Here is a 280,309-nt window from a genome sequence, read left to right as displayed (position 1 = left end):
TTAAAAAAATAAAAAATTTAAAAATTTAAAAAGATTTTTCATATGAGCTGACTTATGGTAACTCCAGTGAGCACTTCCGTCAATACAGTGTCTAGGAGTTCTTTAGGCGACACCTTCGGTGTCTAAGAAGTTTGGGTTTTAAGCGGGACCATTGTGACCCCTCCAACCTTCCCGGATCCCCTGGCTGTGTTTTCTGAGGCCCTTAACTGGTCATCCGTGAGTTGCTTATATATTCATTTTTATTTTTTTTTCTTTCTAAACCTTCTTCTTAACTTTTCCCCTTATCATTTACATGTTCTCAATCATCTTTACTTTGCTTTAACATTGAGGACAATGTTTCATTTAAGTTTGGGGGTGCTGGAAAGTTTTTAGCTTTTGTGTTTGTGTCTGAAAACGTAGGCTTCTTCATTGCTACAATTTTTTTTTCTGCTACTGTTTTGAATGTTTGGTCCACGCTGTGTTCTTCATTTTTTCATGCTGAATCCAACGACATAAAGAACGTTAAATTTGACCAAGTGGTTTGAAAGTTACATGTCAAAACAGATTATATGTTGAAATTGAGCAAAACAGCAATTTGAAACCTCACGTTTTTCTTTTCTGTTTCTTTTCTTTGAGTCATTTTCAGTTTTCCTTCCCACACCAATAATAAATCTTGAGTCTAACTTCTAATATGGCTCTCAGGAATTTGATAAGCATTATGTTAGGTCTGAATCTTATTCTTTTGCTAGCTAAGTCTCACATAATTATTCTTGAGCTTTCTATGCACCTAGCCATGATTATACAACTCTTGCATGTCTTACCCAATTGTATGCATTTTTGCTTGTGTGATTCACTGGAATGTTAAGTTATAACTAAGATATGATTTAGGCCATCTTTGTTAAGCCTCTTTCTTTTTCCTCCATCAACCCATACAATACATATTCCATTGTAAACCCCTTTGTGCTCAAACACTTAGCCATTTCTTTCTATCACCTTATCATCCATTAAACATCCTACCATCTAGGGGACATGTAGAGTATGATTGTATTTGAGATTGTAATGTATTCAAGGCAATAAATGAGCTATAAAAAAAAATCAAAAGAAAAAGAGAAAAGAAGTGTGGCCAATGTAGTCACGACCCTAGGGTGATACAAGGAGAAATCAAGGTGATCTAGGGCAAAGAGCCGCAAAATTGGGCCAAATATTATACAAAGAGTGTAAATGTCAAAATCAAATTGTGAAGTAATTCAATTGCAAAATCTGGTGTTGTGAGCTTTTCAATTTATGTGCCTTACATTTCAAACGTCCATGATCTTGTTTACATGTCATGCTCTACTTTGCTCCTTAGACTTTGTGTTTTCATATCCATTCTTTGTCTAACCATTACCATAACCCCATTACATCCATAAGTAAAGTCCTATTGATCTTGGTTTAGCTTGGCAAACTTGTGTTCATTCTTGCAGGAATTCATATCGTTGTTTGAGAAGCATGAGTTGTATCTTCATGGCTATTTCACACACACACCTTGAGCATGATTTTTTGTGAGATTGTGGTAGCACTTGAATAATGTTTAGAACTTCCTTAGTGCTTGTTTTGTTCCTTGTTGAGCCATGTCTACGAAGTTAAAATTTCTGTCTGGTTGGAAGGTTAACGTTTTTGTATTTTGTTTTGTTTTGTTTTGCTTAAGGACTAACAAATCTATTAAGTTTTCTAACCATTTTGTTTTGTAGAGTTAGAAAAACGTTTGTGGGTATCGTATCTGTTAAACCCTCAGGAGACACAACTCCTCCTACTAGGGATGCCTAGAGGTTTAAAGGCTTGTTGCATACGCTCAATGCAATCGAGTTACCTACGAAAGTGGTCTAGTTAACTTCTTGTTTTGTTTTTTTTTTTTTTTTTTTTTTTTTTTTCTTTTGTTTTGCTCGAGGACTAGCAAAATCTAAGTTTGGGGGTGTGTTAAGCTCATAATTTCATACATATACATGCCCTATTTACTTACTTCTTTTGCTTAGTTTCTTAGATTTCTAAGTTATTTGCCTCCCTTTGTGTGTTTTGTAGGCAAATAGAGCAAGAGAGCATAATTCATGCAATTCAAGCATGTTAAGGCCTAATTTGGATGAATAGATGAAGAGCTTAAAAGACAAACTCATTTTGGCTACAGCCCCCTGCCAGTCCAGTTCCGTAGGTCATATTGCAAGCTTTGTTTCAACAACCTACATAGCTCTAATGAGGCCACATTCTTTATGAAAGTTGTTCCAATTGGTGTGTACTATAACATATCCAAAATTCGGCCCCATTGGATAAATCTGGAGTCCGTTACCTAGCAAACACAGAACCATGCTCAGGATGGATCTTATCAGCGCGGAAAATGAGTTAGCAATTTGTTTCGGCCTTAACTTCTTCCTCCGACCTTGGATTGGCCCAAATAACATATGGCTGGAAAGAAGACATTCTGAACTTCAATTTCGAGTGCTTAAAGTCCTAATTTGATTAAGATAAGCCCAAGTTGTAAGCCCTTGAAGTTGCTGGTCATGCTGACCTCAGCATGTGCTGGTTGGATGCTTGGTCATGGTGAGCTAGGTATGAGCTATCATTTCTGGTTGGAAGCTTGGTCATGGTGACATGAAGATGAGCTAGGGCTGCTGGTGGGATCTATTGGTGAAGTGCATCAACCAATTCAAGATTTTCTAATACAAGTGCATCACCCAATTTAGATTTTCTAATTCAAGTGCATCAACCATTTCAGATTTTATAAAACAAGTGTTGTATGCATTAGCCATACTTAATTCAGATTTTCAGCTTCCTTAGGCCTATATATAGTGAGGTTTCCCAAGTTTGTAATCACACCCCAAGGGGGGGAGCTCTCAAACACTTCTCTAGAGCTCCCTTCCCTTCTCTCCCTCAAATTCTCTTAATTTTGCTTTCTAGTTCTCAATTCTAGCTTTCCTTTTGCTTCTTAGTTGTAATTTATTTTTCTTTGTTATGTAAATTCTTTTCTTAAGTTTTCAAGTTGAATTAGTTTCCAAGTTTCAATTATGGTTTTTGTTCTTATTCATTATGCTTATAAGTTAATATGCTAGTTTGAATGATTGATCACCATTTAGGCTTGCATGTTAGCTATCTTGGTTTGAATTAAGAGTATACACCATGCTTTAATTCGAATTGAACTATGAATAGGAAGAGTATGTATGGACATTCGACAACAGGGATTAGATACATACTTGGTTGTTTAAATTGTTCTTCTATGCTTAATGGGTTCCTAATGCTTAATTTTAGGTTAGACAACAAATGATCAAATTAGGGAATTAGGAACACAAGGTTATGACCACACACCATGGCTTAATCATAGTTTAGCTAGAATCAATCCATTAATCTAAATTGAACTTGGGAACTTATTTGCTTGAGTTACTTTCTTATTTTCTTCCTTCTTTCATGTTCTTTGTTTTTGTTTCTGTTTTGTATAGGAAAACTGAATTGGATCATTCAATCACCAATCCTCGTGGGATCGACCTCGCACTTACATACGCTATACTACCGAACGGCTCGTGCACTTGCGAGTATCACAAGTTGAGGATGCAACTGAATCCATTTTGGTGCAGCTGAATCTACACAACAGGTATGTCAAAGACTAAGTCTATAAGAAAGGGTGAAAAAAAACGCAAACTCAGAAACACACAAAAGAGGAAAGAAAGAAAGAAGAAAAGAGAGTGAGAAATCAAATGGCCTCTAACTACCCATTTTCGTTGGATCTCAACCTAGCTCCACCGACTCAGACACGAGGCCAAGCAGCGGCACCAGTATGGATGCCCTACTTTGCTTCCGCACGGGGGCCTGTGACAGTAACTGACTCAATACTCCTGGACAACGATGTTGCCATTGGAGTGGCTAGAAATTTAGTGACTCCTTTAGATATACGTGTGCTGGGAACAAGGGATGACAACCGGGTCGTGAGCGATGCTCTGGCACTGAGCGTGCAGAGTACGGCAACAGTCGCAAGTTTGGGTCATCGCCTACTTGCGAAGTCCCATGAGGTAGAGGTGCTGAAGGGTCAGTTGGCGGCAGAGCGAAGTATGGTTGAGGAGTGTCAGACTGCTATAAAAAGCTTGAAAAGGGAGAGGTCAAGGATAGTGGAGGTGAATCGACACCAGCTAGAAGTATTGCGGGACGAGAATAAAAACCTATCAAAAATGGTAGAGTTGTACTCTCGTGACATGCGAAAACAGCTGGAGGACCTAGACCGACCGGGTAAACGCAAACAAGCAGATCGCGAGAGTAGTTACGCTCAAGCTAAGATTGCGATCTTTGGGAGCTCAAGTGATGAGCCCCAAGAAGCTGTGCGTGAAGCCCCGGAAGAGGACAGCCAGAGGGCCAAACTCAAAGTTCCAATGGTCGAGACACCATGCACCGAGAAGAAATGATTTCCTACTGCATTATTGTTGTTTTTATTTTATTTTGTTGTTTTTGTATTTTCGTTATTTTGTTTCGGAAATAAAAGAGTAAGGTTGCAGAAAGAAAAAGAAAAAGAAAAAGAAAACAAAGACGACAAACGGAAAAGAAAACACATTTCCCTAACTAAAATAAGATAAAGATGATAGCCGAAAGGGAAAAGCAAAAACACAAAGCTCTAGAAAATGAAAGTAACGGGCAAAAACATTAAACACCAGAAAACACGGAAAAAAGAAAAGTAAAGTAAAAGTAAAGGTGCTCCCCCTTGAAGTGATTAGGTCGAGCATGCCCGGGAAATCCGAAATGGTGTTGGCTCTCTCTCATCAGCATATGTCTATTTAAACCACACCTCTGCAAGCGGATGATACCCAGCATTTCTTCCTGCAAACTCAAGGAAAAACATCAAAAAATTCAGAAGCAAAACAAATGGCATCCTCATGCACTCACCTTGATGATCTCAACCTTGAGCTCTCACTTGCACCACCGAATGCCCAGACAAGGGCTCCTCCAAACACTGTCTTTCCAAACTCTTCATATCATCACGGCACGGCCTCAAACTTTGCTGAGGCAATACCGAACTTTTCTGAGGCACTGTCGAATAGAGCAGTGCTGGTAGGAGGCATGATTAGCAGCAAGCTCACTCCGACAGATCATCTGCATGTGGCACAGAGGTCTGATAAGGCAGCGGTAGAGGAGTCCCACAATTTAACTGTGCTCCACGCGGTCTCCGCTACCAATTTGGGCATGCGATTACTGGCGAGGACAAGGGAGTGTGCCACGATGAGCGAGGAAATAGCTTCCTTGAAGGCTATGGTGGCGGACTTGCAGAAGCGGCTCTACTGTGCCAATCAGCACGTGGAAGCACTGCAGAGAAAAAATGAGGACCATGTGGAGCTGCTGCAGATTCTACAAGTGCGAGAAAATAGAGGCAAGCCATGATGATGATGGAGATGAAGAAGATGATGATGAAGATGATGATGATGATGTTTTTTTTTTTTTTTTTTTTTATTGTTTTTTTTATTGTTTTTTTTTTTTTTTTTTTTAATGCAATGTTTGAAATAAAAATGTGTTTTAACACTCAGAAATAAACTAACTAACCATACCACGTAAATAAATAAATAAACTAACATAACAACACAAAAACAAAAACCAAACAAAAACAAAGACTCAACAGAAAAGAAAACAAAGAAAATAAAAAAAAACTTAATTTAAAAACACACAATATACAAGCAACTCACGGATGACCAGTTAAGGGCCTCAGAAAACACAGCCAGGGGATCCGGGAAGGTTGGAGGGGTCACAATGGTCCCGCTTAAAACCCAAACTTCTTAGACACCGAAGGTGTCGCCTAAAGAACTCCTAGACACTGTATTGACGAAGGTGCTCACTGGAGTTACCATAAGTCAGCTCATATGAAAAATATATATATATTTTTTTATAATTTTTTTTTAAAAAAAATATATATATTCTCGTAAGAAAAAGAAACAAAAACAAATTAAGATAACATGAAACAGCAAACCATAAATGAAAATGAACTAAGTACTCTAAACAAACGATATAAATTATTGTACTAAAAGAAACAAACCAAGAAACCAAAGAAAAAAAACAAACAGCACTTTCTATCATCTATTTATCACCATTTGAACAGATTCGTTTCTATGTTTTTCAGCTTTGACCTCTGTTCAGTTTTTAGGCTATAACTTTCCAACCGTAAGTCCAAATTTTACGTTCTTTATATGGTTAGATTCAGCATAGAAAAACAAAGAACTCAACGCGGACCAAAAGGCAAAAACAACTACGAAAATAAACAGAATTCAAAGAAGAGAAAGGATTGAAATGCTCCCCCTTGAAGCGATTAGGTCGAGCATGGATGCACTTGGAGGTCGCGACTTCTCCCACTACTCCACACTTCCTATCTTTGAAGTTGCCATCTCTCTCCATTTTTATTGAGCTATTTACACTGCTAAAACAAACACACACAAAAACTTGAAACGGAATTAAAGGATTATGAAATATTAAAAAAAACTAAAAATGAAAAGGAAAAATCAACACAAGTCCAATTCCATGCTTCAAAGCAACAAGCACCAATGGGTTGTGTAAGCTGGGACTTAAACCCAGTTCTCTTGCTTGTTGGGCAATTGTCCTTTTCTGTTGGACTACAAACACAACTTGTCCATTAACGTCATTAACTTTAAAACTTGAAATTGTCCAGTTAAGAAAAAAAAATAAAGTAGGAAAGCCAAATAGAATCAAACAATGTTACCGATCCCCGGCAACGGCGCCAAAAACTTGTTACGTAGATACAGCTGCACCAAAATGGATTTAGTTGCATCCTCAACTTGTGATACTCGCAAGTGCACGAGCCGTTTGGTAGTATAGCATATGTAAGTGCGAGGTCGATCCCACGAGGATTGGTGATTGAATGATCCAATTCATTTTTCCTACACAAAACAGAAATGAAAAAGAAAGGAAATAAATAAAACAAGGAAGAAAGAAATAACTAACTCAAGCAGATAAGTTCCCAAGTTCAATTAGATTAATGGATTGATTCTAGCTAAAGTATGATTAAGCCATGGTGTTTGGTCATAACCTTGTGTTCCTAATTCCCTAATTTGATCATTTGTTGTCTAACCTAAAATTAAGCATTAGGAACCCACTAAGCATAGAAGAACAATTTAAACAACCAAGCATGTATCTAATCCCTGTTGTCGAATGTCCATACATACTCTTCCTATTCATAGTTCAATTCGAATTAAAGCATGGTGTCTACTCTTAATTCAAACCAAGATAGCTAACATGCAAGCCCAAATGGTGATCAATCATTCAAACTAGCATATTAACTTATAAGCATAATGAATAAGAACAAAAATCATAATTGAAACTTGGAAACTAATCAAACTTGAAACTAAAGAAAAGAATTTACATAACAATGAAAATTAAGTAGAACTTGGAAAAACTTAAGGAGAATTTCAGCACAAAGATCTCATTATAACAATTGAAAACTAGAAAGAGAAACTAAGAGAATTTGAGGGAGAGAAGGGAAGGGAGCTCTAGAGAAGTGTTTGAAAGCTCCCCCCCTTGGGGTGTGTTTACAAGCTTGGGAAACCTCACTATATATAGGCCTAAGGAAGCTGAAAATCTGAATTAAGTATGGCTAATGCATACAGCACTTGTTTTATAAAATCTGAAATGGTTGATGCACTTCACTAATGCATACAACACTTCCATTATAAAATCTGAAATGGTTGATGCACTTCACTAATAAATCCCACCAGCAGCCCTAGCTCATCTTCATGTCACCATGACCAAGCTTCCAACCAGAAATAATAGCTCATCCTGAGGTCAGCATGACCAGCAACTTCAAGGGCTTACGAATTGGGCTTCCCTTAAGCAAATTAAGACTTTAAGCACTCAAACTTGAAGTTCAGAATGTCTTCTTTCCAGCCATATATCATTTGGGCCAATCCAAGGTCGGAGGAGGAAGTTAAGGCCAAAACAAATTGCTAACTCATTTTGCGCGCTGATAAAATCCATCCTGAGTATGGCTCTGTGTTTGCTAGGTAACAGACTCCATATTTATCCAATGGGGCTGAATTTTGGATATGTTATAGTACACACCCATTGGAACAACTTTCATGAAGAATGCTGCCTCATCCGAGCTGTGTAGGTTGCTGAAACAAAGCTTTCAATATGACCTACGAAACTGGGCTGGCAGGGGACTGTAGCCAAAATTGAGTTTGTCTTTAAGCTCTTCATCCATTCATCCAAATTAGGCCCTAACATGCATGGATTGCATCATTTACTATCCAAAGCCCTCATTATTACCTAAAGCTCAATGAACTGAAAGATAAACACAAAAAGGATTAAAAGCACAAGTTTAACTCAAAAACATAACCAAATCATAAGCTAGAAGGGTACAAAATGATATACAATTATGAACCGATCACCCACCGCCCGTCATCTTCTTCGTCAAGTACGCGTCACCCCTTATCGTGGTATCTTTCTTATGCACAACTTTCTTCTCCTTATTGGAGTTTTATCTATAATATCACCACTCTTGTGGAGCCTGTGACTTATGAACAGGCTGCTTTGGATCTTCATTGGCACGAGGCCATGGCTGCGGAACTCAGAACCATTGAACAAAATCAGACATGGACCCTTACATCTCTCCATTCTGGTCATCGTCCTATTGGGTGTAAGTAGGTCTACAAAATTAAGTACAACTCAAATGGTACTGTTGAGTGCTACAAGGCTCGGTTGGTGGCGAAAGGCTTCACTCAACGTGAAGGAATTGATTACAAAGAGACATTTGCCCATGTCGCCAAATTGACCATCGTCCTTTGCTTGCTTGCCGTTGCCGCCGTCCGTCATTGGTCTCTTCATCAAATGGATGTCCAGAACGCATTTCTCCACAGTGATCTCACTAAGGAGGTGTACATGCAGCTACCTCCTAGTTTTTATCGACAAGGGAGCAACATATGGTGTGCCGACTCAACAAATCCCTTTACGGGCTCAAACAAGCTTCTCGTAGCTAGTTCCACAAGTTCTCTAATGCTATCCAGCAAGATGGTTTTCATCAGTCAAAAGCCGACTATTCCATGTTCACTAAAGTGTCTGGCACCTCCTTCACAGTTGTACTCATCTATGTAGATGATATGATCATTACCAGCAACGACGACAATGCCATTGCCTCTCTTAAAGACTTCTTTTGCACCAAATTCCGCATTAAAGACCTTGGTCAAATGCAGCACTTCCTTGGTGTCAAAGTTGCTCGCTCCACTTATGGGATTTCAATATCTCAACGAAAATATACATTTGATATTTTGAATGAGGTAAGTTTGCTTTGGGCCAAACCGTTGTCAACACCCATGGAAGAGGACATTAAGCTCTTACCCACAAAAAGGAGATTTATTGAAGAACCCATCACTCTATAGACGGTTGGTTGGACGGCTCATTTATCTCACTATCACAAGACCATAAATCACATACTCGGTTCACATTTTAAGTCAATTTATGCAGGAACCAAGGAAACCACATCTTGATATTGTCCATCATCAAGGAGCACCAGGACAAGGTTTATATTTTCCATCCAAAGGGAATTTATTGTTAACTGGATTCTGTGATGCGGACTGGGCTCGATGTTCTATCACAAGGCGATCTGTTACTGGTTATTGCATTTTTCTTGGAGGAGCTTTTATTTCATGAAGGATTAAGAAGCAAACTGCAGTATCAAGGTCCTCTGTGGAATCAGAATATCGAGCTATGACCTCTATCACATGTGAGCTTACTTGGCTTAGGTACTTGCTGCATGATTTACAGGTTGAGCACCCACAACCGGCCAAGCTATTTTGTGATAGTCAAGCGACACTTCATATCGCCGCAAATCTGGTTTACCATGAACGAACCAAGCACATTGAGATCGATTGCCATGTTGTGTAACATCCCAACCCAATTTTAATCATTTATTAAATTTATTTAAATTATTTGATTTATTTTACGAAATTACAATTTTGCCCTCAAGTAAGGTCACGATAGTCACTTTTTGTTCAGAAAAGAATTTGGGGAATTGAGCTACATCGTTGCGTCGGGCTCGTTGAAACGAGTTCGTAGACACGCGGCACTCTCAATTTCGAGTTGTAACGAACTTGAAAAGGTATGAAAATAAAGGGTATATTGGGAATTTCAAAATTTGTTAAAAATATAAAAAAGGGAAACTCAGTTTTGGAGTAGGCGCACGCGTGGACCCCTTCCCTTTCCAGCTCTCTCTCTCCCCGACTCTTCTCTGCGAGCGCGATGGGGGGGTGGTTTTAGGAGGAGATCGTCGTCGTCCGGCGACGCCAAGGTACAGGATTGGTGGGAAATTGACGGCCGGAGGTTGGCGATAACGTCTTGGTCGAAGGCCTGTCTCAACGACCACTGACGACGGCGCTGGAGTGCGATAATGGGGCAGATCTCTTTGGAAATTTCAATCGCCGGTTTCAGCGATTCCGACGACAATTTCTGTCAATCCAGGTTCATGGGCTGAGATATTGCGATTTTAGTTAAAGGGAAAAGATGATTCTAAAATGTACTTGTAAATATTACTGAAAATAATTGTATGTTATCTATTTGTGACTATTGATCGAAGAACTATGTGTGGCTTGATCCCTCAGTAAGGGTACGTAGGTAGCCTGGGGTCTCACCCAAGTGCAGCCGCAAGATAAACCATATTTTTGTGGACTTTAATTTGGTCATTGGAATCGAATCATATTTATTATAGTCGTTAAGTTGGTTTGGAATTTGTCGGTGACCTGAAGCCCAAGCTTGGGTAAGCCAATCCTTATCTATTTCTACTTATGTTGAACTTCGTTTCGTTTGTGAAATGAATTTTGTTAGTTATGTTCTGTTATCTCCCATGTTAGGGTTGATTGTAAGGCCAGAGGCCTATTATGTAGATTGCATGTTTTTAACTTGTGCATACTGCCGGTTGAGTTATAACTGTGTTTTAACAGGTTAAAGAATTTGGAAAATGTCTGTTTTTCAGGAGAGACTCTGTCGAAATTTCAGTAGAAAGTCTCTTCTCTTTTTTAAGTGGGCCCGGCATCAGTATGATGTTGAAAATACCACGGGATTCATTGCGGATTCCGAGGCATTCGGGATGGGTTCTATCATGTTGTTCGAGAACAGATTCAATCAGGAGCAATCGTGACAGCTCATGTGTCCTCAGCATGTCAACTGGCCGACATGTTCACCAAGCCAATTGGTCAATCAACGTTTCGTTCCCTACTTGGCCAGTTCCGCGTTCTTGACATACACGCTCCAACTTGAAGGGGAGTATTAACGGGAAGAAACAGGAATTCCTTAATTATAGGATTGTATAAAGTAGAGATTGTAATTTACTTTCTGTACAAGACTTACCTAGAATGGCTTAGCTATTGATTGTATAAGAATGACCTCCTATTATATATTTCAATATCAAGAAATAGAGAGATGTTCTCTACAACAATCTTCTTATTTTTCCAACATGGCCAATATAGTGTGTTCGGTGTCCGGTGTCCGCCCTCTTGTACCCAAGTTGAATCCATCTTCTCCTACATTAGTTTATAATATTGTTTCGTTTTTATATTAAAAAAAAATTACAAATACTCGTTAAACCCAAATGAAGTACATAAAACTCTTTCATGTTTCGTGTCTCTTATTTTCTTAATTAATTGGTGTTTTTCTTTCTCTGGTAAATATTTCTAGAGTTATTAATCCTTAGTTATAATTAACTTTTTTTGTTGCTAATTCATTGAAGACGAAGAGCAAAAATTGAAATATGACTACTGGAATGAGACGACTACAAGGATGCGAAGATAAATACTCTACAACTTCTAATCATATCATAATTAAGAAACCTCGATCTAAATTAAGTAAATCATGAGAATCTCTGTATCAATTTCTTTTCCATCACTCTATCCATTTAAGTTATGAAGAGTTGGGCAATCGGAGGAACCTAAAGAGCTCATTTGGTCAAATATAGACAAAACAAGACAAATTTATAATTGGATGGAGGAGCACGAGTGCGAACAAACTTGAAACAATGTCAGTCTAACATGTCCAGCTAACTCTTCTGTATTGTTTGTCTGGCTTTAGTTCAATCTTTGTTCGGTCGGCTGCAAATGTTTCTTTATTTTTAAAGAATTATGGCATCTGGGTTTGACTTTATGCATATGTTCCCTTCCCAGTTTTCTTCAAATATATATATATATATTGTTAATAGTTGTTAAAAATAGAAAGAGAAGCCACCAGATCTGAACTAGTTTTTAATCAGAGCCACTAGCAAGATTGGATCACTGTGCTGTCTGTCTGTACCTAATGTGGGTTCCTTTGTCATCGTGCACGCTTGATTTTTAATTTTATAACATATATATATATATAGAAAATAAAGTATGGTAAATATTCAATTATGCTCGAATCATTATTCTTCTTTAATATAGAGATATTTATAAGGAAGTACAATCCTTAATAAAATAGGAAATAAATCTCCATTACATTATGACTAAATAAATGGATAAGTAACCAAAATCCTAACTAAGTAAGGAACCAAAATTCTAACTAAATATGAGCTCGCCAACAATATATATATATATTTTTTGAAAAATTAATTATGTTTTTTGGAGAATAATTTAGTTTCAGTGTTCTTCTTCAGCCTCTCATTTCATTTGATGCATATATAGATATATACTAAAAAGTTGTGGCTGTGGGTTGACTTTCCTGAAATTATTTTGAAAAAAGCTAACTTACCTACCTACCATTCGACCATCAATAATATTTCATGCTCCTTGGCCTCGGCCTTGACCGGTCCGGTGGTTGATGACTTCATGTTTTCATGCACGCCTGTCCATTATATATTAATTTTAGGTATTTTTTATTTGGTTGAATTCCATAATTTTATTATTATTATGGGAGTTTCACTAAAACACCCAAAATGGAGGCTGGAATTATAAAAAAACCCAACACCCAAAACATTTTATAAACACACCCAAAATCCATCATTACACACACTCAAAACCCATTTATAAACACACCCAAAAAATATACAATTATTGATTTTGGGGTTGATTTTGGGTGTGTTTCTATGTTTAAATTGTTGATTTATTTCATGAATAATTGATAGCTCGATTGTAGCATTGCCCATGCTTGATGGGATGATGTCAAACTTTTTCCCACTTTATTTGTACGGACCCCAAACAAAACCGGGGCAAGGTGAAATTGATCTTCAAATTTGGGTTGTTTTAGTTGATGTTGGGAATGAAGAGTGGATGGAAACTGTTAACAATTATTTTTGGTGCTATTTGGTGAGTGAGACACATTTCTTGTTTGTGGTCAATAACAATTTGGTCACTATATTTTCAAAGTTGACAAAAAACAACCATAAAGTTACAGGTCTTTACATTATTTTTGCTTACGTAGACGTTAGATTAATCACGTAGGTTAATAACCGTCAAATGGAGAACATTTAATAATAGCAATAAACCTGATAATCAGACAAAAGAATGCGAAAATTGGTAACTTCAAATTTCCTTTTTACTAATTCATTAAAAACAAGGGACGAACCCATGTTAAGATTAAAGGCCCATTTGATAACCATTTCAATTTTAGTTTTTTGTTTTTAGTTTTCATTTTTTGTGCTAAAGTATAAAGGAAAAAGAGGAAAAATGAAAGTGAGAATGAGAGTGAAGATGAGATTGAGAAGAGAGGATGAGAGGATGAGAGGGAGGAGTAACAAAAGTGAGAACAAAAACAAAAAACTAAAATCTATTTCAAATTATTTTCATTTTTGTTACTCCTCCCTCTCATCCTCTCTCTATCTCATCCTCACTCTCATTTTCCTCTATACTCTAGCACCCAAAAAAAAAAACTAACTAAAATCTAAAATTGAAATGGTTATCAAACGAGCTCTAACATGGGCCCTTGTGAATTTTTTTTTCCTTTTCTGTTCTTATAGTTAGTATATATGTTTTAAAATCTGCTCAATCCAAAATTGAACAGTTCAACTCTAGGTAAATTTAGTCCACCTCATTTTGAAATACTTGGTCAACTACATGCAAATATGAACCAAAATAAAAACCATATTTATTGGCTGGTTGCCTCATTAATTAGTATATTGATTATTCTAACCTTTCTATTTTAGGTTAATTACATTTTTGGTCACTAGGGTTTGGCTCGAAATCATATTTGGTCATTGTGATTTCAATTTTCCCAATTTGGTCACCGTATTTGTAGTAGTTAACAAATTAAGTCCAATGCCTCAATTCTATTGTTTTGTTTGATTAACAAATATCTAATATTTAAGTTTAAAATAATTAACTTAAATGTAAAATTTTAATATTTCATGAGGAGAGCCAGGCGACCAGAGTCGTGTGTGGTGGCACTTGGCCATGTGGGAGAGAGCAGAGTGGTGAGGCCGGCTGCTAGGGATGCCATCGACTAGGAGAGGGAGATAGGTTTTGGGGGGTTTTGCTAGGTTTTTGCAATTGAGTTTCAGATTACCTTGTATGTTTTATGGCCATGTATTTATAGGGCCCAAGCCATCTAAGGTTTTTCAAAGAATATTTTCCTATAGGAAGATATTCTTTCCTCAAAATGTAGAGATTGAGTCAATTAGGAATTTGATTGGGATCAAATCACTAATTAATGATAATATCTCCAAAATAAGATAATATCATAAATTGGTGATATTATCTTTTAATTGGTGATTATATTCCTAAATAAAGATAATATCCATATTTTTAGTATCAATTAATTAGCCAAATAAATGGGCTCAATTAAGTAACCTACGAAATATTTTTCTTGTCCACATGGCACCTCATGATTGGAAGCCATATTACTTACTCCCACAAACAACACAATGTTCATTTATTCTCAATCCTTAATCCTTTATGTTTCAATAATTTGGTTGTTCAAATTGTTGTTGTTGATATTGGTTTGATCATCAAGTTCTTAATTAGGTTTTTTTTTTCTTGTGTTATTGGGTTGAATTTTACAACAATTTAAGTTTCTCAAATGCTTGTGGAGCCATGGCGAGAGTGTGAGGAGAGCGTTGGAGATCTAAATAATTTTTTAAATTTTTTTATAAAATATTAATTTTTACATTTAAGTTAATTATTTTGAAGTTAATATTAAATATTTTTTTAATTAAACAAACTGACGGAATTGAGACATTGGACTGAATTTGTTAACTACTCTAAATATAGTGACCAAATCAGAAAAATTAAGAGATATTTAGTCATATACCCATTCTTAGCACTAATAATATAGATAATTCGTACACCATTTTTTTTTTGGTGAAAACCAAGGTATCCCCCACGCGATTGCGGGGACTAACCCTCGAGGTACTGTCGGGCGCAAAGCGGGGACCTCTCCCAACAAAGTCTGCTCTATTCGTAAGCGCCTGGGATCGAACCCAGGACCTCTTGTTTAAAGGATCCAAGCCCCTTCCACTTGGACCAACTCCTGTTGGTTAATTCGTACACCATTTAATTTCTATAAACAAACCCAAAAAATGACAGCTAGCCATATTGAATTTAATTTTGATTATTAAATTACTTTGATGTCCTATTGAGTGTTTTGGGTTTTTTTTTATAAGGTTTTGGGGTTGAGTTTGTTTTAAAAAATCAATGGCAACTTTGTAATTTAAAATAAGTTAAAAGCCTTTTTGTTATGTTGTAAATGGGTTTTGGGTGTATTTCTAAAGTCCATTTCATGTAGGGTTTTTTTTTTATAATTTGGGCTCCTATATTTGGTATAATAGTGAATCTCCCAAAAATTAAAATCACGGTGACCAAATTTGATTTCGAGCCAAACCCCAATAACCTAAAATGTAATTAACTTTTCTATTTTTATTTTTTGTGATGTGTTGATTGTTCTAACTTCAAATGAATTGCTGCTCACGCCATAAGACTAGGTTGTCCTTCGAGAAAGTTTAAAGGTCAATTCTTATTGTAATGGTTGTGAGTTAAGAATTCATATGTGAATTTTATTAGTGAATTGGCACATAGTATGTGACCGAAATTAGTTGATACATCATCGACCGGTCAGCCATGACAATAACCACATCTCATATTCTTCTATGAATTCTGTCTTTTTAGAGTGTATTCCAAGTTCCAACCTCAGCTTCAAATTCAATTTTGACATAAATTGTTGTAGAAATTCGACTTCATATTATTATGTCAATCGATAAAATTTTGGTTTTGTCACATGCCGTGATATATAATTAATCTAAACACATTTTGTAAATGAAATAAGTCAGTTGGCCGAGATAATGAACATGTTTCCTTATACTAAAATTCAAATCTTCTTAATTAAGTTAATTTAGAGTAATTTAGACGATCGATCTTATAAAAAGAATATAAACGTGCCTGTTTTATTGTCAAATTTTTTACTAAACTTAGACGAGATTTGAGTAAAACATTTATAATAAAAAAAATGGTGAGGGAAAAGTATAGAACTCTCTAGAACATTGCGAAGAATATATTTACGGTACCCTAGGTAGAATTTGACCTGTAATCCCATCCCAGGAGCAAAAGCTCACACGCCAAGGCCTTTATTGGGCCAGCGTCAAACCTATTCTAGCTGGCCTTTTCTTTCAGAAGCCCAAACCAATTTCACCACGTCTAAACCTACCACCCACCGGATCTGGGTCCGAATATTCCAGAACGCAAAAGTGCGGACCCCATCACACTCATGCACGTCACGTGCCCTCGAACCACCTTGCTCTCCACGCACTCCCTTAAATGCGTGATCTTCCTATGGTAAATCCGCTCGTGACTCCACCCGCGAACTGGCGGTTCATAGTAAATCTGCGGCTAATACAAAGCGCTAAACGTAATCAGCGGCTCCGGATTGACTTTCTTTTTGAACAAGAAAAACCGCTGCACGTGATCAAAACCACCCATTGGTTTTACGATTGTAGACTCTCTCTCTATATAAACTCCTACTTATCACTCTCTGTCTCGCATTACCATCCAAAACCCTCACTCAGTTTTTCTCTGCCTCTCTTATCTCCATCTAATTCTCAGTCTTTTTTCGCTCTATACAATCGCCATGGGTATTTCTCTCAATTATTGGTTTCGCCATTTTTGCTATAGATCTTGTATTTTCATTTCATTTTTTTTCGATTTGTTTTCGTTTTATTGACTCTTTTTTCCCCTTGTTCTTGTTAATATCGATCAGGATCTGACAAGAAGATCAAGATCGGAATCAACGGTAATGATCCGATCCTTCTTTTTTTCTGTTCACTGTTTAGGTTTTTGGTTGATTCATCTCGGATTTGAGGTTGTTTTGTGGTAAATGATCTGTAAATTGATTCAGTGAAAATATTGAAATGGTTTAGGGTTCGGAAGAATCGGTCGTTTGGTTGCTAGAGTTGCTCTTCAGAGAGACGATGTTGAGCTCGTTGCTGTTAACGATCCCTTCATCACCACCGACTACATGGTCAGTATATGTTTCCGTGGATATGTGTATAATTTGATTTATGTTAGTGTTTTTGGTTTTGAAGTTTGGACTCGATTAGTGATTTGTGTGGTTATGGTTGTTTTTAGACCTACATGTTCAAGTATGACTCCGTTCACGGCCCATGGAAGCACCATGAGCTCAAGGTCAAGGACTCCAAGACCCTTCTCTTCGGCGAGAAGCCCGTCACTGTTTTCGGGATCAGGTACTCTTTTATCTATTGAACTTATATGTGAACCCATCATGTTGCTTTGGCAGTTTAGTATAGTGTGGGCTAAGAGATTCGAAGTATGGGCTAAGAGATTCATATCTAAGTTGTGTTTTGTTTGATTTTTGTACAGGAACCCAGAGGAGATCCCATGGGGCGAGGCCGGTGCTGATTTCATTGTGGAGTCCACTGGAGTTTTCACCGACAAGGACAAAGCTGCTTTCCACTTGAAGGTAACTTTCGTTTCATTAGTTTTGTGTTTCTCTTGCATTGGTCAATGAAGTATGATTTTATTCAAGAAAATAGCATGTGAAGTTTATGTTGGTTGTCAGAATTGGCCATATAGTGATTGCATCTTATTAATTGAATCTGAATCTATATAGGTATTTGGAATTTGTAATGTGTATTTGTTAATTGATCTTACTTCTATGATAGGCATTTGGAATTCTTAATGTGTATCTGTGTATTGATCTTATATCTATGATAGGCTATTGGATGTATTACCTTTTATTTAATTTGGGTCCACTTGTATTGTTTCATTGAGCTACCGTGGTTGCTTATCTAATGATTGTGTCTCGTAGGGTACACCTTATGGTATTCATTTGGGTAATTTTCAAATATGTACTTTTTAGTTTAGTTGGATTGAATTGTTTTGTTTTCATGTCCAGGGTGGTGCCAAGAAGGTTATCATCTCTGCCCCAAGTAAGGATGCTCCCATGTTTGTTGTGGGTGTCAATGAGAAGGAATACAAGCCAGACATTGACATTCTTTCTAATGCTAGTTGCACTACCAACTGCCTTGCTCCCCTTGCCAAGGTTTGAGTCTGTTTATTTCTATTGCTGCTTACCGATTTGCAATATCAGTGAATGTTTGTAATGTACATAATTTTACTTCTCAATTGTCCATAGGTTATCAATGACAGATTTGGAATCGTTGAGGGTCTTATGACTACAGTGCACTCCATCACTGGTGAGATTTAGCTTCGGACTCTACAAAGTTTGAAATACATGTTTTGAAACTAAGCGAAGTTGGTTTTACCTTTTCATGATTCAGCCACCCAGAAAACTGTTGATGGCCCATCATCAAAGGACTGGAGGGGTGGACGTGCTGCTTCCTTCAACATCATTCCTAGCAGCACTGGCGCTGCCAAGGTAATTGATGCCATATTGAATGACACTTCCTTATATCTATCACAAGCTCTCTTTTTTAAGTAGCTTACAATGCTCTTGTTTCTTTAGCTGTCTTGATTAATGTATTTTTGTGTTGTGTGTCATGTGAAGGCTGTTGGAAAGGTGCTGCCACAACTTAATGGAAAATTGACCGGTATGGCCTTCCGTGTGCCAACTGTTGATGTTTCAGTTGTTGACCTGACTGTCAGGATTGAGAAGAAGGCAACCTATGAGCAGATCAAAGCTGCCATCAAGTAAGCTTTGTTATATATTTCTTGTTTTGCTCTGTAATTGGTATTGTTATTGGCTATATTCCTCAATGTAACCATGCGTTTTTGTTCTAATTTTATCTTTAATTCTGTGATGATCAGGGAGGAGTCTGAGGGCAAGCTTAAGGGCATCTTGGGTTACACTGAAGATGATGTTGTCTCCACTGACTTCATTGGCGACAGCAGGTAAAATGAGTGTTCCGACTCTCATGTTGCATTTTATTTTTGTTACAGTGCTTTATGCATACCATGAATTTAGCTAATTTGATGTCTGGTGCTTTTGTAGGTCAAGCATTTTTGATGCCAAGGCTGGAATTGCATTGAACGATAACTTTGTCAAGCTTGTGTCGTGGTACGATAACGAGTGGGGTTACAGGTAATTTCATCGTCCTCTTGCTAACTTGCTGCTTATATATTTAAGCATGCTTGCGCCCTGTACTGACATCGTCTTATTTCCAATGTTTTCTTTGCAGTTCTCGTGTGGTTGACTTGATCGTGCACGTAGCATCCACTCTCTAAATCCTGGATGGATGAGATCAAAGGCTTTGATTTCTATGTTTTCGGTTGAGTCTAGGGTGTTTTTAGGTGTTATGGTTTGGAGCTCTGAATAAGAAGTCTTTATCTTGTGCTCTCTGTGAGTTGAATCTGTCCAGGTTGTCTATTTTTGATGTTCGACATTTCAGTTTATCATGAAGACCCCCCCATTTTGCTAATTTAAATTAAACATGACATTGTACTTTAGTTTTACAAGTTTGATAATATAAGCAAACGCTATGGGGTTGCCATTTGGCTGTGTTCCAAGTTGCTTCCGTTTCTTCCTTGTTTCTTTCTATGATATCCGCCATCATTCTCTTTGGTTATTTTATTCGAGAATCACTCTGGTACAGGTGACCTGAATGAACTACTGGTTGAACTTATGTGGCCGCCAAATGCTTAAGCATGTGTTGCCCTAATTTTTCAGACCGGTGATATAAATTCATCAAGTTTTATATAATTCCAAATTAAGATATTTACAAGCTTCTTGTAATGTTGTACCAATTTAGCTGCCGTGGCTGTTAAATCAATGGGCCACAAAAGAAACAGGCAGGTGCAGAGCTGCCTCGGCCTGGCTGAGTCATTCTAACAGTTTAGATATAGGGGCGTAGATAAATCCCTCACTATAGAATTCTTGTGGCCTGTTTGATAAACAAAGATAGATTATATGTGGAGCTTCATTTCTCATTAGAGAATGATCAGTTCTCGTGATCCAATGAATGAATCAATCAAGTTTGTTGAAACCAAGAAGAAAATGGTGGCAAAGCTCTCTCTCTCTCTCTCTCTCTCTCTCTCTCTCTCTATCTACCACCAGTACTACCGACTGTCTTGCACTCTTCACTACGCCTACGAGGCACAACACCCACAATCAAAAGTGCAACCACCATGGCCCACGTCGTACCCTACCATTCTACCTAATTAAGTGTTAATGGAGTTGTTAGTGACAACATGTGCCTCTTTACTTATTTCGCTGACCGTTGTCTGTCTGCTATTACTTATTAATTGAGTTGTTAGTGACAACTTGTCCCATAATTACATAACGGAGACCATATTATGTGTTTTTCTTCAACCATAAGGAACACTTACCCTATGAGTTGATAGACAATATTTTCGCCATCATTTTATGTCACATTAAATGGAAGAAGATCCGAACTGAAACGTAAAAAGGCAAACAAACTATCTTAACTAACTGATTTATAATTTCAAAAATCGGATTCCATCGTAGAGGAGGATCCCAATAATTTCAACCCAACTTCCCATTTATGCACCTAGATAATTAGGTCAAGCCTACCACATGCCACCGTCGGTGACCCCGTTACCCATTATGCCCTATAACAATATATAAGTATGTATGTAGTCCCACAAAATTAACTTTTTTTTTTCTCTCCCTTTAAATGGGGGTCTCTTTGTCACAAGTCTATTTCACCAATTCCTAAAAAAGAAAAAGAAAAAGACTTTAGAAAAAATCAATGGACGTGAGATCCTAACTCAACCGCCATCGCCGGTCCCTTGATTTTTGTCCCTCGCTTTCATCTTGAAGTGGCTAAAAAATCCCATTAAAATTTCATCAAATCTGTGAACCTCCTAGTTTGGTCCGTCACCACCAGTCTCCAATGTAAAGATTATAAAACTCTTTTATCTCATTTCACTATCAAATCTACTTTGCTCTCACGGGCCCAAACGAATCTCTATCATTTCTATGCTTTGTCTCTTAACTTTCCCTCCACCATATAAAATACCCTCCAAAAATATGATAATCAAGTGGCCATTTTCCTTTTGTTATCTTCTAAATGTTGCTTCCTCTTTACATTCACTCATTCTACTGTTCCTTTTATTCTCTTCCTAAAAGGCTAAAAGGCTAAGAATACCCTGTTTATCTCTTTATCAGCTGCATAATAATAGCTTCATCTGGGCATATAAATAATGACTCTTCTCCTTGCAGTCCTCCAATCCCCATTTCTTAGCATCAAATCTGTTGTTGTTGTTATTTTGCTTGATGGTATAATTTGAAAGCTTTGTGCTTGACTGAGTTCTTGTAAAAGTTGGTGTTTTTAGTCAATTTCAGGGTTACAATGCCGCCCTCATACTTCCCTCTTAGGTGGGAGAGCACTGGAGACCAATGGTGGTATGCATCACCTATTGATTGGGCAGCAGCCAATGGCCTATATGATTTAGTCAGTGAGCTTCTTCACCTTGACACCAACCTCCTCATCAAGCTGACCTCTCTTCGCCGAATTCGGCGCCTTGAAACTGTCTGGGATGACGAGGCTCAATTTGATGATGTTGCGAAATGCCGCTCTCAAGTTGCCAAGAGACTCCTCCATGAGTGCCAAGCACAGAGGGGTCACAACTCTCTGATCAGGGCTGGCTATGGTGGCTGGCTTCTGTACACTGCTGCCTCAGCTGGGGATGTGGGTTTTGTCAAAGAGTTGCTAGAAAGAGATCCTCTTCTTGTTTTTGGTGAAGGAGAGTACGGTGTCACTGACATCTTTTATGCTGCAGCCAGGAGCAAGAACTCTGAGGTTTTTAGGCTGCTGTTTGATTTCTCAGTCTCCCCAAGGTTTAGTCTTAGCAATGGAGAAGTGGAAGAGCGGTTGGGTGATATTACTTCAAATTTCAAGTGGGAAATGATGAACCGTGCGGTTCATGCTGCTGCTAGAGGAGGGAATTTGGAGATATTGAGGGATCTCCTTGGGGATTGTGAAGATGTTTTTGCTTACAGGGATGCTCAGGGATCTACTATTTTGCATACAGCCTCTGGCAGAGGGCAGGTTGAGGTGAGGCTCTTGTGTTATATGCTTGTTAGATGCTTCATGTATACAGCTTTTCAAACATCCTAGTTGCTTCAGAACAATCTTTTCATTGCTTAGATTTCAGTTACTCTCTTATCGTTTCTTAGAATATTGATGCAATTGAAGGTATTGCAGATCTGATACTCAGTCATTCATGAATTGTGGGGGGCTTAATTAAAAAAGATTCATAGAAGATGGAAGATTTCTTGCTCACTTATTTTTTATTACTTGAATTTATGTAAAGTGCCTATTTGTTTTGAGTTATAGTACTGACATATTTTGGTTGCTCCTTTCATTTGAAAGCGCATATAAAAGGGAGTGAGCACTGATTGACTTAAATTCTAGATAAACAGTTATGTGGTTAGTTGTTTGCTTGGCCTTAACGTCCACTCGTAAATAGTTGGCTTTATGATGTTGATGGCTGCTCACTAAATTTAATGGCCTCACAGGCACTGCAACTTGACTGAAATACTCGTTTTCTTGCTTGGTTAAATTTGAACCTGAGATATATCATTCTTCAGTTGATGATCAAGCAGATAATTGTTAAAAACCGTAATTTTCAAATTATCCTTTTGAACATTGAACTACTACTTATAATGTTAAGTTTGATCATTCTTTATGCAGGTGGTTGAGTATCTAATAGCATTCTTTGATATCATCACCATTGTAGATAATCAAGGGAACACAGCTTTACATGTGGCCGCTTATAGGGGTCACTTAGCTGTGGTGGAGGTCCTAATTCGTGCATCTCCCTTGTTAACTTCTTTATCAAACAACTATGGTGATACCTTTCTACATTTGGCAGTTGCTGGTTTCCGAAGCCCTGGTTTCCGGAGACTGGACAAACAGATCGAGCTCACTAAGCAATTAGTATGTGGTAATATTGTGAACACGCAGGACATTATTAATGTTAGAAACAATGATGGACGAACCGCTCTTCACATGGCTGTAATTGAGAACGTTCAATGCAATTTGGTGGAACTCCTCATGACTGTTCCATCAATTCATTTGAATATCCGCGATTCCGATGGCATGACCCCACTAGATATTCTCAAGCAAAGGCCAAAGTCAGCATCTTCTGAACTTCTGATCAAGCAATTGATTTCAGCCGGAGGGATCTCCAAGTGTCAAGATCATAAAGCCAGGAGTGCCCTTGTTTCCCATTTGAAAATGCAGGGTATTGGGAACAGTCCTGGGACCTCCTTCAGAATTCCTGATGCAGAGATATTCTTATACGCAGGCATTGACAATGCTTCTGATGCCAGTTGCGAACAGTCAAGTGTGCAATTCTCAGGCGAGCTAAATCAGTTTGGCTCAGTCAACTCAGTAAACAATAAGAAGTCAGGTTCTGTAAATTATGCGGCAAGGCGCCTTAAGTTTCTCCTTCAATGGCCTAGGAGGAAAGAAAAAAAGGAATCTAGCAGAGACTTAGGAGATGGTGATTCTTTGGAGTCATTTAGTTCATGTATAGATTTGGACGACAATCCAATCCCACTTCGGCAGATGTATTCGAAATCTTCCTCTCTTCCAAACAACAAAAGGACGCTTTCTGCCAGGAGTTTTCTTCCAAGCCCATACACTAAGATGAAATTTACTGCTGGTCTAACACATGGTGTAATTCAGGCAAAGCCTCATTTAGCTTTTCCAGCTCATTCATTTTCAAGTCCTCTGTCAAGGTCATCTATGTCTTCACCTACTTTCATTGCCAAAGAGAAGAGTGTTGACATTCTAGGACCCTCTTGCTCAAATGGGAAAGCACCACAAGTGAACTTCAAACAGAGTGAGTTCAACAAGAAGATAATAAACCAATATTTGTGTGTTGGCGCGCAAGGCCTGGACACGGAAGAATCAATTAGCTGCGCATGGCCAAATCAGAGTTACAAACATTCCACTTCTCTAGTTGCTTGATCAGACTGTACAAACGAGTTGGTGTTTTTCGTTAGACCTATAGATATAATAGAATTATGGTGAGTTCTCAAAAAGTTCTTTTCTTTATAGATATGGTTTCTTTCTTTCTTTCTTTATCCTTTTCTCCCCTCTTTAGATCACATGTTTTATAATATCTGTGGAGTATATGCATAGTTGCATACAAGGTGTAAAAGCCGTCTGAATAATGTTAAAAAAAATGTTATGAAAGGGATGTGTGTTTGGCATATTTGTAAACCTCAATACCTCATGTGTTGTATGAATTTTGGCCCTTGCACACTGGTTGTTAGATGGTTGAGTCAGCTAAGCTTAATTTATGCTGCATAGTGATCAAATGGTTTCCCCTATCTTCTCTGGTTACCCTTCACAAGTGACTTCCAGACGACCAATTTATATTTCTTGATAAATTGACATAAAAAAGCTACTTAGTTTTGGCACAACCAAGTGTTCAGGTTCGTTAGGCTTTGAATATCCCATCATAAAACTACAGAGGGCCATAAAATGCTTACATGGTTGCACTTTTCCTGTTCTCACTGCTGTTCTTGTTATTCTTTTCATCTTTTATAAGTCTTTTCATGCCAACTTGTGGTTAGAAATGTGAAGCGTTTCTTTGTCATTCATGCCTCTTTGAACCTTTGATATCTGCTAACAAATGCAATCTGATATACCAACTACCATTGTATATAATCGACTTCAAACTTAGATTGGCTTGAAATTGATGTTCATACACACAATGATGTGGTTAGGTGTGGCTTGAATTGTGCTGTCCACTAATTTTATTTCTTATTTTGCTTGGACATGTTCTCATACTTGATACGCCGGCCACAATGCATGCATGCCTTCTTTATAGAAATTCTTGGTATCCTGATCCTCACAATCAGGAATTTGATGCACGAAAAAGCTTGGTATAGGCAATTTTTGACCAAAAGGACAACAAGCAACTCATGTGCCATTTGAGATGGGCTGACTTTGTTCTTACCTATTATGACATTCTCAAGTCAGGACCAGACGCTTCTCCTATTTTTCCAATTCGGTTATCCAAATTTCTAAGTTACAAACAGGAACTTTGAAAAGTAGGAGATTGCAGTGTTAATGTGGGCCTCATCATGCGCACACTCTCGACATGACTTGTAGACATGCGAGCATAAAATTTAACTTCGGATTAACAAAACTACCTAAGTTATATCCTAACTTCCGACTCTCAATAACATGTACATGGTAACAGAAAAATAGTTAGGATTACGATAGATTAAGGATTCGATCTATCCAAAAAGATAACATAATAAATAAAAAAATATAAACATAAATAGAAATGCTACTTATTAGCTAGCGAGTGGATATGGGAAGCCTTGAAGTGAGATAATAGCGGCCTTGGTCATGAGAGTCTAATGGTGGGAGCCATGTCTTAAAGACAAGGACATGAGAGTCTCCATGGGACCTTGGTCATGGGGTCTAAGGTCTCCCCTTGGTCTTTGGAGACGTTAACGTTTGTTACTTGGGGTTGGCTTAATGTATCAAGATTCAAGACATAGAATCCCGCCATGCTCGGTTTTACTTTTACCAAGCTGAATCTTTGAAGCCGTACAACTTCTAAGCACTCATAATTTTACAGATGACACCTCAGGAGGTTAAAAGTAAAGCAAGTTTGTTAATCTTAAGAGTGAGATAATAGGGGCTTGGTGGTAATTTAACCTGTGTTACAGCTCAACTCCGCTAAATGGATGGCTTTCCTATCCTAGAGTACAAAAGAGAAACTGAAACTTACTAACTTGGCCAACTTTGCTAATTTTGGCTTTCTTTCATGTCTCCAACAACAAATATAAAGATGATGGCTTTGGGTGAGTATACAGGACAATTGCTTGCTCTTCACTATTTCCTTTTTCCCTTCTCCAAATCTGTTTAGTTTTCTTGAAGCCTGGAAAGAAAAGTAAAAAATGGTTCAAGCCAATGATGTCGAAGATGCCACAGCCAGGCAGAAGCAGATTGATGATTGGCTTCCCATCACTTCTGCTAGGAATGCCAAATGGTGGTACTCTGCTTTCCACAATGTCACTGCCATGGTTGGGGCTGGCGTCCTCAGCCTTCCTTATGCCATGTCAGAACTTGGATGGTATGTACATGATATTTATTTACATATGCATGTGTTTGCTTCATTTCATGTCATTTCATGACTTTCATCCCTATAATTTGCTATATTTCATGGCAGAACTTGGATGGTTTTGTTTTTGTTTTTTATGTTTTCTTTTCTGGGAAAATTATAGGGGTCCTGGTGTGGCTATTATGATTCTGTCATGGATCATCACCCTATACACACTGTGGCAAATGGTTGAGATGCATGAAATGGTGCCCGGGAAGCGGTTTGATAGGTACCATGAGCTGGGGCAGCATGCCTTTGGAGAGAAGCTGGGGCTGTGGATTGTGGTACCCCAACAGCTAGTTGTGGAAGTTGGTGTCAACGTAGTGTATATGGTCACAGGAGGAAAATCACTGGAGAAGTTCCATGATGTGATTTGTCCAAGTTGCAAAAAAATCAGGACATCCTACTGGATTATGATTTTTGCTTCTTCCCACTTTGTTCTCTCCCATCTCCCCAACTTCAACTCCATCTCTGGTATCTCACTGGCTGCAGCAGTCATGTCCTTGAGGTAATTCATTTCTTCAAGTCAATGAAACATCACCACAATTGTATACATGGAACTTTTGTCCTTGAGGTAATGCTAGAGATACCAACTATAAAACATATCCCCAAAATATTTAGACACCAGCACAGGATCATTTGGTGACTAAAATTGGAAATTTTGTTTGTGACTTTAGTATAATCGATTATCTGATTTCTTACTTACAATTTATTGTCTGAGGATGGATCCTATGCAGTTACTCAACAATTGCATGGGGAGCTGCTTTACACAAGGGGGTTGAACCAAACGTGGACTACAGCTACAAAGCTAAAACCAATTCTGGAGCTGTCTTTAACTTCTTCAGCGGGTTGGGAGACATAGCATTTGCCTACGCCGGTCACAATGTGGTTTTGGAGATCCAAGCAACCATTCCCTCTACGCCGGAGAAGCCTTCCAAGGGTCCCATGTGGAAAGGAGTGATTGTGGCATACATTGTGGTTGCTTTGTGCTACTTCCCTGTTTCTTTTGTTGGCTACTGGGTTTACGGAAACAAAGTCGAAGACAACATCCTCATCTCATTAGAGAAACCCGTTTGGCTAATTGCAGCTGCTAACATGTTTGTTGTGGTCCATGTCATTGGAAGCTACCAAGTGTTTGCAATGGGAGTGTTTGACATGGTTGAAACTTTTCTGGTCAAGAAGATGAACTTCACGCCTTCTTTCGCCCTTCGATTTGTTACTCGCACTACATACGTCGGTAAGTCCATTACTTAAGTGAACTTTTTCAAGTTCCATGCCAATAATTCAGTACCGATCATAGTTTGTTCTTAATCTGCAGCATTTACCATGGTCGTTGGTATGGCCATCCCTTTCTTCAGTGGCCTTCTGGGATTCTTTGGGGGATTTGCTTTCGCCCCAACCACATATTTCGTAAGCAAATTAAAAGATTCATTGCTCTGCATCATGTGTGCTGTTTATACAATCTAATTCTAAAGATCCAAATAGAGCTTAACTTTGTAATGGTTCTTTAAAATTTGCAGCTTCCCTGCATCATGTGGCTTTCCCTCTACAAACCAAGACGATTCAGTCTATCTTGGTGCATGAACTGGGTACGTTGCGCTGGTTTTGCTTCGATTAATTTCCTCTAGCTATGATCTTTAGGCTCATTCACAATGCTGACCTTTCTTTTTTCTTGTTCATTCAAACATTTCAGCTATGCATTACACTTGGTGTTACGTTGATGATTGTAGCACCCATTGGAGCCCTAAGAAATATCATTCTGCAAGCAAAAACCTACAAATTCTTCTCATGAACTACTAGTTTATATATGCAACAAGAGTTCATCTTAATATATTCAAGCTCAAAAGTAGATGATCATGTTGATGAGGCCATCATCACAGCAGTTGGCATTGGAAGTTTGACTTTTGTACCTCCAAGGAACATGATAGGATATGACTCATGAGGGCTTCCTTGAGCTGTTGCAGAATAATTATGGCTAAACACGTCCAGTAGTATTGTTAACTTTTTTATTATTTATTTAATACGAATTAGTAGTCTGTGTAAACACAATACTACGCAAGAAAAGAAAAGGGATCAGATTAGTTGAACTGCAAATAATATTGAATATGGTAGGAGAAGTTGTTGCATGTCAGAGAGGAATAAATCGGTTCTTTCTTTCCCCTTGATAATTGTTGTTGCCACAATCAACTCTATTTATTTGGTTGCACTTCATCTGTCAAAAGAAGAGGAGAAATTGGAATACGTAAAGTTTTTATTTTTTACTTTTCATGATACAAGCCATATTGAGGGCGAGAAATATTCGAATACAAGACCTCGAGTGCAAAGTAACTGCATTTAAACGCTTAAGCTACAAATTAAAGTTTATTGAGTACAAGTTTTTACAAATTTGAGTAAGAACATGGAGGGTGTCCAAATCAATATGAATCAAATTATAACCTAAGAGGGTAAGAATCCAACTTTTGCCTTGGATGTCATGTTTATATAATGGAGAGTAAATTAAGGAATAGTTCTGTATGGTTTGGGCCTAATATTTTGGGCTTGGGCCCCAACCGAAACCCAAAAACAGTTAGTCCAAAATGAAACGACACGTCGTTTACAGATCACCTGCGGTAACGCAGCGTTGGAATCCACAAATAAAAAGAGGGCAGTATAGGAAATGCAGAATGGTTACCCACCAAAATCTCAACTCTTCCCGCCAATTCCCTGCAACTCTCAAAAGTGGCAGCTTCTGAAACCCTAGAGGGATAGAGTGAACCAGAGCGCCACATGGAAGACGAAGTCAAAGCGGAGTTCAACAACAGCGGTTTCACTTTCGACAAAGAAAAGGAAATACTTCAAAAATGTAAGATCTTTCGCTTTCTGTTCCCAATTTGAACTTCATCGCTATTTACAAATGAGTGTATATTAATGCCACAATTTTCGATTAGGCGCCACATTCTGCATAAATTTCAGACTCACGCCCGCGGATCTCGTTTCAAGCTGGGAGATTTACTACCTCAACAGGTTTTTTTTATCACTCTCCCCCTTTGTTTTTTCTTGAATCCATTTACCCTTATATTGCTAGCAGAAAAAAACGGAAAACTTAAACCCTTTTGAGTTTTTTACTAAAACATTTAAAATAATTCAATTTTGTGTTTGAGGATAGTTCTTAACTTTAATTTTTAGCTTATTTTCTTGTGTGTATTTTTCTTTTATGGCCATCGGAGAAAGGGATTAGTTTTGTGTATAGACCTTTGTTGCCAATTATTATCTGGTTTGAAATAGCATTTTGTGGCAGGCAAATAAATGGAACTGTGGTAGAAGATGCCGAAATGGATGGGTTTTTAGGGTATTTGCAAAGTCAGCAGAAAGTTGCCATTGATGAAAAGGAACTCGATCTGCATATCTACTCAAGCAGAGATGTGGACATGTAAGCACAATATGATTTTGAGCTTTTTTGTATGGGAGCTTATCCAGTAAGGATTTTATGTTAAGGATTGGTTAAGGATTTCTAATCTCAGCCATCCATTAGATGTGTTAGTGGGTTACATATTCCATACATGCGATCCAATGGATAGGTTTAGAAATCCTTAACTAATCCTCAACATAAAATCCTTATCCCTTTTTGTATATAACAATTGTTCATTTGTGGTGGCATAAATGTTGTGGTCATGGGATCGGTATGACTAGTTTCAGAAATTCAGTATTTGATGAGAAACCATGTGCAGGATTTTGAATGATGAAGATGAAGATATAAAGGAAGACGTTCTTGGCACTCCACCACCATTCAAATCTCAGAACCACTACTCAGAGCCATCTGACTCAACGCCGCAAACAATTGGGAACATTTCTTCTGGGAAACCATCGAAACTTGCAACTCCTTTTGGGCGACGAACAGACAAGTTGGTTGTGAAGTTTAGCATCAATAATAAGCCAAATACAGAGAACGGGGAAAAGGAAGATGATAATGAGAATCATGAGGATGATGACATTATCAGGAAGGTTAAGCCTGGAAAGAGGTGTTCTTTAATAGTCCATGGTTCAGGTCCTGAAATAGGCTGTAGGTTTATGCATGATAGGATTGAAGATAGGGTAAGGAAAACTTAAGAAAGTATGTTGATCTTCACTTCCATATATATTCTCCACTAACTTAAGCTTTTGGTGATTTAGTTTAATGCACTTGAAAACCGAATTAGTAAGTATGCAACTGCACTGGTTTCATCTGGGCAGTATGAGGAACCGCTGGATCCTACAGTTTCTTCTCAGGTATGGTACCTGCACCCTCTTCCCCTGGTAGGAAGATTTTTCAGCAACTCAATCTCCTCAAAGTCACTCTGAGACTGGTTATGATCTAATCTTATTATGTTTCAGAAAATCATATTTACTGTTGGCATGATCTATTGTGATGGAGAGGGCCATTTGAATGAGAAGTCCACCTTGTTGCAAAGCAGGTAGAAATTCCTGGATTTTCCTATATACTCTTCATGTGAACAGTTTACTAACAGGCCTACAGGCTAGAATTCTTCCTGTTTTTTCAAAGATGTCAGTAGACTGAGAACATTTATGACTACACCTTCAAACATGATATCAATCTGTGAAGGGTCAGAAAAATGGTTTTTACCTAAGTTTAGCTATTGGACAATATTGTCTCAGGATCTTAGCCTTCTTTTAGGCAACACTTGGGCCCAGGTTGGGCTCCATAGTTATTCTGTCAGGGCTGAAACAGGCCTAAGCATCGTTGTTCACTCTCTTGAAAACTGCTGGTTATATATTGTTATTCTTTAGATAAACATTTTTTTTCCTTTCAATCTTTGACAGCGCAGAACATTCTGGAGGCCAGCGTGTTCGTATAGAATTACAAAACTTGAGCCAGTTTTCAATCTTTCCAGGCCAGGTATGGAACATGAAAAAATAGAACCATGGTCTGTTCCAAATGTTGAAATAGTGTTCCGATTCTAAATTCTGACATGGAAGGACTGCATTCCTGCAGCTAGTAGGTATCGAAGGGATCAATCCTAGTGGACACTGCTTTATTGCTTCAAAACTGGTAGATTCAATCCCTTTGCCTATTGCTGATGATGCAAACTTGCCTCCTGCAAAAAAGCAAGCTTTGGATCAGGAGATTTTGCCAGTTGGTGTATCCAGTACACAAACAGAGCTATCAGTGGTGTGTAAGCTTGTAGCCTGTGTTACTTCGTGCGAGTAAACTGTAGATATTTTTATAATTTTATGCGAAGCTTATGTTATTTGTCAGTCAACATTGGTGTAGTACTGTCCAATACACCACAGAATTCATTTATCATACAAGACTTCGACCTGAGTTGGAAAGCAATATTTAAATGTGAATGTGGAGAACCTAAGAGTAGGCTGTCTAGTGATGATTTTTAATAGAGGCTAGATAATTAGAAATGTTTTAAGGACTCCGGTGCCACACTGCTGTACAATTAAAAGATTACTAAGCTGGAGGCTTGATGGATAAGAACGACTTAAAAATACTTGAAAATATTAGCTTTCTTACTAGAGAAATTGTTCATTAACTGAAGAGGCAGAGGAGTTGGGTGGCCAACTGAGATAGTTGAAGCAGGCAGCATACTTTCCTAGATTTCTGGACACAAGCAAAAAATTGAAAAAAATCATGGTTTATGTATATGATGTTATATCTAGTACTTGCTCATTGCTGATATGAAATCAATGTGTGGAATGATTGAACTTTTCACAATTCCATGCAAATCTCTGATCCCCTTTGGTAACCTATAGTTTTGTATTTCAACAGATCATCGCATCAGGCCCTTTTACCACAACAGACAACTTATTGTTTGAGCCTCTAAGAGAGCTGCTAGCATATGCAAGCAAAACGCTGCCTCAGTTGCTTATATTGGTAAGTATCTACTTTTCTTCAATTGAAATTTTCTTTTAAAAAATTTAACTGCGTGAACCATTTATGTTGTTTACGTATTGATATTGTTTTTCTCAGCTAGGACCATTTATTGATTCCAAACATCCAGAAATTAAGAAAGGAACTGTGGACAGGAGCTTTGATGAAATTTTCCGTGCCGAGATTCTTAGAAGGGTATCTACTTAAAGGGTTGTGTAATTGTCGTTCTGAAGAACTATATAGATCGATTCAGTCTTCATGCCTTTTTCCATGTTATCTTTCTTTCAGTTGCAAGACCATGTCGAATACATGGGTTCACATGCACGCGTTGTTCTTGTACCATCTATACGGGATGCTAACCATGACTTTGTTTTCCCTCAGGTAATGCTACTTTTGAATCAAGTAAATATAGGATATATCTGCTCAATTTCCTTACACTTCATTGAGATGATAAATTAAGATCATATGTTTTTCTTGGTTGTGCAGCCTGCTTTTGATATTCATCCTGCTAATCTCAGGCATCAGGTACATGTTCGTAGATTTCGAGCTTTCATCTTTCAAACTGGTGAGCAACTCCTAAATAAATTTATTTTCTACCGTTATGCTTACGAAGTGATTTTACATGTTCTTACTCAGATAACCAGTCTCACAAATCCAGGGCTTTTCGAGGCAAATCAGGTAACCAACAGCTATTGTCCTGAAATTATGACTACCTTTGTAACTTTTCCGAAATGAGTTTTGATGTTAGAATTATCAATTTGTTAGTGCCAAGATTTTATTAATATAAAAAGCTTTGGATTCCAATGTAGAAGGCACATTCGGTTTGGTCAACAAAGATGGTGGATTAGAAAACAAATGATCTATACTTAACCCCGCGTGTTTAATTGAGCTCCATCCTTGACCAGTTCACAACTTTTTGGTTTCAGGTCAAGATAGGTTGCTGCTCTGTGGATATTCTCAAACACCTTAGTGGAGAGGAGATCTCGCGTAATCCAAAGGATGGAAAACTCAGTGATCGCATGAGTAGACTTGCAAACCATATAATTAGCCAGCGCAGGCACGCTCTAATTTCTTAATACGTCTATATGGTCAGAGGTGCTCTACTATCTAAAATTCTAAACTTACTCTATAATTTTTGGGACAGCTTTTATCCTCTATATCCACCAGCAGAAGGCATTCCATTGGATTTTTCGCTTGCTCCTGAAGCTCTAAACATCTCGTTGATCCCAGATATTCTCATCTTACCCTCTGACATGAAGCATTTTGTGAAGGTAAAAATGGTCATACCAACTTCAAGCTAAAGCAATTCTAATAAGATCATAAAGAAAGGTGCCTGTCACCCCAATAAAGAATGGGTTTTAAATTTTGTGACTTTGGCATATTAAAACCAAGTTGGTGTTCAATGTTACCAATAGCCGTTAACAGAAATTTGACTTTGGGTCCAGGTACTGTCCCTTGGTGAAAGAGGTGAAGAGAAAGAGCAGGTTAAATGCATTTGTGTCAATCCGGGAAGACTGGCCAAGGGAGAAGGAGGAGGTACTTTCGTCGAGCTTAACTACTATGGTAATCCTGACACAAGCAATGCTTCGATCATAGGCATATAAACAACATCGGATTTCTTTAATTTGCTGTGTATACTTCAAGAACGATCCGGTAAGCGGCCTATAGCATAGAAGTTTGGGATCAAAATGATGCTAAGTTAAAATTTATTGTATTCAATGAACAATAAGTTTCGAAAGCTCCAGAGGCTGCCGTAGTAAGTGGATTACCATCTCATTCGTGTAAAAGGGAGATAGATTTCTTTGTGTATTAGGTTCAATTCAATGTCAATACATGGTCATCATTTATATTCTCTATAATGAAAGATAGTGATGATTTACGGTGCATTTGGTGCAAATGTCAATCAGACTCACTGTGATAGGCCCCCAGAAAAGAATCAAACTCATTTTTGGAAACCAATGAGTTGATGTGAGACCCCTCAATGGGAAGTTTGGAACCTTCCCCATAAATGAAAACACCATTAAGTGAAGAAGACACCAGCCTATCTAATGGTTACATGAGTGATAATACAAAGACATACATGAATCTTATCTTGGAAATATGAACATTATACAACCCCATTTATAATTTAACCAAAAAAAAAAATAGGTTAAAAAAGAAAAGAAGAGGCATCACACTTGTTCTACCTCTCTTTCTTCTGCACTTTGTTTCTGTACCAATGGATCCAAAGATTCAAAACCCACAATATGCTAAGGCCGATGGCAATTAAAATCACAACCATCCAAGAAACCCATGCCCATCTGGGAATTTTGGAGTCAGCTGCCCCGCTTGCATAAAACAACCCCAACTTGAACATGAACAGCGGTCCAAGAAACCCTCTGAAAACACTGTAAAAAACATAAAACCGAGGAGACAAGAAGTCGTACAATTTGGCAGCAGCAGGTGAATCAGCCCTGCGATAACTTGCAAGGGTCCAAACGTTCTGGCAGCCACTTGTAATCTCAGCAAGAAAGAGAAGCACGAGGATAGCGTAGGCCCCATGATGAACCACGAAACGACAAGTCGTAAACACGTATAGTGTGGCTAAATGGTGGAGGATGAACAGGACATCACTGGGGAAGAAGAGTAAATAGTGAAGGAGGTCAAGGAAGAAGTAAGCTATGCTGAATTCAAGTATGGTGTTTTGGAAAGTGTCGTTGGGGGAGGCAAAGGTGGGGGCTTTGTGGCTGTGGAGGACTGAGTAGATGGACATAATGGCTGCTGTGGGGCCATGAGCTAGAGAGATTAGGCAGCTTGAAGCTTCTGGTCTGTGTTTTGGACCCCAGTTGCGGAAAACCACAAAATAAGCAAAGAGATAGACGAGCAGAAATATGGAGAAGAAGGCTGGAAGTGTTGGGATGCCAAGAATTGAATTCTCCATGAAAAATTAAACCCAGCTGCACAGAGAGAGAGAGAGAGAGAGAGAGAGAGAGAGAGAGAGAGAGAGTTGTATGCAGAAATCAAGGTTCAAACTTTGAAATTATTGGGCCCCAAAAGAGTATGGTGAAACTACATACACACAGAGATTCTGAACTGAGGAGATAGAAGGAAGGAAGGTTGCCTGCTTTTTGAAGCTGAGTGTGAGAGCCTTAAAGTGAGGCTTAGGGGAAAAGTAGATTGAAAATCTCGTGTGGATCGGTACTACGGTCTTAATAAATGAAATCTTGTATTTGTATATTAGAGTCGTTTCGAATATTGGTTTACCAAAAAGTTGGTAAATGAAGTATTATACTTGAGATCACATTCCCGGTACATGAGAGTAGTTTAAAATATCGGTCTAAAAAAAAAGGCTAGTGTATAGAGTTCCCATCTATACGTATATTAGGCCCTGTTTGGTTCACGGAATGGATTTGAGGGGAATTCCCATGTCATTTCCCAATGAATGGGAATGAAAGATTCATTTCCCACGTTTGGTAATGTTGGGAAAGTAACTGAGAGATTTCACTTTGTTTCCTTTCCCATGTTTGTTTTGAGTAGGAATGGAAAACAAAGTTTGTATAATTTTCCAATTATACCCATATTAAATCAAATAAAAAAAGAATGCATTTAATGATACGTTGTAATTATAAATTGTTCATAGGGACAAAATAGTCATGAAAATTGTGCATTGAATGTTGGCTCATTTTCCCAAACTTTCCCATGAGGAGGGAAAACAAAACCCAAGTTAAGAGGAGAGTTTCACTTTCCCCCCTACTTTCCCATGTGCTAGAAAACCATTTCCAATACCTGGACTTACCAAACATGGGAAATCAATTGAATTCCCATTCCCAAGTCTCCTTTCCCATGAACCAAACGGGACCTTAGAGTAATTTAAGAGGACGTATTGTCAAAGAAAAAGAAATTAAAGTCCTAGTCCTGATTATACTATGTAGTCTCATAACGTAAGACTATTATTCTTGATGCGATGATGACCAAAAAGGGCCAACATGCACAAACAAATTACAAACACATGCCAATGATCAAAACGAGGGAAGGGAGACTGTTCAATTTGAAAGTGAATAAACGAAGGCTAAGAGGGTATTTATATTTCGTTGCTTGTAAGGCTTTGCTGCCTTTGCTTGACTTGAGAAGATAAACATGTCCGTGTTTCGTGGTGGAATCGTGTGGTGGGTGGGATATTCGGATATGAAATTTGGAACCCTCCTGCACTGCACCTAATAATTTTATGCTTGCAAGGAAGAACTTGCATCTATTTTGTGGAATTAACCAATGACTTGACCAAATATTCTGGCCTTTATTTTTCTTTTTTCGCTTATCCAAATGGCTACACAAGGCTTTAGGGCCCAATCCCAATCCCATGCAGGAAAAATTAGAGGGAACATATTCGCCATAATCGACTCATTCTATAGTGATAAAACCCTTAGATGAGGTCTTATCTCTTAACTATTGGATCAAATTGACCAATTTGATCCAACGGTTAAGAGATAGGGCCTCATCTAAAGGCCTAAGGCCCTGTGGAATTCTTGCACTAGAATATGCAACTAGGCTAGTTTTTGTGATCCAAAAATGTCCTTCATTCATCTCCTGTCCTTTTAGAAGAAAAACATGACAAACTAAAGAACTTTTGTGGATTATGATGTTTGAGCGAGGAAAAAGAAAGGAGAGCCCACAATTATAACGACTAAGAATAAAATCCAACGACAACCAAGGACAGCCAAAATATAGGTGCAAGAATTGTACATATTCAGTCCTATCCTAAGAGCATCCACAGTGGGGGGGTGTATTTTCGGGGGTGTAAAGCCACTTTTACATCCCCTTTACACCTCCGGGGGGTGTAAATACGCTTTTTGCTCCAATGAGTGGGTGTATTTTCGGGGGTGTAAAGCCACTTTTCTCCATTTTCCCTCACCTTTTTGCAGCTGGGTCCCACCTGCAAGAGATGTAAAAAAAGATGTACAATTGCATCTAAATATACATCTCCAAGGTGGTGATGTAATTATACATTCATATACACCCCCACATTGCGGGTGATTCCGATCACAATGGATGTATATTTAACATACACCCCATTATACACCCCCCCACTGTGGATGCTCTAACCCATACATGACAGTCCAAATGACTCAACTAGTTCATATTGAGCTCCACGGAAGGAGATATATCAGGGTAAAATTTTACGAGCCCCCAAAACAATGACAACACTTTGACCAAGTATACTTGGAACAAAAAAAAATACATTACATCTATATTGAGTATTTCCATGGAATTATTGGTTCAACCATTTTTTTTTTAAAACAACGGTCTAAACTATAAGGAGAATGAGAGTTTCTTATACACATACTACCAATGTGCCATGAGAGTTAGAATCTGAGACCATTAGTCTGCAAGGCCCTTTTCCACTGGACTTGACCCATTGACGGTTCAGCCATTATTAAAAGGGTACCAATCTTCAACTCCAAAATTTACTACATTTTGTTGTAATTCTTCTAGTGAATTCAAATTGAAACCACACTCTCTAGAGACTGGCGTGCATGACATGGTAGCTAGCAAACGAGCTTTTAGGGCCCAATACCACACCGGAAAAAGCAAAAGGGAACATAATCTCTATAATTCATAAAGCGTAAATTCTCAACCATCCATCATGTACTGAGTTCCAATGGAACCCACAAACTACAAACCAATGGATGGTTAACCCATTAGGGGGTCGTTTGGTACGGCGGACTGTCATGAACTGGACTAAATTCTGGAACTGTCTTGGATTAGCTCGGATTGGACTAATCTGGATTAAGTACTGACCTATGTTTGGTGCTGTATCGGATTAAGAAGCTGGATTGTAAAAATAGTGAAGACTTATGTTTGGTGCTGTGTCGGATTAAAAAATATAGATACTTATAAAAATACACAATCCTAGACATGTATTTATAAAAATACCCAAGCACTATTTAAACATAGAAACATACCCAAAATGGGTTTTGGGTATGTGTGTAATGATGGGTTTTGGGTATGTTTATAAATGGGTTTTGAGTGTGTGTAATGATGAGTTTTGGGTATGTTTATAAAGTGTTTTGGGTGTTGGGTATTTTTATAATTTCAGCCCCCATTTTGGGTGTTTTAGTGAAACTCCCTAAAAAATAATTATTTTAATATTTAATTTTAATTAGAAAATTTAACCTAAAAATAAATAATAAATATATATATAAATATATATAACTTTTATAAAAAAAATTGTAAATTGTAAATATAGTGTAGCATTTTGGGCTTTCTTTTTTTATTCTTTTTTTTTATAGGCATTTATAGGGTTTAGAGAACAGGTTGGGCCAAAGGTTCAATATCAGCAGTTAATTTTGAGAGCAAAGGTATTTTCTTTTCTTGAATTTATGGTTTGTGACTCAAAGTTTTCGAATTGGGTTCGAAACCAAGCTGCTCTTTCTGTTCTTGGTCTGGTTAAATTCAATAAGGATGTTTTTGTGGGATTGGTGCTGATGGGTCCGATTGTTAGAGCTTTAATTCAAATGGGTTCATCTTGTTCGATTCAAGTCCTCACTGGACTAGTCAAAATCATCAGAACCCCTCTGGTTGATGACATCAATGGAGAAATCCCAAGAATTATCAACCTCCTGGGCTCTGAAGACTTGTCAACTAAAGTGGCAGCCATGAATTGCATTCTTGAAATTGCGTTTTTGGGCAGAGAGAAAGTGTTTGTGCGGAGGAGAGAGAGCCAAAAATGGAGGAAAGTGTGGAGAAATTTCCATTTTCAAGGTGTGTGGCAAGTTTTGCAGTGCAAGTGGAAGTTGGGGAAGGATTGGTGCAGAGTGAGAAAAGAGCTTTTAAATTGGAAATACTGAAGAGAGTGAGAGAGCCCTCTCTCTGATGCAGAGGCAGCTACGGTTGTTGCAGAGGTGCTGTGGGGTTCTTCACCCAAAGAAGAAATTGGGGGGGAGGGGGGGAGCGCGGCATAAGGAAATCCATCGGACTCGCTTGTTCAAAATAAGACGCTCGCTATTTTGTGAACCCAATATTGGGCTCTCTATATTAGACACACGAGTCCCCTCTTTTTTAAACTATTGGACTATAGAGTCTCATTTAAGTTAATCCCCTCCCTTGCCAAATATGGGTTTCAAGTGTTATTTTGCACAGTCCAGTCCAGTGAGGCACAGTGAGGCATACCAAACATGCCAGGAGTTTAACTCGACTGAAAACTGCACTTCAATTTTAGCAAACACATTCCACAAACAGGTCATTTTACAGAGCTCTTTTTACTAGTGCCACTTCCAACCTAAACTGAAATTCTATCAAAACTTGCTGAAGAATTTATTTTTGAATTAACTTAAAGCAAATTACTTGTAACATGATGATGGGCATTCACATAATCTGTCTGTCATATCCCATTAGAATCCGGTGATTCCATTTCATACTCAACTTGAAGCTCAGCCGTTCTAATCCACATCTTGGGGTCAGCAGTATAGTAGACCTACATCACCATGCCTCCATCAATGGTGAGCACCTGCAAAAAAAGGTGAGTTATGGTCACTGATGAAAAAATGGAAAAGCAGGTTGTCTCAAATGATATACGATGAAAGACCGGGAAGACCAAGGTAATGACATTGACACCAACTCATTATAACAAGCCTTGATAAATAAATTGCAATGAAAGGTTTCTAACATAATAGTTTGGGGTTACCCATGAACTGCCATAAACAAAAAATAAAGCTCCTTGATACAAAGCATAGTTACCACAAAACACACTGCTTATGTGAGGTCACTCATCCAAAACATAATACACTTTCATTTGAATATGCTAGTTTCGGTGATCCAAAAATGTACATTATGTATTTCTTGCAATTATCATTTTTTACGAAACATGATATGTTGATAAGAAAATACTTTTTAGATTATGATGTTAGAAAAAAAGAAGAAAAAAAAAAAGAGGCTAAACTATAAAAACATTTTAACTTCGTCACAATCAAACTTTAAAGTTAAGCAGTGGATGAAAGTTGAATTTGAGTCCACGTCAAACCCACGATTCATGTTCAGGGTAGGTGCATATACTGCATTTCTATTCCTATTTCACTGACCATAACAATTCACACTTTAGGTAACTATAAGACAAGTACACAAAGCTCAACAATTAATTCAAAAACAAACTAGAACATTAAATTAGTTGGGAAAATGAAACCTGTCCAGTCATGTAACTGGCTGCAGGACTAAGGGCCAAGAATTCCACCAGTCCAGCAACTTCTTCAGGTTGGCCATATCTTCCTGTAATCACAGCCAGTATGAAATCATTTTAGCAAATTATTATCAAATATACTTGGGAAGCTATTTGATTTGAAAGAGTAGAACTTCCCCCAGGCTCACCTAAGGGGATGGTCTCTAAAATTTTCTTCTCAATGTCATCCCCTAGCTTGGCAGTCATGTCCGATGCAATAAATCCCGGGGCAACAGCATTAACCTGAAGGAAATCCATTGTTTATGACTCCATCAACTACTATCAATACCTTCTGGGACGAGCCTGATCACTAGCACAAAAATCAAATTTTAGGACACTCACATTGATGTGTCTGCTTGAATACTCCTTAGCAACAGTCTTTGTCAGGCCAATTACTCCTGCTTTTGCAGCACTATAGTTGGCTTGTCCAACATTTCCAACTAGGCCAACAACCGATGCTATATTGATTATCCTTCCCTGAAAAAAGCATCATCCAACTAATATTAGATATTAGACTAAAGGGTGGGAATACAACTTTTTGAAAGGATTGGTATTTACCTTCTTCTTCTTCATCATAATTTTAGCTGCTGCCTGAAAATGTGAAATTTCTTAGTTCTGCGTAGTAGTCAAGTAACATTGCCATGAAAATTCAAAATTCATAAACACGCACCTGGGTACATAGAAATACACCAGTTAGATTTAGATCGATGACCTCCTGCCATTGTTGTTTCTTCATTCTCATCAATAGACCATCTCTAGTAATTCCTGAAACCATGGTAGAAAGTTAGGAGGACCGAATTTGAAATTGGAAAATAACATCCAAAGAAAAATAAAAGGGAGCAAGTGAAACTTGCAATAACCACCTGCATTATTTATTAATACATCAACAGTTCCCCAAGCATCAACCGCCTGCAAATGTAAAATCATGAAGCATATTAAACTAGCATGATCTGATGTCAAATCAACCCAATTTTTTTTATGAGAAGGGACCATTTGCTCACAGTTTTGAGCATGGCTTCAACATCTTCTTCCTTCGAAACATCTCCTCCAAAAGTAAGAGCTTGTCCACCGAATGCCTCAATCTGCAAGAAAAAACATAATCAAATGCACATACAAACTATCTCTATCACTAATACATAAACCAACAAACATGATATACGAACTCAGTCTGAATGACAAGTCAGTGAGGAACATTAATATGATTTGCATAGATGATTTGATTGTACCTCTTTGGAAACCTCCTCTGCCTCCTTTGACGACCTTGCGTAATTAACAAGGACCTGCATGCAACAACATCAATTCATCCATTATCAACAAAACCAGAAACGAAGAATTTTGCACTACTGACTGTGGGGAGTCTAGGACTGACTGACTGACCTTGCAACCAGCTTTGCCCAAAGACAGAGCAATGGCTTTGCCAATGCCCCTAGAAGCTCCGGTCACTACCACCACAGGACCCTCCACTTTTGGTGCTGCTCCTGTGCTTGCTTGTTCAAGCGTGGCCACCTGAGCCCTCACGTGACCTGCATGTGACACCATGATCACCATCAAATCACACCACACCTCTCAATTCAATTCAATTCACTTGCATTGTATAACATAACCAATCAGGCTAATCTACTACATTCAAATCCAAAAGTATCTCAAGACGAAACGAATCGTTTCGATCACTAATTCAAATTGAAGTACCGGAGCTGCTCTTGGATCTGTACTTGAGGCCAATGCTCCGACCCGATCCGATTGTGCTACCAACTGGGGCCCATTGCTTGAAATGGCAGGCTCTGGCATCGCCAGGAGCTCCGAATTTATCGGCGGATTTAAAAGCGACGACGTTTGACGCGGCGATGGAAGCCATGGGAGCTCGGGACAGTGGGCTAGCCAAGAGAGTTGATAAATGCGAAGGGAGAAAATGAAGCCAGAAATGGGAAGAAAGTCGCTTGACTTTTATACAACGGAAACGAAACAAACAAAGAAATTAAAATGCTTTTGCTGTGTGTGGGTGTTTTCTGTGCTGCGGCCTTGGAAACTCCGGAGACTGTTGAAATGGCGATGGAAACGAAGTGTCGAGAGTGGGTCTTTGGGACTTTGTGAGCTGTTTCTACAAGGGGCTGCATTTGCTTTTAATTACCATGCAGGTGCAGCCGTTAATGACAGTGTTGTCGAGAGTAGGGGCAGGATGGTGATATTGAGAATATTGTGAGGACGTTTTTGAGATTTTGAAGTTGATGGGCAGGAAAATTAGGTAAGTCAGCTCAACGGTAACCCGACCCAGTTCTATGAAAATTTGCGCTGCCAATTGTTTGTGGTTTGGGCTTTCGCGCTAAAACGAGCCGCCTGGGTCATTATTCGACCGTGGACCGAATTTGGTCCAATCCAATGTCCCTGAATTTAGCCCAACACCAGGTGATGCCCTTGATTAGTACTACCAACTGATTTTCGTTTACAGTTAAAGTTATGGTTGGTGATTAGGATTTTAGACTGAACTGCATGATTACATAAATAACCTTATTGGGACTAGTGTCTGTGTCTCGGGTCCCTGATTTGAAGTACGTACGAAGGTTGAAGTAATGAGATTATCTTTTATCTTTTATCTAAATTCATTCTCGATCACCAAACATAGCATTACCTTACTAGATTGGAACCCAATTCAAGATTTAAATACATCTATTTTGGATGGGAATGGATTAACAAGAGTGTTGTTTCCAACCCCGTCTTATTTCCCCCCGTTCTCCTTTTATATTTCCACTCTCCACCAGATTAAAATTAATAATAATCTTTACCAGCCCCATTGTCCCTAAAATACCACCATTACTGATTAACATTCTTCATTCTTCTCACTCCCTTTCTTTTTGACATTAAAGTCACAGATTATGTCTTCAAGTCTAATTGGCAAAATGGAAAGAAAAAAAATTGAATTAGATAACAAATCCACAATGTACATTTAGAACGATCATGGAGCTTCACGATGAGCTTCATGATGCTAAAATGGCAAAGGTTGGATGGAAGCATCTCGTGTATCTGAAAACTGATACTATGCCCTTTTCAGTGCTGGTTTCGGTTTCCTCTTGGAGTTGTTCTTGGGACGAATCTTCACAAAAGCCTTCTCCAAATCCTAAACAGATAAAAAAAAAGAAAGTTAGAGAGTGTTTGCGAGCAAGGACTTTGCATCTACATGAGAGCAAGGAGATAGGCTACCCCCTAAGTTGCAATGACATAGCATCAGCATCAAAACACTTATAAAGCATTGATGTCTCACCAAAACCAGAGGTAATTCAATAAACGCAAAATATTATCGATGTAAAGAAAATTTCCAATTCAGTTATGATATAATCATGCAGAAAAGAAAAATAATAATACACAAGCTTCTCCACTGTGAAAAAGAGAGGAAGCGTACTGACTTCAGCCAGCGATCTCAGAACTTTAATTCCATCTTTCCAATGCTAGAGGACCTAAAAACTACTTTGCTTTTACTTTTGTAGAGGAAAATCTATTTATGTCAACTGATTTGAGGATGCTAATAACTATAATGATCCAAGAATTTCTGAAAAGTTGAAAACCTAAATTACCAGGAAAACTAGTAGCAAACCCATGACACAAACTTCAGTGAACCAAAACCTCGTCTCCGTCCATGTGATACAACTGAATTGTACAAATGACTAGCATATTAGTTAGATCCCTATGCTAATTTTTGCATGTGAATTGACATGAGGAACTAAATGTGGCCTGCTTTCACAAGACTTCAACCAAATTGGATTTCAGTAACAGATCTCGTGCTAGAGGGAATCATAGAACAAATATAAATTGATGACAAGAACGTCAATAGCTGCTTCACAATATGACTGTGAAAGGGGCTTATACATGTAGCGATAAAGTGCTTTTGTGATCTGATCTCCCATAAACATCATTGATAATATTCTAGTAGTGCCAATTGGATGGGGTGCATAGAGAAGTAGTCTATGATGCAAAGCATGTATTGCAATTTACCTGAATTGTATCTTCTTCAGGCTTCTTCTTGGACCAAAGATCCTCCAAATTGTAGTACGCTCTAGCCTTCTCATCAAGAGCATGAACTATAACTTTGCCTAAATAAATGAAGAAAACCACTATAAAAATCCAAAAAGAAAATTAAAAACAATAATACTAGCCAATATCAATAAGGCATTGTATTACCAGAGTCAATGACAATCCACTTTCCTCCCTCTTGCCCTTCCACACTGGGAAGCACCAGCCGCTGAGCTCCTTTCTGCTTTTGCTTAGACTGTAAACAAATATAATCATTATCAGATGGTGATCAAGCTCATCATCCATAACCAAGACAATGGTAGACTAGTTAATCACCAAGAAGCATTGTTTTTTAATAATCAAGGAAAAAAAAATTGAAAGAACAAAAAAGTGCACATTCCCCTTTCCCGGAAAATCTACTGATTATAAGAAGGAACAAAAATAAAATTTTCTAAGCAACCAAACAGATGACCAGTCCATCGGCATTCAATACAAGACCTCAACTTTTACTCTCTTCCGTTTCCCTCCGATTCTCGGAAACCAAACACAAACTCGAAGCTATTGAAAACAAAAGAAATGGGACCTGCCTTGTAAATTAGGGCTTGAGCAATGTTCTTGACGTGCCACGCGGACTTTCCGGTGGCGAGAACCATGAAATCGGCCCATTCACAGAGGTCGTTTGCTGGAATGACCTTCACGTCGTCCGCCTTGACGTCGCTGAGAACCTTCTCGACCTCTTGGAGATCAAGAAGGCCTCCGTTGGCGGATGAGGAGAAAGCGCGCTCCAGAGCAGGAAACCCTAGCTTCCATTGTTGAAGGATAGATGAAGAAGGTGAAGAGTAGAGAGAGAGTGACCGGGATCGTAGAGCCGCCAACATGAGATCGCGCCTATCGGAAAAGTTGCACTGGTACTGATAGTGGTAGTAGCGGTCGTGCGTTTCAGGGTTTCCCTTTTACGACATTGTAGAACAATAGTGGCGCCAAACGGCGCCGTGCCGTGACGCGGGCTTCCAGAAGCATCTTTAAAGGTAAAACGCAGCGTTTGGGAGAGGTTAGAATGGTTGGTAGAAATATATCTAAAGTAAAACAGTAACACGAAGGTAAATGTCAACGACAGAGCATGATGAACGTCAAGCTCACGTGTGCTTGAAAGGGAAAGTGAGGATTTTTTAGTTGAACTGGGTTTTGGTAGCATCGGGAATAGGTTACCAAATCTATTGATTTATGCCTTAAAATATTATTTTTAATGTGTTTGTTTTTTTCAAAGGCCAAAAAGTTCATTTTATTTTATTTTCAGTAAATCAAATTCAAGGATAATGGAAACGAGGCCTATTTAGCTATTGGGCCCTTATGCCCCTCCCTTCTCCTCCTTCCAAGCTTATGGCTACGAACCGAGATGGATCCCAATTTAATTAATAATAATCATGATCCATTATATTGAAGAATAATCATGATCCATTATGATTAATGAATATCTACTTACAATTGCACGTATAAGTTATTCCAATTAGTGGTATTAGAGTTGACGGTTCAAATGAGGAAAACATAATACATAATTAGGCTTTTTATCACAAATGGTCCTTCACGTTTATGAAATTATCACGAATGGTCCTTTAGGTTTTTTTGTGACACTAATAGTCCTTAACGTTTGGGCTTTTTATCACAAATGGTCCCTGCCGTTATAAATTCTGTTAAGTGTGACGTAGAAGATAAGTGGAGCCCACATGTCCAATCACATTGTGACATGTGGATAAGAAATAATTAAATAATTTTTTAGCAAAAATTCCAATTTTTTTTTTCTGCAACTTTTCATCCCTTTCCTTACTCCGTCTCTCTCCCCCTCTGCCCTCGATCTCCACCCTTTGCTCTCCATCTCTTCTACCTGTCCTCTCCTTCTCCCTCTGTTTTTTTTTATTTCCCACTGCCACCTCAAGGTCCCTCAATGTAAACTAGTGGCCCCAACCCAAGTGAGAGAATTCAGGCAGGCCAACTAGAGGAGACGGGGCAGTTATTGGATACGATGAAGAAGCCTTATACACTATAACAGTGCTGGAACTCCCTTATTCTCCAGATTGGTACATGCCACCATCGTTTTCTAATCGATTAAATGAACCTGACTGACTGCTATTCTCTCCATTTTCCGATTTTCCCGTACCCAAATGGAGTATGATCTTGTCTGATTCTTTGTCACTGGATTTGTCGTGAATGGTGAGAAGAATTCCATCACGAGGAGCAAATTCACTTGCAGATATTTGCTGCACTCGAACTTCCTTAATTTCTTTTGAGACGGTTGGGATTTGACTAAGGGGAATCTTGTCCCTAGCTTTCCTTAATTTCTTACGTGAAGTAAGGCACATTGATAACACAGAGATGATAATTATGATAAATAATGCAACAGCTATTCCAATTACTTCCCAGACCTTTAGATTAAAGAAAGCTTCCTTGGATAACTCTGCTTTCAGATCGGAGGCCATTCTATCAGATACCAAAAACCCTACACATAGCAAAATCTCACATTAAGATTGCTTCTGATTCATCATTTATATCACTATCAAAATCTTTTCTTTCAAATCCATTTGCATCAACTAGAGATGATTAAATTACAACCTGGTACTTTTTTACCAATTCCCCACAAAAATGAAAACTTGAAATAAATAAAAAATTATTTAATTATTTTTTATCCACATGTCACAATGTGATTGGACATGTGGGCTCCACTTATCTTCCACGTCACACTTAACAGAATTTATAACGGCAGGGACCATTTGTGATAAAAATCTCAAACGTTAAGGACTATTAGTGTCACAAAAAAACCTAAAGGACCATTCGTGATAATTTCGTAAACGTGAAGGACCATTTGTGATAAAAAGCCTACATAATTATTACTGATTTAAACTTAATAATATATTTATTTTTGACAAATGTCGAGTGATATTCTACAGTGTAATAATACTGTTTTAATCAACTAACTTAATTGATATCAGCAACTTCGAGAACAAAATATATATTTTATAAACAACCGATATTGCACTCTAAATATGTACATACATAATATTTTAATGTGATGTTGGAGTACATTAGTTAGGGTTTGTGTTTAATTATTTCGATGATTCGCCGAAACCTATTTAAAGGAGATGAGTTCAAGGACGGAGGCGGGAATGGAGAGCGAAGACGGGGATGGTATTGTCATACCCGGACCGTTGCCATACTAGTATAGTACAAAACACAACTACTTAAATTCCTAATAGAATACCCCAAATTACAGCTGGATACTACCAAATGATATGTCTGCATCTCCTTATGTTTGTGGGGAAGTTGAATGTATTGTAATTTGTATGTCATTGCCAAATTACCAAAATAATCCCCAATATAAAAAAAACACACACACACATTTATTAATATTTTAAGTTTACTAGCTCAAGGTGTTGTTCCTTCGAGTGTTATGAGGTAAGAAGATCAATGACAAAAATATATTCCACAAAATATAAACAATGCATTTACTTGTATTAATTTACTAGTTTCTTATTGTTTTATTTAACGACTACGGGAGACAAAATTGCATTACCTCCCCCTTCGACGGTTTTAATTTGCATATTGTTTTTTCTTCATAAATATTAAACTTTGTTTTGGATGGGTTGCTGCTAGGACAAACAAGTTTTGGCTTAAAATATTTACAAAAATTTGCTGTTATGAAAGATATGTTGAAAGCAATACATTTAATTTAAAAAAAAGAAAAAGAAAAAAGAAATAGTTATGATTACAGTGAAGCCTTCTAAGTTATCTCCATCACCTACCAATTAAAACGACATAATTTATGCATCTTTCCATTAGTACACAAATCCATGATTAGCAGGGTTGTTATAGCTTAAATCATTTATGGGTTCTTTTCCATCGCTGTCCCACTTATTTATTGTCCAATAATAATAATAATAATAATAATAATACCTTATCGACACTTATGGATGATCTTCCCTCTCATAGTCGTACTTGGGGAAAAGTTTACAACGTGTACTTTTTGTATTGTCCAAGTCAATAATGTCCAAACATTGTTTTATCCACATAAACCAAGGTCTTTATGATATCCAATGTGATTATAATTTGTTAATCATGAGAGAGGATTTTCAAAACTTCTGGTTGATTATGAGAGGAAATAGAGAGACAACAACTATGAGACGACACACGAGGGATCCGTAGGGGAAAAAAAACCTAATGTTGTTGTACTACTTATTTTCTTTATCTTTCGCCTCATGTTACTTTCATATCTTTTTATATATCTCTGAAGTATTTATTTGATTAATGACAAGAATCGAAAACAATTATTGTTATAAACAATTCGAAATTAGATATTAGAGTACATTTGATTATTTTTTTAAAAACAAAATTAGAGAGTAAAGTGAGTGTGAAATAAGTAATTTTTTTAAGGATCACGAATTTGTTCCTGTCTCTCATACTTGGGTATCGTATTGGCTATTTCAGTGCTATCTTTGTACTTTATGCTTATTATTTTTTAATAAAGCATCTATTCCAACAACAACAAAAATTTGGTAAGAAAATTTAATTGTTTTAATATGGTGAGAATAAATTTAAATAATTTTGTCCGGTTCAATTATTTGACTTGAATACATTTTATGGCCATTAAACTCATAATTTATTCCCCCCCCAAAAAAAAACGCATAATTTCAAATCGCGCTGCATTGACAAAAATAAAAATAGTAAATGTACTGCTCCAAATCCACCTTTTAATGCATCTGCCCAGGCACATACTCCACCGGAAAAGAAACATCCCACCAAGAAAGAAACTAATAGCCAATCCAACTAATCTTTAATTTCGCATGGAGTATTATTTATATTTTACGTTTAAAGATATCCATCAGATAAATATGAGAAATCTTCATAAATTTGATGGTAACCAATTTACTAAAAATTATTAAAATGATTCAACCCACACCCGTACATTATTCGTGTTGAAATATCACTTATAATTGAGAGAATGCAGAATAATATATTGAATGGAAAGTGGCTTTTAAATAGCCTTACAGAACAGAAAGCAAAAGAACACGATCCCATGACTAACAGTCCCTGATATCAAGGGATCCTCCTAAAGAAAAGTTCAAACCTTATCTACTTCCTTAAAACAAGGTTTATTTCAACTAAAACTAAACAACTTTAACAAATAGTAAATAATAACTTTTCATCCTCCCTTAAATTGAAAAGCAATTAAGCTTTCAATTTAAAGACAAACTTGAGCAGATCCCCAGCAATTTCTGCATCTTTACGAATGCCTCCAACTTTAATGGCTTAGTTAGGATATCAGCAACCTGCATATTGCTTGGACAGTGCTCTAACTCAATTACTTCATTTTTGACAAGATCTCGAAGGAAATGGAATCTGACATCAATGTGCTTGCTCCTCCCATGCATTACTGGATTTCTGGACAGCTTAATAGCAGAGCTATTGTCACAGAAAATCACAGTAGGCTTATCTTGTTGAAAGCACAGTTCTGTGAGCAACCTTCTTAGCCAAACAGCTTGACATGCACTTGACGTTGCAGCTATGAATTCAGCTTCTGTTGTAGAGAGAGTAACAACTGGCTGTTTTTTCGATGACTAAGAGATAGCTGCTGAACTTAGCATGAATACATATCCAGATGTACTTTTCCTATCATCAAGATCACCTGCATAGTCACTGTCGCTGAATCCCATTAACTCACCCCCAGCTTCCTTCTTGTTTCTAGTTTCCTTCTTGTAGAATAGACCAAGGTCTGTTGTTCCTTTCAAATAGCGAAGCACTCTCTTAGCTGTCTGATAATGAAGTTCAGTAGGTGATTCCATGTACCTGCTAATAAGGCTCACAGCAAACATCAGATCAGGTCTGGTAGCAGTTAAGTACATTAGGCTTCCGACTATCTGCTTGAAGTGAGTGCTATCGACTCTTTCTCCTCCCGCATCCTTGTTAAGCTTTGTTCCTGGAACTATAGGATTTTGGACAGAATTGCAATCTTCCATGTGAAATCTTTTGAGAATTTCCTCAGCATATTTCTTCTGTCCAATAAAGACCCCATTGCTTGTTTGCTTCACTTCAATTCCAAGAAAATAGTGCATTTTTCCCAAGTCTGTCATCTCGAATTCTTCCATCATGGACTTCTTGAATTCTTTGAACATATCTTCATTATTTCCTGTGAAAATTAGATCATCCACATAAAGGCATACAATAAGAATCTCACATTCTTTACCATGCTTGACAAACAAAGTGTGCTCGTATGGGCACTTGGTGAATCCAGCTTTCAAGAAGTGTGACTCTATACGACTATACCAAGCTCTTGGAGCCTGCTTTAGTCCGTATAGAGCCCTTTTTAATCTGTAGACCTTCTGTTCTTCCCCTCTTTGCACATATCCAGGGGGTTGATCGATGAACACTCTTTCATTGAGCTCTCCATATAAAAATGCAGACTTCACATCAAGTTGATAGATTGACCAATCATTTTGTGCAGCTAAGGATATAACCAAGCGTATGGTATCATGACGAACCACAGGGGCAAATACTTCTGAATAATCAATACCATATTCTTGAGTATAACCTTTAGCTACTAACCTGGCCTTGTACTTGTCAATCTCTCCATTTTCTTTGAATTTGGTCTTGAATATCCACTTCACTCCCACTGTTTTTTCCCCTTCAGGCAAGTCAATCAACTCCCACGTATCATTTCTTTCAATAGCTTGTATCTCCAAGTCCATGGCTTTTCTTCACTTTGAACTCTTCACAGCATCATCAAAAGTAGTGGGATCATTCCCACCAGTCAAAGCAATTTGAGCAATGTTCTCATTATCTGAGAGCTCATTACCGCTCACATAATCTGTCATCCAGCCAGGGGGTCTTCTTTGCCTTGATACATTTGGTGAAGCTTCAGTAATTCTTGGTGAATTGTGTCCAACAGGTTCATCTTCGACTTCTCTGGTTGTGACTTCTTCAACACCATTCACAGCTTCAATTTCTTCAAGATCAACACCAGCTCTCTTTTCTTGTTTATTGTTCCAGTCCCAACCATTAGCTTCATCAAATACCACATCTCTACTGATTATGATCTTTTGAGTCTTTGGATTGTACAGTCTGTAGGCCTTTGACTCTTCACTAACTCCGAGCATCACACATTTTGTGCTCTTATCATCAAGCTTGGTTCTTAGATTGTCTGGAGTGTGAACATAAGCCAGACAACCAAAAACCTTAAAATAATTCACTTGAGGTTTTTTGCCACTCCATGCTTCCTCTGGTGTTACATTCTTCACAGCATGAGTAGGACATCTGTTTAGGATGTGTGAGCTCCAATTCACAGCTTCGGGCCAAAATTTCTTTGACACCTTCATTCTTGCTAGCATGCTCCTTACCATGTTCATAATGGTACGATTTTTCCTCTCGGCCACACCGTTTTGTTGTGGTGAGTAAGCTGCAGTTAATTGCCTGTGTATACCATTCTTCTCACAGAAATGAACAAATTCATTGGAAGTAAATTCTCCACCCCTGTCAGTTCGAATAGCTTTAATAAACACACCAGTTTCTTTTTCAACAGAGGCTTTAAATTTCTTGAAAACTACTAGAGCTTCAGACTTCTCAGTAAGGAAATATATCCATGTTTTCCTACTAAAATCATCAGTAAAGGTTATGAAATACCTTTTGTTGCTGTTGGAGATTGGGTTAACAGGTCCACAAATGTCAGAATGCACCAATTCAAGTATTTGTGTGGCTCTCCAATTGCTCTCCTTAGGAAATGGCTCACGATGTTGCTTTCCCACCATACATTCTTCACAAACTTTTGAAGGGACTTGCAGTGGAGGAAGACCTTTCACCATATTTTTTTGTTGGAGTGTTTTGAGACCATTGAAGTTTAGATGTCCAAACCTGTAGTGCCACAACCACGTGTCCTCTTCTGTTGTGGATTTGAAACACATTTGCTTTTTCAGTTGCTGATTCAGTTTTCAGTAAAAACATGCGGTTGGAAGTCATATCAGCTTGAATGATCAAACCTTTAACAGGATGATGAATCTGGCAAGAGTTCTTTTGAAACAACATGACAATTCCTTTCTCTTGCAACTGACCAAGACTGATAAGATTGCTTTTTAACTCAGGAACATAAAATACCTCAGTTATACAGTGCTTCACTCCATTGACTTCAATCCTTATGTTGCCTTTTCCCATGACACGAAGACTGGAGTTGTTTCCAAGCTTCACATTATCCCTGAAAGATTCATCCATTTTCGCAAACAGCTTCTTACTCCCACTCATGTGATTGCTGCATCCAGAATCCAAGTACCAAGTGCTGCCCATTTGATCACCTTCGTCTTCAACATATGCCATCAGCAACATTTCTTCCTCAGTCTCAGCCACATTAGCCTTATACTCCTTCTCCTTCTGAGGACATTCATACTGAAAATGTCCAAGTTCATGACAGTGGTAACACTCCACAGTTGATTTGTCAAATGAACCTTGTCGACCTCTCCCTCTTCCACGACCTCTGAAACTGCCTCGACCTCTTCCTCTTCCTGGTGAATAAGTCTCTTGACTAACCTTTAGAGCTTGCTCTTCCATTTCATGGCAGGTCATCCTTTGTTCATGTACCAGCAGACTACTTTGCAGTTCATCAATTGAAAGGGCATCAATATCTTTTGACTCTTCAATTGAACATACAACATAGTTGTACTTAGGTGTCATAGACCTGAGAATCTTCTCAATCACAGTGACATCTTCCATTTTATCTCCATGTATCCTCATTTTGTTTGCCACAGTCAATGTTCTCGCAAAATAGTCAGTGACTGTTTCTCCATTCTTCATTTGCAACATCTCGAACTCTTTGCGAAGAGCTTGCAGCTGTGCACGTTTAACTATAGCCGTGCCTTGATACTTTTTCTTCAAGGAATCCCAGATATCCTTTGCCGTATCCTTCTTCAGAATTGTCTCCAAAATTGCTCGATCAATGGCTTGAAACAAGTAATTCTTAGCCTTCAAGTCTTTGAGCTTCTGATCCTCTAAGGTTTTTTGTTGAGCTTCTGTCAACACCGTTCCTCCTGCATATGCTGTGATTCCATTCTCCACGAGACTCCAGTATTCTTTAGATCTCAAAAAATTCTCCATTAACATGCTCCAATGGTCATAGTGACCATCGAAGCGTGGGATTGATGGTTGAACAAAGCTGCTTCCTTCAGTCGACATTGATACTTGCTACGGCAAGAGTTGCTGCTTTCTTTGCTCTTCAGGCCCCAATTTAGTGCTCTGATACCAATTGTTGAAATATCACTTATAATTGAGAGAATGCAGAATAATATATTGAATGGAAAGTGGCTTTTAAATAGCCTTACAGAACAGAAAGCAAAAGAACACGATCCCATGACTAACAGTCCCTGATATCAAGGGATCCTCCTAAAGAAAAGTTCAAACCTTATCTACTTCCTTAAAACAAGGTTTATTTCAACTAAAACTAAACAACTTTAACAAATAGTAAATAATAACTTTTCAATTCGATCCTATCCCCTGTATATGAGAATAATTTAAAATATCGCTTTGTAAAAATAAAATTTATACATTTTAAGTTTTTATCATGTTAATTATGATATTCTAAATCACCTAAATATAATAATTAGAGTAATTTAAAATATTACATTTTGCATTTGAGTTCGAATCTCGTCATCATACATAAATAGTAATTTAGAATATTACTTCGTCAGAAAGAAAAAAATATTTAAACTCGCAAACATAGTAATTATTATTTTTTGTTTGATATAAAAAATATAAAAAAATATGACTATTTAAGTTATTTTATAAATCATTTGCATTATTTTCCGTCACCTTTATAACCTTTATTCTAATTTCTTTCTATTTTTAACTAGAGAAATAAAAATACAAAATCCATATGAAACCAATGTTCTTATAAATACATGAAAACAAAAGAATGAAAACGAGAGGTTAAGATAAGTAGACAATACTTACTATAACGGCAGTGGCACGGTCGTAAAAATTAAGAAGAAGAAAAAAGTGCAATTGACAGAAAGAAAAACAGGAAAAAAAAAACAGAAAAGAAAAGAAAGGAAATATTTGATGAGCAAAGAGAAACTGAGAAGCAAAGAAAATGAAAGCTTGTTGTGGAGGAAAGAAGCAAATCTAGACGACAACAAAAGCCAGTTTAAACCCCCCAATTTCACTTTCTCTCCGCATCAAATTTTCTCGGAGGAGAGAGAATGCTAGAAAATTGACGCTTCTTTCGCACCGATCCACTACCGCTTTAGCTTCCGATCCGTACACCCAGACAAAGCAATTAATGCTTTAGATCCGACTTTCTGATACAACATTCGTCGCGTTGCGATTGAAATCTTCGAGCTCTGTGGTTCAGCTTCGAGTTTTCGGGATCGCAGTTGCTGCTCATACACTGGGTTTTGTTGAAGCCATTTTTGTCTCTGTGAGCCAAGCAGACTGCAACTACTTTCGCCGAAATGGTTATTTTTGGCTTGTAATTTCGACTTCAATGGAGGTTTAGAGTGGCCAGTGGGGGCTGAATTGGGGTTTGAATTAGGTTTTGTTTTGCTCTTGTGGCGCCGTCTCTGCTTTGGTGTCTTCAAATGGCAGCATCTAGGGTTTCGGGGTTGTGCTGCACGATGAAGATCTTTATTTGATTAGATTACATACGTGGACGTTGAGCCTCTGCATTGCGAATGGTACGGTTATTTCAGTTGCTATATTAATTTATGCAATTTTTTATCCATTTTAACAAAAGATTTCGGCTTTGAGTTGACTTGGGCTTACCATACCATGTATGCTTCGCATTGGTATTAAGTGGCTGGGGTTGAAATTCAATTAATTTGAAGCAATTCGCGTGGACGCGAAGCAGAAAGGAGTTTGGTTTCTGAAGTGAAACTGGGAAAGTGATTGTGGGCATAATTTATTTTCATTGTGAGTAGTAGCTAGCTAGCTAGATGTATATGATGGGCTATTGCTTCAATTTGCGTTGTAAGGAGAGTTTGGGCTGGCGGTTTTGAGTTTGTAGCTTTTGGTGGTGAGAGATGCCTCCTTCGCCGGCAATGAGATGCTCTCCCGGACGAGAGCCGAGAGGGAACCATCACAGACGAGGTCGCAGTTTTGAGAGTGGAAGTTTTTTGAAAGAGAAAGATGAAGATCTTGCCTTATTCAACGAAATGCAGACGCGAGAAAAAGAGGATTTCTTGCTTCAGTCGTCGGATGATCTCGAAGACACATTTGGTAAGATGACATTTATTTATGATTTTATAGGAGGTGGAGAGTTCAGAATTTTGTCTCTGACTGACAGGGCTTCTTGTATATTTTCAATGTTACAGCTACAAAATTGAGGCAATTTTCAGATTTGAAGCTCGGAATCACCATTCCTACACGTGGAGAGAGTAGTGACCTGCTTAATGTGGAGGGGGAGAAAAATGACTATGACTGGTGAATTATACTTTTTCTTTTTTCTGATTTCTTAAGTGAGTTGCTGTATTACTAATTTTATGATGTGCTTTGCATTCTGAAGAACTAAAAACAAGATTAAATTGAATCTAGGAACAATTTTCATGTGTTTTACAATTTGAAAGGGTATGCGTTTTACATTTTAAAGTTGTGATTCACCAAAACCAAGGTTGTAAAACAAGTGTCCTGCCCGTAAAACTGGGAATTGTTATGTTATGTAGACCACAATAATTTACTTTTTTGGATGACAAAGAAAGCAGAAGTTTTTATGTTTTTTTTTTGGATGACAAACAATTTTAAATAACAGTATGCACTCCTCGCGTGCGAGATAATAGAGGAGTGTGGGAAGTGATTTTCTGAGTGCCAAAATCATCTCGAAGAGGGTTTGTCTATTTAATGGATATTTTGATTTATCTGAGATTTAAGCTTTTCTGTCCAAAAGCTGCAAAATGTCATTGCCTGAAATTGTCCATTTATTCACAGAGCAAAAACTGAACAGTCATTATGTTATGAGAAATACATTGCATTTTGTTCTTTTCATGATACTTTTCAGTGTCCGCCCTGTTTGCCCCTTTTTATTGATGGAATGATCTGGTGTTTAAATGTCAAAGGTTATTAACGCCTCCCGACACCCCTCTTTTTCCTTCCTTGGATAATGAGCCACCACCGGTTAATGCACCACAGAGGGGCAGACCTCGAAGTCAACCTATTACTATATCAAGATCATCCACGGTAGGGAGTCAACTCACTTTTATGGGATTTGATTATGCTTGGTCTCTGAAATATTTCCTTAAAAGATTATGCTGAGATCATAATTTTCCTTATACTATACATCATACTTGCTTCATTTGCAGATGGAGAAGAGTTACCGAAGCAGCAGGGGTAGTGCTAGTCCTAATCGCTTAAGCCCATCTCCTCGTTCTGGGAATAGTTCATTTCAGTCAAGGGGAAGGCCGTCACCTGTACGTCATTCCAGTCCAACCCCAAGTCTTCGGCCTGCTACTCCATCTCCATCACGGAGACCATCTACTCCATCACAGAGACCATCTACTCCCCCAAGTAAATCCCCAACACCTGCTCTGAGGTCTTCTACCCCAACACCACGGAGAATGAGCACTGGGTCCAGTAGTACTGTGGCCTCACCGGGGATAAGAGGAACTTCTCCGGTAAAAACAAGTCGAGGGAACTCTGCTTCACCAAAAATAAGAGCATGGCAAACAAATATTCCAGGCTTCTCCTCTGATGCACCTCCCAACCTTCGTACTTCTCTTGCTGATCGACCTGCAACATATGTGAGGGGTTCCTCACCAGCATCTAGAAATGGTAGGGACCATTCCTCCAACTACAGAAGGCAATCAATGTCTCCAACTGCTTCTAGAAGTGTTAGTTCATCTCATAGTCATGATCGAGATCCATTTAGTTCTCACAGCAAATGTTCTATAGCATCTTCTGGTGATGATGATGTAGACTCTCTGCAATCTCTTCCTGTGGGTAGTTTAGACCGATCAACTTCAAGAAGAGTTGCTGCTTTCTCAAACAACAGAGCTGTGGCCTTCTCAAAAAGACCAGCCAAAATGGTGTCCTCATCTTCCGCTCCAAAAAGATCCTTTGATTCTGCTCTTCGACAAATGGTACTTAATGATCTAGTGCATTTAATTGATCCTTTATGATAAGATATTTCTTTTGTCATCTAATGAGAGGAAATTAATTTATAATAACTTAGCCCTTTAATTATTTAGAATTTTCAAAATTGTTGTCTGCAAATGTATTCTCTTGCTTGTTCAATTCACTGTCTTTGTGGTGTGTGTTTCTTTCCTATTTCAAGTAATGACAATCACATTGGGTAACTGAAATTATAAAAAATGCCAAAAACAGGAAGTGTACTGAATTATTATAAGTTCCTTCTCTGTTCATATTTTTATTAGGTTTTCATTATGGTCTAGTGTTTTTCAATGAAATGTAGAGCATTGAAATCCTATAATTATTAAATATGTTACATTGTGCACTTCCCTCATTATGATTTCTCTGTTCATTCGTTATAGGTTTTCACATTTCATAGAATTAATGCCTTCCAATGTCTGTGCAGGATCACCGTAAAAGTCCTCAGATGTTTAGGCCACTCTTATCTAGTGTTCCCAGTAGCACCTTCTATGTTGGAAAAGCAAGTTCTGTGCATCGTCCTCTGATTTCCAGGAACTCTTCAGTCACAACTAGCAGCAATGCAAGTTCTGATCTAGGTACTAGTGTTGCACCTGATACGGAAGGGAGTGATCACAACCAGGATGATATGGCCAGTGAATCTGAGAAAGTGGCATACTCTGATGTTCATGAAGAGGTATTTGTCTTTGATAAGATGGATGCAGTAAATGAAGACACAGGCCATGATATCCATGATGGGCCACATGACCTTCATCAGGTTGACTTCAATAGAGGCACTGCAGTGGAGGGTGGAGCTGCTCACTCTGAAGATTATGGTCGCCCCAATATCATCATGGATGTCAGTCCAACCTCAGAAGATTCTCATGTTAAGGGTGATTTTTCAGAAATTGATAGTCTCGAAGACATGGAACCTTGTCCTAAATGTGGTCGCAGGTATTATGTTTCGGATCAGGTGGAAAGGAACATTAAATTTTGTCCAGAGTGCAGTAGGAAAGATAAACTTCTGAGTGTCCTTATTCCGGAGATAATTGTAGTTCCTGAAAACTCCACACCTTTGTCTGTAAAAAATTTGGAAGAAGAAAAGCCTTTGGATGCAATGGAAACCATGATGGTTGTGCCTGGATCTCCACAAGTTTCTGATTTGGGGAAACCACAGAGTTCCCAGGGTGAAGAGAATGTTGATCCAGGCCAAACTATCTGCAGTGAGAAATTCCCTAATTGTTTACAGGAAAAATCCCTTGTAAGACCAGTGGTGGAGAGAGTTGAGGATGGGCTTGCTAACCAGCAAGAGGTGGACTCACAGACTGTTGGTTGTGGGCTACCTACTAGTGACATTGGGGGTCAGAATTTGCATCATTCTAACAACTATCGAAATATGAGGGTTGACATTTCAGAAGGTGCAGGCATTTCCATACTTCTGAAGAGGACAAGCAGTAGCAAAGGGGCAGTTGTTCAGGGCAGGACTTTCACAGCCACTACCATACCTTATGAGGATCTGTCATATGCTAGAGATAGTTCAAACAGTATGAGAAGCTCCATTGGCCATGGTAGTTTCTCTGCATCATCTTCAGTTGATTTCGGTTCAGCTAGACAAACTGAAACTCGTGTGCAGCGACAGTTGAGTGGCAAGAAGTCAGACATGGAGAATCACAGACATGACACCAATATAAAACCCCAAAGCATTGCATCATCTTCCTATGGAGATTCAAACCATGCTCACCAAGCGCTAGGTCTTTCATCAAACACACTTGATGATGATATTGAGGTTGCTGGGGGAATTTTGGAACGTGATGTTGCAGAGGTGACTCACATAACATCGCAAGAACGCTTGCTAGCTTCAGAATGTACAGACGCAGATGCTACTACTACTTCTACCAGGACAACTGTTGTTGAGGAAGATGATACTGAGTTCAATTCTAGCAGTAGAAGAGTTGATACTTCTAACTCAGAGTTGTCGAGCCATGCAGTTAGCTCTCCATTAGAAGAAAATTGGGTAGCAAAATTTCCAATTTGTGAAAATGGTGCTTCAAATGAGCACGGTGAAGAATTGCAAAACAATGCAAGGAGTTCCACAGATGTAGAAGTTGTAACTCCAGAGCCATCATTCAAGGAGGGAAACACCAATCTCAACAGTACTGTTGACGGACTGGATGTTGAAGAGATTGCTACTCACAGCTCTTTGGTTACAGTATCAGTATCAGAAATAGAAACTGAAAAATGTCATCAGACTTACCCTTGTTCACTCAACGATGATGCTTCCCTTGAATCAAGGAGCACCTTGGAGGAATTTCAGGAGCCTTCAGTTCCAATTCCTTCTGACAGTGATCTGACATCTGTTCCAGAGACCAACAACACTACTAATGCATATGGCATCCTAGGTATGATTTATGATTTGCATTGATTTTTTTTTTTTGCTAGTTAGAGTTTGACAAACTCTTCTTTTTTGTTTTTGTTTTTTTGTGAGGATGAGTATCACATGGGGTTCATGATTTAGTGTTACTATATTCTATGACTATTTTGCTGTCCCTCATGCTATCGGACCCTCATCTTTTCCAGTTGTTGAAAGAAGCATGATATCCTGACCACCTTTTACTCCATTATGCATTATGTTTCTCTCATGTTTGTATTGTGCTAATTCTCAGTTTTGAGATGGAATTAGAGTGATTAGCTGACAAGATCTCATGTTTTTTTTAGAAGAGGAATCAACAGTAATGGTTGAGTGTCGAGGTCGAAGCAAGACAAAAAGCCTGACACTAGAAGAGGCAACAGATACAATACTCTTCTGCAGCTCCCTTGTCCATGATCTGGCCTACGAGGCCGCAGCCATAGCAATGGAAAAGGAAAGCCCAGCCCCCTTAGAAGGTTTGCAGCCTACAGTTACAATATTGGGGAAGTCCAATCCTGAGAGAAAGGAACCACGTGGCAGAACTGTTGGTCGACGTACTTCAAAACCTCGAAAGAGCCGGCAAAAGTGGGTGGAAACAGATGCCGAACCCCCTGTTAGTAAGACTGAGAACGATGAGAATGTTGACGAGTCTATGCAACGCAATGTAGGGCTTCCTAACAAGGTAGACGGCATGAAGCCTCCAAAGCTGGAATCCAAGTGCAACTGCACTATAATGTGAAAAGTATTCATTGAAATCCTGCTTAAAGTGGCCGCCGTGCATTTTGACCACTCCCTGCATTCCGTGGTTCAGTTCGGCCTCTAAGGAGGAGATGGTCCTGAGTTCTTGTATTTTAAGGGTTTTATGTTTGAAGGTGCTGTTTGGGGTAGTTGGCAATTGTTTCTGTTGGTTGGTGCAATATATTTGTAAGAATCCACGGTGTTTTGATGACGTAATTGTAAAGTTCTCCCTTGTCATTGGGCTGATAATGGTGAGAGGCATTGGAGGGGTTTGTGTTTGCCTCCACTTCCCACATTCTCTTGTTATTGAATCAGTGATTCCGATTCCGATGTGGTTCAATTCCTCCATTAGGTTAAGTGTGTGTGTACGAGAACCCGATTCATATTCATTATGATTGTTTCAAAAATATACCTCGATTTTTTTGCATAGTTTATTGGAGCAGGCATAAAGAGTATGTTGGTTTCTAATTCAAGGCCTTGTCTCGTAATAAGTGGTCAAGAGATCCTCTCATTTAGCTTTTAAGTGGTTAAGAGAATTTACTCATAGAATATGACCCCGTGTTTGATTTTCTCTTTATGTCTTCTAATATTACTTGAATTAAAAAATAAATAAATTACCAAGCTTGGATTAAGCAAGAAACCAAGCCCATTAAAATTTGGGTCTGCTAGTGTTACTAAAAGAAAGGTGGAGAAAGGTGTCGCCTTGAGAGACAAGAAGTCTTTGGTTTGAACTTCCATGACATCTTAGTTGTGTGTGTGTGTGAGAAATTCTGATTTCCTGTAGTTTAGATTATCACTTGTACTCAAAACAAAGAGAGAGAAAAGTCTACTGGTTTTTAGTTTTTAGTTTTTTTATGATTAGTACACTTACATGTAAAATAAATATTCCACTTTTTTCTTTCCGTTTTTGTTAAACAAAATGTTCAATTTCTATACGTACCCAATGGAATGAAACTCCCTGCAAGTAAAATGGACAAAAGTATCCCATAAAAATAGGTCCTAAAATTACATAAAATGAGAAGAGCTCAAAACAGGGCGGCAAAGAAAAGTTCCACAAAATGGCGGGAAACCCATAAACATAGATAAAGGACAGGACGTGAAACTTAAATCAATTTCTTCAACCAAAATCTACCATGGAATCCAGTTCAGACTCAGATGGCTCTCACATCTCCACCACTCCGCCAAGGCACACTAAACCCTCACGGCAACGACCACCTCGACCACCACCACAGCTACAGCCACAGCCAAAGCCTTTGGAGCCAAAACCAGAGCCAAAGTTAAAACCAAAGCCAAAGCCTGCCCTTCTACCCTCCCACAAATCCATACTTAGATTCAGAGCCTCATCCAAATCCAACCCCATTTCCGAACCCAAAAATCCCTCTTCGGAGCCCACCCGACCCGACCCACCACCGGATCCATCTCCCCTTCTCTCCCCCACTTTACCTTACCAGATATGCCGCTGGCCGTCCGATCCATCCCGTGTGATTCCCGCCGTTGATTCCGGCGATACACTTCTCGCCCCGCAGGGCCGACACTTCTACAAGTCACCGTCGTTCTCGAAAATTCGACGAACCACCATCAATTTCGATTCTTTCGAAGACGACGAGCCGTCATCTTCTTCTTCGGCCCCAAAGCCTCAGCCGAAGGCAGAGAAGGGCGAGTCTGATTCTTCTGTGCCCGATTGGGTACCACCAGAGCCAAAGCGTGAAGTGGCTAGCGGGTCTGGAGTTTCAGCTATTGCTGTAAAGAAACGTTTCGATTTGGTTGGAGGCAATGTGCCTTCGGTGCCTGTAAAGTTCCGAAAAAGTGGGGCTGAAGGGAACTTCGTCAAGCTCAACCTGAATCGCAGGAAACGCAAATTTGTGAACAGAAGAGGAAATAGCAGTTCATCAGGTCGTCGAAAATTTTATAGAAAGGGCAAAAGGAAATTGAAATCACAAGGTGAAAATGAGGGTGAGACTGTTGGTGAAGAAGATGAGTTGGTTACAGATGCTATGGTACAACAACAGAATCGGAAGCAGGACGGTAAAAGACCGAAATTTGATTTCGAATTGTTTGAAGCGGCGGTTTCGGCGGCTCGAAATGAGCCGTCGGATGAGAACTTGGTGAAATTGTTGAGTCTAACTTATGGGTACGATTCATTCCGAGATGGGCAGTTGGAGGCGATCAAGATGGTGCTTGAAGGAAAGTCGACAATGCTTGTTTTGCCTACGGGTGGTGGCAAATCGTTGTGTTATCAGTTGCCCTCCATAATTTTACCCGGGCTTACTTTGGTTGTTAGTCCATTGATTGCATTGATGATTGACCAGCTGAAGCAGTTGCCTCATATGATTCGTGGTGGTCTTTTGAGTAGCAGTCAGGTATGTCATGCTCTCTCTCTCATTGCCTCAATGCAAATATGTGTGTAATTTGATTCTTTTTGTTTTCGTAGAGACCTGAAGAAGCCTCCGAGACAATAAGGCTGCTTCAACAAGGGGCCATAAAGGTTGGTATATCAACCTTTGTAAGATTAATTTGTCTGCATTACTGATTAATTGTCATAATCATATGCATGCTTTGAATGTTTTGTTGTTACATTCGTCTTTCATGGATACAGAATGTGTTTTACCTTTAGTGCTCATAAAGTGTACAAGTTATTTCTATTTGGACTGTTTCTGGAGAGCTAAGGTTTGATGTGTTGTACTGCAGGTGCTTTTAGTTTCGCCAGAGAGGTTTTTGAATGCAGAATTTCTATCCATATTTTCCACCACCACAGTTATATCTCTTGTTGTGGTGGATGAAGCTCATTGCATTTCTGAATGGTGAGTGAATAGTGATGGTTGCACAAACTGTTGTCTTCTTGATTTTAGTTGTCTTAATACATGTTTTTTGTAGTTTGGTAATTACTCCTCACTCTTCCAGCTCAATTTCATATCTTATTACATGTGATTCCCCCTAAATACTTAATTTTGAAGGTTTTTCCAGGTCACATAATTTCCGTCCCTCATTTATGAGGCTCAGAGCATCTTTGCTTCGTGCCAAGCTCAATGTCAACTGCATTCTTGCAATGACAGCTACTGCCACAGCCACGACTTTGGGTTCTGTGATGTCAGCTTTAGAGATTCCTCCAACCAATCTCATTCAAAAAGCCATACTGAGGGACAATTTACAACTGTCAGTGTCATTGAGCAGAAATAGGTAAGTCTGAGTACTCCTTACTCCCCCTTTGTTTTATCAGTTTTCTTACACGATTAACTAAATTTGTTATGAATAAATAGAATGAAAGATCTGCTGATGTTGATCAAGTCTACTTCATTCACGGATGTTCAGAGCATCATTATCTACTGCAAGTTTCAGGTACACATAGTGTCATTCAAATGTCAGTGTTTTGTTGAGATGTTTTAAAACACTGTATATTGGGTAGTCTTAAGGGGTTTTCAAAGATACCATTTTCAGCAAGATTAAGTAGTTCTGTAAACTTGTCCCTCTTTCTTGTATGAGGGAATGCTCAAACTTCAGATTGTCATGCTATGTGCCCCTAAATATGTTGTGGCGGGATTAGAATACTGTTAAACTACTGGTGGCTGAGGATCACTATCACTTTTTTCAATGAATATACATTCTTTGTTAATACTCATTTAGTGTGGATGAATATAGTCCTACGTTCTTGACACTGAGTGGAAAATATTCCTTGCATTCTAATTTTGCAGTTTGAAACTGAAATGATAAGCCGATACTTATGCGATAATAATATCTCTGCAAAGGTCAGCTTTCCATATTTCATAGTTGCATGAATTATAACTTGCATGTAACTCTTGGTGAGGAATGGTAAAATCTGACCACATTGTAAAATGCTATTCAGAGTTACCACAGTGGCATCCCTGCAAAAGATCGTAGTCGTGTGCAGGAGTTGTTTTTCACTAACAAGATTCGTGTGGTAAGAATATTACCCTGTTCATGCCTTAATCCTGTATTATGCTCTTTTCATTATGTTACGGATATGTTTCTTTTTCCTTTCTTTTTTTATATGTAGCAAAATTCAACTTTCGGATTCTTGGATGATTGACTTATATGTTTTCATGGAAGGTTGTTGCAACTGTGGCCTTTGGCATGGGCCTTGACAAGAGGGATATTGGTGCTGTAAGAGAAACTATACTCTTTAACTTTTTTTCCTTTTCTGGAAATACTCATGATTAGGGTTGCTCATCGAATTATATTCACTTGAATTGTAACCTGAGAAAGGCAACAGTTGGTGTCTGTACTGAACAGCATATTAAACTTTGCAGTGCACAGATGGGTAGGTCGATATTAAGTGTGGCTTGTGCTCCTAGCTTCTTAGAAAGTCCATAGAAAATGTCTGGTAGTTCCACCCCACAAAGAGAGTCAAGGCCTATTTAGTAGACACTGTAGTCATTAGCATGCATACATGAACACATGTGTGCACATGTTTACTTCATGATGGCATATATCTGCATCTATGCTTGCTGGCTTATTGTTTAGAAATCGTTTCTCGAAGTCCTAATTGCATCTTTTTCAGGTGATTCATTACACCTTGCCAGAAAGCTTGGAGGAGTATGTTCAGGTGGAACTTTCTTCTAAACCACTGAATGGTTAAAAGATGGTCTTTATCTCAGAATTTGTTAACAAAATGAATGATAAAATTATATAGGAGATCGGACGTGCTGGACGGGATGGGAGGTTGTCCTATTGCCATCTTTATTTTGATGAGGATACATATTTCAAACTTCGCAGTCTTATGTATAGGTAGTTAAATATGATTACATCTTCTATTAACTTCGGTTTTTCAAAGACTTTCATAGGTTTAAAAGTGGTTCACAACTTTACTGTATTGTGTTCTCAGTGATGGCGTGGATGAATATGTGGTGAACAAATTCCTCTGTCAAGTATTCACCAGTGTTGAGAGCTTGCATGGGAAAATTTGTTCATTGATTAAAGAAATTGCATCCCGCAAGTTTGATATGAAAGAAGAGGTCCTTCCCTGCTACTGTTGCTGTTCAGTATTCTGAATTTTGATGTCGAGTCATGATAGAAGAATCACTTACAAGGAGTTTCAGAAGCTGTGTACTAAGATATTCTGTTCCTGGTATTTGTTTTGGCAGGTGATGCTCACACTTCTAACACAGTTGGAGTTGGGTGAAGTGCGGTATTTGCATTTACTTCCAGAGTTAAATGTAACATGCACTTTGAATTTTCATAAGGTAGGTAGCAATTACGTTTTGAGGTTTCTGTTTTCTCATGATTTAACTTTGAGCTAAATGTTACAAGATCGACCTCTTGATGATTGAATATTGATGTACTTGCATGAATGCAGACATCCCCAGTTTTGCTTGCTGGAAATGATGCTGTTGTTGCTGCAATTCTGAAAAAGTGAGTATGACTAGTGGTTTTGATTGCACAAAGAAATTGAATGACTTTTCACGAAGAAACAAGTGGTGAACCAAATTATGCTTGATGAGATTTGTCAGGTCTGAGACTAAGCAAGGACAATATGTGTTTGACATACCGACTGTGGCAAATAGCATTGGAGTTACAGCTACCATCCTATCAAACCATTTACAGAATTTAAAGGTTTGAATACTTAGAAAGAAAATCTTATTTTGAGAAAAATTAACTATTTGAGTTGAAAACATAAAAAGGGGAAGGCTGAATGGGATTATGGCACCTACCTATTTTTGCTTTCATTTGTATATTTCCCCTGTCTGATTGGTAAGATTTGTCCCAACCCTATCCCACCCATGATATCTTTTAAAAAAGAAGCCAATTTTCTCATATGCTTCACTTGACTTGTTCGAAGTTTATGGAATGCTTATAGTTACAGATTGGGCCTTTGATAAGCTAACATGTTTTATTATCTTCTAAAGGTGGAAAAAGTACTGTATTATCATCCCCCCATGTATTTATACCATGGTGCTCATGTAACCTCTCTTTTTTCCTTTTGATATTATTTTAGTTGAAAGGAGAAGTAACATATGAAGCGAAGGACCAAGCCTACTGTTATACAATTGTTGAAGTCCCTGCAGATCTTAGTTCTCTATCAGCACATCTTACAAAATGGTTATCAGAGGTGGAAAGTTGCAAGGTAAACGATGATATGCTATCAGATTAAACAAGTGCTTATAGCTGCTGTTCAGTAGCAATGGTCGTAAACAAGTGCTTTTTCTTGTTCATATCCGTAAGGAACCAGTTTGAACTGATGCTAAAGTGGGCCTATTGGTAAACCCATATATGAAAATGGTATCAGCTCTTGGTTGTTAGAACCCTGTTGATGGGCTGTTGTGGGTTCTTTTAACTTTTGTGCGTGTTCGATGTGCATGCCTGCATGCTCTCTGTACTAATGATTTGTTATCTGCTTTTGATTTAGGTGCGGAAGTTGGACACAATGTTTAATGCGGCAGTCTTTGCTGTAAATGCTTGTGAGAAGGTGCAAGGTTGTTGTGATGCCCAGCACACACTATGTTTGCAAAGGAATATTTTGCAATATTTCAATGAAGATGATAATTCTGAAGTCCCTAATAAGATGGGTAAAGACAGGTTGGTATGATGACTTGACATCATCCTCACCTTCCTCCAGCAAAATTCTTCACCAATGATGTCATTATACTAGATGACATTTGGCTGTTGAAACTTAAAAATCGTTTTAAATGTCTTGCTTGCCCATATGCTTAATTTGTGCATGAAAAGTTTTGCGTTTCTAACTCGCTTGTCCATATGCTTAATTTGTGGCATGAAGATTTCTTTTTCTAACTTGCTATGTACTGATATCATTATCATTTACATGTGCAGCCGATTTTTGCGAGCAGATATAAAAGTAAGAACCTACATATTTGATTAGATCCTAAACTCGAGGCAGCTCATGCTTGGCAGTTCTAATGTATTGGCTCTTCTTGGAATGGCAGGTCTTTCTGCAAAGCAATTCACAGGCCAAATTCACCCCTAGAGCTGTTGCAAGGATAATGCATGGCATTGCAAGCCCATCCTATCCTTCCACATTCTGGTCTAAAACTCACTTCTGGTATGTAAAACAAAACTGGATCTCAGAATTGTCATTTGATTTGGAGGGTTGGACACCATTTAAAGTTTTTGAGCCACGTGCTTGGCAATGAGCTTTTCTATGGTTTCAACTACTTCTCATTTATAAATTTTTTTTTGAGCTAATATGCTAATTCTGTATTACAGGGGAAGATATACAAATATAGACTTCCAAGTGGTAATGGAAGCAGCAAAGGCAGAATTGATCAATTTTGTGAGGAAAGATGCAGTGTAGCTTCTTTGAGTCAGGCATGCTGTCTTGTATAGCAATCAAGAGGATGGCAATTGAAGGTAATAGATAGAAACTGTCATATGCTAAAACATTGTCAATATACTGCCACCAACTAATTTTTCACTGTAAGCAAAGAAAGATGTGTTCCATTTTCTGTTTATTGTTGCAGTTTGGAATCAGATAAACAAAATTTCTCAAACTCTAGGGCTCCAGGAACTCAGTTATAACATTAGTAGGTAAGCAGCAACCTGCTCCTCTCTCTCTCTCTCTCTCTCTCTCTCTCTCTCTCATCCTAGTTGTCACAGGAATGGCAAAGCCCAAATCTACATGAACACAAAGAATAAGGGTTTATTAAGGGCGGGCCATATAAGGTTATAGAGATTCAAAGCTCGGAATGGGAAGGATCTGAACTCAGGCAGTTGGTTGAGTGGAAGAAGGGTGTTTGTTGTCATTATCGATGGATTTGATATGCAAAAAAGTAGATAAAGAGACGTAAACTATGCAATTAAGTTTTAATAATGGTCGGTTTACGAGTCAAATTATCTGAAAGGTGGAATGTTTGCTCTAATTGGATTATGGCAGAAGTAAATTGGACGTCTTGTCGCTTGCCACGACAGCGATTTACTATAAGACGCTACTGCTGGAGAAATTTCATTAGTTTTTGTAAAGTAATATGTTACAAATATTAGTTATATGTGCAAAGTTTACAGATAATCCATCCAACTTGGTCCATTTGGAGATAATTAAGCTATAGAAAGAAACCTTCTGATAATAAAAAAGCTATGGAATAAAAAACCAAAATTTTCAAGTCTTCTTAGGGATTGGAATCCATTTGGATTACTTGCACAACTCAAACAATCATTCATTCATTCATGGTAAATTTTCATTCTTCTTAGGGATTGGAACCCATTTGGAAGACATGCACAACTCAAACAATCATTCATTCGTATGGTAAATTTTCAATCCTTCTTAGGGATTGGAACCCATTTGGAAGACTTGCACAACTCAATTGAAACCCATTTGGAAGACTTGCACAACTCAAACAATCATTCATTCATATGGTAAATTTTCAATCCTTCTTGGGGATTGGAACCCATTTGGAAGACTTGCACAACTCAAACACCCATTCATTCATGGCAAAATTTTTAAAGTACAAAGAGGTAAAAAAAACGGAAAAAAGGCAAAGGGAAGCCATATTAATATGCCGCAGTTGGGGGTATATTCTAGCAATGTTTAGAAAAAAGAGGCATATTCAGTTAAAAGACTAGAGGCAAGGACCGTTAGTTATGAGAAAGCTCGAAGAAGCAAGCAACCAAATACGTCGACAAGAGACGACCAAAAACCATAGCTGTGATGGCTCATAATACTCATAGCTGGTAGTACCAAGAAAGAAGAAGGAACCCACCTCCTCTGCTCTGACCACTTTTGCTTGTTTTCAAACATAACGACACCAAAAGGCTAAAACTTCGTAGATCGTTGTAGAATCAGTCAGTCCTTATTATCACGTCACGCTCTCCCTCTCTCCCTCTCTCCCTCTCTTCCTCCTCCTTCCTCCTCCTTCCTCCTCCTACGCGTACAAACAAACAATCTATCAAGTGTCAGATTGGGTTTTGATTTTTCTGTTTACCCTTTTGAATTTACAATCTCGTTCGAATTCAACCAAGAAAAAGGAGATGGTTGAGGTGGCGGCATCTTCGACATCGTCGTTTTCAATCTTCACCAACTACCCTCTTCTCTCTGCTGTTGTAGCTTTCTCCATTGCCCAATTCATCAAGTTCTTCACCTCCTGGTACTTGTCTATCTCTTTTTTACACAATTCTTCGGATTTGGATCTTGCCCAATTCTTCAATTCAAGATTTTTGTAATGCATGTTGCTTTGCTTCGTAGTTCTTGTTTCTGATTGACTTTTTCAATGTACCCAGAAAAAAGGGTTGAATTGAATTGTACCATGCATAGCTTTTGCTAACTAGCATTTGCCCAGATCTTGATTCTTGAGGTGAAAAATGAAATCAATTCACTATTCTTTTCTTTTTAATATTTATATATAAATTTAGAAGGTCCTTTAATCAAAACAACAGTAAGCCTTAAAAAATTTACCAACCACACAATGCAATATCATAATTGAATGAGTGTTGGGTGAATTTCATAGCTAGGAGTCTACAGATTGTCTACATTTATTGATTCAATGGCCATTTGATTCCTATGAGATGGTATAGGAAGGAAAATGAACTTCTGTAGAGCACTTCTTTAGGGGTACTTGTTCTTTCCTTTTGTGACAAGTCTCAAGTGTAGAGATGTTCTTGATCATTTAGGATTGTTGACTATTAGTTTATCCTAAGAGTTCTTAAACCTTGATAGATTTGCAGGTACAAGGAAAGACGATGGGATTTCAAGCAACTTGTTGGATCCGGTGGAATGCCGTCATCTCATTCTGCGACTGTTACTGCTGTTGCTGCAGCCATTGGGTTCCAAGAAGGCGTTGGCGGACCACTCTTTGCAATTGGATTGATCTTAGCATGTGTTGTAAGATCCCTCTCTTCTTTGTTTAGCATTTTGCAGATAACATTTGGGCTTACATTTTTTTTATTTTTTTTATAAAAAACTTTTTCAAAGTCTGAAGAAATCATTTTGGTTTACATTGAATCTTATATTCATCTTGGATAATGATTATACAATGATAATTTAATACCGTGTCAGACTGCAGCCAGCTGAAATATGTGTATTCACAGACTTGAAACATTTTAAATAAATTGATAATGGTTTATTGTTCTCATGTTATTTATAATGCACATGTCATGAGATCTCTAATGTAGAAAATTTGGTGGCAGGTGATGTATGATGCAACTGGTGTGAGATTACAGGCTGGACGCCAAGCAGAGGTTTGAAGTTTGATGTTTTTGCTTCTCCTGGTTCTCTTTTAGCCCCTTCCCGCCCTTTTCTTTATTCTCTTGAGTTTCTGTGTCAACACTTTGTCTAAGAATTAACTTCAGAGAAACCTTGATGTTTGACGACCTTGCTTTTATCATGTTCTTCACATAATTCAGCTTCATCGTATCCTATTAAATTTTGGTTGATTTGGTTATATATGTATTCTCATTGGATATGAATATTCTTCAGGTTTTGAATCAAATTGTGTATGAACTTCCTGCCGAACATCCTCTGGCAGAGAGCAGACCACTACGTGAACTTCTTGGCCACACACCCCCTCAGGTTCTCTATTAGTTTTCGACCTGTGAAATTGTTTAATGGATCCAGATTGTGTATCTATCAGTATTGGAAACCTAGAACTTTGATAAAATAAACCTTTTTTCATATGATGATTGTTGTTCCCAATTGACAGGTTATTGCTGGTGGGTTGCTTGGAATCATCACAGCAGCCATTGGCTATTTGATTACTGTAACAATCAGTCGTACATGATGCTGGAATGGTTTACATCCACATAGATAGTGATACAATATAGCAGCATCTCTTAGTGCCTCATCTGTTATACCTTTGGATTGCAAATTGCAGATCCATCATACGCGGTATTTTCCGACTGTGAATACACAGTTTTTCTTGTCTATAATTCATTAGACTGCGTCCATTTGTATAAACACAAAACATTTGTAAGATGTGATTTGATTGATTTGGTATCTTTTGTGATAAAAACGGTCTTGTTGAGACGATTTGTACCATGTCAGTTTAATAAAGATGCCATATTTTACTTTGGTACTACTTCACCTAAATTCCCATTTTTGCCTTTGTAATAATCCCAGCAGGGCATAAAGTAGAGATTACTTTTATCATGCTTGTACGCTTTTGAACTTGTCAAAGGATGCACATGGGCGACTTGCCAACGGTTGTCCATCTTTCGTTCATTCTATTGCTTCAAAAGCAATATCTCCGCCTAACATCTCCATGGCAATGACTTTTGCATGATGCCTCATGCAGTGCCCAAGATTAAGTTTAGATAATACTTTCAAGCGTGTGTGCATCCCGTCGGGACGTAACCAATTCACTGTCCATAATTCATATGGTGGTATTTTTTCCATATCTGGTCCATAATTCATTGTCTAGTTTTAATGGAGCTTCTAATTGTCCTTTCACCAATTTGATCGATTATATTATGTTGGAGTTTTCCTCAGTTGGGCCCTCTTATTGAATCTCGGTTCCTCCTTTACAACTTGTATCAATAATGTGTGTTTGTGCGTGAGAGTAAGAATTCAAAAGAATTTACTTGGTAACAAAGTGACATACAGAAGAACAGAGTCTGTTACAAGTTGTCTCATGTTACGACAAACATAATATGGAACAAGTAATATCCCGTCAATGGTCTATAAAGTACATTACCCACATCAAGACCACTTTTATTTCAATACTGCATTGAGTATGCGGCCCCCTCTTTGGCTAGTATGTCAGGGGAAGAAGACAGCTCCTTCCAACCCAAAACAGCATTCCAATAACAAATGAATAAAAAATGAATACTAAGAATTCTGTCATCGGTCAGCTTCTTGATCTCTTCTATTATGCAATTTTACGCCCAACGTAGCAGAAAAAACCCTTCTCATTTCTGTTATGGGATCCCCAACAACCCCAGACTTCACACGCCAAGCAACATGCTCATCAGGCCGAACTAGGATGGCTCCTTTGTCAGTCATTTGACAGAGATCCCACCATGATGATGGATTCGATGACTTTTTAACTTCCACAACATCTATGCAATTCTCCCAGGGCGTCAATAATGCCTTACTTCCTGCTTCAACTTGTTTAACACTACCAGCAGGCCACAAGACGCAAACCCTCGCAGAAACTTTGAATTCCTCGGCGACTTTGAATGCAGCATGAGCAAGATGGTAGGACGAGTCTGTTGGTGCTATGATGAGGAGAAACTCAATTTTGTCTCCAGATATAAGATCCAGTGTAGAAATAGGAACCTACAGTAGTATGACAGTTAAGATGAATAAACATTGGAAATATAGTTAGTTTCAAAGCAGTTTGGCACTTTGGCACAAAAATGGGTTACTTCATGTTATTACTTGCAGAGTGAACTAAAACATTTAAGGCTTCCTGGTTTCTGGAGCCACAACCCACTGACGTAGACAAATTTAATGACAGCAAAAAGAAAACCGTTGGACAACACAAGCCAGAACATCTCCAGGCCAGCAGACATTTATCATGTAAATATTGAAAGAAAACAATAGCAACATACCTCACTTGAGGAATTTGACAATATCCTCACATTCATGTGGGGTAGCCTTGAACCCGGATCTACAGAAGGAACATAGTCCCTCCGGCGACCAGTAGGTCCTTCTGGAGCACCCAGTGCATCATCAGTACCAGGAATAAGTGCACCTTCTAGGTACCTAAATTGACACCCTAGAATTAGACATGTACATATGTGCTTCTTTAGTTGTTGAAGAATTTATCAAATTGATAAACCAATTGACAAGCTTTCATACAGTTGCAGAAGCAATTATGTCTAACTAGTCTGAGAATCAAGTCTGGTATGTGTGATACCTGAAACCAAGATCCTCTGCTGGGAACTGGAGTTGGAGACTCTTTCCTTCTTCAAATATCCGTCTTAGATTAGCAAGCCTTGAAGATCCAAGTGGGTTTTTTTCATTCAAAAGAGATTCCGATAGTTGTGCACGACCTATAGTGAAAATTCCATCCAAAATGGCCCTCTGTAGTCCAGATGGTAAGATGGAACCAACCCCCTCATTTATGACTTGATGTACTGCAAATCAAGAAGGAAAGTAATAGCCGCATGTCTCTAACAAACAAGGAAAACAGCTCACCATGCAAAATGCTATAGTAGATTGGTTTACCAGAGTTTGCAACAGTTGGATCAAGACCAAGTGCTGCTGGAACAGTCATGGCTGCTTTAAAGTTCTGAATGCTAAGTTCTGTATTGAAAATGGCAATCTGACAAAAGGCATAGTATGAAGATTAAAATCCATTCTAATTTCCAAAAAATAGTTATAAATAAAAGTGAAGAAGAAAAAACCAATACCGGCCTACGTTCTGTTTCATAAGTATGAAGTATTGAAGATGGTGCAATACCCTTCACTACAGAAGCTATTTTCCAAGCAAGATTATGAGAATCTTGAATTCCAGTATTCATTCCTGGACAAATCACATGAAAGGCCAAAAACACATTTGCATGATGAACACCTGGAGAGTTTCCCTCATCCGCATAACAAAAGCAAACTACTAACCAAATCCTCCAGCAGGAGGGAATCGATGAGCAGCATCACCAGCAAGTATTATTCGGTTTCCACAACTTATGAACTTCTCAGCAACTTCAGCATGCATCGCCCATGGTTTTATGTCAATCACATTTATGTCACTTAGCTCTCGACCAACCAACTTGAAGATTAATTCCTCACATATCTATGACAAGTAAATCCTTATGAGCAATTATCCACAATGAAGAAGCCTTCTTATTAAGGCCTTAAATGTAAAAAATGCCTTCAATTTAGTGGAAACAATCATGAGACTGCGTAGGACAATTTCCATAAAATTAACTTATCTACAATGCATAGCAAATATACCTCGGGACTGAAATCTTCAAGGTTTTGCTGAGGTGGATAAAATGGAATCTGCAAGATGATGAGAGACAATCCATGTAATTGCATATTTATATCACCAAACAAATTCCAAGACACTTTTAAAGCCAGCAATACCTGCAAAACAAATTCCCCTTGCTTGAGATCATGAGCGACAAGGACACCTATAGCTTCAGTATTGAAGATAAAAAACAGCATGCCGGGTCTCTCACTGAGCAAGTACTTCCCAAGATCTCTGCTAGAGAAATGGACACTCAAAAGCTTCTGCAAGTCCCTCTTACCTCTCATATCTATTCCAGCCAGCTTACGTACAGTACTTCCAGCACCATCTGTACCAACAACGATATTACATCTGATATTCCTCTCCATACGCTTCCCATCTTTGAGAAAAGATGCAGTCACAGAAATAAAATCATCATTGGCTTTAATGGAAACACACTCATGCCCCATTAATAGTTGCCTTTCCTGAAAAGGCCTATGGTTAAGGCCTTCCAACTCATTAGACATACATAACTTGAAGCTGAGATTTTCAAGCTGCTTAAGCAGTAAACTAATTAGCTTGTACTGCGAGAAGTGTGCGACAGAGGTCGGGCTGACAACTTGCTCAAAATCTGATGACAAAGTGAAACCGGAATGAAACTGCTAAAATACAAAATCCTAAAGCATATCCATACATTAAACAGTCTACTTATGAAATGTTTGAAAATATTGCACACATGGGCATGTCATCATTGTATTGGAATATCTTAAATAGTTAAAATGTCTTGTTGTCTAATCTCAAAGTTGCATAAGTAAGACTTAAATGCTGTGTGCTAACTGGGAAAAGAATGAAAGAATAAAGAGTTCAATTGCACCTTGGGGTTGCATATGGTCCACTGACCCAAGAATTGAACCATAGAGCGAAGTGCAATATATGAACTTCCTCCATAAATCTACTGGTGGTTGAGACCTCTGAATCTCCTCTGCCAGGCCATCCAATTTACGGAACACCTAATAATTTACAAGTTGAAATGAAGCTTGAATTCCTTCAAATAACTCATTTAATTAGATCTTCCAAATATGAAAATCAACCTCCATGGACCGATTGTTGATGAAGTGTGCCTGCGGATGTTTTGAGAAAGTTTTGCTTTTCTCCAAAACTGAACATTTGACCCCTATAAAATAATATTGATACATGATGATTATATATCGAGAACTCATTCCAACTTCCACCAAGAATAAGAACAACTTACAACCAATAGGTGGATATTAAATCATAAACTGCAATATATAAATCAAGTAAACAAGAGCTAGTACGTTTCATCTGAGAAAGTTGATTGCCCCAAAAAACAAAAGTTCTTAACTTCCGACAAGAAATTTCAGATTTTAAAACCTTACATTACCTTAACACATGCACCATCACATTCTATAAAACCTCCGCTCAAACACCACTCCTCCAGTAATGTCAAGCATGAATATTAATTAACTAGCACATTGAAATTTCCAACTTACTGCTCCCCTTGTTGACAATTTGATCATAAGAATTTATTTATTTATTTTAAAAAAATAACGAAGTATCTTTGAAGGTGAAAACAAATGCCAAGTATAAGCATTCTAAACTTCCTTCTTCCCTCCCAAACTTTCTTTCTAGGCAACAAGCAAGGCCAGAGGACTTTTAAAAAAGTTGGGTTAGAACAAGAACATACCTAGTTTTGTTAAAAGTATAGACAGAACAAGACCCACAGGTCCTGCACCGACTATCAGAACCGGAAGCACCGTATCATCGCCATTGTTGAATACCTTGGAGTCTGAAAAGGCTCTTCTATGTATGTAGCCAGGTGGGCATGCTTGGATTCTGGCATTAGCTTTGTGTAGACCGCAAAACCTCTTGAACAACCTTGAAACCGCCATAACCCAGCAGCTGAGCCCGAAACGAAGTTTAGAGCATGGTCACTTTTAGTATGGGACAAGAAAAAAGTGAAGCAGTGGTGGTTGGTTGGTGGGCTGGCTGCTAGGGCCTTGGTGGCATGGACTGGAACAAATATTTTGGGCTAAGGTTAGCTTTTAAATAGTTGGGCCTTGGCCTAGTATTTTGTGAAATATATACACAAAATGGGAGGCGCACAAAATGGTTCCTCTCAATTGCCCATTAGGTCCCATTTGGTTCATGGGAAAGGAAACTTGGTGATGGGAAATCAATTACTTTCCCATGTTTGGTAAGTCGGGTATGGGAAATCGTTGCCTGGAACATGGGAAAGTAGGGGGGAAAGTGAAGCCATCCTCCCTCCTTAGGTTTTACTTTCCCTTCTCATGGGAAAGTAAGGCTAGCATTAAATGCACATTTTTTTGACTAATTTGTCCTTACTAATAATTTATAATTATAGTTTTATCCAATAACTATTGGTATTCTTTTTTTATTTTTTTATTCATAATATATTTTTAATAGGGTAAAATTGGGAAACCAAACAAAATTAGCTTTCCATTCATACTCAAAACAAACATGGGAAAGGAAATAAAGTAATATTTCCGGGTTACTTTCTTGCATTACCAAACATGGGAAAGGAATCACCATTTCCCATCCATTAGGAAATGACATGAGAAATGATTTCCCATCAAATCCATTCCGTGAACCAAATGGGGCCTTAGGGTGAATCTTTGGGTGTTGCATAAACAAATGTTAGGTTCATGAAAAATGGTGGTGACAATTCCAAAAATTCGAAACTGAAAAAGAAAAGTTTAGAATTCCAAGCGTACCCACTGTTTTTGGGTCAAGCGCCCCTTTTGAACTGTGAAGTGAGGTGGAGACTCTATGTGGGCAAGCCTATGGTGCCAAAAAATATGACATGTTAGGCATATACCTCCAAAGAGCAACCATAGTCCTAACCCTCACCGGCCTTCCACTTCTTCTCATCTTCCTTCTACTGTAACTTCACATTTAGAGGGGTGGCTGGATTGACTGGATTGGCGTGGGGATCATGAGAGAGAGAGAGGAGAAAGTGGTCTAGAGAGAGGTGGCTGGGTTAGCCAGAGGAGGAGGGGGTGGGGAGCGTGCGGACAAGGAGAGGGGCTGGGGTTTTTTTTATAAAAAAAATTGTTAATTTCTCTTTTTTTTATACCTCATCAGCATTTAACCATTTAAATCCAAATTCAATACACCTAGATTTAAAAAAAAAAATTTAAACGCTCTAGAATCCTAATTAATACACCCCCTAATCATACGGTCAATCTAACGAACATTTTGAATTGGTCATCAAATTGATGAAATTGCAACTTCATGGCCCATTTCAATGCAACACTTAAACCTTGATGAAATAAAATATGGTTAGTGAAAAAAAACAACAATAATGACAATTATTGTCATGCCCCGGATCCGGGGGTAGGTGTTCGGTTCATTTTTACACATGATTTTTCATGTTATTCACCCACTATTTTGAGTTAGTTCTTGACATTTTATAGCTTTTTACTTCTTTTTTGTGTTTTAATAGGTTTTACTTTGGTTTGTATGAAAATGAGCTAAAAGTGCATTATTTGATATAAATTCTGTTTTTGTTCATTTTCGTAGGTCAACTTCGTGGCCTTGGATCAGCATGTTCCGGTCCTTGGATGAGGTGATGATCTTCATAAGACTTGTTCCAATGGATGTTGACTACAACATATCCAAATTTGAGCTCCATTGGATAAGTATTGCATATCCAACCAATCCAGCATGTTACCACAGCTCTGGAAATCCGAGTTGGCCAGTTTTCACCTCCACTTAGTGTGATCTTACTTCTACTTGTTACCATGCCTTTCGTAACAATATTTTACTTTAGTTAAGTGGAATTTTCTGAGAGTATATTTGTGAGGACAAAACTTCATCATGAGAGGAGACAAGAAAACAAAGGCAAAAGTGTGCCATGATGAAAAGGAGGAGAGAGAGGAGCATAGAGAGGAATCAATTGACTTTGGGGCAGCAGCTAGGCAACGGATCATTCATTCAGTTTTTATTACAATTTGCAGAGACTTTCTAAAAGCTGGGAGCTAGAGAGCTAGAGGAGGAAGACAAAGTCATCCAAGCAAGAAGTGGAAGAGATTTCCACCATTGAAGACCTTGAGCTTCCACCTTCACAAAAGCTGTAACTTCTTTCTAGTTTTATTTCGAATTTGTGTTTGAAATGATTATGAGGAACTAAACTCCATAGCTAGGGCTTAGGTTGAAGCCCTAAACATGAATACCTTATTGTTTTGATGCTTGAGTGTATGAATTTCTAGATATTGTTGATGAATTCCAATTCACCAAATTAATCTATCCTTGATGTATGTTCTTCTTTGATTGATCACCTTTGAAAGCATGCTTCTTGAGATTGTTGGGATTATGTGTATCCTCATGTTATCCTAAGCAATAAATGGATGAAGTAAGAATCATCCATGTGAATTGGTTTCTTGAATACCTAATGTAAACATCATGCTATTAGGATTCTTGTGATGTTCATATTCTCTTTGAACTTAATGGGTTCTCCTTGTAATTGAATCGAAGTACGAACCATACCTAGGTTCGGTTATGAGGAGGGCACAAGTATTGTAGCACGAACCATGCACTTTACGTATATTAGAGAGAATCAATGCGTCTTGAGCCACGACCCATGGTCTTGATTGCGAACATCTTCATCAACACGTTTAGAGTTCATCACTTGAGTATTCATGAACTTGGGTAGAATTGTTTAGGGTGGATTCCGAAACCCTAGTGTTTGTTACATTTTGATTTCACATCTTGATAATTCATCTCTTCCATTCTCATTTAAATTCGAAGTCCATTTACTTACATGCAATAGAAATAGATCACTTGAACCAAATCAAAACCCCCCCCAATGTGTGTGTGAGTTGCGTGTTTGACACGTTACGTGTCTTTGTTATTGAATTTTATTTCTTTCTGTAATTATTTTGGACTTTTGGTCCGCGCTGTGTTCTTCCATTTTCTGTGCTGAATCCAACCGTATAAAGAACGTGAATTTTGGACGTACGGTTGGAAAGTTATAGGCAAAACACTGGACAGAGGTCGAAACTGAAAAACAGAGAAAACGAATCTGCCCAAAAACGACCGGTCTCTTTTACCTGACGACCGGTCGCTTTAGCACTGTTCATAGGTGATAAATGGGTGATAAAAGGGTGATAGAAAATGTTGTTTGTGTTTTTGTTTAGTTTTCTTGTGTTGTTTCATTTCTTTTACATTTCTTTACTCGTTTTTAGTTTCCATTTTGCATTTGTGCATTTGTGGTGTGTCAATTAAGTGTTCTTTACGTACTCAAATTAGAACTTATAGGAAGCCGACAAGTTCTTCGTGGGATTGACCCCGTACTTACATAATCTATACTTCAATAGATTCGTGCACTTGCGGGTATTTTTAATTGGTTGTTTGCACATTAATTTGTGTCCTCTTAGGAATGCAACAGTAGGTGGAAACCCCGCGCCCGGTGCGTGAGTAAAATAAAATAAAATAAAAAGAAATACAAAGAAAGCCGAAACAGGGGTTTAAAATAAACTTCTCTTATAAAAATAGATCCCAAAATCTTACAGCTTTACATGAAATAAATAAATAAATAAAGCTCTATCACTCTCATCTAATTCATCCTCAACTGGTTTAGTCCTTGTCTTGCCCACTAATTCATTTGAAAAATTAAACAGGGTGAGGGATGAGCAACCACCGCTCAGTAGGGACATGAGACCTTACCACAGTAGATTGATATAACTAAATTAAGTGACATGCAATCACACACCCAAATATCACATTATTAATAATACATGAATGAATGCTCTTCATCTACTCCCGTTAATTCATATAACTGGACAAGCAGACCTGCATGTCCCATACCATGCTTATACCACTTGGTCCCGAATGCCCATTTATATGAACTAACACCCATTTCAATCATCCCATAATTTCCCTTTTGTTAATCATCTTGTCTAACTCCCTTTCGCTAGTCCCGAATCACCCAATAAAAACCATGTGCACTGTGGGATCCCTGAGACCTGGTACCTGCCAAGAGTTAGACTAAACTACATAAAAGACTATTTCCATTACCCTCTTTTCCACCATTATTTTCTCAATCCAACAACTCCAACCAATTTCCATGACATGATATAATTATGCCTTTCACATATCCCATGTATCTCACAACAATGTAACTATTCAAAATATCACCAATGTATCAACATTGTTCAACCAGTCAAGAACACATAAACATTTCGAGAAAAACATTCAATTGTAACAAGAATATTAATCAAATAATCATATCACGCATAATATATTGTTCACAAAATTTAATTAAATCAATCTCTGCAAAAGGCCCCCAAGAAACCCCTACCTCGACTCCAAAACATTGCTTCAAGTTAAGAAAATACAAGCTAAGACCCATATCTCCTCCAAGAATCACCTCTCTCTCTCTCTCTCTCTCTCTAAATTTCTTTTCTAATTTCTCAAGTTTTGAAATTATAAGGTTATGCTCCTATTTATAGTGTTTATAGGGATAGGATAAACTTAAATATTAAAAGGATAAGAACATCCAAGTTTATCCAAAAGATAAATATCTTAAAAAGATAATATCATCCAAGTTTATCCAAAAGATAAATATCTTAAAAAGATAATATCATTCAAGTTTATCCAAAATATAAATATCTTAAAAAGATAAAATCATTCAAGTTTATCCAAAAAATAAATATTTTTAAAAGATAGTATCATTCAAGTTTATCCAAAAGATAAATATCTTTAAAAGATAATATCATTCAAGTTTATCCAAAAGATAAATATATTCTTTTATCCTTTTAAAATACGGGTCTTCACAATTATGCTATTCACTAATGACCTTCTAAAATTAATTTTATAGTAAGATGAGTTACCTATCAAACATATAATGTAAATGCAACTAAAAAATGTTGTAACTTCTTAACTTTTGCAATTTCCATTTCGGCTAATAGTTCAACACACTCTTTATTCTTTAGTCAGAGTCCTAAAGCACAATGAATTTTACTCATTGAACTTATTCGATTTTTTCAATTACAACCTTGAAAATGCAATGGCATTCTCTTGTGGATCCAGATCGTCTAGGCATAAAATGGTGTGTTTTTTCAAATCTTAGTTGCTTAAGAGCATCTTCAAGGAGATGTGTTATATTTAAATTTGATGGCTTATGTGGCAATTTAATATTTTGGAAAAAAATTTAACTCAACCCGAAATGCCAAATATCATATTATTGTATTATATTTTTAAAAGCAAATGGAGTCCATATGATGCATCAAGTTTTTAAAAAGAGTAAATAATATTGGGGTTCATGACTAAAAAAATATTAAAATAACATTTGACATCAAACTTTTTGACATGTTATTTTTGACATATTTCTTCCAGCCTTCAAATTTATGCAGGATTTGACTACTCAAGTAATGACAAAATAAGAAAGTGTGGGGTGTGGAATTTAATAAGGGTAATGCTAGGGAGACCATCTATTTGTACCATATTTGTGTACCATCTGATGTGTCTGTTGAGTTGGCTATGCCACATCATTAAATGAGTTTTTAACATTTTTAATCTTTAATTACTTTTTTCACCCATACAGAAACCTAAGAGCCGTTTAGTATTTCACATCAATGCTTAGACCTCCTCCCCTACCCCTACCTCCTATCCTACCTCCTGCTAATCTGCCAGCAACAAGAAATCTTACAAGATGTCTCCTTGACGCCGACGATTGCTCCCTTTCTCCCAGTTTTTCGTGCTTTTATTTTTATTTTAAACATTTTTTTTCCTTTTCTTCTCAAGGGAATGAAAATAGATTTGGTAATTAGTTGTTCAATGTTGGTGGTTCAATTTTGTAGATAGTATATTGAGTTCAATTGAGTGGCAGTGCTGTTAATCTGGTTCGATGGAGCGGTGGTGGTTTTGATTAGGTGATGGGGGTGGTTCAAGCTCTGCGTGTGGTTGAGATTCCAAGCGACCGTGTTTGACGGTATGTGTTGGCGATGTTTGATGATGGTGGTGTTTAACGTTGTTGGTCGTGGTTAGGTGGTGGTTATGGTTTGAATGGGTTTAATTGTCTATGTTGGTGGTGATGATTTGATTGGTGGAGGTTATGTTTGAAGATGTTGAATCTGTATTTTCATAATTATAAGGCTTAATTACACTAATGCTCCCTGAAACTTCGGTCAAATCCCACTTTGCCCCCTCAAACTTAAAATGACTCACTTTCATCCCTTAACTGAGGTTTGGTGACCCATTTTGCCCCCTACCGTCAACTCCATCCAAAACTTTGATGACCTGATAGGGGTATTTTTGTAATTCAGTACATGTGGATCATTGCTCACTAATTAAATAAGTGATGTGGCAAGTGGAGCCCATCTCCACATAGATTAAAATACAATTAAATATTTTAAAAAATTAAAAAATAATAAAAATTACCTTAAAAAAAATTAGAACTAAATATTCTAATAATTAAAAACACTACCAAGCAACCCCAATCCCTCTCACCCAAATCCCACCCAAAAAATCCTTATCACTGCCCAAAAAATCCTTAACGAATGGCTCCACAATCACCGTCGAATTCGCTGTCACCACCACCTTCCTCTCGCACTTGTCATGGATTTTGAGTTCGGAGAAGGAGATGAAAATGAGGATTTGGATGACAAGGGCTTTGGAGAAGAAGAAGTAGGCGATGATGACGAGGGTGAGGGAGAGGAGGATGAGGCTGTCGGCTTCAATGGCAACGAGCATGAAGTAAGGGAAAGAGTTCCGAGAGATGAGGAGCGTGTCATTGAGGTCGGCGGCGATCGACTCATCCGACGCCATTTCGCTCGCGTTGTAGGACGTGATCGACGGGAGGGTCTTGATTTAGTTCATTCTCTTTGAGGATTTTTGTGCGTTTCTTAATTTTAAAAGACAAAAACCAAAATACATTGTTGGAGTTTTGGGTAGAGTAGAGATGGGTTTGGGTCTTTCAGTTCTCCAATTAATGAAATCCATTTTTATAACCATTTCAATTTTTACTGCAACTTACATGAAGAATATAGAAATGCATTAAACAATAAATAAACAAATAGCTCCTAATTGATTGATTAACAAGCTGCTTATCTTGCATTGTTGAATTTGGTGAATACCAAGTTGGATCTCAAATTGCAGAGCCGCCGCCACCATGACTATGGAATTAGGAGAAAGTTAGTGAGATGATGCGTTTTAAGGGGTTGGCTCAATTCCGATACAGAAACAAAGGGGGAGAGAGAAGGATGGAGTGAGTTAGAGAGAAGGAGAGGTCGGGATGGGAATGGGACGGCTGGGGATGAGCGCAAGGAAGGCTGAAATGGGGGTGGGGGTGTACGCTGCTATGGATTTGTTTGTTTTTAATTTTATTTTGTTTATATGTAGTTTTTAAATGTTGTTATTTATGTTTTTATTTTTATTTTTAATTATTATAATATTTAATTATGTTTTTATCTATGTGGAGATAGGCTCCACTTGCAACATCACCCACTTAATTGGTGAGCAATGATCCATATATACGAAATTACAAAAACACCCCTGCCATGTCATTAAAGTTAACAGAGTGTTGGATGAAGTTGACGACAGGGGGCAAAATGGGTCATCAAACCTCAGGCAAGGGATGAAAGTGAGTCATTTTAAGTTGGAGGGGGCAAAGTGGGATTTGATTGAAGTTTCAGGGAGCATTAGTGTAAATAAGCCTAATTATATAACAAGACTTTTGAATTTGTTTTCAGAAATCAAATTTCAAAGATTGGGACATGGCATGTGGTTTGTGCAATGATGGAGTGCACTTATAGGTAGGCAAAGTAATAGAAAATAGTGGTTAATTTTTTTGTCGCTGGAAGATTGGAAAACTCTAGTTTATTGTGACTGATTAGGGAGAATATAAGGGAGGAGGAAGGGGAGGAGTTAGGTGAAGAACCAGTTGAAGATAGGGGAAACAAAACTTCTCACATGCTTGGGTTTTTGTAAAGTAAAGGGTAAAAAAATAATAAAAAATTAAAAATGTTAAAAACTCCTTTAATGATGTGACATAACCAACTCAACAGCCACATCAGATGATGGTCTCCCTCGCATTACCCATTTAGTAATCCCAACAGATTGGATTATTAAACTTTTCTCACAATGCTTGCTAATATGGCAGCATGTGAATTATTTGCCAATTTGCCACTGCTTTGCTTGCTTGACTTCTTTAGCCAAACGACACTATCTATGACGTCCATACAATCATTAATTAACCAATTGGCTCAGACTTGCAGAAGCTCTTCTTCACCTCACCCATGGCCACGTGAAAGCCACAGAGCCTAGACATTGCATCTGAGGGGACTGACACTCTTGTTCATCCTGACCGTTCACGTGTGTTGCGTAAATACAGCTGCACCAAAATGGATTCAGTTGCATCCTCAACTTGTGATACTCGCAAGTGCACGAGCCGTTCGGTAGTATAGCGTATGTAAGTGCGAGGTCGATCCCACGAGGATTGGTGATTGAATGATCCAATTTAGTTTCCCTACACAAAATAGAAACAAAAAAACAAAGAACATAAAACAAGGAAGAAAGAAATAAGTAACTCAAGCAAATAAGTTCCCAAGTTCAATTAGATTAATGGATTGATTCTAGCTAAAGTATGATTAAGCCATGGTGTGTGGTCATAACCTTGTGTTCCTAATTCCCTAATTTGATCATTTGTTGTCTAACCTAAAATTAAGCATTAGGAACCCATTAAGCATAGAAGAACAATTTAAACAACCAAGCATGTATCTAATCCCTGTTGTCGAATGTCCATACATACTCTTCCTATTCATAGTTCAATTCGAATTAAAGCATGGTGTATACTCTTAATTCAAACCAAGATAGCTAACATGCACGCCTAAATGGTGATCAATCATTCAAACTAGCATATTAACTTATAAGCATAATGAATAAGAACATGAACCATAATTGAAACTTGGAAACTAATCAAACTTGAAACTAAAGAAAAGAATTTACATAATGAAAAGTAAAGTGGAACTAAGAAAAACTTAAGGAAAATTTCAGCACAAAAGATTTCATTACAACAATTGAAAACTAGAAAGAGAAACTAAGAGAATTTGAGGGAGAGAAGGGAAGGGAGCTCTAGAGAAGTGTTTGAGAGCTCCCCCCCCTTGGGGTGTGTTTACAAGCTTAGAGAACCTCCCTATTTATAGGCCTAAGGAAGTGAAAAATCTGAATTCAATATGGCTAATGCATACAACACTTGTTTTATAAAATCTGAAATGGTTGATGCACTTGTATTAGAAAATTTGAATTGGTTGATGCACTTCACCAATAAATCCCACCAGCAGCCCTAGCTCATCTTCATGTCACCATGACCAAGCTTCCAACCAGCTCAATAGCTCATGCCTAGCTCACCATGACCAAGCTTCCAACCAGAAACAATAGCTAATCCTGAGGTCAGCATGACCAGCAACTTCAAGGGCTTACGAATTGGGCTTCCCTTAAGCAAATTAAGACTTTAAGCACTCAAACTTGAAGTTCAGAATGTCTTCTTTCCAGCCATATATCATTTGGGCCAATCCAAGGTCGGAGGAGGAAGTTAAGGCCAAAACAAATTACTAACTCATTTTGCGCGCTGATAAAATCCATCCTGAGCATGGCTCTGTGTTTGCTAGGTAACAGACTCCATATTTATCCAATGGGGTTTAATTTTGGATATGTTATAGTATACACCCATTGGAACAACTTTCATGAAGAATGCTGCCTCATCCGAGCTGTGTAGGTTGCTGAAACAAAGCTTGCAATATGACCTACGGAACTGGACTGGCAAGGGGCTGTAGCCAAAATGAGTTTGTCTTTAAGCTCTTCATCCATTCATCCAAATTAGGCCTTAACATGCTTGAATTGCATGAATTATGCTCTCTTGCTCTATTTGCCTACAAAACACACAAAGGGAGGCAAATAACTTAGAAATCTAGGAAACTAAGCAAAAGAAGTAAGTAAATAGGGCATGTATATGTATGAAATTATGAGCTTAACAACGTGTCACTACCTCAAACACTCAATCAGCTAGTTACCGTTTCAAAGGACAACCGTATTTCAAAACCTTTTTTCACTCTTTAGGGACCAGAGCAGTTACAATATTTTTTTTTTATGTGGGTTGCTGAAACTCTTCCCAAGAATACTTGGTGAAATTGTAACTTGTAAATTTGTAAGCAACTTACCTAACAATTACTGTTGTGCCAGTTTTCTCAGTGATAAAGTTCACAAATTCCCATGTAAATGGTTTTACTATTGCTGCCATTTATAGGAGTTTCATGTTTCAATCATGCATTTCTTTTAAGTATTTTTAATGTTAGAGTGGATCTGAACTTCATTTATAAATTCTGCAGGTCACAAAATTCCATGTGTATAATAAAGGTATATTATTCTCCAAGGACAAGGTTTCTTCTGCAAAACCCATCTGTCAATGGTTGTTCTGTGTTGAAATTCAACCTAAATTCTCTGTTGAATCTTTTTTATAGCTGGGTCATCTGTACATTACATTGCATCACTTAACAAGCCATCTGCAGCTAGTTTTGACCTCTGGGTTTGGGATGCTTTCATTTCCAGGCTAATTGGTGTTTAAAGTTTTTAACTTTGGAGATTAGTTGGCATTGTGGATAAATCCCAGATGGGTCCTGGGTCCCTTGCTGCTGCAGTGTTGGAAAGTTCAGATTTTTCTGGGTTTTTGCCGGGTACCATTAATTTTTGTTGATGTAACAATTTTGTCCATTGCATTTAATTACTTCTAAGCTAGGCCATATAATTTCTCTATTTAGTGGGTAGGAATTATTAGTTTAGGTGTACCATTAGTTTAGGTGTCTCATGTGCTTCATCATGTTACTCATGTATGCTGAAGAATAGTTATCTGTCAAGCTACATAGTTCCCAGTTGGCTTGTATAAAGAGCTTGTTTTTGTTGGGGAATTATTGGGGATGGTTTTGTCTCCCAGATCTGTTTTAGCATGAAGTTAGAGAACTAAGGTAATTAACAAAGATAGGATTTTGGTCCACGTTGGTTTGCTGATAGAATCTCTACTTCTGTGCAATTGCAGACTGTGAAGAAAGAAAGAAAGAAAGAAAGAAAAGGAAGATTGTGTTGAACATGGTTGTGTGGAATGGAGTTCTAGTTTAGTGGTTATAAAGTTGTCTTGTGTGGCCCATGTGTGAGAGAGAGAGAGAGAGAGAGAGAGAGAGAGAGAGAGATTTGTTTGAGCAAGAATAAGATCCATAGAGGATAAGGGGTGCTATAACAACCATGGACCAACTCAGGAGATTTCTGGCAGCAGTGCTATAAATTTTGAGTTTCACAAAGCAAATGGAGCTAGCCGTACCCCTCATCATCGAACAGCCTTAGGCAAACCAACGCCATCAAAATGGGATGATGCACAAAAATGGCTAGTGGGGCTGTCAAGAGGACCAGACAAAAACCAATCCAAAACCAAGCCCAGAAACTCAAATGCAGATGACTTGAGACTCATAGCTCCTGTGTCACAGAAGGAGCAGGATTATTCAAGTGGAGAGGATGATGGGGTAGAAGATCAACAAGAAGAAGAGGAAAATGGATGTGATGGCTCTGCAAGGCCAAATCAATATGATGTGGAGACAAAGAAAGTGGACTGTGATGACGCAGTTTGGAGAAGCAACAAACCAACGGAAAACTCAACGGCAGCTATGAAATCTATATGTTTGAGAGACATGGGAACAGAAATGACCCCCATAGCAAGCCAAGAGCCTTCAAGAACTGCCACCCCTATTAGAGCCACAACTCCGGCGGTACGGAGCCCTATAGCTTCAGGATCCTCCACCCCAATAAGGCCATGCCAACATGGGATGCAAGCTAGTCAGGGCTATCAAAAATCCACTGATGGCAGAAGTAGTCATGAGGCCAAGTCTTGTGGGAGAGGAAGTGGTGCAGCCAAAAGGTATGTAGAAGAATCAAATGCTTGCAAGAGTATGCCTGACAACCAGAACTCAGATCAAGTTAGGAAACCAAGTCCCCTAGAAACTCGAGCAATGGCTTGGGATGAGGCAGAACGTGCTAAATACATGGCAAAGTGAGAGGTTACTAATATTCTTTTCCCCGGCTAGTTATAATCAGTTGCAATTAATTATATATGCAGCACTTTAGTATTTTCTACTCAAATGTCAGGACTTATTGGGCCAAGTTTGCTTACATAGGCCATCTGAGGCCTTAAACTTTCAATTATAGCTAGCTGGGTACATCTTAAATTTGTAATGTTATGTAGGTATAAAAGCGAAGAGGTCAGAATACAAGTGTTGCGTCAATTCAGCTGCACCAAAATGGATTCAGCTGCATCCTCAACTTGTGATACTCGCAAGTGCACGAGCCGTTCGGTAGTATAGCATATGTAAGTGCGAGGTCGATTCCACAGGGATTGGTGATTGAATAATCCAATTCAGTTTTCCTACACAAAACAGAAAAACAAGAAAGAAAATAAATAAAACAAGAAAGAAAGAAAAGAAAATAACTCAAGCAAATAAGTTTCCAAGTTCAATTAGATTAACGGATTGATTCTAGCTAAAGTATGATTAAGCCATGGTGTTTGGTCCTAACGTATTCCTAATTCCCTAATTTGATCATCTGTTGTCTAACCTAAACTAAGCATTATGAATCCATTAAGCATAGAAGAACATTTTAAACAACCAAGTATGTATCTAATCCCTGTTGTCGAATGTCCATACATACTCTTCCTATTCATAGTTCAATTCGAATTAAAGCATGCTACTCTTAATTCAAACCAAGATAGCTAACATGCAAGCCTAAATAGTGATCAATCATTCAAACTAGCATATTAACTTATAAGCATAATGAATAAGAACAAAAACCATAATTGAAACTTGGAAACTAATCAAACTTGAAACTAAAGAAAAGAATTTACATAACAATGAAAAGTAAAGTGGAACTAAGAAAAACTTAAGGAGAATTTCAGCACAAAGATTTCATTACAACAATTGAAAACTAGAAAGAGAAACTAAGAGAATTTGAGGGAGAGAAGGGAGGGGAGCTCTAGAGAAGTGTTTGAGAGCTCCCCCCCTTAGGGGTGTGTTTTGAAGCTTGAAGACTTCTCTATTTATAGGGCTAAGAGGGAGGAACAACATGATGAAATCCAACACCACCATTCCTCTTTTAATACAATCCATAACTCCCACTTCATCTTGTCTATGTTAGTGTGGTTGGAATTAATTCCATCCCATACTTCTTTTGCTGCACCTCAAGCTTTCTTCACATGAGTTTTCAAAGGTGTTCAATTGTGGCTGCCTTTTGCTGCCAACCTGTGTGGGTTTTCTTTTGGTTGCTAGAAAAAACGATTCCTGAACCAGGCTTGGTGTAGAAAGGCCTGAGGTTTCAATATGTATCCAATGGGGCTCAAATTTGGATATGTCATAATAGATACCCATTGAAAAAACTTTTATGAAGAATGTATTCCTATCTGAGAAGTACAAGTGTACGTTTTGGGCCTTGCAAGTTGACTGCCGAAAATAGACTCGAATTGACTTCATTTCTTTTTGCTTCACATGCATGCACATTCTTTCTCTTTGATAGCTCCAGCATATACCAACTAATCCCACTAGCAGCCTGGAAAGTGCTTCTTGATTTATCCAAACATATTTCCCACAATGCCTTGTTTTTGCTCCTTTAGACTTTCATAGCTGGAATGCCTATGTCATGCATAACAATGCATTGCAGTCAGATTGTGGGCTTGTTTTGGGCTTGATCTTCCCTCCTAAAAAATCTGGAAAAATATGGATCTTTAAACCCTTTGAATTATCTTTCCAAGCATATGCAGCCCAACTCAAGAAAAAATCGGAAAGACCTTCAAATGTCATTTTTGGCCCAGTAACACAGATGTTGCCGAATTTGACCTTTAGCTGCCAAAACTTGCATAACTTCCTCTAGGAGACTCGGAATCATGAACCGTAAAATTCTCCAAAAACTAGACTTCCTTATATTTCCAATGATGTATGGCTCGTTATCTGGTTCTTCTTGAGTAAGTACAGTCCAATCCGTGAAGTTGACTGATCTGCAAACACCGTTTTGAGCTAACTTGTCTCCAAAATGCATTTAATGAGTCTCAAGCTTATTACACTGAAACAAACACAAAACTTATTAAAAGCACAAGTTTAACTTAAAAACATAACCCAATCATAAGTTAGAAGGATACAAAATGATATGTAATTATGCACCGATCAACAAGCCTGGGAAAATCATGAGAAGAGGAAAGCTGAGATGGAAATGAGAAAAATGGAGGTACTGATTCTCTAGATTCTGTTCTTTATCTTTTCAGAAGATTTCCATTTACTCTCCTTTGTTTAGATCCTAGATTTTGTTTTGTGAGTCTTTAAATCAGTTTGTATGCCACACATGTTTGCTGGTACCTAGTAGCCAAGAAGTTCAAGCTTCTCCAAATTGCAAAAAGAACCAAGCATCAGCTAAGATTGCTTTTCATGAAAAAAAAAATACAGATCCAAATCACTGTCTTGGGCTTCATAACAATGAAAAACTTGCACTGGCATGAATCAGTTTTTCCCGAATCATTTATCTTTGCACCGATTCATACTGAAATTATTGCCTTCTTGGTGTTATGACCAGAAACTCATGAAAATGGTGGCAAAGATGCCCAACCAGTTTCCTATCTATTAACTTCAAAGTAGGACATAACAATGGCTTTGCAGTTTATATATTAACTGCAAATCAATGCCTCCCCGGGTACTATGTATAAGTGTGATTGCAAATGCTCAGACTGCCACAACAATATCTACAAGTCTGTCCAAATAACACCAAAAGCAATTAGCTCTGGTTCACAGATATGGAATCCAATGCAATAGCATTCTTAGAGCTTTCTGACATGTTGTTTGCTTTGTTATTAGGTGAAAGCTGAGAGAATGAAAGCTCGGGGTCAAGAAAAGTTAACGAATAAACTTGCTGCGACTAGAAGAATAGCTGAAGAAAAGAGGGCTAATGCAGAGGCCAAACTCAATGCAAAAGCTTTAAGAACTTCAGAAAAGGCAGATTGCATAAGGAGGACTGGCCTTTTGCCCTTTACATTCTCATTTAAGTTGCCTTCTCTTTGCTGGTAGCAATATCTTTAGTACATGTAACATCTACTAGTTCTTTTTCTTTTTCTGCCACTTATTGAATATGCAATTGAACCTTGTGGATCTATTGTGGAGTTTATCATTTTTGTTAACTGTTTGAAACATGCATTTAAGGGAAGGGGTAGGTTCCTTAAATAATTTGTGAACACCCACCCCATTCACAAATACCTCTTTTACTCTCCTTTTTATTTTTTAACATTAATTTCTTATTTTTGAGTATGTGAACCCTTCGGCCCCAAAATGCTCCATTTCCTACCACAGGGCAAAAATCTGAGAAATTTGTATGTCTGTATTCTTTACTATGGGGCCAAACATGTAACTTGCTGTCATCATGATTCATGTGGAACGATGATTCCTTCCATAAACCAATATCAGGGTTTCCAGATTGTGTTTGGAGAATATTATGGTGGCGTGGCTCTATAGATGGGAATATAGTAAGTAGAATTTGGTTGAAAAGGATTGAACGAAATGGAGACAAGCTAATTATTACTGGCATTTTCCTCATCAACGGATTGGACTCGAGATCGCTTCTAACATTGGGCATATGAGTACCAGTAAACTAAGAGTTAGTTGATAAATCAATAAGTTTGAGGTTTCATAAAAATGTCATTGGGCCAACTATTTTCACCAGGGCGAAATGTTTGGCTTTAAAATGTAACTAAGGTCTAAGAGCAACATTTTGTTGTGACGATAATAGAAACGTTTATCTCACTACTTGTAGCCTTGTAGCCTCAATGATAGAGCACTTTAGCCTCTTATTCATGCAAGAGTTCAACTTTCACTCTCGTCCTCCACCTAATGAATCTCACAAAACATTAAGAATGTTAAAACAAATGATAGGATGGTTAGATTGAAAGATGAAGATATATGTGGCCTATCTTGTATGCACGATAACCTCTTATGTTGAAAATCATTATGGTCCATGGACAGAGCACGGGTTAAATGCATTTGATCAAAATCCAACTCGACTTCCCCCATGGACTAAAATAATCCAAGATTAGATAGAAATACAATGCTTAGAAAACATATGATTACACCAAACCAACGAATTCAAATAATTTTATATTTTAGGTCAAAATAATACTTGCTAGAGAAATAATTTGTGTTACGGTCACACTGAAGAAAAAAAAAATTATCATCAGAGACCGATTAGTTAGTTTGCTAAAAAAGGAATAACCTAGAACATAAACGAGTGTAAAATCCCAAAAAAGGAAATTAAGAAGTCCCCTCTAGAGTTCAGTGGGATTATCTTTTGATAGTTAAGAGCATACACAATTATGCTCCTTATTTTTTAGTTAAAATTTAGCTAAAAACACTAGAAAGCTATTTTAGGAGCTCCTTATAAAATTTCAATATGCTCCCTACTTTAAGGAATCGTAAATGATTTATTACTTTTTTTTAGTTTAGCATAAATGGTCCCTCTTCATATAAAATAATAATAATAAATAGTTAGTATTAAATAAATGCTTAAAATATGATTAAAGTAAAGCAACATTTAATTATAAGGAGCCATGAGTCTTTTCTCTCTCCTCAGATTTAGGAGAGGTCTCCTTATTTTAGGAGTTGGATAGGGAGAATGGTTGGAGGTAGGTTTTCTCACTTCATCCCTAAATTTTATCTAAAGAGGTGGTTTAGGTCCAATTTGGCATTGCTATGCTGTGAAAATAATCGTTGTTAGATTTGCTGTGCGCGAAATCAACTGTGAGATAAAGAAGTTTGGCGTTTGGTAAACTTTTTGTTATAAATGATGTTTGTACAATAATCAATTTCTGAGTGTTTGATAAATTTTTTTGTGAAAGTGCTATGAGCTGTGTATAATGGCTAAAAAAGACATTATGTTGAAATGATTGTTCAAGTGTTTGGTAAAAGAAAAAGCACTTTCACTTTATCTTATATATATGTATTAAATATGTTTCCATTACACCCTAAAATTTATTTTAATTATAAAATAAATAAAGTATTCCATTAAAAATAAATATATTATCAATAATATGGTCATAAAAAAATTAAGCTAGTCATAAACAAGCAATCATATACATTTCTAAGTAGATGAACTCATTAAACTTGGGGCTATATGATTTCTCAATGCCTCCATTTCTTATGTTACAGGACCATCTTCTTGTTACGCATCAACCTCTCTCTCAATCTCTTCACCTTGAATACCATTTAGGTTATCTTCACTTTCATCAAAATGACAATCACGTTTGTCTTTTTATATAGTTATGAAGTGTTATGGTTGCAATAACTATTTTTATTTGTTTTGCAAAATGATAACTAGGCATGTCTTGTAAAGTACTCTATCTCTTTTTTCATACTCCAAAAGTGCATTCAATAACACTTCTAAGGGAAGAGTGTGCATGGTTGAATACCTCTTTATGACCCATTGGTTGAACACCCCTATGAAAATCAGGAAGATGATATCTTTCACCTTTATATGGTCCTAAGTAGCCAATCATTTGTGGGTATCTCTCATCTACTAGATAATATTTTCCTAAAAAAGATATTTAATTGATTATTCACAATGTAAAAAACTTAAGGGAATACTAGTGATTTACCCCCTAAACTTGTAGCTAATTTTCGATTTGCCCCCTATTCTTTTTTTAGAAAATTAAGGATCTCAATTATTATTTTTTGTCAATTTCCCCCCTACCGTTAGATTCACTCACATTTCATCCAATTAGTGTTAAGAATGGTTACATGACCAAGGCATGTGACACTTAATTAATTATAAAATAATGTTATAAAACAATAAAGAAAAAAATTGAAAACAAAAACATTTCCTAGCCCCATCTTGCTCCCACCAATCCCTAGCCTCCCCCACCGTCATCCCCTAGCCAACCCACCATACTCTCTCTCTCTCTCTCTCTCTCTCTCTCTCTCTCTCAACACAACAAGCACAAAATACACAAATCTACTTGCCCTTCAAGGCCAATCAAGAGCCACCATTCTCTACTCTTACTATTATTGCGCAAGGCCAATCAATAGAGAAACCATGCCTTCCACTGCTGCAACAACAACATGCACATGGGTTAAGCCTGTTACTACTAGAAGACACCACATTTCTTGTACGAACTCTTCAAATTTAGCTACAAACCAATTGGGTTTTTCCCCCTCTTCCTCCTCAAGCTCAATTTTCTTCAGTAGAAAACCCATTCACAGAAAATCAACCCCAAACACACTCACTTGCTCTCTCCAAGCCTCCTCTCTTCTCCAAATACCCAAACACACCTCTTCATATCAGTAGCCTTCCTCATCTTCATCAACCACCCTTTTCACTTCCTCTACCACTTCCAACCCAAAAGAAAACACGACCCAAAAGTCCCAAATTTCTTCTAAATCCTCAAAGCCAGTGCCCCAGTAATGGAACTTCCTACAGAAAGCAACAGCCATAGCCTTGGACGCAATGGAGAGCGCTCTGCTATCAAAAGAGCAGCAACACCCACTTCCAAGAACAGCTTACCTAAACACCCCCACCACTCCCCCCTTATGTATTTTTCATCCCTCGAACCCAGCCTACCCCACCTCTCCTCCAGGTTTTTCTTCTCCTCCCATTCCCCCATGACCACTACCCTCCACTCCCAGACCAATCCCCCACCCCACAAACCCCTCACCTCACCTCCCCCTTTCTATTTTTTAACCCCTGAGCCCAGCCCCCCTTGGGTTTTCTTCTCCTCCCATTCCCCATGTGACCATCATCCTCCACCCTCAGACCAATCCTCCATCCCCAGATCAATCCCCCACCCCACAGATCCCTCCCCCCTCCTCCTCATTCTTTTTGTTCTCTCCCTAGCCGAGACCCATCCCCCAGCCCCCAGCCCTTGCCTCTAGACCCATCCCTCCCTTGCACTCAAAGTGGCTGTGAGGTGCTTTACCGGAGAATCCCACCTTAGGAAATTGCAGATTGGAGCAACATTTGGAGCTTCTGGGCAACTACACCCTCTGCGACAAATTAAGAGAGAGAGAGAGAGAGAGAGAGAGAGAGAGAGAGAGAGAGAGAGAGTTTATTTCAATTTTCTGTTTTTTATTTTATTTTTTATTATTTATTTATTTTTAACATACAAAATGGCCACTTTATCCTCATATTTAACGGCAAATTGGATGAAATGTTGCAGATTTAAATGGTAGGGGGGAAGTTGGCAAAAAAAAGAGAGTTCATATCCTTAATTTTCTAAAAAAAAAAGGGATGTTCACTAGCTTCACAACCACCGCCACCGCCACCACCACCACAACCACCGCCTACTCCACCACCTCCACCACCACCAGCACCACCTCCTCCAAAACCTCCACATCCACCACCACCTCCACAACCAACACCACCTCCACCACCATGCTGCCACCACCACCACCACCACCACCACCACCACCACCACCACCACCACCACCACCACCACCACCACCACCACCACCACCACCACTACCATAACCACCAACTCCACCTTCATCACCACCACCACCTCCACTCCATCATTACCACTACCACCACATGATTAGTACATAACACTTTTAACATCATGTCTATTTTAGTCATTATTCGCAATTATAACAATTTTATATTAAAATTTACCAAATGTTTTTTACACTGCTTTTTGTACTAACATCACTTTAAAAATACTGTTTACCAAACATGAAGTTGCTTTACTTTACAGCTAATTGTTTTCAAAGCATAGCAAAAACAAATTTTTTTTTAAAAGTGACAGCAATCCCAAACTGGGCCGAAGATAAGCGGTGCCACATTGACAAAAATCTAATAGGAAATCTGGATAATTGCTCCCGAATCGACATGTGTCACTCGAAAATCATATCTGAAAAATTATTATGATTCCTTCAGGATAAGACGTGTCACGTGGACACAAAATCTTATAAAAAAATCTTGTTAAATGCTTATCAAAGTACACGTGTCATATATAAAATATTGTCTCTAAATAGTAGTTTAATTAAATTAAAAATATATATAATTGTGGAATGTATAAGCGTTGTACCATAGTTTTTCTCAAAATAATAAAATATGAAAGGCCCTAAAATATAGCCCTCAAAATGAAAAAAAGGGTAGGAAAGAGCTTGAACGACCGATTTCACAAGAGGTCGAATATACCCATTATCATGCTTGTCAACGAGATTCCAAGGCGCTTCATCGGAAGAAAGATTCCCCAAAATGCGATGCCAAAAAGTGAGTTTAAGTTCTAAGCCCATCTTTAGTTGGAGTTCTCCTACAGCCCTTGGGAATGACCTTAAACGAGAGGGAATTTCCTTTGGCTGTCGGTCCAGTTCCAGTATCAATATTCCAGTCTAAATAAATAGGGGGGGTTGACCACATCTGTCGAAGTAAAGAAGACAATCAATCCCAATCGATGAGAACGAAGTATTTGATTCTTCGACTTGAGATGGAAAAATTTAACTATACACTATTCTTTAAAAAATTAATATTTTAAAGGGCTAAATTTATAGCCCTGGACTACATTTAGCCATGTGACTGGAGATGGCCTAATGGCTTTGGCTCACAGTAATTCTTTGATAAAAGTGATTTTCAACCCTTTTACCAAAAGGGCTTGGACTTCAAAAAATTTCAAAAAATCACTTATGGCCCCAAATAAGCAATGCCAAACGAGTAATTAGGCCAGTTTGGCATTGCTGTGTTGTGAAAATAATCGCTGTAAGATTTGCTGTGAGAGAAAGCAGTTTCGCGTTTAGTAAACTTTTTGTTAAAAGTGTTGTTGGTATTGCTTCCCGCATAATCAGAAAATGATTGACGCATAATCATTAAACTCAGAGCATCTTCGAAACTGATTCCGACATAATCAAAATATGAAAGCACAACTGTTTTCACTTATAGCTTTCTCTCACAACAATTTTTAACAATAAATGATTTTCTCATAGTTTACCAAACGGATTGGGCTTTCCAAAATTTAAAAAAAATCACTTATCACTCCAAGTAAGCCAACGGGCACTTAGAGAGTCCATTGTAGATGCTCTGTCTATGATATTTTCAATAGAAAAATAAAAAAAATAGCAAAGAGAGTCTAAAATGCTTACCAAAAAAGAAAAAGAAAAAATGACAGGGAGTCAGTCAACCGATATTTAGCAATTTCATTAAAATAATTTAAACTAATTAAAAAAACAAAATAGAAGTAGCGAAACCAAAATTTCGCGAACCCAAAAGCCCAATCCGATCTCAAACACACACTCCTTCCCTCTCCGTCTTCGTTCGAGGGCTTTCTTTCGCTTACAATCGGCGCCGCCGCCTCTCTCTCTCTCGCTCTCTCTCTCTCACGTACCTTTTAGCAGTATCAACCAATCTATTTCAAACCCTAATTCCCACAGCTATACCTATATTTTTCAATTTCTTGTTTCAATTCCTAGGGTTTCATTTCCCAATTTTAATCGAATAATCTCCGAAGCTGCATAGCTCGTGGATCGAAGAAGTGCATGTTAGACTTTACTGCTTTCTTGTTTTAATCTCCTTTTGTTTTTAGATCTGAGTCTGTTTGGACTTAGGGTTACGTATTGATTTTCGTCGAAGTTTGTAACTTTGCAATTTAAATATTGGGGAATTAGTCGGGCTGATTTTGTGGGGGTTTAGGGTTAGGGTTTTATAGCTGACTTGAATTGGGATAAGGATTCCCTATTCTGCGGTTCTTTAGAGCTCGGATATATAAATATATGGCCACTGGAAGACATGGGGGTTATCGCGATAATGAGTTCAGGGACCGGGAGTCCAATTTTGATTTGCCCAGGAGGGATTTCGCTACGGCTAAGGAGGACTACGAACGGATGAGGAACGGAAATCGTGATGTTGAAAGGAGTCAAGGTAGGGATTTGAGAGATAGAATTAGGGTTAGGCAGAAGGATATAAAGGAGAGGAATGGTGGGTATCGCTCCTCTTCAAGCAGCAGCGGTGGTGGGGCTGGTAGTCGTGGGCCTAAGCAATGTGGGTTTTCTGTTAGGGCCTTGGACAGGGAACCTGGTGAATTGTCGAGTGAGAGCGGGTCTGATGATGCTATTGAATCTGCATCGCAGGTCAGAGAAAATGTGGTTTCAAAGGTCGTAGAGAATGGAACTGAGTCTCCGAAAGAGAGGAAAAGGAAGTATTCGCCCATTGTCTGGGATAGAGATGACAAAGGAATGAGTAATTCGTCGAAAACTAGGATTACAACTCCGCTGACAGCTCTTCCTCCTCCACCGCCTCCGTCTAGGGTATTTCATCAGTCTCCTAATGTTATTTCAGATAGCAGTGTACAAATATCTTCAGCTAAAATTGGTGAGGTCGATAATTTACAGTCTTCTTCTCCAGTTAAGCCTCCTGTGGAACATGGGTCTGTTAGCAATCGTGTATCGGAGTCTCCAGTAGGGCTATCTTCACAAAGTCAGCAATGGGGTGATGATCATGAAGCAGAGCAGATAGAAGATGAAGAATATGTCCCAACCCGGAATATATCATCTTCAAGATGGGCAGCGGGAAATAATTCTCCTGGTGATGAAGGAGAAATTTTAGGGAACGATCAAATGCCTAAAAGGAGGAAGAAAATTCCGCTTGTAGGGTCAGTAGAAGATGGAGTACGCAACAATTCGTTGACACCTGAGTCTGGGGAGCTTAAGAGAGATGGGTCTGAACGAGTCAGAGCGAGGTCATCCGATTCTGAAGAACAGGATGCCCATACTAGGTCTTCCAGTAGGAATGATTACCCTGATAATGACTCAGAGAGGGATGACTACATGGATACTGACAAGGAATATGGTAATAATGACTCTAGTGTTAGTCAGTCAGGTACAGATTCTGAGAATGACAATAACTCTCGTGAGACCTCAGAACCTGCAGCTCCTCCACAAAGAAGCGTAAACATGCTTCAGGGTTGTAGAAGTGTTGACGAGTTTGAGAGACTAAACAAGATAGATGAAGGCACTTATGGTGTTGTATATAGAGCCATGGATAAGAAAACTGGAGAAATTGTGGCCTTGAAGAAGGTAAAGATGGAGAAGGAAAGAGAAGGTTTTCCATTGACTTCTCTTAGGGAAATAAACATTCTTCTTTCATTTCATCACCCATCAATTGTCGATGTGAAGGAAGTGGTGGTGGGGAGTAACCTTGATAGTATTTTTATGGTGATGGAGTACATGGAACATGATCTTAAAGCACTAATGGAGACAAAGAAGGAGCCATTCAGTCAGAGTGAAGTTAAATGCCTTATGCTCCAGCTATTGGAAGGTGTCAAATATCTTCATGATAATTGGGTGCTTCATCGGGATTTGAAGACATCAAACCTGCTTTTGAATAATCGTGGTGAGTTGAAAATATGTGACTTTGGGTTGTCTCGTCAGTATGGGAGTCCTTTGAAACCGTATACTCATTTGGTGGTTACTCTTTGGTACAGGTGAGTTGCAATATCCCCTTCTGGTCTGCATTGCTATTTATAGCTGATCATATGATTTAGTTTTCATATCATCCTTAAAATGTTTTATGTTTACTCGTTTAACCTGTTACTTCCACTTTGATTGTATATTGACTTGTGGTTTCGCTGGTTTTCCATTTTTATTAAATTAAATTCGTTTTAATTTCAAGTAGTTGGATGCATACTTTTTTGTAAATTAGCTTGTTACTCCTGGTATCTCTCTTTGAATTTTGAGTTTGATGTTATCTCTGTTTCCAACTCAATTATGTTGGTCATGTTGGGTGATAACAACCATTGACCTCTCTTTACCCCTACCTCCCTCTGCCTGGTGTGCGTGTGCTTGTGTGTGTTCTATGTAGATTCATGGTTTTTCTATATCGGCAGAAGATTTAGTCGTTATCCTCTTTCAATGCAGGGCACCTGAACTCCTGTTGGGAGCAAAAGAATATTCAACGGCAATTGATATGTGGTCACTTGGTTGTATAATGGCTGAACTATTATCGAAGGAGCCACTTTTCAACGGGAAAACTGAATTTGATCAACTTGACAAGGTAAGTTAATTTTTGTTGATGTTTGATTACACTCTTACTCATTCACATACTTGTGGATTTATTTATTTATATTCACTAACTCTATAATCACTGCAGATTTTTAAAATCCTTGGCACACCAAATGAGACTATCTGGCCTGGATATTCCAAGCTTCCTGGAGTCAAGGTCAACTTTGTTAAGCACCCGTAAGTATGAATATATTTGTGAACTAATTCCCAACTTCGATTATGACATCATGGTGTTCTTATTCTTGCCTGTTTTCCCAGGCTTCCAGCTTTGGGTGATTCTGGTCTGGCTATCTGGCCTCCATTGGTGAAGCTTTCAGATACTAAGAATTTTCATTTATGTATTAACTACTGACCTGTTTTCTTCAGGTATAACCTTTTGCGCAAGAAGTTCCCAGCTACGTCATTTACTGGATCTCCAGTTCTTTCTGATGCTGGATTCAATTTGTTGAACAAGCTTTTAACTTATGATCCTGAGGAGGTGAGTTTGCTATCTAGACTTGCTTTATTTTGCTATTATTGGTATAGTTTACTTATACATGTACTGTATTTTATGCAGAGAATTACAGCTGCAGATGCTCTTAATCACGAGTGGTTTCGTGAAGTTCCTCTTCCCAAATCGAAGGAGTTCATGCCCACATTTCCTGCTCATCATGCTCAAGACAGGTATCTTGACCTCTAATGCTACAAACAATTCCCACCTGTAGTATTGCTTCTGGTTCCATTTTCCTGCATTTATCCAATTTATCCATGTTGTAAACAGGCGCACACGGAGAATATTGAAGAGTCCTGATCCCTTGGAAGAGCAACGTAGAAAGGAATTGCAGCAAGGGGAAATAGGAACTGGTGGTGTGTTTGGCTAGTAGAAATGAATCGGTGATCAGTGGCCTTGATACGCAATTGGACATGGCTGAGGTGAGAGACATGCATTGAAGGGAAGTTGCAAACATTCTATGTCAGACGATCATATGTGCTCTTTTTTAGCAGGCACTTCTTTGTGATTTGGGCGGAGATTTGTATTTTTTTTATGGCTCCTGTCAACCAGATTTGTTGCAGGTTAACTTTGTTCTTCATCTTTGATCATCGTATAGAATTGCATCTGTGACCCTGCTTTCATTGCGAGGTGTGGCATAATTGCCTTTTCTTTTAAAAAGAGAATCAGTTTCAACTGAAACTTGTGTATGTAACATATTTTCCTTGGTACATTGTAAACAGTTCTCCTTTGGTTTTCAATATTAGCACTGTCAATTATATTAGAACATATTTAATATTCACATTGTGTTTGCAAGAGACGGTTGGTGTGGAGTGGAGGGGGCGTTCTTTGCTTTTCCTTGACGAAGAATTTGACAATTACCATATTATTTTTTAAGGTAATCTGTTAATTTGATATCTGTGGGATGTTATGGGGGATGAAGATTTTAACCCATAAGGGTGTATTTAATTTCAATTTAGATGTTGGAACATACACTAATATAATGCGGTCTAACCTCAATTATGTCAATAATGCAAATCTTTGTCATGTCATAACTAACTCCTTGCATAAATGTGAAGGATTAGGTGAATCTTTGTAGAGCTGCGATGAATATGTTATCTTATCAGCATCCATGAAATATACCATATATCCATTTAAAACTTTTGTTTTTTAAGGAGAGGGCAAATATGTCTGTTCAGTAGCACTGCTTGGAAATTAAAAGTCCTCAAAAGGAAGAGGGGGACAAAAGAAAACCAAATTTGCTGCTTTTTTTAATCACTGGTTTGAGTCCGCACCTGATAGTGTGTTGTTCATTTAGTGTTCAAACGTTGCGTTAAAGTAAGCTCGTTATACCTGGAACTGAAGTGCTTACTAAGGTTAATTTGAAGGGCACAAGAGCTGTAACCTTTGCCATTCCCTTTTTCATCTGTGCCATGGTAGGAATTCAGATATCAGATATGAACTTGATTGCTTACTTAAGGAGGGGGTGATTCTTCTGTTTGCAAAATTTTAGTAAGGTCATAGTGAATTGATCTTTATTATATGGTTACGCTGTGTTGGTATAGCGGCCCATCCTTTATTTTCAGTGGCCTCGTTAGCTGTGTCTTAGTGGTTATTGGTATTTTCCCTCCATCAATACGTGTGGGCATGAAAAATGATTGACTTTGTCCATTTGTTGTCTTCTTTTGCTTCTGGTGTGCGTGAAGAATCAACATTTCACTAGTTCTAGAATTGTTTATGACATATATCTGCGTATGTCACTGCAGTATCAAAGCAAGCAGGTTGAGGAGGTTTCCTGCACTTCCAGGAATTTATAAAAACTTCAATTAGTTGTTCCTACAGGCTCTCACTAGAGGTACTATGCAAACCTTGGTTTGTTTAGATTTTGGTCTTATCTTCTTGGGATCTTATTGATTTTTTATGCGAATGATTCTTGACGGTATTTAGTGTTTGCTTTTTTTTTCTTCTTTTGTTCCAGAAGAATGTTTTAAGAAATGCATTAAAGGGAAAAAAAAAAAATACTGTGGTCTCAGTTCCTGGACAGTTCACATTCAAAAGTTGACAAAATGGAAGGTGCACGATGTGGCCCATTTAAGATGCTTCGTGTTTGTTCATATAATTGAATAAAAATCAATTCTGGTTAAAAACTGAATGCATACATTTTGAAATGTGAAGTGATACTGGTGATATACAACATGTTTTTCCATCTAGAAATTGCTTTTGTATATTTTTTTTGTTTCCCGCACTTTTTAGAGGACATAACTGGGGTTTTGGATAGCTGGTCCGTTTCTGGTCCAAATTCGTCCATACAAGGAACATTACTTCTCTGTCGCTTGAGATTAGAAATTTGCAGAGTGTAAAATTGTCTAGAACCAGAATAGCTTGATTTGTACATCATGGGAGTCAAATATACCATACGATTTAAAATGATTCAGTTCTGTGATATCTGATTGTCATTTGATCATGGAATTAGCAAAGAACAGCTGCTTGCATGAACGGATATTGCTTCTGTATTACTGAAGGGGCATGGAGGGCTGGGTACTTTTTAAAGGCTCCTGCATATATCTGTTGGAATGTGTAGTTTGGTTTAGATACACATCTTGTTGAAAACATTGAGTTTCTTCAAGTGTTCTTTGTCCATATGTTTTTCTAATTATAAATATGTATCAATCTTGATTCATGCAAATTCTGAAAATGGTGTTGCTCATTTGGTGGTGTGAAGATGAATGCGAAATTACTAATTTGTACCTTAACATGGATTATTAATATATAATGACCTTGTAGAGATACGATGTGAAGTTTGTAGTCTTGTATAAATATCCTGTGTCTGGGGCTGGGTTTAAGGAATTTTTTTCTCCTATAGTGGGACAGGAAGATCCTCATATTTTGATATCTGGTTATTGTTGCTTATGTGTGCATAATTCTATTATAGGCATGGCTGGAGTGGGATGGGTTGCTTGGAGATGGAATATAGTAAAGTGTCAGCTTCCCATTCACTTAACCAAATAGAATCCGAGGAGATTCAGTAAGCCTAGGTGGGATATAGAAAATACTTTGCCATATGCTTTGTGCAGGTGGTGACTGATGATATTCTACCAGCACACTTTCGACGTTAAGGTGGTGGTACAAATGTGAGTTAAAGGAGGTTGCTGATGGCTGATGAATTGTCCCAAACATCTAACGATCTGCCTATGTGCGACTAAATTCTGTTCCATGTACTTTAAAACGTCAGGTTTCATTTGCACACTGCAGTAATGTATTGATCATGTAATTTGTCTCGGTCCATTCCAGATATTTTATGGTTGATTTCTATGCTGTATTCTGTGTCAAGCGGCAATGAAACATTGTTAGCCCGTGCCATGACTCATGTTCTTGAACATCCATGATAACACTGGCTGATTTGGTAAAGTAGCAATAGATCAGGACAGTAAAGTTTTCTCATAGATGAGTGAACTGTCGGAACCTGGGATGCTGAAAGACCTTGTTTCTGTTTTGGGATCAAGTTTGAAACGCCTAATGATGCAATCTCTGTTAGGAGGGGGGCTGATGGTTTTGAGCCTTGCCAAGTGCACTGTGGTATACAAGCCATGCATGTATGATGTTTGATATCTTTAATAAAATTTTCAAGATCCGAGTGATTTTGGTTTATGGTTATTCTGCAAGACAGCCTCTGAATCGGCTTGGCCTTTCCTTTTAACATCCGACTTGTGCATCCCTTTTTATCTCAAAGGGCAGGGTGTCTTCCCTGGCAGATATTGCGATCTCAATATTCGTCCTGTTTTCTTATGCATGTTATAACTCGAAGTACCTAGTTATTTTCCTTGTGCCAAAAATGGATATTATCATGTGGTTGAAAGGCGGTAAAATATCTGTATTTCGGAACATGAAAAATCAATTCTGAGTTGGCATTTTATTTCGTATCAAGAGCGCATTGTGGTTTACTCAGAACATATAAAAATTTCTCATAGTGGAGGGCCTTCTTTCAATTGAAAAATTAGTAGAAAGACGAGAGTGCTTTTACAACTTAAAAAATAAAAATGAATAAATATGAATGGAAGACAGGGTTTGGCATTCAATACAACAACTCAAACATGGTTGCTGCTCAATCGACTTGAACTCTATTGCACTTTCGGTGTATGTAAAAGAAGCACGAATTTACAACAAACAAGTTTCTTCCTATTTTTCTGTGGCTGTTGGACTTGTATTCGGAAACAAGGTGGACACTTCTGAGAACTGCATCGTTATGCAAACTCCTCCCAACAGATGTCATGGGGAAATAATCGAAGAGATGAAATTGCAAACTGAAACAGATCGACAATCGCAGCCGTAAACCTTGAATATCTTGTTCACAGGTTGATTTCCCGATGTCATTCTGGTCGGAAAAGAGTGGCGCTTATTAAGTTGACGAAAAAACTAGTGTCTTTCCGAGCACAAAGGTGATCAAAGATAGTTCGATGAAAAAGATGGTGTTGAGGAGGCCTCTATCGACTGTCCATCCAAATATTGTGATCCCCCCATAATTAGTTTGCAAATACATCACTGCATTGGAGAATAAAGCGATGGAGCATGAGACAAAGGACAACCCACAGAAGCCAACTACGTGAAAATGAACAAAAGAAAACCATATATGACATGCAGCAAATGATACATCACTAAAAGTGCCTCCTGTTCAAACATGAAAAAGATAAACAGTCCTTGAATTTTCAAAGTTCAAAAACATTTGAACTAAAATGCCCACTGATTAGCTGATGGAAGAAAATCCCCTGAGTTAAGGTAAGAGTTCATTTTTGCAGGACAAGCCAACAACACGTTTCATGGGTTTTCAGCCTCGAAGCTTGTATATGAACCCTGGAAGGATTGATAAGCTTGTCTATGATGTTGCTATAGTATGTGTAGACATGAAACTAACAAAGCGATATCTGGTGCTTATTCACTCAACAATCTCACTGTGACCAAACTATACATCAACATTTTATTTGAGTGTTTTAACACATGATCCATAGTCAAATGATGTCAAATTGAAGTGAAGGAAAGTAGCTAGCCTTTTGCTTCCCTTTGTATTCATATGCATTTGTTAGTTGATTTGTCTCTCATTATAATATTGTCTCATGTAGATCATAGCATTAAAGGAAACATAAGCCAATTTTTATTCTTATAAGTTGAAGAATGTTACCAAAAGCTTGTCTCCTGTGATACGAGGACATATATGAAGCCAGCTGGGTATTTGTAGGCATTGCAACGTAATCCACTGATTCCAGATCACTCTCAGAGTAACTAATATGCAGTGAGTTCAATGTGTTGGCAGCCTCCAAGTTCAGCGCACTGTTTGAATTTCTGTTTTGAGATGTCTCATTAGAACTGCATGTTACTAATGCATGCCATCTACTGGCAACTGATGCTATGCCTTGGGCTCTATGGGAAATTCTGGTCGCCGCATGCAGAGAAAGACTAAAGCCAACAACCTGAACAATTGTAGAGACCTGGAAATTTGGGGCAAAAAAGGGAAGGAAATTTAATGCGTTGAACTTAATTACTGCAGAATGTACTGAGAAGCAAACACACAAAAAGCACGAAACTCACTGCAAAATCTCCGCCATTTATTAAAGTGATTTTTCCACTGTATCCTGTGGTCTCAAATAGAGTCACAAACTGGCTTGCTGTGACAACTAAGAACTGCAAAAGAAGGAAGATCCGGAACCTGTGGCTTATTTTAGAGAGATGATACCGCAGACGAATATGCTCCTCCATAAAGATCAACACATCAGATTCCCTTTCCAAGAGCCTCGCGTAATCATCAAAGTGGATAACTTGCAAATTGCAGACCAGGTGAAACAAAATGCTGGCTGTTAGAGTGATTGTACTCACATAGGCCCATGACAGAACCAAAGCTAATAAAATAGCAACTGACACCCCCCATGAATCATGACGGACATAGATCATGCGGACAACCTCACGTACAGTCTTCAGAAGAAAACATGGCAGTGCCCACCAAATGAGCAAGCGTAAAGAACCCTGTGAAGAAATGGTATCCAGGGAAATTCTTAGCATAGTAAATTATTGGAAACTTCTGGCCAAAAATGTCTAGACGTTTAAAAATAAACAAATGAAATAGTTAACTAACAACAATGAATCTATACTTGATAAGTCTTTTCAATATTTGCAGGCTGCAGTTAGTGAAAGAAAGAAAGTTACTTGTTGAATGGATAACAGAAAGGTGAATGTGCTATGCCTATGGGCCATTGATGAACAAATATAAAATTGAGAAAACAAGAAAACGAAAGACTTCAGTTATGCTTTCTGCAGGTTTCGAAGTAGAAAGGAAGGATGCTGAATTTTGGTAAGTACATTATGTTGCATACCATGTAATCCTACTTGTCATTAGGCCCTTTACAGAGTTGTATGAATAATATTTACTCATCAAGGCCAAAAGGTGACAACTTTGGCTCACATTCAAGACTATAAATTTGAATTACCAAATTTCACACAACTATGAAACTGCCCATAAGATCACATTTGGGATTGATATATATATGAAGCAAAGCACGACAACCTCTTCATAACACAATCATCAAGCAAACCATTTTAAATAAGCAGCAGCAGCAAGAAATATATCAAACACTAAACGATCTTACCTTTATCTGCTTAATGTAATCGTTTCGAAATCGCAACATATGGCCGCTATAGCGGTCGACAAAGAGGAACCTCCGAAGACCATACTTTCGAAGATTGTGAGAGAGGCAGAGCAAAGACACCGTGGCAAGACACGCCTGCGAGCCGACGATAACGAGCTCGAAGCTTTTTATCTGATACTTCTCGCAATCCGAGCAGTTGAAGAGCTCAACCGCAAGCACTGGAAGCATCACACCTATGAGCACAAGAGCAGTCCAAGACATGGCAAGGCTTAAGAAAGAAGATTGACTGAAACCCAATAGAGTGAGAGAGGTTTCTAGCCATTGAAGGGTTTGGTCCAATTGGGTATCTTTGTATCCTTCTTCTACTCCTTGGTGGTGGTTGTTGTTGTGATTAGAATCAAGAAGAGGGGTGTTTTGGGCTGGTGGCTCCTCTGTTTTTAAACAAGGATTAGCCATGAACAACTTAGAGCTTAATTGGGGAGACGAAAGTTTTGATTTTGATGGGTTTGGAGCTAAAATGGTAGCAACCCAGTGGAGATTTTGGTGCTATAAGTAGGAAAGTTCAAAAACCATTGACATGTTCAGCCTGTCGGATTGAGAATCAGATCAGTCAGATCAAACCCAGGTTTCAAGTTTTTTAAGTCCCTTTCCCTTTCGTTCAGGAAGCAACTAATCAATCAGATCACCGAACGTAACAATAATATTTAAAAAAAAAGACTGCAACGTATGCCAACAAGACCAAAAGAATCGTTTGAACAGAAGGCTCGTTATTGAATTTGAGCCGTTTGATCATTGGGGGGAAGAAATAGTCTATTCGTAACCGTAGGATTTCGGTGACTCTTTCCGGTGAAGGTTTTTGTCTTTTTGGCCAATATACTTACCTGGAGACCTGGGAATTGGAATCTCTTTCCAACTTTTTGCCATCTCGAATTCTTTATTGTGAAGAGAAAATGATGAATGAGTATGAGTGACAGGTATCGGAAATAAAAGGGACAAAAATGACTCATTACAATTGTCGGATCTGTAATCTGACTGCGCTTTGCTTATGCGACACTCGGATGCAAATACATAAAACCAAATTTGTTATTCAGGATTCTTAAACCACAAACCTTTTCCAATTCCAAGTCTCGGGGTTCCCGCCAAATAAATACTTGTTTCTGTTTCCATAGGCCTGTTTGAGCTGAGCCAATCCTGGCCGCACACACTGGAGCAATCACTGACCCAACCCATGTGAAACTAATAAGCAAGATTAGGCCGCTTTTATTGGGGTTTAAGTTTAATAATTGGTGGGTTAGTGACTAATGAGAGGGTTAGGGAGGGTGGAATTGTTTTGTTTAGTGAGTTGGAGTGCCATGATTGAGAGAGTGATGCTTTTCTTTTTTGGGTTACGTGATGAGATAGTGAGAATTTTGTATAAGTGGAGGAAGGTGTAATTGTAAATAGGGAAAGAGAGTTCTTGTGCAAGAAAGTGATTCAAAATTTCATATTTACTTATACGGAATTATGGAATCATAAATCGGGGAAGTCATAAATTGAGAAGAGAATGAATGCATATGAGATCAATAGCTCTCCTAAATGAATCTAATTCTTAATTTTTCAGGTATTAATTCATGGATTTTAATATGGAACTTGCGTAAGTTTTTCATTTCCTTATGTTTAGAATTTGAATAATTTCAATATCTGTGTCACACAACCACATAAGAAAGCCTCAATGCATAATTTCAATACCCATTTGTTTTTTATAATAATTATTTAAAATATATAAATTTCATTAATCGATGTTTCTTACGGATAGACTCTTCTTTTATTTTAATTAACAGACTATGAACTATGCTTGTGTTTAGCTTTTGTCTTTTAGGTCCGGACCCCCCATTTCCATTCTTAAATAACAAGTTGTCACTAGAGCCGCCAAAGGAATTAACAAAATTAACTAGAGTTAATTACCTTGTATTAAATCTTGACAATGCCTCACTAGTATAATTTTGTTTCGAAAATTAATTATAATTTGAAAGCCTTCTTCACGAGTAAGGGAAAAACGTCTTGTTGTTTGCCTTTAGCTAAGCTCCACCACACATCTCAGCTAACATTTTGGGAAAGCAAAAGCGATCCATGAGTAAATGATATGATAGGATCCCCAAAATATATACAAAGCATCTTTTGACGAGATGTTACTAAAAAAATATAAGAATATACAACATTTCTTTATGTGATTGACAAGTTATTTGTTATCCTCTAGGAAGTTATCGAGCTGTTTGTTACAAAGGTTCCACTTGGATTGGTTTGGACAAAATTTAGGGCCAGTTTGGTATTATTTTTACTTAAAAAAAAAAATAGGCTTGTCTAATATAGATTCCTACATTTTCTATTTCTTAGACATATACCCATCACTCTACAAATCTATGTGTAAAACCTAATTTTAAATTTAAATGACTAGTAAGATATAAGAGGTCATAGTATTCCTATATTTTTACATCGTTACCACCAGACTTCATATTTTATTTATAATTTATTTCAAGTATTTCATTAACTGCCATAATTGTAATTAATACTCCCTATTAATAACATATCAACCACCCCATTTCTTTCGGTTGTCATTCCCTCTCACATATTGGCCCCTAAAATTGCAAACCAAAAAAAATTATATATGTAAATTACATATCCAATAATGTGCCTATGAAAAATATAAATATAAATATATACGTATAAAAATATAAAAATATTATTTTAAATAAAATATAGGTATATTATTTACCAAAAAAATTTAAAAAAAAAACTAAGTCAGTTACTTTGAAATTGAAATTTCTGTACATTTTTCATAAATTAAAAATAGGTACACAATAATTTATAGAAAATATAGGTACATTATTTACTCATAGGTAAATTATTTTACAATATACGTATGAATGTGTGTAGGTACATTATTTGGAGAGGAAAAATAGGTTCATTTATATATATATAATAGGTACATTGTTTTACTAGGTACATTATTAGAGAAAAAAAATAGGTCCATTATTTGGAGAGAGAAAATAGGTTCATTTAAAAAAAAATTGTTTTTCATAAAACAAACAATAAGATCAAATTATTTTTCATAAAACAAAAAAATAGGTACTTTATTTAGAGAAAAAAGGGTACATTATTTAAAGAAAAAAATAGGTTCATTTAAAAAAATGTTTTTCATAAAACAAACAATAAATAGATTATCAAAATATTTTTCAACATAATTAGAATATACACTATTATTCATAAAACTATAATAAAATAGATTACTAGTAGTATAATTCATAAAAGGAAAACAACATAATTTTTTTATTAAATAAACCAAAACGTTAATCACATGTAGATTACTAATACGTTAATATTGAATTTAATATTTGATTTCAAATAAGTTTCTAAATTAATTCCTACATCCATTACAACCATTTGAAGATCTTTCCAAATTCAATGTGTGTCATTAGTTACACCCCCACATAACACGTTAACTTGTAAATATGGGTAGTTTTGGAATCCGAAAAATATAATAAATCATATTTTAAGCTAGATTAGGTAACTTGCTTACTTGGATCCTAGTCATAGGTTTTATTTGAAAAAATTGGGTATTTTAAATAGAAAAATAGAGGAAAGGGTTGTAATTGATTAAAAATGAATTTTATGGTTCTAATCTCAATTTACTATAAAAAAAAAATTACTTATGCTGTGCTTTGAAAATAATTAGCTGTAAAGTAAAGCAGCTCCATATTTAGTAAACAATATTTTTAAAGTGTTATTAATACAAAAAGCAATATTAAAACCGTTTGGTAAATTTTAATATGAAACTGTTGTAACTATGAATAACGACTAAAATAATAGACATGATTTTGAAAGTGTTATGCATTATTCATGTGGTGGTAGTGGTGGTGATGGAGGTAGTGGTGAAAGAGATGTAGGTGAAGGTGGTAGTGAAAGAGGTGGTAGTGATGGTGATAAAGGTGGAGGTGGTGGTGGTAGGGATGGCGGTTGTTGAGGTGGAGGTGGTGATGGTGGAGATGGTGGATGTTGAGGAGGAGGAGGTGGCGGTGGTGATGGTGGTGAAGATGGAGGAGGTGGAGGTGGTGGTTGTGGCGGAGGAGAGGATGTGGTGGTGGTAGAGGTGGTGGAGGTCGTGGTGGAGGTGGCAAAGTTGGATGTGAAGGTAGAGGTGGTGTCATTTAAAAAAAAATTAATGATGGTATTTTGGGAATTAAAAAAATCGTTAAAGGCTCATACATGCTTCTTTTGAAAGCAACTTTGAAAAGCGGCATAGCCTGCTTTTAAAAGCTGCTGTCAAAAGACCATTACTTTTAAAATAATCGGATATTTTAGTTTTACCAAACACCTTAAACTGCTTAACTTTAAAGTGAAGCAGGTTTTTGGCAAAAATAAGCAATCCCAAACAGGTATATTTAGTCTCATGTTTGGGATTGCTGTCACTTTTTTAAAACGTTGCTTCTGTTGTACTTTGAAAATAATTAGCTGTAAAGTAAAACATGTCCACTTTTGGTAAACAATATTTTTTAAATGCTGTTAATACAAAAAGCAGTGTCAAAACAGTTTGGTAAATTTTAATATAAAAATGTTGTAACTGTGAATAATGACTAAAATAAACATGATGTTGAAAGTGCTATGTGCTAATCATGTGGTGGTAGTGGTGGTGGTGAAAGAGATGGAGGTGAAGGTGATGGTGGTGATGAAGGTGAAGTTAGTGGTTGTGGTTGTGGTAGTGGTGGTGGTGGGGAGTTTATTTTTAACGTCTCTGGACAAACCCTAACATGACTAACATCTAAACTTAACATCTCTAGAAGTTTATTTTTAACTTCTTCCTCCTCTGCATGTCTGCATCGCTCATCAATATTTTTTTTCTCCAATCTTAGAACACAATAACATTCTTACCAAGAAGAGTATGACCATAACAAGAATCTTCGAATAAGAAACTAGCTCCATGGGCATAGGAAATTAAATCATTAAGTTTACCCAAATAATAGAAAACCTAGAGTGAGAAAGAACATATAAGTCATGTAAAGAAAATATAGAAGTAGCAAACTCTACGTTTTCAAAGAAAAAAAACAGGGAATTTATGCCCACAAATGATGAAGAGAGACAATTCCACTTTTTGTTTGCAAGGTTTTGTTATCGCATTTTGTTCCTCATTCAAATGCCATGTTTGGCTGTTGAGAAATTTCGGAAGAGAAACGAAAGTTTGGAATTTGAATCTCATTTGGTTTGAGGGTTGTGATTTCTCAGCAACGAAATGGAGCATGTGGGGTTGGAAGGAGAGATGATGACACTGATAATTGTACATTTGAGAGAAGTTAATTGCACGGGTACAGTCGTCATATCCACATCACCTAATTTGCTGAATTATTAATTGTGTAATTTGGAATGAATTGATGCAAGTTATGCAAGTTAAAGTTAAAAAGGTATTAGTTGGCTCCTGTTGTTTCTAAGTTGCAGAGGAGGAAGAAGGAAAAAAAACTTCCAAAGACGTTAAGTTTAGGTGTTAGTTAAGTTAGGGTTTTTTTAAATTATTTTTAAGTAAAAGTAAATTGGTTTTTTTAATCATTTTTAAGTAAGAGTAAATTGGGTTTTTTAATCATTTTTAAGTAAGAGTAAATTGGGTTTTTAATCATTTTTAAGTAAGAGTAAAAGGGCAAAATGAGTAATCAATATCATTTTTATCGTTTACATATGGGAATTAGAAAGCGATAAGAAAAATACGACATGCACACACATAACATGTTTTAAATTACTTAATAGTTGACATTTCATACTAGCCAGTGTCCCTCCTACAACTAGAAATTAGAAAGCGATAAGAAAATGACGCATTCGACAAAATGCAAAGTATTTCATAATTCCACGTTGGCTACTGTCAACATACATTTAATGTCACACAACTAACTAATTATGACATTTCATATTAGACAACTGGAAGTATCCAAACCTAATTTGGATACCTCCATTTCCCAATTCGAATTCTCAAACTCATACTCAAATGGTGAATAAGGCGGATGAGCAGACTACCATTAGCAATAGCAGCAGCGCCGCTATTGATCCAAAGAGCGGGTTTTGCTCAACCACCAAGATCTTCCACAGCCTCAGGCCCAAAGCTCCTCTCCCTCCCCAAAACACGCCCCTCTCCGTCACCCATTACATTCTCTCCCATCTCCAACACTCTCCTCCCCCGCCTTCCACTCCTGCCCTCCTTGACGCCGCCACCGGCCTCCGAGTTCTCTACCCCGAGTTCACTCGCCGAGTCCAATCCCTAGCCTTCTCTCTCCAATCCCAACTCGGCCTCTCTCATGGAGATTGCGCCTTCATTCTCTCCCCCAACTCTCTCCACGTCCCCGTCCTCTACCTCTCTCTCTTCTCCCTCGGCGTCATCGTCTCTCCTTCCAACCCCGCCAGCTCCATTCCCGACCTCTCTCGCCAAATCCACATCTGCAAACCCGCCGTTGCCTTCGCTACCTCCGCCACCGCTCATAAAATCCATTCGCTCCGTCTCGGGACTGTTCTCCTCGACTCGGCCGATTTCGAGTCCATGATGACGTCTCACGCCGCCGCAGAGCCTCGCCGAATTCAAGTGAGCCAATCGGACACCGCGACGATTCTCTACTCGTCGGGGACGACCGGGAGGGTCAAAGGCGTGGCGTTGACTCACCGGAACTGGATATCAACGTTGGCCAGCGTCTACGCAGTTCGAAGCGCCGCCGCGGCTTCTCCACAAGCCGTTGTGGCTCTCTGTACGGTGCCGTTTTTCCACGTGTACGGGATCGCGTTCTGCCTGAGGGTTTTGGCTGTGGGGGACACGCTGGCGTCGATATCGGGGAGGTTTGATTTGGTTGCGATGATGAGAGCTATCGAGCGGTTCAGAATCACCCACGTGGCCTGGGCCCCGCCGGTGGCTGTGGCCGTGGTAAAGCACGGGGATGGGAATGAGACTGGCGGCTACGATTTGAGCTCGCTGCAAGTGATCACTTGCGGCGGTGCTCCGCTTGCGAAGAGTGTCATCGACAAGTTGAAGAAGCGGCTCCCGAACATACAAGTAGCACAGGTCAGTGTAAAGATATTGCATGTTCACTATTCAATATGTTGAAAGAGCTTGAAGATTTTAACGACATTGAATATGCTGTCGTTTTGTTGGGGGCCTTGTGGTGGGCTGTGGTTGTGCAGGGATATGGGCTAACGGAGACAACGGCCCGAGTGTTTGGGGCAGTGGGCCCGGAAGAAACGCGAGTGGAAGGAGCTAACGGAAAGCTGATGCCAAATATTGAGGTCAAGATTGTTGAGGCTGACACTGAGACTGGCATTGGGTTGCCTCCTCTGATGCAAGGGGAGATTTGGGTTAGAGGACCATGCATTATGAAAGGTACGTAATGTTGGTTTTTACACAAGCGATATTGAGGGTGAAGGATTTGAACACATTATCTGCTCTAAATTACTTGAGCTACGAGCCTCTTAGGCTGCGTTTGGTTCATGGGAAAGGAATCTTGGGCATGGGAAATCAATTCCTTTCCCATGTTTGGTAAGTCAGGCATGGGAAAGCGATTCCTAGCACATGGGAAAGTAGGAGGGAAAGTGAATCCTTCCTTCCTCCTTGGGTTTCACTTTCCCTTCCCATGGGAAAGTAAAACTAGCATTAAATACAATTTTTTTTACTAATTTGTCCTTACTAACAATTCATAATTACAATTTTTATCCAACAATTATTGGTATTCTTTTTTTTTTTATAATAGGGGTACAATTGGGAAACTAAACAAAATTTGTTTTCCATTCCTACTCAAAACAAACATGGGAAAGAAAATAAAGTGATATTTCCGGATCACTTTCCCGGCATTACCAAACATGGGAAAGGAATCAACATTTCCCATCCCTTGGGAAATGACATGGGAAATGATTTCCCATCAAATTCATTCCGTGAACCAAACGGGGCCAGTAATGTTAATTTTCTAATGGAGTGTTTTTTTCATTTTTAATAATGATTATCTTTTAATCTTTTAATTAATTAAATTACTGTAGGTTACGTTGGTGATGAAGAAGCAACTGCCGCAGCTTTGGACTCGGAAGGATGGTTAAAAACTGGAGACCTTTGTTATATTGATAACGATGGTTATCTATTTTTTGTTGATAGGATAAAGGAATTGATTAAGTACAAAGCCTACCAGGTTTGTCTGCTTTAAACCTTGCAAATCCATCAACTAAACTAAAACTAAACATGTTTTCTACTTTGCTTCAATGGAGTTATTTATGAAATGCTGAGGGTGTGTTGCTTATATATCCGCATTAGGTTGCCCCGGCAGAGTTGGAGCATCTGCTTCAATCCCATCCAGATATTGTTGATGCAGCTGTGATTCCGTACGTAATTTCTCCTGTCTCATACTGTCAATCTGTTTAGTATCGTTTGAATGTGGCGTGGCAGCTGTTTGAGCTTCTTTGTAAAACCATATTTCTGTTGCTAGCAGGTACCCTGATGAAGAAGTAGGTCAAGTACCCATGGCCTTTGTGGTGAGGAGCTCTGGAAGTTTCGTTGACGAATCGCAGGTCAAGGATTTTATTGCCAAACAGGTGATTAAGATATTCTCATGACCTGATCATACCGTACAAGGATGATTTCACCAATTTTGATCACACAATTTTGCATGAAATTATTAGGGCTACTAAAATTTTCTCTGTCAATTTTAGGTTGCACCTTATAAGAAAATACGACGAGTCGCATTCATCAATTCAATACCAAAGAGTGCACAGGGTAAAGTGATGAGGAAGGAATTAATCAAACTTGCATTATCCAAGCTGTAAACTCCAGTTTCTTTTCTTCTGGTGTTACATTTAGATTTGTAAACTCTAGAATGTTAATATGATTGCCGCAGTATCAAAACTGTTTGGTAAATTTTAATATGAAATTGTTGTAACTATGAATAATGACTAAAATAATAGATATAATGTTGAAAGTGTTATGCATTAATCATGTGGTGGTAGTGGTGGTGATGGAGGTAGTGGTGAAAGAGATGTCGGTGAAGGTGGTAGTGAAAGAGGTGTAGTGATGGTGATGAAGGTGGAGGATGAGGATGTGGTGGTGGTAGAGGTGGTGGCGGTCGTGGTGGAGGTGGCAAAGTTGGATGTGAAGGTAGAGGTGGTGTCATTTTTAAACATTAATTATGGTATTTTGGGAATTAAAAAAATCATTAAATGCTCATCTATGCTTCTTTTGAAAGCAGCTTTGAAAAGCGATATAGCTTGCTTTTAAAAGCCGATGTCAAAATGCCATTGCTTTTAAAAGGGTTTAAAATAATCAGATATTTTAGTTTTACCAAACACCTTAAACTGCTTAACTTTAAAGTGAAGTAGGTTTTTGGCGAAAATAAGCCATCCCAAACAGGTATTTAGTCCTATGTTTGTTTCATCTAATCCTAGTCTAAAATGAGATTGCTAATACCGGGCCCACCAAAAATACCTCCTTAGGAGGAGGGCACTAATAAACCCTTGTGGAAAGGGAGGATTAACTAGTTGTATGCTCACCAATGTTTAATATACATATATACACGTATACTATAATATACATATATACACGTATATATATGTATATAATCTATGTAATATGTATAATCTATGTATATATAGGGTTATTTACTCAAGTGGTCCTCAAACTTGTACACGTGTTGTAGTTTGGTCTCTCAACTAAATTATTCTTTCAAACGGTTCACCAACACTATATTAATCAACGAATTGGTCCTACCATTTTATTTTGTTAATGTTGCCTTCAAATACAGAGGTAAAACAATCTAGTTAAATAAAATACTAAATAAATTAAAAACTAAAAATCAAAAGAAAAAAACCTCTCTCCCTCTCCCACCTCCTAGCCCCTAACCCGATAACCATCGCCCCAGCGCCCCATCTTTTCCTCCCCAAATCCCACCCTCCCTGTCCCTTCCTCCTCTCTCCCTCCATCTATTTCTTCCCCCTTTCTTTCTGTAAAAAAACCTAGACCCCTGTAGGTGGTGGTGGTATGGTGATGGAGTTACACTACCCACTCAAAGACCTGCAAAGAGGAGTGAAAGGCTGTTGCAGACCCACAATGAAGAAATGGGCATAGAGAGAAAGAGGTTGGAAGAGAGAGGTTTGGTGGGATGGTTTTTTTTTTTGGGGGGTTACTTTTTGTCGTTGTTGTTTTATTATTTTATAGTTTTGAATTAATTTAAAAAATAAAGAAAATATCATGTTATTTTTTTAATAACCCGATCATAAATTATTATTTAATTATTAAAATATTCAAATAAAAGACAATTTTACCTCGGGAATATTTTAATGGGTTTAAAAATTGACTTTTTGTTCGGGAAAGAATTTGGGGATTCTAGCAGTACCATTTCATAGAGCTCGTCTCTTGAAGAAAAATGTGAACCTCCCAACTTAAGTTCATCACCACTAATTAAATAATGGGGTTTTATTATTTTAGGTTCGACCCATTCGAGACGCAAGTCTCTTAATCACAATCCCTTGCTTCAAGGGAACACCCTTTGATTACATCATAAAGAAACAGAACGTGCGTGTTTGGTTTTGCGGCTGCTCCCAAATCCAACCTCAGGGTGCCTACGTATTCCTCGCGGGAATCAAGCCACTCGTAGTCCAAAGAATTGCAATGAATGATTGACTCATTGCAAAAGGAAAGATTTGTATGAATTTGATTGAGAAAGTGTTTGAGTGAATTTAAATTTATAAACCTGGGATTTAATTTTGATGTGTGTTTGGGGTGAATTTGGTTAAGAATAAACCAGAGATTCTGTTTGGATTCGAGATTTGGGCGGTTGCATTTAGATTGAGTCTCTAGATTGCCTACGTATCCTTTCGAAGGGATCAAACCAATGTAGTTCGGAAATGATTTGTATGGAGAGAGATTTGATTTGTGAGAATTTGGTTGATGTAACCAGTGATTCAAATTTGGTTGCAGTTGTGTCCAGTAGGATGCTAGACTGCCTACGTACCCTTAATGGGATCAAATCGACGTAGTTCCAAAATGATTTGTGTGGAGATTTGATTTGTGGGAATTTGGTTGATATAACCAGTGATTCAAATTTGATTGCGGTTGTGTCTATTAGGATGCTAGACTGCCTACGTATCCTTGATGGGATCAAACCGACGTAGTTCCAAACTTAGAAATTAATGGGTAAGTGTGCCAGCCCACTAATTTAGAATTTGTGTCTTTGGGACAATTTAGAGATTTTCATAGGTAGATGACCTATGGGAAAAATTGAAAATTAATGGGTAAATGTGGCCCACTAATTGAGAATTTGTGTTTGAGAAATTTGAATTTAATCTCATTGAAATTTGCATGGGTAGATGACCCATGGGAATGATTGGAAATTAATGGCTAAATGTGGCCCACTAATTGAGAATTTTTGTTTGAGAGATTTGAATTTAATCTCATTGGAATTTTCATGGGTAGATGACCCATAGGGAAAATTGGATGGTTTTGTACCATCTTTCTTTTTGTCAATGTCCAAGAAAAATAGTGAGCAATTTTTATTAGGCTTATTTACTGTAGTGCCCTCTGAAACTTGGATCAAATCTCACTTTACCCCCCCAAAGTTAAAATGACCCACTTTCATCCCTTGACCGAGGTTTGGTGATCCACTTTGCCCCCTGCCGTCAGCACCATTCAAACTCTGTTAAATCTGATGACATGGCAGGGGTGTTTTTGTAATTTTGTATATAAATAAAAATATAATTAAATAATTTTAATAATTAAAAATATAATTTAATAATTTTAATAATTAAAAATTAAAATAAATTTAAAAAATACCACTGCCACGTCATCAAAGTTAACAGAGTTTTGGATGGAGTTGACAGCAGGGGCAAAGTGGGTCACAAAACCTCGGTCAAGGGATGAAAGTGGGCCATTTTAAGTTTGGGGGGGTAAAGTGAGATTTGACCAAAATTTCAGGGGGCATTACTGTAATTAAGCCTTTTTATTAACCCACTAATTTTCTAAAATTGACATTTACCTTTGGACCCAAATATGACTATGAGGATTTTTTAAATTGATCCATGAACCGTATAATAGGAAATTTGGGCCTTTGTAAATTTAATCAATATTTATTTAGTCCACCCATTAAATATTATGGACTTTTGAGAATAATGAGCAATTATTTTGGACAGCCCATTATTCTATTTTGGGCCTTTGCTATTTATTGTCAGTTAGCCCACGAGGAAGGAGCCCAAAAGAGCTTTGGTCCACCAGCCGATTGAAATAACATGATAGCTATTCAACTCTTTGTAGAGTTTGTTTCCAAGTAAAATCAGACCTTACACTCCTATATTTATCCGGAATACTTGAGATCAGTCCAAAATGAGAGCAAACATTGTATCTCTTCAGCCTTTAAAAGTCACAATTGGGACGGAGCTTTTGCAAACAAAAGTAGAAAACCAACAAAAAGGTTGCCGCAACTATCAAGAGGTTCCCAGATTTTTTGTCTTTTTCCTCTTTTTTCCTTAGCAACACCAAGTGGCTGTGTACGCCACTTTTTCCCTTCCTCCTTTCTTTGGTTACTTTTCTTGTTTTGACTTTTCTTCTTCTTCTTTTTCCAACCATAGATATATGTATATTTTTATATTTTCTTCTTCCTTGTTCACACTCCAAGCCGCCAACTATTCTTCAATTTTTGTTTGTTGTTGCTCTTATATGCTGCCAAAAAATTACGTGGTTGTCCTTTTGTTCATTTTTCTTGTTTGTTGTTGCTATGTGCGACAACACCAAGCTACCAAAACATGGCTGTCCTTCAATTTTTGTTGTTTGCTATTGCTATGTGTAGCAACACCAAGCTGCCCAGAAAAAAGCGTGACTGTCTTCAACTTCTTTTCTTTTTAGTTCACGCCTCTGTATGCACCGAACCTTATCCAAACAACTGATTTATTTTTTGTTTTGTTTTTGTTTCAGAGCAGTCCAGACACAGAAGAAATCAGTGTGCCTTTACTTTTTTTTTTTTTTTTTTTTTTTTTTTACAGCAAGAGAGAACGTTGATCAGGTTCACCAAAGGCAGAGGAGAGGTATAACCCATGGATTTGAATCCAAATAATTTTGGGGTTTCTCACCTATGGATTTGCATCCAAGTAATTTTGGGGTTTCTCACCTATGAATTTGCATCCAAGTAATTTCTGGGTTTCTCACCCATGGATTTGCGGCATGCCATGCCCAACATAGAAAAGAAAAATAAAGATGACAAAATACCTATAGAACTTGGAAGTAATTGGCGGGTTACCAATTTTGGGTCTCCCATACGACGAGTTCATCCCTCAAAACGAAGAATTATGCCGTAAAGACTTGTATCATTTGAGTGTTGGCGAACTTTTGAGAATCCATGCATAGTTACACATTTTCCATCAGAAAGGTTAAGTTTACTGCAATCACTGGGTTGGGCATTTTTTCCGAGGCGAAGCTGTATATGGTGCTACTGGAAATGGCAAGAACATAATTCCTAAACAAGTAGCTGAGGCTAGTAAACTTCCTTTGAACATTTCTCACGAAGGTCAGCTGGCTGCTTTCTTAGCTTTTTGGCTTAGCCATTTTGTCATGCCTACTAGCAAGGCCATAAGGCTTGAGTGTTTCTATATGGCAAGTTTGATGGCCCATGGGCTCAAGGTTTCACGTGCTCCAGCGGTGTTAGGTGTTATTTACCATGCTCTTGGCACAGTTGCTACTCACCTTAGAGGCCTTGGCCTGACTACACGTCGATGTGACAGTGACTTTCTAGCATATTACCCTCTTCTTGCTAGGTACAGCCAAATCAAGGCCAAGTATGTTGACCCCACTTGAGCTAGGATAATCTTCAAAAGAAAGTCTGTGGTTTATCGCCCCAGTGTCTTCCTTGCTCAAGAAGATTATATCATTTTAGACACAGAGACACTAGTAGATGATATTTTTGAGTACTTGATTTGCATGCGCTCTGCATTTCTTCCTGCAAGGGTGGGTGGCCATCTTTGGTTGGAGCCTTATTACGCAAACAGATTTGCTCGCCAGTTTGGTTTTGACCAAGGAGTTCCAGCGAACAAACTTTTATTTAGCGTCTGTGAGAGATAACGATGTGGGATTGAAAAATTGGCAAAAGCACAAGCCGTCCTCCTTCGCATGGATACGACAACACGTTTTTATGTTCCGCGCTCTACCCGCATAGGCTCGCTCTTGGTGGTATTGTAGATGGTGGATGACTGCATGTGCACCTTACATGGGATTTTCTATGTCAAAAATTTTCTCAGTTGTAGACAGGCACGTCCAAAAGAGGGACCATGTTTTTGTGATTGATAATTTGAAACGTATCTCGACAGGCATGGGCAAAAAAGGCCTCAATTCATCTTCACCTCCTCATGGTGCTTCTTTGAGCAGAGGACACAAGAAGAGAATTCGTAATGCTAAAGAGCAACATTCCTCAGGGGTTAATCACGTGATGCACCCAAGGGTTAATCGAGACTCACACCTCAAAAGGGCACGCCATGAAAATCACAACAGGGTTGAGGTTGGTAGCTGTAACCATGTACCTGACGAAGAGAGTTCCAATCCGGTGCAAGGGAAAATGAGATTTGATGACATCTCTTTTCCTCGCGAAATGGAGCCTATTAATGCAGATAACCTAGTATTTGAGGTCCTTTCCTCAAGTGAAGAGGAGAGAATTCTTCATGAGAGTACTAACTCCAACCTGGGTGACAGTGGGTCAGACCCCTTCTTTACATAATCTGAACTTCAACACGTTCAGGATGGTCCAGTCGATGATCGATTTCCTGAAGGTGTAGGGCCCATAGCAGTTGTGCAACCTTTTCAGAATTTGGTATCAGTCGAGAATTTTGTTTGTCAGATTCTTGGGAATGAAGTGAACCAGAGTAGGCGAGAGTTTATCACCAGAGAAATTGAAGGTATCTTCAGCCGACTTTCCTCCTGAGAGACACCTGCTCAACTTCATATGCACCATTCTGAGATCATTATGGCCCTTTGACTTTTGGGGTCAACAGTTGACATTCTTGGGTGTGGTGAAACTGCATTTAAACAGTTCGCCATGCTTGTGGACTGGATTTTTGAGCTTGCCAGGCAACATTCCAAGAGCAGTGCCTATATTGAAGCCTTAGGAGATGTGAATGTTGATGTGATTCACGATTTGATCCGTCAACATGAGGAATGTTTAAACACCAAGCTGGCTCTTGAGACAGAACTTACAAGGGTTGCTAAAGAGATTGAAGACTTGGATGTCAAGGAAGCTACCATCAGGGAAGCAGAAGAGAGAGCTCGCCAGATGCGGGAAGAGCATGAGGCTAAGAAAACTTCCCTTAATATGCAAAAGTTCATTGGAGCATCAGAATGAACAAGCAACATAGCTTCAACAATCCAGAATTGATGCTAAAGAATATCTACTTCCCCAGATCAGGAGCACTCGACGGTCAATGAAGGCCCAAGAGCAAAAGATCCATTGTCTGATCAATGCCCTGTTTTCTTCTTGTAGCGAGCTCTAAGAGATGAGCTTATTATTATTATTATTATTGTTTAGCATGCTTTTTCCCTTCAATAAGTGTTCTTGTAATGTGGTTCATCCACCAAGAATTCGTAGGTAGGCCTTTTTTGTGCATTTTTTTTTCTGCTCTTGTAATGTGGTTTTTCCACTAAGAAAATTTTTCATAATAAAGATTTTGTAGGATTTTGCTTTCCTATTTCCCAGTTTATACTCATGTGAAGTTGGAGTTCTTGCATAGTAAACGGCAGTTTAACCACATGCTAACACCATTGGTGGACAAGAATGAATTTATGATAATTTACGGCTGCACCTAGCTTTTTGTCTAGCTTGCCTACGTACCTTGTGAAGAGATCAAGCCGAACGTAGTTCTCCTTCCTCGAATTGAGGTAATGAAGGGGGATTTTGGGTCTTGTGACTGAATCTAGCTTTTTAGGGAATAGACTGCCTACGTACCCCTTTTGAGGGATCAAGTCAACCGTAGTTCTTTTGCTTGGGCTACCATTTTTGGTTTTCAGCCCACAAAGCGTTTTTTTTTTGGGCTCTAATTTTTTCTTGGACTGCCCTTTTAGGTTTTCAGCCCAACGAGCATTTTTATTTACCCTAACTTTTGCTTGAACCGTCCTTTCGGGTTTTCAGTCCAATGGATTTTTAATTTTTGAACTTTTTTTTTAATAACCATCAGGCATAAAACTTCTTGACGAATTTCCCATTCACACAAGAATATATGCACTTGCCTTCGGAGTTTGACAACTCGTAAGCACCATTGGAGAAAACCTTAGTAATGATGTAGGGCCCCTCCCACTTGGGTTCAAACTTACCATGCATTTTCCTGGTAATGACAAAGGGTCTTCAGACAGTTAAAACCAAATCTCCAATTGAAAAAGATCTGAACTTAACTTTCTTGTTGAATGCCCCTGCAACCTGAGCTTGGTATATTTCGAGCCTTTGTTGAGCTGCCAGTCTTTTCTGATCTAGAGCTTCCAATTCTGCCAGTCTCACATTTGCATTTTCATTGGGGTTTGTTAGCTGTAAAGTTACCCTTAACGATGGCAATTGGACTTCTAACGGTAGAACAGCCTTGGAGCCAAACACCAGATTGTATGGTGTACATCCTGTTGAGTTACGTATGGTCGTCCTATAAGCCCATAATGCTTCGGGGAGGTGTTCATGCCAGTCTCTTTTACTTCCTGAGACCATTTTCTTTAGGATATTGCACAATACCTTATTGAAAGCTTCAGCTTGACCGTTCAACTCTTTGTGGAGTTTGTTTCCAAGTAAAATCAGACCTTACACTCCTATATTTATCTGGAATACTTGAGATCAGTCCAAAATGAGAGCAAACATTGTATCTCTTTAGCCTTTAAAAGTCACAATTGGTACGGAGCTGTTGCAAACAAAAGTAGAAAACCAACAAAAAGGTTGCCTCAACTATCAAGAGGTTCCCAAATTTTTTTGTCTTTTTCCTCTTTTTTCCTTAGCAACACCAAGTGGCTGTGTACGCCACTTTTTCCCTTCCTTCTTTCTTTGGTTACTTTTCTTGTTTTGACTTTTGTTCTTCTTCTTTTTCCAACCATAGATATATGTATATTTTTATATTTTCTTCTTCCTTGTTCACACTCCAAACCGCCAACTATTCTTCAATTTTTGTTTGTTGTTGCTCTTATATGCTGCCAAAAAATTACATGGCTGCCCTTTTGTTCATTTTTCTTGTTTGTTGTTGCTATGCGCAACAACACCAAGCTACCAAAAAGTGGTTGTCCTTCAAATTTTTTTTGTGTGCTATTGCTATGTTTAGCAACACCAAGCTGCCCAGAAAAAAAGCGTGACTGTCTTCAACTTCTTTTCTTTTTAGTTCACGCCTCTGTATGCACCGAACCTTATCCAAACAACTGATTTTTTTTGGTTTGTTTTTGTTTCAGAGCCGTCCAGACACAGAAGAAATCAGTGTGCCTTTACTTTTTTGACAAAGAGGGAGAACATTGATCAGGTTCACCAAAGGCAGAGGAGAGGTATCTCACCCATGGATTTGCATCCAAGTAATTTTGGGATTTCTCACCCATGGATTTGCATCCAAGTAATTTTGGGATTTCTCACCCATGGATTTGCATCCAAGTAATTTCTGGGTTTCTCACCTATGGATTTACATCCAAATAATTTTAGGATTTCTCACCCATGGATTTGTAGCATGCCATGCCCAACAGAGAAAAAAAAAAAAAAGATGACAGAGTACCTATATAAATTTTTTTTCTCTTCTTTGCACTCCTCTAAATTCTCCTCCAGTCTTTTTTTTTTTTTTTTTTTTTTTTTTTTTTTTTTGTAGCCTTTTTATAGGCCAACTAGATAAGACTCCTTTGAAAACACAACACCTTTTGAATTTCAACTGATCAGCTTTTAGCTTTACAATAACAGATATCCCAAAAAATTTGGGAACCCATGTTGGTTTGACTTTATCATCTAACTTTTGTTTGAGATAAATAATAATATTTATTTGGGTGAATTTTTTTGTTTCAACATCGTCGATATCAGTTTTTAGACATGCGGCACGCCCAATTCCGAGTTGAAATTTTTAAAATTGTTACTGCAGCAAACAGTACCGCTATAGTACCTTAGTTTCAGCCCCCCCCCTTTTGCGTTGTTACTATTCACCCACCTAGCACGTCCGGCCACCAAATTCGGCCGGACCGGTACCAAAAACGTCAAGCTCGACTTCCTGTTCCTACCCAACCCCTCAACCGCCGCCACCTCTGCCTTTGGTTGCCGGAATATCAAGAAAACCGTCTGATTTTTATGTAAAGTTTACGATGTTGTTCCGGTGATTCCGGCCACCAATTTCTTCGATCTAGGTATGCTTTCTCATCCTCTCACTATGTTTTAGTTTCTGGTTGTGGTACTTAGGAGAAATTTCTACGTTGTAGTGGTCAAATAAGTGATTGAAAATCTGCCGGTTTTCGGCCATTTTCGTCTACTTTTTGGGGTAGGTCCAAGAACAAAAGTTGCTCCACTCTCTTTGGACACCCATGCCCTGCTGGCGCATGGGCCACTTTTGGTCTAGTCCTTGAGTCCTAAGATCATCCTCATGTCGTTCCGAGCACGATGGTATGCTCGGATATAAATTTGGATATCGTTTGATCGTCGATCGGATATCGCATATTAGGCGATATCTGGGTTCAATATGTTCGGGCCGTTGGATCTAGGCATTCATAGGATCGTGAATCGAAGCCCTGGATGTTCCGATTCAATAAGTTAAAGTTTGCGTTTTACGATACCCGTCCGATCATACGATCGTGAGTGATCCGATCGTTCGATTTGGATCAAACTTGCAGGGTGGGTTTAGAAAAGTGTGTTGCACCTATAGGAACTCCCGGATTGGTGATCGGAGGTAGTGGGCCCCGCGGGCCGGTTGACCAAGTTTGGATAGTTTGACCCCTCGGTTGACCGTGAGTCTTCCGAGGTATCTTCTCCCTTTAAGAAGTTCTAGAACGACCTTATTAACGAGTCTTAACTATTAGTGGAATTATGTTGATTTTGGAGGGATTTTGGGATTTGTCTTTATGTTATCGTATGGAATTCTAGGTTATTATTGTGACAATGAAAGATATGGAATGGGTTTAGATTGGAAATTGATTTGATGTGGGATTTTCTTTAAGGGTTATTACTTTTCATTGATTAAATTACCATGAAACCTATTATGGGTTTATATGAATATGGAATGAGAATTGTTGGCGCTAAATCTGAACAGATAGAGATGAGTGCAACTTACAAGTGGGATGGACGATCAAGAGATCGATTGGATGTTGGATGCCGATTCTTCCTGTCCTTGGATGCCGATCCTGAATAGAAAGAAGTCGGGACTCGTAAGGTCTATGGAACCGGTGTGGAACCAGCCTAAGACCCTCCGATGCCGAAGTAAGTTTGTTGTTTTAAGAGCTCTTGCTGTTGACCATATAGAAGTATAAAAGTCAAGCTGAAAAGTCTTACCCCTGTATTGTAGTGGGAGGGGCATACTTATAGAGGGCATTTAGTATGCTCTTAGAGCTCATTTTCGATGTGGGACTCGTGGGAGGGCCCTATGAGGTTGACACGAGTCCTTAGATATTTCAGGCGGGTGCTTCGAGGTTGATTCTGCAGAATCGGTAGGGGATACCGATTGTAGGCTGTGTTGGGCCCTGTAATGATCTTTTGCTGCTTTGAGACAATATCATCAGTAGCCTATGCCGATTGTCCGAGGCCTTGGGTGCTTGGGCGAGTTTATGAGATCCACGTGTCGTTGTACGAGTGGAGGGTCAGATATGGTACAAACAGTAGTCCCCCAAGTTGCCGATTGAGAAGCTTCTCGGTTGGGGACTTGAATGTGTATTCGGCATTCTGACCCGGACACAATGGTCCCATAATTGCCGATGGTGGTATGTAGTCCCCCAAGTGCCCAAGGGAGTGAGCTTGGATAGGAGACGGCATGATGTGCCGGTTGTTGCAAAGGGGCGAGTGAAAACTCATGAATATGCGGCTGCCGTTCGGCACGAGAGGTGAGTGAGAACTCATCAATGTGCGTCTGCCGTTCGGCACGAGAGGTGAGTGAGAACTCATCAATGTGCGCCTGCCGTTGGTTAGTGGAGTTGTGCTCGAAGGTGGCTAGATCTGCCACGTTCGGGAAGTTGAAGCGTCTCCGAGGATTGGAAGCGTTGCAACTGACGTTTGGTCTCTCCCATGCATGCGTGACACGTGTCGGCATGGCTGTGAAGAGCCGCGTCGTTTCGTATCCCGATGCGTCGCTTCGCTTCCCGATGCTAAATCGGCCTTATAAATGTGAGGAGAAGACGAGAGTACAAATACTTGGAAATTTTGAGAGCAAAGAGAGCTTGTGAGAGGCGATTTCCGGCAACCGTGCTGAGGCTGAGCAGGCGATTTCCGGCAAGTTTGAACAAGGCGGAGGCGATTTCCGACGAACTTGAGCCACCGTGCAAACAAGGTATGTTGCCGTGTTTTCGTATTCCCATGGATCAAAGTGTTGAATTGCAAGAATTTATGTTTGAACAATGTATGAACAAGCATGAACACGCATGAACACGTATGAACGTAGTGTTTTTAGGAGGTAGAATAGGATTTGGATTCTAGCACAGCCCTTAGTGTACGTTCGTGTGTTGTTTGTAGATGTCAGATACCGAATCCGAGCGTAGGCGTAGTCCGAGGGCATACGAGGATGAGTCGTCCTCGGGGAGTTCTGCCGAAGAGAGTGGGAGTTCTGAATCTGCGAGCTCTTCGAGCTGTGAGATAGTGGAGGGGGCAGGAGGGCGTGCCGAGGCTGGGGGTACTTCAACGAGGGTGCCTGGGGGTGATGAGCCTTCGACCTCGGGTCGTGAGGCCGATGGGGGTGGTGTCTCTGTTGCCGTTCCCGGGGAAGGGGTGCTGAGGGTCGTCAGGGGTAGGCAACGGATCCCGATGGCGAAGCCCACGGAACCTGTGTTCGGAGTAGATGACTTAGAGCCGAACACACTGACCGAATCCGAGTTGGCGAAGATTCGGTCGGAGTACAACATTCCGGAATCGGTAGGGATGCGAATTCCGGAGCCCTTAGAGTCGCTAAGTGACAATGACAAGGGGGTGGTCTTCTTCACAGATGTGTTTAAGCATGGCCTTCGGCTGCCGTTAAAGCATTCGGTGCAGAAGATCCTGGCGGCGATCGGTTATGCGCCAGGGCAGTATAACCCAAATTTTTGGATTACGCTGCTCGGGACGATCACGGCGTTCAGCTTGGCCGGTGAGGGGGAGCCAAGCTACGAACAGTTCGCCCAGCTGTACAGTGTGACGAGGGCGAAGAGTGCCGATCATGGAGGGTGGGTTCAGTCCAACTGTCTCTCGGCAGGGCAGCGTGGGCACTTTGTGGTGGGGGTGCCGAGCTCTCAAAAGACGTGGCGCAAGCGTCGAGTGATTGTCTCCGGTGATTGGGAATCGGCACCCGGAGTTATCGTTGAGAGGAGGATTCCTACGTCCTTCCAGACAGTCGGTAGGGTAGAACCTGCCGTTCGGCAGGGTTAATAGTGTTGTTTTGTTTTTTTTTTTTTTTTTTTTTTGTTTTTTTTTTTTTTTTTGGGTACTGACCGTTGGTATTTTGGTTTCAGTGTCCTTGAAACGGCCGGCCGCACCGATCAGAGAGATTGAAGCAATCGAGAGGGTGAGAGCGAAGATTGCCGAAGAAGATCGGTTTTGTAAGGAGCTGCTCTACTTCCGGAATCTGTTCAAGGCAGGCCTGATCGGTAGGGCCGAACACGATCGGAGGGTGAAGGAGGAAGAGGAAGAAGAAAAAAAGGCAAAGTAAGAGATGCCGTTCGGCAGGGTCGGTGTTTTTTTCTATGCTGCCGTTTCCTTTTTGACTTCGTGCTTTTCCTGTTTTGCAGTGGCAGGAGGGAGGCCTATGAGCGAGGCGACGAGGAGGCGTCTGGAGGGGCAAGGGGCGCCAAAGACGAAGAAGGTTCAGTCCCCCGGGCCGAAGAAGAGAAAGACGGCAGGGCCAGCGGGAGGGACGTCGGCTGATGAGCAGACGGTGGCTGACCGCCGGAGGGAGAAGAGGGCGGCGGAGGCAGAGGTCGTTCGGGAGGCCCACCTCCAAATGACGGGCAAACGGCAGATCGAGGGTCCCATCGATGTGACGCCGTTGCCGAAACGGCCAAGGGGCCCAAACGAGGGGACATCGGTGTTGATCCCTGATGATGAGGTGGAGGGAGAGGAGGGACCGGTTAACATCGCGTGTCCTCGGAAGGCTGTGCCGTTCATCAACTGTATGATTGACGGTGCTCAGATGGAGCTGGCTGAGCTGGAGCAACTGTCAACGAAGACGTTGCGTGAACAAACCGGTCGGGCCTTCCGTCTCCAAGCAGCGGTAAGTGTAGGATTTGTAGCTTAAGGATACTTTGATTCGGCATGTATTAATGTGTCCGTTGGTGTGGCAGGCTAATATGGACATGTGGCTCTGCGCGAAGCGAGCTGTGAATGCTGCCGAACGGTACCAAAAGAGATTTGAAGAGGGCCGTTCGAAGATCGCTGATGCCGGAAAGATGCTGCAGGAGGCGGACCAGCGTACCGAGGAGAATGCGGCGAAAATTGCTGAGCTGGCGTCGAAGCTGGCGGCGACCGAGCTGGACGTGATGGCTGCCCATGAGGCGAAGGCAGCGGTAGAGGTGGCGATGGATGCGGCCGAGCGGTCGCATGCCAGGGAGCTAGTAGAGGAGAAGGCGAAGGCCGTTGCGGACTACCGATCGTCGGAGGAGTTTACACGTTTGGTGGATAGAGAGGTCATGGAGCAATGTGACGACTTTCTCTATCGAGTCAAACGGTATAATGCTGACAAGAAGCTGAACCTGAACTTCCTCCGGGATCCACCACCGCTGCCGGAAGGGGTGACCGAAGAGATGGTGGAGGCCTACAAGGGCGAGGATGCCGAGGCCGAGGAAACCGACGACACCGATTCAAGCAGTGGGGAGGAAGGTCATCCCGGGCCGAGGGCTGCCGTTACGTCTACTGCCGAGCCGTCGACTGATCCTGTGCCTGCGTCAGCTGATGTCGATGTTGTAGCGACCGAAGCCGATCCACCCACCTCGTAGACTTTTTGTTTTTAACATTTTTGAGCGTGCCGAACGGCGTATTGTAAAGACAGATGGCCCTTCTGTGGCCCCTTATTTATCAATGTTCAGTTTGTTTCGGGTTAATGTGCCATGTCCCTTAATTCTGTATGTGCGCATGTCGTATGTAGAGTATGTTTGACATAATATTGCTGAATGGTAGTGCCGTATGTATAGAATAGGGAGTTCCAAATTAAACCGATTACAAAAGTTGATGACCGAAGGTATGATACAGAGGTGATGACCGAAGGGGCGTTCACTTGTAGTAATATTTGAGATGTTCTATATTCCAAGGGTGGCCGAGGGTTTGACCATCGGTACCACGCAAACGGTAAGTGCCTGGGCGGCAGATGGTGACAACTTCGTAAGGACCTTCCCAAGATGGACCAAGGGTGCCGTCGTTGGAGTCCTTGGTGGCGAGGGAGATTTTGCGTAGTACCCAGTCCCCTACTTTAAACGATCGGCGTCTGACGCGCGAGTCGTAGTAGCGGGAAGTCCGTTGTTTGTAGGCGGCATTCCGAAGCTGAGCCTGGGAACGGTGTTCCTCAATGAGGTCCAGGTTGAGAGTGAGCTGGGCTTCGTTTTGCTCTGGCTCGTAAGATGCCGTTCGGCACGATGGTGCGTTGATCTCGACTGGAACAACGGCTTCGGAACCGAAGGCAAGGGAAAATGGCGTCTCGCCAGTCGACCGTCGATAGGAGGTATTAATGGCCCATAGCGCTTCCGGAAGGAGATCGGGCCAAGCTCCTTTAGCTGTCCCAAGCTTTTTCTTCAGCGTCTTCTTGATGATCTTGTTGATTGCTTCGACTTGGCCGTTCGACTGCGGATGTGCTGGGGAGGCGAAGAACAGGTTGATGCCAAATCGGTGGCATAGGTGCCGGAACTGAGAGGAGTCGAATTGTTTTCCGTTGTCGGTGATTATTGCGTTCGGGAGGCCGAATCGACAAATGATATTCTTCCATACGAAATGTTCAACCCTGGCTGCAGTGATTGTTGCCAAAGCTTCGGCTTCGGTCCACTTGGTAAAGTAGTCGACGGCGACGATGGCGAATTTGACCTGTCCCTTGCCCTGGGGCATAGGGCCGATGAGGTCTAAACCCCATTGGGCAAAGGGCCATGGGCTAACAATCGGAGAGAGTGGTTCGGCAGGCAGCTTTGGAACGGAGCCGAAACGCTGGCATTGATCGCACTTCTGGACCAGGGTGGTGGCATCGGCATGGAGAGTCGGCCAGTAGTACCCTTGCCGAATGGTCTTGAAAGCCAATGATCTAGCCCCAGAATGGTCCCCACAGGCCCCCTCGTGAATCTCTCGTAGGACGTAGTTTCCCTGCTGCGGGGTCATGCACCGAAGCAATGGTAAGGAGTGACCACGCCGATAGAGAATCTGATTCAGAAGGAGGTATCGTGCCGATCGGCGGCGGATAGTCGTTGCTTCAGGTTTGGGGCCAGGCAACGTGCCGTTGGCGAGGTAGGCGTGGATAGGATCCATCCAACTTGTATCCTGCCGAACGGCATGTACTTCGAGGTCGGTGGTACTGCGCCGAGTGAGGACCTCGATCGGCACACGGCGCCCTATGTTGTCGTCGATCGCTGATGCAAGGCGTGATAGAGCATCGGCGTGGCTGTTCTCGGATCTGGGGATCTGTTGAACTTGGTACGCAGTGAAGTGGTGCAGCAATCGGCGAGCGTGTGTCAAGTAGGCAACCATCGAAGTGTCCTTGGCTTCAAATTCAGTCAGTACCTGGTTCACGACAAGTTGTGAGTCGCTACAGATCCTGAGTTGCTGAGCGCCCATTTCTTTAGCGAGCCGAAGGCCGGCCAACAGAGCTTCATATTCGGCTTCGTTGTTGGAAGTCCGGAATTGGAATCGGATGGCATATTCGATGGTTGTCTGGTCAGGGGCCTTGAGTACCAAGCCGGCTCCGCTGCCCTGTCGGTTGGACGAACCGTCCACGTAGAGAGTCCAAAGTGGAATTGACGGATTAAAGATTCCTTCGGTCGGGTGGGCGACTGGTACCGTCGAAGATGAATCGGATGCGGCGTCCTTCGAAACTGGCCCCTCGGACGCGGTTAACTCAGAGATGAAATCGGCTACAGCCTGTCCCTTCTCGGCAGGACGAGGGTGGTAGCGGATGTCGAATTCGCCGAGCTCGATGGCCCATTTGACTAGCCGACCGGATGTCTCCGGTCTCTGGAGTATCTGGCGCAGAGGCTGATTGGTGAGGACGGTAACACTGTGAGCCTGAAAGTATGGCCGAAGCTTGCGTGCTGAAAGGACGAGAGCGTAGGCGAGTTTTTCGAGCTCGGGGTAGAAAATGGGGAGTTCGATGCCGTTCGGCTTGCGAATGAGCACAGAGCTAAGTGCCGTTGCCGAAACCGAGAGGTAGAGGATGAGTTCTTCGCCGGGGAGAGGAGTGGATAATAGGGGTGCTCTGCTCATGTAGGCCTTAAGATCTTGGAAGGCGCGATCGCATTCGGCAGTCCAGACAATCTGCCGTTTGCTTCCTTTGAGGGCTTTGAAGAATGGAGCGCACCGATCGGTAGCCTTGGAGATGAACCGGGCTAGAGCGGCGACACGCCCAGTCAGACTCTGAATGTCCTTTTGTGTCTTCGGGACCTGCATGTCGAGTAATGCCTTGATTTTTTCAGGGTTGGCCTCGATTCCTCGTTGGCTGATCATGAAGCCGAGAAATTTGCCCGAGGAAACGCCGAAGGCACACTTGCTCGGGTTGAGGCGCATGTTGTACTTTTTTAAGACGCCGAACATGAGCGAAAGGTTGTGGAGATGAGAATCGGCCGTTCTGCTCTTGACCAGCATATCGTCCACATAGACTTCCATCGAGGTGCCAATGAGGTCGGAAAAAATTTTGTTGACCAATCGCTGGTATGTCGCCCCAGCGTTCTTCAGGCCGAACGGCATGACGTTGTAGCAGTAAAGTCCCTTGTCGGTGATGAATGCCGTGTGTTCGCGATCGGTAGGGCTCATGAATATTTGGTTGTAGCCTGAGTATGCATCCATGAAGCTGAGAAGTTCATGGCCTGCCGTGGCATCCACCATCTGATCGATCCGTGGCAGAGGAAAGCTGTCCTTTGGGCAAGCCTTGTTTAAATCGGTATAGTCTTGACACATTCTCCAGGCGCCGTTTGATTTTTTGACTAAAACCGAATTTGCCAGCCAAATTGGGTAGGTTACTTCGTGGATGAAGCCGATGGTCTTCAGTTTGTCTACTTCGAGCCTCATTGCCTCATACCGTTCGGCATCGTAGGCCCGCCGTTTCTGCCTGATGGGTTTGAAAGTGGAGCAGATGCTGAGCTTGTGGCTGATGACACTCGGGGCGATGCCGGGCATATCGTCGTATGACCAGGCGAAGACTTCTGCATTGGTTTGCAGGAAGGTGATAAAATCGGCCCTGAGTGCCGGACTCAAGGTTGTACCGATTCGAACTTGTCTGTCCGGTTGTGCTTCGGAGAGGGTGACTGGTTCTAAATCTTCGGCGGGTTGCGCTTGCGGGGTTACAGTCTCATCTCGGGGGTCATCTGGTTTGTCCGTCCCCCTGCCGTTCGGTACGCCCAAGCTGGTGGCGACCGAGTATGTTTCGCGAAGCGCAGCCCTTGCCGATTCCTTGGTTGCCGAAACGTAACACGTCCGTGCACTCAATTGGTCCCCTCGCACTTGGCCGACGCCAGCGTGTGTGGGGAACTTGAGGAGGAGCATGTGTGGTGACAGCATGGCCTTCATTTTTGTGAGCGCCGTCCTGCCGATGATAGCGTTGTATGCCGTTGGGCAGTCGACCACTAGAAAATGGGTGTAGAGGACCGTTCGTCTGGGGATGGTACCGACAGCGAACGGGAGCTGGACACTGCCGATTGGTTCAACCACGTCGCCAGAGAAGCTCAGGAGAGGGGTGATATCCTTGTTCAGATGCCGAGGGTCCACGCCGAGGGCGTTGAAAGCGTCGGCGAATAGCACGTTGACCGAACTGCCGGTGTCGATGAGGATTCGGCCTACGTCGAAATCCGATATATCAGCCCGTATGATCATAGGATCAGAGTGGGGGAAGATGATGCCTCGCTCTTCTTCTTCAGAAAAGGTGATAGGTTCCCAACCGTTGCGTTGAATTTTGTCATTGCGTCCTCCCGCCACGCTGAGGATTTGTGGATGCCGTACGGCACGAACGTAGTTTTTAACGGATCGGTTGCTGGCTTCGGCAATAGGCGCCCCTCCACTGATCATATTGATCTGCCGATTCAATGAGTTATCCGTTGCTGGCTTGGTGTTTAAATACTGATCCAGCTTTCCGTCATTGATGAGGCGTTCAACGATTTTGCGCAGCGCGATGCATGATTCCGTATCATGGCCGTTGTATTGGTGGTACCGGCAGAAGACACCGGTGTCTTTTTCGCTCTGGCGAGGGAGTTTCCGATTGTTCGGCTTCGGTATCATATCCCCTTCGGTCAGGAGAACTTGCTCATAAGTGGTGTTGAGCAAAGTGAAGATTTCGTCTGGCCGATTCCCCTTGTGGTTGCCCTTCTTGTTGTTGTCCTGCCGTTCCCGGAAGTTGTCCTTCCGCTTGTTTCGCTGAGTGGAAAAAGCAGGGACAGGGGGTGCCGTTCGGTAGGGGGCCTGGTTTGCCGATCGGTCGACCGGGAATCGGTCGTAGTTCTGCGTTGGAGGCTGATCGGTCAACGCCGTTTTGTTTATTGGGGTCGAAGCCGATCCCTTGGAGTTGAAATGCTCAGCCTTGGCGTGGATAGCCGCCTGTTTCATTAATTCGGAGTAGGTGGTCCAGTTGCTGCTGTGGACCAAATAACGAAACTGAGACGACCGAAGGCCGCTTTTGAAGGCACCGAAGGCCGCCCTGTCGTCAGTTTCCGGACATCTGGAGTACTCATGGCTGAACCTAGCCGCATATTCCCTCAACGGCTCATCGTCTTGCTGCCGAACGGTATATAGATCATCGGCGGAATATAGGCGATCGGTCTGAATCATAAAATGGTTGAGGAAGGTTTGCTTCAACTGATTGAAATTGTCGACCGTGTCTGGGTCCATCCGATAGAACCAATTCAGAGCGGCTCCGGTCAGGGTGGAGGGGAATAGCAAACATTGGCCTTCGTCCGTCAGTCCTTTGCAACCCAGAGCTGATTGGAAGGTATGAATGTGGGTAACGGGATCTTCGACCCCCGAATAAAACGATATGCGGAGTGCTTGGACCTCCTTCTCGTGTCTGAATGTCCGGATTCGATTGGTGAACGGCCCTGGCTGTACCGTTCCCCATGTTGGTGTCCGAGCCTGGTCTTGTTCCTTCTCGATGCGAGTCATCTTCTGTAGGAGGAGACGAATAGTCGGATCGGTAGATGGAAGATCGTCACCAAAGGGTTCGATCGCTCGGTTCCCTGTGCGTTGGTCAGTATTGTGACCTCGCCTTCCTTGGTCTGCCGTTCGGCTGGGGCTTCTCTCGTAATTTCCTTTTCGCCGATCGTTGTCTTGGTTTGATCGGTGGCTGTGGCGTCGTGCAGAGGGCCCTTCCGATGAGATTGTGGTTCCTGGGGATGTTGGAACATAATCTGATTCGTCCGTCTCTTCCAGGCCGATCGCGCCGTACCTCTGGCGTAAGGGGGATTTCGGTCCAAGTACCTCCAGGCGTGGATCGTCTAGCTTCGCCCGGACCTGGATGGGCGATGACTGCCGTTCCCTGCGCCGATCGTTGATCCTCTCGCGGCAATCAGAATAAACGCGATATTCGGGATGGCGTTCCTTCGGAGTGGGCACGAACAGTCTTCGGGAGACAGTTGGTCCGTTCGCGGCCTGCTGCTTCCCTCTATCCTGGAAAGTGGGCTTTCGTACGCTTTTAAACGATTTCTCCTGCCGAAGCTGTGTGGCTGGTTCCCGATCGTTCTGCAACTGGGCGGAGAGTGTTTGTTGTTGATGCAGTTGCCTCTGGGTGTCATCCAGTTTGGAGGCGAGAACATTGTTGTGCTCCTGCATTCTTGCCATATCCTGCTGTAGGGTCTCCATCCGAGCCTCCAGGGTGGTCGGTCGAGCAGGTGTCTGAAGCAAGGGAGTTGGATTCGGCTCGCCAACGAGGCCGAGGATGGGGCCATCGGTAGGGAGGGCCGAAGATGGATTCATTTTTTGGTCTCAGAGTTATTTGTTTTGAGATATGGGTTGATCGATAAGCGATTCCCACAGACGGCGCCAATCTGTTGGCGCTAAATCTGAACAGATAGAGATGAGTGCAACTTACAAGTGGGATGGACGATCAAGAGATCGATTGGATGTTGGATGCCGATTCTTCCTGTCCTTGGATGCCGATCCTGAATAGAAAGAAGTCGGGACTCGTAAGGTCTATGGAACCGGTGTGGAACCAGCCTAAGACCCTCCGATGTCGAAGTAAGTTTGTTGTTTTAAGAGCTCTTGCTGTTGACCATATAGAAGTATAAAAGTCAAGCTGAAAAGTCTTACCCCTGTATTGTAGTGGGAGGGGCATACTTATAGAGGGCATTTAGTATGCTCTTAGCGCTCATTTTCGATGTGGGACTCGTGGGAGGGCCCTATGAGGTTGACACGAGTCCTTAGATATTTCAGGCGGGTGCTTCGAGGTTGATTCTGCAGAATCGGTAGGGGATACCGATTGTAGGCTGTGTTGGGCCCTGTAATGATCTTTTGCTGCTTTGAGACAATATCATCAGTAGCCTATGCTGATTGTCCGAGGCCTTGGGTGCTTGGGCGAGTTTATGAGATCCACGTGTCGTTGTACGAGTGGAGGGTCAGATATGGTACAAACAAGAATATATATATATATATATATATATATATATGTATATATTTATATATATATAGATTGTTAATTGTGAATATTTCTATTATTTCGACATTTGAGATTATTTTATGGTATCTCTAAATGTTACTTCCGATATTTGAAGACTATGCATTATTGGAGGTGATGAAATCTCTAAGGGTAGTTGTCGTTTAATTATTTGTTTATTAATTAATGAATTAATTTAGTTATCTATTATTATTAAGATATTTCAAGATAAGTTTCAGAATATGGTTTTCAAACCCACCTCAGGAGTACCCCCAGTTGCCTTTGAAACGGATTTGTTATTTATGACATTGCCCCACGAGTTTCGGGGACGCCTGAACCGTGTGGTGCGAGGATGTGCATTCTCAGGTTGACTACATGTCCCCCGAGTTCTGCGAGGAATGCGGCTCAGGTTGATTAAGGGCCCCCTGAGGCCTTCGAGGAATGTGGCTCGGGTGACTTTGTGTTTTCGAGGCCTACAAGGATGTGACAGACAGGATACTTGGAATTGATGGTATATTAAAGGTACTGACAGAATATGAATGGGTACGCCTAGGTGGAGAGCATTTTTTATTTTAAAAGGTTTAAACTAAACTGATGATTTCATCTTGGTATTTTTGAGTAAAAGTTTTAATATCTATTTTCTGATCATATGAGACAAGAATTTAAGGTTTCCAAGTTATAAGGATCTTTTACAAATCATATCTATTCTCTTAAGGAATGGATTTGTTTTCCATGTAAAAGAAGGGAGTATATTTTCCTTAAATCGTTGGTAAGGTTCTCGTGGTTCATGCTATTTTAATAATTTACTAGTTTTCTTACTTATCTGAAATAAGTTAGTATATATATATATATGTATTTATAAATGAGATTTATGTGAGTTTCGAAGGAATGGTTAAAAGTGTCTTCGAGGTTTGTTTGTTTATTTTTATCTTTATTTTAATTTAATTATATATATATATATATATATATATATATAATAATCTAAGCCAGTAATATATCAATTGATTTATGAATTAGAGGAAGTTCAGTGAGTGTCTTACTTATGTTCTGAGTATGAACTGTTTTGAGAATTGGGAAAGTTGGAAAGTTTTACTTCAGAGTTTGTGAATGTTATTGAGCATATCACTAACATGAGAACTTGGATTGATTTGCAGTCACAATGAACAATAACAATTAACAAGATACACATGTGCAATATAAGAGTGAAAGAACTACGTGTGGCTTGATCCCTCAGAAAGGTACGTAGGCAACCTAGAGTTACTAGGTGCAGCCACATGTTCAAGTGTTTGAAAGGTTGTTCTAATAGTTGAGATCAGTTTTAGTTGGTAGAACGATTTATTTGGTTTAAAGAGGCCTAGGACCAGATTGATGTGTTGTTTGGTTGCATGAAGTCTATTATTGTGCATGCTGAACGTTTGGGATTATAAAAGTCATGTTTTATACAGGTAAAATTTTTGGGAATCGAGCGAATTACAGGGGAGACTTTGCCGAATTTTCGGCAGAAGTCAAACTTGAAGAAAAAGAAATTTGGAAACTTAGAAGGGCATTTTGGTCCAGTGTGCCAGGCACTTGCCCGGTATTAGGCACACACGAGGTTCGGTGCAGATTGCAAAGTGGAATTTGGGTCGGGTCCTATCAATTTGGTATCAGAGCATTAGGTTAAATTCCTGTAGACTCGGCACCTTGTGTGCATCCTTAAGTTTTGGCAGTGTGGTGGATGAATGGTATGAGAGCTACTTGTGTGATTTCTCATTTTGGGAGCAATTTGACAATGAAATGTGTTTATTTCTTTGGATAAGCTTAGCTTAGTGGAGTTGTTAATGATCCTAGATCTGGATGTTGGCCTCTGGGGTGTTCTCTGCTTCACCAGCGAGTGTTGGTGAAGTGGATAAAGAGTTTTGGGCTTCTGATTTTCTCAGTTCTTGTTATCCTTGCAACAAGCAGCTTCATGGATTGGACATTTTCATATACATTTTCAGTTCTTCATTTGATGTATTGTTATGAATTAATTCTATTTGCAATTTTTATAGGATTAGTGGCTAGTGTGTATTTGATAGCCATTCTTCCCTTTCGATGAATAAGTTGGTGAAGCATGATTTAGAAGATTTTGGATTATGACTATGGCTTAGTTAAAACTTTTACAAAACTTTGAATATGGCTTAAGTTTTGCTTATGGATTATGGTGCCTTGTGTGGGAGATGATGTTTTGAGTGGATTTGAATTTCGGTTGATTGTTATTTTAGAGGTATGGGTGAATTGACCAATCTTGGAGATGTACGATGCTTCACTCCTTTGCTAGATTAGTAATAAATTTTAAGTTCAGGGTGATATTGTTAATGCTCAACAAAATTTTGCTCGATTTTTATTTATTTATCAAGGTTTAAGTTATGAGTTGTCATTGATTGTTTCTTAAATGATTTAGTTCTTTTGTTAAACATCTTGTTAAGAATGATTTTTGCCTTCTTCATTGATTGCTGTAAGTACATAAGCTGTATGAATGGTTGTTTCCATTAGGATTTGGATATTATTTCAGAAATGTAGATTGGAAATCTTATGTGATTGTTACGTATAATATAAATGTTGTTATATGCAAGAAACATGTGTAGCTTGATTCAGCTGATTATTAGTTCTGGCCTTGTCATTTTCCAAACAGCTAGTAGTTATTCTAGTAATGTTCATGAAGTGTAAAATACAAGCATACTAGGACAGGTAATTTAAGTCGGTCAATGTTGATTTGGGCTTGAGTACTATAATAGCAATATATAGCTCATGGATTGATTATCACTCTCAAATCCTCAACTTAGGTTCTCATTTTGTTGATTGGAACAGATTCTATTCCGTGCTAATGTTATATGGAAATTGTGCTTAATTTTATGAACATGTTAGTATAATTTTTTTTTATGCAAGGTTTTCGTTGGCTTAGTATTCATTGAAGCTAGCCTCCTTAGAAACTTAGGATAGAATGACAGTTGTTTCCTTAATGACCACTTGCAAGTTACATCTTTGAGGGATCCCTGCCGAATTACAGGGGAGAATTTGCCGAATTTTTGGCAGAAGTCAAACTTGAAGAAAAAGAAATTTGGAAACTTAGAAGGGCATTTTGGTCCAATCTGCCTGGCACCTGCCCAGTGTTGGGCACACAAGGGGTTCGACTCAGATTCCAAAGTGGAATTTGGGTCGGGTCCTGTCCTGTCATTTTTCATCATATATTTTATTTTTTTAGGTGTCAAAAGTCTTATTTATCCCCACAAATGTAGCATATGCTGCTCACATGACTAAATTTAATAGAAAATGTAACGGCAGGACCAATTTCCCGATTAATAAAGACTTGGTGGACCATTTGAACGAATAATTTAGTTGAAGGACCAAAATGCAACTCGGGTATAAGGTTGAGGACCATTTAAGTAAATAACCATAATATACATATATATATATATATATACATATATTATTATTATGTAATATACATATACGTGTATATATGTAATAAATTATACCCATGTATATCTTATAATATACATCTATACATATATATATATATATATATATATATATATGAAAATTCTCTTATGCGGACATCCGGACGTTATTATCATGCGGACGCTGTGTATTTTGTACTACCCCTCTCTGTTTTCTTGCCTGTTTACAATAGGATCCGCACGATAATAACGTGCGGACATCCGGATAAGAGAATAACTGTATATATATATATATATGTGTGTGTGTGTGTGTGTTGTACAATTATTCTCTAATTCGGATGTCCGCACGTTATTATCATGCATATGCCATTATAAATAGGAAGGAAAATAAGGAAGGGTAGTAGAAAATACATGGCATTCGCATAGGAAAATTTATGTATACGTGTATATACATATATATATTATTATTATAACATACCCATAATATATTATTTGAGGGACACCCCTTCTATTGAAGGATCCCTCAAATTATTTGAGGGACACCCTTTGAGGGATCCTCAATATAAGCTCACTATATATATATATATATATATAGGGGGCGGATCCGTGGCACCATATTTTTGACACAAGTTTTGACACAATTTTTGGGCCATTAGATTACTTCACTTTTAATGGTTGAGATTAAATCTGACAAAACAAATAGTTTTAATGTTTTAAATAAACAATCATTAATATTATTTTCTTTAATGTATTATTCTTTAATTAATATTTATACATTGAGATTAAAATTCTGATATTAATTAAAAATTCATTCTCTCTCATCTCATTAATTATCTTTAATTCATTCATTCTCTCTCTTTCTTCTATGGAGAATTGACGCCTCCTCTTCCTTTGCTTCTTCTTTCTCACTCTCCCGTCCCCTTCTCATCCCCAAAGCCACCCTCACCACCACCACTCCAACCCCTATCCTACCTAAACCAGAAATCCCAGGGACTCTCTCTCTCCCCTTCCTCTCCGGCAACTCTATCGCACACCTAGGGCCAGTCAACACCTACAAAGCCATCGTATAACCCAGATTTATCCCCAGCACAGCCGCTCTCTCTTTGACCCCGTCAATCGCTAGCCCACCCCACCCGGCCCTGTCTATTCTTCTATGTCTGAAACTGATTTTCTTGACATGCTTCCTGAGGTGCTGAGGCACTCTTTGCCCTCGAAGATTTTCCACCAACCCTCTGAAATATCTTATTTCTGAGTGATATATCATTACACTAGTCAACCGCATTTCACATATAATTGGTCTTACTAATTAACAACCTTTTTTATGCATCTACAACTGTCATTTAGTATCTGGGAAACCTATTGTTAAATTCTCAATTTTTTACGTTGTGTTTCTATTCCTGTGCTTCAGTTCTTGTGGTGGTTGTGGTGTTATTGGTACTCTGAAAGACAATTCTAAGCTCACGTTTTCCTAATTCTGTAAAAATCATGAGCTTTGCTTGTTTTCTGTGTCCAAAGTCCGAATGTGCAGTGTTGTTCTGCTTCTCTGTTATTTCTTAGTGACATTGTGAATGGCCGTGGCTACGTAGTTTGGAGGGTGGCTGGACTGACGGATTAAGGGAAACTGATAGGAATAGTGTTGTATGAATAAAAGATGCCTTTCCTTGAGGGCATGATGTTGTATAAGTCATACTAGTTGCCTGTATATACTTCTTTTGAGTCTCAACTCTTTTGAAAAGCCCTTGTATTTTTTTTATTTGGAATTTTAATAAAAACCACTCTCCAATACCCAAGAAGATGAATGTTTGTTCAAAGAGACTGTAATTTGGTGTGAATGTAAGCGTGGTTTCATTTACATTCTCAGTGGGGGTTTTTTCCTTTTCGTCATTGTGTGGGGGTTTTTTCCTGTGTGGGGGTTCCATTTGATCAGGTTCTGTGTGGGGGTTTTTTCCTTTTTGTCATTGTCCAACCATCAGCCGTTTCCTGGCCACCTCCAATTTAGCTGATTGTGCATAGCTTCATTCAACATATCTTCTAAATCATCTATGTAAAGAGAGGGAGAGAGAGAGAGAGAGAGAGAGACTCTTGTTGCAGATAGAGAAAAAGAGACGGAGGTTTTTTCTGGTCTCAGGAAAGAGAGAGAGAGAGAGAGGTGTGCGTGAGAAAGAAGAGAGATTACCAAGAAAGAAAGAGAATGAATGAATTAAAGATAATTAATGAGATGAGAGAGAATGAATTCTTAATTAATATCAGAATTTTAATCTCAAAGTATAAATATTAATTAAAGAGAAAAATATTATTTTGTCATATTAGGTTTAATCTCAACCATTAAAAGTAGAGTAATCTAATGGCCCAAAAATTGTGTCAAAAATATGGTGCCACGGATCCGCCCCCATATATATATATAATATAATATATATGAAAAAAAAAATATAAATCTAGTCTTAGTCCAAGCATACACTTTGTAGGATAAGTGTTATCCAACTTAAACCAAACCAAGCCAAGTCAAGACAGTCCCTGCATAATCTATGCCAAGATAGTCATGTGTAACAAACGATATATGTATAACAAGAGCATATAATAAAATCCCTCTCCCTTGAAAACCAATTTCATTAAGGGCATGTTTGGATGAGGGACTTGGGCTTTCATAGGATTTATCATTAGGCTATAACGAGGAGTTATAACAAGGGATTATAATGAGGGAGTCATTAATAGTTGTCCGATTTTGTGCATAGTTATTATTGGACTGTTGGATTAAACCCCCTCATTTTAACCCCTCAACATATGAACAAAGTATCTTATTTGGCAAGTCCAAAAATGCAACTTTAGAAATTCTAAGGGGGGACTTTGTAAAGCTCAAATCCCTATCAAAAGAGAAAGAAGAAAATAAAAGGTCAAAATAAGTAATCAATATCATTTTTGTCGTTTACATATGGAGCTCTGATGAGGACGAGAAATCCGACCTGCACACGCATAACAAGTTTTAAAAACTTAATAGTGGTCTTCTGCACAAGTAGTGTGTCTAAATAGCATTAGAAATGGATAGGAAAATGACGCATTGGACAAATGCAAAGTATTTCAATGAATGGAGAACTGGAAGTGTCCAAACCTAATTTGGATACCTCAATTTCCAATTCGAATTCTCAAACTCATACTCCAATGGCGAATAAGGCGGATCAGCAGACTATCATTAGCAATAGCAGCAGCGCCGTTATTGATCCAAAGAGCGGGTTTTGCTCAACCACCAAGATCTTCCACAGCCTCAGGCCCAAAGCCCCTCTCCCTCCCCAAAACACACCCCTCTCCGTCACCCACTACTTTCTCTCCAATCTCCAACACTCTCCTCCCCCGCCTTCCACTCCCGCCCTCCTCGACGCAGCCACCGGCCTCCGAGTTCTCTACCCCGAGTTCACTCGCCGAGTCCAATCCCTAGCCTTCTCTCTCCAATCCCAACTCGGCCTCTCTCATGGAGATTGCGCCTTCATTCTCTCCCCCAACTCTCTCCACGTCCCCGTCCTCTACCTCTCTCTCTTCTCCCTCGGCGTCATCGTCTCTCCTTCCAACCCCGCCAGCTCCATTCCCGAACTTTCTCGCCAAATCCACATCTGCAAACCCGCCGTCGCCTTCGCTACCTCCGCCACCGCTCATAAAATCCATTCGCTCCGTCTCGGGACTGTTCTCCTCGACTCCACCGAGTTCGAGTCCATGATGACGTCTCCCGCCGCCGCCGAGCCGCGCCGAGTTCAAGTGAGCCAATCGGACACCGCGACGATTCTCTACTCGTCGGGGACGACCGGGAGGGTCAAAGGCGTGGCGTTGACTCACCGGAACTGGATATCAACGTTGGCCGGCTCCTACGCGGTTCGAAGCGCCGCCGCGGCTTCTCCACAAGCCGCTGTGGCTCTCTGTACGGTGCCGTTTTTCCACTCGTACGGGATCGCGTTCTGCCTGAGGGTTTTGGCTATGGGGGACACGCTGGCGTCGATATCGGGGAGGTTTGATTTGGTTGCGATGATGAGAGCCATCGAGCGGTTCAGAATCACCCACGTGGCCTGGGCCCCGCCGGTGGCTGTTGCCGTGGTAAAGCACGGAGATGGGAATGAGACTGGCGGCTACGATTTGAGCTCGCTGCAAGTGATCGCCTGCGGCGGTGCTCCGCTTGCGAAGAGTGTCATCGACAAGTTGAAGAAGCGGCTCCCGAACATACAAGTAGCACAGGTCAGTGTAAAGATATTGCATGTTTACTATTCAATATGTTGAAAGAGCTTGAAGATTTTAACGACATTGAATATGCTGTCGTTTGGTTGGGGGCCTTGTGGTGGGCTGTGGTTGTGCAGGGATATGGGCTAACGGAGACAGGGGCCCGAGTATTTGGGGCAGTGGGCCCGGAAGACACTCGAGTGGAAGGAGCTAACGGAAAGCTGATGCCAAATATTGAGGTCAAGATTGTTGAGGCCGATTCTGAGACTGGCATTGGGTTGCCTCCTCTGATGCAAGGGGAGATTTGGGTTAGAGGACCATGCGTTATGAAAGGTAATGTTGGTTTTTACACAAGCGATATTGAGGGTGAAGGATTTGAACACAGTATCTGCTCTAAATTACTTGAGCTGCGAGCCCCTTATAGTAATGTTGATTTGCTGATGGAGTTTTTTTTTCATTTTTAATAATGATTATATTTTAATCTTTTAATTAATTAAATTATTGTAGGTTACGTTGGTGATGAAGAAGCAACTGCCGCAGCTTTGGACTCGGAAGGATGGTTAAAAACTGGAGACCTTTGTTATATTGATAACGATGGTTATCTATTTTTTGTTGATAGGATAAAGGAATTGATCAAGTACAAAGCCTACCAGGTTTGTCTGCTTTAAACCTTGCAAATCCACCTACTAAACTAAAACTAAACATGTTTTCTGCTTTGCTTCAATGGAGTTATTTATGAAATGCTGAGGGTGTGTTGCTTATGTATCCGCATTAGGTTGCCCCGGCAGAGTTGGAGCATCTGCTTCAATCCCATCCAGATATTGTTGATGCAGCTGTGATTCCGTACGTAATTTCTCCTGTCTCATACTGTCAATCGGTTTAGTATCGTTTGAATGTGGCGTGGCAGCTGTTTGAGCTTCTTTGTAAAACCATATTTCTGTTGCTAGCAGGTACCCTGATGAAGAAGCAGGTCAAGTACCCATGGCCTTTGTGGTGAGGAGCTCTGGAAGTTTCGTTGACAAATCGCAGGTCAAGGATTTTATTGCCAAACAGGTGATTCAGATATTCTCATGACCTGATCATACTGTACAAGGATGATTTCACCAATCTTGATCACACAATTTTGCATGAAATTGTTAAGGCTACTAAAATTTTCTATGTCAATTTTAGGTTGCACCTTATAAGAAAATACGACGAGTCGCATTCATCAATTCAATACCAAAGAGTGCACAGGGTAAAGTGATGAGGAAGGAATTAATCAAACTTTCATTATCCAAGCTGTAAAGTCCAGTTTCTTTTCTTCTGGTGTTACATTTTGATTTGTAGACTCTAGAATGTTAATATGATTGCTGCAGCACCGAGCAAAGATTGTTCATTATTTCCAAGGTACGTGCGCATACGTGCCTATTTATTATTCAGTGCCGTAGCAACAGATTATATTAGCCTAATAAAGAAGCTTCATAGTTTCTCAAAATTTTCATTTTATTTGGTAGTTTTCTGTTTTCATTGTTGGCTATGACAAGTAGGGATGACAATTTCGAACACGACCCGATATACGACTCGAAATTCTCAAGATAAAAAACAGGTCAATTTCGGATCAACTCGTTAAAACCCGTGTATTAAACGACTGAATTTCGAATCAACCCGCTATAATACCTGTCTAACCCGTTTATTAAACGGGTCATGTCAACTGATCGGTTCATAATTGTATATCATTTTGTACCCTTCTAGCTTATGATTTGGTTATGTTTTTGAGTTAAACTTGTACTTTTAATCCTTTTTGTGTTTATCTTTCAGCTTTAGGGAACAATGATGGCTTTGGATAGGAAATGATGCAATCCATGCATGTTAAAGCCTGATTTGGATAAAGGGAAGAAGAGCTTAAAGACAAACTCATTTTGGCTACAGCCCCCTGCCAGTCCAGTTCCGTAGGTCATATTGCAAGCATTGTTTCAACCACCTACATAGCTCGAATGAGGCCACATTCTTCATGAAAGTTGTTCCAATTGGTGTGTACTATAACATATCCAAAATTCAGCCCCATTGGATAAATTTGGAGTCCGTTACCTAGCAAACACAGAACCATGCTCAGGATGGATCTTATCAGCGCGGAAAATGAGTTAGCAATTTGTTTCGGCCTTATCTTCTTCCTCCGACCTTGGATTGGCCCAAATAACATATGGCTGGAAAGAAGACATTCTGAACTTCAATTTAGAGTGCTTAAAGTCCTAATTTGATTAAGAGAAGCCCAAGTTGTAAGCCCTTGAAGTTGCTGGTCATGCTGACCTCAGCATGTGCTGGTTGGATGCTTGGTCATGGTGAGCTAGGTATGAGCTATCATTTCTGGTTGGAAGCTTGGTCATGGTGACATGAAGATGAGCTAGGGCTGCTGGTGGGATCTATTGGTGAAGTGCATCAACCAATTCAAGATTTTCTAATACAAGTGCATCACCCAATTTAGATTTTCTAATACAAGTGCATCAACCATTTCAGATTTTATAAAACAAGTGTTGTATGCATTAGCCATTTTGAATTCAGATTTTCACTTCCCCTAGGCCTATAAATAGGGAAGTTCTCTAAGCTTGTAAACACACCCCAAGGGGGGGAGCTCTCAAGCACTTCTCTAGAGCTCCCTTCCCTTCTCTCCCTCAAATTCTCTTAGTTTCCCTTTGTAGTTCTCAATTGTTGTAATAAGATCATTCTATTAAATTTTCTTTGTACTAAATATCAAACATCTCTCTACTTCCCTTCTCTTCCAAAAGTCTTCATGTCTCAAACACTTCACAAACACATTCCCTTCCAAAATCCTCAAAGCTCTCAAACACATGTTCTTCCAAAATTCTCTAAAGTTCCCAAACACTTTCTTCTCCCTCCTCAAAGTTCTCAAACACTTCCTTTCTTCCTCAAAGTTCTCTTAGTTTCCTTAAAGTTTTCTTAGTTGTAATTTATTTTTCTTTGTTATGTAAATTCTTTTCTTAAGTTTTCAAGTTGAATTAGTTTCCAAGTTTCAATTATGGTTTTTGTTCTTATTCATTATGCTTATAAGTTAATATGCTAGTTTGAATGATTGATCACCATTTAGGCTTGCATGTTAGCTATCTTGGTTTGAATTAAGAGTATACACCATGCTTTAATTCGAATTGAACTATGAATAGGAAGAGTATGTATGGACATTCGACAACAGGGATTAGATACATGCTTGGTTGTTTAAAATGTTCTTCTATGCTTAATGGGTTCCTAATGCTTAATTTTAGGTTAGACAACAAATGATCAAATTAGGGAATTAGGAACACAAGGTTATGACCACACACCATGGCTTAATCATACTTTAGCTAGAATCAATCCATTAATCTAATTGAACTTGGGAACTTATTTGCTTGAGTTACTTATTTCTTTCTTCCTTGTTTTATTTATTTCCTCTTTTTCATTTCTGTTTTGTGTAGGGAAACTAAATTGGATCATTCAATCACCAATCCCTGTGGAATCGACCTCGCACTTACATACGCTAAACTACCAACGGCTCGTGCACTTGCGAGTATCACAAGTTGAGGATGCAGCTTAATCCATTTTGGTGGAGCTAAATCTACGCAACAAGTTTTTGGCGCCGTTGCCGGGGATCGGTAACATTGTTTGATTCTATTTGGCTTTCCTACTTTATTTTTTTTTCTTAACTGGACAATTTCAAGTTTTAAAGTTAATGACGTTAATGGACAAGTTGTGTTTGTAGTCCAACAGAAAAGGACAATTGCCCAACAAGCAAGAGAACTGGGTTTAAGTCCCAGCTTACACAACCCATTGGTGCTTGTTGCTTTGAAGCATGGAATTGGACGTGTGTTGATTTTTCCTTTTCATTTTTAGTTTTTTTTTATATTTCGTAATCCTTTAATTCTGTTTCAAGTTTTTTGTGTTCGTTTTAGCAATTTATGATAGCTTAATAAAAATGGAGAGAGATGGCAACCTCAATCATAAGAATGGGGAGTGTGGAGCAGTGGGAGAAGTCGCGACCTCCAAATGCATCCATGCTCGACCTAATCGCTTCAAGGGGGAGTATTCCAATCTTTTCTCTTTAGTTGTTTTGTTATTATTTTAGTAATTTTAATTTTCTATTTCTTTTATTAAAAAAAATTAAAAAGATTTTTTATATTAGCTGACTCGTGGTAACTCCAGTGAGCGTCTCCGTCAATACAGTGTCTAGGAGTTCTTTAGGCGACACCTTCGGTGTCTAAGAAGTTTGGGTTTTAAGTGGGACCTTTGTGACCCCTCCAACCTTCCCGGATCCCCTGGCTGTGTTTTCTGAGGCCCTTAACTGGTCATCCATGAGTTGCTTGTATATTTGTGTGTTTTATAAAAAAAAAAACTAAAAAAAAAACTAAAATTTTAAAAAATTGAAATTTGAGTTTTTATTTTTTTTATCCTTGTAAATTGAAGTTTGGAACTTCTTTTTTTTTTTTTTTTTTTTTTTTTTTTTTTTTTTTTTTTTTTTTTTTTTTTTTATTTTTCTTTGTGTGGTCAGTTAGTTGTAAATAATAATAAATTTAAAAAAAAAATCAATTTGGAACTTCTTTGTTTTCTTTTTTTTGTTTTGTTAAGTTAGTTTATGTATTTATTTACGTGGTGTGGTTAGTTAGTTTATTTCTGAGTGTTAAAAACATATTATTTTTATTTCACTCAAACACTGCATTACAAACAAAGAAAAAAAAAAGTAAAAAATTTTAAAAAAAAACAAAAAAAAAACAAAAAAAAAAAAGAACATTCAAATAAATTAAAAATAAAAACAACTTCTTCTTCTTCTTCTTCGTCTTCATCTTCATCTTCATGGCATGCCTCTATTATCTCTTACTTGCAGAATCTGCAGCAGCTCCACATGGTCCTCATTTTTTCTTTGCAGTGCTTCCACGTGCTGATTGGCACAGTAGAGCCGCTTCTGCAAGTCCGCCACCATAGCCTTCAAGGAAACTATTTCCTCGCTCATCGCGGCACACTCCCGTGTTCTCGCCAGTAAACGCATGCCCAAATTGGTAGCCGAGACCGCGTGGAGCACAGTTAAATTGTGGGACTCCTCCACTGCTGCCTTGTCAGACCTCTTTGCCACATGCAGATGATCTGTCGATGTGAGCTTGCTGCCAATCATGCCTTCCAGCAGCGCTGCTCTGTTCGGCACTGCCTCAGAAAAGTTCGGTATTACCTCAGCAAAGTTTGAGGCCGTACCATGATGATATGTGGAGTTTGGGAAGACATGGTTTTGAGGAGCCCTTATCTGCGCATTCGGTGGCGCAAGGGACAATTCAAGGTTGAGATCATCAAGGTGAGTGCATGAGGATGCCATTGTTTTGTTTTTGGATTTTTTGATGTTTTTCTCTGAATTTGCAGGAAGAAATGCGGGGTACTCTTCTACTTCACCGAGATGAGTTTAAATAGACTTATACAGACGAGGGAGCCGAAAGCACTTCGGATCTCGAGGGTGCTATCCTGTGCTCTTTTCTCTCGGATCCCTTCATTTCTGGCGCAAATTGCGAGCACGTTTTTTTTTAAAAGGGAGCATGTCTACACTTTCACTTACTTTTGCCTCCCTGTTTTCTGATGTTTGTGTTTTTGCTTTTTCAGTTTTTATTTTATTTTATTTTATTTTATTTTATTTTCAATTATTTTCTTCTTGTTTGACAGGTTTCTTAATAATGTAGTTGGAAGAAGAGACAAAATTAAAGATGCGTCTTGGACACCTGGTGCAAGAATCCCAACTCTTCTTTTAAATTCTTGTTTGAATTGCGTGTTTATTTCAGTTTATTTATTTATTTATTTATTTTGTTTTTTTATTTAATTAGGTAGTATAATTTAAAACTCATAGGATATTCTTTGAAGGAGCTAAATTTTTGGTAACTCCAGTGAGCAACCGCAGTCTATACAGTGTCTAGGAGTTCTTTAAGGCGACACCTTCGGTGTCTAAGAAGTTAGGGTTTTAAGCGGGACCATTGTGACCCCTCCAACCTTCCCGGAACCCCTGGCTGTGTTTTCTGAGGCCCTTAACTGGTCATCCTTAAGTTTTTCTCTTAAAAGAAGAAGCAGTTATTTGTGTATTTACTTAACTAAAAATAAAAAATAAAAAAAAATCTTGTTTGGGTCTTCGTGTTTTTGTTTGATTGTCGTTCTTTAAATTTAGGGTCGATCGTTTCTTCGAGATAGCTAACGTTTTTATTTCCCAATTAAAGAAAAAAAAAAAACACACATACACTTTGAAATTAAATAAAAACTGAAATCATTTCTTCTTGGCCTTCGGTGTCTCGACCATAGGAGCTTTGAGTTTGGCCCTCTGGCTGTCCTCTTCCGGGGCTTCACGCACAGCCTCTTGGGGCTCATCACTTGAGCTCCCAAAGATCGCAATCTTAGCTTGAGCGTAACTACTCTCGCGATCTGCTTGCTTGCGTTTACCCGGTCGGTCTAGGTCCTCCAGCTGCTTTCGCATGTCGCGAGAATACAACTCTACCATCTTTGATAGGTTTTTATTCTCGTCCCGCAATACTTCTAGCTGGTGTCGATTCACCTCCACTATCCTTGACCTCTCCCTTTTTAAGCTCTTTATAGCACTTTGACAATCTTCAACCATACTTCGCTCCGCCGCCAACTGAGCTTTCAGCACCTCTACCTCATGGGACTTCGCAAGTAGGCGATGACCCAAACTTGCAACACATGCTGTACTCTGCACGCTCAGTGCCAGGGCATCACTCGTGACTCGGTTGTCATCCCTTGTCCCGAACACATGTATATCTTTGGGAGTCACTAAATTTCTGCCAACTCCAATAGCAACATCGTTGTCTAGGAGTATTGAGTCATTGACAGACACAGGCCCCCGTGAGGAGCCAAAGTAGGGCATCCATATTGGTGCTGCTGCTTGGCCCCGTGTTTGAGTCGGTGGAGCTAGGTTGAGATCCAACGAAAATGGGTAGGAAGAGGCCATTTGATTTCTCACTTTTTTCTTCTTTTCTCTTTTGTGTTTCTGAGTTTGTGGTTTTGTTTTTATCCCCTTCTTTTTCCTTCTTATAGATATAGTCTTTGACAAACCCTAGCCATTGCAGCGTCTAAGCATTTCTGAATCTCCAGCATTCATCGAGTCCCACAACCTTCTCGCTTCCCAACCGTACCCAACACATTTATCTCGACGTGACCTTTCTGAACGGACGCGTTCAGTAAAGTCATCACGACTTTGTATGGCCCCGTAATTTCTGCTTGTGGAGTCTGCGGCGCCTCTATGCGTCGACACGTGGCTCCTGCTTTCTGCCCGTGACTATCCATGAGACGACATTAGGGACCACGTGCTTTCTTTTCAGAATTCCCACTTTGCGCTCATAATTCACGTTTTATCTTCTTTTTTTTAAAAAAAAAATAATAATAATAAAATGTGTGGGCTTCAGAATTCATTTTGGGTAGGTTTTTCACCTTGTTTGGGTTTCAAGGTGGGTTAATTTCATTGTGGGCTTTGGGCTTCAACTTTTTTTTTGGGTTTCAGAATTGTGTGATTAGGGTTTACTGTTTCATTTTTTGTTTGTTTGTTTGTTTGTTTTGTAATTTTTATTTTTGTAATTATTTTATTTGTGTATTTTAATTCTTGTGTGTTTTGTGATTTATATTTACTTTAGTACCTTTCATTTCTTGCTATGACATTGCTTGTTCCTAATTTTTAAACATTGAGGACAATGTTCATTTCTAGGTTTGGGGGTATTGGAGTTTAGCATGTAAATTTGATTTTTTTCCTTAATTTAATTTAATTTTTTTGCTTGTTTTTATTTTTATTTTATTTTGTTTGAGTCTTGCTTTTATTTTTATTTTGATTTTATTCACTTTCCGAACACATTTGATGAGATTGTGATAAATGTTTGCATGACTTAAATGAAAATTGGATTTCATTTTTTTTTTAGTGTTTTTTTTCTTTATTAAAAAAAAATAAATTAAAATTAAAAAAAAATTAATTAATTTGGCATTGTTCTAACATGATATGCTTGAAACCTTCTTTAAACTTGCCATTTGTTTCATAATTTTCCAATTAAAGGATTTGCATGATCTAAAGAATTGTATGAAGCATAAATTAGACTTATATAACCAACCATATAAAGTGAGCTTTTGAGCCTTGTACTTCAATTCATGAGTGTTATATACATACTCTTATTTTCTTGTCATCAAAGTTGTTGTTTGATCTCATTATTCATTGATTTGGTTGAACACTTAAAAGTCATTCATTCTTATGCAATTTGATTTCATGACATTTAAGAAGTGATATTAAGGCCCTCTTTGGATCGTTTGTGCCTTTCAAGCTAACCTTATGCATGCTTAAGCATGATTTTCCATTGTTAACCATTTTGAGCCTACATGTAAACCTTTTCTTTCATTTACCAATTTTATTTCCTCGCCTTAGCCCGAAAAATAAATATTTACCTTTCTAAGGAACTCAAAAGCTTTAATTGGGATGTGTTTTTCATACTAAGTTTGGGAATGGGTGTTACATTTCGAAGAAAAAAAAAATCACACAATTGGTGAAAGAAAAGAGAAAATTTAAGTGGTGGTTGATTGAAATTTCATTTTTGGGCCTTCAAAATAAATTGGTGTTTGTTCAATTAAAGGAAAGGAGTATCAATCAATGTAAATGAAGGTATAAGGAGTTTTGATCATGTAAAAGAAAAAATCTAATCGTGATGATTCGAAGTCTTGTAAACAATTATTTTATGCTCTTACATTGCGAGTTCCTTGGACTTTGTATTATCCATACCTTTCATTTTTTACTCACCTTACTCCCTTGGCCCAGTTACAACCTTTACTAAAGACCTAAATTGATCTTAAATGTCATGTGGTTGAATTGCATTCATTTTCTGCTTTTAAGTGTTTGGCATCCTTCTTGAGATCATATTAATGCAAGTTCTTCATCTTTCTATTTTGAGTTAAGTCTTTATGGTTTAACTCTAATCTCATGTTTATAACTGAGTGTTGCATTATAGCCCTCTTCTGAGTGATTCATTTGTGAGAGGACAACTTTGGTGAGATTTGAAGTTGAATTTGTGCTTTGTATGATTTTTGAAATTGTGTGAAAACTAAGATTGGGGAATTTGTTGCATTTGGCTATCACACTACTACACTTTGAGCATATTATGTTTTGAACTTTGCCGCTTTGTGAATAATGTCTAAAATTGAGCTTTTATTGTCAAAACGTTTAAGTCATGTGCATGAGTCATTTCTCTTCACAAAATGTTCGGAAAGATTGTTTTGAGTTTTTATTTTGATTTTGTTTTTTTTGTTTTTGTGTTTTGTGTTTTGTGTTTTGTTTTTATTTTTATGTTTGTTTTTGTTTTTGGTTTTGCTTAAGAACTAACAAATCTAATAAGTTTTCTAACCATTTTGTTTTGTAGAGTTAGAAAAACGTTTGTGGGTATCGTAACTGTTAAACCCTCAGGAGACAAAACTCCTCCTACTAGGGATGCCTAGAGGTTTAAAGGCTTGTTGCATACGCTCAATGCAATCGAGTTACCTACGAAAGTGGTCTAGTTAACTTCTTGTTTTGTTTTTAACTTTGTTTTGTGTTGTTTTGCTCGAGGACTAGCAAAATCTAGGTTTGGGGGTATTTGATCGGTTCATAATTGTATATCATTTTGTACCCTTCTAGCTTATGATTTGGTTATGTTTTTGAGTTAAACTTGTACTTTTAATCCTTTTTGTGTTTATCTTTCAGCTTTAGGGAACAATGATGGCTTTGGATAGGAAATGATGCAATCCATGCATGTTAAAGCCTGATTTGGATAAAGGGAAGAAGAGCTTAAAGACAAACTCATTTTGGCTACAGCCCCCTGCCAGTCCAGTTCCGTAGGTCATATTGCAAGCATTGTTTCAACCACCTACATAGCTCGAATGAGGCCACATTCTTCATGAAAGTTGTTCCAATTGGTGTGTACTATAACATATCCAAAATTCAGCCCCATTGGATAAATTTGGAGTCCGTTACCTAGCAAACACAGAACCATGCTCAGGATGGATCTTATCAGCGCGGAAAATGAGTTAGCAATTTGTTTCGGCCTTATCTTCTTCCTCCGACCTTGGATTGGCCCAAATAACATATGGCTGGAAAGAAGACATTCTGAACTTCAATTTAGAGTGCTTAAAGTCCTAATTTGATTAAGAGAAGCCCAAGTTGTAAGCCCTTGAAGTTGCTGGTCATGCTGACCTCAGCATGTGCTGGTTGGATGCTTGGTCATGGTGAGCTAGGTATGAGCTATCATTTCTGGTTGGAAGCTTGGTCATGGTGACATGAAGATGAGCTAGGGCTGCTGGTGGGATCTATTGGTGAAGTGCATCAACCAATTCAAGATTTTCTAATACAAGTGCATCACCCAATTTAGATTTTCTAATACAAGTGCATCAACCATTTCAGATTTTATAAAACAAGTGTTGTATGCATTAGCCATTTTGAATTCAGATTTTCACTTCCCCTAGGCCTATAAATAGGGAAGTTCTCTAAGCTTGTAAACACACCCCAAGGGGGGGAGCTCTCAAGCACTTCTCTAGAGCTCCCTTCCCTTCTCTCCCTCAAATTCTCTTAGTTTCCCTTTGTAGTTCTCAATTGTTGTAATAAGATCATTCTATTAAATTTTCTTTGTACTAAATATCAAACATCTCTCTACTTCCCTTCTCTTCCAAAAGTCTTCATGTCTCAAACACTTCACAAACACATTCCCTTCCAAAATCCTCAAAGCTCTCAAACACATGTTCTTCCAAAATTCTCTAAAGTTCCCAAACACTTTCTTCTCCCTCCTCAAAGTTCTCAAACACTTCCTTTCTTCCTCAAAGTTCTCTTAGTTTCCTTAAAGTTTTCTTAGTTGTAATTTATTTTTCTTTGTTATGTAAATTCTTTTCTTAAGTTTTCAAGTTGAATTAGTTTCCAAGTTTCAATTATGGTTTTTGTTCTTATTCATTATGCTTATAAGTTAATATGCTAGTTTGAATGATTGATCACCATTTAGGCTTGCATGTTAGCTATCTTGGTTTGAATTAAGAGTATACACCATGCTTTAATTCGAATTGAACTATGAATAGGAAGAGTATGTATGGACATTCGACAACAGGGATTAGATACATGCTTGGTTGTTTAAAATGTTCTTCTATGCTTAATGGGTTCCTAATGCTTAATTTTAGGTTAGACAACAAATGATCAAATTAGGGAATTAGGAACACAAGGTTATGACCACACACCATGGCTTAATCATACTTTAGCTAGAATCAATCCATTAATCTAATTGAACTTGGGAACTTATTTGCTTGAGTTACTTATTTCTTTCTTCCTTGTTTTATTTATTTCCTCTTTTTCATTTCTGTTTTGTGTAGGGAAACTAAATTGGATCATTCAATCACCAATCCCTGTGGAATCGACCTCGCACTTACATACGCTAAACTACCAACGGCTCGTGCACTTGCGAGTATCACAAGTTGAGGATGCAGCTTAATCCATTTTGGTGGAGCTAAATCTACGCAACATCAACCCGCATCAGACCCATTAACCCGTTTCATTTGTAAACACTAAGACAAGGCAGGATGCTCTCTCTATAATAAAGACTGCAGCTTTATCATTGATCACAGATCTTTTACTACTTGTTTGATAAACAAACTACGACTGCACTCCGACCAAAAAAAACCCTAAGACTGCACAATATTTTGAATGTTTACAAGATGCTAATACCGACCAAAGCATTGAACCAGCTACAGCCATCAAATAGAAATACTGTTGGGGATTCCGCGGCCAGTTACCCCAGGGCCTGATGAGGGAAGCAGCAACTCGTATGGCGGAATGCCTGCCCCACTCCTATTTTTAAGATGGCTATCTCTGTTCTTTTTCTCAATGATCTTCTCTATCTCCTTTAGCCTATCAGAGAACCTATTGAACGATTTCAAAATTTCCTGATCACTGATCCAATGGGAGTGCAGAGGGTTCACCTGACCCAAGTACTCTTCATCTGGGGAGTGAGTTGAGAGAGTATCTTGTACAGCCATTACCTTGGTGGCTTGAAGTTTAGTTGCCAAGGAAGACAGGAAAGTTCTCTGTGGGTTAGAAATAAAATTCTCATAATCAGGGTCGTCTTCTTGTGGAATGAGTTTTCTCATAAGGGTAGGACGGTTTGGCACATAACCACCAAACGGGTACTGGCCAAAGTTGATGGCTGCATGTTGCCCTGAAGCAACCCAAATCATTGTTGTAAGTATACTGGATAAGTCCTCTTTGGTTTTAAGTTTAGGCCACCATGGCTCGTTCCGCTTGTCGTAGTGACCCTTATTCTTGATCTCACTCCACCAGTCTTGGAGCTCAACATCGGACGTGACAGAATTTGGCTCAGAGTAGTAGTGTTCCACATAGGATTCTACCCATTCTTTTATGGCAGACCATATGAGGAGGCCATCTGCAGCATATGGATAGTCCTCAATTACAAGTCTCATGCCACTAGGAGTTGAAGGATCTTCCACAGCCATGCCTCTGAAAATGTTAACACAAGTATCAACCACTTAGTCAATTTGCTTGCTTGCCAAGGCTGGCAATAAATTCTGGAAATAAAGACACAGATACACTGACCCTATGACACTCATCAAAACCTTACCTTCGAATAAGATCGGCTGGTAATGCCTCCATGTCAAACCTCCACATATTCTTGTATGCTGCAGAGCTTACCTCCATGGCATACTTTCCAGGACTAAAAGAAGCTTCAATTATTCCCCCTCCATTTATTAAACTTTGCCGTGCAAGTGCATTGATCTCTAAAGTGTAGCGCATGTGAGGGTGAAGAAGCTTGTAAATGGGGTGCATTGAGCTAAGCTGTCTATGAGTCGCAATTATATAAGGCTCCATGCAAGCATGAGTCCTCAACCTAGGTAAACACAAATTACCAACAGATTATAAGCGCAAGACATCCTAGTTTAACATGGTCAACAATTGTTTAAACGTGACATAATGTAAACTTTGCAGATCCAAATCTGTTTGTGTTTTACCAGTGATTAACTAGTTGATGGATGCCGGCATCATTTGAGCAAACATGAGCTTTGGCCAGCTTCCAAATCCAATGCGTAGTAGCATGATGCCCATGTGTGTAAACATGCTTACTATGGGGGGATGAACTTGTTGGTGGAAGTGAAAGCTCAATAGCTATAGGCCTCATAATACCAGTAGGGGTAAAGAAGAAAACTGTCCTAGACGCATAAGCTTTTCTCCCCGGCAACGAGTTCATCTTCTCGATAAACGGCATAAATATGTCATGGTAATCAAGTATAAACAGTCTCTTATCCTCAATAGCCTGGTATGATAAAATGTTCGGTTTAGAGAACTATAGAAAGAAAGGAATACCCTTATTCACATAACATTTCTCATAATGCATATAGACATTAATACCTTTTCTACACTTATCCCATTGAGTTCCTGCTCTATCAATTCCTTTGTGATAGCAGACTCTGGAGGACCGTAAACGGCAGGATCTAGCTTGCTGATAATTGGAAATTCCTGTGAAATATAACCCGAATTAAGGACTTCAAACGGGCATTTCATTTAAAAGTACATAATAATTGACCATAGAATTTGTTTGTATGTTTGTTACCTTCAAAATTTCAATGTTCACTGGATTGACCCCAGCTAAAGTTTGGCGTGCAAACTCATTGTCCCGCAACCAAGCAAATCTATCCCCTGACCACACAAATTAAACAACAGGAGAAAGAAATGATATTAAAGACAAGACAAGGGGAAAGTATTTAAGGATAGAGGGAGAACAAGTGGATTTACCTTTTATAACAGCCGGGATTTCGTATTTCAACCACCTCTCTCCAACTGTGAGAACCTCTTTCACCATGCTGCCCAGAAACAGTTTCTTGCCTTCTTTTTGCTCCTCTTCTTTTATGAGGACACCATCATTATATAGGTCATCTATATCAGAGAAGGCCTTGAAAGGGATGTCTGAACTTGACAATGTAACAGCCAGAGATGGTAGAAGATTGTGAAGCAAAGCTTTCAACCTTCCGGCTGAGAAAGTGTTTTGCTTAATTTCCTCAAAAGTTTCATCCCGAGGCACGTAAACTGGATGGGGCTTTTCAATTCTACTCTCCGAAAGAGGATCTGTTTGAATGCCATGCAAAAGAGCAATTAGATGTCAATGCTATAAAGTTAATGTAATATGGAAAATTGGACTGTACTATTTAGTATAGAGAAAGAACATCATACCTGACTTTGTTGGAGGCCTGCCAGTTCTACAGCGCCTAGGATAAGGCCTCTCCTCTCCACCAATGACTGGTCTAGCTAGTTCTTGATCCTTATCAGGATTTCCCAATTCATTGTAAACATCATAGTCATAAATTCTATCATGTTCCTTCCTCCTGCCTTTCCCATTACCCCGGATGCTGAGTAAGTCTTCACGCCGAAGATCTTTAAGGCCTGCTGGCGTTTGTGAAGGCAGATATGCCTATTAACAACAACATGATAATGTAAGCCAAAAATCTTTCATGCAACATGATAGAAAATAGCAGAAATCAGATATAGATACATGGGCATATGGTTTTCGTACTTGATTTTTGAAGATAATTCTACTTTCAGGATTGTCCTTGCGCGAATGGATCCAAGTGTTTGCAGGGAAGAAAACGGGGCCTCCATCAAAACCATGAATGACAATCTCCAACAAGTAGAACTCTTTTCCCTGAAGATTGGTAATGAGAATTGCTCCAGGAGACCCAAAGTCAGATGGGACTGTGAAGTCGGCAGCATATTCAACAATGTGTGCATAGTCCGAAGGCAATGGCCTCGGCAGCCACCCTCTCACAGCAGATTGGACACTCTTTCCTGAATTGGTAACTGTGACAACAAACAACAAAGATTAATTACCACAGGGCCTCAGATTTGGAAACACAATGCCAAAACAGAGCAAGTATGAAACAGACAATCAAGCACAAAGCACAAACATCTTGCACACTAATCCACCCATGAAACCAGAAACCAAAAACCAAAAAGAAGCACAACCATACAAAATTATTGCTATCCAGAAAAGAACATATAAAGTGAACTACAAAGAAGCACAAAAGTTAAAGCCATTTAATAAGTAAAATTAAGAAACTAACTAACCAGGATCAACTTGATCACTGATGAGCTGAATCATAATCCCCTGTCCAATCCCATTAACAAAGAACTCCCACTGATCCTCAATCTTCTCTGTGATCTTCTCCTTCATCTTCTTCCTGATGGTCACCACTGCCTTCACTTGGATCCCTCCAGAAGAAGAAGGAACCAAAGACCCAGTAACGTCTTTGCTCTGCATTGGGGTTGAAGCCTCCACAGCTTTGTCTCCACCACTGATCACGGCTCTGACTGATCCATGCCCATTGACCCTTGACCCGGAACCGAGTACAATGGCCTTTCGGACTTTGGTGTACCTCCCGGACCCGGTAACCCGCCGGTCAACGGCGACGTTTGACCTGAGAGAAGCAGTGGTGGGCTGTTTCACTGCATACATTTCTCTCTCTAACAACTTTTCACTCACAGATGATGAAGTTCAATACTTTTTGAAAAGGGAAAGTGATGAGAGGAAGATATATAAGTAAACTTAGTGTCGGCTAAACGACAGCGTTTCTGCTTTTTCTGGCGGTTGATCTTGCTGCTTTAAAGAAGAACTTGGCTGTCTGAGATTTTTTTGAGAGGCCACTCACTAAAATAATGGGACTTTCTGAGCTTTCATTTCATGGGTCTTCCACTTTCTTTCTTTTTAAATGGGGTTGAAGACGACAATGGACACTCTCAGTTGATGGCGCGTGATGTCAAGCTCCAATTATAAAGAAGGGTTAGGGATTATATTATGGCGTTGCTGGCTTACTCTCTCTCTCACCTTGTGGGGAGGAGAGAGAGGGAAACTGGGATTAACTTTTGCTAATCATCCAAATGAATAAGCATGGAAAATGTGATGACAAAAATTTCTCTAAAAATATAGTGGGAAAGCTACGTGAAGTTGCCACGTGTCGCATAGTTGGATTGATTAGAATTATGCTTACTTGGACTTTGATTATTACTTGTCACCTAACCGTCCACTTGCTTTGATCCTCTTAGGCCAATTAATTTATGCCATGCAGACATAAATTTAGTCTTGGTTAGAATAAATGTGCTCATCACTATGTATTCGGTTTGAATTTCCCTTCTCGTGATTTAGATGTTAAATTAGATAATACGAATTTACCTATTTTTGTGTGTGTCAGAATATGGGTTTCAGAAGGTTGGATATGAGATATCACAGTAAATCATATCTCATTTTGTCTTAAATTTGATTTGGTGAGCTCTTTATTTCATTATGTCATCCAAAAAAGTTTATAAAACTCGTGGTATTTCTTTTTCTAATATTAAAAAGGTAATCGAACTTAGCTGACAGCATTGTTTAGTTTAATATTCCACAGTTGTCATGTGCATGATAAATTAATAATAATACTAATAATATAAAAATAACAACAACAAGCATGTTGCTTATCAACGACCACAATCTGTGGCGGTGGTGATCTTCTTGGTAAACAAAATAACAATAATAATCAACCTATGATCTTCTGGTTCACATGTTTATTTTATAAATTCGAGAAGAGAGATTTTATATTGGATTTATCCCCGTATAAGATAACCAGACAAAACATACATTTTCATTTTCTAATTTGATAACATATTTTATTTTTGAAAAGACCCAAAAAAATATTCAATATTTACTTGCGTGCATGACATACATTAATATCACATTATCACATGTGGTTTGGGAGAGCATGGGTTTGGCTCAAAAATCCCTTTAAATATTTTTATTTGAGCACTTCACATGTGAAAGAAAACAGAGAACTCAAGTACCCCACTTGCATAGGATTTGCTAATTTCTTAGGTTCAACCAAATATACGCCCTCAGATTCTCAGAAGATCACATGCAGGATCCACATATCTGTCAAAGTCAGGAAGGTTCTGTTTTACACAATGTGGAAGGACCAGTGTTTATGTGAGTTTTATTGGACTTGTATTGTAAATTTAATATACAAGTGGTAGAGGTTCGAATGAACTATGAAGGAGGAGCCTAAAACATGAAGTAGTTCCGAGATAGGGGTACTGTGGTGGCTGGACTGCAGGTAAGAACCTGGCCATCTGCTGTCACCGTGTATGTCTCCGGATCAACCTCTATCTTTGGCAGCGCGTCATTGAGCTTCATGTCCAGTTTGTTGAGTTTCCTAACGTTGCCCACGGCTGCGACTCTCTTGTCAAGGCCATACAAGTCTTTAACGCAATTACCTATAGCTGCCTGCTTGCACAGGGAAACCAAAAAAAAAAAAGTCTTGCTTATGAATCTCATATGAAAAAGTGTGCGTGTGTGAGAGGGAGAGAGAGAGAGAGAGAGAGAGAGAGTGAGATTCATGCCTTGCTGACAAAAGCAATGGAGTTAGCACTACCAGCCTTGCCAAATGCACCAAACATAGGCCTCGCTATCACCTGCTTAGACGTAAGGTTTTTTAAAGTAATTAAAACAAAAATCTCTCAAATTATCCTCTACCCAGCAAAAAATATCTAATCCAATCTAAGCTTCTTTCCAACCCTACTCAATATAAATCTCTAATCATGTAAAGATATACAGGTCAGCTTTTGCATGGTTGTTTGCCCATGTGAGCACCAGCACCACACGTTTAAAATTATCATGACAAGGCAGATTGAGATCTGAGCAGGATGACAAGATTCTGAAATTTGCATCTCTAATCAATAGGTAACATGAGAAAATACAAATGCTGGATAAAGAAAATGCATCCTTACATAAGAATCATTGTAAAATATAAACTTTACCGGTTCAGGTGTGGGGATGCTTGCGTTTGGATCACCCATATTAGCCCATGCAATAGCACCACCCTTGACCACCATTTCAGGTTTTGCGCCAAAGAAAGATGGCTTCCATAGAACAAGATCAGCCAACTTCCCCACCTACAGAAATATATGAAGTTCATGAGAAAAACTGAGAATTCCACTATCTTAGAGGCAATAATAGTGTTTATGGAATCCACCAAATGCAAGTAACCATGTATGATGTATACACATCTGAAGATGTAATTTTTTATCCACAAGAAATATATTAAAAGTTGCAGCTCAACTCGTTAACTTCTATTTATTTGTCTTATTAAGTGTTCTGTTAAGAATGGATGAATGGCAAAAAAAGCTTGAAGTGAATGATTTTGGTTTTCTGTTAAAAGTGGCATACCTCAACTGAACCAACATATTGAGAAAATCCATTAACTATTGCTGGATTTATTGTGTATTTTGCGATGTATCGCTTGATCCTAAAGTTGTCATTTTCAGATCCACTAGGTTCTATCGACCCTCTTTGTGACTTCATCTTGTCAGCAGTTTGCCAAGTTCTGCTTATCACCTGTAAAGAAAGGTTTTTACACAATCTAAGCCTTACATATGTCTGTGTGCAATGAATAGATAAAAGGTTACTACAAATAAGACGCTGGATACACAGGCTTTTAAGTGAAGATATGAAAATCCATGGATTGGTAAAGAACAGTGGCAATGATGAAGCTTATATAGTTCATTTCAATAAAGGCCTTTTATTTTTTTGGTTACAATTTCAACAAAGGCATTACAAACAGACATATGAAGACAGGCATCTCAGTTTAGAAATTAAGAACCTCTCCAATCCGACCCATAGCCTGTGAATCAGAAGCTATAATGCTAATTGCCCCCATATCATGCAAAATATCTTCTGCAGCAATTGTTTCAGCCCTTATTCTTGATTCAGCAAAAGCTACATCTTCTGGAATGTCCTTGTCCAGGTGATGGCAAACCATCTGTATGTATTGGAAATTTGAAAAACATTGAGTCTAAACAGCTTTAGTGCATGCTTATCAATACTTCCGTTATATTCTCATACCAGCATATCAAGATGCTCATCTATAGTATTGGAAGTGAAAGGCCGCGTGGGGTTCGTTGATGAGGGCAGGACATTCTTAACACCACACACTTTGATGATATCTGGAGCATGGCCTCCACCTGCACCTTCACTGACCAAAAAAACAAAAAAAACCAAGGACAAACACTGAGAATTAAAATGGAAAAGGAATAAAGGAAGAAAGAGGAAAGGGAAAAGTAACAAAAACAGGTGTGCATGCCAAAGATACTCATAATCAGTGGAAGGTGCAAACTTATCAACTATATTCAGAATATGATTTATACCTGTGGTAAGTATGGATAGTTCTTCCTTTAAATGCACAAATTGTATCTTCCACAAATCCAGATTCATTCAAGGTGTCTGTATGGATATTAACCTATCAAGAACACAATAGATGTGAAACTCATAAGACATTCCCACAGGCAATAGCCTATAACACTTTACACTAAAAATATTAAAGTACCTGGATGTCATATCGATCTCCCACGGTCAAACAATTGTCTATCACAGCAGGAGTAGTTCCCCAGTCCTCATGCAGTTTCAGTCCCATTGCCCCAGCCCTTACTATATCATGTAGCCCATCAGGTTTCGAACTGTTCCCCTAAAGTAAACCAAGAGTATTAAAGAAAAAAGGAAACAGTTTTAGCCATCACTACATATTTTGTAGAATGACAGTAACAGGCTGATCCTTGAATGTGGGCAAAGGGTAGGGAAGAAAGGATACCTTCCCTGTAAAGCCAAAATTTAGAGGTAGGTCATCAGTTGCTTGCAGCATTAACTTCATTTGTGAAGGAGCTGGTGTACAAGTTGTTGCACGAGTCCCAGTAGCAGGTCCTGTTCCACCTCCTACTAAGGTTGTGATACCTACATATTTCAAAAAAGTTTTGGAAAATGGATTCTTTAAATGCTTGTTCATCTAAAACTTTGCACTATCTCATCAGCAAGAACTTCAGATATCACAAAGTTCATCATGACATATCAAGCACAAATAGAGGACAAATAGTGTGCAAAATAAATCAACAAGCAAGTTAAATATGCCGTTCAGATTCTTAAAATATTATGTAGCATACTCTGAGTTAATAGAGGAAAATATTCAGAGAAAAAAGGGATATTGTGTTTATTATTTCAGAAGGACTGCTTGCTTGATTTCATATGCAAAATGCTAGAACCATGTTGTGCATACTATGCATAATTCGCATCTGTGAGGCATGAGCATAATAGACTGATTAAGCATCTCTTAAGTTCTAACATCAATAATGTTCAACACTAGCAACACTGATGAATGCGTTTCACTGTTGAGAATATCTCACATCGGAGATTCTTGCATTAATAGCTTAAAAGATCTTGGGCCTCTCCACCCATTGCCAATTGGTTTTGGGTTGAATGCTCAAATTATAATATTTGCTACTCATCAAAGTCTGTCATTACATGTATCACAAGCACTTTCCAGCATAAGTGTTCCATTAAAGTAGCTCACCACTCGATATTGCTTCATAAGCTAATTGAGGGCATATGAAGTGCACGTGACAGTCTATGGCGCCCGCAGTCACAATCATTCCTTCCCCAGCAATGACCTCAGTGTTAACCTAAGTAATAAAGAAGAAGGCGCAAAGCATTATTGACTTCCTGATCAGTTTTCTTCCCAAACTTTTGAAATATGAGATGATATTTACCCCAATGGTCATATTTAAACTATCCTTAACATCTGGATTGCCTGATTTTCCCATGGCAAATATATCACCCTCTTTGATACCAATATCTGCCTTAAAGATCCCGCTATAATCAATGATCACAGCATTGGTTATAACAGTATCCAACGAATCGGCTGGTTGCTTCCCAGAGTACTGGCCCATTCCGTCTCTTATAACTTTACCACCTCCAAATACAGATTCATCCCCATAAACAGTAAAGTCGTTTTCAATTTCAGCAAACAAGTTGGTATCACCAAGCCGAATTTTGTCACCAGTAGTAGGGCCATACATGTTTGCATATGCCTCACGAGGAATTACTGTGGTGAAAGCTCGATCTCTTCCTGCAACACCTTCACTGCAAAATTAGTACTGAGGTAAGGCATCTCCAACTTTTCCTTCATCATCTTAGTGGACTAGCTAACTACCAAGCAATGCTATTGATCTAACAAAATAGAAGCAAATAGGCAAGTAAACATTTCTCAGGTAGAAAGCTAGACCTAGCTTTTGGTTCTTCATCATTTCGAATTTTTCTTGCTTCTAAAGCTTCCAGGACTGCCTTTTGTTTGCCATCATCTACTGAATCATCCACAATGCCATTTCCCCCTCTGATTACTCTTTTACCTCCAATACTTACAAGTGTGACATGCGTACTCTCCCCTGGCTGGCACAGCAAAACAAGCACCAGTAACGTACTTAGAATGCGTAGAGCAGATTCAGTAAAACCTGAACATGTGCTAGCCCATTGAAAAGGAGCCCAGAAGAAAAAAGAAAAAGAAAAGAAAGAAACGATTTATGAAAATAAGTAGCTTAGCAGCACCAATTACTTCAAACCACAGCTGGATACCATCAAAACAAGTTGCTTCAACATGCATCAATATGAAACCAAATCATAGAAATAAAAGATGATGAAGGATGACATGCCATCCTTGTTAGACTATCATTAAAAACATATATGATAGGCAGAATATATATGTAATTGAGATGAAGTAAACAACTTTTAATTACTTAACATTAAAAAATTAAAAAAGATATTTAATAATAAAAAACAAAACAAATGTTAACCTCAAATCTCTTGGCTGTTCCAGCTGGTATATTCAGGTGCATGCCATATGATTTCATTCGATCAAAAATCAGGGCACGGTTGACCTCAATGAAGTGATAGTGACTGCCAACCTGAAAAAAAAATTTAATAAATCGGTTGCCTACACACACTCTAGACCAGACCCAAGAACTCTACTGACCTAAAGTAAATGAGATGTTGATTAGTTCAAATGAAGGAAAACCTTTGATACTCTTCACTAATGAAATGCCAATAGTTTGACTACAGTGCACATGACTTAAGCTACTAGAAACCAATTAAAATGGAATATGATTACGGAAAGGGTTTCACTATTTCAAAATACTCAACCGAGCTACAGAAGACTGATTTCTGCTGTGCTCTTGCCAGTACTATACTTCTGTTAGGCAATCAAAAAGTTATACAAAGTACAGTATAAATATTCTACAGTTTACCATTATAAATTTTAGACACATATCAAGTTCAAAAGGTTTGTCATTAGAATCCTGAAGTTGAAAGAGGAACATGACAAGTACTTGATTATTAAATATATAGACAATAATCACTGACTGAAGAAATTTGGATATGCATAAATAGCCTCAACTGTATGGCCCGAAAAAAGGAAAAGAAAGTGCATCTAAACTAAATGAGAAATGATAAGTTAAAGATAAACACCTGAACTGGCCTGTCTCCTGTGTTAACAACTTTGAGGACTATAGCTTTCCTTCCTGGATTAAGCTCAATGGCACCACCTCCAAAGATAACTTCACCTGGAATTTTGTTATCTTCCATTTCAGGAAACTTGTCTAGTGAGGGAACTGCAGAAAATTCTTGTTTCATCAATGCCCATTTGATATTAAGTAAAGCCAATAGGTCCTAAAAGACCGCAATTTGAAACTTGCAATATAGCATCACCCTTACCAGGAAGAAAAGAATCCTTTAAAGCTAGTGCCAGATTTCCATTATCACTAGAAATTGGATCATGAATGGTAATTAACTTAGTCCCATCAGGAAAGGTCCCTTCAACCTACATTTAAATCTTTCTTGTTAAAAATAATTTTAGGCAGCATGTCGTGTTAGGGTACAAGACAATAAGTATGAAATTTTGCAGCTTTCAGCCGCAAGTAGTATGTTTCAGGCTTCTCAAAGCAACAAAGATGCAGTAAATTTGTTTCCCCAAATGGTGTACATACAACTGATATATAGAAACTATGACTACCGCACAAATGACCGGAAAATGCAAACCGGAAGAGATAAAGATCCAGTTGTAAGGAGAGCAAATGAAAACAAACGAGCTAGAACTGGTAAATGTTGAACATTAATGAGCATAATACCTGCACCATATCCAAAAGATGTTGAACACCAGGAAGAACTTGCTTCCTGTTTGAAAAAAAGGATGTAGAGATCAATCTTGAGCAACCACACACATAATTTCAAGGTACATGATATTCAACAATCTACACAATCCAGAATGAAGATCCACATATATATAAAACAGAGCACATTGATAAAATTTCACTGTTCACACCATTACCTTCCCAGGAGCTGTCTCCCAATGTCCATCAAGTCTGCCACAGATTTGTCACCATCACGAACAAACTCCAAAACCTACCAAAGCATAAACATATTAGACAAAAAAAAGTTTCCTTTACAAAACCCATTACCAATCTATGATCAAATTTGAAAATTTGAACCAAAGATCAAATTTTGGAGCAAAGTGTGGAAAACACAAAGCAACACGCACCTGTGCGGCTATGAGTGCTGCAGCTTCTGGGTGATTGAGCCTCAAGCCACGAGCGAGACGCTTCTGTGCTAGATATCCAGCATTATGCAGAATTAATTTCTCAGCTTCTCTTGGAACCACCTTCATTTTTTCCACTCCTTGTCTATGCTCTCAAGTCAATGCCTACAGCTGACAAAGAAATGGTTTCACTTTTATGCAAACATCTTATCTTTTTGGCTGTGAAATTGAAGAAAAAGAGATGATAAGTTCAACTTACAGAATTATTAAACTGCTGACAGAGATGACACAACTTCTTACTTGTCAACAGATACGAAGATGGTGTGACTTTGTCTGTCCGAAGATGCTCAGATACAGCTGGGTCCCCGAGACTACCAAGTGAAGCCAATGTCTGAATTTGGGGTCCTAATTATGTATATTGTTTTTTTAAAATTAATTTTTAATTTTTGTTAATTTTGTTTTATTTGAATTTTCCCAGAGTAAAAATGGAGTTGTTATTTATTGATGTGTTGTGTCCTCACTCAGTGTTGCAGGTGGCCATATAGCTAAGCTATTATTGGTATTTTTTAATCACTCAAGCTAGGCCTGATCTCAAGATAATAATCCAACTACAACAAACAAAAACCCAGGACAGAAATTTTGGATCTCCTTATTAAACTATTGCAAGCCTTGCCAATGAGAACCAATTTTTACGCTAAGCTCAACCACCACAGCTGTTTCTTTATCTGTTATGGTGTTGTTAATAATACAAACTATGAGGTAGACTTGCACTGATAACTTTGTAATATTTTTGTTGCCTGATAATAAGTGAGTAAAATACTATACAATTATGTTGATCGTATCTCCGTTATATATAAATTAAACGTGACTTCAACCGTTAAAAGAGAAATGTGATCAACAATGTCTATACACTAATAGTTTTGAAGTTTAATAAAACTAAGCACCACCACAAAGATATTGCAAGAACCAAAGAACCAAGTCACCAATCAATCAATGTATCAGTGCTTTTGCTTTGATCACGGTTTGAGGACCAAGCAATAATTTGCTAGTGTAAATGTGCAATCTGGAAACTGAGGGGAAACTTTGTATCCAATATTGAACTCGAAAGTATGTTGAAGCCTCTCCCAACTCCACCAAGGTTCCGGCTATGGTGTTTGCTTGGTGTTCAACGATTTGTACAACATTTCTGTGTCTGGCAGAGAATTGGGTTATTTTTGGTGAAACAAGAAAGTGTTTTGCAGTCCCGAGCTTGGATGTCCCACATCGACCAGAGGAAAGACGCGAGGCGACCAAGCGTGTTATATATTAGGCCATCAAATTCAATTGGAAATCACGGAGCCACGCGGTGAGTACAGAGCGAACTATTCTTTCGCCTTTTACTAAAGAATACCGTGTGCTCGCCGCTTTTAGTGGCATACGCTTATTTTTGGAGGACTCTCCTTTTGAGGGAGAGTCCTAACAATTCTAGTACCCGAAGTTTCTCATAATTTTTGACTTTTGTTGAGTGTCATGATTGGTTGACTGTGTCAAAGTTTGACTTTCCCTTAACGATGATGATCGAAAGCTGAAAAAAAGTGGGGGATTTCCTTCCGTTTTCCAGCCACTAAATTGTCTAATTATTATGCTACACTTACGATGAGAGAAGCCTTTTTAAACCTTGGAGCATTTTCAGCAGAGTTAGCAAACTCTGGTTACCCATTTTGGCATCTCCAGCAGAGTTACCCATTTTGGCGAGAAAAACGGAAAATTCCAACTCCAGCCTACTTCCTTGTCTCTATTTTGGAAAACTTAATTTTTGGCTTGGTACATCTAGAAAGGAGAGAAATTGAGCCTCACCAAACTGGAAGCTGAGAGAGAGAGAGAGAGAGGTCAGTGGGGATGATTTTAAAATTTTAATTAATTTTAAAATAATAAAATATTTGAAATTAACTAAAATAGAGAACATTATTGGAGGATCACCTTTTTAGTAGTTTGCTATAATGGCTTTTTAGCTAGAATTTGGTTAAAATTTGGACTTTGCTAGAGATGTTCTTAGTAGTTGGAAAGTATTTGCAAAGATGGGACATAGAAGAAACCAAAAATAAATAGAGTTGAGAAGTGTAGTGAGGGCATGTTGGTTAAGTTTGCCTATGAAACATATTCCAAAAAGGATTATCCAACGCACAAAAAGGAAAATTCATGAAAAATTGCAGAAGAAATGTGATGTATTAGAGCATCTTGTACTCCCTACTTGACTTTGATGGCTCTTTACATTTGGATTAGAGAGAAATTAAGAGTTCTCAATTTCCTCTTCCAGCTAAACTTTAGACTCCTGTAGATGCTCGTAGCAGGTCAAGTGGATAATTTTAGACTTCTAAAATCATTTTAAGCATTTTGAACTGGTTGGAGGGTGCGCCAGGCCAATGCAGTAGTGCAACGCAAAGGCGACGCGCGAGGACCCCAATAGCAAGCTACTGTCATGGCCCCTCCCCTTAAAGAAATTAATTTAATATCGTGTGGGCCAATGGCCCACGTATCAGATATTAAACTGATAAGAACAGATACTACACTTGATCTTAGCCAAAAGGCCGAGAAAGGTATGATTTGTTCGGCAACTCGTTTTCGTTTTTATAAGGCATGGCAAGCTTCCCTGTTTTGTAATGCTAGCGATGTGGGACAAAAATACGCAAGATATGATGGATTCTCTTTTCCCTGCGATCATTATTGGCATTCATTCACCCTCTCGTTCCATCAATTTCAAAAGTTTCTGATCTCTCCAGTGAGTTGTCAGCATAATTATCAAATTAGGTGATCCATCAATTTTAAATCCATGGCTTCTTTTGTTATATGAGACTGTTGTTAATCAAGATTATATATTCTGCCCATTAATCTACTAAATCAATGACGTTGATTGATGGTTATTGCCTAACGAGAGTATAATTGTCCCCTTCTTCATGCTATAACCTCTCAATACTGAAATTAAAAGTAGGAGAAATGGCAATATAATAGATAAAATGATGAGCTTAATCATACACACGGCTGAACAGTGCTAACAAAACTTTTTCTTTTTTTTTCTTTTTCTTTCCTTTGGTCCTTCTCATTTGAGGAATTTTTGGTATTGTTAGTATATACAAGCGTATGTCAACAACCAGCATGCTCAAAATAGGCCACGCTGGGAGATTATAACAAAATACAAATACTCCTTGGAGGCAAAAGTAACGAAAGATCCGCCATTGAGAGGTCATCTAAGCTGCGAGATCGAAGAAGAAAAAATTGAAAATACAGCAGGTAGGTGTGTTGGGCATGCCTTCTAGAAGTCCTTGATTGTAACTATGGTAGTATGGATGAGGCAAACAATGATATGATATTAATTTGGGAGTTAGGGAGTCGGTAGCCTTAGCTTGGTTTCAGGGTGGGGGATTTGGTTAGAAAAGGGTTCCGTAGTTACCAGTTGTAGCTCAACCCAGCTTTCTTTCTTTTGGTGTTAATACTCAATACCCCCACTATTTCATCAAATACAACTGGTGAATAAGCTCATTTCTTTCCTTTACGAGCAAGAAATCGTTCCCTAGCTGCTTGTATTTTACTTTCGTGATCATCAGGAACTGCTGCAACAACGTTCTCTGTCTTTGGCACATCAGACATATTTTCCACTGTGTGCTCTTCAATACGACCAATCCCGCCACTGCATATAAGGAAAAAGGTTAAAGCTCAGGAATGCAACTTTGAATTAGCAACAAAATCATGTTCTACTCATAATTGTGTTCCACGAAAACTGGCTTACCTTAGCTTGTTGATATTTATTTTATTGACTTTGTCCAAAATGGGTGTGACCCAAGCAATATTTACGGCACATACAGTACGCAAGTATGGGCGGGAAGTTGCAATGAGTTCTTGGTACACAACATAGTCTGGCAATTTCCCTTCATCATCGGGTTTTAGCACACTGGATGGATGCACCTAAAATAAGAGATAATTCAAATGTAAGTGCTAGTTCTAGACTTAGGGTCCAAAATTCACTGAAAGCTTTGACTAAATGCCGTAAGATGCGCCTATCCACAATAGCTTTCCTACTCGAGGTTCATACCTGTACTACTTGGGGCTTAAAACCTAAGGTTCGATACCCATTGTGATATACCATTCTCTCAGCGAGCTGATTTGCATATCCCACACACAAGGCCCTCCTCAAGTTGTGATAATCTTGTTGGCTTTCTTTCCATCTTCTGCTTGTCTGTACATCTAATGGTCCTGTTTTCCAGATATGCAATGTCTTATCAATAGAGAGAAGGCAAACAACATCACGAGCATAGCAAGAAGAATGTTCAGGTGGTAGGTAAACAGTAACAATAAATACCACAGATCGCTGCAAGACAAAAACCTCTAGACTATAAATAAAGAATGGCAGTTGATATATTTTACTTATTTTTTTAATCTCATTTCATTTTGTTCCATAAATCAATGTATTTTGGAAATGTTACTGTATTTAGCACTCTTCAGTTAGCAAATCTATTATAACTACAAGCTCCATATGATCAAATTACAAGAAAATGTTTCATTAATGTGATCAATGATCGTAAGCTCCTCAATAATGTAGCTTACTAACCTTTTGCTATTTTCTGCATGATTTGAGATAGCTGTCTCCTGACATCCTTCACAAACTTCATCCCTCTCACCTACAGCCAATGAGTTCCAGAAACATAATGTGCATATATTAGAAATTAGAATCATACTGTATATGACATTAATATGATGCATCAGAATTTTGATGAGATTCCCTCATAGTGAGAAACCAAAGTAAATTCTAAAAAATTAAAGATTGTAAAGGGGTACCTGCAACTGATAATCCTTGCACCAATCAATGTCATAGTTAGTTTGATGCCAACACTCATAGATTTGTAGCAACTGGATATGATCACCCCAGCCAGAACCACCAGGAAGGTCCAAATAATCATGTTTCCTCTTCTTCTCAGTATTCTTGCTGCAAATGGAGTCATGCACAACTACAATTATCTCAAATGAAATATTCATACTTCAAGGGACACACGGAAAGTGAAGAGGCGTACAAATATCTTCTAAAGTACAGACTTCATAGGTATGCAAATCTTTAACTATCTACCGGAACGTATGTGTGCATGTGTGCGCATTTAGTTTCACTTATTTTGAGATATGCAAGTATCTTCAAACTAATAACACAATGCATGCTATTAACAAACTTCCACAACATACATAGGGGCACCATCTTCTAAGAGAATTTTAATGAGTTTACCTTCGACTAGGAAGCAAAGTGGTTTCTGCGGATAACATAGCAGCAACAGTCAAAGCCTGGGATAAGCAACCATGCTCATTTGCCTCCATTAAGGTCCTTGACAATGAAGGTTCTAGTGGAAGCTCTGCATAAAATCAAGAAAATGCTCTGCTGACTCATCAAATATCCAAGAAGGAATATGCTCAGTGTGAACACAAACACTCATATCAATAGGTAATAAATTCTAACACTAGTAACAGATATTATACGGAAGAAAGCGCATGCATGAATGCGATGCAAGAATTTTATGAAAACATGGATGACACTTTTATTACAATTCAACTAAGGATATGGATGATGTATAATATGTTCACCACTATAAAATGATATTTTGTTGTCCAAAATGGTAGAACTGTGCAATGAGACCAAATTTATCAAAACTACTAAAACTTGTGCAGGCTTCAAAATAATGGCAACACATAGTGAAAATATTATAACTCTTCAAAAATGGGATGTAAATCTAGTACCAGCCATCGTTTTTCCAATTCTTGTGATCAATCCGTTTTCATCAATAGCATCGATAAGATACAATTGCTTCAAAGCATCTTGTAAAGACTCAGCTGCGGCAAAAGCAATTGGATGTAAACAATTATATGCAAGCAATGTATGCCTGAAGAGGGAAGAAACACACCGGAAAAAAAACTGTCTTACGGGAAGGAGAATCAAGAAAATCAAATTTGAGAATATCAATATCAGGGAGGTCCAAAGATTTCAAATAAAGAACACTTCCAGCAAGCGAAGAGCGTTGTATTTCAGGAATTGTTACATCCAGGAACTCATCCTCATAAACCGCGGAAGGGTATAATCGATAGCACTTCCCAGGACGTGTTCTTCCTGCTCGTCCAGCACGTTGATGTGCTTGTACCCTGCAATCATATGAATCCAAAATTTATTAGAACGATAAGCAGAATCAATCATGCTTTTAAAGATAAACATTCAAGGTTATAAACCTATAAACATGAAATCCTCCTTTTATTGGAATTGCAGTTTAGGCCCCTTGGCCCATGCTTTTTAAATGATAACTATACATTTGTTTCTAGATCGAAATGCCACTATAAGAAGTTGATAATGCTGATTGCTTGCATAGTTGGTTCAGAGTTGCAGTGTTAAAAGCTATTATGGAACACATAAACAAGGAAGGGAAAAGGCCTAGTGAACTTCCGTTTCAAATCTTTTCACATAGGAATGAAATGGATCAAGATTCAAATTACTGCTCATATGTGTTAGAAACCTTATAGCAAACTAATAATTGGTAGAGTATAAGATGTGTGAATAAGGAAGTTAAGAGATTATCCTTCGGAAAAACCAGGCAACACATCCACCGTAATTGCACAAAAATAACCCAAGAACGAAAAAAAAAAAAAGTAATGAATTCAAGTGCAAAGACAGAAATAGTAACAAGCTATATGATAAAAATGGAACTACCAACTCCTTACTTGCTAATTTGAACAACATCGAGAGAATACATGCCAGTTGACGGGTTGTACTGCCTTTGCTTCACATAACCAGAATCAATAACATACCTGTGATTCACACATAATTTCTAAGTATGAGGAAACAGAAAACTGTTTAACGTCATTCAATTATGGCACAACCAGAATAACTGAGAGTAAATCAAACTCCATATATAGGAGGAAGAGTGAACAAACAATGTGGCAAAAATGTTTTCTTGAATTTGACTGATATCATTGCTTCCACAGAATCATTAAGTAAATTTCATCCAAGCAAAGCCCCCATTTTATATGAAGCAATATAAATAAATAAAATAAAAAAGCAGAATGAATGTGATAGATAGATAGGCATTAGTTTCTTCTCTTACACAACACCATCAACAGTCAAAGAAGTTTCAGCAATGTTTGTGGCAACAATAAATCTCCTACAATTTGGAGGTCGAGGTCCAAAAACACGTACCTGTATATAAAAGATGAAGCATCAACCAACAAAGTATTATGAGTATAAACCATCCAAAAGTAGAACACAAATACAAAAGTCTACTTGCCTGCATTTCAGGCTGCAAAGAACCATGAAGAGGAAGTATGATGGCATCCATGCAAGACCCTTCTTCCAGGCTTCGAACTCTATCTTCTAACTTAGATACCAACTTATCTATATCATCCTATGCAGAATTACACTTTCTTGGTCAATAGAAGCATTGTGTGGAAAACCAATGTAATCAACAGTATTAATCCAAAGTAGTCACAGACTCACATGTACATAGGATGTCATAAAAGGAAAATACAGTAAGAATACAGCATCTCACCTGCCCAGTCATGAATATTAAGACATCACCTTCCCCTTCCTTCATATGTATATCTGTAAAAAGAGAAACTGGTTAGTTCAACCTCTTACCAACAGAAGAAGAAGAATTTGGAAACTGTTATATACTAAACTGGAAGAAAAACGTCAACTTAAAACAACAGAGGGAAGATACCACATTAATTATATAAAGATATATACAATGATGAGGTAACGAGTAAACTAAAAAGCCACATCATACCGAGAGCTGTTGCTAAAGATGACTCAAGATAGCTGATAGGTCGCTCATGACTGTACACTATTTCGACTGGAAATAACTTCCCTGGGACTCTCACTACAGGGCATTCTGAAAAGAATTGTGATACTTTTTCACCATCAAGAGTTGCTGAAGTGATCAGAACCTTGAAATTTGAGGCACGCCTTTTAACCAAGCGTTTCATCAGTCCCAGCAAAATGTCCCTGGTTCACAAAATGCACATTTAAATAAACAAAGACTAGAAATTCTAACACAAAACAACAATTAGTAAACCACAAAGAAAATACGGAGAGAGAGAGCAATGGTACGTGTTCAGGCTCCTTTCATGAGCTTCATCAAGTATTACTACAGAGTACTGATCGAGCTCTGGATTGGAAAGACTTTCACGAAGAAGAACTCCATCAGTGAGGTACTTGATACGCGTCCTCTCTGACGTTCTATCTTCAAATCTGATGGCGTATCCAACTTCATCCCCAAGCCGAACACCAAGCTCCTGTGAAACTCGTCTGTGTACAATTTCAACAAATTTATAATAAACAACTCATTCGAATAGTGTAAAACGCAAGATCAATTCAGAAGCCAATGAGCCAAACAATGGCGGCTTTACATTATACCTGGCGACGGAGACAGCGGCGACTCGGCGAGGCTGAGTGACGCCGACGATTCCAGACTTGGTGTAGCCTCTTCTGTGAAGTATTTGCGAGAGTTGCGTGCTCTTTCCTGAACCGGTCTCTCCAATAATCACTACGACCGTGTTTTCTTCTACTGCTTTCATGATTGTCTCTTCGAATTGGAGGATTGGTAGGTCCGCCATTGATGGAATAGCCAAGCTTCAAAATTGAAGAGTGACAGGAAAGAAGAATAGGGTTTTTGAGAATTATTTGCAAGAAAATTGAAATCAGGGTTTTAGAAAAATCAATTGTTTTTTTTTTTTGAAAATTAGCGATAGAAAAATCAATTGTTTTTCAACGGTTTTTTGAGGGAACACCAAACGACACCGTCTCAAATAGTTGTTTGTTAGTTGTTTGTTTAATTGCATCCTAATTATTATCTACAACTGTTTGTAATTGTGAATTACTAACATTAATTACCCAACAATTTCAATGGAAGAGATTTCCAGAAGCTTTTAGAAAATATTGGTCTCCAAAAAAAGTTTGAGTTTCCAAATGTGAATTATTTCAGTTGACCATGACAACATTCCCGTCCGTTTGCACTTGAGTTGGATCTCCCTCCCCGCACATTAGAGTAATTAGAATATCACTTTGTAAAAATAAAATAAAAAGTCTGAGTTTGATTATCAAAAGCTTTCCCAACATTTTTTCTTTGGTCAAATTTAAATTAGTAAACTACTTATTTGACTGAGTTTAAGACCTTTTGTGGAAAAGTTATTACTTAATTACAAAGATTTCATATTCAGAGGGGCTGTTTAATTTCTACTTGTGGAAGTGAGTGATCTACAACGCATAAGGATAAGAAATACAACAAACAAGTACAATGAGATGAACAAAAGCATAAAAAAACTGCTTCAATTGAACAAGACTCTCCCATGCACAGCTTCATTCATTCATTCTTGCCAGTTTCCAAAAACAGCTTTCATTGTCACAAGCTTGATCCCTCTCACCCACAACTGAGCCATTTCAATCCCATTTTCACACACAAAATGCAGCTCCTTGTTCTTTGTGGTCACCACATGGAAGAGTCCAGGCTCATCAGTATCGAATTTCCTCCTACGATTCCATCGAAACGAATCACTAGCCCCAACCTCGGCCTTCTTGCAAATCACCTTTCTCTTACTTGACTTCCCCCACTGCAAAATCCCAACACCCCCCACCATTTTCAAGACTTTTCTATGGGGAGCTCCTTTCCCGCACTTTGTGTGCTTCTTTACATGAGTTCCACCCAACACAAGTTTTCTTGCAAGCTCATCCAATATCACATTCTCTGCATCCTTCCCAGTTCCACTTTTCCTTGCAAGCAAAAGTGCCGTCTCATGTCTTGCATTCACAATGTCACATCTAGCCTCGAAAGAAATCAAAAGCCCGCAGACCATAGCATGGCCTCCTCTTGCTGCTAACATCAATGGAGTATATCCATCAGCATCAGGAGCATTAATATCTAGCCCTCTGCTTATCAATGTATGAACAAAATCAAAGTCTCCATGCTGTGCTGCCTGGTGTAGAGTGTAAAACGCAACCGGACTATCAAATTTCTTTTGAGGTGCATGTTTAACCATTAATTTTTCAAATTCTGCACCGTTTTGATTTATTTCTAATAGTTCCTTTATGTTCTGACCATGTTTGTTCTCTAGGTTCATGTCAGCCCCAGCATGGATAAGCAATTTCAAAGCTTCCAGGTAACCACCTGCTGCAGCTATCATGACAGCTGAGTTTCCATTTTCATCTTGCTCATCGAGATCAACGTCTGCTCCCTCAATTAGTTTCTTCAAAGCCTCAACATCATTTGCTCGAGTCACAAACATTAGAGGAGAGAATATTGATGTATTGCTTGATTGAACATCCTTCCCAGATTGAATCACGTCTAAAACTGCTTGTCGGAAGCCAAGAGCCCACCTAGCTGACTCTGCAATTGAGCTTGCACCATGACCAGAAGAATTGATCAGGCCAAAATCAGCACCATCTGCAGCCAAAATTTTGAGGCATTCCTGATGCTTATATCTAGCACAGATCATTAGTGCAGTTTCTCCCGATCCTGTTTGAGAGTTTACATCACAGCCATCATTAATCAGTCGTTGCAGAACTGCAGGTAATCCAAGCCGTGAAGCCAAGTGAATGGGGCGGTCAGTTTTTGAAGTTGTCGTCTTAATCGGAACTTCCACATCCGCGCCACAATTCAAAAGCACATCTACTGCTCTTTCATTGTTACATAAGATGGCATGGTGAATGAGAGTCCTCCCAAAGTGAGGAATGTTAGGGGAGAGGTGTTGCAAGAGCAAGCGCAAGATAGCACCACTGGCTTCAAAGTACTCCACAGCACACCAGGTCACACTGTATGCCTCAGCTAGTCCTGCACCCACCCGAAATTCTTCCCCGGTACTTACATCCCAGGACCAGCCCCCCAGACTAACTTTTATATCTGTTCTGACTCCAGCCTGCTATTTTGTTGCAAAACATACATAACATTAGATATAAATGCATGAACAACCTCTGCTCCACCTTACAATTTGCTTCATAGTAAAAGGTGTGCATAGTATACCAAGAGAAGGGTCAGTGCTAACCTGCAACAAGAGTCTGACAACAGAAATCTGCCGGCTAACAACGGCAGCAACAAGCGCATTACAGTGAACATTGGTGTACAGAGATGGCCTACAAGATTGAAGCAGTGCTCGATCAGTTGCATCGGCATCCACCCCACACTGCCACCAATCAATAGCATCACTGTCATCAAACAAAATTATAGGTTCAACCAATCAAAGAACACACATTTTGGTGATGCTAAGTTGGTAACCTTGTAATTTAAGGGTCATGTTTTAGGCAATCTGTAGACTGCAATTAGCTTGTCATGTTAAAAAGTTACCTTGATGAGTGTGTCAACTACATGGACAAAGCCTCTGCAGCAAGCAGATACAAGAGCGTGTACTGCAGCTTGAGGGCGGATCAAATCGGATCCCATGAGCATCTCGGCAGGCCTAGCCCTGCCCAAGTAGCTTGCCTCCAACAAAGCCTCCTCACATGCCTGCTGAGATGCCCCGCCATTGATAAGCACCTCCAATATCTCCAAGTCGCCTTCTCTTACTGCTGCTGTTGTTGCATAGCCTCGAAACAGTTTCTGATTCACATTGGCTCCATAACCCTGTCACATGAAATGAGAAAAAAAAAACAAAACAAAACAAAAGACGTCGTATCCATTGCTGATTTGGCTAAAAAAAGAAAATGCAGGAGCAAATGATCAAAGATAAAGATGCAATTGAATTCATTGAAGCTCATAAATGCTCGATTTTCCTCAACCTCGCGTCAGTTACAGTATATACTATGATTTCAAAATAGCAAGACCAAAAATAATAAATAATAATAATAATCTGACACGTCAGCATGAATGTCTAAACAAAACAAGCACCATGATGCAATTTCACATCAATTTTCCCTCATTTTCCCAAGAAACAAACACAAAATATCAACAACAAAAAAAATTAAATATTCACAACGGTCTAAATGAAAATTAAAAAAAATGATATTGATGGCGTTACCAGGAGCTTCCTAACAAGCGTCAAATTTCCAGAATGAGCGGCGAGAAACAAAGCAGTGACCTGCGTCTTGAACTCCTCGTACTCGACACGAACCTCGTGCGCCGACTCGCCCTGCACCACAATCTCTGTCTTCTTGGACTTCAAGCACACTGTCCCGACGAAGTTGACGTCCACGAAAGGATCGCCCAAACACTCGCACGCCGACTTCAAATCGTTGTCGTGCGAAGCGTCCACCAGGCGCTGCGAAACCTCGGCCTCGTAGTCGACCGGAAACACGTGCGCTTTGCCAGAGAGGGGTACCGCGCTCGAGTTTCGAAACACCGTCATTGGCGAAACGTTTCGTCGAATGGAAACCTCTGAAAGAGCTTCGTGGTTGGCTGGCTGGCTTTTGTGATTGTGTGTTTGCAGAGATGGCTCTGTTTTGCTTGTTCAGTGTGTTGGGCTTTTGGCGTCAGGGAGAAGCTTGAGAGAGAAAGAGAGGGAAGACATTTGTTTGCTTGGGGGGATTGTGTAGAAATGTGAGTTGGTCAGAAATCAGATTGTTGTAAAAGTTTTTATTTTTTTATTTTTTACAATGGGTCCATTGTGGGCCCCACTAATTGTGTTAAGCTAGTATCAGGCCTACAAATCTTTCTAGTTTCTATCGTTTCGATTTGGGATTTGTCATTTTGTTTCTCTGGTTTTTTTTTTTTTTACACAATATTAGTGGCATAATTACTAGAATTTAATGGGTGAGATAATTTGTGTTTGTATTTAATCTGTTTTAGAAAAATATTATGCGTATTCCACATAATCAATGCATTTTATGAAAAGGAAAAGTCAAGCAGATTTAAATACGGTGTTATGTATAGAGGGAAAAATTAAGCAGAATATAGTAGAGAAAATCAAAACAAACTATCTGAATCTATTTTTTTTTTTTAAATCCTACAAAAACATGTTGGTATTTTTATTATTCTTATTTAAGGAAGATGAAAAAGTGATTAGTATAAAGCTTATGATTATATTTTGTTTTGTTGAAAGTTAGGTAAAATGAATATTATAAAAATAAATAATTGATGCTTGATCAAGAAAAGAGAGAGAAATTTGACAACCAAAAAAACAGAAAGAAAGAAGGAAAAAGTGTTCCTTACAAAGATGGAATTATAATCACCTAATCCGATTAAAATTTATGTTTATATCCAATGAACCAGATGATTAGATTTCATATATAAAAAAAACTGATGTTTTGTAGGCGTTACATATGCTCCAAAATCATTTCCATTTGAACTGACCTAAAATTTGGAAATGATTTATCCAGATTCAGCCGTCAAGCCAAATTCAAACCAACCAAAATTGTATTGCTTAATCGAAATGGTTTTGCAACTGGCTGAGCACAAAAAACATATAAAATTATTTTTCTGAATCATAAAAGCACTTATGAGAGAAGAGTTTCTTATCAAAGCAGTTCCACGCGAACTCTAAGAAAGTATTTTCTATCATAGTAATACTCTAAGTCACGCTCACGGATGTAGACTTTGATGTAAACTAAATTGAAGTGATTATCGATACAGCCAAAGGTTAGTTCTTATTTTTAACGACATAAGATTCCTTGGACTTTGCTTGTCCCACGTACACATAGCGTTCAACAACTTCAACTCATCTACTGCCGGATTTAGCCTGCATTTCATGTCTTCATTCTTGGAGTCACAATAACTCACCGTTATAACATTATTGTTAACATTTTTTTGATTATATGCAATTTGGAGGTTGGTTGCTTGTTTCGTTTGCGCAAGTCCCTATCTATCCCCCACACAAAGTCATAACATTGGTGGCCTGCCGCTTAACCCTAACTTCTTTATTGCGTTAAGTTTAATATAGAAACAAAGGATTGCTGCCTACTCTGATATGTACACTTAACTATGGAAAAGGGGTGTCTGCAACTCAGCATTTCCAACTTAACAAAAGACATGATAACTGGATGGGCTACATTGGGCAAGTTAGCATGTTGCCATGGCAGCAATATATAATTTTTTTTCTTTATTCCAAACAAAACTTAAACAAAAAAAAAAAACAAAAAACTTAAAGGTTCGTTTTGGTACTTTTAGAGTCAGAGTAAAATCAGGGAACCACATTTTTGTGTCATATTTCAATATAAGGTGATGCAACAAGTGATACGTTCAAACAACATTCAAAATAATTTCACATTTTAATTGACATGATATGTACACATCAACTTACAACCATATAGATGTTTGATTAAGTAGCATATGTGTATATTTTGACATGTACATCACCTTATCAAACTACATATCATAAAAAATGAAGGCTTTATTTAGGAAAATTTCGGGCAAAATAAAGCTCGTATGGAATATAGGTGTCAAATAAGCGGCGCAGGGTTGGCCTGACCCGTCTAGAGTCGGCCCATTTAATAAACCAATCATGTCAGGACTATTCATTTATGAAAATCGCCAATCTCGGGGCATGCTCGTGTCGGGCCACTAAATGAGGCAAGATGGGCCCATGCCAAATTTGACTTATGTATTATTTTTTCTTTTTTCTTTTTTTTTGTAATTTTTTTTTACAACTTCATTTAATTTTTTTTTTACAATTATGTTTATACAAATAAGATTTATTATTTGTTGAAAAAAGAGGCCAATAACTTCATTCAACCTCGGTGTGAACTTGTATATCCAGCCACCCGCCCAACTGCTAGTCGACTGTGCATGCTTACACTGGTTAAGCTGGTGTGACCTAGACATTTAGGGCTCGTTTGGTACGCCTCCCTAACTTGGACTGGACTGGACTAATTTTTATCCCATGTTTGTTTTCACTTGGTTTTAATTTTAAGTGGGACTATTAATACTGGCCCCACCAAAAACACCTCCTTAGGTGTTCTTAGTTAATCTCACTTGGAAAGGGCGGACTAGACAGTCCCGACCCTATCACTTGCAAAAACCAAAGCGCTTGCAACCACCCAAGCGCTAGCCAACCACTAACCACCCAAGCGCCATCCATAACCACCGATCACCCAAGCACTTGCAACCGATCCAAACCGCCACTGTCACAGCCATACGCAGCAACCCCAATCCACCATCACAGCCACACGGTTCTAGTTAGTTTCGATGAGCACCGTACGTTTGACTTCCATTCAAAACTCAGATAATAAGAAAATCCACAATTGCAGCCATACGATTTCGGTACGCACCAATGGCAGACAACGAGGACTTCATAGCTTGGGGTTGCAGGAGACGGCGATGGCCTCTTGAGCAGAGGGAGAAAAGGAGAAGAAGAGAATACCGTAAAATAGGAAAAGGAGAGAAAATTTTCGAGCAAAAAAAGGCACAGATAAAAAAAGACTAAGAATAAGAGGAGAATGAGACGACCACCACCACTGTGCTAATAAGGAAGAGCACATAGTAGCAGGGCGGTGCGCAGGAGAAAGAAAAAGAAAGAGACTCAGAAAAAAAGAAAAGTTTTATATGAAAATAATAAAAAATTCACATTCCCCCAAAAAAATAAAAATAAAAATCATATTTTTCACAAAAAAACAGAAACAAAAACTTACCTTTAAATTTTAAAAAAATTAGTCCTAGTCCCATCAAACTTACACCAAACGCAGTACAAATGTTATCCAACTTAGGCCAGACCAAGCCAATCCAAGACAGTCCCAAAATTTAATCTAGTCCATATCAGTCCGCCATACCAAACGAGCCATTAGTACTTCTATTTGATTGCAACGTTTGGCACGGTGCTGCTGTTTTGGGGGCTCCTCATCAGTTTTCACTTGCCATTCATATTCCTCACCTGGTAGGCACGTTCCTCGTGTGCATATCTTATTGGTTTATTCTTAGAGGTTTCATGGTGCATTCTTGGTGGCTAGTTATGGTTGTGTTGTACAACTCTTTTATGGTACTTCTCATTATCCTTTGGTACTTACTACCAGAGAAGTGAGAGTGTCGTTACTGCTTGCTTCACCACTACCTTACCAAACTACATGTCATCCAAAATGAAGGTTTGTTTAGGGGAGTCTTGGGCAAAATAATGTTATGGAATAGAGGTGTCAAACGGGTCGTGCCGAGTAGGACTGTTTTGGCGGCTTTTATTTCTTACACATCAAATAAGAAAACTTGATTTTATGGGATTTTAGTATGAAGTATATATTAACTTAATGAGACAATACTTTTACATAAAACAATTTTTCATGTATGATATGAATGCATGAAGGGACCTGAGGTCAATCTAGGTAAAAAGCCTTAGATATTCAATCAACAAAAAGTTTTACAAGAATAACCTAACTCTTACGTATTGAAGAAATGTTTGCTTGAATGAGCTCCCCCAAGACAGTACTCATAAGGGTCCAAAGTTTGAGAGCTAAAATAACGTGTTTGTTTGTATTTTTTATTTTATTTTACTATAAATAAATCATTGTCAAAATTGCACCTTCACTAAAAAATTCTTGAGTCCACTAGTGCCCATATGGGCCACTAATCGGGTGGAAATTGCACCTTTACAATTATATATATATATATATACAAATAAGATTTATTATTTGTTGAAAAAAGAGGCCAATAACTTTATTCAACCTCGGTGCGAACTTATATCCAGCCACCCGCCCAACTGCTAGTCGACTGTGCATGCTCACACTAGCTATGCTAGTGGGACCCTGCCATTTAGTACTTCTCTTTGATTGCAACGTTTGGCATGATGCTGCTGTTTTGAGGGTCCATCGTTGTCAGTTTTCACCTGCCATTCATATTCCTCACCTGGGGGGTATGTTGTTCGTGTGCATGTCTTATTGGTTTATCCTTAGAGGTTTCATGTACTTTCTTGGTGGCTAGTTGTGGTTGTGTCGTACAACTCCCTTATGTTACTTCTCATTATCCTTTGGCACTTACTACTAGATAAGTAGAGTGTCATTATTGCTTGCTTCAACACTACTGTTGGAACATAAATTCTTACAATAAGAATATCTTCCACAGGTTCTCGGCTTTACTTCGCATGCAAGATAAATGAAATCTCTGTTGAGAATTAATGACTAACTCACTGCCCTTTTAAGATCTTGTTGTTGATGGACTTTGGACAAAGAACTCAATGATGGATGAGTCTTACACACACACACAGAAATTAACCAAGCACAAATGACACAAGTGTTTATAGAGGTTCAGCAAATTGCCTACATCCTCTTTGGTGATCACCTTGAGAAATTTCACTAATGAAGATAGGTTACAACTTTGGTTTACAAAGGAAACCCCCTTAGAACACTACCCTCACAATCTGTTTCTCTCACACCCTTGCTCAACACCTTGATACACTTAGAGAACTCTCTTGCTCTCACCTTGGTTTTTCTGAACAAAGCTCTCTAAAGAAACTCTAACTTGTTTCCAGCTTTTGCCACTACATTTGTTCAACATTCTTTCTCCATTGTGTTATCTTACTTCATCCCATTACCTACACAGGCCAATGGACAAGAGATAGGATATCTGATTGTCCTCCACGTTCTTTCCTTTTAGTCACCACTTAGACTAAGGGTCAGATTAGGTAGGTAATACAATCCCACTCAGCCACCTCCATTAAACCAGAAAATGGAGAGGAGATTAATCAAAATAGGATAACCAATTAGCCATGAGTGCTCTCCCAACTATCCAGCAGGTAGTCAACCCTCTTTTACCTCAGAAGTGATCCATTAAGCACCTGCAAACTCGTGGAAAGCGATAGCCATTGAAAAGACAGTTGAAAATACGTAAGCAAAGCATCACAGCACGACTGGAGCGACCGGTCGTCAGGAATGGGCGACCGGTCGCCAGAATTTTTCCCTCCAGACTTTGAATCTGCTTCTAAGCGACCGGTCGCAAATGTCCAGCGACCGGTCGCTCGTGTGCCTGCGACCGGTCGCAAAGAACTAGCGACCGGTCGCTCTTCAGTTTTGCTTCCAGACTTCGAATCTGCTTCAAAACGACCGGTCGCAAATGTCCAGCGACCGGTCGCTTTTAGGCAGATTCAAAATCATCCTTTGAGCGCCAAAAAACTTTGTATCCTTTTAGGTGAGCCATTTTTTCCAACAATCTCCAAGGGACGCTTCTTCGAAATCAAATAAGAAATAATAGGGTACTTGACAAAGATACTCCGACGCTCAAGTTAGTTTTTGGATGTGTCTAAATGCACAAGTTAATTTAGAGTCACATACCTTCATCTGGTTGTGAAACTTCACCTTTATACCTGATGACAACCTTGGGATGCAAGCTCCACTTCGCACGTCCTATGCCCACTTTCGCCACTTCCGATTAATGAGAGTTGTGCGTGATCAACCCCCAACGTGTTTGTGTTGTCCCTTGATTCATGTGGATTGGGGAATGTGAGTGTTTGAATATACCCACGAACCTACATCGAGCCACTTGTGCATGAGTCAATATGGGGTAGTGCACGTTCCACATTGAGTGGTACATATCCGAACGCGTGTTGGGTGGTGCACATCCAAACTCGCATTGGGCTTATGCACATACAACCCACATTAGGCCAATGCCCATCCGAACTTACATTGGGTTTATGCGCATACGAACCCGCATTGGACCAATGCCAATCCGAGCTCGTGTTCGGCTTAAGTACATGCGAATCCGCATTGGGCCAATGCACATCCAAACCCACGTTGGGTTGTGCCTAAATCTAATCCCGTGATGTGGCGGATCGGTAGCAAATTATTTTGCTCCCACATTGCTAGGAGCTGCTCATAGCCCTTGCCCAGCCCAACCATTCCATCATCGAGTTTGGACCTAGTAAGGGCACTCCGTTGAAGCGGTTAGTCCCCCATTTTCCTTTTCCCACTCGCGCCTAGCATGTGGGTTGAAGGAAAAATTTAACTTAACTCAAATTCTCTTTAGGACATTACCTTTGCCCTCTTGGACCATCGGATAAAGGCTTGTACCTAACTCTCTAAACAACAAGACAACAATAACAATTAATAATGTTATAAAAGATCAGTAGAGTTTTGACAAATCTAAATGAATAGCAGCTGGCAACGCCAGCAAGAGTAAATTCCAGCTCCAACAATTGCACTCCAACCATTTTGACAAGATGTCACCTATAACCCACCATGTACTCAAGGGACTCTAAAAAAATAACGGACTTCCACAGCCTAACATTTCAACTTTCAAAACCTACACCTGACATCAATTTAATGCTTCTCCATCTCCCTTAGAATTTCGCACCTTCTTTTTCATTTATATAAGAAGATAAATATATTACAAAAGTAACCAGAGGGAAGACAAAAGAAAGGAGAAATAGAGAAATAGAGGAAAGGAGGAGAGGAAAAATCCCGCCAAATCTGTGTTGGCTTTTTGTTTGATTGCATGTCATCTTATGAGCGATGCTTTGGTATTTTCCTTCGGCTGGCCTACAATAGGTCCACACCTGAGTTTGGATCTCTCACCCACTACTTTCTTTCTATAGTCAATGCTTTGCTAGATCCACCACCAACCACTCTTCTTTCTCGTGGTTTCCTTCGTCATCGATAATCTATTTGTCTAGGTATCAACCAAATATGCAATAACCTATGCACATCTATTCGCACTAATTCAGTTATGATGAACATGTATATAAAGTTATATGTTTATGTGTTTGGCTGTACGTAAAGAATATATGCATACATGAAAAAAATAGACTGCGTGTGTGTATGGGTATCTCAAGCAGATATAAGTGTCATTTAGATATATATAGGGCGGCTTATATCAATATACTCGAAGGATATATGAGAATATAAAGAAGTCTGAGTTTACTCGCAAAGCTATGAGAATTATAACCCAGATGGTCCCCATAATTCTTATTCAACATATATATATATACACACATATAAATGTCTGCATGGTAAAATAATTTCATGATATAATATATATAAAGTAAAGTAAATAGATATATGCAACTTGCGCACTCTTTTAATATGTAATTAGCCCGCACATGCAATACACAAGGAAATGATAATAGTGACAATGCACTCACGCTCAATGTGTGTACCTGATGTCTGTGTAGTTGTTTTGGTTGGTTTAAACTTGGGGTTAAGACTCTTTAGTTGTTTCGTAGTTACCATGCTCATGCTATTTATGAGTCTAAGCAAATAATCAACTTGCTTTCTCTAAAAAAGATTCTCTTTAATCATACTTCTTTGAAGCTATGGTTGACTTTTGACTATCTCATACTTGGCTTGTCAGGAGACTTACCCGATTTGAGCATTTCCAATCCGGGATTGCATTTCGACTAAACCAGACCCATTTAAGTCTTATTTATTCAATTCGAGTTGCGCTAATCTTCGAACCTAACTCACATTAAACTGATCTCGCGACACGCATCCCCTTCTCAAGTTGTCTCTCTCATTCAACTTTTGTTTCATCTGCTTGCTTTCTAATTACTTCGATGCCGAAACTCAACTTTTGGCCGAAGTCAAAGGTGGGATATCCCTCAAGGCCTGAGATAAATAAAATAGAAATTTAGTGAAATACCCATTCCTAGACATAAAACTATAAATATACCCTATACCATTCATTATATATAAACACACCCAAAATAAACCCAAAAATCAACTATTGTATATTTTTTTAATTTAATTAATAAGATCAAATACCTTTATTACCCTTTTTAGCATTAAATTAGTTTTGGATCTCGTTTAGAATCTATAGAATGCAGAGAACATTAAAATTCAACAAAACCACTCCCTGAGGTCTGAAGCCTCAAGCCCCTCTCCTCCTTCAAACCCACATCTCTCCTGTGTTCTCTCCCTTCTTCCCTCTCTCTGCCTTCAAAGTAAACCAAACAGTCTCAGAGCCATGGACCAACACAAGACCGACGACAATCTCCGTTACGTCGGTGGCCTCACACGTGTTCTCGCCGCCGATGCCTCCATTTCTTTTGTAGGTTTGTTCCATATGCTTCAATTCGTTATTTTCCTTTTGATTTTTGCTTAATTTACTTGAATTTTGACTTGATTTCAGTTTCTTCGTTGAATTTGGTGCTAATTTCCATTTTTTCGATATGAACAGAGCTAATGGTTAAGCTAGCGGAGTTCTGTGGCTACTCTGTAGATTTGAGGTGTCAATTGCCGGACGAAGGCTTTCAGAACGCCGACGCCGGTGGTGATTGCGAGAAGAACGAAGATGAAGACGATTTCTCGTTCACCTGCACCAATCCCGACGGATCGCCAATTTCCACCGACGATATATTCCAAAATGCCGTCTATCTTCTTTGTTTAATTGGTAGTGATGTCTTGCTCTGGTTCTAAAGTTTCTTTTGATATATCACAGTGATAGTGGTGTGTTTATCGAATAAATGGTTGTGTGTTAGTCGGATCAAGACCAATCGAGGGCCAAATGGACAACATTTTGTACCAAAATATTTGCAGATTTGCTGGTTGAGCAAATACGGAAAGGAAATAGGAGTAGCAGTGCTTTTTCAAAGTTAGCATGGAAGTTTATCCGAGATGAATTCAATAGGCAGACTGGTCTCAAGTTTGATAAACAACAATTGAAGAACCACCTCGATGTTCTGAGGAAGAGATACAATTCTGTGAAGGCAATTCTTGATCACCCTGGCTTTACTTGGGATGCTTCTCAGTCTTGTATGGTGATTTCATGTTTGATTAATTAAGTTGCTGATTAGATTTTCGTTTTTAATTTTTTCAGTCTTGGAGTTTAAATTTGACATGCAGATACTATTCTTCTTGATTTTATATGTTTATTTTTGTTATTACTGAATTGGAGGTAATTTATTGGATTTTCTGATTTCGTTCTAATTTGTACTTAGATATTCGTTTGAGTTTTAAATTGTGATTTTAATTTCTTTTTGTTTATAATTTGGATTGATTTCAGATTCTGTTTGGTTGTGGATTTGCTGTTTGAGATGTGGTTAGAAATTTGTGATATTCGATTTGGTTTTCATACTAATTGAGGTATGCTTTTTCAGTTGAATTTGAGTATATTCGTGTTTTTTCTGTTTATCACTGTAAAGTTCCAGTATAGGGTAATAACACTGCTTGTTTGCTATGAAATCCTATTTCTAATGTATGTCTACCACTGTAAAGTTCCAGTATAGGGTAATAACACTACTTGTTTGCTATGAAATCCTACTTCTTATGCATGTCTACCACTGTAAAGTTCCACACTACTTAATTGCTATGAAATCCTATTTCTAATGCATGTCTACCACTGTTAAGTTCCAGTCTAGGGTAATAACACTGCTTATTTGCTATGAAATCGCACGTCTACCACTGTAAAGTTCCAGTATGGGGTAATAACACTGCTTGTTTGCTATGAAATCCTATTTCTAATGCATGTCTACCACTGTAAAGTTCCAGTATAGAGTAATAACACTGCTTGTTTGCTATGAAATCGTATTTGTAATGCACGTCTACCACTGTTAAGTTCCAGTCTAGGGTAATAGCACTGCTTGTTTGCTATGAAATCCTATTTCTAATGCACGTCTACCACTGTAAAGTTCCAGTCTAGGGTAATAACACTGCTTGTTTGCTATGAAATCGTATTTGTAATGCACGTCTACCACTGTAAAGTTCCAGTATAGGGTAATAACACTGCTTGTTTGCTATGAAATCCTATTTCTAATGCACGTCTACCAATGTTATTACCACATACTGGAACTATACAGTGGTAGACATGCATTACAAATAGGATTTCAGAGGAAACAAGCAGTATTAATACCCTATACTGGAATTTTACAGTGGTAGACATGCATCAAAAATAGGATTTCAGAGGAAACAAGCAGTGTTATTACCCTATATTGGAACTTTACAGCCATTAATCAGAATGACAGTAAACTAGCGACTAAAATACTGATAGTAAGCAGTCAGTGCAATAGTGAAATCCAATATAGTTTCAAGATTTTGTCCTTGATTCGAATCTAAAATATTGTTATTACCCTAGATTGGAACTCTATAGCAATTAATCAAAATTACAGTGTAGGTTTGGTTTGTAAATGTCTTACCTTTGAAGCGTTTTCTTGTTGAAATTATTCTCTGAAATTTTGTCTTGGTTTTGTAGGTGGAGGTCAGTGTGTGGTGTTTGTTTTTGAAAGTAGATCAAGCTTGGTGGTGGTTATGGAGTTTCGGTTTCGAGAGATGAAGAAGACACTTTGAAGAAGACACTTTGATGAAGACGGTGACTGAAGGGACGTTTGGCAGAGATGGTTAATTGAAGTCGCAGGCTGGAAGTTACGTTTTTGGTTTCCATTTTTTTGAACGAAATTATGGTTTTGGAGATGGTAAAATCTTTGGGCTGGGGTTGTTTTGGGTGCTTTTTGAGTTTTTTTTTTTCTGTTCGGCTTGATAGTGGCAGTGCTTGTAATTTATTGGAACTTCAACACTAATTTGTTATTTAATAAATGGGTTTTGGGTGTGTTTATAAAGTGTTTTCCATATGGGGTTTTTTTATAATTTCAGCACCCATTTTGGGTATATTAGTGAAGCTCCCTAAATAAAATGCAAGAGAAATTCCACGTCCCTGACGACGCTACTATCGGTCGAATACCTAAGGGAGCTGACATGTACACATGGGTTGAAATCCCGGAGGGAGCCTTAGTGCTTTTACCATCTCACCTAGAGTTCATTACGTTTCCGTTATACCTTTTATTTCACCTTGTGTTGAATTCTATGAACCTCCACCCTATGCAATTAAATCCAAACTCATAATTATTGATCAGTGATATGCATGCTGTTGGCCTCAAATGAGGGGTGTCACTAGGCTTCGTAGATTTTTTTTACTCATACTTATTGATCAGTGGTATTCTGGCAGTTGGCCTCAATTTTGGAGGGGGGGGGGGGTGTCACTAGGCTTCGTAGATTTCTTTTACTCATACTTATTGATTATTGGTATGCTGGCAGTTGGCCTCAAAATTTGGGGGGGGGGGGGGGGGGTGGGGGTTGTCACTAGGCTTTGTAGATTTCTTTTACCACCATTATGTTGCCACGGTCAGATGTGAGATTTAGTATTTCTACCTAACCTCTCGGCCTACCTATAAGTTTTTTGGCTACAAACCGTCTTCCGCGAAAGATTAGAAGACTCAACCCTTGATGATTATCGGGAATTGGGCGACCCCTGAGATGTCTTGTATTTTTATTCCTTCATCATTCAGGCCGAAACCTAGTAGTCCTGATTATGACTACCCTACTAATACTGATTATGATATGATTTTGCAAAGCAAGCTTATTGAGTGGTTCCCTAGTTTTGTAGTACAAAACCTAACTCGTTCGGAGATTATCCTTGCTCATGAGAGGATTGAACCGCCACTTTGTGGGTCAGGATTGGGATGTTTAGTATTTTCTAGATCCCAACACACTTCATCAAATCTCTCAGAATCGAGATAACATCATTTATGCTTCTTATCTTGTTGTTGTCGGATCAGCTGTGCCAAAATTGATTCAGCTGCATCCTTAACTTTTAATACTCACAAGTGCCCGAGCCGTTTGATAGTACATCATATGTAAGTGTGAGGTCGATCCCACGAGGATTGATGATAGATTAATTCAATTTGATTCCCTGCACAAAACATAAAACAATAAAGAAAATAACATAAAACAAGAAAGAAAGAAAATAAACTAACTCAAGCAAATAAGTTAACAAGTTCAATTCAGATTCTTATATTGATTCGAGCTAAAGTATGATTAAGCCATGGTGTTTGGTCCTAACCTTATATTCCTAATTCCCTAATTAGATCCTTGTTGTCGAACCTAAATTAAGCATTAGAAATCCATTAAGCATAGAAGAATGTTTTAAACAAGCAAGCATGTATCTAAAACCTATTGTCAAATGTCCATGCATACTCTTCCTATTCATAGTTCAATTTGAATTAAAGCATATGGTGTCTACTCTTAATTCCAACCAAGATAGCTAACATACAAGTTTTAATGATGATCAATCATTCAAACAAGTATATTAACTTATAAGCATAATGAATAAGAACAAGAACCGTAATTGAAACTTGGAAACTAATCAAACTTGAAAACTTAAAACAAGAAATTACATGATAATGAAAAAGAAAGTACAACTAAGAAAAACATAAAGGAAAATTCAGCAAATGATTTTATTACAACAATTGAGAACTTAAAAGAAAAACTAAGAATTTGAGGGAGAGAAGGGAGAGGACAACAATGGATGACAACCAGGTGGTGAGTGATGTCATGGCACTGAGCATGTAAAGTGCAGCATTTGTCGCAAGTATGGGGCATCGCTTAATTGTGAAATCCCATGAGGTGTAGGTACTAAGAGCTCAGTTGGTTGCAAAATTTGGTTGAAGATTGTCAGCGTGTTATAAGGAGTTTGAAGGGGGAGATGACAAAGATGGCGGAGGAGACATGACATCAGCTTGAAATATTGCAGGAAGAGAATCAAAAGTTATCAAAGATGGTAGATTTTTACTCTCGAGACATGCAAAAGCAGCTGGAGGCCCTAGAGCAACCGGGTAAACGCAAGCAAGGAGATCACAACACAAGTTTTGCTCAACCTAAGAGAGTGATCGTTGGGAGCTCAAGTGATGAGCCCCAAGAAATGGTGCGTGAAAACCTTAGAGAGGAGATCCATATGGCTAAACTAAAGGCTCCTATTATGGAATCAGGAAGCGCGCCATGATGAAGATGTTGTTGTTGTTTTTTATTATTATTTAAATTATAAATTTTTTATTGTTTTTAAGTTTTTGGTGATGCAACCTTATTTAAAGTGAAATAAATTTTGTTTTTAACACTAAAAAAGAAACTAACTAACCACACCACTTTTTTTAAAATTAAAAAAAAAGAAAAAAAGAAGACTAACTTATCATAAAACTAGGGGTGGCAATTTCCGATACGACTCGTTACACGACTCAAAACTCGCACGGTAAAAACACGACAAGAACTCGCATAATTAAAAAATGGGTCATTTTCGGGTCAATCCGCTACTGACCCGTTTATAAACCGATGGGTTTCGAGTCAACCTGCTTAAAACCCAATAACCCGTTTAATTAAAAACCTAGAAACACACATATATAAAGTAACATATTCTCTCTCTCATCTCATTCGAAAACTTAAATCTCCCAGCCGCCTCCAAATCCTTTCCAAACCAACAACTTTCAATGTGGTTTCTCTGTGGCCATTTTGGCTGGATCACACCTAGAAAAGAAAGAAAACTAAATCTCTTTAGGAGTTCTGGGATTTGCTTGTGTTCTAGGTTCTTGAGGTTTTTTCTTTTAGGTGCTGCTTAGTGCTCTCAAAGCCTCACAGGTCTCTATCTTTGTCTCTCTCTCTCTCTCTCTACATTTTTTTTTTCTGTTGGGTTTGGCCTTTGATCTTTATATGCTTACTTACTACCATACATGAAAAGAACTATTTTTAAAGCTCTGATGTTTTCGTTTGAGTAATGGGTCGATTTGTTTTCTTTCATTTTGTTAGTCCGTTTACTAAGTGAAAGAGCCAACCATTGTTTTAGACTTGTAAAGGTCAAAGTTCTGCTTTTGGTTCTTTCAAATCTCTTTCCTTTTGACCTTTAAAGCCTCTTTTTTGTTCTTTAAACATAAAATTCTGTCTACTTTATGTCTTCATATAGTTAAGTAAACTTATGCATTATTACTAGACTGCATCTGTTCCATCTACCAGACATAAAAAGGCAAATCTTTTATAACTAGAAGTTGCTAATAAAAATATGCATATAATAGACTGTCTTTTGTTTTAATTGGTATATGCTCTGTTGTTCTTGTCAATGTTGAATCAAGGGACTTAATTTCCCTTTATCTAGGTTGTCATTTTGATGTCTGCATGAAGCACCTGCTTTGAAAAGGTAGGAAGTCAAATAGGGTTGCCTACACCTACATTTAGAGACTTGTGATTACAATTCCATATTTTTCACTGCTTCCATATAGTCCATTGACAATGTTTTGATCAAGTCTGGAAGCTGGAGCTCATCTCATAGTTCAAAAAATATACGATTAGGGGTTCAACGTAGTTTTAAATTCTTCCTGTCAAAAAATCTCACATTCATGGTTGTGATTAATTTTCCGTTTTGCTTGATTTTTTTGTTTTTGTTTTATTGAATTTCTTTGTTTTTGTTTATCTTTTGACTAACATAAAATTATTATACATATGGATGTTTTTGAAGATGAGGGTGATAGTTTTGATGGTGAAGCAGCTAGAAGTAATGTGCAAGATTCAGATCCGTCTAACAACAACAATGCAGTTGCTGCAACTCATGTTGGTAAGAGACGTAGAAAACTCACATCACATGTATGGACTCAGTTTGAAATTCTTCCTGTTGATCTAGATAATAAGCTTTATGCAAAGTGCATGAAATGTGATCATAAATACCTGTGTGATAGTAAATATGGTATTGGAAATTTAAGGCGTCATCTTGATTCTTGTTTGAAATCTGATACTCACAATATTGGCCAATTATTATTATCTAAATCTGAAGGGTCTATCATAACAAGGTCTGCTAAGTTTGATCCTAATAAATTCCGTGAATTACTAGTGATGGCAATTATCAAGCAAGAGCTGCCCTTTCAATTTGTTGAGTATGCTGGAATTAGGGATGTGTTTAATTACATTTGTGCTGATATCAAATTGATATCTCGAAATACTGCAAAGGCTGATGTGTTGAGTTTGTACAATAGAGAAAAAGGGTAAGCTTAAGGAACTTTTGGGTTCAATCATTGGAAGAGTTTGTTTGACATCTGATTTGTGGACTTCTATAACCACAGATGGTTATCTTTCTCTCACTGCCCATTTTGTTGATGCTAATTGGAAATTGCAAAAAATAATTTTGAATTTCAGTTTTATGCCTCCTCCTCATAGTGGTGTTGCATTGTGTGAGAAGATCTATAAGTTGTTGACTAGTTGAGGGGTGGAAAAGAAACTTTTTTGTATGACTTTGGACAATGCATCTTCAAATGATAGTTTTGTTATGTTGTTGAAGGGGCAGCTTAACTTGCAGAATGCACTATTAATGAATGGTATATTTTTTCATGTTCAATGTTGTACTCATATCCTGAATTTGATAGTGCAAGATGGGTTGAAACACATTCATGATTATGTGGGGAAAATTAGGGAAAGTATTAAGTATGTTAGAGATTCACAAGGGAGGAAACAGAAATTCTTAGATTGTGCTGCACAAGTTTCTATAGATTGTAAAAAGGGCTTGCGCCAAGATGTACCCATTAGATGGAACTCCACATTTCTAATGATTGATAGTGCACTTTATTATCAACGGGCATTTCTGCATTTGCAATTAAGTGATTCAAATTACGAGTATTCTCTCTCTGAAGTTGAGTGGTAAAAATTAGAAAAACTTAACAAGTTTCTCAAGGTATTTTATGATTGGACTTGCATGTTTTTTGGAACTAAATACACTACTACAAATTTGTATTTTCCTCAAGTGTTTGTGGTGGAAGATACTTTGAGAAAAGCTAAGATTGATTTAGATGATTTCATGAGATTTATGGCAACTCAAATGATGGAAAAGTTTGATAAGTATTGGAAAGAGTACAGTTTGATCCTTGCAATTGCAGTAATATTGGATCCTAGATATAAAATCCAGTTTGTGGAATTTTGTTATAAAAGGTTGTATGGTACAAACTCCCAAGAAATGGCCAAAGTTCGTGATATGTTGTGTTCTCTCTGTGATTTATATATGCAAATACATTCTAAGTCCGAATAAGTTGCTGGTACATCAAGTACCTCAAATAGTGTTCATTCTCATGTTGATGACATGGTATCAAAGGAATGCATGAATGTTATGAAGGTAAAAAGCTATTTATTTTGTTCATAATACATCAAATTTCAGTTTATAATTGACTATGTGTTGATATCAATAATGTTGTTATATTATTAGGAATTTGATACCTTTGAAAGTGAGGAGTCTATCACATCTTCCGAAAAGTCACAGTTGCAATTGTATTTGGATGAGCCTAAAGTAGACAGGAAGATAAATTTGAATGTTCTTGATTTTTGGAAGGCCAACCAATTTTGATATCCTGAACTATCTATTTTGGCTCGTGATGTACTATCTATTCCAGTATCTACGATCGCATATGAGACATCATTTAGTGTTGGTGGTAGAGTGGTTGATTAGTATCATAGTGCTCTCAAACTTGAAAATGTTGAGGCACTAATTTGTACACGAGACTGGATATTTGGTGACCAAGGTATATTTCCCATTATCTTATTTATTGTATTTGTTTCTTTTTATCATCATCTAAAGTCTTGTGGTTTGAATTGCAGAAAATCCCACTATGGCACCCAACTTGGAAGAATTGACTAAGGATATTAGTAAGATAGCCATAAATCTCTCCCAATCTGCTAAGTGCTCCAATACCATCATTGCTAGTGGCTAAATATTTGAGTTAGGAATGTGATTTTGTATTTTATGTTGTAATTTAATCAAAGATTTTTGTTTCTGTTTTATTTGGATTTTAGATTGACTTTGAAGTTTTTAAATTTTATTGTGATTTTGGAATGTTTGAGCTGGAAATGTTTGATTTGGAATGTTTAAGCTAGAAATGTTTGATTTGGCTGAATATTTGAGCTGGTTATTAAACAGGTAACTAGTTATTGGATTTGAGTAGGTTATTAAACAGGTAGGTTACTTATTTATAACCCTGTTTATGACCCAAACCCAACTTGTTTAGTAAACGGGTTACACGAGCCGTGTCGTGTCAACCTGTTTATAAACAGGTCGTGTTTGGGTTTGCAATTCTTGACACAATTAGTAAACGGGTCGTGTACGGGTTGAGGTTTCTTGACATGTTTAAGAGTTCGACACGACACGAACCCGACACGACACGACCCATTGCCAGCGCTACATAAAACAACTGAACATAAAAGAAAACAAAGAAGTTCCAAATTGCAATTTTTTTGTACAAGCAAAAATAAATACCCAAACTTCAATTTTTATTTAAGTCAAAAAAAAATTTAATATATTTTAAGAACACACAAATATACAAGAAACTCAAAGATGACCAGTTAAGGGCCTTTGAAAACACAGCTAGGGGTTCCAGGAAGGGTGGATGAGTCACAATGGTCCCGCTTAAAACCCAAACCTTCTTAGACATTGAAGGTGTCGCCTAAAGAACTCTTACACACTGTATTGACGGAGGTTGCTCACTGGGGTTAGCAACAATCAGCTCATATGACACAACTTCTTATTATTTAAATTTTAATAAATATTAAAAAAAACAGAAACTTAAAATTACTAAAATAATAACAAAACAAATAAAGAGAAAGAATCAGAATACTCCCCATTGAAGCGATTAGGTTGAGCATGGATGCATTTGGAGGTCGCGAATTTTCCCACTACTCCACACTTCCCATCCTTATGATTGGAGTTGCATTCTCTCTCCCTTTTTATTGAGCTATCCTAAATTGCTAAAACAAACCCAGAAAACTTGAAATAGAATTAAAAGTATTAGGAAATAAAAACTAAAAGGAAAAGGAAAAGCAGAAAGGTAAAATAAGTAGGGCAATGAAATAGAACCAAACTATGCTACCAATCCCCGACAACGGCCCCAAAAACTAGTCGTTGTCGGATCAGCTGCGCCAAAATTGATTCAGCTGCGCCAAAATTGATTCAGCTGCATCCTCAACTTTTGATACTCGGAAGTGCACGAGCCGTTCAGTAATATAGCATATGTAAGTGCAAGGTCAATCCCACTAGGATTGATGATAGATTGATTCAATTTGATTCCCTCCACAAAATAGAAAATAAGAAAGAAAATAACATAAAACAAGAAAGAAAGAAAAGAAACTAACTCAAGCAAATAAGTTAATAAGTTCAATTCATATTCTCATATTGATTCTAGCTAAAGTATGATTAAGCATTAGAAATCCATTAAGCATAGAAGAATGTTTTAAACAACCATGTATGTATCTAAAACCTATTGTCAAATGTCCATACATACTCTTCCTATTCATAGTTCAATTTGAATTAAAACATATGGTGTCTACTCTTAATTCCAACCAAGATAGCTAACATACAAGTTTTAATGGTGATCAATCATTCAAACAAGCATATTAACTTATAAGCATAATGAATAAGAACAAAAATCAGAATTGAAACTTGAAAACTAATCAAACTTGAAAATTTAAAATAAGAAATTACATGATAATGGAAAAGAAAGTACAACTAAGAAAAACATAAAGGAAAATTTAGCAAAATGATTTTATTACAACAATTGAGAATTTTTAAAAAAAAACTAAGAAAATTTGATGGAGAGAATGGAGAGGAGCTCTAGAAAGATGTTTGAGAGCTCCCTCCTTAGGGTGTGTTCGTAAGCTTGGGGAACCTCACTATTTATAGGCCTAAGGGAAGTGAAAATCTGAACTGAGTATTGCCTCTACCTACAACACCCACTTCACCAAGTTTACCTAACTTCCCCATAAAAAACAATTAGCTCATGCATAGGTCATGCATGACAATGCATTGTAGTCTGCTTCTAGGCTCGTTTTGGGCTTGTTCCTCCATTGATAAAATTCTGGAAAAATATGAGTCTTGAAGCTCTTTGTCTTATCTTTCCAACCATGTGTAGACCAGGTCAAGAAAAAATTGGAAAGGCTTTCAAATATCATGTTTCGTACAGTAACGCAGATGCTGCCGAATTTCACCTTAAGCTGCCAAAACTTGCATAACTTCCTCTAGAAGATTCGGAATCATGAACCGTAAAATGTTCCAAAAACTAGATTCCCACATCGTTCCAATGGTGTAAGGCTCATTAGTTGGTTCTTCCTGAGCACGTACAATCCAATCCGTGAATATGGCTGATCTGCAGACACAGTTTTGAGCTAACTTGACTCCAAAATGCATAAAATTAGTCCTTAAGCTTAATACACTGAAACAAACACAAAATATATTAAAAGCACAAGTTTAACTCAAAAACATAATGAAATCATAAACTAGAAGGGTACAAAATTATATAAAATTATGCACTGACCATATCTCGGGGTCAATCTTAATGTGGGACTACACAAAATAGACTTAGTAGGTCACATAGTCAGCTTCGATCTATTCCTCCAGTTTGAAGAAGATTCACCACATCATTTTTGAAGGAGTTACGCAGAGAGACAAGCTCAAGAGGAAAAAGAGAGTGGTGGTTACTCCCCGGACGAATATGAGCTATATGATATGTCGGGCCCATTACCGAACCCATCGAAGAGTGCCTTTCGACCAGGTCCAGGGCAGAGAAAATCAGTTGTTCAACAAACAAAAAGGCCCAAGTCCGCCCCAAATGCCGAGTTTAGTTCAAATCCTATAGATGCATCTACTTCGGGTTCATTTCCAAGCTGATCCCATTGTGGCGGGTCCAATCAGATCGACTCGCTGACCACTCATGCTTTGCTTGTGACCATTAAGGATATCAGCCTCGACAATAAGCCCATAACTTTTGTTGACGGTGAAATATGCAGGCCCAAATTTCAGAGGCCAAATGGGAAGCGTCTTTTGGCGTGTGAAGGGCTATTGCATGATCGCGAGGCATGTGATGCTGTTTTAGGCGGTCTTCTTCATCATTGTGATGTTAAAGAGCTTACAGAGATGGATGATAGCGACATTGCACTTCAATAGGCTCACCACATAATCTTAGTATGTTTATCTTCGCATTTCTCCTTTTCTTAGTTCAGCTTTATTTGACTTAACTAACTTATGCAAATGTCTTGCAGATGGCTGAGTTTTGCTTGGTTGAGCTATCCAGGGCTCAAAGGGGCAAGGATGAGTTAGAAAACTTGATCAAGTCCCATGAACACTTAGGATAACGACTTAAGGCAAGTGAGGTGGCATCGGCGAAAGATAAGGATGAGATTTCTCGTCTTTCTAACAAAATCAACGCCTTCAACCTTTAGTGCAAGGATGCTTTACTAGAAATGGAGCAGCTGAAGAATGAAGTAGGACATGTTAAAAAGGAGAAGAAAGATCAGTACGATGCATGTTATGCTCAGATTTTCAAGTAGTCTGCCAAACAATTTCGGTTTGGCTGGGTGCAGGTGCAGCACCTTGTCCACCATAGGGTTGTGGCCGATCCCAACTATACCAAAGCCTGGAGAGATGTTGTATATGTACCTCGCCGTAATTGAAGTGGCAGTAAGCACAACATTATTTCAAGAAGAGAACTACCTCAAACAACCTATTTTTTATGTCAGCAAAAGTCTGATTAACGCTAAAAAGAGATACACTCATGCAAAAAAACTAGTTTTGGCATTCGTAGTAGCCAAGAGGAAGCTTCGACAATATTTCGAAGCTCATACCATTATAGTTCTCACAAACTAGCCTATTAAAGCAATCTTGTCCAAACCAGATTTGTCGGGAAGAGTCACAAGATGAGCCATCGAGTTAGGAGCATTTGACATCAGGTACCAACCACGAACATCTCAAAAAGGATAGGTAATCGCTGATTTTCTTGTTGAATGTTATTCCTAAGAAGGAATGCAGGAGAAACCGAGTGATACAGCAGAAGAAGGGCATAGGGAGGAAGCACCGTGGGAATTATATGTAGACGGCTCAGCCAAACATGGCCGGCATAAGACATGTTTGCCTTGGTAGGCCTTGGCCCTCAAGTCCTACTAATCCCATGATGTCATTCATATGTAGTCATGGATAGAAATTAAACATGTGTACCTCTACTTCCCTAAGTTTAAGGTGCTAATGGATTGATTTCTTGAGGAGTAATTTTTTCTCCCACACATGCTTGGTTGGAATATTCGATGTGAGAGTTTGTTTCATGTGAAATTTCATGAGGTGTCAAAACAAGACAACAAAGACATTTGCTAGTCAGTGAGTATGAAACCAAGATAGCTTGTAGAATTTAGAAGCAACCCCAATTTACGTTGGGATCGACAAGGATACAACTGATTGGGATCGACTAAGGATCCAATTGAATGGGATCGACAAAGAATCCAATTGTTTGGAATGTACAGAGGATCCGATTGATGGGGATCGACCGAGGATCCCACTTATGGCCAATATGTATAAAATAATTAAGATTTCTTATCTTGCTCTGAGAGAGGCCTTGAGTTTGTCATGGGTAGTGGCTATTCCATTTGATCATTCAAGACTACTGGAGTGAGTTTCCTTGCTAAGCTTTGAACCTATGTTGACGTGATATTGCAAATACTCATTATGAATTTAAAGTGCATTAGTGAGATGGCCAATAGCAATAGCCTCATTACATGAAAATCAACCTATGCGGCATTTAGAAGAATTAATAAGGAGGGGCAATTTGAGTCAAAGACTAATACTTAATCGAATAGACAATTCAAATATCTTAGGAAGTGTAGATGATATAAACTTTTGCATGTCGTAAATCGAATGAAAATTAAAGAAAACACTATAAATCTTTCACTTGAGATCTTAGGCAAGACAATAGAACTAGAATTCCCAAGATTGTTAATATCTACTGTAGTCAAACAACATTGATAGTACCAAAGAATTAGAAAGCTGAAATATATTACAAGGCAATTAAAAAGGAAAGACTCTCATATCTTTTTAAGCGGGATTTAGCCATGCCCCTTGTTCATTTAGTTTGTTATAGAAAATTGAAGACATTTAATGCTCTTTACAAGAAAAATCGAAATTACAAAAGAGGGTAAAAAGAAAACCCAATTTTGGAGTTAAGTGAGGGAATCGTAATTTGTAAAATAGGGAGTGTTATTCCATAGCCGTGAGGGACATGGTACAATCCCTTTATTTATGTTATGGCATAAATTCATGCATGTCAATTTGTGAAATCATAAAAGGAAGTTTAGAAATTCTTCTATGTTTGGGGGAGTCAACTTGTGCCCCCATTATAGGACGGGTGAGCCTTCAATTACACAATGTCCATTGCTCCTCAATGTGACTTTTTGTACGATTCCCACAGACGGCGCCAACTGTTGAAGCAGAAATTCTTACAATAAGAATATCTTCCATATGTTCTCGGCTTTACTCTTAATGCAAGATAAGTGAAATCTCCAAGCAACACTCCTTCGAAATCAAATGAGAAAGGATGGGGTACCTGCCAAAGATACTCCGACGCTCAAGTCAGCTTTTGTATGTATCTAAATGCATGAGTTAATTTAGAGTCACATACCTTCATCTGGTTGTGAAACTTCACCTTTATACATGATGACAGCCTTGGGATGCAAGCTCCACTTTCTATGTCCTTTGTCCGCTTTCACCACTAGGGCCGGCCTTAGGCCTGGGCGCCGAGGGTGACGGATATGGGCCTCCAATTTTTGGGGCCTCCAATTTTTTTTTAATATTACAGTAGCCCAAACTTTAAAAAAAAAAAAAAAAAAAAAAAAAACACATATTCCTATTTCCAACTTCCAAAGAAATCTTTCCTATTTCCAACACACTTCCTCTTTTCCCATAAAAAACTTTTCTGCTTCCAAAAGATCTTTCCCTTTCCCACTGTCTTCTCCTCTCTCTTTTTTTGTCAATATATTAAACCCTTCTCCAGGCTCTGATCTCCCAAGCTCTGTTCTCCCTTCTCTTCTCCCAAGCTCTCTTCTCTTCAATATCATTGTCTGTCTTTGACCCAAAAGAAAAGCTCTCTTCAATATATTATTTCCAGTTTTTCTCTCATCCCTCTTTTATCTTTGTCTTTGAATTGATCTATCCAAAGAAAGATTTGTAGATTTCTTTCTTCTACACTACACGATTTCTGTAGAGAAGACTTTGAAAGATTATCTGAGTGAGGATGAGGTTCATCAATAATAACCCCATATTTGAATTATTTCCATTATCTTTATACATATATTTTATATATTGAATTGTATGTTTTTAGGATTTGAATTCTACATATTTGAATTCTTTAGGATGAGGTTCGTCAATTATACATATTTGAATTCTTTATACATGTCTTTATACATATTTTTTTTTATATCATTGCAGATGTGCAATATAGATGAATTGAAGTGAAAGCTCTGCAAGATTGAAGCGGTTTAATACAACTTAAGCATAAACCAGGTTGTATTGCTTTTTATTTGTTGCTTAAATTTAGTTTTTTTCTTTTGCTGGTTGTGTTTGGTTGCTTTGCTGGTTGTGTTTGGTGTGGTGTGTTTATTTTGTTCATTTGTTGTCTGTCACTTTCTAGATTTAAGTGTTGCAGTAAAAAATGGTTAGGAAACATGAATCTGGAAGTCAAAAAAGAAATAAAATGAGAAAAATAGAAAAAATGATTCAAACTCAAAAAGGAGCTCCTGATAAGTTTTTTAAAACTAGTTCTTCAATTGAAGATCCATCTAATGAATTAGTTAATGAATCACAACAACTAATTAGTCAAGAAGAAGAAATGATAGAAAATGAAGAGGTTGATGCCCTCATTGAGAATGAAAATAATCAAGAAGAAATGAGAGAGAATGATACAAATGAACTGAATGTGGTTGGTGATCAATTTGAGAATGAAAATGAAACAAAACAAATAATTCATGCTTTGAATATCTATGATCCAAGAATTTGGGATAACATTGATAACAAAACAAAGGATATTTTAATAGAAAAGGGTCCTGTAAGAGAAAGTAATCTCAAGTTTCCTGTGGATGGGCTCTTTAGGCATTTTTCATATTCTTATTATACAAGAAAGTTATCAAATGGGGAGGGTCAAGATAGAAAATGGCTAGTGTACCCAAAAGATGTGGACAAAGTATATTGTTTTTGTTGTAAGTTATTTAAATATGTGAAAATTAGAAGTTTGTTGGCAAATGAAGGGCTTAATGACTGGAAACGTTTAAGTGAGAGGCTTAAATAACATGAAACTAGTAGTGAGCATATCAATAACATGAGAACTTGGATTGACATGCAAATTATATTGAAAAAGAATGAAACAATTGGTAAAGAGCTACAAGTGCAAATTAAAAAAGAGAAGGAACATTGGAAATTGGTTTTAGTAAGAAAAATTTCTGTTGTGAGATGTCTTGCTAAAAGAAATTTAGCTTTTCGTGGAGAGAATGAGAAAATTTACCAAGATAACAATGGTAACTTTTTGGGGCTGCTTGAATTAATTGCGGAATTTGATTTGGTATTGCAAGAGCATTTTAGACGTATTCAAAATAATGAGATTCATCATCACTATCTTAGTCATAAAATTCAAAATGAGTTTATTGGTATGTTAGGCTTCAAGGTTAGAAGTGCTATAATTGAAAAAATTCAAGAGGCAAAATATTTTTCTGTAATACTTGATTGTACTCTGGATGTAAGTAACCAAGAGCAAATGACTTTAATAATTCGATGTGTAGATGTGTCAAATGCTCCCATAAAGGTAGAAGAGTATTTTTTAGAGTTCTTGAAAGTGGATGATACATATGGATGTGGGCTTTTTAATGAGTTGCAAGTTGTATTAAAGTGTCTTGAACTTGATATTAATAATGTAAGGGGCCAAGGTTATGATAATGGAGCTAACATGAAGGGGAAAAACAAGGGTGTGCAAACAAGGTTTCTAAAAATAAATCCTAGGGCATTTTATATGCCATGTGCTTGTCATTCTCTTAATTTAACAGTTTGTGATATGGCAAACTCTTGTGTTAAAGCTGTGTCATTTTTTGGTGTTGTGCAACGCATGTATACTCTATTTGCTAGTTCTACAAAGAGTTGGAAATTTTTTCAAGATCATGTCCATGGATTAACTCTTAAACCATTGTCAACAACAAGATGGGAAAGTCATATTAATAGTGTTAAAGCCATAATAACCCAAACTGATGATATAAGAGAAGCTCTATTTGAATTGTCTAGGGTTAGTGAAGATGCAAAAACAAAGAGTGAAGCTGAATCTTTAGCTACACATGAACTTGAAAATTTTGAATTTTTGTTGGGCATGAGTATATGGCATAACATTTTGAAAAAAATTGACTTGGTTAGCCAAAAATTGCAATATGGAGATATGCAAATTGATGTTGCAATAAAACATTTGAAGGGGCTGGTCTCTTATTTTGTAGACTATAGGGAAAATGGGTTCACATTGGCCCTACTTTCTGCTAAAGAGATTGCATCAAAGATGGAAATTGACCTTGTATTTTCTGAAAAACGTCAAAGTCGAAGAAAAAAACAATTTGATGAAAATGACCATAAAGAGACATTTCAATCTGCTGAAGAATCTTTTAGGGTTAATTATTTTCTTGTTGTAGTTGATACTGCAATTTCTTCTTTGAGGAGTAGATTTGAACAATTAGAAATATTTGAAGGCATTTTTGGTTCTTTGTTTGATCCTAAGAATTTATTTCAAATGAATTATATTAGATTGCGTGAATGTTGTAGAAATCTTGAAGCTGCTTTAACACATGATAATGAATCTGATATTAATGTTGATGATTTGTTTTCTGAATTGGAAGTGTTACAAATTTATTTACCGAAAGAGACAAAGACAACCATTGAAGTTCTTGAGTTCGTAAAAGTTGTGGATTGTTTTCCAAATGTCTCAATTGCTTACATAATTATATTGACTCTGCCAGTAACTGTGGCATATGCAGAAAGAAGTTTTTCAAAATTAAAATTAATAAAATCTTATTTGCGATCAACTATGTCACAAGAAAGGTTAAATGGATTGGCAATCTTATGTATTGAAAAGAATATGTTGGAAAATATTGATTTTGAAGAGGTTATTGATGATTTTGCTTCTCAAAATGCTAGAAGATCAAGAATTTTTAAGTGATTGTTTGTATTTTTAATGTTACTGCTTTTGTTTTTTGATTTGTAGATGATGGAGTGGAAGTCAAAGCAACTTTTTGTGTACAATTGTGCCACTTGAGAACTAAGCCCTATTGAAGAGCCATTAACCCACTTGAGATCTTTTGTTTTGTTTTGTTGAAATTTTAGAAGCTCTTTGAAACTAAATATGTAATATGATTTTTGTTGTTTATGGATCATGTACTTTTGGTTATTTTTTTATTTTTTTTGTTAGTTGAATGAAATTATTCTATTTAAGCAGGCTTAGTTGTTTTATGGGGCTTTGCCATAAAAAGAAAAAGGAATGAGCAAATTAAAAATAAAACATATATACTAAGGGCCTCATTTAATTTTTGGCCATGGGCCACCAAAATGTCAGGGGCGGCCCTGTTCGCCACTTCCGGTTAAAGAAAGTTGTGCGTGATGAACCCCCAACCATGTTCATGTTGTCCCCCGATTCATGCGGATTGGGGAGTGCGAGTGTTTGAATATACCAACGAACCTGCGCCCGGCCACTTGTGCTTTAGTTAATATGGGGTAGTGCACTTGTGAACCCACATTGAGTGGTTCATATCCGAACGCGTGTTGGGTGGTGCACATCCGAACTCACATTGGGCTTATGCGTATGCGAACCCGCATTGGGCCAATGCACATCCAAACCCACATTGGGTTATGCCTAAATCCAATCCAGTGACGTGGCAGATTAGTAGCAAATTATTTTGCTCCCACAACTACCTTACCAAACTACATGTCGTAAAAAATGAAGGCTTTGTTTATGGGAGTCTTGGGCAAAATAATGTTGTTATGGAATAGAGGTGTCCGACTTGTTTAGACTTGGCGCATTTAGTAAATGGGTTGTGCCAGGATCGTCCATTCATGAAAATCACCAATCCTGGCATGAGCCCACGACCCTAGCCTCTATAGACTCGGCCTGCGCTCATATCGAGCCACTAATAGGTCGAGATGGGCCTGCTCCAAATTTGACTTATGTATTGCATTTTTTTTTTTGCAATTTCTTTTTACCACTTCATCACTGGCGGAACCACATCAATGACTAAGGTGGGCTATAGCCCAGTAGCTTTTGAAGGAAAAACCTATATCCATATTGGCCAACAGCAAAATTGCTTCCTTTTCGTGAGTTTTTGAAGAAAAAAAAAACCCTATATGGCCCACCAAATGTGCTTTTTAAAGGCTTTTCTAATTTTTTTTTTCAATTATTTTAAACCAATGAATGGCATCCAAGTGTAGATCATAAACATGTAAGCTACACTTTTGATTGCTTGCTTCCTTCTTTTTGTTTTTTTTTTTACATATAAAAAATAATTAGATTTTAAGCTAAAAGTTTTAGCTAGCACACCAAAAAAAAAAATCCCTAGTTCCGCCCTTGCACTTCATCTAAATCTTTTTTATAATTATGTATATACAAACAAGATTTATTATTTGTTGAAACATGAGGCCAATAATTTTATGCAACCTCGCCGCGAACGCTCGAACTTATATCCAGCCACACACCGAGCCACTAGTCGACTATGCATGCCCACACTGGCTATACTGGTGTGACCCCGCCATTTATTGATTATCTTTGATTTCAACATTTGGCATGGTGATGCTGTTTTGGGGAGGGCTCCTCGTTGTCAAATTTCACATGCCATTCATGTAACATCCCACATCGACCAACGGAGATGCGGTGATATGCCTTATATGTACATGCCCACCTCCATCTAGCACGAGGCCTTTTGGAAGCTCACTAGCTTCGGATTCATGGGAACTTCGAAGTTAAGCGAGTTTGGGATAGAGCAATCCCAGGATGGGTGACCCACTGGGAAGTTGCTCATGAATTTCTAGAAACAAAACCGTGAGGGCAGAGAGGGGGGGCCAAAGCGAACAATATCGTGCTACGGCGGAGCGATCCGGGATGTGACAATTCATACTCCTCACCTAGGGAGGTATGTTGTTCTTGTGGATATCTTATTGGTTTATCCTTAGAGGATTCTTGGTCCATTATTGGTGGCTAGTTATGGTTGTGTCGTACAACTACCTTTTAGTACTTCTCGTTGCCCTTTGGCTCTTACTACCAGAGAAGTGGAGTGTCGCTATTGCTTGCTTCACCACGACCTTACCAAACTACATGTTGTCAAAAGTGAAGGCTTTGTTTATGGGAGTCTTGGGCAAAATATTGCTAGTATGGAATAGAGGTGTCAAATAAGCTGTGACGGGCCAGGCCGGGCCATTTAAAGTTGTGACATTTAAAAAACAGGTCATGCGAGGGTTGTTCATTCTTGAAAATCAACAATTTTGGCCCGAGCCCATGACCCAAGCCCATACGGGCTTGTGACATGTATGGGCTTGTGACATGCTCATGCCAAACCACTAAACGAGCTGAGATACGCCCGTTCCAAATTTGACTAATGGATTGCATTACTATTATTATTTTTTTTGTAATTTCTTTTACCATGTCATTGAACTCTTTTTTACAATTATGTATATACAAACAAGATTTATTATTTGTTGAAAAAAGAGGCCAATAACTTTATTCAACCTCGCCACGAACGCGGGAACTTATATCTAGCCACTCAGCAAGTCGCTAGTTGACTGTGCATGCCCACATGGGCTATGCCAGTGTGTCCCCACCATTTACTACTTTATTTGATTGCAACGTTTGGCATGGTGTTGCTGTTTTGGGGGCCCATCATCGGTTTTCACTTGCCGTTCATATATTTTCACCTCGTGAGGTATGTTGTTTGTGTGGATATCTTACTACTTTATCCTCAAAGGATTCTTGGTCCATTATTGGTGGCAAGTTATGGCTATGTCGTACAACTCCCTTATGGTACTTCTCGTTGCCTTTCGGCTCTTATTACCAGAGAACTGGAGGGCCGTTAATGCTTGCTCCATCACCACCTTACCAAGCTACATGTTGTAAAAAATGAAGGCTTTGTGAAGGGGACTCTCGGCAAAATAATGTTGGTATGGAGTAGAGGTATCAAATGGGTCATGCTGTACCGGGCTAGTCCCTTTAGAGTCGGTCCATTTAATAAAGGGGTCTTGTTGGGCCGTCCATTTAATAAAATCACCAATTTCGGTCGGAGCCCACGGTCCTAACCCATATGGGTTCGTGTCATGCGCTTGCTGGGCCACTAAATGGGCCAAGATAGGCCCACACCAAATTTGACTTATGTATTGCATCTTTTTAACCACTTCATTTAAAATGTCTTTTTATATTTATAATTATGTATATACAAACAAGATTTATTATTTGTTGAAAAAAGAAGTCAAAACTTTATTCAACCTTGCCGCGAACGCTTGAACATATCAAGCCACCCGCCGAGCTGCTAGTCGATTATGCATGCCCACACTGGCTATACTGGTGTGACCTAACCATTAACTGCTTCTCTTTGATTGCAACATTTTGCATGGTGCTGCTGTTTTGGGGAGGGTCCTCATTGTTAGTTTTCACATGCCATTCATTTCCTCACCTAGGGAGGTATGTTGTTCGTGTGGATATCTTATTGGTTTATCCTTAGAGGATTCTTGGTCCATTGTTGGTGGCTAGTTATGAGTGTGTCGTACAACTCCCTTCTGGTACTTCTCGTTGCCATTCGGCTCTTACTACAAGAGAAGTGGAGTGTCGTTACTGCTTGCTTCACCACCACCTTACCAAACTATATGTCATCAAAATGAAGGCTTTGTTTAGGGGAGTCTTGGGCAAAATAATGCTAGTATGGAATATATGTGTCAAACAAGACATGACGAGCCGGGCTATTTAGAGTCGTTGTATTTAATAAACAAGCCCGTTCATTCATGAAAATCACCTATTCCGGCCTCGAGCCCACGACCCTAGCCCATATGGGCTTGGGCCGTGCTCGTGCCAAACCACTAAACAGGCTGAGATGCTCCCACTCCAAATTTGACTTATGCATTACATTTTTTGTGTGTGTGTGTAATTTCTTTTACCATGTCAATTAAACCCAAGACCCTAGAGGCATATGCATGAGAAAGAGAGAGAGAGAATGAAGCTGACATGCAACAACTAATGCTCAGGCTTTATCACTCAGTTCAAGGCTAATATTTTTTTCTTCACAATTCCAATATGATATTGGACTGTTGTCAAAACATCTACGGAAGAAATAAAAAAATTCACTCAAACGATCGAGTTTAGTATGTAAATTTTGCCTACCCAACTTTCGAATTTTGGAACCGCCAATAGGCTCAACTTCTATATCTCTCTATTGGCCCAAGATACTCAAGGCCAATAACTAAGCCCATAAGGGCTCGTTTGGTACACAGGACTGTCTTGGCATGGACTATGCTTAGGGACTATCTTGGCTTGGCTTGGCTTGGTCTAAGTTGGATAACACTTATCTTGCGTTTGGTGTACGCTTGGACTAGGACTAGATTTTTATTTTTATTTTCAAAACTATATATGTATATGTATATATGTATAAATACATGTATTATGTATGTGTACATATGTATTTTATAATATATGTGACATGTATGTGTATATACATGTATATATGTATATTATAAATAATATAAACATATGTGTGTGTATATATATACAGAAATTCTCTTATGCGGACATCCAGATGTTATTATCGTGCGGACGCCATGTATTTTGTACTACCCCTCTTTGTTTTCCTGCCTGTTTACAGTAAGATCCGCACTATAATAACGTGCGGACATCCGGACGTTATATGTATATACATGTATATATATATACACATACATGTATATACATGTATATATATATTATAAAATACATATATATGTATATATAGGTGTATATATGTATATTATAATATATACATGGGTATAATACATACATATAGGTTTATTATATATATATATATATATATATATATATATATATATATATATTATAATATATAATATATAATATATAATATATATATTACATATATACACGTATGCTATTATTATAATATTAATATGTATATGTGTATATGGGTATATTATAATAATAATATACATGTATATATGTATATGTATATTATATATATTATATATGTATATATGTATCTGTATATATATACATATATACATATATGATATATTTATGTGTATATATGTACATTATAGTATATGTTTAAGTAAGTTTAATAATAATAATATATGTTATTAATTTTACAATATAATATATGCATTTAATACATTGGTGAGCATTGAGACTAGCTAATCCTCCCTTTCCACATGGGATTAGTAGTCCCCTCCTAAGGAGGTGTTTTTGGTGGGCCCAGTATTAGCAATCCCATCTAAGACTAGGATTAGATAAAACAAATATATGGTACTAAATTTAGTCAAAGCCAGTTCAAGCCAATTCTGTGTACCAAACGAGCCCTAATTTCTTTAAAATTGAAAACCCAACCCAAAATTTCATGATAAAGAGGACGTAGAGAAGTAGGTCCTAATCATGACCGTTTATCGGTGGACACAACTGAAACAGCGGAGCATCTCTAAGTGTAATATAAGCTCATCACAAACGCTCACTCAATCTCAGCCGTTCATCGCCGACGTCATTAAATCGTTTTGACCATTTTATTCGGATGGTCCATTTTGCATATCAAGGTTCGTGAACTGGAGCTCTCTCCATTTCCCACCTGAGCATTCTCTCTCCTCTCTCTCAGTCTCGTTCTCGTTGATTGCCTGATTCGGCGACGCATCGAGGTTCATCTGCCGCAGTTCTTGCCATGGTAAGCAATCAATTTCTCTATCCGCCCACATCTTTTGTTGAATTTTATTTTTGATGCTTAACATTCACTGCCCTAGGTTTCACTCTGATTCAAGCCCATTTCCATGTTTCTATCAATCCATATTTGTTTTGTATATTATTTAATTCTGAAATGTGTTCTTTAGTAGATCTGCTGTGGCTTTTTCTTCTTTTCCTTGATTTGCTATCTGATTGGTAACTGGGAAAATTGAGCAAAGTAGCTCGAAAGGGCGAGAAATTTTAATTATGAACGGGTTTTAAAGGTATTTAATACCTGTTGGAGCTCTCCTTAGCTAAGCCCATCTTTTAATTAGGCTTGACTGAAGAAAGATTTTGACTTCAGGTTCCAAATTGGTTACGAGTCTTTCAGTCGACATCTTTATCACCCCCATTATCACCATTTTCTTTTTGTCTTAAAGCTGCTTTGAAATATAGTGGTGATTAGGGAATCACCTTAGACTTCTTGGATTAATCCAATTTTTGTCTTGGGTGAGTTTTGTGTGAAACTATCTCCCAGGTCAAACGCATGAAGTTTGGTGTAGAAACATTTCAATCTTCTAGTGCGTGTGCTTGTATTGCCATCTTCATTAAATAAAGAATCTATGAGAAAATAAATGTTGCGCGTAGGCCACACTTTATCATAACATTAATGTTTCATTATGGTTGCTGTGCTGTAATTTGATGTTGGATTTTTTCATCCATGTTTTTTGGAAGTTGTTTCATGTCAACTGTAGTTTTATTTTGATTGTTAACTCTGAAGAATACTTGTTAGAGGCACAGTTCACTATGGGGAAATTAACTGATCTGTCTTCTTTCTTGTTAATTCATAGGCACCCATCAAGGGTATTCTTTCTCTGCCAAGAGCAGCTTTAGCTCGTCATCATGGTGAGAAGTGGGGCCTAGGGTTGAGATCATTCAGCACTCAGGGTGCAACAACTGCTACTACTCCTCAACCTCCACCACCTCCCCCACCTCCAGAGAAAACCCATTTTGGTGGTTTGAAAGATGAAGACCGAATTTTTACCAACTTATATGGGTTGCATGACCCATTTCTCAAAGGTGCCATGAAGCGAGGTGACTGGCACAGAACCAAAGATATAGTTATTAAAGGTGCTGATTGGATTGTCAATGAAATGAAGAAGTCTGGCCTCCGTGGACGTGGTGGTGCTGGTTTTCCATCTGGCCTCAAATGGTCTTTTATGCCAAAAGTATCTGATGGACGTCCTTCCTATCTTGTTGTCAATGCTGATGAAAGTGAACCTGGAACCTGTAAGGACAGGGAAATTATGCGCCATGATCCACACAAACTTTTAGAGGGTTGCCTGATTGCTGGTGTTGGGATGAGGGCCAGTGCTGCTTACATCTACATAAGAGGTGAATATGTGAATGAACGGATCAACCTCGAAAAGGCCAGAAAAGAAGCCTATGAAGCTGGGTTGCTGGGCAAAAATGCATGTGGATCTGGTTATGATTTTGATGTTCATATCCACTTTGGTGCTGGTGCTTATATTTGTGGTGAAGAAACAGCGCTTCTGGAAAGCCTTGAAGGGAAACAGGGGAAGCCACGATTGAAGCCTCCTTTCCCTGCTAATGCAGGGTTATATGGCTGCCCCACCACTGTTACAAATGTGGAAACGGTGGCTGTTTCTCCCACCATTTTAAGGCGTGGACCAGAGTGGTTTGCCAGTTTTGGGAGAAAGAACAATGCGGGGACAAAATTGTTTTGTATTTCAGGACATGTCAACAAGCCTTGCACAGTTGAAGAGGAGATGAGCATACCCTTGAAAGAGTTATTAGAGAGGCACTGTGGAGGTGTGAGGGGTGGATGGGACAACTTGCTTGCAGTAATTCCAGGTGGTTCATCTGTTCCACTACTTACCAAGGATATATGTAATGATGTATTGATGGATTTTGATGCCCTTAAGGCTGTCCAGTCAGGATTGGGGACTGCAGCTGTTATTGTGATGGATAAATCAACTGACATTGTGGATGCAATCGCGAGGCTTTCTTACTTCTACAAGCATGAGAGTTGTGGGCAGTGCACACCATGTAGGGAAGGGACAGGATGGCTTTGGATGATCATGGAAAGAATGAAAGTCGGGAATGCAAAGTTGGAAGAGATTGACATGCTTCAGGAGGTGACCAAGCAGATTGAGGGGCACACAATCTGTGCTTTGGGGGATGCTGCTGCCTGGCCTGTGCAAGGTCTAATAAGGCATTTCAGGCCAGAGCTTGAGAGGAGGATCAGGGAGCGTGCAGAGCGGGAATTGCTGGAAGCAGCCGCTTGAGTGCTTCTCTCAGGTTGCTTCTTGTATCTATTCTGCATTCATTTCTTCATTCAATTTCTAAAAGTAAGAAACTTAAGGAGAAAAGCTATACAAATAACTTCAACTTGGTGTACTTTGGAATATATTTGTTATTTTGTTGTAAGACCACCCATCAGGTGGCCTGGTCTGGTTTTCTGAACCTATATACATATGTGGGTTCTCTTGGATTTAAGGAAAGAAGTAAAACATTAGAAGGATGTCTTATATGTTCATGTTGAGCAATAAAGTTGCTACACTGTAGTCTTTTCTTTCCTTCGTTCAATGGTTGACTGGATATATTACTTGTGAGAAAACCTATGTACTACCTTCTAACTAAGATAGTGAATTGCGGAGATCTCAACTGGCAATTTTGACGTTAATATGATCAAGTTAAGAACACTCAGCAAGATAAGTAGAAGATTAACTAGCATTGCTGCTTCTATGTCTAGTGGAGTTGATGCATCCGTCATTGTCCTGAGTAGATTTAGATGTCATTGACAGACCTTTTCAGTGTATGTGGAGGGTAAATGTTTTCTTCTTTGATACATGAGATCACTAGGTTGCTGTTGGCACACCCTTTGATATTTTTCTATGGGCTAAAGCATTTATCACTTGGTATAATAAAGGATTTTTCTGCTTTGTAGGTTAAAGCTTGTATTGGTGGAAATCATGGAATAAAATAAAGTACGTACCCCAGATTTCGGGAAGATAGGTTACTCAGGCGGCAGCTGGTGGTCCAGCTGCTAGTGTTTGTTTTTAAGCTGTATCAACTCTTTGACCTCACTGTCCCAGAGAAACACTGATTCATTGTGGAAGTGTCTGGGCAGGATATTTATGTTGTGTTTCCAGATCATGTTTTCCTTACACAGTTGGAATTTTGTTAATAAATTTTGTTTTTCTTTCCCTGTTTTATGTAATGAGATTAATAAAGTACTTAGGGTAGTTTATAGATGGGATTGTCAACGTTTTTCTTCTGCAGCTTGAGATGATTGACCTAAAATACAGATACATGCACGTTTTTCTTCTACTGCTTGAGATGATTGACCTAAAATACAGATACATACACAGACGCAATAAGCTAAAGGGTGTAAACTGTGTAATTACTAATTATCACCGGTACATTTCTAGTTGTTGAATCGAGAAGATTGGGCTAAGGACTAAGCCCGAACTCTAAGGTTGTCATGATCCCCAGCAACGTTTCATGCGTCAAAACCCATTAGTCAAAAGCATTCAAGAATTTCTTGACAGAAAAAATAAAGAAAAACATTCAAGAATTCACGGTAGTTGATATCTTAAGCATCCAAATTCTCCATTATCAACCCCTGGTATCTATATACCAACTACCATTTTAATCATGTTGAAATGGATGTTTTCCTACCGTTTGATTAAGAGAGAAAAAAAACTTGACATTGATGCTTCAACCTCCCGAGTCCCGACTATATGCCATAGTTGAAAACAACTCATTCAATTATAAATAAATAAATAAAAACGTGAGTTATAAAAAGGAACAACGACGCCAAGAAATATGTACAAATTAAAATGAAACTAGTGACTCGTGCCCCATTCTAACTTGTTAGCCTTGTGTTACAATCAAAGATCAACAGATCTCGAATCAAAAGAAAAGTTATGATCGAAGGTTTTCTAAGAACTTGTTAACTTTGTGGTACAACCGAAGATTAGGTATTAAGTTCGATTGACATCGAATCGGCGAAGTTTAGCCGAAAATGAAGTGAGACCCCACCAACTTTTTGTTTAACAGGCCAAGAAATTAAGGGTCCAAAGAAGATGCAGAGCCCAATACAATGATTCAACCAGTTAGCGGGCAAAAGAAAGGGCCCAGATCTATTAGGCGAGGGAGACAGTTTGCTTCCCGCAAAACGCGGTTATCATGTATCATCCTCTTCTTCCTTTTTCGAACGACTTTTTATTTCCTCTTTCGTATTCTCACGCACGCACATTTCGAATTTTTCTCATTTTGACGCAACGTAGAAAAGTGAAGCAGAGACACGGAGGAAGGAAGAAGCAGTGGCCAGACCAACAAAGTCTCGTGCTTTTCTTCATTCTCTCCCACATTCCTCTCTCTCTCTCTCTCTCTCTCTCTCTCTCGCTCTCCGTTAACTCATTGTAAGTTCGCTCACATTTCTTTGATTCTTCCAAGCTCCGATCTTCGTTGAAGTGGCTGCAATTCCAATTGCTTGTTATTGTCTTCTTCTCTCTGATTCCGATCTAATTCTGAGTTTCATTTCTCTTTATCAATATTTGGACGAAAAAGTCAAAATGTTTTGTTTTTTTGGTTGATTCACTGCTGCTGTTCTGATCACCCTTTTTGTCCGTTTCAATTTTGGCTAGTTTTGTTCGTATTTTCAAAGAACAGGTAGGCCAGAGGTTTTGTCACCGTGCGTTTGAGGCTTTTGTCAGCATTTGTTTATCAAAAGCAGCTGAATGAGTGGGGTGGGTGATACCCAAAAATTATTAAACGACGTTCTATCTTGTACTCATTTTGTCTCTCGTGGTCAAAAATTATCTGCCCATTATTTTTCTTTTGCTTTTTGTTTGTTGTTTATTGAAATTCATCACTGTGCATTGAATCTTTTTATTAAATTAAATTCATAGAATAGAGTTGAGAATTTGAAAATGTTTTTTTCTTAGGCTTTCTTTGTTCCCCTTTTATCTGATTTTGTGAAGTGTATCTTTGTAAGAAGGTTTCATGGATGTAGAAGCATTGTAACTTGTGCTACCCATCAAGAGCTTTCCAGGCACTTCTCATAACAATGGTTCTGGGGATAAGAACAAAGAGCAGGAAGAGCACAGCTGTTCAGGTTGATTACCTTATCCATGTACAGGAGATTAAACCATGGCCCTCATCTCAGGCTTTGAGATCTGTACAGTCTGTGTTGCTTCAATGGGAAAATGGTGATCAAGCTTCTGGATCCTTTACTTGTAATGTTGGAGATGGGAAGATCGAATTCGGGGAGTCTTTCACCCTTCCAGTCACTTTGTACAGGGAGAAATCAAGAAAAAGCACTGTACGTGACACTTACCAGAAGAACAACTTGGAATTTTACTTGTATGAACCTCGAAAAGACAAGGCAGTGAAAGGTCAACTATTGGCATCAGCTGTGATAAATCTTGCAGACTATGGGATCATCATAGAAACCAGAAATGTGAGCACTCCATTGAACTGGAAGAAAAGTTTTAAGAGTTCCGCTCAACCGGTTCTTTATGTTAATGTTCAGCCATGTGTTAAACCTAGCTCCAGCTTGTCACCAAAGGGCAGCTTGTCCAGAGAAGTGTCTCTGGAGAATGATGGAACTGAATCTGTTCCAGAGTCTATGAATGATGGCAATGATGAGATTGCCTCATTTACTGATGATGATGAAGATGATGATGATGGTGTTTCCTCACATTCATCACATACTGTAACCTCCTCTGCTTTTGAGAAAACAGTCAGTTCATTACCTAGCAGCAGTGAAAAGGTATGTGGAGCTAATTTAATAAGTTTTCCTTTTTAGATTAACTTCTTTGCTTTTCTGCTATTATAATTTTGAAAATGCCGTGTGAAAGTCCTTACTCTGTGATTAGTGGTACAGAATATGATATATGTGTATATATATATATATATATCTTTTTTTGTATGATTTCTCCAGTTTAAATATTCTTGCATCTAATTTATTATGTAGAATTAGGTTTATCGAATTTAATTTAATTGCAGATCCATGGCCGTACAATGAATAAACTACGTACCTTAACTTAAGGTCTTCAAATACAATATCTGAGAACCCAAATCATCTGCTCATGAGTACTAGCATCATCATAATTTTCATACTCATATGCATAGGTATGTCCAAAGAAAACTACCTAATGATGTGGTTGCAATCATCCAGCCGGTTTACTTTAATATCTGGGCTACTTCTGCACCAATCAAATGGTGGACCATTATTGCAGATCATTTACTGCACTACAACAATTTCTGATACCCTGATTGTGTTTGATCTGATGGGTTGCTTATCTTTGTCTAAGCGAATTCATTTGGGTATCTTCAGATTGTTTAACAGCCATATATAACTAATTGCAGAATGAATCAGAATCAACAACTGATAGCACTAGACGGCTTTATGGGGAGCCTGCTGTTGAGTCAATAGCAGCACCTGCAAGCACAGGGGCAACTCCAGTGGCTAAAGCATTCAAAAACCAAAATGGAAGTTCATCGCCATCATCGTCAATAGGATCTTCCTCCATTCTGCTGAACCCTGCAAATGACCCTGCTTCTTTGCCTAACGTTCCAAGGGAGAGCTCAATGCCAACCCTGAAAAAATCTCTCACTCCCTCTGTTGTTCAATCATCTTCTTCATCCTTTGGCCATCAAGAAAGCCATCAAGAATCTGGTAACCATAATATTAAGGACAACAGAATTCACAAAACTCTTTCTAACAGCAGTGCCAGAATGAATGAAATTTCTCAAGTGGGTAATATTGTCAGTAACCATGCTACAGAAGGTGCATCCTCAAGCACGCCTATTCAGGAGGACACAGACTCAGTATTTGCAAGCAATGCAGATTCGCAAGCTAATCGAGAGGATGGTCATCTCCTAAAGGTGAAAGAATATTCATTTGATGACAAATTAGCTTCTAGATTTTCACAAGATGCTACCAGAAAGCAAGTCAGGTTAAAGAGTGAAACTTTTACACTAGGCAGGAATACTGTTGGAGTGCAGGGCAGTAAGGTTAAAAGTAATGAATTAAAGCATGTAAAGTCTTTGCAGTTACCTTTTGTCTCAGCTCAGAACAATAGACTGCCAAGTAATAATGAGTTTGTCGAGAAGTCGAAGGAAGCTGATATTCCTGAAGATGTTCATGTTCGTGGTATGATTAGTGGAACAAGTGAAAGAGAAGAAACAACAACCAGATTTTCTGATAGCAAAGTTGACTTGGAGTCCACAATTGAATTGCTTAAGGAAGAATTGAGAGAAGCTGCTGCTGTTGAGGTTGGCCTCTACTCAGTTGCCGCTGAGCATGGGAGCTCTGCAAATAAGATTCATGCTCCTGCTCGAAGACTGTCTAGATTCTATTTTCATGCTTGCAAAACGAGCTCTCAAGCTAAGAAGGGAAACGCAGCAAGAGCTGCTATTACTGGATTGATTTTGGTGTCTAAAGCATGTGGAAATGATGTTCCAAGGTACTTGAAGCTAAATAAATGGAAGATGAATAATATACTGGCTATGGCTTATCGTAAAACTAATGATGGTCTAATATGCAAATCAGAGTAACCAGAAGCCCTAGTAATAAGTGATCCAGAGGATAGTTGACTGTCTGTTTCGGGATACAAATGACACATGAAACGGATCAGGATTTACCATAAACTGATTGGCTACGAATAGTATCTTTGTCCCCATGGGCCATATATATTTTTCCTTTTTCCCTTGATGATCCAAATCATTTAATATGATGAGTTCTAAATGGATGTTAAAATACTTCTCTTTTAGTTTGACAGTTTATTGTATGTGTTGTTGCCAATAAACAGGTTGACATTCTGGTTGTCGAATTCAATTGTGTTGAGAGCTATCATCAGCCAGACCTTAGGGAAACCACAAATTTCTGCTCGACCCCGGAATAAAATTAATGCTGGGGGACTTTTATCAGCAAAGAAGGAAGAGAATGATAGGACTCTTGAAAGTTTTGATAATTGGGAAGATCCACAGATATTTATGGCCGCTTTGGAAAAGTTCGAAAGTTGGATCTTCTCCCGAATTGTTGAGTCTGTATGGTGGCAGGTAAATCCGTATTGTTTTCAGTTTTCTTCATTATTGTCATCATCATCTCTTTTCATTCTTTCAATACTGAGCTCTATCTACAGGAAGTTTAGACTAAATCTGAAAGTCCTTGCTATTCATGTCTGATATTGTATCTTGTTTTCCCTTCTCCAGAATATGACTCCATATATGCAGTCAGCAGCTGCAAAGGCCTCAAGCTCAAGGAAAACCTATGGAAGGAAGTATGGTTTGGGTGGTCATGAGCAGGGTAATTTTTCTATGGAGCTGTGGAAAAAGGCTTTCAAAGATGCCTGTGAAAGGCTTTGTCCTGCAAGAGCTGGTGGACATGAGTGTGGTTGCTTGCCTCTGCTGGCTCGTTTGGTATGTTTATGCATTACCATCCCTTCCTCAATGTGCACGTTGAGCTTTTCACTTCACCTGGAAACCCCTAAAGGTTAACATAAGAATATTGGAGCTCAACACTCGGTGCACATGCTATAGGTAGCCCGAGCTATACCACCAATGTTTGAATGAAAACATATCTAGTGTTTTATTTTATGTGTCCAACTTCCAGTAGAATTCCAATACTACATTAGAGTGAGCTTTACTATTTCAGCATGTTTCCATATGTCATTTAAAGATCTGTCACATGATTTTGCCACTTTCATCAAAATTTATGCATACTTGTAAATGCATGGTTTTTCAGGTAATGGAGCAGTTAGTGGATAGATTGGATGTGGCTATGTTCAATGCTATTCTTCGTGAAAATGCTGAAGAGATGCCCACAGATCCTGTGTCTGACCCCATAAGTGATTCCAAGGTTCTCCCTATTCCAGCTGGAAAGTCAAGCTTTGGGGCTGGTGCACAGCTAAAAAACGCGGTAAGTGTGACACCTAATCATGTGAGGTAATTAGTCACAAATATTTGTTTTTCGGCCGTTAAATAGTCACGTATTCTTTTATATATGAATCACTAGTAGTCTTGCATTCATTGATAAAAGGACTCTGCTTGTCTTCGTATCCCCAGATTGGAAGCTGGTCCCGATGGCTTACTGATCTATTTGGTATAGATGATAGTGATGCTCCTGATGATGATACTGAACTCAGTGATCAAAAGCGACTAAACTGCGAAACATCCTTCAAAGCTTTCCGTCTTCTTAATGCTTTGAGTGATCTGATGATGCTTCCATTTGATATGCTTGCAGATAAATCCACCAGAAAAGAAGTAAGCACTGGGTTTGTGTACCACACCCCCCCACCCCCACCAAAGTTAAAATAAAGAAATAAACTGAGTTTATAATAACTCCCTGCCATTTTGTAATGATCACTGTTTCATTGATTATCTGCAGGTATGCCCTACATTTGGTGCACCACTGATCAAGAGGGTTCTTTACAATTTTGTTTCAGACGAGTTTTGCCCAGACCCAATTCCCGAAGCAGTTTTTGAGGCTCTTGATTATGAGGTAACCTAGAGGACCTCTACTATCTCTGCAAAAAACTATTCAGCTTATATACTGCACTGCATTCCTGTTTGAATGGTGTAAGACTGATTTGCTCTGATTGATTGTTTTATTACTTTAACTAGCTATTCTCTGGAAACAAGAATCATGAAACTCGGGGTGGAAGCCCTCGTCTTTGTGGGTTTCAGTTTGCATTAATCTATTTCAATTTTTATTTATTCAGGAGAATTTAGAAGCTGAAGTAGAGTCTGCTTCAAGTTTCCCATGTGCAGCAAATCCTACAGTCTATTCACCACCTCCAGCTGCTTCACTAATAGGCATTATAGGAGAGGTGGGAAGTCCAACTCTCTTGAGGAGTGGGTCATCAGTGGTTAAGAAATCATACACTAGTGATGATGAGCTTGATGAGTTGGATTCACCGATGACTGCAATCATCATAGACAATTCCCCGGTTTCTCCCAGTTCATTGACAGCCAACTCAGTGCTGAAGTCAAAGGGTGGTCGAAAAGTTGTCAGATATCAACTCCTCCGTGAAGTTTGGAAGGATAGTGAATGATCTTCTCTTTCGTGTATGCATTTGGCGTGCTTGGGGTGGGTTGTTCAGTGATCTCTTTACTTTTCACTCTTGTACAGATATGAGTTTGTTGTATACAACCATATGAATGTTAGGGAAGTTTGTTCCAGAGGCATGGAGCCCTATTAATGTTTGAATAATGATTACTTGTAGAGGGAATTTTTTTGTATAATGGAAGCCTTAATTTTATTTTTATGCATCCACCTAATCTAGACTGGGCAGATGCTATAAACAAAGCATGGGACACAATTTTTGAGGATCTTGTTTCGAGATAGTGCCCATTTCTCGAAACAGTAGCTACTATAAGCAAAGAACAGGAATACAATTCAAGATGCTGAATATGACTACAGAGGCTACAGCCCCATGCATCTCTGTTCATCTTTGTTTGTACCTGCAAATAGCCACAGGGAAAAGTTATGAGACACCAAGCTATTATTCCATAAATACATTAGTCTGTTCATCAATTCAGGGAAATCTTTGGAATTTAGAGATATTAAGAGGCTAAAACAAGAACTATGAATGACGCCAAAAGATGAGAAGGAAACCACACACAACTAGAACATATTTTGCCAGGAAACAGATAGTAGGGAACCAAGAAATCTTACAACTTGGACTGTGCACCAGTAGCCGAACCACGCATTGTATCGTAGTGTCCATAACCATGATAAAGTACACGGATAGGGTTATCCTTACCGTACTCTTGACCATATTCAGCTATGATTTTCAGGCTACCAGAATCGTTGCCCCGCATATAAACTGTAATCGGCATCCTAGGAATGGAAAGTTATATAATAAGATAAACCTTTTGATCATTGGCAGCCTAAGTGCTTCTAAATCTTAAGCAACATAAATATATAACTCTAACCACAAAAGGAAGATGTTAAGATCAGAGGATTACTTTAGGACATGTGAGGACATAAGCAACTCAGGTTCGCCTCCCCAAATGTGCGGTTGTCTCATCTGTACAACATACGTTTCAAAATCATCTTCAAGAAACCTGCCAATAAATTAAAAATATAAGTACTTGATTGGAAAATGAGTATAAGAAGCACAATCTGTCTCTTAGTTAGGTGCTTTTTCTACCAACTAAATATAAATGGAGCAAAAGCATCATATAAAACAGGGATCCTTCAGAAGTTTACCATTCGGTGTCTGCCCTCCTTTTAATGAACTCATCTGCTACCTGTTCATACACATAATGTTTTATGTAGGAAATCCTCTGACTAAGATAAAAGGAAACAATATTTTTGGAAAAAGAAAAAGAAAAAGGAACAATTGACACAAAAAAGTAGTATAAAATTGAGTTCATTTTGTACTTTCGCTCTAAGCTCATCTGCAAGTTCTCTCTGAAGAACGTCGCTTGGAGATGGCTTCCCCGCTCTTAGACAAGCACCGTGAACCACAGACCGGAACAAACATCTTCCATCTCCAGGTATGCCTGTACAAAGCAAGCATCAAGTAATTCAGTCGGTTTATAAGATCATAAATTAAATAAACAGTTGTTGATGCACACAAGCATCCATTATCTATAATATGCTGCTTATCTGCTGGATTTTGAAGTATCTTGAGCAGAGTCCAGTGCAGCACCCAAAATTACATCCCAAAAAAAAAAAAAAAAAAAAATTAAAAGAATCACCAAAAAGGCCCTTAGAAAGTTCTGAAATGCCATAAGTTTGAAACTTAAAAGTAGGTGATATCAGAAACACACATTTGCAAATAGTATTACAGCATCAAAAATAAAATTACAAAATTGTATAAGAAAAGGAGAAAAAGAAGAAGAAAGAAATAACAAACCAACCTTGGTTGTAATCCATATTATTCCATAATAATGATGAACAACAGATGGAGGGAAACTTAAATTAAATCAAGGAGAAACAAAGACCATGAAGAAAAGCATATCAGATAGTACAAGGCATTCATATAAGTACTGATTAAGCTAGGAATAACCAAAAACCTTTATTCTTAACTTCAAAAAAAAAAAAACAAAAAAAAAAACAAACTTTTGTAAAAAAATAAATTTGGTACCAAGCAGAGATTTTGGTTTCGCCATCGGTTGAATTCAGAATTAAGCAGTTGAGAGAATGAGAAAAAAACACAAACTTGCTTGAAATACTCTCTAATGCCACTTATGAAAGAACAAAATGATGTACCTGCTTCTTGATTTTGATGTGCAATTGAATTTTCACCGTTGAACACAAGTGATGAAGACAACACCACCACCCCAGTCCACAGCTTTTGCTTTCAACCATCAAAGGAATCGAATTGGATGCTTTGCTTTAATTAAAGTTTAAAAGTTTCAGTCACCAACGGCTAGGATCCGTTACGCGCGCCCAATATCAAAGCTCGCCGTGCTGCTTATCTTCGGACGGTGCTTATAAAAATACGTAAGTAACACGTGTCAGCAACCCAGAGAACTCTCCCGCTGAATTCATTAGGACCCGTCCATTTCCAACTGGCAGCGCGCCAAAAAAGAAACTGCGCCCTTCCAAACATTTTTTTAGATTTTACTATTATCAGGTGCCATCAAATTTAGAGCTCGACACTTCTCTTTGACATAAATATGAGACCAAATCCTTGACCACTTTTTCATGATTATGGATTCCCGGGCATCCTTGGCGTCCCAGGTTCACACAATTTCTCTTCTCACCAATTTTTTTAGACTTTGTATTTTATGTTGTTGATATAAGCAATAGTCTTTATTACTCTAAATTAATCTAAATTTTGTAATTTTCAGTCAAATTTTTATGTCACATTTGGTTAATTTCGTGTCATATTTTTTTTCTTGATGTTTATGTGTGAATAAATAAATTTCTCAGGAATCAACAATTGGAATCAAAATGATCAGTGCAAGACGGCGCCCGTTGCACACATGTGCGGTTTCAATCCTAGTGATATCTCACAGAGCCTTCACCATAGCCCAAGGTTTCAATGGACCCTTAGGCTTCATAATAAAATTTGCAGCCAGAGTGGCCACATTGGGCGGACCCTTGGCCTACGCCTTGCAATACCAATGGATCACCATGGCAATCCTCTCCTTCATCGACAATCGAATTTTAGCCCTTGAAGACATGGTCGAGAGATTCTACCCTCCATCCCACATTGTGTTTAACAAGATCGACGATCTGGTCAGGGTCACCGAAACACTACCCGGAAAATTCGATAATGTCATCAGCAAAATCCCCGGTTGCGTCAGCCATGTTTCGTTTTTGGATTGGACATTGGTTCGTGCTATTTCATTGCTGAATTTTGTGGTGGCTTCATTGAGTTATTGGAGAATGTCAAAGGGTACAAAGGAGAAGGAGATTAAGGTTGATACAAGCAGCAAAGTTGAACGCAACAATGAACCGGGTTTTGTTCATGAAGCAGACCAGCCTAAAGAACCCTTAACCCTTAGTAATAATAATAACTATAATAATAAGAATAAATGTGCAGATGGTGATCAGATTGATAAGGGTAATATTATGTCTCCTCGTCACGTAGGTGTTACCAAGGGTGCTACTTACAAGGAAGTACTTCTACAGAAGGCAACAAATAAGGCAGGGGTTGAAAAAAAAGAAGAGAAAAATATTAATAACAAGGAAGAAGTGGAGAGCTCAATTGCTGATGATGATGACGAAAGTGAAACCGATTCTAAGGATGATGGGCTCCTAGAATTGTTCGAATCGGCATGGCTTATGACGTCTCCCGGAAGAAATGCAAGTAGAAACTACACGCCGCGCTCTGTTTCATTCACTTATTAACAAAACTATAGCAAAAAATTCACCACGAATAACACATTTTAGGAAAAGAAAACTTCAACAACAGCAACAAAACGAGGGCATTTAGACATTTTTGCTAGTTTTGTTAATCAAAAGACAGTAAATGTATAATGTTTTAGAACTTGGTGAATTTGTAAATACAAAAATGGCAGTGTGGTTGGTCGCAGCCAAAATGTAATTGTGTATATAAACCTTGGAAGTGAGTAGGATTTGCTTGTTTTAAGTAGAGAATTGAATCAGTTGGTTCTGTAATCTTTACTGAGAAATGCAATGGTTGGAATTGTTCTTCGCTTGACTTTATAATCTCCAGTTGGTACGAAAGCGAAAAATTTGAAGTTTTTCAAATAAAGAGAGTTTGATTTCTCCGTTGCCTTAAACGACTGTGAACAGAAAAAACTCTTTGATTAACAAATGGATCTTACTTTGTTGTTTGCTTTCCATTATTTTCTTTCTCCCATATGTCATCTCGACCCACCTAAAACTATTAATTATTGCCAATAATTTTCTTCTTTCAAACAAATGGTTCATTATTGGTAATAATTTTATTGTTTAAAATCAGATTGGGTTTTGTAATCTATTATAAAAAAAAATGAATGGTCTACACGAATAAGAAAACCTGAAACTAGAAGTTAAACAACGTTGAGGTAAACAAAATCTTTTGTGTAAACAAAATCTATTCCAGATGAGCAGAAGAAAAAATGGACAACGACTGAAAGTCAATTATACATGCAATTTTTATTCCATGGCAAGAAAAATGGACACAACCTATTTGGAGTAGTGCCCGACCTTTGGTCTCTACCCCCGTTGTAGAACTTGTGAGAGTCTCGTGTCGGTAGATAGTTTTGTCATCGTGTTTGAGACATTTTCATTTATTGTCAATTGATTTTGAATTGTATTTTCGTTGCCGTTGCCCCAAATCATAGTTCAATAATTCTAGCTTTGTTGGTGTATGCAAATTTATTTTTATTAGGACTTAAATTTGAGATATTTTTCCAACAAAGGGAATAGAAATGTCATGTATTGACATGCGTCAGGTAACTCTTACAACTACAAATTATTATATATTTGAGTTTCAAACTCTTGGTCAATGAGATACATGCATAGTTTTTTATTCAATTTCACAACATATTAACTTTAGGTAAAAACAAACAGCTAGGAGGATATTTTATGGCACGGCCATGACAACAGCTCTCAGAGGCTGAGCCATCTGCAAAGTGATGCCAAACTTCTCTTCCATGTTCATGTTTTCCGGTACAACTCCATCTTCAAGCTTCCAATTATCGAACGAGTTAAGAAGTGAACCCAACATCAAGTTCAACATTCTCATTGCCAAGGGCAAGCCAGGACATATTCTCCTCCCACCACCAAACGGGATAAGCTCAAAGCTTCTGCCGGTGACATCCATATCCAATCCCAAGAACCTCTCCGGTATAAATGAGGCCGGGTTGTCCCAAATGCCAGGGTCTCTGCCTATGGCCCATGCATTGACCAACACTTGTGCACCCTTGGGTACAAAATACCCGCAGATTTCTAGGTCGGCTTCGGCTTTGCGGGGGAGAAGAAATGGAAGAGCTGGGTGCAGCCGAAAGGTCTCTTTGATTATTGCTTGTAAGTAAGGAAGTCGAGCAATGTCTGTTTCCTCAACTGGTTTCCCTTTCCCAATGACTTGTTCTAGCTCCTCTTGAGCTTTTGACAGTTTTTCCGGTTTGCATAGTAGCTCAGCCATTGCCCATTCCAATGTGGCTGAAGTTGTTTCTGTGGCCGCAACAAATAAATCCTATATTATTCACCAAATGGTTGATTACTTAGTCAGAAAATTAATCGGAGCTAGCATATATGTATAATAATGAACTAATAAAACTAAGTATACCATCTCAACCGTCTACGTAGTAAATTCGGTCTTTAAGTCAGTTTAGATGGTATAAACAAAAACAACCTTAATAATCACAAAAAGATACACTCTAAGCAATTAGTATGTGTAGGAAAGCTATGTCCATAACTAACCAGAAACAAATGATGAGTTTCAGGAATGTCCATATCCTCGATTTTCTCTTCACTCATGTTTATAAGATTATCCAACATATCATTGGCTGTGACATAATCATGTGATTTTCTTGTTTCCAACCTTTGGAAGATCAAGCTGTCAAAGAGTTCAAACATCTTCCGGAAGTGCTTCGTCAAACGGCGCCGTATCCCCATGGGATCAATCTTCTTAAGCACAGGAAAATAGTCGGCCAAGTTTGGTTTCCCGACCTCTTCCATGATACTCCACACCAACTCCTTGAACTCTCTAGCCGTCTCACTTTTCGGGTCCGCTAGATCCACAGAGAAGACAGTACGTGACAGCAAATTGAGGGTAGTTATGAAAGCAGCCCTTCCAACTTCAACTGCCTTACCTTTCACCACGCTTTCTCTGACATCAGTTATGAGCTCTTGCACTTTTAGGTGACGGTTGGCTTGGTTGGCGTCGAGAACTTTGGTGGCGAACAATTGGGAGTTGCATATTCTGCGAAGGTTTCTCCATTTAGCTGAAACAGGTATGAAGGGCATGCCGTGCTTGGCATGGCTGCAGGCTTGGAGTGCATCTGCGTTTGTTCGGTTGCAAAAGAATTGGTCATAGGTTCGGAGGACTTGTTTGGCGACGGTGGATGAAGAAACTACAACTGTGGTTATTTGGCCGAGTTGTAAAGTCATAATGGGGCCATAGCGTTTTGAAAGCTTGGTTAGAGAGATGTGGGGTTTGTTTCCAAGCTCTAGGAGATTTCCAATCAAAGGAAATGGCTTTGGTCCAGGTGGAAGGTTTGTGGGAATTCTTCTTGCAAATGAATATTGGAGGGCTTGGATTATGATCCAGGCAACCATAAGACATAATAGTACACAACTCAAGAAATCCATCTCTCTCTCTTCTTCCAGCCGTTAATTTTTGGCCCAATTGTTTAGAGGACATGAGCATATTTTTTCATTACAGATATATATCCTACATACATGCTATGAGATAAACACGAAAGAGAAAAACTTAGGTGTGGCCAAATAGACAGTAATAATATATACCTCTTTTCTTAAGAAAAAATATTTAAGTGAACTTCTCTTCTATCTCTTGGGAAGCCCATGTGCTTCTAAAATACGAAGCTGTGGAGAATTTTTCTGCTACTGTCATGAGGGGAACCAGCTCTCAAGTCGACACAAAAACTAAAAAATACACAAAATACAGAGCCCCATCCGCACCTGACTTCGTTTTCGTCGTTTTTCCTGAAAGTCCCGCTGTCTCTGTTTGAGTGTGATGCATTTTATTATGGGAGATTCACTATTATATCTAATATAAGAGCCCAAATTATATAAAAAAAACCTTATATAAAATGGACTTTAGAAACATACCCGAAGTCCATTTATAACATAACAAAAAGGTTTTTAACTGCTTTTAAATTACAAAACTGCCATTGATTTCTTAAAACAAATTCAACTTCAAAACCTCATAACAAAGTCCAAAACACTCAATAGGGTATCAAAGTAATTTAATAATCAAAATTAAATTCAATAAAGCAAGCTATCATTTTTTGGGTTTGTTTACAGAAATTAAATAGTGTAGAGTTTATTAATAGTTTTAGTGCTAAGAATGAATTTATGACTAAATATCTCTTTTATTATTTGGACCGCGTTGTTTGTCTCTATGCCATCAACTTTTTCTTCACGTTGTGGATTGAAAAAGATGGTAATTTAATTTACAAATCTCATGATCTTATCAGGTTATCTAAGTCCATCTTGGTTGAGCTCTAAATATGGTGGATAGAGCCCATTTAGAGCTTTGATGAAATATTACGAGCTCTAAAGGTATCTTTCTCACAATGGGGGCTCTCTAAGGCCATCCTCAATGGTTGAGGCTCTAAATATGGTGGATAGAGCCTCATTTAGAGCTCTGATGAAATATTACGAGCTCTAAAGGTATCTTTCTCATAATGAGAGGCTCTATAAATATTTTTTTTATGATGTAATTTATTTTACGCGTTAATTTTTGTTGTTGTTAACTTATTTTGTTTTGATGTATGTTTATGTTATATTAGTTTTTTTTTTCTCAAGCATTTCTACCAAAAACAATCAAAATTTGAAAAAGATTGAAAAAAAAAATTGAAAGTAAACACAATAAAATATAAAGTCCTAATGTTTCAAATTTGTTCTTAAAAAAGGAAGCATATTTAAATCTAGAAACATAGAACAATTGAAGTAAGTCCATGAAAAAAAAAATGAAAGCAAAGAGGTAAAAAATGAAGAAGAATGAAACAGCAAACATAAGGGGGAAAAAAGGATCGTTGCGCAACAGAAAAAGTAATTTTTAATGCTCTCAATATGTAGGGCCCGCTGGTTTTTCATGCAGGTTCAGTTTTTCAAAATGTGGGGCCCGCTAGGGCTCTAAGCTCTACACAAGTCCACATATTTAGGATTGGGAGCATTTTTGCTCAGGGTGCCCTCACCACCACCTCCAAAGGGTGACACATGTCCTATTATTAACATTAGTTAACTTTTATGTGGAAATCTGAAAAAACAAATAAATAAGGGCCCACAGCCTTCTCTCCCCTTCCTCCCTCCTTTTCCCCTTCCTTTTTATTTTTATTTTCTTTCTTTCAGCCTCTCCCGACCCATTCTCTCTTCCTTCCTCCTTTCCCCTTCCTTTTTTTTTTTTTTTCTTTCTTTCAGCCTCTCCCGACCCATTCTCTCTTCCTCATTCTGTATCTCTCCCTCATTCTGTATGTGAGTATCTTTGTTTTGCTTTTTCTTTGTTAATTAAAAATGAAAAATATATGCATGCAGCCGCTGAGATAACAAAGAGTGTAGAACCTAAATCTGTAAACAGTAGGTGGCATCTAGGATCATGGGCAGTTAGTCAATTCAGTCTTGTTAATTAGAGTTAATTAATCAAGTTTTGCAATTGATTAATCCAGTTTGTCCTACTCGGTTGTTGGCCTTTCCTTTTGTTCGTGTCAAATTCAAGGTGTTTGGGACCACTGACTCAACAATTTTGATGGAGGCAAAATAGCAGAGATCATATTTTCTCCTCTCTTCTAATTATATTTCCGTTTTGTGCTGATTGAATTGTTTGATTAAAAAAAAAAAACCTTGAATGAAATAAATACATGAAAATAGAAAATGATAATATATCAGCCTTTACTGTGTCTGCAAATCTGATACTTATGCAACAACAGTTGCAATTCCAAAAGAGAAAAAAAAACAAAAACAGAAAAGGTGAAAGAGAGTAAATAATCATTTATATTTTTGCAAAGAGTGTAAGAGAGGGAGAGATACAGAATGTGGAAGAGAGAATGGGTCGGGAGAGGCTGAAAGAAAGAAAAGAAAAAAAAAGGAAGGGGAAAAGGAGGAAGGAAGAGAGAATGGGTCGAGAGAGGCTGAAAGAAAGAAAATAAAAAAAAAAGGAAGGGGAAAAGGAGAAAGGAAGGGGAGAGAAGGCTGTGGGCCCTTATTTATTTGTTTTTTCAGATTTCCACATAAAAGTTAACTAAGGTTAATAATAGGACACGTGTCACCCTTTGGAGGTGGTGGTGAGGGTGCACCTCTAGTTAAGGGTGGTGAGCAAAAATGCTCCCATTTAGGATTAGGGGGGAATGCTAGCAACCTTACACAAGTCCACTTATATTAATGACATTATTTTAAGTGTAAGGAGAAACACATGTCAAGTTAAAAATAAAGAAGGTCCAAAGGAGAAGTATGGAGCCCAAAATTTTTTCCATTGGGGATGCCTTTTTGCACTTGGGCTCTATATTTATGAGCACCAAAGAGGTAGAGCCCAATTTAAGGCTCCCATTGGGGATGGCCTAAAATGAACTTGATGCATTGTCCTCCTTTAAGCCAAGTTAATTTCATTGACATCTCCTAGTACTTCGATCATGAATTGCAGATTTTCAGTGTCGACACATTCATTCTTATTTGATCAACTTTTGTTATGAAAAAGAAAGGGTAACTACTAGTACTACTAGATAGATAGATAGAACCATTGAAACAACCAAGATTTGATGCTTTAGAATCAGCTTTAATGGTTTTTTTTAGTTACATTGGAGGAAAGAAACCCCACTGGAGTTCGATCCTGGGTGCCGTGGGGGTAAGGGGAATCCACCACCACTGTGGTGGGAACCCATTGGCTCAGCTTTAATGGTTAAGTCTAAATGAAAATGACCACTTCATGGTTCAGAGCTCAGAGCCATGAAGCTACTCAGTCAACAATAGAATATCATATAGGTCACCGTTGTTCTTAATCTTCTCACAGCTCAATTGAAAATATGGGTGAAATGATAAAATAATCTTTCTAGGTTTGACCCTCTCCCTCCATTGCCTGACAAAGAACTCAAGGAATGAAGAGATTCTCCCTCTCTTAAACTTTTTTTCCTTTTTTTTTAATTTGAACTTTATTATTTCCATTTTCTCTTATACCCCATTTGATTCTACTTTGTTCCTTCCTCTTTTGTGGATCAAGAATAAGAGGCCTCCTGATGGTATTTGGACCCAGTTGCCCAAGGGCCTAACTGAAACAGAATTGGGTTTAGGTTTTAAACCACACTTCACTTCTATTTTCGTTTTCTCCACATTTGTAAAATCTCATAATCAAATGCTTATAAGCTAATTACTTGCAGACATGAGTTTGGCCAATTAGCTAGGGCAGTATATCCGTCCTTCACACCTGAGTTCAATCTCCTTCCCGTAAATTAGAACATAATTATAATAATATAAAACTAGTAAGTACTTTTGTTAAATTACAGAATAAAGTACTTTAGTTTAACGAGACCATTTGTAATCTTACCACCTAAATTTAGTGAGCTGTGTATCATTCTTCAACAAAGCCAACATCTACAAGCACTAGAAAACTTTATTGAAAGATGTTATCTAGAGTTTAGCATTGTTTAATAATAGTGGGCCTATTATAACGAAGGATTGTGCATTTGGTGGTAGATTTGTTTACCAATTCAAGAACAACATTGTTTATTTGGCCTTCGTTTGTTTGTTTCTAATTGTTCCTCACACTACATTTTTGAACTCTTTAACATAAGACTAATAGAAATGGATCAGATTAAAAATAAATTAAAGGTTTATTTATATTAATGCCCCTGAAACTACAGTCAAATCTCACATTGCCCCTCCAAACCTAAAGTCGCCCACTTACCTCGCTTGACGGTGATTTGGTAACCCACTTTACCCTCTACTATCAACTCCATCCAAAAGTCTATTAACTATGATGACGTGTATTGAGGCCCAAAAAATCAAGGGTTGGGCCCAAATAAATTCCCGGCCCAGTACGACACCTTATTAAGAAGAAACCCGATGAGGGGCATGCGAAATTCTTCATGCACGCTTGCACGAGCCACGATCACGTGCCATGCCAAATAAATATGCAATTTATCACGCTAAGAATTAAAATGAGCCTATAAAAGGCATTGGCTCTACAAGCTCATGCTAATTATTTTGTCAAGCATTATGTCTCCTTTCAAAGATGACAAAATTCAAGCACGCCAAGCAACATGCCATGCCAAGCAGGAAATCATTATTTCACACATAGCCACGCTACAAGCTTAAGTGGGCCCAAGCCACGCAAATGCTCGGGGCTTGCTGAGTGGGTTGTGGTATGGATGGTAACAAGCTTTCATAAGGCCCATTGATGAGCCGAGAAATGGAAGTTTTGGGTTTCTTGGGAGCCCAAAACTCAAGCCCATTTCTTGAGCCCAAATATGTGGGTAAGCATAAAAGAGAGAGAAAAGGAAGCCCAATACTCTAGAAAAATTAGCCCTTCACCTTAATAAAATAGCCCATCACTTTAGGAAATTAGCCCATCCCCTTAATGGGCTAATCCATCACCTTAGGGAGGCCAAAGTAACCAAGGAAAATATCTGCCATCTCTCCAGCACTTAGCTGGAAACAAAAACAACGACAAAACCAAAGCTACCCATGTGAGTGGACTGCTGGGAGCCTCTAGCACATGGCCAAAGACAAATCCCAACACAAGCCATCCAAAAAACCAAAGGATACTTGAGCAAAACACCATTCAGACCAGCGCCCTTACTGTTTGGGCCCAAATTTGCCACGCCAAAAACAAAAGCCCACACCATCTCCTAGGCCGCTCGTATCAGACGACCTCAAGCCCATCAGCACGACCCAGCCCATTAAACGAGTGGACAGGCCAAGAACACCTGGCCCAAAACGTTAAGAGGCCTGGGAACAGTGGAAATCAGAAAGCAACTTGGGCCTTGGATGAACTAGAATGGGGCTCAAAACGCAAACTAAACCTAGTTGATCTTTTAAAAACAATCCCACGTGATCCCTGACTAAGAAAAGTCAACAAAATCGGCTGAAATCAAGATTGAACAGGAGCAGGTATGAAAGAAGAACGTTTCTGAAAAAACTCTGTTGCCAGGAGACCAAGCCCCGTTTTGTTTATTCGGAAGATATCCTTCTGCACCAAAGAAGGCGCCATTTTCAAAGGATAAGCACACACTGTTTCTATGAAAAGGAGATAAAGCGGGAACAGGGAGTTGTTCAAAAACTGGGAACTTGCCATCGCAAGCTTCAGACTCTTGCAAAAGCAGTTGGGATGGAAGAACAGTATGGCATCCCATCAAAACGCAGGGAAATGATCACTTCAAGAAACTAATTGATAAGTGCTCGCATGCCAGAAAATGGATAGAACCCCTGTTTGTTTTAAATTAAAAATTAAAAAAAGATCTTTTGATTACTTGCCGCCCACTTTCAAAAGAACATTTCATATATATATATATAAGAGGGGGTGAACAGAGAAAAAAACAACCAACCAACTCAACCAAAACCCAGTCAAAAGACAAATACTCAAAATGATCACTTGATCACGAGAACTCCAAGCTAAGTCCAACAGACCCATAGTCTGAAGCATCTTAATTTCAAAAGCTTTTTTCAACAAGCTTGCAGAATCATCCTGTTTTTCTCCCAGCAAAGACAGCTGAACCACTGTTTCTGATTTGAATTCCAGTCCACAGATCAACAATAACGAAGTCTCTCTCTCGTTACAAATTTGGTTCAGCAGAGCCAAGGCAAGCAGAGTTTTGAGTTTTCTCAAATATGAAAACCTCAACAAATTTATGAAGAGCCCTGACTAAGCAGCACAGGTATTACAGCCCATTTCCAGCTCGAGTCCAGCCACTTCTGCCCCTTTCAGACTGGAGAAGTCCCAGTTCTGCCCATCCAAAAGCCTTCCAGGGTTCGAAATAGATTAAAGCTCTGCCAAACTCAAGCTTTGGTATCGATTTGCAGCTGAAACCTAGCAGTTGAAGTTGTTAAAAGTCCAGTCCAGCACAGGCGTACCCAGTCCAGCCCAGAACAGAGGCAACTATCCAGACAGAAATGGAAGCACAGCCCTCTTCTTGTCCTTGTATAGTCAGTTTTCCCTTTTTGAGTCTTGTAAAAGGGAGTTCTGCCTGAAATTGGTTCAATCTGTCTTCTTTCATTCTGGCCAGAACTACCGGTTTTCGTACTGAGAAAAATTGTAAAAGTCCTTACCAGTCTAAGGGATAGAAAAGAACTTACTTGGGAGATATTCCTCACCCAAATTCACAATCGCTTGTTCAAAATCAATAGCTTGGGGCGCAAGTTATTTTTACTCTCAAATCTGTTGGAATTGAAAAATTGCTAACAGTGGCACGCTCGACACACAAAGAAAGTTAATTTATAGACCAACCATGGTCTTTAAATTAATGGGGAACTTTACCCTACCATTACAGGTACACAAAAAGGGGTGAACAATTTGGCACGCCCAGTGGGACTTCTCAGTATATACACCCTGCAGTATTTTGAAAGTATATGTATATTGGAAGTTCTAGCCAGAACCCATATCGCACAATGGAACGAGACCAAGCAGCTTTCCAAGAAGGGCCAGACTCAGAAGAAAGCGACGCTAGACAATCAGCTCATGGCAGTACAGGAAGCAGACGTTCCAGAACTGGTTCCAGGAGGCTGAACCAAATACAGGAAGCCGTGTTCCGACAAGAGGCTACAACACAAAGGAGTCAGGAGTCTTTGAACAATATAACAGCCATGATGCAGTGGCAAGTTAACAGGCAGTTCAGAAAAGACCGCGAGGCCGCTATGGCCAGAATTCCAAATCCTGACGCCATAGTTCAGCAGTTGGACCTTCCCTACGGTCCTCCACCAGGACTGGCATGGCCATATCAAGAGAATCCTCTTATTGCACAGATAGCTGGAGTACCGGGACCCGAAGAAATCCAACCTGGACAGAGGGGTGGAGCCCTTCTCGCCCAAGAACATGAGGCCCCAGTCAGGCCGGAAGGACCTGCACCAGTTCAGGTTCCCCAGAATCAGCCAGAACCTCCTGCGCCGCAACCTGTGGCCCCGCGAGATCAACCACTGCCACTTCTGCCTGAGGCGCCAGCTGTGCCACCCTACAGACCAAGAAGAATGGACCCCAATCCATTTCCTCCACTAGCAAGGGGCAGGAGAGGCAGAGGGGGAATTAACCCTTTTGCCAACAATGACAGGAACAGACCAGGGGCAAATTGGAGAAACCATCTGGAGATTGAAGAAGAGGAAGAACACAGGGAGGAAGCTCTACCCCGACCATACAGAATAGAGCACAGGTTTGATCATGATCAGCCAGAACAGGGATGAAATCCACGTCCTGTCAATGCTTTGAATGACATGGGGGCACTACAGAGAATGATCAGAGAAATGATGGAGCTGGAGGCCAGGAGAGGAGAAAGGCCTACCTACAGAAAGCCGTACCCGGCTTACATAGACCAGATACCTTTACCTGCAGGTTTCAAAGTACCAAACTTCACCTTATTTAACGGAGAAGATCCTCATGCTTCGTCGATTGAGCACATAGGCAGATTTTCTGTCCAGTGCATAGCTATAGAGAATAATCCTCTGTTAAAGCTAAGGCTTTTTGGGAATTCTCTCTCTGGACAGGCTTTCACCTGGTATACCAGTCTGCCAGCCAATTCTGTGCAGACCTGGGAGCAAATGGAAAACATTTTTCATGACTATTATTTCAGGATCCAGCCAGAAGTCACCATCAGCGATCTTGCTGCTCTCAAGCAAAGCGAAGACGAACCTGCTCAGGACTTCATAGCCAGATTTAGAAAGCTCAAGATGAAATGCCGAATCCCTATGGAAGAAAGGCACTTCATTCAGATGGCTCAAACCCTCCCTTAAGATTTCTTTGAGGAAAAGATTCGATGGGATGCTATTCGGAGATCTGGCAGAACTGGCAGACAAAGCATCCAAATATGAAGAACTGCTAAGGGAGGAACAACAGAAGAGGAACTCTTCCAAAGGTACATACTACAAGTCCCCTTCTTCTTCAATCCATTTGATTGAGGTAGAGTCAGAAGAGGACACGGAAGGCTCGGAGGAAAGAGAGGTTGCAGTGGCAGAAATGGCTAAGTTAAAACATCCTATTAGCTGCAAAGCTCTTACAAAGCCACCAAAGGACCAGAGGCCGCCACCATTCACAGGAGGATTTGTTCCAAACAAACCAACACAGAACAAGGTCTACTCTTTCGATCTAACTAAGGTTGATGCTTTGTTTGATGAGATGCTGGCGCAAAAGGCAATAGAGACGCCCCATAAGCTGCCTAAACCAGAAGAGCTTAAGGGCAGGCAGTATTGCAGATGGCACAACTCTTGGAATCACTCCACCAACAGTTGTGTCGTTTTCAGAGATGTCATACAAGAAGGAATAACTGCAGGGAGATTGAAGCTGGCAGAAAAACCTCCCTCAGTTACGACAGATCCTTTTCCCCAGCCCCAAGTTAACATGGTCAACCTGAATTGGCCAGAACGAAGAAAAAATGCCAGTTCCAGCAGGAGTAGAAGAACTGCAAAGGAGGACTTCCAAAGGCCAAAGGCGACCATCTCGGCTGGAATAGTATTATGCAGTAAATGCAAGTGCGAAAGTGAGTTAGAAGTGACTCTGGAGAGGCAGAACCAGGCCACACACAGCGTGTTTGACCGGATTGGAACATCGCACCAGCAAGGCCTAGCTCCGATTCCTCCCGGAAACAGAGTCAGACGAAGGGATTATCTTAGGCCAGATCAGAACAACAGAAGAATGCCAGAGCAGCCTAAGGCGGAGATACCAATTAGGATGCCGGGAAATGACAAGCCCTTAGCAACTATCATAGAGGGAAGATGGTATTCCGTTGGAAAAAGCGGCATACCAACCTTGGAATTAACCAGAACTCAGAAAAGAAGAGTTCAGAGGCAATATTCCACCTTCCTTAGAAACATGAAAGATGTGCAGGTGTTGACAGAGCCAAATTCTGCCAAGGGAAGAGAAAATCCAGAAGCAATTCCTCAGTCAGAACAGACAAAACATAAGTCCCAAAAGCTAATAAAGACAGAATCCTTCATCTGTTCAACCTCATCCCCAGCCGATCAACCCAAACTTCAACAAGTACAAGAAGGGCCAGAACCTATTCCAGAAGAAGAATAACAAGGCTGGACTGAAGAAAACGAGGAGGAACAGTTGGACTATGAGCCATCTGCAGATGATCAAGCTGGTTTCCTCGAAACAGGAGAACAAGGAGACTGGACAGAGGAGATGGAATACGATGGGGGATTAGATGAAGAAACCGAAGCTTTTGGGGCAGAATTGGAGAACTTGTTGCAAGGTGATCTTGGCATTAACATGGTATTTATCCTATCAGAGAGATTCAGGGCAGCAGAAGGACAAGGAAGCACTCTAGAGGGAGACGTACTCTCGCAAGAAGGCTTCGAGTGCAGACTGACGGAAGTAGAAGGAGCGCCAGAACAGCAAGTGCCTGCTGCCGGAACAGGCGGAACCACCATGAAACCTGTTGCAGAACAGCTTTGTTTCTCCAAACTGACCGGGGAAATGGCCAATCACCTCAGGCCTCTATTCATAATTGCAAACTTTGGAGGCATTCCTATTTCCAAGGTAATGGTAGATGGAGGCGCAGCCATTAACCTTTTACCATACAGACTGTTGAGTAAAATGGGCAGAATAGAAAAGGATCTAATTCCAACACGTCTGATCGTCACCAACTTTGCCGGGGGCATCACTAAGACTCATGGAATTTTGGACGTGGATGTCATTGTTGGAACCAAAAAGCTGAAAATTGCATTCTTTGTGGTGGACACTACTTCTACTACCTACAATGCATTGCTCGGAAGAGACTGGATTCACCAAAGCCTCTGCGTTCCTTCTACTCTGCATCAGCAGCTAGCTCTTTGGCATGAAGAAGGTTACATGGAGATAGTAGAGGCCGATCCACGGCCATTTCTGCCTTCTGCCATGTGTTTTGAGGCAAGATACTATCACGATGACCTTGGTCCTTTCACTTTCTTTGGAGTCAACCAGAACGGCCGCCCTCATGGTGTCACGGCCCAAAGGCTCATTGAAGACGGTCTGGCCAGTTCTCTAGAAGACTGGAATAGGCCTTTTGTTCTGAACCTCCAGAACTCCGATGTTTAGTCCCAATCAACAGGAAAAGGATCGAGCTGCAACAATCCGATCCATTACGAAAAGATTGTTGATATACTGGGAAGAAAAGAAACTCATTGTGCAGAATCCAGCCATTAATATGGCAAAATTCACGCATGAGAGCATCGAAGAACAGGAAGAGAGTTTACAGGAGGAAATATTGGACTTTGCACCATCAGCACTAGATGATTCCTTACCAGAAGTGGAAGATCCATTACAGGAGATTAATCTAGGGACAGAAGAGGATCCAAGACCCACTTTCATTAGTGCACTATTGGAAGAACCGCTCAAAAACGAAATCATCGCACTTTTGCATGATTTTAAAGACTGTTTTGCTTGGCATTATCACGAGATGCCAGGATTAGACAGGAAACTGGTAGAGCACAAGCTGCCTATCAAAGAAGGCTACCTTCCAGTTAAACAGGCCAGAAGGAGAATGTCCATGGAGACAGAACTAAAAGTCAAAGAAGAGATAGAAAGGTTGCTCAAGGCAGGATTCATCAGGCCGCCCATTTACACTGATTGGTTAGCCAATATTGTGCCAGTTCTGAAAAGGAAAACAGGGGCAGTTAGGATCTGTGTGGATTACAGAAATCTGAATGAAGCATCCCCCAAGGATGAATATCCTATGCCTATGGCAGATATGCTAGTGGATGGAGCTGCCCAGAACCAGATGCTATCTTTCATGGACGGCAACGCAGGGTATAACCAGATCATGGTAGCAGAAGAAGATATCCACAAAACAGCTTTCATGTGTCCAGGGCACATAGGTGCTTTTGAATACACTGTAATGCCTTTTGGCTTACGAAATGCAGGAGCCACTTATCAAAGAGCAATGAATTCTGTTTTCCATGATATGATAGGACATTCTCTAGAAGTATATATAGATGATGTGATAATTAAATCCAAGGAAGCTGAAAGTCATGTGTCGGATCTGAGAAAGGCATTCCAGAGAATGAGACAGCATAAATTGAAAATGAATCCTAAAAAATGTATTTTTGGAGTGCAGGCAGGAAACTTCTTGGGTTTTTTGGTCCATCAAAAAGGCATAGAAGTCGATAAAAATAAAGCAAAGTCCATCATAGAAGCTCAACCACCTCGAAACAAGAAGGAGCTGCAAAGTCTTATGGGAAAAATTAACTTCCTAAGAAGATTCATATCCAATTCCGCGGGAAAGATTCAGCCCTTTTCTTCCTTGTTAAGGCTAAAACAGGAACAGATTTTCAAATGGGAGGAACAGCACCAACAGGCTTTTGAAGAAATTAAACACTATCTGTCAAATCCACCAGTTCTGTCCCCACCAAAGAAGGGCAGACCGCTCAAACTCTATGTGTCTGCGTCAGGAACATCTATTGGAAGTCTGTTAGCCCAAGACAACAACGAAGGGAAGGAGCAAGCGGTATACTATCTGAGCAGAACTCTGACAGAAGTAGAAAGAAATTATTCTGTGATCGAAAGGCTTTGTCTGGCTTTATATTTCACTGCTATAAAACTCAGACACTACATGCTGCCATTTACCATTTATATCATTGCCAAGACAGACCTAATCAAATATATGCTAACAAGGCCAATGCTAAGAGGCAGAATTGGGAAATGGACTCTGGCTCTGACAGAATTTGCTTTCAGATATGTCCCTCAGAAAGCTGTCAAGGGACAAGCTGTAGCAGACTTCCTAGCCGATCATCCAGGAGAAGAAATTGAAAATATGGACTCTTTGGATATAGCAAATGTAGATCTATTGACAAGAGCTCATGTTTGCCTTAATAATCCCATTTATTCGATTCATCTCACACCATGGAAGTTGTATTTTGACGGATCAAAAACTGACTTAACCTCCGGAGCAGGAATTGTTCTAGAGGAACCTTTGGGAATCAGACATTGTTATTCTTTTCAGCTGGATTTCCAATGCACCAACAATAGGGCCGAATACGAAGCTCTAATCATTGGCCTCGAAATATTGGTAGAACTCGGAGTCCAGTCTGTAGAGATCCTGGGAGATTCTATGCTTGTTTTAAAACAGATTGCTGGAGAATACAAATGTTTGAACCCTGCCTTAGCTGTCTATTTAGTAGCAGCTAGGAATCTGTTGATAGAATTCAGGGAAGCCACTTGGGAACACATCCCAAGAGAAGAGAACTTTGCAGCCAATGAACTGGCTCAAATAGCTACAGGAATACAACTCCCGGAAGATTGTGTGCAAAGGATTATCAGGGTAGGAAAGAAAAGTCTGCCATCTGTTCTGACCAGAGGAATGGAGGTAGATGTCAATTCTGCCATAATCACTGAAGATGATTGGAGAACTCCCATCATAAACTACTTGCAGTATCCAATTCTGCCTTCTGAAAAGAAAGTCAGAATCATGGCTTCAAACTATATTATGTGGAATGAAGATCTGGTCCGAAAAAGCAAGGATGAGATATTGCTAAGATGCTTGGGAAAGAAAGAATACATGAAGGTCATGGGAGAAACCCACGAAGGGATATGTGGAGCACATCAAGGTGGAAGGAAAATGTGTTGGCTAATCAGAAGGTATGGTTATTTCTGGCCAACCATGATGAAAGATTGCATTAATTATTCCAAGGGATGTGAAGCTTGTCAAAGACATGGACCAATCCAGCAGGTTCCCTCGGTTCCCATGAATCCAGTAGTCAAGCCATGGCCATTCAGAGGATGGGCAATGGACCTCATTGGCAAGATTTATCCAGCCAGCAGCCAACAGCATTGTTTCATCATTGTAGCAACAGATTATTTTACCAAATGGGTAGAAGCTAAGCCTGTTAAGTCTACCACGTCTCAAGAAATCATCACTTTCATAGAGGAACAGATCATACAGAGATTTGGTATTCCAGAATCAATCACTACCGACAGGGGATCTTCTTTCATATCTGGAGACATGTTAAACATGGCAGAAGCATTCAAATTTAAGCTGCTCCAATCCACTCCTTATTATGCTCAAGCCAATGGACAGGCAGAATCAAGTAACAAAGTGATAATCAATATTATTAGAAAAATACTTGAGAAAAATCTGTTGTTAATATTATGTTAACTCGCAATTGTACGGGGCAATTAATAGTATAGCAAGACAAGTACGAGGTCGTACCCACGAAGACTGAGAAGTTAAAACTAGTTATGTACTTAGATTACCAAATTCAAGAAAGTAGGAGGTTATGTCTAAAACAAAATTTAAAACAAGAGTGGTTGTGATTGTTGAACAAAAGAAGCAAAATGAAATTGCAAACAAAAACAAGTAAACAAATGTAACAAAGAGTGGTTTTAAGAGTAGGAAAACAGATTTTGAGACTAGGGCATTCGAATCACCATAACAATTCAATTCTGGGTTATAAAGATTCAAGTAACAAGTCTAATTCAGATTCAAAGATTGATTCTAGCTAAAGTATGATTAGGCCATGGTGTTTGGTCCTAACCTTGTGTTCCTAATTCCCTAATTTGATCATTTGTTGTCTAACCTAAAATTAAGCATTAGGAACCCATTAAGCATAGAAGAACATTTTTAACAACCAAGTATGTATCTAATCCCTGTTGTCGAATGTCCATACATACTCTTCCTATTCATAGTTCAATTCGAATTAAAGCATGGTGTATACTCTTAATTCAAACCAAGATAGTTAACAAACAAGTTCTAATGGTGATCAATCATTCAAACAAGCATGTTAACTTATAAGCATAATGAATAAGAACATGAATCATGAATCAAACTTGAAACTCCAAACTTATAAACCCAGAATATTCATGTTAGGTTACATCGAAGCCCTAGTTATGGATTTAGCTACTCATAATGGAAAAGAGACTTGAACAGAAATGAGAAAACATAATGAATGCAATAAGAGTAGAAAAACCCTTTTTCTGAAGTTCTTGTGGTGTCCAAGGCTTCTCCAAGTGCTTCTCCACTTCTAATGCTTCTCCAAGAGCTTCCCCACTTCTAGAAAGATGTATGAAGGATATGGAGGTGATTTGGGATGAGTTTGAGTGAGTGGTGATGGCTAAGGAAGATGAAATTCGTAGGGAAATGGAAGAGAGGTTTGCTGGAGTTGTTTTGGTGATTGTTGGAGTGTTTGGGATTTTGAGAGTGTTTGAGGATGGCTGGAGTGAATTGTGGGGTTGTGAATCCCAGGATTTGTTGTGTCTTGAATGTGGAATGGATGTGGAATTTATAGGGAGAGGGGAGTGATAAATCTGAATTCAATATGGCTAATGCATTCAACACTTGCATTATAAAATCTAAATTGGTTGATGCACTTCACTAATGCATACAACACTTGCATTATAAAATCTGAATTGGTTGATGCACTTCACCAATAAATCCCACCAGCAGCCCTAGCTCATCTTCATGTCACCATGACCAATCTTCCAACCAGAAACAATAGCTCATGCCTAGCTCACCATGACCAAGCTTCCAACCAGCTCATCCTGAGGTCAGCATGACCAGCAACTTCAAGGGCTTACAACTTGGGCTTCTCTTAAGCAAATGACGACTTGAAGATGTCCATTGTGAAGTTCAGAATGTGTCTGATCCAACCACACAAGTATTGGCCCAATCCAAGCTCGGATGAAGAAGATAAGTCCGAAATGAAATTCTAACTCAGTTTGCTCGCTGACAAAAATCCATCCTGAGCATGGATCTGTGTTTGCTAGGTGACGGACTCCAGATTTATCCAATGGGGCTGAATTTTGGATATGTTATAGTACACACCCATTGGAACAACATTCATGAAGAATGCGGCATCATCCGAGCTGCGTAGGTTGCTGAAACAGATCTTGCAATGTGACCCACGAAACTGGACTGGCAAGAGGCTGTAGGAAAAATGAGTTTGTCTTTAAGCTCTTCTTCCATTCATCCAAATTAGGCCTTAACATGCTTGAATTGCATGAAATATGCTCTCTACAAAACACACAAAGGGAGGGAAATAACTTAGAATTATAGGAACTAAGCAAAAGAAGTAAGTAAATTGGGCATGTATATGTATGAAATTATGAGCTTAACAAAATCCAAAGCAATGGCATGAGAAACTGTCAGAAACATTGTGGGCGTACAGAACTTCAAAAAGGGAAGCAACTGGCATGACTCCGTATGCCTTAACTTATGGACACGATGCAATTCTGCCTATGGAAATTGCAGTTCAATCCCTCAGAATTGCTCATCAACACGAACTAGTGGGAGAAGACTACAACCAGACCATGTTGTTAGAACTGGAAGGGTTGGATGCAAGTAGGATTGATACCCTCAACAAACTCTTAGCAGGAAAACAGGCTGTGTCAAGAGCGTACAACAAGAGAGTTAAAAATAAGAGTTTTGAAGAAGGAGAGATAGTCTGGAAAGCAGTTCTGCCCTTCGGGACACATATAGCTGGTTATGGAAAGTGGTTACCAACTTGGGAAGGCCCTTTTATAATTAACCAAGTCTTGGGATTAGGAGCATACAAACTACAGGATCGAGAAGGAGAAGTTCATGTTGCGCCAATCAATGGCAAATGGTTAAAGAAATTCTATCCAACTATGTGGGATTCACAGGCTGTGCAGACAGATCCTGGGATAGAAAGACAACAACTTGAAACTGTTGTTTGATTTTGTTTTAAGATTTAATTCTGTATTAGTATAATCTTTTATTTCAGTTTATCAAGAGAAATCAAAATTCCAAAAAATAAATAAACTTTCATTTTCAAATAGTCACTTTGGTGACTCAACCAGTTCATTACAATTCCAAAATCTGAATTTTAAAATCCTAGTTTTCTAAGGGTTTCCTGCAGACTCGTCTTCTTAATCGAAAGCTCCTTCTGAAGCAGTACTCCCTGGTGGATTGAAGCCTCTGCAACTTCCAAAGCTGGCCTGGAGGCTGAAACCATGGTCTGCACAAGGAAGGTGGCCTTAGTCTTGGAGCTCAGTCCAGCACCCAGTTTGCGCTGTACCTCCCTGCGTTCTGCCAGCTGCTTTTGAAGCTCCTCAATCTGCTTCTCCAGCCTATCTGCAGTAGCCTTGGCCTCTTTGTACCCCGTGACCATCTGATCCAGTTCTGCCTTCTGCTTTGCATAATCAGCCAAGTTGGCGTCATGAGTTGCCTTGCAGAGTTCAGAAGTCTCGAAGGTAGGTTTGAGATCCTCGTAGCGATCGTGAAGGTTAAGCACATCTCTGGCCAGGTTCAGACTTATCTCAAGAATTGGCTTAGGAGCCATGTTCTGCCTGTGCAGCAGGTCCAGATCTTTTATCAGTTGCTCTACAGCTTCCCTATTTTCCTCCAGTTCCAGCTCAGTAGATTGCCAGACCTTCACCCTCTCCATGGCCTCATCCACTGCTTTGAATTTGGTCTTGTTAGGGGTAGAACTGAGTTTCTCCAGCCTATCCAGTTGGGCGTCCAAGTCCATAGCCTCGAATTCAGCCAATTCTGGGTCTGCAAAGGAGGCGGTGATGGTTGAAACAGCACGGGATTGGACAGGCATATGCAAAATCAAAATTGTGGATTAGAAAAAGGCAGAAATAAAAGAAAAATTTATGACATGATGAATACTTACAGCTGCGAGAACCGGCTTTAAAGGGCTAATAACCACTGCCACGGCTCCTGCAATTCCGGGCACTTCCACCTGAAAAGAATAAGATGTAAAAGAAAACAAGAACAGGATAAAGCGCGAAGGATGGACAGAAATAAAAGGACAAAGACTTACCATGGCTTCAGAAACAGTAGCAGTTAAGTCTGCTTCAGATTCTGGGGTTGCAACAGGAAGCTCCACCTGCTCCACAGGCCCCGAGGCAGATGGTTCTGCCAGGCCTGCAACCAGAAGTCCTGCCGGTTCCACAGGTTCCAATACTGCCAAAGCCTCTATCTGCTCCTCAGACCCCAGCATTGCCTGTTCTGCGTGAGCTGCGACAGGAGGATCAGCCTGTTCTACGGGCCCAAATACAGGCGGATTGGTTGAAACTCCCACAGAAGCTGCTGCCTGTTCCACTGGTTCGGAAACAGAACCCTCTGGCTGCTCCTCAGAGGCTGGAGCTGCAGTGGATTGTTCAGCCTCTGTGTCGTCAAAAGCGGCCAGTTCCGAGCTAGTCAGTTCTGTCCTAGGCATAGCACGCTGTTTCTGCGCCAAGGCAATGCTCTCTGCTATCACCTCAGCCGGGATCTCCTCCTAAACAGACAAACAAAATTAGGAATTGGAAAAAGACAAACAGAAAGAGCATATTTTTGAGTGGCCAGAATTTAGTCTCACCTCTTCGTCGAAATCTTTTCCTTTCTTTTTTGAAGGGGCTTCCGCTGTTGTTTCTTGCTGCTTCTCCTGATCAACAGCCTCAAAAGCTTCTCGCAGCTCATCATCAGTTCCAGAGGCTTCATCCGGATTGGTAGCAAACTCCTCTATCTCATCAGAATCAATCTCACGCCTCTTCCTAAGTCTTTTAGACCTAGTGAGAGGAGGAGGAGGGAGACTTTCAGCTGCACAGAACAAGCAAGAGTCAGAAGAGCAAACAGGACAGAACAGGCCGAAGGAAATAAAATCAGAATACAAGAACCATACCAGAGGTCTCAGGTTGGGCCACATTGCCCCGTGCAGGAGTACTTTCCTTTCTTTTCTTTCCAACAGTGGAGGCAGCCTCAGCAGGTGGCGGTTCTGTCAGGTTTTCATCCTCGTCATCACCAGAAGGGGGCTCCAAATCACCAGCAGCAATGACAGAACTAACTGCACAAGAGAAATATGAGGTCAGAGCTAAATCATGCAAAATAAAATGGAAGGAACAGGGTAAATCAAAGCTTACCAAACATTGCTCCAGCCTGACACGTTTGTCCCCCAATGATTTTCTTCATGGAAGGATCTGATACAGGCAGAATAGATTTGTCAGACAAATATAGATAACGGAACAAGAAAATACAGACAGAATGATGAATCTACCTTCTATGGTTTGATTGTTAAGGTCCTGAATGGTCTGAACTGTGAAACTTCTGGCTGCTGCCTCTCCAAACACATTTCCACAGGCCCAGCCCTCAAAAAGCACCTTGACTGCAGCATCCGAAGCAGGCATCCCTCGAAACCTGGCCTTCCACCAAGCATCAAAGTCGGCGGAACTGGATGAATTCGGCTCCCAGGATGGATAGAGACCATCTAGACTATTTTTTATCTTGTTCACTGCGCACCGTGCATCCTTGTGCACCTCCAAATTATCCAAGTCCCTCCAGGAACTGGCTCGATTGCAGCTCCTATAGTACTTGAAAGGAATAACCTGGGGACAGCCAAGCTGTCTTGCACAGAAGTTAAGATGATATACTTCCGCTCCTAGATGATAACTTGGAGGTCTTCCGCCTCCATGAGGCAGATCTCTTAACAGGGTCACACTCAGGAATATCTCCCTGAATTCTGTCCTTGCAATTTCATCTCCCGGCTCCTTTTCAAAAAGTCGATATCCAGGTCGGAACCAAGGATACGTCCTTCTAATCACCACTTGCCACTGAGCTGCTGATTTCTTGCTACAATGCCTGAACCACATCAGGTACTCTTCAATAGAGCGCTTGGGCACTTCTGCTGAGATCAGAGGAAGAGCCAGAACCTGGTTTTCAGGTAGAACTAGATCAGGAAATCGAAACTCTGGAAAATATACCTGCAGCCAGACCTGGATCATCCAAAATGAACCAGGAGCAGATAAATTCAGAGGACTCTCCATTGTGGCAGTATGCAAATTCTTGAAAAGATGGGCCAGAACCGACGGCCCAAGACCAACATCAGTGTGGTTATGCAAGGCTTCTGCCAAATGCCTGTACTCAAGCAGAACAACAGAGGAACGATTGGGGAATACAAATCTGTTCAGCCAGTACAGAAGGAATAGCATATGCTGCTGATCCTTGTCCTTCTCCACACTGAATTTTCTCAAATAATTAGAGAAGGAACAGTTCTGGTTGATAGTAGCAGGGGAGATGGTGAAGGGTTTTGCTAGTTTCTCCTGGTTCTTCCTTCGATGATAGTCACCAACAGCATCAGCAGGTCTCCCATGAGGCCTGAACCCAAAGATTTGAGCCATGTCCAGCAGGGTTGGCGCCATCGGACCCACACGGAAATCAAATGTATTGCTGGCAGAATTCCAGAAACACAGAGCGGCAGCAAGCAGGTTCTCATCCCGATTAATGGACTGTTTAGACAGAAGGATTGCATCATAAATTCCTGCCCGCTTCCAGTGAGCTCCAAACTTGGGAAGAAGTTTGTCAATCCAGTCCGCCCACTTCACAAGACTATTCCTCACTTCAGTGGACGGAAACGAACGGCTCAAATTCTTGTTGACCCAAGAATAAGAGGATAAAGCAGAGTTCCCTTGGTAACACAGAGGTGCTTCGGCATCCTTCTTGATTAACTCTGCCATCTCAGCTGGGACAGAACCAAACCAGCGAGGTCCCACAGTCAGAGTACTGTCGAACAAATGAAGGACGTTTTCGTCCAATTTTTTCTGAACAAAAGGATGAAGTCTGCTTCGAACTTCCATGGCGTGAGCGTCGATTCCACTCCCGGTGATGTAGTCTGGAGGAACCGAGGAGGAAGCACTGTGGGCACGAGTCCTTGGAGAAGACATTTTCTGGGCTTACAGGCTAGGAACGGAAAAGGGTTTAAGGATTGAACAGAGCAAAGGGAAAGGATTCTGACAAAAACCGAGAAAATTGAACTCTGAGAAAGCTAGGTTTTGAGATGAACAGGAACTGGAAATTTCAAATTTCTTTTAAGGGACTCAAAATCGTGGGAAAGGGAAGACAAGACGCCACCTGAAAGCTAATGAGCTAGTGACCAGCTAGCAACTGACCAATTTCCCACGAAGTCTAGGTAGGTGGACGTGGCACACAGGGGACGTTTTAAACTGGCGCGCACAAATTAAATGGCCGAAAACATTAAATCTGAAAACCGTTTGATAAACGGTTCAGATTTAATGGGGGCATTGTTTGGGCCCAAATTTGCCACGCCAAAAACAAAAGCCCACACCATCTCCTAGGCCGCTCGTATCAGACGACCTCAAGCCCATCAGCACGACCCAGCCCATTAAACGAGTGGACAGGCCAAGAACACCTGGCCCAAAACGTTAAGAGGCCTGGGAACAGTGGAAATCAGAAAGCAACTTGGGCCTTGGATGAACTAGAATGGGGCTCAAAACGCAAACTAAACCTAGCTGATCTTTTAAAAACAATCCCACGTGATCCCTAACTAAGAAAAGTCAACAAAATCGGCTGAAATCAAGATTGAACAGGAGCAGGTATGAAAGAAGAACGTTTCTGAAAAAACTCTGTTGCCAGGAGACCAAGCCCCGTTTTGTTTATTCGGAAGATATCCTTCTGCACCAAAGAAGGCGCCATTTTCAAAGGATAAGCACACACTGTTTCTATGAAAAGGAAGGACATAAGCGGAAGGACAACTTCCGGGATCGGCAGGACAACAACAAGAAGGGCAACCACAAGGGGAATCGGCCAGACGAAATGTTCACTTTGCTCAACACTACCTATGAGCATGTTCTCCTGACCGAAGGGGATATGATACCGAAGCCGAACAATCGGAAACTCCCTCGCCAGAGCGAAAAAGACACTGGTGTCTTCTGTCGGTACCACCAGTACAACGGCCACGATACGGAATCATGCATCGCGCTTCGCAAAATTGTTGAACGCCTCATCAATGACGGAAAGCTGGATCAGTATTTAAACACCAAGCCAGCAACGGATAAATCATTGAATCGGCAGATCAATATGATCAGTGGAGGAGCGCCCATTGCCGAAGCCAGCAACCGATCCGTCAAAAACTACGTTCGTGCCGTTTAGCATCCACAGATCCTCAGCGTAGCGGGAGGACGCTATGACAAAATTCAACGAAACGGTTGGGAACCTATCACCTTTTCTGAGGAAGAAGAGCGAGGCATCATCTTCCCCCACTCCGATCCTATGATCATACGAGCCAATATCTCAGATTTCGACGTAGGCCGAATCCTCATAGACACCGGCAGTTCAGTCAATGTGCTATTCGCCGACGCTTTCAACGCCCTCGGCGTGGACCCTCGGCATCTGAACAAGGATATCACCCCTCTCTTGAGCTTCTCTGGCGACGTGGTTGAACCGATCGGCAGTGTCCAACTCCCATTCGCCGTCGATACCATCCCCAGACGAACGGTCCTCTACACTCACTTTCTGGTGGTCGACTGCCCAACGGCATACAACGCTATCATCGGCAGGACGGCGCTCACAAAAATGAAGGCCATGCTGTCACCACACATGCTCCTCCTCAAGTTCCCCACACACGCTGGCGTCGGCCAAGTGCGAGGGGACCAATTGAGTGCACGGACGTGTTACGTTTCGGCAACCAAGGAATCGGCAAGGGCTGCGCTTCGCGAAACATACTCGGTCGCCACCAGCTTGGGCGTACCGAACGGCAGGGGAACGGACAAACCAGATGACCCCCGAGATGAGGCCGTAACCCCACAAGCGCAACCCGCCGAAGATTTAGAATCAGTCACCCTCTCCGAAGCACAACCGGACAGACAAGTTCGAATCGGTACCACCTTGAGTCCGGCACTGAGGGCCGATTTTATCACCTTCCTGCGCACCAATGCAGAAGTCTTCGCCTGGTCATACGACGATATGCCCGGCATCGCCCCGAGCGTCATCAGCCACAGGCTCAGCATCTGTCCCACTTTCAAACCCATCAGGCAGAAACGGCGGGCCTACGATGCCGAACGGTATGAAGCAATGAGACTCGAAGTAGACAAACTGAGGACCATTGGCTTCATCCAGGAAGTAACCTACCCAATTTGGCTGGCAAATTCGGTTTTAGTCAAAAAATCAAATGGCGCCTGGAGAATGTGTCAAGACTATACCGATTTAAACAAGGCTTACCCAAAAGACAGCTTTCCTCTGCCACGGATCGATCAGATGGTAGATGCCACGGCAGGCCATGAACTTCTCAGCTTCATGGATGCATACTCAGGCTACAACCAGATATTCATGAGCCCTACCGATCGCGAACACACGGCATTCATCACCGACAAGGGACTTTACTGCTACAAAGTCATGCCGTTCGGCCTGAAGAACGCTGAGGCAACATACCAGCGATTGGTCAACAAAATTTTTTCCGACCTCATTGGCACCTCGATGGAAGTCTATGTGGACGACATGCTGGTCAAAAGCAGAACGGCCGATTCTCATCTCCATAACCTCTCGGTCATGTTCGGCGTCTTGAAAAAGTACAACATGCACCTCAACCCGAGCAAGTGTGCCTTCGGCGTTTCCTCGGGTAAATTTCTCGGCTTCATGATCAGCCAACGAGGAATCGAGGCCAACCCTGAAAAAATCAAGGCATTACTCGACATGCAGGTCCCGAAGACACAGAAGGATATTCAGAGTCTGACTGGGCGTGTCACCGCTCTGGCCCGGTTCATCTCCAAGGCTACCGATCGGTGCGCTCTATTCTTCAAAGCCCTCAAAGGAAGCAAACGGCAGATTGTCTGGACTGCCGAATGCGATCGCGCCTTCCAAGATCTCAAGGCCTACATGAGCAGAGCACCCCTATTATCCACTCCTCTTCCCGGCGAAGAACTCATCCTCTACCTCTCGGTTTCGGCAACGGCACTTAGCTCTGTGCTCATTCGCAAGCCGAACGGCATCGAACTCCCCATTTTCTACACTAGCCATGCCTTGCAAGACGCTGAGATTCGGTACCCCGAGCTCGAAAAGCTCGCCTACGCTCTCGTCCTTTCAGCACGCAAGCTTCGGCCATACTTTCAGGCTCACAGCGTTACCGTCCTCACCAATCAGCCTCTGCGCCAGATACTCCAGAGACCGGAGACATCCGGTTGGCTAGTCAAATGGGCCATCGAGCTCGGCGAATTCGACATCCACTACCACCCTCGTCCTGCCGAGAAAGGACAGGCTGTAGCCGACTTCATCTCTGAGTTGACCACGTCCGAAGGGCCAGATCCGAAGGACGCCGCCTCCGATTCATCTTCGCCGGTACCAGTCGCCCACCCGGCCGAAGGAATCTTTAATCCCTCGATTCCCCTTTGGACTCTTTACGTGGACGGTTCGTCCAACCGACAGGGCAGCGGAGCCGGCTTGGTACTCAAGGCCCCTGACCAGACAACCATCGAATATGCCATCCGATTCCAATTCCGGACTTCCAACAACGAAGCCGAATATGAGGCTCTGTTGGCAGGCCTTCGGCTCGCTAAAGAAATGGGCGCTCAGCAACTCAGGATCTGTAGCGACTCACAACTTGTCGTCAACCAGATACTGACTGAATTTGAAGCCAAGGACACTTTGATGGTTGCCTACTTGACGCACGCTCGCCGATTGCTCCACCACTTCACCGCGTACCAAGTTCAACGGATCCCCAGATCCGAGAACAGCCACGCCGATGCTCTATCACGCCTTGCATCGGCGATCGACGACAACGTAGGGCGCCATGTGCCGATCGAGATCCTCACTCGGCACAGTACCACCGACATCGAGATACATGCCGTTCGGCAGGATCCAAGTTGAATGGATCCTATCCACGCCTACCTCGCCAACGGCACGTTGCCTAACAACAACTCCGAAGCTAAGACTATCCGCCGCCGATCGGCACGATACCTCCTTTTGAATCAGGTTCTCTATCGGCGTGGTCATTCCTTACCATTGCTTCGGTGCATGACCCCGCAACAAGGAAACTATGTCCTACGAGAGATTCACGAGGGAGCCTGTGGGGATCATTCAGGCGCCCGATCGTTGGCCTTCAAAACCATTCGGCAAGGATACTACTGGCCGACTCTTCATGCCGACGCCACTCAACTCGTCCAGAAGTGCGATCATTGCCAGCGCTTTGGTTCCATCCCAAAATTGCCTGCCGAGCCACTGACTCCGATTGTCAGCCCATGGCCCTTTGCCCAATGAGGTTTAGATCTCATCGGCCCTATGCCCCAGGGAAAGGGACAGGTCAAATTCGCCATCGTCGCCGTCGACTACATTACGAAGTGGACCGAAGCCGAAGCATTGGCAACCATAACCGCAGCCAGGGTCGAGCATTTTGTATGGAAGAACATAATTTGTCGGTTCGGCCTTCCGAACGCAATCATCACCGACAACGGCAAACAATTCGACTCCACTCAGTTTTGGCACTTGTACCACCGATTCAACATCAACTTGTTCTTCTCATCCCCAGCGCATCCACAATCAAACGGCCAGGTAGAAGCCATCAACAAGATCATCAAGCGGACACTGAAGAAGAAGCTTGGGGCAGCTAAAGGAGCCTGGCCCGATCTCCTTCCGGAGGCACTCTGGGCGATCAACACCTCCTACCGTCGATCGACTGGAGAAACACCATTTTCCCTTGCTTTCGGTACCGAAGCTGTTGTCCCCGTCGAGATCAACGCACCCTCGTGCCGAACGGCTTCTTACAAATCCGAGCAAAACGAAGCTTTTCTCACTCTCAACCTGGACCTCATTGATGAACACCGTTCCCAGGCTCAGCTTCGGAACGCTGCCTACAAACAGCGGACCTCTCGCTACTATGACTCGCGCGTCAGACGCCGATCGTTCAAAGTGGGAGACTGGGTTTTACGCAAAGTTTCTCTCGCCACCAAAGACTCGAGCGACGTCACCCTTGGTCCATCTTGGGAAGGTCCTTATGAGGTCGTTACTGTCTGCCGACCGGGAACTTACCGACTGCGTGATACCGATGGTCAGACCCTCGGCCATCCTTGGAATATCGAGCACCTCAAATATTACTACAAGTGACGTGGCCTTCGGTCCTCACTCCATGTACAGGTGTTCACACCTTGTGTTGTCACCTTCGGTTGTTACCTTTGTAATCGGTTTATTTCAACATAATTCCTATTCTATACATATGGCATTACCAAATAGCAGTATTATATCAACAATATTCTACATTCGGCATGCACACATACGGGAGTACGAACATCAGAAAATTCAACCGAAACAAATTTAACATAGATATAAAAGGCCACAGAAGGGCCATCTGTCTTTACAATATGCCATTCGGCATGCTCAAAAAATGTTATACAATTCCCAAACGATACTTGGGTTAAAAAAGTCTACGAGGTGGGTGGATCGGCTTCGGCATCAGCTGACGCAGGCACAGGATCAGTCGACGGCTCGGCAGTAGACGCAATGGCAGCCCTCGGCCCGGGATGACCTTCTTCCTCCCCACTGCTTGAATCGGTGTCGTCGGTTTCCTCGGGCTCGGCATCCTCACCCTTGTACGCCTCCACCATCTCTTCGGTCACCCCTTCCGGTAGTGGCGGCGGATCCCGGAGAAAGTTCAGGTTCATCTTCTTCTCTGCATTGTACCGCTTGAATCGGTAGACAAAGTCGTCACATTGCTCCATGACTTCTTTGTCTACCAGAAGCGTGAACTCCTCCGACGCTCAGTAGTCAGCTACGGCTTTCGCCTTCGCCTCCTCTACCTCCTTGGCATGCGACCGTTCGGCCGCATCCATAGCCACCTCCACCACTGCCTTCGCCTCCTGCGCCGCCACCAAATCCAGCTCTGTTGCTGCCAATTTCGATGTCAGCTCCGCTATCTTCGCAACATTTTCCTCCGCACGCCGGTCGGCCTCCTGAATGAGCTTTCCGGCATCAGCGATCTTCGAACGGCCCTCTTCAAACTTCTTTTGGTACCGTTCGGCAGCATTGATGGCTCGCTTCACGCAGAGCCACATCTCCATATCAGCCTGATAACACATACAAAGTTAGTATGCCGAACGCATAACCACTTCAACAAAAAAAAAAAAAACAAGTTAAACACTTACTGCAGCCTGAAGCCGGAAGGCTCGCCCGGTCTGCTCGCGCAACGTCTTCATCGACAGTTGCTCAATCTCTGACAGCTCCATTTGAGCGCCATCGATCATACTGTTGATGAACGGCACAGCCTTCCGAGGGCAAGCAATGTTCACCGGCCCCTCCTCTCCCTCTCCTTCATCATTGGGAATCACCACCGATGTCCCTTCAGTCGGCCCCCTTGGCCGCTTCGGCAACGGCGTTGCGTCGAGGGTACCCTCAATCATCCTTTTTCCGGTTACTTGGAGGTGCACCTCCCAAACAGCCTCAGCCTCGGCCGCCTGCTTCTCCCGGCGGCGATCCGCCACCGTCTGCTCATCACCTGAGGCCCCTGCCGCCTTCTTCTTCGGCCTGGGGGACTGCCCTTTCTTCGGCTTCGGCGCCCCATGCCCCTCCAGCCGCCTCCTGGTCGCCTCGCTCATTGGACGCCCACCTGCCACTGCAAAAACACAAGTCATATCAGAAACGGTACATGTGAAAGGGAAGACGCTCACGACGCCTGCCGAACGGCATCACTCACTTTGCCTTTTCTCCTCTTCCTCTTCCTCCTTTAACCTTCGGTCGTGCTCTGATTTGCCGATCAAGCCCGCCTTGTAAAGGTTCCGGAAGTATAGCAACTCCTTGAAGAAGCGATCTTCTTCGGCAATCTTCGTCCTCACCCTCTCGATCGCTTCCACTTCTCTGATCGGTGCAGACGGCCGTTTCAAGGACACTGAAACACAAACATCAGACGGTTAAAAAATAAAAATAAAAAAAATAAATAAACCAACTGCCGAACGGCAGGCTCTACCCTACCGACTGTCTGGAAAGACGTAGGAATCCTCCTCTCCACGATCACTCCTGGTGCCGATTCCCAGTCACCAGAGACAATGACCCGACGCTTACGCCAGGTCTTCTGGGAGCTCGGCACCCCAACCACAAAGTGTCCACGCTGACCTGCCGATAGACAGTTGGACTGCACCCACCCTCCATTATCGGCACTCTTCGCCCTCATCACACTGTACAGTTGGGCAAATTGTTCGTAGCTCGGCTCCCCCTCGCCAGCCAAGCTGAACGCTGCGATCGTCCCAAGCAACGTAATCCAAAAGTTCGGATTATACTGCCCTGGTGCATATCCGATCGCAGCCAATATCTTCTGCACCGAATGTCTCAACGGCAGCCGAAGCCCGTGCTTGAAGACATCAGTAAAGAAGACCACGCCCTTGTCATTATCACTGAGCGACTCTAAGGGCCCCGGGATCCGCATCCCTACCGATTCCGGAATATTGAACTCCGCCCGAATCTTCGCCAACTCAGCCTCGGTCAGCGTGTTCGGCTCTAAATCATCTACTCCGAACAACGGTTCCGTGGGCTTCACCATCGGAATCCGTTGCCTCCCCCTGACAACCCTCAACACCCCTTCCCCTGGGACGGCAACGGACACGCCACCTCCATCGGCCTCCCGACCCGAAGTCGACGGCTCCCCATCTTCAGGCACTCTCGTCGAAGTGCCCCCAGCCTCGGCACGCACTCTTGCCCCCTCTACTATCTCACAGCTTGAAGAGCTCCCAGAATCGGCACTTTCACTCCCCTCGGACGAACTCCCCGAGGAAGATTCGTCCTCATAGGCCCTCGGACTACGCCTACCCTCAGATTCGGTATCTGACATCTACAAACACAAACGAAGGGAAACTAAGTGCTATGCTAGAATCAAAATCTTGTTCTACCCTTAAACACTCATGTTCATACTTGTTCATGCTTGTTCATGCTTGTTCATACTTTGTTCAAACAAAAAAATCAACGAATTCAACACTTTGATTCATACAAATGCCGAAACACGGCAACATACCTTGTTTGCACGGTGGCTCAAGCTCGCCGGAAATCGCCTCCGCCTTGTTCAACCTTGCCGGAAATCGCCTGCTCAGCCTTCGCACGGTTGCCGGAAATCGCCTCTCACAAGCTCTCTTCGCTCTCAAATATTCCAAGTATTTGAACTCTCGTCTCTTCCTCACATTTATAAAGCCGATTTAGCATCGGGAAGCGAAGCGACGCATCGGGATACGAAACGACGCGGCTCTTCACAGCCATGCCAACACGTGTCACGCATGCATGGGGGAGACCAAACGTCAGTTGCAACGCTTCCAATCCTCAGAGACGCTTCAACTTCCCGAACGTGGCAGATCTAGCCACCTTCGAGCACAACTCCACTAACCAACGACAGGCGCACATTGATGAGTTTTCACTCACCTCTCGTACCGAACGGCAGGCGCACATTGATGAGTTTTCACTCACCTCTCGTGCCGAACGGCAGGCGCACAATGATGAGTTCTCACTCACCTCTCGTGCCGAACGGCAGGCGCTCATTGATGAGTTCTCACTCACCTCTCGTGCCGAACGGCAGGCGCACAATGATGAGTTCTCACTCACCTCTCGTGCCGAACGGCAGGCGCTCATTGATGAGTTCTCACTCACCTCTCGTGCCGAACGGCAGGCGCACATTGATGAGTTCTCACTCACCTCTCATGCCGAACGGCAGGCGCTCATTGATGAGTTCTCACTCCCCTCTCGTGCCGAACGCTAGGCGCACATCGATGAGTTTTCACTCACATCTCGTGCCGAACGGTAGCCGCATCTTCATGAGTTTTCACTCACCCCTTGCAACAATCGGCACATCATGCCGTCTCTCCTCCAAGCTCACTCCCTTGGGCACTTGGGGGACTACATACCACCATCGGCAACTATGGGACCATTGTGTCCGGGTCAGAACGCCGAATACACATTCAAGTTCCCAACCGAGAAGCTTCTCAATCGGCAACTTGGGGGACTACTGTTTGTACCATATCTGACCCTCCACTCGTACAACGACACGTGGATCTCATAAACTCGCCCAAGTACCCAAGGCCTCGGACAATCGGCATCGGCCACCGATGGCATTGTCTCAAAGCTGCGAACAGCCATTACGCGCCCAACTCGTCTACAATCGGCATCCCTTACCGATTGTAGAGAATCAACCTCGAAGTACCCGCCCAAAATATCTAAGGACTCGTGTCGACCTCAGAAGGCCTTCCCACGAGTCCCACATCGAAAACGAGCACTAAGAGCATACTAAATGCCCTCTATAAATAGGCCCCTTCCACTACAATACAGGGGTAAGACTTTTCAGCTTGACTTTTATACTTCTATATGGTCAACAACAAGAGCTCTTAAAACAACAAACTTACTTCGGCATCGGAGGGTCTTAGGCTGGTTCCACACCGGTTCCATAGACCTTACGAGTCTCGACTTCTTTCTATTCAGGATCAGCATCCAAGGACAGGAAGAATCGGCATTCAATATTCAATCGATCTCTCGATCGTCCATCTCGATTGTAAGTTGCACTCATCTCTATCTGTTCAGATTTAGCGCCAACACAAGTCACAAGACAAGGTGTTGAAGGCACAAGACTTGCATGAAATTTTCTTATCGCAAGGAAATTGCCGAAAGGCATGAAACTTGGCAAGGTGCCAAAGTCACTTGCATGAAACTTGCATGTTGCAAGGAAATTGCCGAAGGGCATGAAACTTGGCAAGGTGCCGAAGGAGAGAAATACAAATGTGCTTTTATTATTATTTTTTTAATAGCATTTGTAGATGCTGACCTTGGTATAGGTTTTTGGAAAAGTGGCGGGCCCATATAGCCTCACAAGGCTTTAAAAAATGCAAGGGTTGCTGAAGCCCATGTGGGGTAAATGCCTTTCACACTTCTTCATTTAGGATCTATTTGTGGCGGCCACAAATACAACTCAGCCACATTGGAATGGGCAATGGTTGAGTTACTACGTAACCCTAAAAAACTGTCAAAAGCTCAAGAGGAGCTAGAGCAAGTCATTGGCAAAGGAAAACTAGTAGAGGAATCCGACATTGCTCGACTTCCTTACTTACAAGCAATAATCAAAGAAACCTTTCGGCCGCACCTAGCAGTTCCATTTATCCCCCGCAGAGCTGAAGCAGGTGTAGCAATCTGTGGCTACATTGTACCAAAGGGTGCGCAGGTGTTGGCGAATGCATGGGCCATTGGCAGAGACCCTAGCATTTGGGACAACCCTACCTCATTTATGACGGAGAGGTTCTTGGTTATGGATATTGATGTTACAGGCAAAAGCTTTGAGCTTATTCCATTTGGTGATGGGAAGAGAATCTGTCTTGGCTTGCCATTGGCAATGCGAATGATACACTTGATGTTGGGTTCACTTATAAACTCCTTTGATTGGAAGCTTGGAGATGATGTTGTACCATAGCAGAGACCATGAGTGTGGAAGACAAGTTTGGCCTCAGTTTACACACGGCTCACCCTTTGAGAGCTGTGTCCAAGAGGTGAACCTAGCTGATGATAATGGCTTTTCTTCTTTTCACTACCAAAAAAAAAAAGGCAACAGTCACGTTTTTTGAGTCACTAAATGCCAAAGATAGTGTTTAGAGAGTTGAGAATGTGTAAGAATGTGGGTTTTGCAGAGAATTCCAATCTACCATTGTATTACTAACATGGAGAGATATATACAATTGTACATGGTTAATTATTAGTTACAAATAAGATCACAAAATATGGAGAGTTTCCGGGATTTGTGTTTCCCTAAAACATGGATATGTAAACATGGAAATGTATGAGAGATGGTAGACAAGCTTTTCCTTGTTTTAGGGAAGTGTCTATGTCTTGTCTTTGTCTTAACTAACACTCCCCCTCAAGTTGGTGCAAAGATATTGTGGGGGTCTTTTTGTTCCAGCAGCCTAACGAATGGGCTTCGGCTGCTGTGAGAAGAAAGCGAACAAAAGAACCTCCTGAAGCCTGAGTTCGAGCACCAGACTCCCAAAAGAATTTTAAAAAGACTTGCTGAAGCCTTAGAAAAATACGTTTGGGTTCTTTTCACTAATGACCAGAAGAACGTATCAAAATTTGTTGATGACTTAGCATGAGGAGCTTGTGGCATGGGAGCTAAGCTTTCACAAGTTTAGCAATTTGAGAGAGAGAGAGAGAGAGGGCAAAGCGTGAGTTTCCTACAGAGGACAGAAATTAAGACTAGGGCAGGGGAAAATTAGAAGGATTTTATCTCAGGAAAAGAGGAAAACAACGGAGGAAGGAGATTGGGAAGCTTGAGTAAGTTTCAGGTTGCTTGACAAAGCTTGGTCGAGCTCTGAAACTGGGTTGGTTTTCTGGGTAGCTAAGGTCCTCTTTTATAGCCACGAAGAACCCTAATTTTGGCTTAGTTTTTCCCCATCTTTCATTGTTTCGTCCCACTGTAACTTCTTTGGTGAATTTCTCCCTTTCAAAGCGCATGGGTAAGGAACCCTTCATGGTTCCAAGGGTTTGACACAGCTGGACCTCCCCTATGAGGGTGAGGCGCCACCTACTTTTCTTATCAGTTTTCAAGATGGAACTCACAGAGGAAAAGAGAGATGGAGGGAGTTGTTTGTCCACTGGGTATTTCTCCTACATACATGGGTTTCCTTTGGTTCTTGCAATGGTTCCTTGTTGTTCACATGGGATTTCTGATATGGGTGGAGCTCTATGTTGAATTTCTTATGAAACGCTGGCTGGGCTTCGTGTATAGCACTGGGGTTATTGATGTTCTTCTTTCCAGCGGCCCGCATGCTTTCGTCCAGCTGCTAGAAGTGGCTTATTTGTTTTTGGGCATTCTACCTACCGTGGATTTTCCTAAGTACTACAGCAGCCTATGGGATATTCTCCTAAGGCATTGGACCCCATTCTTCTCTCTCATGCTAACCCATGTATTTGGGCCCGGGGAATGGGCCTGAGTTTTAGTGCCCCCAAGTGGCCTAAAACTTCCATTCCTCGGTCCCTCAATGGGCCCCGTGACCGCTCGTACCTGTCCATACCACAACCTTCTCAGCAAGCCCCGGATAATTACGTGGCTTGGGACCACTTGAGCTTGTAGCATGGCATGATGGCATCGCGTGTTGATGTGTCGAGCTTGTGCCCGAGTTTTATTGCACCATATTAAACCAATATCGAATTAAATGGCACCGGATAGGTTTATGGGTGCGAATCTATGAAGCCGTTGCGTTTTTGGCATGCTTGCTTGGCTTGATACGTGGCCCATGGCTCGTGTAGGCGTATCCTATAATTTCCATTATGCCCCAATCGGGTTCCTTTTGCGATTAATCATTTGCGCCGGGCCAAGAATAAGCTTGGGCCTAGCCCCCTGGATTTTTGGGCCTCAACAGATATCACGCATGCCCAACTTGTCACGTGGGTCATAAAAAACTTTACTTGATACGGCCTTCGTCAGAATGTCGGCAAGTTGGTTTTCTGAGTTTACAAACGGAAACTTAATTATACCCCTTTCTAGTTTCTCTTTGATGAAGTGTCGGTCGACTTCCACATGTTTGGTACGATCGTGTTGTATTGGGTTATGTGCTATCTCGATAGCAGCTTTATTGTCACAGTACAAGTTTGTAGCCTTTAATGGTTTAACTCCAAGGTCCTTCAGTAATCTCCGTAACCAGAGCAATTCACACACTCCTTGAGCCATTCCCCTAAATTCTGCTTCAGCACTTGACCTAGCCACAACTCTTTGCTTCTTACTCCTCCAAGTGACTAAGTTGCCCCCCACAAATATAAAATATCCAGAAGTAGAACGTTTATCTGTGATGGATCCTGCCCAATCCGCATCTGTGTATCCTTCTAGGTCCATATGTGTATGTTTGGAGAACATTAATCCTTTTGCAGGGGCAGCCTTCAAGTACCTCATAATCCGTGTTACTCCATTCATGTGTGCCTCACTTGGTTGATGCATAAACTGACTCACCATACTCACAACATAAGCTATGTCGGGGCGTGTGTGTGATAATCAGTTGCCCAACCAATCTTTGATACCTTTCTTTGTCAGTGGGTACTTGATCTGGATACATCCCTAACTTGTGGTTCTGCTCAATAGGTGTGTCAGCTGGCTTACAATCAAGCATTCCAGTTTCTGTTAATAAATCTAACACATATTTTCGTTGGGATAGAAATATGCCATGTTTTGATCTAGCAACTTCTATGCCAAGAAAATATTGTAACTCACCTAATTCCTTCATCTCAAATTCACTAGCAAGGAGCTTCTGCAGATTCTTCATTTCTTCATTGTCATTATCGGTAACCACCATATCATCAACATAGATGATAAGGGCTGTAAGTTTGTCACCACGACACTTTAAGAATAAAGTGTGATCCGAGTTGCTCTGAGTGTACCCAAAGCGCTTCATGGAATCGGTGAATCTTCCAAACCAGGCTCGTGGTGACTGCTTTAGCCCATATAATGATTTTCTCAGCTTGCAAACGGTGTTGGGACCGAGTGTCATAGAGGTCCCTGGTGGTGGCTCCATATACACTTCTTCTTGCAAGTCCCTGTGAAGAAATGCATTCTTTACATCATACTACAGTAGTGGCTAGTCAAGATTTGCAGCCAATGAAATGAGAACACGTACGGGGTTGATCTTGGCAACATGTGCAAATGTCTCCTGGTAGTCAATTCCATATGTTTGTGTATACCCTTTGGCCACTAATCGAGCTTTGTATCGGTCTATGGATCCATCAGCTTTGTATTTAATGGTGTATATCCACTGACATCCAACTGGTTTCTTCCCTTATGGTAACTGAACTATTTCCCATGTAGAATTCTTTTCCAGAGCTTCCATTTCAATTGCCATTGCTTCAGCCCATCTGGAATCTGTTATAGCATCCTGACACTTATTTAGAACACATACAGTAGATAATTGATTGACAAATGATGCATATGACTTTGACAATCTATGAGTTGAAACATGGTTATTAATGGGATATTTAGATTTGGCAGTAAGGTCAGGACAATATTGAGGTTTGGGTTTTCCTCTAGTGGTCCTAGGTGGGAGAGTGTGTGGTATAGCATTAGGTGGTTCGGGAATTACCTCGAGTGTTTCTTCATCACGAGACGATTGGTTCGATGGTTGAGAAGGAGGGGTTGTATTTTGTAGTTGATCACAGCAAACAGTTGGATTGTCTCCTCCGGGATCTTCACCAAATAAGAACGATAAGTTTTCAGTACCTTCATTGCTGTCCAAATAGCTAGCTTCAAGTTCACTGATGCTCGGCAACGGGTCATTGGGTTCTGCACGACCGGTCGCATTTGGGCAGTTTGCAATTTCGTCGCTGGGTTCTGCGCGACTGGTCAGATTTGCACAAATTCGATTTTCATCATCGTTGGGGCAAGGCGACCGGTCGCTGAGGTCCGTGCGACCGGTCGTTTCCGGCATGCGACAGGTCACGTCTGGCCTGCGACCGGTCGTATTTGCACAGTCTTGAAATTTTTCTTCCTTCTCTTCATTCCTCCTCTCCCCTTGAAGAGAAAGGGGCGTAGAAGCTTCAAAGTATGATAAATCTTCATGAAATGTGGCATCCATAGTGACAAAGAGCTTGCGAGTAGGAGGATGGTAACACTTGTATCCTTTTTGATTTGATCCATACCCAATGAACACACATCGAATGGCACAAGGGTTCAGCTTACTTCTTTGATGAGATGGAACATGAGCATATACAACACAACCAAATATGCGAGGAGGCAGCTTGAGGACTGTAGGAAGAGAGACATGACGAACCAAGGTGTTCAGTGGAGTTTGAAACTTCAAAAGACTACTAGGCACTCGATTAATGACATAGACTGTAGAAAGAAGGGCATGTCCCCATAAGTAGTGAGGGACCGATTTATCTAGCATGTATGCACGAGCAACCTCAAGCAATTGTCGGTTCTTTCGCTCTGCAAGATCATTTTGTTGACAAGTAAAAGATGTGGATGTTTGATGAATGATGCCGTGGTCTCGGAAAAATTGTGCCAATACATTGTTCACATATTCTCCACCATTATCAGACCGGAATACTTTGATGGAGGCTTGGAACTGTGTGGTAATCATAGCATGAAATTCACGGATTGCAGCGGAACCATCACTTTTATGAGCTAGTAAGTATACCCAAGTCATGCGAGTGCAGTCATTAATAAATGTAACAAACCATCTTTTGCCATTGGAAGAAACTTTAGCAGGACCCCAAACATCAGAGTGAACCAAAACAAAAGGAAGTTCCATTTTATTATCACTTAAGGGAAAAACAGTTCGATGGCTTTTGGCCAATACACAAGTTTCACACCGAAACTGATGATTATCTAAGCCACGGAACAAAAACGGAAACAACCGTTGAAGATAGCCAAAAGATGGATGTCCTAGGCGACGATGCCAGAGCCAAATCTGGTGTTGATTGCAAGCTTGTGAGCTGGAACCATGAGTATGAGCTGCCCTTGGTGGTGGAGAGACCGTCAAGGACTACAACCCCCCCTCTTCGTTTACCATGCCCAATCGTCACGTGAGTCGTGAGGTCCTGAAAAATACATTGGGAAGGATAGAATGTGGCATAACAATTATGTGAGTCAAGCAATTTCCCAACATACAACAAATTGCAATTGATAGAGGGAACAAGTAGTGTATGAGATAAAGATAAGGAAGGGGAAAGTGATATAGTTCCTTATCCAGAAACATTAGAAGGAACTCCATTGGCACTAGTGATGTAAGGATGACGAGACTTAGGAGATAATGTGGAAAACATAGTAGAGTCAAAAGTCATATGATCAGTTGGACCTGTGTCAATTATCCATGTAGTGGGTCGTGTACCTGATTCGGAGTCGGAGAGTAGGGTGGAAGATGGAGAAGCATCGGTAGTTATGACACACACTGATGTGGGTGTTTTGTTGGGGGACTTGAGAGCATCCCACCACTCAGGATAACCATGAAGCTTAAAGCACTTCTCAACAAGATAATTACCACCACAATGAGTGCACTTCTAAGTTCCCTTCGTATCGTCAGTTTTGGGACCCCGAGGAGGGAGTCCGGAGGGCATACGGTGTGGTGCCACAAGTGCATAAGCTTCAATGACTGCTGGAAGCGGGTTCATAGCAAGAATCCGACTACGAACGGAATCAAAGTTGGGATCGAGTCCTCCCAAAAAATCGTACACACGTTCAACTTCAAGTGCTTGTTGGTGAAGAGCCACATCATCGAGATTCGTATGTTTGCAGGGACAGAGGCTATTGATTTCCTGCCATATTACGTGTAATTTTTCATAGAAAATATTCACAGGTTCACCATTTTGAGAGGTGGTGACAGATTGACGACGGAGTTGGTACAACTTGGAGCTATTCTGAGTAACAGTATATGTCTTTCAAGTTGCGTCCCACACCGCATAAGCCGTTGAGCAGTGATCAAATAAGGGACGTACATTTTTGGTCATGGAGTTGAGGAGCCATGATTGCACCAAACAGTTGTCTTCATCCCAAGCTTCATAGCTAGGGTCATCAATGGCAGGGGCAATCTTTTTACCATTAATGAACCGAGCCATACGACGAGCAGTGATGGCCAAGCGCACACTACGAGACCATGTAGGGTAGTTGGACCCATCCAACTTATCGGGAGTAATTTGAGAGTAGTCATGAGAGGACCGGAGTGGTGGAGTTGTGGAGTCGATCTTGGTGGAGTCGATCTTAGAGGAGTCGGCCGTGGAGTTGGTTGAGTCGTTGGTGTCATCCATGAGGTAAATAGATAAAGAGATGTAGAAGAAGAAATAGTTTAGAACTTCAACAAAGAAGAGCACAAATAGACTTGTGATCAAGACCAATTTTGAGGCAAGACAAGGTATGAGATAGGAGCAATATAACAGCAAAGTATGGGTAATGATATGTAGAGATTAGGCAAGAACAAGGTTTTGCAGAGGCAACCAAAATCGATTGCTTTGATACCATGCCAAAGATAGTGTTTAAGATAGTGTTTAGAGAGTTGAGAATGTGTAAGAAGGTGGGTTTTGCAGAGAATTCCAATCTGCCATTGTATTACTAACATGGAGAGATATATACAATTGTACATGGTTAATTATTAGTTACAAACAAGATCACAAAACATGGAGAGTTTCTAGGATTTGTGTTTCCCTAAAACATGGAAATGTATGAGAGATGGTAGACAAGCTTTTCCTTGTTTTAGGGAAGTGTCTATGTCTTGTCTTTGTCTTAACTAACACTAAATTGATTTTGGTGATAGTTGGGTGGTTGGTCAATGGTTTTTCTTGCTTGTCACCATTATGTCTTTCCTTTGTTCTTATTGTTTGGTTTTGGATTTAGAATGGGCTGCATGGATTTTCCGAAGCTTTTATCCAATCACAACTGAACTTAGATCTGAATCTCTATAAGACGTTCTTACTCGCATGTATCTCAAATCTATTTTTTGTTTCGGAAATGATTTATTTTTTATTTGGTTACCGAGAAAATGAAGAATAATATTTAGTTTTAAATTCAATGTTTTTTCTTGATATATTCTTTGCTATGTTCTGATGCATGAAGACATGAGATGAGATGAGAGATAAATAATATGGATGTAGAGACATGTTGCTATTGCTGGATTCAATGGTTAAGTTATGTTAGCATGAAAATTGTATTGGCATTTCCTAGATTCTAGCATAGGTCGGATATTAGTGTGTGAATATCTTTTACTAGAAGTTTTGGCGCAACACATTCAAACTCAGATTTTCGAAGTATGACTTGATTGATATGAGGAACTTGATTTCAGGTAAATCATGACATAATCATGCATTCATTATAGGATTTCTAGTTGGAGTTATTTTCACTCAAGTGCTTTTATGTTAGTCCTATTTTAAATAGAATTAGATTTTATCTCTTGAGATTCTTTCCTAGTTGGACCCTATTTTGATTTAAGTTAAAATATATATATTTTTTTCATCATCTTCAACTTGGAGAACATGTTTTAATTAATACCCAATTGGTTTCATTGATTAGTATTGTTTCTCCCTTAAAGATTGGCTGTAGTGGAAGTCATCTATGTTTCCTCACATCTTGCATTAGCTGGCATCTTTTCTTAGAACCCAAAGAGAATCAAATCTAATATTTATGATACGATATTTTTCATGTGGGTTCTTGTGCTTCTCTCTTACTAGAGAGAACACTTTTGTATAAAAGATTGTGTGCTTCTCTTTTCCTGTGTACAACTTACATATATTTTGGTTGAGCTTCTAAATTTCCTAAGAAAAGCTGTTGTGCATATCTTTGAGATAAGTCACCAAGTGTTCCATGTTTACTTGGTGATTTATCAAATACTTTCATCATTCATATTGCATTCATTTGCATGTTTGGTGACTCATACTGCTTAGGGCACCAAGACAATGGTGGAGGTTTTCCTTCGGTGAGCTTGAAGCAATCGTGACCAGTATTTCGTTCAACATAAGGAGTGTCGAAAGATCATCCCATGACAGAAGTTGAGTTACAAAGAAGTCGGTAAACATTATCTAGAATGTGTCTAGGATAAGTGTGTGAGTACTTCTTGTAATCATTGTTCTATAGTGGATTTATTTTTGGACTGAGGAGTCCCGTAGATTTTCCCTAGAGATGGGGTTTTACCATGTAAAATAATTCTCTGCTTGTTCCTTTATTTTATGCTCAGCACGTTTAAGAATTGATAAGCCATATCAATCCTGCTACCGGAGTTTATTTTTATTTATTGATTATAATTTTAAATTGGCCTATTCACCCCCCCTATGCATTCTTAGTCATCCTTCAAGTAATTTCAATTGGCATCAGAGCCTAGTTGCTAAACAGAGTTAGAAGATTCGACATACCTTAGGATGGATCGTGCCGCGGGCTCAGTTGTACATCCACCATATTTCGATGGCAACAACTACGGCGCTTGGAAAGCTAAAATGAAGTCGTTCCTTTGGTCTCTAGATTAATGTGTATGAAATACAATGGTTCATGGATTTTCTGAACCTACAAACAAAATTGGAAAATGAGACGAAGAAAACACAGTCCTCAAAAAAGAGAGGAATGGATCAATGCAGAAGTCACACACAGTACTAATAATCGAAAGGGGTTAAATGCTTTATTTACTACTGTCTCTTCTTATCAATATTAATATATCTCTGGTTGTGATACTTCTAAGGAAGCTTGGGACATTTTGCAGGTAACTCATGAAGGAACAAATAGTGTAAATGGCACCAAGCTCCAAATGCACACCTTACAATTTGAGATACTCATGATGGATGAGAATGAAACTTTTTCTGAATTTTATGCTAAACTTTGTGTCATTGTGAATGCTTGTTCAAGTTTAGGTGAAAAAATTCCAGAAGATAGGGTTGTAAAAAAGATTTTGAGATCCTTGCCTCAACGGTTTCAACCAAAGATCACGGCTATTGAAGAGATTCGTGACTTGAACACCTTTGAAGTTCAAGAACTCATAGGGTCCATACAAACTTATGCGATGAAACATCTAGCTCCTAAAAAAAGCAAAAGTGTTGCTTTCAAAGTTGTGAATAAAGAAGATGATGGGCATTCAAATGAGGATTGCAGTGATGAGGAATTAACGATTCTCACAAGACGATTCATGAACTTTCTCAAGAATCAAGATCCAATGAGTCGAAATTCAAAAGGTATAAATTCTAAAAATAGGTTTGTTGACTATACTGATGGTGGGTATAAATCTCGCAGGTTAAATGAACGAAAGAATCTAAGAGAAAAGGTCCAATGTTTCGAATGTGAAGGCTTTATGAACACATATCTTCGGAATGTGCCAACACCTTAAAGAAACAAAAGGATGGCAAGAATAAGGCACTGCATACTACTTGGAGTGACAGTGATTCTGACTTTGAAAATAATGATAAGGCCATTGCACTTATCACGACTGTAAGTGTGGATGAACCAACGAAGAAGGATGATGATTGTGAAGATATAAAAATTGAGTTTATCATGAAGAAATACGATGATTTGCTCACTGCCTCACAAAAACTCAATAAACAAAATGTCGAGCTCGTCAAATCTGTTGCTGAGTTGAAGTTGGAAAATAGCAAGATTACAAATGAGGTTCAATCCCTTGAAGTAGATTCTGAAAAGGTAAGTGCATGTGTGAACAAAAAATTGATGTTTTTGAAGAAAAAAATTGACTGATCAAAATAAATTAATTGCATCTCTAACTTCTGACAACAATGCCCTTGAACTTGAACTTAAAAAATTCAACGGAAAAGATTGTTTCCTTAACCATTGGTGCAGAAAAAATTGACAAGATGATTAAGAATGGGAAGAAGAGATGGTGAAAAATGAGGCTTGGGATTTGAACCAAGTAATAAGTCTTCCGCTGTGTCTAAAACAAAGTTTGTCAAATTCTCTTCACCTATTGAACCTTTTGTTGCTCATAAAGTCAAGAAATTCGTTCCAATTTGTCACTTTTGTGGAACTCGTGGCCCCATAAGACCAAGATGCAATAAGCTTCGAAACGAATGTGTTAGTTCAAATTCTCATGTCATGGGTGGAAAAGTATCAAACATAAGATTTCAAATCTTATGAAAGCGGTAAAACTGTTATCCAAACAATCTTCTTTTCATTAATTGCCGTCAACTAAGATAAAGTTAGTTTGGACGAAAAAGGAAAATCATAATTGTATGTTTGCCTCCACTAATGTTATGCATGAACCTGCTGCTTCAGAAACTTTGGATCTTAAATGTCTTATTGCAAAACCTTTAGATAATCTTCGGTTTGACACTCTTAGAAAGTCTTTAGGTATTTGTTTTTTTGAATAATTGTTTGTATGCATGCCAAAAGACTCCAGCACGTGTAGGGATTGATAAGCAATATCAATCCTACTGACGTCTGGAAGCTTTTGCTAATCTTAGATTGGATTTTTGGCTTTGGATCACTTTGGGCATATCAGTATTGGGTTTATGTGAATGGTTTTCGATTGTCTTTGTTTTTTATAAGGTCAATTAAATGTTCTTTATATTAAATCTTATGTCTCACATATAGGGCATAATGTCTAATCCTGCTTAATAATTTTGAATGAATCCTCACCTTGCCATTGTCTTGATACTAGATTTGCATTGTACTTTTTGATACTGAGCTCACAAATTCATAACATCTCTTTAATTAAAAGCAAAGTAAAATAAGTACTTGATCCTTGCCAAGTAACCGGGCCTCTTGTCTAACCCACGTCGAGGTTCGGGTCAAAAAGCTTTGATCTTGTACACATTGCTCCTCTTTATAGCCCACATGACTCGGGTTAGTACATCCTAGGGGTACTTTAACACCCATTATCTTAAAGTCAACTGACTTGAGTACAATGATTTAACACCCATTACATGGGTCTTGTAGATAAGCTTGATAAAGTTAGAATTAAAAAGAAAAAAAAAAAAAAAAAGAGTGAAAGTGGTGAGCTTTGTATGTATTTTGTATGTATATTTATCCTATGTTCTTGGTTGTACTTTTTCTTTGTTATTAAGCAAGTTTAGTCACATAACACGAGATTGGGCTTTGATATTTGCTCATTTGATGGACTTTATTTCTAACAAATACTTTTGATTTTCCATTTTATAATCCTTGTGTTTGATTAAACCTTTGTGATTTGATCTGCTTTAGATCCTGAAAGGCTTTTTTCAAATGCTTCTAGATAGATATTGGTATTGACTTCGCTTGTCTATTCTTATGCATAGTGTTGGCACGTACTCATGTTTTTTTTTTCACATATATGAAGGAGGAGTCTTGGTATAATGTTGAGTATGGTTATTGGTGTTTAATTTTGGTCTTTTTATTTTTGTGTTTCAGTTAATACCCCTTTTTTTTTAATCTTTTTTTTCTTGGGTGCTATAATTGTCTTCATCCTTGGCATATCTTTATGGAATTAACTCCAACTTGGTGGTGGGTTATCTCCAGCATTGTTGACTAGATTAGCCATGGCTGGTCTTGGTGAAAAATGCTCCCTTTGATATTTTTGTACCGTACGCTCAAGTTCTTGATCAATGGGAATTAACTCCAACTTGAGAGAACGCCTCCCTTGCATATAATTTTCAGAAATTGGATTTTGTATCTGCAACAAGGGAAAAGAGTTGTTTAAATAAGAGAATAATAATACAATTAGGTAGGAAATCAACAAAACCCAAATTGAATTGGAGATGGGAGCTGAGCACGATGGGGTTCTCCAATTGGAACCAAGAGCTGCTGCGTGAGAAGAGTTATCCTGTTTCCTTTTGTCGAACAACCCCAATTTCTGTTTGTTTCCTCTTTTGATGTTATTGGCTGCACCTGAAGAAAAAAATACAACGATTTTAAATGGCACTACACAAACAGGATTAGGAGAATAAAATTGAATGGAGAAAAAGACAACACTAAACCCTGATGTTGATGGGTTTGGAGTTCTCCAATTGGAGAAAGAAGTTTCCAATTGGTGGGTGGGGCAGCTGTGTGAAGGATTTGAAATTCTCCGATTGGAGTGCCTGGAGCGGTGGCGTGAATGCTTGAAGTAGCTGGAAGACAAAAACCCAAATCAATTGGGTTTGGAACTCTCCAATTGCGATGGCGTGGCTGTTTCTGGAAGACCAAAACCCTTTTTGCTTCTTTTTTGCTTTGGCTGTTGCGTCTATTGTAAGAATACACCTCTAGCGGCATATCAACATCACAAAGGATTACAACATAAGACTTATGCAATATTAATAACAGATTCACTATTGATACATAATTGTCAAGGAATACATAGATGAAACAAGAACGATCTTCTACTCTCTGCAAGTCTCAATATGTTCTAGCTATCAATAGGTCAAGCCCAAAATAGAACTTGGCTACTTGTGAGTGCAGGGATCAGGTCCGTTTATATTGATCAAACCTTAACCATATCTCTCCTATTATAGATAGAGTTAGTGTTTAAACAAACTGATAAACGTAAGCAATTGAGTCCTTATCAATATAATATAGCTACCAAGTCTGTCAAAACTAGGAGTCTTAGTACAACTGATAAATACAAACCCTATTATCTTGTTCTAATATGATAAACACAACATGTAATTATGCCAACTCACATAAGTTAGATTTCAGAATCAACCACATGCAATCCAAGTTAGATTTCAATGCATTCAACAGATTCTTTATATGATAATTCCCGTATCTAAGTCCTTTTCAAGCACTCAGACCACAGTTTTCCTGAAGTGTAAGATTCTTTTCTAGTTTAGACGAAGATCTTATATCCAATCCTGCTGTCTATCCTGATTAAGGCATAAATTTAACAAGTTGGATTCATTACGTTCTAGAAAACAAGGGAACCAAGCAAACCATTATTCTTCATCAAGCAATAATGTAATTCACCACACTTAATCACAAGAAGCTAATTGAATTATATTGCGAGTTCTGCCTCAAATTCATCTTCCAATTTACTAGATGCAAAGCCCTAAGGTGATCAGTCAAAAAACTTAAACAAATAGCAACAATTAAATTAGTGATTAAACATTCATTTAAAAGAAACTTAGAATCCATTAAATAACATTAAAAATCATAACTATCCATGTTCGGGTGTCATCCTCGCCCTAAAGAATAATTTAGTTACTCATGTTCAAAGAAAACATAATTGAAAAACTAAAAAACATAAAATAAAACTTATGGATTGTGACGATGCTCGAGAACTTGACGATGGCAGTGACTCTTTGACTCTCCTTCAAAATCCAGCATAAGAGAACCCTATTTTTTGGTATTCTTTAAATAAGGAACAAATCCTCCTTTGACTTGGTAACTATGCTTTCCTAGTTTGGCTTCAATTGTCTTTGATGAGTTGGCATCCAAAATCCTACTAAATATAGGATCATACCTTAGAAAATAACCTTGCATCCTTGTAGACACTTCCCGAATGTAATTGACACAAATTAAACTCCAATGATTGAACTTCAAAAGGATTATTTTGCAAAACCCGCAGAACACATTCTGCTCGAAATGTCTGTACTAAAACAGCCACTACTTCACACACGTTTGAATCACGAATCGTAAAATTCTACAGAAAGCTAACATCTGTATCTTTCCAATGATATAAGGCTCAACATCTGGTTCGCTTTGAGGAAGTACAGTATATTCTATCAAGTTGACTGTTCTGCACAGCACATTCTGCTCCTAGGTTTTCACATTATATTTCAATCCCAAAATTGCTCCTTTTGCTTGCTTTTCCATCTTTACTTTTCAAACCTATTAAAACACAAAACTAAGTAAAAATGGATAAAACTCACTCAAGAACATAGCAAGAATCTAAGAGAAAGATAATAAAAATGTACGAAATAATGGTTATATCACTTCATAATGTGCAAGGATTTTAGAGTAGGCACTACTACAAAAATTGAAATAGACGACGGGGAAACGCTGTCGTCTTTTTCTTTTTCAAACCGTCGTTAAATCGACAGTCGTCTTTTTGAAAGTCAAACTACGACGGTAATTCACCGTCGTCTATTATATGTAAAAACGACGGTTTTTAAAAGAACCGTCGTCTATTACATGTAAAGACGACACTTTTTCTGAAAAAACCGTCGTTATTGAATGTAAAGACGACACTTTTTTTTATAGAACCGTCGTCTATTAAATATAAAGACGACACTTTTTCTGAAAAAACCGTCGTCTATTTAATGTAAAGACGACACTTTTTCTGAAAAAACCGTCGTCTATTTAAATGTAAAGACGACACTTTTTCTGAAAAAACCGTCGTCTATTTAACGTAAAGACGACACTTTTTTTGAAAAAACCGTCGTCTATTTAAATGTAAAGACGACACTTTTTCTGAAAAAACCGTCGTCTATTTAAATGTAAAGATGACACTTTTTTTGAAAAAACCGTCGTTTATTATATCCAAAGACGTCTATTAAATCTAAAAAAGACGGTTTTGTTCCAAAAAATCGCCGTTTATTATCTGTAAAAATGATGTACTAATTTCATTTTAGATATCCTAAAAAATTATTTCTTTCATAAAACTTGAAGATTCAATTGTAATTACATTGTTTACCAATCTTGATTCCTACTATATCCATACAAAATACCATATTTATAACATTATAACCTATAATTACAAAATACCATATCCAAAGCATTAACCTATGGTTGTTGTATCTTCCACAATTTGTACTTGTTCTCCACATTCAGCTGTCATCTTGGAGTAGTGTTCTAAGTCATCTTGGTCAAATGGATCTTATATTCTTCTAAGTTGTCATCTTGGCCTTTGAGCTACACTTGATATAAGCTGCAGCACCTATTTGCCATGTCATCTTACCTGAGCAATCAAAAACCACAATAAGATTACATTATCTTGCTGTCATTTTAACTAACAAAAAATATGCATAAGCTTATGCAGGAAAAGTTCATTTGTAACACAATACAGAAGAACATTTTGACTAACTTAGAGTTTCTTTTGTGACGTGGATGGCGAGCTCACCAAGAAGGCGCGATGGAGATCTGTCATCGAACCTCAAGCGACATCGAAGACCAAATCTGATGTTCTAGGATTTTCCCATCTCGCAAGGTCTCTAGATATGTTTTCAAGGACATCGTCGTCGTTGACTGTGAATATGGCGTCGATGGCGGCTAGTGATGACTGATGCGAAGAACGATGGCGTTGATGTCGTCGCTGCGTTGATGGCGTTGACGGCGTCGATGGCTGGTAGGTACGTATGAGGAGTAGAAAGGTGAGAGATGGAGTGTTTCAGATAGCTCAGGAGGGTTTCAAGAAGAGAGGAGCTCAGGAGGTTTCAAGGAGGGAGAGATAAAGTTTTCAGAGACGGGGGAAAATCTGAAAATTTGTCGAGTGCAAATTCACTTAAGTGGCCTTTTTTTAGCGTGTTTTAAAAGACGACGCTTGTTAATGAGAGATAAGGTTTTCAAAGACGGGGGAAAATTTGAAAATTTGTCGAGCTCGAATTCACTTAAGCGGCCTTTTTTTAGCGTGTTTTAAAAGACGAAGCTTTTTATAAAAAAATCGTCATCTTTACATATAATAGACGACCCTTTTTAAAAAAAAACCGTCATCTTTACATATAATAGACGACCCTTTTCATAAAAAACCGTCGTCTTTACATAATCCGTCATTCGTTTGTTTTAAAATTAAGTCGTTTATTATGATTTACAACGTCTTTAATTTCTTAATGCCGACGTGGTTTGTGGGTTTTATTAATAATATTTTATTCTATTTAATTTGAAATATTCATAATAAATTTAAAATAAATCCAAAAAATGCAACGTCAACTCCTATGAAGTCATTGAGATATTTTCTTCCCCCTTAAGCTTTAAAAAATTAAGTTTGAGTTATACAAATTTAAAATTACCACCAAAAAGAAAAATGTTTTCATGAGTCACAACATCACTTATACTTTAATGGTTTAGGGTTTAGGGTTTAGGGGGATAAAGGTTTATTTTTGGGGTTTAGGGTTTATGGTTAATATATATTAGGCCGTAAAACCATAATCCCTTTTCTAAAATTATTTAAACATATATATATAATTTAGGGTTTATATTTTATGGTTTAGGGTTTAGGGTTTAGGGTTTAGGGTATAGATGTAATAAGCGTCATGTTTATTTATATTGTTAACGACGGTTTTTTTGTTTTCCGTCGATGATTATCGAAGAGCGCATTTCTAAACCATGATTTCTTTAAAATGACGTTGTACACACATAACAACGTCATAGTTTTTTAAAAAGCGACGTAAAAGGTTTTTCAAACGACGCTATTTTTCAAACCGTCGTCTTTACATATAATAGACAACCCTTTTTATTAAAAAACCGTCGTCTTTACTTCATAAAAGACGACCCTTTTTATAAAAAACCGTCGTCTTTACATATAATAGACGACCCTTTTTATAAAAAAAATCGTCGTCTTTACATATAATAGACGACCCTTTTTATAAAAAAACCGTCGTCTTTACTTATAATAGACGACCCTTTTTATAAAAAACCGTCGTCTTTACATATAATAGACGACCCTTTTTATAAAAAACCGTCGTCTTTACTTCATAATAGACGACCCTTTTTATATGAAAACCGTCGTCTTTACTTCATAATAGACGACCCTTTTTATAAAAAAACCGTCATCTTTACATATAATAGACGACAGTTCTTTCAAAACAACCATGTCTTTACCAAAAAAAGGACACTTGATTTTTAAAAGACGACGCTTGTCATACCTGCTGTCGTTGTTTTTTGGTCAGATTTTAACTCTAAAGAAAAGCTTTTTAATAAGACGACGCTTTTTTATTTGTGTGCGTCGTTATAAAAAAATTCTCAACAGTATCTCCATTTTTTAGTTGTTTAAGTCACTTATCCACGACGGTTTTTTGTTACCGTCGTCTTTTTAAAAACAACGACGGTTTTTTGTTCTACCGTCGTCTTTTTCTGGTCGTCATTTGCCCTTTTTGTAGTAGTGAGGATTTCATTTGTTAAATCCCTTGCAATTTCTTTTGAGTTGTAATAGGTGCTTTGTCTAGGAAATGCCAATGGGGGAGATTGTTAGTATGAAAATTGTATTGGTGTTTCCTAGGCTCTAGCATAGGTCGGGTATTAGTGTGTGAATATCTTTTACTAGAAGTTTTGGCGCAACACATTCAAACCCGGATTTTTGAAGTATGACTTGATCAATATGAGGAACTTAATTTTAAGTAAATCATGACATAATCATGCATTCATTATAGGATTCCTAGTTGGAGTTATTTTCACTCAAGTGCTTATGTTAGTCCTATTTTAAATAGGATTAGATTTTATCTCTTGAGATTCTTTCCTAGTTGGACCTTATTTTGATTTATGTTAAAATATTATTTTTTTCATAATCTTTGACTTGGAGAGCATGTTTAAATTAATACCCAATTGGTTTAATTGATTAACACTACAAGAAAAAAGATCAGTAGTGACCAATTTCCTTGTGGCCACATTAATAATGGTCACAAATACAATGAATTTAATGACCAATAATGCTACATGGTCAGTAAATTGATTAAGACATATTTTTTTAATTTTTAATGACTAAATTTTCTGACCAGTATTTAAATTAGTCACTAAAAACAACTTAAATAATAAAGTTAGTGACCAACACATATGCCAAGCTAGCCTTACTTATGCTATTTAATACATCAGTGACCAATTAACTTTTTTTAAACTTTATTTTTTGTTTTCAAAACGCGCGTGTGCAAGAAGAGGGAAAGCATCTAAAAGAAAAAAAAAAAGACGAGCGAGCTTAGAGCAAGACCAGCGATATCGTCTTCTTCGACGAGCGTCATCCTCTTAGTCTCTGTCGTTTTGATTTCTAAGTTTTTTCCCAATATCATGTGAGCTTTCTATTTCTGTTTGCTTTCAATGTTAGTTTTGATTTCACTTGAGTTTGATTTGAGTACGATTGTGACTCTGAGTCTGATTCTCTATTCCCTAATTCCCAAGTTCTCTAGGTTTTATTTGATAAATAAAGGCTTTAAGCAAAACTTTGTGTCCTTAAATCAGCTAGGTTTTCTTTTGGTACTCAGTCAGAGCTTGATTTTAGGTTCAATTTTGATTTTAGTTCTGATTATTGCATTTTTTTTTTATCTACTGCTTGTTGTGAATTTTAGTTTGCAGTGGACATGTTCTGATATAAACAATGCATGTCCTGATTAGACTGTTATATATTGTGTTGAATTTCACAATCCATTGAAGCAAGATGCAATCGAGCCAACTGGGTCGTACTGGACAAGTAATTAAACATACAAAAAGTATTATTTCTTATTTCCGAGCTATTGATTCAGGTGCATGCTTTACGTACGGGTCGATTGCATCCCTCACAATTTCACACATCGATTGCTATCCTAAACTAGTAAAGCATGTTATTCTTAAGTCTGTGTTGTAGTGTTGTTGCCTTTTTATATCCAAGTGCCAGTTATGTTTCTTTATTAGCCTTCACTTTGATGAACAATGTGCTATGGACTTTTAGTGTATGTCTAAACCAATTTCAAGGGCTACTATATAGTTCTGATATTTTTCACGGATTTTAGTTTTGATTTATCTTTGAATTTCGATTCTGAGTTGTGATTCCAAAAAGCTTGATGCCCTAATAGCGTTTTTATTAGTGACCAGACAGGGATAGCCATTGATTCTTTATGTTGTAGTGACCAATAGTTGACATTGGCCACTAAGTAGAATTTGTGACGAGCTTCTAGTGACCACCCAGTGACCTCCAATATTTGGATACTGATTGCATTCAGTGACCAAAAAGGGTAGTTTCTGTGACCAAGTGGGTGGCCACTAATACCTGTTTTTCTTGTAGTGTAATATTGTTTCTCCCTTAAAGATTGGCTGTAGTGGAAGTCATCTGTATTTCCTCACATCTTGCTTTAGTTGGCGTCTTTTCTTACAACCCAAAGAGAATCAAATCTAATATTTATGATAGGATATTTTTCACGTGGGTTCTTGTGTTTCTCTCTTACTAGAGAGAACACGTTTTGTGTAAAAGATTGTGTGCTTCTCTTTTCCTGTGTACAACTTTCATATATTTTGGTTGAGCTTCTAAATTTCCTAAGAAAAGTTGTTGTGCATATCTTTGAGAAAAGTCATCTAGTGTTCCATGTTTATTTGGTGATTTATCAAATACGGTTGAGGGCACCAAGACCGTGGTGGTGGTTTTCCTCCGGCGAGTATGAAGCAATCAGGACCAGTATTGTGTTCAATATAAGGAGTGTGAAAAGATCATCATGTGGAAGAAGTTGAGTTATGAAGAAGTCGGTAAACATTATCTAGAATGTGTATAGGATAAGTGTGTGAGTACTTTTTGTAATCATCATTCTATAGTGGATTTATTTTGGATTGAGGAGTCCTATGGATTTTCCTCAGACGTGGGGTTTTACCACGTAAAATAATTCTTTGCGTGTTCCTTTATTTTATGCTCATCACGTTTTAGGATTGATAAGCCATGTCAATCATGCTACCAAAGTTTATTTTTATTTATTGATTATAATTTTAAATTGGCCTATTCACCCCCCTTCTATGCATTCTTAGTCATCCTATAGGTAATTTCAAGTTATTTTTGTTCTTGATTTTTTTTTTCCTAGCCTTCATTATATACCAAATTGAAAATACTGATCAGTGGGCTCACATCAACTGATGATTTTCTTAAATGGACGGAATTGATGATTAGACACCACTACATGTTGATTTTAAGTCGTAGACGTCTTTTTTTGTCGACTAAAAGCACTTTTGTTAATTCAAAAGTTTACTTTTGGTGGGATTAAATTATGGCAAAAGGACATTTTTGGTCCCTGTAGTTTGACATTTTTACCACTTTGATCCATGTAGTTTCAATTTGGTCAATTTTGTCACTGTGATTTCAATTTGAAGCAATTTAAAGACAATCCTTAATTTCTGTCATTTTTTTTAAAACTTCTGTTTAGTT

General features: G+C 39.3%; 29 protein-coding genes, 2 non-coding genes and 1 pseudogene across 43 annotated transcripts; 18 read left to right on the top strand and 14 right to left on the bottom strand.

Moving 5' to 3' along the window:
* The first annotated feature begins 16,838 nt into the window (after positions 1 to 16,838).
* LOC110753145 (glyceraldehyde-3-phosphate dehydrogenase, cytosolic) lies at positions 16,839 to 19,831 on the top strand. The gene is made up of 12 exons (XM_021953959.2): positions 16,839 to 16,996; positions 17,122 to 17,154; positions 17,282 to 17,382; positions 17,490 to 17,605; positions 17,742 to 17,841; positions 18,277 to 18,423; positions 18,517 to 18,577; positions 18,662 to 18,759; positions 18,889 to 19,031; positions 19,149 to 19,232; positions 19,333 to 19,422; positions 19,520 to 19,831. Exons 1-12 carry the CDS (start codon positions 16,993 to 16,995, stop codon positions 19,563 to 19,565), a joined length of 1,023 nt encoding a protein of 340 aa, XP_021809651.1. The 5' UTR covers positions 16,839 to 16,992; the 3' UTR covers positions 19,566 to 19,831.
* Positions 19,832 to 21,254: 1,423 nt separating this feature from the next.
* Positions 21,255 to 24,525, top strand: LOC110753134 (uncharacterized). The gene is made up of 2 exons (XM_021953946.2): positions 21,255 to 22,357; positions 22,997 to 24,525. Exons 1-2 carry the CDS (start codon positions 21,653 to 21,655, stop codon positions 24,278 to 24,280), a joined length of 1,989 nt encoding a protein of 662 aa, XP_021809638.2. The 5' UTR covers positions 21,255 to 21,652; the 3' UTR covers positions 24,281 to 24,525.
* A 1,520-nt stretch (positions 24,526 to 26,045) lies between these two features.
* Positions 26,046 to 28,603, top strand: LOC110753135 (Transmembrane amino acid transporter family protein). Its single transcript, XM_021953947.2, has 6 exons — positions 26,046 to 26,408; positions 26,560 to 26,943; positions 27,173 to 27,672; positions 27,754 to 27,845; positions 27,956 to 28,024; positions 28,129 to 28,603. Exons 1-6 carry the CDS (start codon positions 26,233 to 26,235, stop codon positions 28,225 to 28,227), a joined length of 1,320 nt encoding a protein of 439 aa, XP_021809639.1. The 5' UTR covers positions 26,046 to 26,232; the 3' UTR covers positions 28,228 to 28,603.
* Positions 28,604 to 29,115: 512 nt separating this feature from the next.
* On the top strand, positions 29,116 to 34,323 carry POLA2 (DNA polymerase alpha 2). The gene is made up of 16 exons (XM_021953949.2): positions 29,116 to 29,277; positions 29,363 to 29,438; positions 29,713 to 29,844; positions 30,143 to 30,506; positions 30,585 to 30,680; positions 30,786 to 30,865; positions 31,233 to 31,308; positions 31,405 to 31,581; positions 32,188 to 32,292; positions 32,389 to 32,484; positions 32,578 to 32,670; positions 32,776 to 32,814; positions 32,926 to 32,967; positions 33,216 to 33,346; positions 33,434 to 33,560; positions 33,735 to 34,323. The coding sequence occupies exons 1-16, from the start codon at positions 29,202 to 29,204 to the stop codon at positions 33,891 to 33,893; spliced, it is 1,869 nt and encodes a 622-aa protein (XP_021809641.2). The 5' UTR covers positions 29,116 to 29,201; the 3' UTR covers positions 33,894 to 34,323.
* A 43-nt stretch (positions 34,324 to 34,366) lies between these two features.
* On the bottom strand, positions 34,367 to 35,483 carry LOC110753138 (TLC domain-containing protein At5g14285). The gene has a single exon (XM_021953951.2). The coding sequence runs from the start codon at positions 35,207 to 35,209 to the stop codon at positions 34,472 to 34,474; it is 738 nt and encodes a 245-aa protein (XP_021809643.1). The 5' UTR covers positions 35,210 to 35,483; the 3' UTR covers positions 34,367 to 34,471.
* Positions 35,484 to 37,374: 1,891 nt separating this feature from the next.
* Positions 37,375 to 39,341, top strand: LOC148297774 (uncharacterized; annotated as a pseudogene).
* Positions 39,342 to 39,450: 109 nt separating this feature from the next.
* Positions 39,451 to 42,585, bottom strand: LOC110753097 (NAD(P)-binding Rossmann-fold superfamily protein). Its single transcript, XM_021953905.2, has 11 exons — positions 42,167 to 42,585; positions 41,855 to 42,000; positions 41,704 to 41,757; positions 41,479 to 41,559; positions 41,341 to 41,386; positions 41,148 to 41,242; positions 41,036 to 41,068; positions 40,820 to 40,954; positions 40,627 to 40,720; positions 40,445 to 40,527; positions 39,451 to 39,772 (listed from the first exon to the last, which is right to left on the bottom strand). The coding sequence occupies exons 1-11, from the start codon at positions 42,330 to 42,332 to the stop codon at positions 39,740 to 39,742; spliced, it is 966 nt and encodes a 321-aa protein (XP_021809597.1). The 5' UTR covers positions 42,333 to 42,585; the 3' UTR covers positions 39,451 to 39,739.
* A 778-nt stretch (positions 42,586 to 43,363) lies between these two features.
* Positions 43,364 to 45,447, bottom strand: LOC110753108 (Lojap-related protein). Its single transcript, XM_021953919.2, has 4 exons — positions 45,067 to 45,447; positions 44,648 to 44,735; positions 44,462 to 44,559; positions 43,364 to 43,589 (listed from the first exon to the last, which is right to left on the bottom strand). The coding sequence occupies exons 1-4, from the start codon at positions 45,355 to 45,357 to the stop codon at positions 43,509 to 43,511; spliced, it is 558 nt and encodes a 185-aa protein (XP_021809611.1). The 5' UTR covers positions 45,358 to 45,447; the 3' UTR covers positions 43,364 to 43,508.
* A 9,076-nt stretch (positions 45,448 to 54,523) lies between these two features.
* On the top strand, positions 54,524 to 61,151 carry LOC110753116 (RUN/FYVE domain protein). 2 transcript variants are annotated; one of them, XM_021953926.2, is made up of 7 exons: positions 54,525 to 55,176; positions 55,296 to 55,717; positions 55,813 to 55,921; positions 56,551 to 56,671; positions 56,794 to 57,570; positions 58,026 to 59,976; positions 60,293 to 61,151. In XM_021953926.2, exons 2-7 carry the CDS (start codon positions 55,522 to 55,524, stop codon positions 60,721 to 60,723), a joined length of 3,585 nt encoding a protein of 1,194 aa, XP_021809618.2. In that variant the 5' UTR covers positions 54,525 to 55,176; positions 55,296 to 55,521; the 3' UTR covers positions 60,724 to 61,151. The 2 variants fall into 2 exon arrangements, with proteins under 2 accessions (XP_021809619.2, XP_021809618.2); XM_021953927.2 differs by having other exon boundaries at positions 54,524 to 55,717; positions 60,296 to 61,151.
* A 590-nt stretch (positions 61,152 to 61,741) lies between these two features.
* Positions 61,742 to 68,522, top strand: LOC110753095 (DEAD/DEAH box RNA helicase family protein). Its single transcript, XM_021953903.2, has 21 exons — positions 61,742 to 63,082; positions 63,154 to 63,207; positions 63,411 to 63,523; positions 63,687 to 63,899; positions 63,980 to 64,058; positions 64,412 to 64,465; positions 64,564 to 64,638; positions 64,788 to 64,841; positions 65,239 to 65,283; positions 65,371 to 65,465; positions 65,563 to 65,692; positions 65,822 to 65,920; positions 66,034 to 66,089; positions 66,188 to 66,290; positions 66,673 to 66,801; positions 67,084 to 67,253; positions 67,506 to 67,530; positions 67,619 to 67,734; positions 67,899 to 68,042; positions 68,153 to 68,219; positions 68,289 to 68,522. The coding sequence occupies exons 1-19, from the start codon at positions 61,856 to 61,858 to the stop codon at positions 67,984 to 67,986; spliced, it is 2,925 nt and encodes a 974-aa protein (XP_021809595.2). The 5' UTR covers positions 61,742 to 61,855; the 3' UTR covers positions 67,987 to 68,042; positions 68,153 to 68,219; positions 68,289 to 68,522.
* Positions 68,523 to 69,185: 663 nt separating this feature from the next.
* Positions 69,186 to 71,698, top strand: LOC110753100 (uncharacterized). The gene is made up of 5 exons (XM_021953910.2): positions 69,186 to 69,772; positions 70,350 to 70,506; positions 70,812 to 70,862; positions 71,101 to 71,193; positions 71,324 to 71,698. The coding sequence occupies exons 1-5, from the start codon at positions 69,657 to 69,659 to the stop codon at positions 71,399 to 71,401; spliced, it is 495 nt and encodes a 164-aa protein (XP_021809602.2). The 5' UTR covers positions 69,186 to 69,656; the 3' UTR covers positions 71,402 to 71,698.
* A 475-nt stretch (positions 71,699 to 72,173) lies between these two features.
* EMB2421 (FAD/NAD(P)-binding oxidoreductase family protein) lies at positions 72,174 to 76,455 on the bottom strand. Its single transcript, XM_021953952.2, has 11 exons — positions 76,218 to 76,455; positions 75,604 to 75,686; positions 75,387 to 75,522; positions 74,650 to 75,143; positions 74,518 to 74,565; positions 74,182 to 74,356; positions 73,977 to 74,089; positions 73,792 to 73,888; positions 73,481 to 73,700; positions 73,173 to 73,326; positions 72,174 to 72,897 (listed from the first exon to the last, which is right to left on the bottom strand). The coding sequence occupies exons 1-11, from the start codon at positions 76,420 to 76,422 to the stop codon at positions 72,460 to 72,462; spliced, it is 2,163 nt and encodes a 720-aa protein (XP_021809644.1). The 5' UTR covers positions 76,423 to 76,455; the 3' UTR covers positions 72,174 to 72,459.
* Positions 76,456 to 87,747: 11,292 nt separating this feature from the next.
* LOC110753126 (Remorin family protein) lies at positions 87,748 to 91,629 on the top strand (the record flags this gene model as incomplete). Its single annotated transcript, XM_088248201.1, has 4 exons — positions 87,748 to 88,583; positions 88,776 to 88,810; positions 90,747 to 90,799; positions 91,420 to 91,629. Coding segments are annotated over 4 exons (1,134 nt in total), but the record flags the coding sequence as incomplete, so codon positions are not given.
* Positions 91,630 to 97,764: 6,135 nt separating this feature from the next.
* LOC110753105 (Protein kinase superfamily protein) lies at positions 97,765 to 104,707 on the top strand. 6 transcript variants are annotated; one of them, XR_015836474.1, is made up of 10 exons: positions 97,766 to 100,013; positions 100,447 to 100,582; positions 100,679 to 100,767; positions 100,957 to 101,068; positions 101,147 to 101,253; positions 101,351 to 101,502; positions 101,879 to 101,957; positions 102,826 to 102,914; positions 103,041 to 103,132; positions 103,992 to 104,707. XR_015836474.1 is itself a non-coding variant. In XM_088254541.1 (6 exons), exons 1-5 carry the CDS (start codon positions 98,305 to 98,307, stop codon positions 101,037 to 101,039), a joined length of 2,040 nt encoding a protein of 679 aa, XP_088110667.1. In that variant the 5' UTR covers positions 97,765 to 98,304; the 3' UTR covers positions 101,040 to 101,068; positions 101,147 to 101,254. The 6 variants fall into 6 exon arrangements, 2 of the variants coding, with proteins under 2 accessions (XP_088110667.1, XP_021809610.2); XR_015836473.1 differs by having other exon boundaries at positions 103,038 to 103,132; XR_015836472.1 differs by lacking the exon at positions 103,041 to 103,132.
* A 289-nt stretch (positions 104,708 to 104,996) lies between these two features.
* On the bottom strand, positions 104,997 to 108,742 carry LOC110753110 (zinc finger CONSTANS-like protein (DUF3537)). Its single transcript, XM_021953920.2, has 4 exons — positions 107,692 to 108,742; positions 106,640 to 107,071; positions 106,233 to 106,539; positions 104,997 to 105,598 (listed from the first exon to the last, which is right to left on the bottom strand). Exons 1-4 carry the CDS (start codon positions 108,145 to 108,147, stop codon positions 105,456 to 105,458), a joined length of 1,338 nt encoding a protein of 445 aa, XP_021809612.1. The 5' UTR covers positions 108,148 to 108,742; the 3' UTR covers positions 104,997 to 105,455.
* A 4,892-nt stretch (positions 108,743 to 113,634) lies between these two features.
* LOC110753122 (4-coumarate--CoA ligase-like 9) lies at positions 113,635 to 116,654 on the top strand. Its single transcript, XM_021953933.2, has 6 exons — positions 113,635 to 114,754; positions 114,874 to 115,069; positions 115,720 to 115,865; positions 115,988 to 116,055; positions 116,163 to 116,265; positions 116,383 to 116,654. Exons 1-6 carry the CDS (start codon positions 113,696 to 113,698, stop codon positions 116,494 to 116,496), a joined length of 1,686 nt encoding a protein of 561 aa, XP_021809625.2. The 5' UTR covers positions 113,635 to 113,695; the 3' UTR covers positions 116,497 to 116,654.
* A 7,380-nt stretch (positions 116,655 to 124,034) lies between these two features.
* LOC148297773 (uncharacterized) lies at positions 124,035 to 124,382 on the bottom strand. The gene has a single exon (XM_088248199.1). The coding sequence runs from the start codon at positions 124,380 to 124,382 to the stop codon at positions 124,035 to 124,037; it is 348 nt and encodes a 115-aa protein (XP_088104325.1).
* A 5,407-nt stretch (positions 124,383 to 129,789) lies between these two features.
* On the top strand, positions 129,790 to 131,015 carry LOC148297772 (uncharacterized). The gene is made up of 2 exons (XM_088248193.1): positions 129,790 to 130,059; positions 130,130 to 131,015. Exons 1-2 carry the CDS (start codon positions 129,790 to 129,792, stop codon positions 130,778 to 130,780), a joined length of 921 nt encoding a protein of 306 aa, XP_088104319.1. The 3' UTR covers positions 130,781 to 131,015.
* A 12,984-nt stretch (positions 131,016 to 143,999) lies between these two features.
* On the top strand, positions 144,000 to 146,605 carry LOC110753143 (4-coumarate--CoA ligase-like 9). The gene is made up of 6 exons (XM_021953956.2): positions 144,000 to 145,238; positions 145,358 to 145,553; positions 145,728 to 145,873; positions 145,996 to 146,063; positions 146,171 to 146,273; positions 146,391 to 146,605. Exons 1-6 carry the CDS (start codon positions 144,087 to 144,089, stop codon positions 146,502 to 146,504), a joined length of 1,779 nt encoding a protein of 592 aa, XP_021809648.2. The 5' UTR covers positions 144,000 to 144,086; the 3' UTR covers positions 146,505 to 146,605.
* A 10,189-nt stretch (positions 146,606 to 156,794) lies between these two features.
* Positions 156,795 to 160,981, bottom strand: LOX6 (PLAT/LH2 domain-containing lipoxygenase family protein). The gene is made up of 9 exons (XM_021953955.2): positions 160,333 to 160,981; positions 159,782 to 160,065; positions 159,442 to 159,679; positions 159,007 to 159,336; positions 158,825 to 158,910; positions 158,623 to 158,730; positions 158,226 to 158,527; positions 157,838 to 158,104; positions 156,795 to 157,716 (listed from the first exon to the last, which is right to left on the bottom strand). Exons 1-9 carry the CDS (start codon positions 160,718 to 160,720, stop codon positions 156,957 to 156,959), a joined length of 2,763 nt encoding a protein of 920 aa, XP_021809647.1. The 5' UTR covers positions 160,721 to 160,981; the 3' UTR covers positions 156,795 to 156,956.
* A 1,071-nt stretch (positions 160,982 to 162,052) lies between these two features.
* URE (urease) lies at positions 162,053 to 169,060 on the bottom strand. 2 transcript variants are annotated; one of them, XM_021953932.2, is made up of 19 exons: positions 168,901 to 169,060; positions 168,645 to 168,812; positions 168,435 to 168,508; positions 168,235 to 168,280; positions 167,822 to 167,927; positions 167,576 to 167,718; positions 166,906 to 167,016; positions 166,341 to 166,504; positions 165,826 to 166,198; positions 165,630 to 165,738; positions 164,877 to 165,016; positions 164,616 to 164,753; positions 164,437 to 164,528; positions 164,135 to 164,264; positions 163,893 to 164,051; positions 163,460 to 163,627; positions 163,051 to 163,185; positions 162,634 to 162,705; positions 162,053 to 162,517 (listed from the first exon to the last, which is right to left on the bottom strand). In XM_021953932.2, exons 2-19 carry the CDS (start codon positions 168,768 to 168,770, stop codon positions 162,296 to 162,298), a joined length of 2,508 nt encoding a protein of 835 aa, XP_021809624.2. In that variant the 5' UTR covers positions 168,771 to 168,812; positions 168,901 to 169,060; the 3' UTR covers positions 162,053 to 162,295. The 2 variants fall into 2 exon arrangements, with proteins under 2 accessions (XP_021809624.2, XP_088103261.1); XM_088247135.1 differs by lacking the exon at positions 162,053 to 162,517 and having other exon boundaries at positions 162,605 to 162,705; positions 168,942 to 168,959.
* A 917-nt stretch (positions 169,061 to 169,977) lies between these two features.
* Positions 169,978 to 170,095, top strand: LOC148297771 (U5 spliceosomal RNA). The gene has a single exon (XR_015833348.1). It is a non-coding gene; the product is annotated as a U5 spliceosomal RNA (small nuclear RNA).
* Positions 170,096 to 171,025: 930 nt separating this feature from the next.
* On the bottom strand, positions 171,026 to 171,221 carry LOC148297770 (U2 spliceosomal RNA). The gene has a single exon (XR_015833360.1). It is a non-coding gene; the product is annotated as a U2 spliceosomal RNA (small nuclear RNA).
* Positions 171,222 to 171,660: 439 nt separating this feature from the next.
* Positions 171,661 to 177,346, bottom strand: LOC110753098 (RNA helicase family protein). The gene is made up of 15 exons (XM_021953907.2): positions 177,052 to 177,346; positions 176,746 to 176,943; positions 176,423 to 176,640; positions 176,186 to 176,238; positions 175,925 to 176,041; positions 175,745 to 175,836; positions 175,362 to 175,448; positions 174,577 to 174,791; positions 174,393 to 174,485; positions 173,887 to 174,010; positions 173,451 to 173,598; positions 173,224 to 173,293; positions 172,708 to 172,868; positions 172,405 to 172,580; positions 171,661 to 172,305 (listed from the first exon to the last, which is right to left on the bottom strand). The coding sequence occupies exons 1-15, from the start codon at positions 177,249 to 177,251 to the stop codon at positions 172,155 to 172,157; spliced, it is 2,103 nt and encodes a 700-aa protein (XP_021809599.1). The 5' UTR covers positions 177,252 to 177,346; the 3' UTR covers positions 171,661 to 172,154.
* A 465-nt stretch (positions 177,347 to 177,811) lies between these two features.
* LOC110753136 (uncharacterized) lies at positions 177,812 to 181,146 on the bottom strand. 2 transcript variants are annotated; one of them, XM_088254671.1, is made up of 4 exons: positions 180,642 to 181,146; positions 179,972 to 180,247; positions 179,673 to 179,810; positions 177,812 to 179,549 (listed from the first exon to the last, which is right to left on the bottom strand). In XM_088254671.1, exons 1-4 carry the CDS (start codon positions 180,966 to 180,968, stop codon positions 178,002 to 178,004), a joined length of 2,289 nt encoding a protein of 762 aa, XP_088110797.1. In that variant the 5' UTR covers positions 180,969 to 181,146; the 3' UTR covers positions 177,812 to 178,001. The 2 variants fall into 2 exon arrangements, with proteins under 2 accessions (XP_088110797.1, XP_021809640.1); XM_021953948.2 differs by having other exon boundaries at positions 177,812 to 179,546.
* A 24,176-nt stretch (positions 181,147 to 205,322) lies between these two features.
* Positions 205,323 to 207,335, top strand: LOC148297769 (uncharacterized). The gene is made up of 3 exons (XM_088248188.1): positions 205,323 to 205,974; positions 206,200 to 207,038; positions 207,285 to 207,335. Exons 1-3 carry the CDS (start codon positions 205,374 to 205,376, stop codon positions 207,333 to 207,335), a joined length of 1,491 nt encoding a protein of 496 aa, XP_088104314.1. The 5' UTR covers positions 205,323 to 205,373.
* A 5,473-nt stretch (positions 207,336 to 212,808) lies between these two features.
* CI51 (51 kDa subunit of complex I) lies at positions 212,809 to 216,193 on the top strand. The gene is made up of 3 exons (XM_021953924.2): positions 212,809 to 212,967; positions 213,815 to 215,285; positions 215,935 to 216,193. Exons 1-2 carry the CDS (start codon positions 212,965 to 212,967, stop codon positions 215,270 to 215,272), a joined length of 1,461 nt encoding a protein of 486 aa, XP_021809616.1. The 5' UTR covers positions 212,809 to 212,964; the 3' UTR covers positions 215,273 to 215,285; positions 215,935 to 216,193.
* Positions 216,194 to 217,200: 1,007 nt separating this feature from the next.
* LOC110753101 (uncharacterized) lies at positions 217,201 to 223,271 on the top strand. Of its 4 annotated transcripts, XM_088250218.1 has the most exons (10): positions 217,201 to 217,414; positions 217,640 to 217,741; positions 217,993 to 218,766; positions 219,366 to 220,465; positions 220,811 to 221,060; positions 221,214 to 221,420; positions 221,746 to 221,919; positions 222,066 to 222,263; positions 222,388 to 222,501; positions 222,722 to 223,271. In XM_088250218.1, exons 3-10 carry the CDS (start codon positions 218,062 to 218,064, stop codon positions 223,052 to 223,054), a joined length of 3,081 nt encoding a protein of 1,026 aa, XP_088106344.1. In that variant the 5' UTR covers positions 217,201 to 217,414; positions 217,640 to 217,741; positions 217,993 to 218,061; the 3' UTR covers positions 223,055 to 223,271. The 4 variants fall into 4 exon arrangements, with proteins under 4 accessions (XP_088106344.1, XP_088106346.1, XP_088106343.1 ...); XM_088250220.1 differs by lacking the exon at positions 217,640 to 217,741 and having other exon boundaries at positions 217,990 to 218,766; XM_088250217.1 differs by having other exon boundaries at positions 217,201 to 217,664.
* LOC110753104 (OVARIAN TUMOR DOMAIN-containing deubiquitinating enzyme 4) lies at positions 223,232 to 225,210 on the bottom strand. Of its 2 annotated transcripts, none has more exons than XM_021953916.2 (6): positions 225,098 to 225,210; positions 224,389 to 224,510; positions 224,215 to 224,255; positions 223,971 to 224,069; positions 223,678 to 223,842; positions 223,232 to 223,463 (listed from the first exon to the last, which is right to left on the bottom strand). In XM_021953916.2, exons 1-6 carry the CDS (start codon positions 225,120 to 225,122, stop codon positions 223,448 to 223,450), a joined length of 468 nt encoding a protein of 155 aa, XP_021809608.2. In that variant the 5' UTR covers positions 225,123 to 225,210; the 3' UTR covers positions 223,232 to 223,447. The 2 variants fall into 2 exon arrangements, with proteins under 2 accessions (XP_021809608.2, XP_021809609.2); XM_021953917.2 differs by lacking the exon at positions 225,098 to 225,210 and adding an exon at positions 224,871 to 225,058.
* A 456-nt stretch (positions 225,211 to 225,666) lies between these two features.
* Positions 225,667 to 227,130, top strand: LOC110753103 (uncharacterized). Its single transcript, XM_021953915.2, has 2 exons — positions 225,667 to 225,696; positions 225,889 to 227,130. The coding sequence occupies exons 1-2, from the start codon at positions 225,667 to 225,669 to the stop codon at positions 226,810 to 226,812; spliced, it is 954 nt and encodes a 317-aa protein (XP_021809607.2). The 3' UTR covers positions 226,813 to 227,130.
* A 735-nt stretch (positions 227,131 to 227,865) lies between these two features.
* On the bottom strand, positions 227,866 to 229,972 carry LOC110753102 (geraniol 8-hydroxylase-like). The gene is made up of 2 exons (XM_021953913.2): positions 228,835 to 229,972; positions 227,866 to 228,607 (listed from the first exon to the last, which is right to left on the bottom strand). Exons 1-2 carry the CDS (start codon positions 229,723 to 229,725, stop codon positions 227,996 to 227,998), a joined length of 1,503 nt encoding a protein of 500 aa, XP_021809605.2. The 5' UTR covers positions 229,726 to 229,972; the 3' UTR covers positions 227,866 to 227,995.
* A 16,076-nt stretch (positions 229,973 to 246,048) lies between these two features.
* On the bottom strand, positions 246,049 to 246,768 carry LOC148297768 (uncharacterized). Its single transcript, XM_088246406.1, has one exon. It carries the CDS (start codon positions 246,766 to 246,768, stop codon positions 246,049 to 246,051), a length of 720 nt encoding a protein of 239 aa, XP_088102532.1.
* Between the last annotated feature and the right edge of the window lie 33,541 nt (positions 246,769 to 280,309).

The sequence above is a fragment of the Prunus avium genome, chromosome 1, assembly GCF_965620075.1.
Source record: "Prunus avium chromosome 1, drPruAviu1.hap1.1, whole genome shotgun sequence".
Lineage (NCBI taxonomy): Eukaryota > Viridiplantae > Streptophyta > Magnoliopsida > Rosales > Rosaceae > Prunus > Prunus avium.
The sequence above is the reverse complement of the archived record's forward strand: the minus strand, read 5'-3'. Positions and strand labels throughout refer to the sequence as shown.

Coding starts and splice junctions, on each gene's coding strand:
- LOC110753122 (XM_021953933.2), top strand. CDS start 113,696: ATGGTGAATAAGGCGGATGAGCAGACTACCATTAGCAATAGCAGCAGC. Junction 115,070..115,719: donor AGGACCATGCATTATGAAAG/GTACGTAATGTT, acceptor AAATTACTGTAG/GTTACGTTGGTGATGAAGAA. Junction 116,056..116,162: donor GTTGATGCAGCTGTGATTCC/GTACGTAATTTC, acceptor TGTTGCTAGCAG/GTACCCTGATGAAGAAGTAG.
- POLA2 (XM_021953949.2), top strand. CDS start 29,202: ATGGAAGACGAAGTCAAAGCGGAGTTCAACAACAGCGGTTTCACTTTC. Junction 32,485..32,577: donor GTGCCGAGATTCTTAGAAGG/GTATCTACTTAA, acceptor TCTTTCTTTCAG/TTGCAAGACCATGTCGAATA. Junction 32,671..32,775: donor ATGACTTTGTTTTCCCTCAG/GTAATGCTACTT, acceptor TTGGTTGTGCAG/CCTGCTTTTGATATTCATCC.
- LOC148297772 (XM_088248193.1), top strand. CDS start 129,790: ATGACGGGCAAACGGCAGATCGAGGGTCCCATCGATGTGACGCCGTTG. Junction 130,060..130,129: donor CCTTCCGTCTCCAAGCAGCG/GTAAGTGTAGGA, acceptor TTGGTGTGGCAG/GCTAATATGGACATGTGGCT.
- LOC110753098 (XM_021953907.2), bottom strand. CDS start 177,251: ATGGCGGACCTACCAATCCTCCAATTCGAAGAGACAATCATGAAAGCA. Junction 176,239..176,422: donor ATCTTTAGCAACAGCTCTCG/GTATGATGTGGC, acceptor CTCTTTTTACAG/ATATACATATGAAGGAAGGG. Junction 175,837..175,924: donor CTTTGCAGCCTGAAATGCAG/GCAAGTAGACTT, acceptor TTTTATATACAG/GTACGTGTTTTTGGACCTCG.
- LOC110753104 (XM_021953916.2), bottom strand. CDS start 225,122: ATGGCGAAACCAAAATCTCTGCTTG. Junction 224,511..225,097: donor GAAACCAAAATCTCTGCTTG/GTACCAAATTTA, acceptor TGCTTTGTACAG/GCATACCTGGAGATGGAAGA. Junction 224,256..224,388: donor CAGATGAGCTTAGAGCGAAA/GTACAAAATGAA, acceptor GTGTATGAACAG/GTAGCAGATGAGTTCATTAA.
- LOC110753101 (XM_088250220.1), top strand. CDS start 218,062: ATGGTTCTGGGGATAAGAACAAAGAGCAGGAAGAGCACAGCTGTTCAG. Junction 221,061..221,213: donor TTGAGTCTGTATGGTGGCAG/GTAAATCCGTAT, acceptor TCCCTTCTCCAG/AATATGACTCCATATATGCA. Junction 221,920..222,065: donor GTGCACAGCTAAAAAACGCG/GTAAGTGTGACA, acceptor TCGTATCCCCAG/ATTGGAAGCTGGTCCCGATG.
- LOC110753134 (XM_021953946.2), top strand. CDS start 21,653: ATGCCGCCCTCATACTTCCCTCTTAGGTGGGAGAGCACTGGAGACCAA. Junction 22,358..22,996: donor CTGGCAGAGGGCAGGTTGAG/GTGAGGCTCTTG, acceptor TTCTTTATGCAG/GTGGTTGAGTATCTAATAGC.
- URE (XM_021953932.2), bottom strand. CDS start 168,770: ATGAAGGTGGTTCCAAGAGAAGCTGAGAAATTAATTCTGCATAATGCT. Junction 167,719..167,821: donor AAAGGATTCTTTTCTTCCTG/GTAAGGGTGATG, acceptor AATTTTCTGCAG/TTCCCTCACTAGACAAGTTT. Junction 164,265..164,436: donor ACTATCCATACTTACCACAG/GTATAAATCATA, acceptor TTTTTTGGTCAG/TGAAGGTGCAGGTGGAGGCC.
- LOC110753136 (XM_088254671.1), bottom strand. CDS start 180,968: ATGACGGTGTTTCGAAACTCGAGCGCGGTACCCCTCTCTGGCAAAGCG. Junction 180,248..180,641: donor CGCTTGTTAGGAAGCTCCTG/GTAACGCCATCA, acceptor TTCATGTGACAG/GGTTATGGAGCCAATGTGAA. Junction 179,550..179,672: donor TTGTCAGACTCTTGTTGCAG/GTTAGCACTGAC, acceptor GCAACAAAATAG/CAGGCTGGAGTCAGAACAGA.
- LOC110753095 (XM_021953903.2), top strand. CDS start 61,856: ATGGAATCCAGTTCAGACTCAGATGGCTCTCACATCTCCACCACTCCG. Junction 63,083..63,153: donor GTCTTTTGAGTAGCAGTCAG/GTATGTCATGCT, acceptor TTGTTTTCGTAG/AGACCTGAAGAAGCCTCCGA. Junction 66,802..67,083: donor CAGAGGTGGAAAGTTGCAAG/GTAAACGATGAT, acceptor CTTTTGATTTAG/GTGCGGAAGTTGGACACAAT.
- EMB2421 (XM_021953952.2), bottom strand. CDS start 76,422: ATGGCGGTTTCAAGGTTGTTCAAGAGGTTTTGCGGTCTACACAAAGCT. Junction 75,144..75,386: donor GGACCATATGCAACCCCAAG/GTGCAATTGAAC, acceptor CTTTGTCATCAG/ATTTTGAGCAAGTTGTCAGC. Junction 72,898..73,172: donor TGTCAAATTCCTCAAGTGAG/GTATGTTGCTAT, acceptor ATACTACTGTAG/GTTCCTATTTCTACACTGGA.
- LOC110753103 (XM_021953915.2), top strand. CDS start 225,667: ATGGATTCCCGGGCATCCTTGGCGTCCCAG. Junction 225,697..225,888: donor GGGCATCCTTGGCGTCCCAG/GTTCACACAATT, acceptor TAAATTTCTCAG/GAATCAACAATTGGAATCAA.
- LOC110753138 (XM_021953951.2), bottom strand. CDS start 35,209: ATGGAGAATTCAATTCTTGGCATCCCAACACTTCCAGCCTTCTTCTCC.
- LOC110753105 (XM_021953918.2), top strand. CDS start 98,305: ATGGCCACTGGAAGACATGGGGGTTATCGCGATAATGAGTTCAGGGAC. Junction 100,768..100,956: donor GTCAACTTTGTTAAGCACCC/GTAAGTATGAAT, acceptor TGTTTTCTTCAG/GTATAACCTTTTGCGCAAGA. Junction 101,254..101,350: donor GCTCATCATGCTCAAGACAG/GTATCTTGACCT, acceptor TGTTGTAAACAG/GCGCACACGGAGAATATTGA.
- LOC148297773 (XM_088248199.1), bottom strand. CDS start 124,382: ATGGTCTCAGGAAGTAAAAGAGACTGGCATGAACACCTCCCCGAAGCA.
- LOC110753143 (XM_021953956.2), top strand. CDS start 144,087: ATGCAAAGTATTTCAATGAATGGAGAACTGGAAGTGTCCAAACCTAAT. Junction 145,874..145,995: donor TCAAGTACAAAGCCTACCAG/GTTTGTCTGCTT, acceptor TATCCGCATTAG/GTTGCCCCGGCAGAGTTGGA. Junction 146,274..146,390: donor AGGATTTTATTGCCAAACAG/GTGATTCAGATA, acceptor TGTCAATTTTAG/GTTGCACCTTATAAGAAAAT.
- LOC110753100 (XM_021953910.2), top strand. CDS start 69,657: ATGGTTGAGGTGGCGGCATCTTCGACATCGTCGTTTTCAATCTTCACC. Junction 69,773..70,349: donor ATCAAGTTCTTCACCTCCTG/GTACTTGTCTAT, acceptor ATAGATTTGCAG/GTACAAGGAAAGACGATGGG. Junction 71,194..71,323: donor TTGGCCACACACCCCCTCAG/GTTCTCTATTAG, acceptor CCCAATTGACAG/GTTATTGCTGGTGGGTTGCT.
- LOX6 (XM_021953955.2), bottom strand. CDS start 160,720: ATGTATGCAGTGAAACAGCCCACCACTGCTTCTCTCAGGTCAAACGTC. Junction 159,680..159,781: donor GAATTATCTTCAAAAATCAA/GTACGAAAACCA, acceptor TGTTGTTAATAG/GCATATCTGCCTTCACAAAC. Junction 159,337..159,441: donor CAGGCCTCCAACAAAGTCAG/GTATGATGTTCT, acceptor GCATTCAAACAG/ATCCTCTTTCGGAGAGTAGA.
- LOC110753116 (XM_021953926.2), top strand. CDS start 55,522: ATGCCTCCTTCGCCGGCAATGAGATGCTCTCCCGGACGAGAGCCGAGA. Junction 56,672..56,793: donor CTATATCAAGATCATCCACG/GTAGGGAGTCAA, acceptor CTTCATTTGCAG/ATGGAGAAGAGTTACCGAAG. Junction 57,571..58,025: donor ATTCTGCTCTTCGACAAATG/GTACTTAATGAT, acceptor ATGTCTGTGCAG/GATCACCGTAAAAGTCCTCA.
- LOC148297768 (XM_088246406.1), bottom strand. CDS start 246,768: ATGCCTGTCCAATCCCGTGCTGTTTCAACCATCACCGCCTCCTTTGCA.
- LOC110753102 (XM_021953913.2), bottom strand. CDS start 229,725: ATGGATTTCTTGAGTTGTGTACTATTATGTCTTATGGTTGCCTGGATC. Junction 228,608..228,834: donor AAACTCATCATTTGTTTCTG/GTTAGTTATGGA, acceptor TGAATAATATAG/GATTTATTTGTTGCGGCCAC.
- LOC148297769 (XM_088248188.1), top strand. CDS start 205,374: ATGAGAACTTGGATTGACATGCAAATTATATTGAAAAAGAATGAAACA. Junction 205,975..206,199: donor TAATAATGTAAGGGGCCAAG/GTTATGATAATG, acceptor AATTTTTTCAAG/ATCATGTCCATGGATTAACT. Junction 207,039..207,284: donor TAATTATATTGACTCTGCCA/GTAACTGTGGCA, acceptor TTTGATTTGTAG/ATGATGGAGTGGAAGTCAAA.
- LOC110753110 (XM_021953920.2), bottom strand. CDS start 108,147: ATGGCTAATCCTTGTTTAAAAACAGAGGAGCCACCAGCCCAAAACACC. Junction 107,072..107,691: donor ATTACATTAAGCAGATAAAG/GTAAGATCGTTT, acceptor ATTTCTTCACAG/GGTTCTTTACGCTTGCTCAT. Junction 105,599..106,232: donor TCACAGGAGACAAGCTTTTG/GTAACATTCTTC, acceptor TCTCCAATGCAG/TGATGTATTTGCAAACTAAT.
- LOC110753145 (XM_021953959.2), top strand. Junction 18,760..18,888: donor GCAGCACTGGCGCTGCCAAG/GTAATTGATGCC, acceptor TGTCATGTGAAG/GCTGTTGGAAAGGTGCTGCC. Junction 19,233..19,332: donor GACTTCATTGGCGACAGCAG/GTAAAATGAGTG, acceptor GTGCTTTTGTAG/GTCAAGCATTTTTGATGCCA.
- LOC110753097 (XM_021953905.2), bottom strand. CDS start 42,332: ATGGCTTCCATCGCCGCGTCAAACGTCGTCGCTTTTAAATCCGCCGAT. Junction 41,758..41,854: donor TGGGCAAAGCTGGTTGCAAG/GTCAGTCAGTCA, acceptor TGTTGCATGCAG/GTCCTTGTTAATTACGCAAG. Junction 41,387..41,478: donor TTGAAGCCATGCTCAAAACT/GTGAGCAAATGG, acceptor TTACATTTGCAG/GCGGTTGATGCTTGGGGAAC.
- LOC110753108 (XM_021953919.2), bottom strand. CDS start 45,357: ATGTTGGCGGCTCTACGATCCCGGTCACTCTCTCTCTACTCTTCACCT. Junction 44,736..45,066: donor CTCAAGCCCTAATTTACAAG/GCAGGTCCCATT, acceptor ATTTGTTTACAG/TCTAAGCAAAAGCAGAAAGG. Junction 43,590..44,461: donor CTGAAGAAGATACAATTCAG/GTAAATTGCAAT, acceptor TTATCTGTTTAG/GATTTGGAGAAGGCTTTTGT.
- LOC110753135 (XM_021953947.2), top strand. CDS start 26,233: ATGGTTCAAGCCAATGATGTCGAAGATGCCACAGCCAGGCAGAAGCAG. Junction 27,673..27,753: donor TACTCGCACTACATACGTCG/GTAAGTCCATTA, acceptor CTTAATCTGCAG/CATTTACCATGGTCGTTGGT. Junction 27,846..27,955: donor TCGCCCCAACCACATATTTC/GTAAGCAAATTA, acceptor TAAAATTTGCAG/CTTCCCTGCATCATGTGGCT.